This window comes from Rutidosis leptorrhynchoides, chromosome 8 (assembly GCF_046630445.1).
Source record: "Rutidosis leptorrhynchoides isolate AG116_Rl617_1_P2 chromosome 8, CSIRO_AGI_Rlap_v1, whole genome shotgun sequence".
Classification (NCBI taxonomy): Eukaryota; Viridiplantae; Streptophyta; class Magnoliopsida; order Asterales; family Asteraceae; genus Rutidosis; species Rutidosis leptorrhynchoides.
In genome coordinates, this window is record NC_092340.1 from 110,129,031 (window position 1) to 110,417,388 (window position 288,358).

General features: G+C 32.3%; 4 protein-coding genes across 4 annotated transcripts; 2 read left to right on the top strand and 2 right to left on the bottom strand.

The window, feature by feature from the left end:
* Positions 1 to 43,495: 43,495 nt before the first annotated feature.
* LOC139863733 (F-box protein CPR1-like) lies at positions 43,496 to 44,641 on the bottom strand. Its single transcript, XM_071852338.1, has one exon. It carries the CDS (start codon positions 44,639 to 44,641, stop codon positions 43,496 to 43,498), a length of 1,146 nt encoding a protein of 381 aa, XP_071708439.1.
* Positions 44,642 to 46,248: 1,607 nt separating this feature from the next.
* Positions 46,249 to 46,590, bottom strand: LOC139863734 (uncharacterized). Its single transcript, XM_071852339.1, has one exon. It carries the CDS (start codon positions 46,588 to 46,590, stop codon positions 46,249 to 46,251), a length of 342 nt encoding a protein of 113 aa, XP_071708440.1.
* A 21,041-nt stretch (positions 46,591 to 67,631) lies between these two features.
* LOC139863735 (sphingoid long-chain bases kinase 2, mitochondrial-like) lies at positions 67,632 to 186,744 on the top strand. Its single transcript, XM_071852340.1, has 7 exons — positions 67,632 to 67,717; positions 184,946 to 184,986; positions 185,099 to 185,183; positions 185,265 to 185,379; positions 185,475 to 185,597; positions 185,991 to 186,091; positions 186,723 to 186,744. The coding sequence occupies exons 1-7, from the start codon at positions 67,632 to 67,634 to the stop codon at positions 186,742 to 186,744; spliced, it is 573 nt and encodes a 190-aa protein (XP_071708441.1).
* Positions 186,745 to 186,787: 43 nt separating this feature from the next.
* LOC139863736 (sphingoid long-chain bases kinase 2, mitochondrial-like) lies at positions 186,788 to 189,307 on the top strand. The gene is made up of 8 exons (XM_071852342.1): positions 186,788 to 186,819; positions 186,944 to 186,984; positions 187,097 to 187,181; positions 187,263 to 187,377; positions 187,473 to 187,595; positions 187,989 to 188,089; positions 188,903 to 188,933; positions 189,302 to 189,307. The coding sequence occupies exons 1-8, from the start codon at positions 186,788 to 186,790 to the stop codon at positions 189,305 to 189,307; spliced, it is 534 nt and encodes a 177-aa protein (XP_071708443.1).
* The last annotated feature ends 99,051 nt before the right edge of the window (positions 189,308 to 288,358 follow it).

Here is a 288,358-nt window from a genome sequence, read left to right on the forward strand (position 1 = left end):
TAAATTAAAATCAACACGTCAAACATCATGATTACGGAAGTTTAAATAAGCATAATTCCTTTATTTTATATTTCATCGCACTTTTATTTACTGTCATTTTATTTATCGTACTTTAAATTAATGCACTATTATTTATCGCACTTTTAATTATCGTCATTTACTTTACGCTTTAAATTTATTTATATTTATTTTTAATATTTTACATTAGGTTTTAATTGTGACTTAAGACATAAAATCGACAAACCGGTCACTAAACGGTAAAAACCCTCTTTTTATAATAATAATAATAATAATATTACTTATATATGTATATATATATATATATATATATATATATATATATATATATATATATATATATATATATATATATACAAATATAGTTTTAAAAATATAGCATTAAACTTGGCTAGCTCCCTGCGGAACGAACCGGACTTACTAAAAACTACACTACTCTATGATTAGGTACACTGCCTATAAGTGTTGTAGCAAGGTTTAGGTATATCAATTCTATAAATAAATAAATAACTTGTGTAAAATTGTATCGTATTTAATAGTATTTCGCAGTAAAAATAATAACTATTTTGTATACACCACGCATAACATCAAGTATTTTTGGCGCCGCTGCCGGAGAACACTCAAACACCAAAGCGAAACGCTATAAAAAAAGATTTTTATTAAGTCTTAATTTACTTTTGTAAAAATACGTTTTAAATATTAAAAATACAAAAACATAAAAAGAAAATAATAATATATATCTATTTAAGTGTTTTAAAAAAATAAATAAATATCTTTTATAAAAAGTATAAAAGTATATTTTTTAGTTCTTAAAAATATAATTTATATAATTATTTTGTAAAATTAAAAATAAAATTATAAATTAAAAACATAAAAAAAAGTAATTAAAATAGAAATTGGGCCGAACCTGAATTTAGCCCGAAACATTTCTGGTAAACTGGTTCATGCGACCGCATGAAACCATAGGCCAATAACCATGCGACCGCATGGTTAGACTGGACAGGTCTGATCCCTAAATCATAATTACGCATAGGGTTTTATTATTTATTATTATTAATATTTAACCTAATTAGGGTTTTATTAATTAATATATATTTAAGTATAGTTTTAATATAATTTGTAACTTTAAGTTTAATTAATTGTTATAAATTATATAGACTAATATTTTTATATACTAATAATATAAAAATTTTATTTTATATAAAATTTTATTTTTATCATTTTTAGATTATATCCTTTTATAATTTGTATCTTTTTATTATTTAGTATGTAGTCTTTATAATTATCGTTCGTAACTAGTTTTAAACTTAGTATTTTGCCATAGTAGCTCTAGATTTTTGGACTTTGCCGTAAAATCCCTTAAGTGCTTTTTCTTTAGATTAAGATTTAGACGCTTTAGAATTCTACGACGTCGCTTATCGCTTTAGTATTTAATAGATTTTAGTGCCTTTTTAAGTTATTGCCGTTTTGGATATAGAATTCATTTTAAGCTTTAATACCTTTAGGAGTAAGTTTTAATTTTTAGTTTTTAGACTTTTAAGTTTCGACGTTTTTCTTTCTTATTTTTATTTTTCGACCTTTTATTTTTTGACGTTTTACGACGCACTCTTTTTCTTTCTTATTTCTCGACGCTCTAGTTCTTTAGGACATAGAATTTTCTTTATTTTCTTTAAACTTCGACGAAAAATTATTTTAAGCGGTTAAATTGATAGACATCCAAAATTTTCTGATTCGTAGTAATAGTTGGGTTTGTTACTGGTGAGTTGTGGACTTCCGATTTAAAGGGTCCTGGCTACCTGCTGCATCTATTGGCTATTCGAAACGTGGGCAAAATCAGAAAAGTCTATTAATTTGATAACTTATATAATTTTTATCTTTATAACTAATAAGATATTCAGTGAATGCACCGAGCAAAACGTTCACCACCTTTCATACGTTCACCACCTGTAACTCGTTCAAAACATCTAGCCAACATTGTCGCCGTTGATTTTTCTTTAGAATCGTCATCTAGTCGACCAAGTACTCCGATTCAAATTTCCGATAATCCATTTTTTGAACCCGACCTCACAATTGAGAATCCGAAGGATATTCAGGGACAATTCAGAGATCCTGAACCACTAATCATTCCTCCTGAACCACAAATCACTCATCCAGAGATTGTCGAGGAAGAAACCATTAAAACATAATCCTCTAGTGATTCAGATTCAACAAATTTAATCATGGAAAATCTGGAACCTCTAAGTATGGAAGACCGAATGAGGGCTAAACGCACTGGCCAAGGTCATGCAATTACTCAACCAGACATTAATGCACCAGATTATGAAATCAAAAGACAAATCCTACGCATGGTAACTAATCAATGCCAATTTAGTGGTGCGTCGAAGGAAGATCCAAGCGAACATCTTCGTACCTTTAATAGGATCTGTACTTTATTTAAAATCCGAGAAGTGGAGGATGAACAAATCTATCTCATGTTATTTCCCTGGACTTTAAAGGGAGAAGCCAAAGATTGGTTAGAATTGTTACCTGAAGGGGCGATTGATACATGGGATGTCTTAGTTGAAAAATTCCTAAACAATTCTTTCCGGCATGTAAAGCCGTGAGACTTCAAGGAGAAATAGTTACGTTCACACGGAAGCCAAATGAAACTCTATATGAGGCGTGGACAGGATTTGAAAAGTTATTGAGAGGATGTCAGCAACATGGTTTAGACACTTATCAAATAGTACAAATATTCTACCAAGGATGCGACATCACTACAAGAAAAGACATCGATATAGCAGCTGGTGGTTCCATTATGAAGAAAACCGCAACTGAAGCTTACAAAATTATTGATAACACTGCTTCCCACTCACATGAGTGGCATCAAGAAAAAGACATCGTTAGATCATCTAAAGCGGCTAGGGCCGATTCTAGCCATGACTTTGATTCCATTTCCGCAAAGATAGATGCTTTCGAGAGACGAATGGAAAAGATGACTAAGGATATTCACGCAATACGAATTAGTTGTGAACAGTGTGGAGGACCACATTTGACAAAAGATTGTCTCAGTATTGAACAAACAATGGAACAACGAGAGAATGTTTCATACATGAACCAAAGGCCTGGAAATAATTATCAGAATAATTATTAACCGCCAAGACCAAACTACAATCAGAATTATAACTGAAATGTTCCATACAACAAACAACAAGGTCCTAGCATTCAACAAATATCTAATAATACTTACAACCAACAAAGACCTATTTTTCCAAATAAACCACCACAAACCGATGATAAAAAGCCAAATTTAGACGATATGATGTCGAAGCTAGTTGAATCTCAAACGCAGTTTTTCACATCTCAGAAACAAACTAATGAACAAAATGCTCAAGCATTTAGAAATCAACAAGCTTCTATTCAAAATCTGGAACAAGAAGTAAGTAACCTAGCAAGGTTGATAGGTGAAAGAAAACCGGGAAGTCTACCTAGCGATACAAATGCTAACCCCCGGAATGAAACAGCTAAAGCTATTACCACAAGAAGTAGTATTACACTTAAACCACCTGAAATACCTGTAATTTCTGATGACTCTATTCCTACTCCACAAGCACCACAGCCTGAGCAAGATAATGAAACAGAACCGGTAGTTGAAAAGGTTAATGAAGATAACACAGTTAAGGCAAAACTTTATGTTAAAGCATACCAACCACCGCTTCCTTACCCGAGTAAAATGAGAAAAGAAAAACTTGAAGATGAGCAATTCAAATTCTTGAATATGTTTAAATAAATAAATGTAAATCTTCCTTTCATTAATGTAATTCCAGGAATGCCAAGATATGCTAAATTCTTGAAAGATCTAATCACAAATAGAAAGAAAATGGAAGAACTTTCAGCTGTTACTATGAATGCTAATTGTTCTGCAGTGTTGTTGAATAAGATACCAGAAAAATTATCAGATCCAGGAAGTTTCACAATTCCATGTTTTCTGGGTAGTCTTAGTTCAATAGAAGCATTGGCAGATCTAGGTGCTAGTATAAATTTAATGCCATATTCATTATACACTAAACTAGACCTCGGAGAATTAAAACCAACACGAATAAGCATACAACTAGCTAATTGATCAGTAAAATATCCTAGAGGGATAATGGAGAACATGCTAGTTAAAGTTGGTACTTTAGTATTTCCAGTAGATTTTGTTATTTTGGACATGGAAGAAGATTCTCGGGTTCCTCTCATATTAGGAAGACCATTCTTAAACACGGCTAAAGCAATAATAGACGTGTTCGGTAAGAAATTGACCCTAAGTATAGAGGACGAGAGTGTTACTTTTTCTGTTGATAAAGCCATGCAACAACCACAATCTGCAGATGATGCATGTTATTATATTCAAACTATAGATTCACATGAAGAATTGTTAGAAGAATTTCCAGAATTACAAGGAACAGGAGAATGTTCTTTAGGAGAAGAAACTGAACCAATTGATGAAGCTGAAATGTTAGCCACACTCATAGCTAATGATTACGAAACAATAACAGAAGAACTTCAAATGCTAAAAAAAGAAGACAGATATCGATACAAATCATCGATAGAAGAACCACCAATATTAGAGTTAAAGCCACTTCCAAACCATTTGGAATATGCTTATTTACATGGTGAATCTGAATTACCTGTAATAATATCGTCTTCTCTTACGGAAAATGAAAAATCTCGACTCATTTTTGTGCTAAAAGCTCATAAACCAGCTATTGCATGGAAGATTCATGACATTAAAGGCATAAGTCCTTCGTATTGCACACATAAAATCCTTATGGAAGAAGGTCATAAAACATATGTGCAACGCCAACGAAGACTAAATCCAAATATGCAAGATGTTGTTAAGAACGAAATTATTAAACTGCTAGATGCAGGTTTAATTTATCCAATCTCTGATAGTCCATGGGTAAGCCCAGTTCAATGTGTACCTAAGAAGGGTGGCATGACTGTCATCACAAATGAAAAAAATGAGCTTATTCCTACTAGGACTGTAACAGGATGGCGTGTTTGTATTGATTATAGAATTTTAAATGACGCCACCAGAAAAGATCACTTTCCCTTACCTTTCATTGATTAAATATTGGAAAGATTAGCCGGAAATAGTTACTATTGTTTTCTTAACGGTTTCTCCGGATACTTTCAAATTCCAATAGCACCCGAGGATCAAGAGAAAACCACCTTCACGTGCCCTTATGGTACTTTTGCTTACAAACGCATGCCATTTGGACTATGCAACGCCCCTGCAACCTTTCAAAGGTGCATGATGGCGATTTTTCACGACATGATAGAAGAATGCATGAAAGTTTTCATGGATGACTTTTAAGTCTTCGGTGATACTTTTGAAACATGTCTAGTTAATCTTGAACGAATGCTAATTAGATGCGAGCAATCAAATCTAGTTCTTAATTGGGAGAAATGCCATTTCATGGTTAAAGAAGGCATCGTTCTTGGTCATAAAATTTCAAAGGAAGGGATTGAAGTGGATAGAGCTAAAGTAGATGTAATTGCTAAACTTCCACATCCCACCAATGTTAGAGGAGTTAGGAGTTTTCTAGGACATGCCGGTTTTTACCGACTTTTCATAAAAGATTTTTCTAAAATTGCCACTCCTATGAATAAACTCCTAGAAAAAGATGCTCCATTCATCTTTTCGGATGAATGCATCAAATCTTTTAATATTCTTAAAGAAAAACTCACTAATGCGCCGATCTTGATAACTCCAAATTGGAATCTACCGTTTGAACTTATGTGCGATGCAAGTGATTTTGCAATGGCAGCCGTTTTAGGACAAAGGATTGAAAAATGATTTCAACCTATTTATTACGCTAGTAAGACGTTACAAGGAACACAAACGAATTACATAACTACTGAAAAAGAACTCCTTGTTATTGTCTTTCCTTTTGACAAATTTCGTTCATATCTCGTTCTAGCAAAAACGGTGGTCTATACTGACCATTCTGCTCTTAGATACCTATTTTCAAAACAAGATGCCAAACCACGATTAATCCGTTGGATCTTACTCTTATAAGAGTTCGATATTGAAATTCGAGACAAAAAGGGAGCAAAAAATCTCGCCGTCGATCATCTTTCTCGTCTTGAAAATCCCGAATTAGAAGTTCTAAATGAATCGGCCATACAAGATAACTTTCCTGATGAATATCTATTGAGAATCGATTATAATGAAATTCCAAGGTTTGCAGACTATGCAAACTACTTAGTATGTGGATTCCTTAAAAAAAAGGTTGTCATACCAAAAACGAAAGAAATTCTTTAGTGATATAAAACACTATTTTTGGGAAGATTCACATTTGTTTAAAACTTGTCCCGATGGAATAATCCGCCGATGTGTATTCGGAGATGAAGCTAGTCAAATCTTAAACCATTGTCACACAGGACCAACAGGAGGGCATTATGCGCCTCAACTCACATCAAGAAAAGTCTACGACGCTGGATTCTATTGGCCTACAATTTTCAAAGACGCGCACATTCTTTGTAAATCCTGTGATGCATGTCAAAGGGCCGGAAAAATAAGTCAACGTGATGAAATGCCACAAAATGTCATTCAAGTATGTGAAGTATTTGACGTTTAGGGTATTGACTTTATGGGTCCATTTCCAAAATCTCATAATAATCTCTACATTCTCGTTGCCATTGATTATGTATCTAAATGGGCGGAAGCACAAGCTCTCCCAACTAACGATGCACGAGTTGTAGTCAATTTTTTAAAACGTCTTTTTGCAAGGTTTGGAACACCGAAAGCTTTAATAAGTGATCGGGGTACTCATTTTTGTAATAATCAACTTGAGAAATTTCTCAAAAGATATGGAGTGACTCATAAAATCTCAACCGCTTATCATCCACAAACAAGTGGACAAGTTGAAAATACCAACCGAGCTTTAAAACGTATTCTAGAGAAAACCGTAGGATCAAATCCGAAGGAATGGTCCATGAAATTGGAGGATGCACTCTGGGCTTTTAGAACAGCCTACAAAACTCCAATTGGAACCACACCTTTTAAACTCGTTTACGGAAAAGCATGTCACCTTCTAGTAGAAATTGAGCACAAAGCATTTTGGGCTTTGAAGACATGTAATCTTGATTTGCATGAAGCCGAAAGTCTACGGTTAAGTCAACTAAACGAATTAGAAGAATTGAGACATGAAGCATATGAAAATTCGTTAATCTATAAGGAAAGAACAAAGAAATGGCATGATAAAAGAATCAGAAGTTCAAAAGAATTTAAGGAAGGAAACAGAGTTCATCTTTTCAATTCATGATTCAAGCTATTTCCTGAAAAAATGAAATCAAGATGGTCTGGACCATTCATAGTCAAAAGAGTTTTCCCGTACGGAACAGTAGAATTAATAAATTCAAATGGGATTGAATTTAAGGTTAATGGTCACAGAGTTAAACATTACATATATAATCCAATGGAAGTTGAAGATGAAGTTAATCACAATTTCGACACCACAGCTAACTAAGTGTGGGAAGATTCGAATCTTTTAAGGGTAATATGTATTTCTGTTAGAGTTAGATATTCTGTTCTCGTGTAGTTCTCGAAAATGGAATCCTAATGGTCTTTCCCTAGCAGACCCTAAAGAACTAGTCTTCTCCATCCATTCTGAATTTTTATTTCTTTTAGGTTTTACGAGATGAAGAATTCCTTTGATCTGAACCATGGTCTACTACTACACGATATGATTACTAAACGTAATAATAACATCTTCCTGAGTGAACTGGTATCATTCATAAGAGGAAAAATGGACGAAGTGAGGAAAGAACTCAGGAAAGATCATCATAAGACACATTTTGGTAAAGAAAAATCAAAATTCGCAACAAAAAGAAGAGCAAGACACCTTAAAAGATGTCATAAATGCGGAAAATAGTCGCACGAAGTTAAATGTTTGAACAATCAAACATATTCAAATACCGATTTTGTTACTCTATGCAGAGAAGGACAATTCATATGTTTAGAAGAAAAGTTATTGAAGAATCGAGGTTACGCTTATGTAGCTATGGAAAACCAAATCACACGACTCTCCTATGAGTAGGCTAAAGCAGGTCACTAAAAATTCTTTCTCACAGGTAAGTGTGTACAGTTTTATTTTTATTTTTATTTATTGCTTTTAACCTTTTGATAATAAACGCTGAATCGTTCACTATAAAGTGTTAAATTGATATTCAATAAAATTAGGTATGTGAAACCGAAATTATTGATATCATACAAAAATTTATTACATCACTGCGAAATTTACCGTTTATTCTTAAGGTATAAATATCTTTAATCAATCAACCCAAAATATTTCAAAAATTCGTCAGGAGTAAAACTAGGTAAAATAGCTGAAATTACTTTACCCAAAAGAGGGGCGTATATTTTTGATAATATTTGATTGATTAAAGTGTGATAAAAGACCAAACAGATTTTTAATTTTAATTTTTACCTTGTTTTTAAATTAATATTAAATTATTATTGTAAATTTTTAAAACCAATATATTTAAGTTTTTAAATATTTTAAAAATTAATATTTTTAATATAAGTTTGTAAAATTAATGTATAAAAATATTAATGATATTTATATGAATTTTTAATTTTATGCATTTTAAATTTAAGTTTGGTGTGAATTTAAAAACAAAAATGTACTTTATTTCATTAAGTTAAAAATTGATTTCTAAAATTCGTCGTAAGTTGAAGACTAGGTAATGGAACCGAAATTGCTTTACCCGAGGGCGGGACAAGAAATTTTATTATCATTATTTTTAATCTTATTGAATTAAAGTATGTCAAAAACATTTTAAAAAACCTTTAAAAAAAATAATAATCTTTTCTTTTAAAACAATCGCTTTAAAATGACAAATTTTAAAATTTTGTCGAGGGACGGACTAGGTAAATGTACCGAAACAACCGCGTCCTAAATACCAAGGAAAACAAAATTTTAAAATTAATTAATTGTTTTATAAGTAAAAGGTTTAAAAAAAAAGATCAGACCCCATGCGATCGCATGGGGTTTCCTCTTCAAAGTCATACGGTCGCATGACTCCATAAAACTGGACAGATAAAAAAACCCCACGAGCTATCTTGTCTTCACAATACACACACACATACACGAAAACTCTCACAAAACATCACCTAAAATCATCATTTTTCAACCAAATTACTCGAAATTTCTTGCAATCATCCGCTATAATCATGCCTATATTCAGATGGGGAGGCAGGAAGGTAAAAATTTCACCCCTAATTTGTTAATTTCTAGTGTAATTAGAGTTAAATTGTTAGTATATTATGCATGTGTAACCTAGATTGATACTATTTAACATGATCTAAAGCCAAAAACTTAAAATTTTTTAGAAATCTAGGGTTTGTGTTCTTGAGCAATTTGGGGCTTTTTGATATAAACAGGTTATGGCCTATTTTTGTTATGAATTAGTGCTAAATTAAGTAGTGTAACATGTTTAGGTAGCTAAATGATCCAAACTTTGATCCTAAACATGATTTTTGAGAATTAAAGTGGACTTTTTAAGTCTAAAATTCATGAACTTGATTAATTTGATATAAATACCATTTGAAACTTGTTTAATTGCTAGTAATGATTATTTTGACATGTTATTAGAGATAAAAGCTTATGAACTTTGTAAACATTTTCATATATGATTATTTGAAAATGTGTAGAATTGATAAAAATATGAAAATGAGTATAAGTTTAATATGGATTAAACATGTTATTGTAATTGTTTTAATTTGTTATTTTGCTAGCACCAACGCATATTTGGATGCACAAATTTTGTGTTTAATGTGTTTTGCAGAGAAATATAGATACGGACGGTGCATCATCGTCTAGGCAACCTGATCCGGAACTACAGCCAGAGATGCAATATCACGAACAGGAACAACAACAACAACATTATGATCAACACGTGCCATACTATGAACCAGAACCACAATTTTTTATTACCTACATAGTATTTCCCGTTCACCATATAATAGAACACCCAAAAATTCATGAAGAACAGTTGCATCCCAATTTAAGATTTGATAGAAGTTGGAGAGATTACCCGACGTACCAAAGTAACAAATTTAAGCTTTGGACCAAAAATGTAAAAGTACCAAGGGTAATAGATTGGGAGCCTTTGGAAAGGGTCCACCTAGCTAACCCAGTTAGGAAGCATCTAATCCAAAGGTATGACAGCTCTTATTTTTCCGATTGGAAACATTTATTTACCACTCGTAGGCCTGTATATAAAGAGTGGTGTGTTGAGCTAATGAGTACTATAGCTTTTAATAAAGATGTAGATAGGTTAGACAATAAGAGTTTTCTTCAATTTTTACTTGGCCATAGGATGTACAGGATGTCCATGCTGGACATGGCCAGGGCTTTACAGATTTACACTCCCGTTGAATTACTATCACCTGATTGTACAAATTTGATTTATCATGGTGAGAGGGTAGATAGAAATTTTGACGCTAACGCCATCTGGAGGCGTATGTCAAATTTTAATGTGTTTACACGGGGAGGAAGACACTCCTACTAAGATATTAATAAAGTCGAACTTCGTATAATACATAATTTTTAGCAAACTCGATTACACAAAGAGGTAACAACAAGGAAAAAATGACCCTACACGATTGATTTTACCTTAAGTGCATTCAAGACACTAGAAGCTTTGTTAATATCCCCTAATGTGTTGGTTTTTATCTGTCCAAAATGGTGGAAGGAATACAGTACGGGGGAAAAATAGGAGGAGGCATTTTTGTTACTCTCAGTACGGGTCCAATGATGGTAGTTCGGGAACAAGACGATACTTTAGGTTTGCAAGTCTATCAAGGTGCAAAGGTATTGACTAGGAGACGCAATCAGGCAATGCCATATTGGGGCAACCATCCACAGGTAGAGAGAGGTTCGGATGAGGAGATGGAGGAAGCGGATGACATTAGGGATGTCATTAGGGATAGTGCTACTGACGTTTTCCAGCGTATAGATGAGGTAGAAATGACTAACGAGGCTAGGCATCGTCGGTATGAGCAGTGGCAAGCCGCGAATGAGTATGAGACTTCCAGGCGACGCCAACACGATAGCTGGCAAGTTCATCAGCACCAAATCATGAGCCAGCACCATTTTTATTTACTTATGCTTAAACATTTAACATTGTGATACTTTTATGTAATGTTTAATATGTTTATTATTTTGTACTTATATTTCATTTTTATAAATTGAAAGTGGGATATTAAGTCCCATTTCAAATTACCATGCATGTTTATATTTGTATTAGATGTATTTTATCTCATGTACACAATAGGGTAAAACATCGCATTTTCAAATACTGACATTAAGTTCAGCAAAAGCTATTAATTTTGACGACAAAATTCAAAATATATGTGAAAGAACAACAGACGGAATGAACAAATGAAGTGCACCATTTATCATTCAAAGCATACAACAATATGTTTGGAAACTTTGGTAAAATTTTAATCATATTTTTACGCTAATTACCCTCAATAATTTAAATTGCTACTGATTTCTTGCAAATGAGGGCATTGCAAGATCTTAAGTGTGAGAAGGGGTTAAATTCTTTCGGGTTTTAAAATTTTAATTTAAACACTTGGTTACCATTAAAAATACTAGTAACGTAGTAGTTGTATTAGAATCTAGTACTCTCTGATAATAAAGAACAGCCCTAGTCTTATATACTGACTACCCAATTCTAGTAAAATTTTTAAAAATTTTCAAATAGATGAATTCAAAATCACGTTTATACATATTTAGGAACGATAAAACTAGGTGTTAACACCGAAATTATTGTTACCTCGGAAAGGACATAAATTGAGAAATAACCCAAAATGCTTGAATTCATTTAAAATGGAATAGAGGAGAATAAAAAGGCAAAGAAAGGAAAATAAAAGCCAAGTGTGGGAAAAATTTACCAAGTTATTTAGAACATATATCACATATTTTTGTACAAATAATTGAAGATACTTTTGTTTTGGACGATATTAATCAGTTTTACCCAGTTTATTGTAATATAAATGGAATTTAAAAGGAAGTAAGTCTTCCGAGAAAAAGACACGCGCTTCTTGATTTAGGTTAAGAAGTTGTCGTCCAGACCAGTTGTAGAGTCTACGAAAAACCTTGAAAAGTTTTTTCGAAAATCAGCTGGAAATCCACGGACCTCAGCATCAAACAGGGTCGCTAAGTGGTCAGACTTATCCTAACCATGAGAGGATCTGTCTCGTACAATGGGGGGCACCGTGCAAATTAGCTTATAAGACTGATGAATCAGATCCCCAGAAAGGATAATCTCCTTAAAGATCAAAAAAATCAGCTTTTAAGCCTGATATTACTCAATCCTTGAGATTGACCTTAAAGATTGAGAATTCAAACTCATGGAATTCAATGATATCTAAACTCGAGCTTGAATGAGAAAATATTTTGATCAAATTCCAAACCGATTTATTTTCTGAAAACCCTATTTTCAATGCGTTCATTACCATTGAACGTAAAATCCTGAGAATTCACCGGAATTCATTAGGTCACCTGAACCAAATCGGGTGTCAACCATAAGAACGGTGGTTGCATAGCATGGTTGAAGACAGGACCTTGTGTCAGACCAAAAAACAATAGGGTGATCTTTACTATTGCTCCTACAAAGGATAGTAATTGCATCCGACACGATATAGACCATAATCAAAAGCATGTCATTAGACATTGCCTTAACAGTTGCTTGTTCAACGCTTTCCTTTACAACCGGACGGTAGTTTACCGAAAGGTAATATACGGAGCAAGTAAACTGGACGTGTTGCTTTCCTAATACAAGGTTAGCAAGTGGGTGACACAAAACCGCAAGTTTTGAACTAAAATTTTCAAATCTGAAACCCACAAAACCCACAAAAACATTTTGCAAACACCGGTGAAGGGTTATTCCGGAAAACTTATCTAGGGTAAAAGCTAGATTGAATTTTCAAAAGATCAAAAGTTTTCATAAAGATCCAATTTCCTTAAAGGATCTAAATTTTCATAGTCATGTGGGATTGTAAACCACAACATTACTATCATTGTTCATATCGCCATATAGAAATCACTGATGTACAAAGTGTGAAGAATAATGAAGTGATTATAGTAAAGTTATATTCAAGTTCTATATTGCTTGAGGACAAGCAACGCTCAAGTGTGGGAATATTTGATAATGCTAAAAACGAACATATATTTCATAGCATTATCCTTCACGAAAAGACAAGCTTTTGGTTGCAATTGTTCTATTTACAAGTGATATTCGTTTAAATAATAAAAGGTGAAGACAAAAGACAGATTCGACGATTTGAAGACGCAAAGGACCAAAAAGCTAAAAAGTACAAAGTACAATCAAAGTGGTTCAAATTATTGATGAGAAACGTCTAAAAATTACAAGAGTACAAGCCGCAAAACGCAAAGTACAAGATATTAAATCATGCAAAAGGACGTTCGAAAATCCAGAACCGGGACATGAACCAACTTACAACGCGCGACGCATCGAACATAAAATTACAAGTCTACTATGCACAAGAATATAATATAATATAATATAATATATAATTATATAAAATTATAAATATTATATTATATATTATTATAATACGTCGACAAACTAGAAAACAAAGTGATTGAGCTGGATCCAGCTGGCCATGCGATCGCATGGCCTGGCTGCCTTATACCCATGCGATCGCATGACAGGGAAATGGTGGCCAGGTTCTATAAAGGGCGCCAGTTTCAGTCGAGTTACACACACCTAATTCAATCTTCTCCCTAACTCTCTCAATATATATATATATATATATATATATATATATATATATTCATAATTTTAATTTCAATTTAAGATTAATAATAATAAGGTTATGGTAACGAATGTTGTAAGTTTGTAAATCGAAATTCTATCCGTGTAACACTACGCGATTAATACTCATTGTAAGTTATGTTCAACCTTTTTAAATTAATGTCTCGTAGCTAAGTTATTATTATGCTTATTTAAATCGAAGTAATCGTGATGTTGGACTAAATATTAAAGACAAAGTTATTGGGCTTTGTACCATAATTGGGGTTTGGACAAAAGACCGACACTTGTGGAAATTGGACTATGGGCTATTAATGGGCTTTATATTTGTTTAACTGAATGATAATTCTTTAATTTAATATAGAGATTTACAATTTGATGTAATTATAAATAACCATATACACTCGATCGGACACGATGGGCGGGATATTTATAAGTACTAATAATCGTTCATTTAACCGGACACGGGGATGGATTAATAGTAAATGGACTTATTAAAACAGGGGTAGATTACGTACAAGGACACTTGGAGTAATTGTTAACAAAGTATTAAAACCTTGGGTTACACGTAGTCGATATCCTGGTGTAATCATTAAACAAAGTATTAAGACCTTGTTACAGTTTAAGTCCCCAATTAGTTGGAATATTTGACTTCGGGTATAAGGATAATTTGACGAGGACACTCGCACTTTATATTTATGACTGATGGACTGTTATGGACAAAAACCAGATGGACATATCGAATAATCTAGGACAAAGGACAATTAACCCATGGTAATAAATTAAAATCAACACGTCAAACATCATGATTACGGAAGTTTAAATAAGCATAATTCCTTTATTTTATATCTCATCGCACTTTTATTTACTGTCATTTTATTTATCGTACTTTAAATTATTGCACTTTTATTTATCGCACTTTTAATTATCATCATTTACTTTACGCTTTAAATTAAGTTATATTTATTTTTAATATTTTACATTAGGTTTTAATTGTGACTTAAGACATAAAATCGACAAACCGGTCACTAAACGGTAAAAACTCCCTTTTTATAATAATAATAATATTACTTATATATATATATATATATATACAAATATAGTTTTAAAAATATAGCGTTAAACTTGGCTAGCTCCATGCGGAACGAACCGGACTTACTAAAAACTACACTACTCTACGATTAGGTACACTGCCTGTAAGTGTCGTAGCAAGGTTTAGGTATATCCATTCTATAAATAAATAAATAACTTGTGTAAAATTGTAGCGTATTTAATAGTATTTCGCAGTAAAAATAATAACTATTTCGTATACACCTCGCATAACATCACAGCTCATGGTTCCTACACGAAATACTTTTTAAAACTTTCCTAGAATCTTTATAAATTCTTAATTTCACTTAACACACAACAACAACTTCGAATTTTAACAAGAACATTTTGTTTGACTTTTGAAAATAAAAGTTTGATTCTAAAATTCGCGATGAATAAGAAGAATTGAAATCTCTAAATTTGCAGACAGTTTTAGTAAAAGATTACTAACACTTCTGCATTTATAGATTTTAAAAATCAATTTGAAATCGAGCTTTTTAATAAACGAAGTAATAACGGAGATATCGAGCAGTTTATTGATTTTTTATTTTAATTCTCCGGAATGTGGCTAAAGACAGTATTATATATAGATGGAAATTAAGTAATGGAAGCAATAATCGATGGTTGTCTATATTGAGGAATGATTTGGACGTGTAACAAATTGAAACAGGAATTAAATAAAAAAATTAAAGATATTAACAGATAGCTGGTTTCCCATTTGCCTTGTACGACTGAATAATTCTGATGCAAGATCGACCAGACAGGAAAATATAAATCAATAGAGTTGATTGTGAAGGGAAAATAAATACGAAATTATATAATTATCTATGTATATGAATACCTATATAAGAATACTGTATATGTATATCAGTATATGTATTTCTGTATACGTATATATATCTATCTGTTCTTATCAGTAACCTGTATAGGTATATATATATATATATATATATATATATATATATATATATATATATATATATATATATATATATATATATATATATATATATATATATATAATCGTTTGTATATATTTTTGTAATTATATATTTTAATTAATATTTTTTTTTAAATTGTATTAATATTACACTTAATATTATAGATGATAATAAAAGTAATAATATAATATTAATAATAATAATAATAATAGAAATAATAATAATATCATAATAATAATAACTTAAGATCATAATTTTATTATTACTTATAATAATAATGTTATTAGTAATGATAATAATAATATTAGTAATAATACAACAATTCAATATATATAATAATAATTTTAATAATACTGTTTATCAATATTAATAATAATAATGAAAATTATATTTAAACTTGTAATTACATTTAATATATTAATATTAGGATTTATTAATTATTTAACACTTATGTTATATAAAATAACATAATTGAATATCTAATATTTATATTTATATATAATACAATATATATTATTAATTATATAGAATCATTAATATTTATATATATATATATATATATATATATATATATATATATATATATATATATATATATATATATATATATATATATATATATATATATATATATATATATATATATATATATATTCATTCTAATAGCAACTTAACCATTCTATATTTTTACATTTTTAATGCTAATGATTAAATTTTTATTTTATTATTTCACATTATTATATATATACTTATCTTCAATTTATATATATATATATATATATATATATATATATATATATACATATACATATACATACATACATATTTATTAACAAATAATGGTTCGTGAATCGTCAAGATTAGTCAAAGGTTAACTGAATTCATGAAAGCAGTTTGAAAATTTTGAGATTCAACATTACAGACTTTGCTTATCGTATCGAAATCATTTAAAGATTAAGTTTAAATCTGGTCGGAAATTTCCGGGTCGTCACAGTACCTACCCGTTAAAGAAATTTCGTCCCGAAATTTGATTGGGATGGTCATGGCTGACAATAAGTATGTTTTCATGATGCATACAAGTTAGAAATTAAAGTTTTTATCATCAGTAAGTAGTATGGAATAACAATTCATTTATGTGAAGAGTACGAGTGAAGCTATCGCAAAATAGTGACCATGATTAATTGTAGGTTTGACTTAACAGGTGATGTAGTCACGGTTGATTTCCAGAATTTAAGGAATTTAGAGAAAATCTTCGTAGTAAGATTTGATTCTTCGGTGATTAAGGAAATTAGAATCCTCCTTAGTTAAATGCGATGATTTGTCTCGATTGCTCTGTCTGATATTTCACTATAAATTCACTCCTTTCGTTTCCTTATTTCCACAGCTCATACCTTCCGTTCTTTCTCCCTCAACTCATACTTTAAAGCATTTGTCAATATACTTCATCCAGTTCTGATTCTTGATATACTCCTAACTTTTATATCTATCGTTCTTCTTTTTCATCTGCTGCCGGAGGAATCTATTCACTTCTACTATACTCTTGGTTTTATAGTGTTTTTAGTTCTCCCGTGTCTTTACGTTGCAATGCTTATTGATATACACGATTTGTAATTTATGTGTTGTCGTCGGGCTTTATATCTTTCCTTATTTTTCAGAGTCCCTGCTTCCGTCTTTCTATAATCATTGACATCCACAGTTAATGCTCTCTCCTATTTGGTGCGATTTATACCTCCATTTCTATTTCGGAGCTTCATGCTCTATTTTCTCTTCTATCCATTAAGCACTGCATGTAATGGTCCAGAATTCGCAGATATGAATTTCGGAATGAACATAGTTAATGTTCTAAGAAGGAAATTGTAATGGCACAATCTGACTTGTCAAATTACCAGAATTCAAGGAAAAGATAGGACTATCAAGAAAATATGTTCTTGATGTGTTTATAGATTAGATAGAATGTAAGAGTCGTGTAATATGGCACATGATGACATTAAAATCTGTGAATCATCACGTTCCATTAGAAACTCAGTATGCCTTACTGTAATATAATCACGTTGATCAAGTGTCATTATATTATACTAACTCATGCTTCAGTTCCCAACACTACTTCAATAACATTTATATTTTAAGTTTGATTTTTTTTTCAGAATTTAGAAACTAAAATAGTTTCTTTTCCGATGTATCACTGATATCGTGAAGAGATAAATGATTTCATATAAGAATAGTTATGTAAATATCTTCAGAAATATCGAGGATATTTATAATGAAAGATACGATGATATCTTAGAATTTTAGAATCATAGTGTGATGAAGAAATTCATTCACAATGATTTAAAGCAATTAAGAAGTAAGGTATTCGCTAAAGATTTCATCAGAAACAGAATCATCAGGATTCTTTGAAGGCAAATTTAGTCTTTGTGATTTGTTCATAGCCTCCTTCATGGTTTGCTCAATTCGTTTTTCAGTACCAAATTTTCTTTTGAGCTTTTCCAATGTATCCTTCTTTATCATCAAACTTTCAACTGTTAAGGTTGTTTACAGTTTTTGCTGTTTCATCAAAAATTTTCAAAATTTGAAGTATTGATTCGTAGACTGGGTGCTTTTCAGAATTTCAGAATGGAGAATCATAATTCTAAGAGATAATTGTTATATGTATGCATATAACTGTTGATGTAGAAATGCTGCGAGATTTAAAATACTGATTGCTAATTCCCGATAGTTGGTACAGTAATTCTCATCACAAGACGTGGATGAGTATATGAATAGGTGTTAGTGATCAAATATAATGGTTCTTCGGAGAGACTTAAGCCAATGAGTAATGAAGTTGTTGGTAAGTTTGCTACTAATGTGGTGGAATATAAAAGGTTTTCCGGTAACGATGATGAAAGGCAACTTATATAATCAAGGTTATAATAAGGCTAATCCGAATGAAAGTCGAAGTTGATTTGTTGGAGCTGTGACAAAATTGGTTAATTTGAAAAGGGATTGTAAAGTTATTTTCGGTAATAACAACGCCAAAGGAGCTAGCACAGATACGTGTTAAATGTTGACTCAGGTTCCGAGCGTTTTCAGGTGCATAACTATATGCATAAATCTTTCCTTACGTAGATGAAGTGCGGTTGGTTCATCGTCTAGATTGAGGTGTTTTCAAGAATCATGAAAGGTTTGAACGCAGATTGTAATCGTCAAGATACAAATGAGGTTTAAGATGAAATCAAGTGGCAAACTTGAAGAAATGTTTAGTTTCATATGTTATAATCAATATTTTAATTCATTTTAATTGTCCAATGTTAGCAGTCCACTGTTAGTAGTCCACAGTTAGTATTTCATTAATTCATATGTAGTTTAATATATAATATTCGAATTAATTAATACGTATCGTGACCCATTGTATACATGTCTCAGACTCGATCACAACTCAAAGTATATATATTATTTTAGAATCAACCTCAACCCTGTATAGCTAACTCGAGCATTACCGCATATAAAGTGTCTATGGTTATTCCAAATAATATATATAGATGCGTCGATATGATATGTCAAAACCTTGTATACGTGTCCCGATTTATCCGACGATATTTAAAGTGCGTAAAATAAATAACATAAATTAAATGACGATGAATAAAATAGCGAGAATTAAAATTGCGATAATTAAATTGTAATAAGGAATTAACAATTAGCTAGGAACAGTTAGCTAGGATTTTGTTAGCGTGGATTCTTAACAAAATTTCTCATTGTTAATTTGTTTGTTTCTAACAAATTTTATTTTGTCCAATGTTTTCTTCATTATGTCACTTGTTGGATTCTGATAGGTCAAAATTCAAATATGAAATTGAATAAAAATGATTATTCTTCGGTGAACGGATGCAAATAAAATAGTTAATGATTGTTGAATCAGAATTGAAGAAGGTACAGTATAACATGTTAATATGAGGTCTAAATATTTCATGGGTATTACCTACCCGTTAAAATATTTTCACCATTAACAGTTTGTACAAAAGAATCTTTGATGTAGAACGGTACGTAGAACGAAGATAAATGATGTAGAACGATATGTAGAATACATAATCTCTAAGACTTTAGAGATTACATAATTGCCGCCTAATAGTTCTCTAATGAAGTTATGAATCAATACTTCATCGTTGATTTTTTTTACTAGTACTCCTTGGTATCTATGGTGCATATGATGTTGATGCTCGTGGGACAGATTGTGAGGTTGAGGTTTGCAGTGCAGAGGTGGTTGTTGGTGGTGATGATGGTACTGTTGGTGTTGCTGATGCTGGTACTGTTGATGCCGGTGATGCTGCTGTTGGTGATTGTAACCTTTGCACCATATTCTCCAAAGCCACTACCCGAGAGCGAAGCTCGTTGACTTCTTCTATTACACCGGGATGATTGTCGGTTCGGACGAGCGGATGAATAAGATCTAGGATCTGCGATATTATATAATCGTGACGAGATACTCTTGAAATGAGACTGAAAATGGTGTTTCGGATAGGTTCGCCGGTAGGTGCTTCAGGTTCTTTGCCAAGAGGGGAATGTGGTGGATGAAAGGGATCACCTTTTTCTTGTCTCCAATGATTAAGTAGGCTACAAACCCATCCCCAATTCATCCATAATTGAAGATGACTAATTGGTTGATCCATTTCGTTTACACTGCTTTCGGAGCTTAGGTGAATATCCACGTCGGAATAGCTGTCAGAATCCGAGGAATTTGAACTAATTGCGAGTTTCATCTTGTACGGTTAGGTGAAGGGATTTCGATATGAAATGATTTTCGGATATCGGATGATATTCTAACTACATAGAATACTTATCTGTAGTACAGAAGATCCCGTGGATTACGGAGAAAATTAAGGAAACGTGTCAGACAAAGTTTAATGTGATGTGATATGAATTTGTCTGTGCACCATCTATGCAATAATTGCAATAAAACGTGTCGAAACAACTATCAGCTAGACATACTAATGCAAGACCTGGTTCGCTAAGACCACTGTGACAAACCGAAAATTTCCAACCAAATTTAAACTTTATCTTTATATTATTCCGACACGATAAGCAAAGTTTGTTAAGTTAAATCTCAAGAATTTTAAATTGTGTTCATACATTCATTATAACCTCGACCAAATTCCGACGATTCACGAACCGTTATATATAAATAAATATATATATATATGTATATATATATATATTATAACTTGAGAATATTAATAAAGTATTAAACGTATAATACTTTACATGAACGTATTTATTTCAATATGTTTATCGATGGAATTAGAAGATAATATCAAATGATTGATTTATCAGATACATTGTGATAAGATTACGGGTCTATGTTATGAGGTCCAATGTGATTTAAGAAATCTATTCTTTTTGACAACATTCGGAAAATGGTAAAGTGATTTATAAGTAAGAACGTGGAGTGTAAATAACTTAGATGTTGGATATCGACAAGTTAAGTAACTCGACATTTTTCATTAAGATGATTTCATACGTTTATTTAACCTTTGAACTTTATCGCATGCTTCACCAACAGACTGTAATTTAAAAACTTGAAACCTATTATGAATATATATGATTCTACTTTTCTAAAACGTTTTATGATATAACGATTTTCATTATTTTAACCTTTAAACAAAATGATTCTTAAATATATTTAGTTTTGGAAAACAAAATTATTATATTTATTTGATTTAGTTTCAAACGTTCAAAAACATTTTCAGTTTAAAAAGAACTTTATTATTAAAACGTATATAGCTTTTATAAATATCTAAAACCACTTTTGACAACTCATTACTTAACCAGTATGATAATCATAACGATATTTATATTTTATTTTATTAAATATATATAACTATTTAAATTAATATTATATATATTTATACGCGTATTATACGTACATAGTTTTATACTTTTACTATACTTAAACTTTACCTTTACTTTATTTTTACTTTACTTTAACTTTAATAATTCACTTTAATAATTCATACTTTAATAATTCACTTTAATAATTCATACTTTAATAATTCACTTTAATAATTCATACTTTAGTAATTCACTTTAATAATTCAAAAATCTATTATAAATAGAATTCAATAGGTTTCATTATTTCATAGAAACTTGAAAATATTTTTCTCTAAACTCTCTCAATCGATTTACATATATATATATATATATATATATATATATATATATATATATATATATATATATATATATATATATATATATATATATATATATATATATATATATATATATATATATATATATATATATATATATATATATATATATATTTACTCCGTATTATTTCAAGATATTATTAGTATACATAAAATATTAAGACGGAGTGCTGTCCGAGTGATTTCAAAATTGTTTTTCAAGCGGGATAGAGCTAAGGAAATTATGGGTTATAGCTATGGAGGTTATGGGTATGGTTCGGGAGTATTGCTCGTGAGTCAAACTAGTGTTTATCATCTCCGTTGCGTCTACATACTTTTCCTGCAATATTGAATCTCAATATTGATACGTGAGCACTCATAACTTAACTTTTATATATTATTAGTGTATCCCTGACTTGTGCTCGAGTATATATAGGATTATGCATGCTTATACGTTCGTTATTGTCGTCAGATAGGTTATGTCGAATCTTGAATTAAATACATATGCTATTAAGATAAGGTATATGATATGCATGTCGTTGAAAAGCTAGCAAAAATTTGAGAACTTTTCATTTAGATATCGAATGGTTTCGATGAACAGTTTAGAAGTTATATTCAATTGAATTTTTGTATTATTATTAAAAATGATTATTATTATCGTCGTTATTATCGTCGTTATAATCTAATTATTATTATTATTATTATTATTATTATTATTATTATTATTATTATTATTATTATTATTATTATTATTATTATTATTATTATTATTATTATTATTATCATTGTCATTATTAATAAAAGATATTATTGTTTTTTTTATTATTATTACTATCGTTATTATCGTTAAGGTTATTATTATTATTATTATTATTATTATTATCATTCAAATAGTTATTAGTATTATCATTAATATTATTATTATTAGTATTATTATAATTGAAACTAATATTAGTAACATCTAATTATTATAATTACTATTATTATTATTAATATGAACGCGATATAAAAGACGACTAAAAGCTATTAAACGAAGCGATTAGGAAATAATGAGTATGAGTATCATGATGAAATTAAGATTTTGTAAGATATTGATTTAAAGGAAAAATATCGTTTTCATTATTTTACTATTATTATTATTAAAAGTATTATTAATATTAAAACTATCATTTTTACTAAAATTATTATTTTTAATAAAAATATCATTGTTAATATCAAACATCATTATTATTATCATTTTAGTACTATTGTTAATAAAAATTATCATTTTATCATTTTTAGAAAATATAATTATTGTTATTTTTATTAGTAGAATAATAATAATTATTACAAAATAATACAACTTTTACTTATTATTATTATTATCAATATTATTTTATCAAATAAATATGTGATACAAAGATATTTTACTACGTATAATATAATTACATTAATAATACCTATTATATTATTTTTATGATATTAAATGAACTTTATAAATTTTATTACTTAAGATATATAAAAGTATATTTTTATTATATAAATTTTAATATAAAATTTTATTTATTAATAAAAGAACTATATTATTTACTTTAATAAAATCTATTAAAAATATTTAAATAAATAAAACGACTATATTTAAACTATATAATAATCATGTATAAATTTTGGAAGACATTTTGGTCAATATGACTTTTGTTGACTTTTGCATATTTGGTCTCGAGCATTAGGATTGTGATACACTACGACTTGACCTAAATTGTTAGACAGATATTGATCAAACATATAAATATATATAATTAATATAGGTTCGTGAATCCAAGGCCAACATTGCACTTGTTCAATGACGTCATATGTATTTTTACTACAAAATACAGTATTGTGAGCTTCATTACTCCCTTTTTATATATATTTTTGGGACTGAGAATACATGCGATGTTTTTATGAATGTTTTACGAAATAGACACAAGTACTTAAAACTACATTCTATGGTTAGATTATCTAAATCGAATATGCCCCCTTTTAGCTTGGTAACCTAAGAATTAGGGAACAGTACCCCTAATTGACGTGAATCCTAAAGATAGATCTATGGGCCTAACAAACCCCATCCGAGGTACGGATGCTTTAGTACTTCGATTTTTATACAGATGAGAGGATTCTGTTATACAGACGAGAGGATTCTGTTTTGGGGATATTCTATATGCATCTTGTTAATGTCGGTTACCAGGTGTTCACCATATGAATGATTTTACCTTAATGCAGACGAGAGGATTCTGCTTGAGGATTATGTTTATGAAAAAATGAGAATCTTGTAGTCTATTTTATTATTGGAAATGATTTTACCTTTATGCAGACGAGAGGATTCTGCTATTGGTATTATGTTTAATAAAAATCTTGTGGTTTATTAAAATAATAGAAATGAATGATTATGATAAACTAATGAGCTCACCAACCTTTTGGTTGACACTTGAAAGCGTGTTTATTCTCAGGTTTGAAAGAAATCTTCCACTGTGCATTAGCTCATTTTAAGGATATTACTTGGAGTCATTCATGGCATATTTCGAAAGACGTTGCATTCGAGTCATTCATTTCATCAAGATTATTATTAAGTCAATTATAGTTAGATGTATTATGAAATGGTATGCATGCCGTCAACTTTAGATGTGAATAAAGTTTGTCTTTTAAAAACGAATGCAATGTTTGTAAAATGTATCATATAGAGGTCAAATACCTCGCGATGTAATTAACTATTGTGAATCGTTTATAATGTATATGAATGGTTTCTTTTAGTTGGTATCAGAGCGGTGATCTTAGCGAACCAGGTCTGCATTAGTGTGTCTAATTGATAGTCATTAGGATGTATTAGTGAGTCTGGACTTCGACCGTGTCTGCATTGTCAAAAGTTTTGCTTATCATTTTTGTCGGAAATTGCCTGCTTATCATTCTTAGTCTAGACACATCTTACTGCATTGATTGCATGAATAGTGTATAGACAAAATTCATATCTTAGCGTATGTTACTGTAAACTTTGCTTGACATATCCCGTAAATTCCTCCGTATTCTACGAAATCTTTTGCGCTATATATATAGATATTCTATGTAATTAGAATACCACCCGATAGCCGAAAAATTATTTCATATCGAAAAATCCTTTATTCAATCGAACGAAATGGAATTTGTCATTAGTTCAAGTCCCTCGAATTCCGATATGGAATCCCACTCAAGCTTCGAAAGCAGTGTGACTGGAATGGATCAACTAATCAGCCATCATCTATTTTGGATGAATTGGGGATGGGTTCGTAGCCTCCTCAATCATTGGAGACAAGAAGAAGGCGATCCTTTCCATCCACCACATTGCCCTCTTGGCGAAGAACCTGAAGCACTTACCGGTGAACCTGTCCGAAACACCATTTTCTCTCTCATTTCCAGAGTATCTCGTCACGATTATATACTACATCAAATTCTAGATTTTATTTATCCGCTCGTCCGAACCGACAATCACCCCGGTGTAATAGAAGAAGTCAACGAGCTTCGCGCTCGGGTAGTGGCTTTGGAGAATATGGTGCAAAGGTTACAAACACCAGCAACAGCACCAGCAGCATAACCAGTACTACCATCATCAACGCCAACAGTACCATTACCACCCCCAACCACAACCGCGTCGTAAACCTCAACTTTACAATCTGTCCCACGAGCACCAATGTCATACGCCCTGTAGATACCAAGGAATACCAACAACAACAAACGATGAAGTGTTGATTCATAACTTTATTGGAGAAACACTCCGCGTCGATTATGTAATCTCTAAAGTCTTAGAGATTATCTATTCTAACCCTAACCATAAATCAGATGAGTGAATCGAAATGATAGAAGGAAGAGTAGAAACCCTGACAAGAATGATGCGTGATTTATAAGCTAGACTTGTTTTACCAACAGCATCAACAGTATCGTAGCATCTCCATCACAGTCAGTGCCGTCAGTGTCATCAGAATCAGCAGCACCTATAACATCACAAACTCCATCAGTCCAAGAATCACCGTGGACATCATTATGAATCAATAACGCGTATATTGTATCAACGAGTTATGAAGTAATTATATGTATATTATATATATATATATATATATATATATATATATATATATATATATATATATATATATATATATGTATATATATATATATATATATATATATATATATATATATATATATATATAAATTTTGAGATCAAAATAAATCTTTCGTACTAAGCTATTATGTATGAATTAAATAAGCGTAGATACTACTCGATTAAATTCATATTACTAATATGCTAAGATGTACATCCTTCCTTAACAACTTAACCTTCATTAACTACAATCTCCATTTTAATGCAATAAATTCCATCTCATAATAAATCAAGTGTATTATTCAAATATATGTTTGATTTTACACTTTCATCATCGATGTACTCGAAACTTTTCAAATAACATCATTCGTACTTTACAAAATTCACAAGAATTCCATGAACCGAACATCATACATCAACAAATAACGAAGTATTGATTCATAATTTCAATGTCATTAAAGAAATACTCCGTAAAAGTTATGTAATTTTTAAAGCCTTTAGGGATTTTTCAATTCTAGTTTCAACCGTAAATCAAATGAGTTTAATTTAACATTAACTCATTAAATCTATGTTACATCTGAAGAAAATATACATATATATATTTTCATAAAGACTGTAATAAAATTCTTTTGTACAAAATATTAATTGTGAAATTTTTTTTTTAACGGGTAGGTAATACCCGAGAGATATATAAATTCACAATTAATATATTACATTCTTCGAATCTGATTCAGCAAATCATCCATTATACTCCCTACTTTCACAACAATATACATTCTTTTATAGAAATCAAAACAACCATACTCATTCAAAATTTAATTACATATTCTGATTTTGAAATCTCAGAATTCAACTCGAGATATGACCAAAATCATCACTCTTAGATCCTTACATCTTTCATAAGCTATACTTTGACTTCAAAACTGTGTTAGAACATTATATGTATATTAACGATTACAATCTGTGTTCAAACCCTTTGAAATTCCTGAAGATACTTCAAATAATGAACAATCGAGATGATGATCCAACCACATATTAACCACAGTCTTGCATCTGAAATGCTCTCGAAACCAGAGTCATAATTTAACATGTATCCGTGTCAGACCCTTTGGCATTTATTAGCAAAAATAACTTTGCGATTCCTTTTCAAATTAGTCAGTTTTGTCACAGCTCCAGCAAGTCAACTTCGACTTTTCAGTTGAAACAGTCTTATTATAACCTTGATATAGACGTTGCCATTTCGTCATCATTACCAGAGAACTTTTTATGTCTCACCACATTAGCAATAAACTTACCAACAACTTCACTGATCTTTGACTTTCTGAAAAATCATTATATTTATCGAAACCCCATCATTTACTCATCCGCATCTTGTAACAAGAATTGTCATGCCAATTACTGGGAATCAGCAATCAGTATTTTGAAATCTTGCAGCATGTCTCCGCCAACGGTTATAGGTGTATATATAACGTCTATCTCCTAGACTTATATACTTCGAATGTGAAGTTTCTGAAAAACACCCTAAACTGCCAACTAGTTCTCCGAAGTTTGGAAAATGCTGATGAAGCAGCAAAAATTGTAAACGACCTTAACAGTCAAAAGTTTGATAATAAAGAATAGTGTGTTGGAAAAGCTGAGAAAAAGAGAAGGTTTGGAACTGGAAAACGGATTAAGCAAACCATGAAGGAGGCTGTGGACAAATCACAAAGACTAAACCTGCCTTCAAAGAATCCAAATGATTCAGTGTCTGCTGAAATTATTATCGAATACCTTACTCCTGACTCTAAACCCTTGTGAATAATATTCTTCATCATCCTCTGATCTTAGATATTCTAAGATATCATCATATCTTTCATTATAAATATCTTCAATGTTTCTGAAGATATCTTCATAACTATTGTTATTCGAAATCATTTATCTCTTCGCGCTATCTGTGTTACATCATAAAAACTATTTTAGTTCCTAAATTCTGAAAAATTCGAATTTAAAATATGTATATCATTGAAGTAGTGTTGGGAACTGAAGCATGAGTTAGTATAATATAATGACACTTGATCAACGTGATTATATTACAGTAAGTCATGCTGAGTTTCTAAATGGAACGTGATGATTCACAGATCATAACGTCATCATGTGCCATGTTACACGACTCTTATATTCTACTTAACCTCTAAACATATCAAGAAAATATTTTTCTTGATGACTCGGTCTTTTCCGAGGTATTCTGGTAACTTGACGAATCAAGATCGTGCCATTACAATTTCCTTCTTAGAACATTAACAATGTTTATTTCGAAATTTATATCTGCGAATTATGGACCATTACAAGTGATACTTAATCGCAAGAAGAAGAAACGAAATGACAAAGCTCCAAAATAGAAATTGAAGTATAAATCGCAGCAAATAGGAGGTAGTATTAACTGTGGATGACAATGATTATAGAAGACAGAAGCAGGGACTTTGAAGTATAAGGGAAGATATAAAACCCAACAACAACCCAGAAATTACAAACCATATATACCGATGCATATAGCAATATAAAGACACAGGTGAACTAAAAACACTATAAAACCAAGAGTATAGTAGAAGTAAATAGATTCTTCCGGCGGCAGATGAAAAAGAAGAATAACAGATATGAAAGTTAGGAGTATATCAAGAATCAGAACTGGATGGAGCATATTAGCGAATGCTATAAAGTATGAATTGAGGGAGAAAGAATAAAAGGTGTGAGTTGTAAAAATAAGGAAACGAAGGGGGTGGATATATAGTAAAATATCCGACAGAGCAATCAAAACAGATTATCGCATTTAATCAAAGTGGATCCTAACTTCCTTAATTACCGAAGAACCAAATCTTGTTACGAAGATTTTCTCTAAATTCCTTGAATTCCGGAAATCAACCGTGACTATGTCATTGGTTAAAAAGAACGTGCATTTACTCATTTCATTATTTTGTGATAACTTCACTCGTACTATTCACAAAAATCAAATTGCTTTATCTATATTACTTGATGATAATAAAACTCTAATTTTCAACTCGTATACGTCATGAAAACATACTTATTGTCAGCCATGACCATCCCATTCAATTTCAGGACGAAATTTCTTTAACGGGTAGGTGCTGTTACAACCCGGAAATTTCCAACCAAATTTAAACTTTATCTTTATATTATTCCGACACGATAAGCAAAGTTTGTTAAGTTAAATCTCAAGAATTTTAAATTGTGTTCATACATTCATTATAACCTCGACCAAATTCTGACGATTCACGAACCATTAAATATAAATAAATATGTATATATATGTATATATATATATATATATATATATATATTATAACTTGAGAATATTAATAAAGTATTAAACGTATAATACTTTACATGAACGTATTTGTTTCAATATATTTATCGATGGAATTAGAAGATAATATCAAATGATTGATTTATCAAATACATTGTGATATGATTACGGGTCTATGTTATGAGGTCCACCATGATTTAAGAAATCTACTCTTTTTGACAACATTCGGAAAATTGTAAAGTGATTTATAAGTAAGAACGTGGAGTGTAAATAACTTAGATGTTGGATATCGACAAGTTAAGTAACTCGACATTTTTCATTAAGATGATTTCATACGTTTATTTAACCTTTGAACTTTATCGCATGCTTCACCAACAGACTGTAATTTAAAAACTTGAAACCTATTATGAATATATATGATTCTACTTTTCTAAAACGTTTTATGATATAACGATTTCCATTATTTTAACCTTTAAACAAAATGATTCTTAAATATATTTAGTTTTGGAAAACAAAATTATCATATTTATTTGATTTAGTTTCAAACGTTCAAAAACGTTTTCAGTTTAAAAAGAACTTTATCATTAAAACGTATATAACTTTTATAAATATCTAGAACCACTTTTGACAACTCATTACTTAGCCAGTATGATAATCATAACGATATTTATATTTTATTTTATTAAATATATATAACTATTTAAATTAATATTATATATATTTATACGCGTATTATACGTACATAGTTTTATACTTTTACTATACTTAAACTTTACCTTTACTTTATTTTTACTTTACTTTAACTTTAATAATTCACTTTAATAATTCATACTTTAATAATTTACTTTAATAATTCATACTTTAATAATTCACTTTAATAATTCATACTTTAATAATTCACTTTAATAATTCATACTTTAATAATTCACTTTAATAATTCATACTTTAGTAATTCACTTTAATAATTCAAAAATCTATTATAAATAAAATTCAATAGGTTTCATTATTTCATAGAAACTTGAAAATATTTTTCTCTAAACTCTCTCAATCGATTTACATATATGTATTTACTCCGTATTATTTCAAGATATTATTAGTATACATAAAATATTACGACGGAGTGCTGTCCGAGTGATTTCGAAATTGTTTTTCAAGCGGGATAGAGCTATGGAAATTATGGGTTATAGCTATGGAGGTTATGGGTATGGTTCGGGAGTATTGCTCGTGAGTCAAACTAGTGTTTATCATCTCCGTTGCGTCTACATACTTTTCCTGCAATATTGAATCTCAATATTGATACGTGAGCACTCATAACTTAACTTTTATATATTATTAGTGTATCCCTAACTAGTGCTCGAGTATATATAGGATTATGCATGCTTATACGTTCGTTATTGTCGTTAGATAGGTTATGTCAAATCTTGAATTAAATACATATGCTATTAAGATAAGGTATATGATATGCATGTCGTTGGAAAGCTAGCGAAAATTTGAGAACTTTTCATTTAGATATCGAATGGTTTCGATGAACGGTTTAGAAGTTATAGTCAATTGAATTTTTGTATTATTATTAAAAATGATTATTATTATCGTCGTTATTATCGTCGTTATAATCTAATTATTATTATTATTATTATTATTATTATTATTATTATTATTATTATTATTATTATTATTATTATTATTATTATTATTATTATTATTATTATTATTATTATCATTGTCGTTATTAATAAAAGATATTATTGTTATTTTTATTATTATTACTATCGTTATTATCGTTAAGGTTATAATTAGTATTATTATTATTATTATTATTATTATTATCATTCAAATAGTTATTAGTATTATCATTAATATTATTATTATTAGTATTATTATAATTGAAACTAATATTAGTAACATCTAATTATTATAATTACTATTATTATTATTAATATGAACGCGATATAAAAGACGACTAAAAGCTATTAAACGAAGCGATTAGGAAATAATGAGTATGAGTATCATGATGAAATTAAGATTTTGTAAGATATTGATTTAAAGGAAAAATATCGTTTTCATTATTTTACTATTATTATTATTAAAAGTATTATTAATATTAAAACTATCATTTTTACTAAAATTATTATTTTTAATAAAAATATCATTGTTAATATCAAACATCATTATTATTATCATTTTAGTACTATTGTTAATAAAAATTATCATTTTATCATTTTTAGAAAATATAATTATTGTTATTTTTATTAGTAGAATAATAATAATTATTACAAAATAATACAACTTTTACTTATTATTATTATTATCAATATTATTTTATCAAATAAATATGTGATACAAAGATATTTTACTACGTATAATATAATTACATTAATAATACCTATTATATTATTTTTATGATATTAAATGAACTTTATAAATTTTATTACTTAAGATATATAAAAGTATATTTTTATTATATAAATTTTAATATAAAATTTTATTTATTAATAAAAGAACTATATTATTTACTTTAATAAAATCTATTAAAAATATTTAAATAAATAAAACGACTATATTTAAACTATATAATAATCATGTATAAATTTTGGAAGACATTTTGGTCAATATGACTTTTGTTGACTTTTGCATATTTGGTCTCGAGCATTAGGATTGTGATACACTACGACTTGACCTAAATTGTTAGACAGATATTGATCAAACATATAAATATATATAATTAATATAGGTTCGTGAATCCAAGGCCAACATTGCACTTGTTCAATGACGTCATATGTATTTTTACTACAAAATACAGTATTGTGAGTTTCATTACTCCCTTTTTATATATATTTTTGGGACTGAGAATACATGCGCTGTTTTTATGAATGTTTTACGAAATAGACACAAGTACTTAAAACTACATTCTATGGTTGGATTATCTAAATCGAATATGCCCCTTTTTAGCTTGGTAACCTAAGAATTAGGGAACAGTACCCCTAATTGACGCGAATCCTAAAGATAGATCTATGGGCCTAACAAACCCCATCCGAGGTACGAATGCTTTAGTACTTCGTTTTTTATACAGACGAGAGGATTCTGTTATACAGACGAGAGGATTCTGTTTTGGGGATATTCTATATGCATCTTGTTAATGTCGGTTACCAGGTGTTCACCATATGAATGATTTTACCATAATGCAGACGAGAGGATTCTGCTTGAGGATTATGTTTATGAAAAATGAGAATCTTGTGGTCTATTATATTATTGGAAATGATTTTACCTTTATGCAGACGAGAGGATTCTGCTATTGGAATTATGTTTAATAAAAATCTTGTGGTTTATTAAAATAATAGAAATGAATGATTATGATAAACTAATGAGCTCACCAACCTTTTGATTGACACTTGAAAGCATGTTTATTTTCAGGTTTGAAAGAAACCTTCCGCTGTGCATTAGCTCATTTTAAGGATATTACTTGGAGTCATTCATGGCATATTTCGAAAGACGTTGCATTCGAGTAATTGATTTCATCAAGATTATTATTAAGTCAACTATAGTTAGATGTATTATGAAATGGTATGCATGCTGTCAACTTTAGATGTGAATAAAGTTTGTCTTTTAAAAATGAATGCAATGTTTGTAAAATGTATCATATAGAGGTCAAATACCTCGCGATGTAATCAACTATTGTGAATCGTTCATAATGTATATGAACGGGTCATTTCAACCACCGCTCTGATACCAACTTTAACGACCCGTTCATATCGATTATAAATAATTCACAATAGTTGATTTCATTGCGAGGTACTTGACCCCTATATGATACATTTTACAAACATTGCATTCGTTTTTAAAAGACAAACTTTCTTTACATCGAAAGTTGATGGCATGCATACCATTTCATAATATATCCAACTATAATTGACTTAACAATAATCTTGATGAACTCAATGACTCGAATGCAACGTCTTTTGAAATATGTCATGAATGACTCCAAGTAACATCTCTAAATGAGCAAATGCACAGCGGAAGATTTCTTTCATACCTGAGAATAAACATGCTTAAAAGTGTCAACCAAAAGGTTGGTGAGTTCATAGGTTTATCATAAACAATTATTTCAATAGACCACAAGATTTCATTTTCGGTTTCAAAACACTCGTAAGTGTATAAAATCCATTCGTATGATGAACACCTGGTAACCTACATTAACAAAAGGCATTAAAAATATCCCAAAGGATAAACAAAACCACTCGTCTGTAGAGAATATATCAACAGAACCACTCGTCTGTAGAGGATAGATCGACAGAACCACTCGTCTGTTAGAGAATTTATCTATCATTCGCTTCAATTAGTGACAATTATAATAAACACTAATTCTTAATTTACCAAGCTAATAGAGGTGATACCCGGTATAATAATCCAACCATAGAATGTAGTTTTAAGTACTTGTGTCTATTTCGTCAAACATTTATAAAAGCAGCGCATGTATTCTCAGTCCCAAATATATATATTGCAAAAGCATTTAAAAAGGGAGCAAATAAAACTCACAATACGATATTGTGGCAAAATATGCATACGACGAAACTGAACAATGCAGGGTTGGCCTTGGATTCACGAACCTATATCATTTGTATATTTATTAATATACATAGTTGTAATCGAACAATATATATATATAAATTTATTAGTTATATACTTTTTATATTAATAATATATATATATATATATATATATATATATATATATATATATATATATGTGTGTGTGTGTGTGTGTGTGTGTGTGTGTGTTTCATATATTCATTTTGTTATATAAAATATTAATTTTCGTTATGTTATATGTGTTAAATATATTTTTAATATATATATATATATATATATATATATATATATATATATATATATATATATATATATATATATATATCATTTGTATATTAATAATAGTGGTCAAAATAATATTAATAGTGGTAAAAATGATAGTAATTATAATATTTAATATTACTAGTGAGATAATAATGTTAATAATTCTATTAATGATAATAATAATGATATTAATAATTATAATTGTAAAATATTAATTTTACTGTTAATGTTAGTTGTGCTACTAATTTTGGTAATCACATAATAATAATACTCATGATAATAATAATACTTATGTTAATATTAATAATTCTGTTATTTATAAAAAGATACTAATACTAATATTTATGAAAATAATAATAATTTGTATTATTTTCATAATGATAATAATCATAATCATAATTTTGATAATAATACTAAAATGGTAAAAATTTTGTTTTTAGTAATACTTATAATAATACTAATGATAATATTAATAACATTACTAATTAATAATAATACTGGGAATGATAATAACCTTAGTAATAACAATAATAATAATCATATTTGTAATTTTAATTATGATAAATAATAAATGGTAACTAATACTTATTTTAGTAATAATAATAATAATAACTATAATACTAGTATTAATAACAATCATTAATAATAATAACAATAATAATATAATAATCATAATAATAAATATAATGATAATAATAATGAATAATTAAATACTACCTTAATAAATAGGCTGTTAAAAAAATATCGCCCTAGCCCGGGCTCGAACTCGTAACCTCCCGCTCACCCACTTAACAACTTAATCATCACTCCGTCTGCTGTCTTTCTATTTTAATACACACTCGATTTAAATATAACCCGTATAAAATTATCATCATCTTCATCAAGTTACTCAGTCGACCAGAGATCCATCCAACCTCAAATTAAAGTTTGATTTATGTTTGAAACATAAATAGAAGCGACGTATTTGTAATTAACAGATACAATTAAAAGAAAAAAAATTAAACAGATTACAGCAGCTGTAACTGTCGCGAAAATAAATAATTGGAACTCAAATCTTGATTTCGATTTTAAAGCAGTTTCAGCTCATGGTTCCTATACGAAATACTTTTTTAAAAATTTCCTAGAATCTTTATAAATTCTTAATTTCACTTAACACACAACAACAAGTTCGAATTTTATCAAGAACATTTTGTTTGACTTTTGAAAATAAAAGTTTGACTCTAAAATTCGTGATGAATAAGAAGAATTGAAATCTCTAAATTTGCAGACAGTTTTAGTAAAATATTACTAACACTTCTGCATTTATAGATTTTAAAAATCAATTTGAAATCGAGCTTTTTAATAAATGAAGTAATAATAGAGATATCGAGCAGTTTATTGATTTTTTATTTTAATTCTCCGGAATGTGGCTAAAGACAGTATTATATATAGATGGAAATTAAGTAATGGAAGCAATAATCGATGGTTGTCTGTATTGAGGAATGATTTGGACGTGTAACAAATTGAAACAGGAATTAAATAAAAAAAATTACAGATATTAACAGATAGCTGGCTTCCCATTTGGCTTGCATGACTAAATGATTCTGATGCAAGATCGACCAGACATGAAAATATAAATCAATAAAGTTGATTGTGAAGGGAAACAGAATACGCAATTATATAATTATCTATGTAAATGAATACCTATATAAGAATACTGTATATATATCAGTATATGTATTTATGTATACGTATATATATCTATCTGTTCTTATCAGTAATCTGTATAGGTATATATATATATAATCGTTTGTATATATTTCTGTAATTATATATTTTAATTAATCTTTTTTTTATTTTTATAATTGTATTAATATTACACTTAATATTATAGATGATAATAAAAGTAATAATATAATATTAATAATAATAATAATAATAGAAATAGAAATAATAATAATAATATCATAATAATAATAACTTAAGATCATAATTTTATTATTACTTATAATAATAATGTTATTAGTAATGATAATAATAATATTAGTAATAATACAACAATTCAATGTATATAATAATAATTTTAATAATACTGTTTATCAATATTAATAATAATAATGGCAATTATATTTAAACTTGTAATTACATTTAATATATTAATATTAGGATTTATTAATTATTTAACACTTACGTTATATAAAATAACATAATTGAATATCTAATATTTATATTTATATATAATATATATATATATATATATATATATATATATATATATATATATATATATATATATATATATATATATATATATATATATATATATATATATATATATATATATATATATATATATATATATATATATGAATGAATGATTCCATAGTGGTAGGATCAAGAGGGAAGTAACCAATCGGGGGGAAGTGGGGGGAAGCAAACTTTTTTTTTTCATTTTTTGAAAAAACCTTGTTCACGAACATTATAGATGGGATGAAAATATGAACATTTAGTAGAGACACTTTGTGATAAATGTTTTTATTTTGGCGGGAAAACGCTCGAAGAAGTAATATATAACAATTCTCGTGTTTTTCGAGCGTATGTTGAGGTTTTAGCTATTGGGGTTTAGATATTAGGGTTTAGATATTAGGGTTTATAGGGTTTAGATATTAGGGTTTAGAAATTTAGGGTTTAAGGTTTAGATTTAGGGTTTAGATTTAGGATTTAGATTGAGTTTTTAACACGAACGGTTTAGAGTTTAGGGTTTGGTGTTTTGGGTTTATGGAATAAACCCAAAACACCAAACCCTAAACCCTAAACTCTAAATCGGGCTAAATTTTACTTCACAAAATATGGAAAAAAAACGTTCATATTCTTTACGAACAATATTATCTTGAATATTATTTTTGTCGATCGTTTTCCCGCCTAAATAATAACATTCATCACGAAGTGTCTCTTCTAAATGTTCATATTTTCGTGTGATCTTGATGCCGGAAAAAAAAAAATTCCAAAAAAAACGAAATTTTTTTTTTTTGCTTCCCCCCGCTTCCCCCCGATTGGTTACTTACTTATCCTAACCATGAGAGGATCCTGCCCCTATATATATATATATATATATATATATATATATATATATATATATATATATATATATATATATATATATATATATATATATATATATATATATATATATATATATATATATATATATATTCATTCTAATAGCAACTTAACCATTCTATATTTTTACATTTTTAATGCTAATGATTAAATTTGTATTTTATTATTTCACATTATTATATATATATATATATATACTTATCTTCAATCTATATATATATATATATATATATATATATATATATATATATATATATATATATATATATATATTAACAAATAATGGTTCGTGAATCGTCGAGATTAGTCAAAGGTTAACTGAATTCATGAAAGGAGTTTGAAAATTTTGAGATTCAACATTACAGACTTTTCTTATCGTATCGAAATCATTTAAAGATTAAGTTTAAATTTGGTCGGAAATTTCCGGATCGTCACAATAAGTCCCGAAACTTGTGCTTTTGAGATATAGTTAAGGGTGTCGGGAACTCGGTAGAAGTTTGGTAACCGACAAAAGTATAGGGCTATTAGAAGTTGGACGACTAGTGGGAATTGGACGACTTGTTGGAGTTAGACGACTAGTGGGAGTTGTGGAAATAGTTGTGTGACGTGATTCTCCAATTTTCGCAGGGTTAGTGCATTGATTCTGGGTAACACTAGAGACTCGAGTACTTGTTTTACTCTCCAATGGCAAAGAAAGTTGCAACAGGTCGGGTGGTACGAACCAGATTCATCTCGGGTAGCCGCAGTTTATTTTCTTACTCGTACAATGGTAACGTCCTTGAGGATCAGATGATGTGTTCGTGAAATTCATAGCTATGATGATGAGTTGGTATACCAGCGTGAAAGCGGAAAGTTAAAAGGTGTAGATTTCAAGGTTGTGACTGCGTTCTCATTAGAGCCTTGGTTAATAGTCTGCGAGGGCGTCTGTTGAATTTTCTGATTGATAGGAAGGAAAACTAGATATAGACGAAAATTCTGTACGGGTGATCGTTGACATGTCAGTGACAAGATTGGATGTGTCTAGAGCGATGAGTGAGGCATTTTTTGTCTCTTGTTGTTTTCCTGTAACTGAAGTTTCACACGCTTCAATGGATCTTATAGTGTAAGAAGATGGTGGTGTAGAAACCGAGATGACCCAAGCTAGTAACTAAGAGATTGAATTATTGCTCAACGGTGTTTTTTTGGTGTCGAAAGGCTTCTTTCCCCGCGGGAAACCGGGTGTAGCAGTGCGACGTGTCCCGGATAGTTTATCTGGCGGTATCAAAAGGGGTTATAGTCAGCTAATCTGGAGTTGAGTGGGTGTTCAAACATTGTTTACGGTTAAGGCTGTATTAATTTTCGATTGAGACTAGGTGTGTTGAAGAACTCTTTATCGAAAGTCTTTCAGTTCGACGTGGTTGGAGTGTGCGTGTCTCAGGTGCTCTTGGCGGCATACGTGGGTTCCTTGACGAAGTTGGAATGGAGGATAAGTTCAAAGTCTCAAAGTGGGGAGATTGTTGATTGTGGAGAGCTTTAAACAAAGAAGGAAACCTCGGGACCCTCGCCAAACACGAGGGTGAGGTCACCAAACGTGGTGCAGGGTGTCAATAGGCGAAGAAAGTGATTGAGCATTTGAAAATTTTAGAAGAATAGGGGATCGCGGATCGTGATGGGCATCTCGCCAAACGCGACATCTATCTTGGCTAGCACAGCAAGTCGGGAGATTATTTTCCTCATCTGTTTCTCTATATAAGGTAACTCTAGCCTCCCGTTTATATGTGCACGAAAATAATAAAGTGAATTAACTGGTTTGCGCATGTGGACTAAACCTTTCTCCATGTTTAGAGTTAGGATATAACCATTTTAAATCCTTGGATCGTGTTCATTAGTTATCTTATTTATGTTTGTTCTATCATCCGTTTGTTGTTGTGTGGGTTGAATATTACTATTAACTTAATTAGAGTGATCAACTAGTTAGGCTTGTTAGTTGGTGAAACCGCTTACGCAGGCATATAAATCCTAACATGCAGTAACCGAGGGTTCATTTAAGGCATTAAACGAGCTATTCAACAAGGACAACTTTAATAGAGTTTGTAACTGAAACCTAGTGGCAAAGTGGCATTGGATCGGTTCTTCAACAAGATGGTCACCCGAAAGCATATCTGACTAAATCACTTTCTCCTCTTCATCAGAGCCTCTCTACGTATGAGAGAGTTTTTAGCAATGATTCACACGTTAGACAAAATGAGAGGGTCCAAATTCGTACCGACCATGTGAGTTTGAAGTATTTGCTCAACCAAAGAATCCCCACACCAAGTCACTGACCCAAATGAACCGGCTTCCTACACAAATGAGATTCGAGATCGTTTACAAGAATGGATGTGAGAATACAACTGCTATGCATTATCACGGATACAGGGCCCTTGGCAACTTTATCAAGCTAGTGTCATTGTCACTACCATTTCCAGTAACATACATGATCGTATAAAAGCTAATGTAGCTGCTGATGTGGACTTACAATAGACCTCATAACTCATGAACCACATGCCTTACACTACAGCTACTTCAAAAAACTGCCTACTTTATTCTAGAATTAACTAATGAAGAAAACAACCATCAGGGACCCAATTTGGTCATCAAGGAACCACCTTTTCCTCTTAAATGAACTAAAATCATAATAATGTCTTTTTACACAAACAAATCTCATTACTGATCACAATATCAAACTAATTAAAAACCAAAATTAAACCATATAGCTACACATACAAACATCCAATCATATATAATTCCAATCTTAAATCACTAATCACTAGATAAAAACAACATTAAATAAAAGAAAGAGTTAAATCATACTAATTATTGTATCCAAAACATTGGCAACAAAGTTTAACCACTCTTTTATCTCCCCCTACCTGATATTTAGCGTCCACTCGCATTAGTGTCATTACCTTCCTTCCTGCAGATACATATAAACATCAAGAAATTCATTTACCACTTATCAGTGCACCGATCTCTGCTAATATATGCACATGTTGAATTAACATCGAGAACAACTACTAAACTAGTACATGAAGAAAAAGGCAACTAGAAGAAACATGATTAGCCATGGTCATCAAACACACATGGATTTGTTAGCAATTGTAGCCACTGCAACGAATTCTTTTTCAGACGATTACTAATCCATTCAAAGCTTTTAACTTAAATTTCTTGAAGCGCTATCGACGGCATCCAATTTTCCCACGAAAAATCTTGTCATTCCGAATTTGCCAAATCTTATAAGTGCATACCCACACTGAGGCTTGAATTTTTTTTGCAATTTGTTGGTCGCTTGGAAAAAATGATCGACTCTGCAACAATTCAATTAATTAAATTAACTGGTTTGCGCATGTGGACTAAACCTTTCTTCATGTTTGGAGTTAGAATATAATCATATTAAATCCTTGGATCGTGTTCATTAGTTATCTTATTTATGTTTGTTCTATCATCAGTTTGTTGTTGTGTGGGTTGAATATTACTATTAACTTAATTAACTTAATTAGAGTGATCAACTAGTTAGGTTTGTTAGTTGGTGAAACCGCTTGCGCAAGCGTATAAATCCGAACACGCAGCAGCTGAGGGTTCCGTTTAAGACATTAAACGAGCTATGCAAGAGGGACGACTTTAATAAAGAGTATGTAACTGAAACCTAGCGGCGTAGTGGCATTGGATCGGTTGTTCAACAAGATGGTCACCCAGTAGCATATTTGAGTAAATCACTTTCTCCTCGTCATCAAAGCCTCTCTACGTATGAGAAAGAGTTTTTAGCAATGATTCACACGTTAGACAAAATGAGAGGGTCCGAATTGGTACCGACCATATGAGTTTGAAGTATTTGCTCAACCAAAGAATCCCCACAATGAGTCACCAACCCAAATGAACCGGCTTCCTAAACAAATGAGATTAAAGATCGTTTACAAGAAGGGATGCGAGAATACAACTGCTTGCTGATACATTATCACGGATACAGCGCCCTTGGCAACTTTATCAAGCTATTGTCATTGTCACTACCATTTCCAGTAACATACATGATCGTATAAAAGCTAATGTAGCTGCTGATGTGGACTTACAATAGACTTCGTAATTCATATGCCTTAGACTACAGCTACTTCGAAAAACCGCCTACTTTATTCTAGAATTAATTAACTAATGAAGAAAACAACCATCAGGGACCCAATTTGGTCATCAAGGAACCAGCTTTTCCTCTTAAATGAACTGAAATCATAATAATGTCTTTTAACACAAACAAATCTCATTACTACTCAGAAGATCAAACTAATTAAAAACCAAAATTAAACCATATAGCTACACATACAGACATCCATTCATATATGGTTCCAATCTTAAATCACTAATCACTAGAAGAAAACAACATTTAATAAAAGAGAAAGTTAAATCATAATAATAATTGTATCCAAAACATTGGCAACAAAGTTTAACCGCTCTTTTATCTCCACCTACCTGATATTTAGCGTCCACTCGCATTAGTGTCATTACCTTCCTTCCTGCAGATACATATAAACATTCATTTAGCACTTATCAATGTACACCGACCTCTAGTAACATATGCACATGTTGAATTAACATCTCAAGTCCAAAATGGATTGTCTTTACTATTATATAAATACAGATCCTGATGCCTTCAATCAATCAAGATACTATAACACTTCGAGGCCAACATAAATAAACAAAAGAATAATTCCAACGTGGTAAATAGAATCGGTCAATGAAATTTTCCCTTCCAACAAGCAGACAATAAACATCAAGAGTTTCAGAAGGCTTTAATTAATAGCAGAGGAGAAAAAAAAAGGAACAAACGTAACCAACCTCTTTAGTGATCATTTTATTTCATTTTCTTACAGCAAGGTGATTTGGACTCTGCAAAAGTTCAAGAAAAAAGAGCAACTAGAGGTTAAACAAGGTAACTGTGCTAAAGTATACATTAAAAGAAACAAAAGTCTTCATGTAATTGAGATCTTCTTAATTAGCATGGAAACAAAAACTCATGAACAAAAGCCGTGTAAAGTATTAGAATATTTCTTTGAGGGAACTGCATCAACTCACTGAAATGTTCAGTGATGTATACCTTAAGTCAGTGGCGAACCTATATTGTAGGTGGTGGGGTCCTTTGACCCACTATTTTAATTTATAATTTTTTTTTTAAAAAATAGCATTCAAATTGTATAGGACACCAATAAATTTAAAGATAGGACCCCATATGTTTTTAAAATTAATAATGATTTTTTAGAAGTAAACAACCATTCGTTGGGAAAAAAATTTTATGAAGTGCCACTCAAATTGTATAGGACCCCTTCCAAGTTTTGATCCCAAAATTGCCACTGCCTTAAGTGCTCCTCCATGATTAAATAACATCAAAAATATGATATATGAAATATGACATGATATACAATAAAGTAAAGAAATAAAACTAAAAACCTACAAGTTAGGGATGGCAAAAAACAACCATACCCGATGGGGAACCCAAAACCCGATATTTTTGGGCCGGTTTCGGGCCAAGTAAATGGGTCATGAGCCGGGTATGGGCCGGGTATGGGGATAGTTTTTATTTTATTCGTGGGTTCGGGCCCAGGGATGGTTTTAGACACAAACCCGATTACCCGGCCTGTATATCAGAAAAAAGACCAAAGTCCATATATCCGGCCCGTACACCCGTTTACCCGACCCATAAACTCGATTACACGGCCCATATACTCGAATACCCGACCCGTATAGCCGAAAAAGACTCGAATACTCGTGAAAAAACATGTTTACCCGATAGTTCGTAATTAAATGGGGACCCGAATACCCGTGGGGAAACCCGTTTACCCGCTAGTTAGTAACTAAATGGGGACCCGACGGGTACAGGTCCGGGTTTGGGACGGGTTTTTTAATCGAGCCCGGTCTGGGATTACCTAAACCCGACCCCATGCCATCCCTAACTACAACCAATGCAGAATCAGGTCAACTTATAGTGAAATAGCACACTTCACGAACATACAAATTGAGCCATTAAAGATATTAGAGTGTGAAATCTACGTTGTATACTGCTGCTATATACACCAAATTATTACTGTACTTTTTTTGGAAAAGCACGACCAAATTAATTAAAAAACACACACCTAAGCTGCATTCTTCTTCTTTAGCTGCCTCTTTCTCGCCCGCTTGAGTAATAAAGGGAATGACCTTGTTGACATAGCAAAGTAATTATGATCCTTTTTAGCACCCAGTCTCCCCTTATTCTTTGTCTTCACCGGTCTTTCATTATTAAATTCAAAACTATTATTATTAGCATGGGGAGATACAAGACTAGGCACGAATATAGGGGCACAAACATACTCCAAAGTCTTGGACGACATGTATATACCATGACGACGGTTATCATTTTTAATAGCATCCCCCGGCATTCTCAAGCAGTGTACAACATCATACTTAGAATCATCATCTTCACACCGAAACACTTGCCAAGAATTATTTTTATTCATTACCCATGTCTTATATGAATACACCTGATGACGATACGTGATACGAGGATCATAATGTATGCACAGACATCCTCCGATAATCACAAGTTTGTGTTCTTTACCGAGTTCATGTCGATAAATAGGATGATGAGGTTGAGGGATCTCTTTGAGCTCATTTCTACATAAATCTAAAGACATAATTACGGTTTCCTTCCAGTACGACATAAACCAGTAAAGGGCCCCATTAAATAAAACACCAGTTCTAGAACCAACGATACGATACTTGACTTGTCCAATAAATTTCCAAGTATTAGATTTCAAACTCAAGACATAAAATTGTGTAAGCTCTGTATCAGGATATATCTCAAACCCAAGTACAGCCTTGTAATCGTCCAATAACGAATCGTAACCAAAACCCCAACAAAAACGTTCCCTACACCCTCTTTTACATTCAGGAAAAGCAGTTAGTCGTTTAACCTCCCTAGTCAAAGGATTGGTTACAATAAGTTGGGTTTCTGTAGGAGATAGGCATACAAGGCCATCACACGAACCAATTATATAAAAACCATTAAGGTCATAATCATGGTCCACGTGTGCTGTCGTAGGCCTAGCAATCCTTCTATCTCTAAGTTTATAATTATTATGATCATTGTTGTGAGAACGCTTCAAATGAGATTTAACAAAACGGGTACTGGAAATTAAATGATACCATAACTTACAAACACTTTTGCATTGGATTAGATCTTCAGCATCCAATTGTATCAGTATCTGTTCCAGCACATCCACGCAATTTCCGACCTCCATTTCACTTCAATTCAAACCCTAGATGGAATGGAATTTAGCAGGCTCACGAAACTATTCGTGAGATAGCGAGCTTGAATTTTTAATTTTTGTAACCCTAGATAATTTTATATGTCTACAGAGTACTTGATAAAACCCAATCTCATAGAACGAACAGAGTTTTAATTTTTAAACCCTAGATAATCCTGAACGATCTTTTATATCCAAAAAAAAATAGTTTAGAATTATACAAGGGAATTGCGGTACCGGGTGAAGATGCGGGGTTAGATTTGGTGTCGGGTTTATGTGCATGTGTGTTTTAGGCGTAGGGTTTTGCGGTTTCGTCTATTGTAATCTCATTTGTAAGTCTAATGTGCTCCCTCTGTAATAGTTGTTCAGTGTGTTTAGAACGAATAGAGCGGGGTTAATGTGTTATGGTCATTTGTGACCAATTATTGTGTTCCACTGAATTTTCGAATCTAATATATATATATATATATATATATATATATATATATATATATATATATAGGGGCAGATCAATGGGGAAGTAACCAATCGGGAGGAAGCGGGGGGAAGCAAAATTTTTTTTTTTTCCGTTTTTTTTTGGAATTTTTTTTTCTGGCATCAAGATCACACAAAAATATGAACATTTAGAAGAGACACTTCGTGATGAATGTTATTATTTAGGCGGGAAAACGATCGACAAAAATAACATTCAAGATAATATTGTTCGTGAAGAATATGAACGTTTTATTTTCCATGTTTTGTGAAGTAAAATTTAGCCCGATTTAGAGTTTAGGTTTTAGGGTTTAGGGTTTGGTGTTTTGGGTTTATTCCATAAACCCAAAACACCAAACCCTAAACCCTAAACCCTAAACTCTAAACCGTTCGTGTTAAAAACTCAATCTTAATCCAAAATCTAAACCCTAAACCCTAAATTTCTAAACCCTAATATCTAAACCCTATAAACCCTAATATCTAAACCCTAATATCTAAACTCCAATAGCTAAAACCTCAAAATACGCTCGAAAAACACGATAATTGTTATATATGACTTCTTCGAGCGTTTTCCCGCCAAAATAAAAACATTTATCACAAAGTGTCTCTACTAAATGTTCATATTTTCATCTCATCTATAATGTTCGTGAACAAAGTTTTTTCAAAAAACGAAAAAAGAAAAAAAAGTTTTTGCTTCTCCCCGATTGGTTACTTCCCTCTTGATCCTACCCCTATATATATATATATATATATATATATATATATATATATATATATATATATATATATATATATATACACACACACACATACATATTAATATTTTGCCAAAAAAAAAACATATTATGCAAGGGAAATTTTTTGGTAAAATGTCCTCATTTTTGAAACTATTTAACAAAATATGACCTCACAATTCGAAATTGCAACAAATGTTCTCTGACCACACACCACACATGATGAGTGATGCGTATATACGAGATAATGTTCGAGACAAACATTTTTTCTCGCAAACTCACACCACGCACCAAGCACCACCGACGGTGCGTAGTGCATGGTGTTTGATGTTTGTTGCCAACATGTCAGATCTATCGTATCTTTTGACTAGTAAAAATCCGATTTAATCACCGTTTCTATTGCCAAATGAAGTATACCGCCACCGCAAAATTGATCTTGATCACCACCATACGCGTCACTTTGCGATGTGCATACGGAATCAACAAATCAACGATATCTTTCCATTTATTTCTGATCCCACGTACGCTCATGCCCAACTCCTTTGAAATAGCACATTCAAAGAAGAGATGATTGTGTGAGTCTTGATGAATTTTGCATGATGAACATACCAACAACCCGTGCGACCCATCCTTTACATCCCATGGAAACATCTTGTTTTGAGTTTTAAGCTTTTTAGTCATAAGAAGCCATACAATGAACGCATGTCGAGGGATGCAAATCAAACCACCTGATACCATACTACTTTATCTCCTCATGGACGATCGTGGACGAAGTGAATCTCACACAACTTTGGTTGAAAAATCAACCAAACTACCATCAAAAGCTTTCCACGTGAATATCTTGATTCAAAGCGTCTGGGTAATGGGATATTTAGCAACTTAAGATATTTAGTCACTCATTCTTGAGGCCATTTCTAACCCAGTGTTCTATTCAAATCTGTTTTAATCAAATCTGCAATTATAGAGCAATCATGGAGACCAACTCTATTTCTTTGGAAGTAACTACATTTGCTAAAGTGCCAAAATCAGACCCTAAGTCATGACACGCCCATTGCCAATCACATGCACAAACTGGTTTCGCAGATAACTTATGATGTTTAATATTTTGCGCCGCACCCATCTAGCCATGGTAACCATGTCCACAGCCCAAAAATTACAATTGCGTAATAGATACGTGTTAATCCATTTAACCCATCAAGATCGTTTAGGAGTTATAATGCACCAAACATGGTATGCCATTAACACAACATTTCATTTCTTTAGGCTTTTAATCCCAAGACCTTACTTTGTTTCATTACTCCGTACATCGTTTCAATTGACGTGTTTTACGAGAGAAATTTAGTGATGATTTTAAGCCATACGCTGGTGGGCCGAAACAATCGTTTGAAGATATTGATGTTAGTAACTTTGATTTCACGAAGTTGTTCGGGTTTTTATAAGAAAAAGTGATTTCGAAAACTCATAAGTTTTATATTTCGAAGAAGACACTGTTAGAGTGTGTCCCGCAATAAATTTTCTTATGAAAAAAGAAGAATGAGTTAATATAATACAAATGCACAAGGAGAATTCAGTTGTATTTTCTATTTATTAATGTATACTCCCTCCGTCTCATTCCAATAGTCCACAGACAAAAAACACACAGTTTTAGGAAATCCCACTAACTTCATTTCTCCACCAATGAAATATCTTCTCTCTCCAGATCCACCAATGAAATATCTTCTTTTCTTTCTATTTATGGAAGTGGACTATTAATTTGGGACAGCCCAAAATGAAATACTGGACTATTGAAATGAGACGGAGGTAGTATAATATTAAAAGGATTGAACGTGATCACAGTAGTGATTATTTTTCAGAACTGGACCAAGATTAGTTTTATTAACTATTAGTTAAACTTTATGTAGCTTTATTAATTTATGCAACGTCTTAGTGTAATGTTTTATTTAAAATGTAAGGTTATTTTTATTAAAGAAAGTATTTTTACTTTGATTAATTATGTTATTATTTATTTTACAAAAATTGAATAAATAAATAAAATTATTTTATAGAAATTATAATTTATAATATAATTAATTAAAAAGAATTAAATTAAATAATATTCAATTTCGGTCCAGTCAGCGTCTAGTCATCAACAAGACACTGACATTGAAAACTATCACAACTCCTGTGCACCAAGTATATCTGTTTTTGTTTTTTTCGTTTATAACTAGTAACAAAAGTCCTAAAACTATTACAATACTTTACTAAAATAAAAAACACACACACATATACATATAAAAGCTCGTTTAAGCTCACAAACTAAAATGAACTTGACTTTTATACTTTATTTATTTATTTATTTTTCACATAAGTTTCAATTAAATTTTAACATATCACGCAAAACCTTTTCACTAAAATTTCACTTTTAACACTCACCATAATACAACTTTAAAACAACCATCACATGGACCCAATTTGGTCATCAAGGAACCAACTTTTCCTCTTAGGTGAACTAAATTCATAATGTCTTTTAACACAAACAAATCAAGGCATAATAATGTTAAGCCAACCCAAAACACGACCTTCACTCAAATCTCATTAGTAATCACAAAATCAAACTAAATAGGAGTAATAAGTATTGTATCCAAAACATTGACACCAAAGTTTAACCATTCTTTTATCTCCCCCTGCTGATATGTATCGTTTCACCAGTCGCATTAGTGTCATTACTTTCCTACAAATACATATAAACATTAAGACTTCAATCAATCAACAAACTATAACGCTTTGATGGCCAACATAAATAAACAAAAGGATAATTCCAACGTGTGATGCCCCGTACAAAACCATCGTGTACGAATCATCAACAACATGATCATTACAAGGTCAAATACTATATGCGGTTTCAAAAGAAGTTTGCATTCATGAATAAAGGTGATGTCTTAACCAACATCAAATGTCTTACAACAAAAGTATGCTTCAATGAACAGAAGCAATTAGTAATATTGTGTGACTCAATGGTCGTTACAAATCATTATTTCAAAAGGTAACATAGTTTGGATGCAAATAAAACGTTTGATGCGGTGACAACTCTAACAAGCGCAACGGGTGTCTACAATGCATGACTAGTACAACAGCAGAAGCAAGCAACCTTAAGCACCTGAGAAAAACATGCTTAAAAACGTCAACACAAAGGTTGGTGAGCTATAGTTTAAGTATAACAGTATGTAAGGTAGGCCACGAGATTTTCGTGCTTCAACAGCGTTTCAAAACAGTATGTAAAGTATATGTTTAACCGTGGGCACTTGATAACTAACTTAACGTTTATAACCCCCTGAAAGTACACTTGGCGAGTGCGTATGTTTACGAAGTATTAAACACCCGTTAAATGCTAGCACTACTAGCCCGATTGGGATGTCAAACCCTATGGATCCATATCTAAGATTCGCGTTCACCGGTTCAAAGACCGATGACTAAACGTTACCGAGCTAAGGGGAAAGTTTATGCCGTTGTATAACCCACACATATATAAAGTTTAAGTTCTCGTGCTTAGTATGTAAAACGTAAAATGCGCATGTATTCTCAGTTCCCAAAATAGTTAAAGTAAAAAGGGATGCTATAACTCACAGTGTAAAGTAGTAGTAAAGTTGACTCGGGAAAAGTAAGCAAGTACGTTTGTCCAAAAGGGTCCTCAACCTAAGTCAAAAGTTACTAAGTCAGTAAATCGTCCCAATAGGTTTAAATGTATGTAAATTAGGTCTTAAGAGTCATCATCATTCATCATCAAACAAAAAGTATAAAGTAAGTTTCATTCTAGAAAAGAGTTTAAAACAAATGCTGACTTCGATCAGTCACCACAGCCTCTATACCTACTGAAATGAGGTGAGACCAGTGGCCATGGTTCCGTATATAAGTCCTTTAGTTGCTGTAAAAATTCCAGAAGAAAACTTATCTTCGTTTGACTATGGCGACGGTTTAAGTGCGAGTAGGTCAGAATTTTTCAGCACAACGTTAAAAGGACATAGTGACGTTCGGAGGGCCATAGATCCTAAACCGTAACTAGGATTAAGACGAGTCTTAAACGAAAAATTATCTACTCGAACAGAGCTAACTGAAAATCAACTTTACAGTAGCCCAGGTATTCTGATCAGACCCGAAAAACAGTAGGTTTAGTGTTTCGGTGGGTTCTTGGTGCTCGATGCTCATCACGGTTCTCATCCTTGATGCATATAGCTTCAAGTGTACAACTCGTTGATATGTTTGCATCATCTTTACCAAGTTTTGACCATCATAACACAAGTGTAAGTCTAAGATATGTAGCACAACTCAATTAAGTGTTGCAAGTGGTTTGATAAACCAAAGTTACATCAAGATCTTGGATCCGACACATACATGAATTATAAAAGTAATATTGAACTACAAACTTGAAAGTAAACTAACTAATCAAGATCTTAAGTTGTAGAACATAGTTCTTAGTTAGATCTTGAAGATCCTAGACCCAAAAGTTTAGATCTAAAGTTACTAAGTTAAATCCTAAGTTATAACACTTAAATCTTTACTTAAATGATACTATAAGTTATAAAACTTAGATTTTCATCTAGTAAAGTGAATGTAAGCTTACAAGCTCTTATTTATAACAAAATTAGAAGACCATAAGCTATAGAAACTTAGATCTTTCATAATTATGTGAAGTTGTAACTAGAAAGTTAAACTTCCATGTTCTTGAACTTATAAAGTTAGCTTTTAGTTTCAAGAAATATGAGATCAAGATTAACTTGTAATACTTGACCATTATACCAAAATCACGAAATCAAACATGTTCAAAATGAAGGAATAAACTAAATAAACAAGTAACAAATTCATAGTTGTTCATACTTTAAAAATTCAAGCCAAGGTTTTGATCTTTAAGAAAGTAAACTTTAAGTTTACAACATGAACTACAAGTATGATTTTAACTCATTAACTTTCAATCTTTTAAAGCATTAAGTGTAGAACATAAACTAGAAAGTTAGGTTCTTGTATGTTCTTGTATGAACAAGATAAAATGAAGAACAAATTAGAAAGTTTGGTTCTTAATCAACAACAAACAACTAGTAAGTAAACATTAAGAAAGAACAAGTGATGAAACTAGTAAGAATGATGATGAGTGCTTCGGTTTTCATGAGAGAAAAAGAAAGGAAAATAAACTTGATACTTACAAGTTAGAGAGCAAATGAGATGAGAGAAAGAAAGTGTAAGTTTGTGTGTGAGAATAATGAAGTAATACTAGAGAATAAGTATCACAAAAATTGAAACAAAAACCTCCCTCTACTCAAGGTTGGCTGACGGTTTTCACAAGGGGAAGGGGAAGGAAAAAGTCCACTAGTTACTTCATGTATTTGGCTCAAAAAAATGGTAATAAGGTTGCATGGTGTTGGAACAAGGTGTAAGTATGTAGTAACTAGATTCCATATGCACTAATCAATCTAGTTAAGCCTTAAAGTAATACTTGCATAATGAGGTGGGCTAATTAGTCCATTAAGATAAGTAGGGTGGGCTTCTAAGTCCATTAACATTAATAAAAGCTCAAGTTCAAGTAATTAACAAATTAATCCAATTAAAGCTCAAGTAATTTACTAGTAACTTTAGTTAATCAAAAATGATTAATAAAAATTAATCATGAATGTAAATAATATTCTAAATATTATTCGTGAAAAGTTCGTGTGTCACAAAGACGTGTCGGGCAAATAAAAGTCAATCGCGGTAACAAGTAAATGTATATAAACAATACATTCATTAAAACACAAGTATTAATAATAAATATTAACAATACATTCATTAAAACACAAGTATTAATAATAAATATTAATAAGTAAATGTTGGAAAATCCAGGGTCATTACATTACCCACCTGTTAAAGAAAATTTCGTCCCAAAATTTTAAACTGAGGTAGATGGAGGAGTCGGGAAAAGGTGAGGATACTTCTGCATCATTTGATCCTCTCGCTCCCAGGTAAACTCTGGTCCTCGTTTGGCATTCCACCGTACTCGGACGATCGGAATTTTGTTGTGTTTCAAAGTTTTGACCTCACGGTCCATAATTTCGACAGGCTCTTCCACGAAGTGAAGTTTGTCGTCAATTGTAAGTTCCTCCAAAGGTATAACATGTTCCGGTTCAGCAAGACACTTCTTCAAATTTGATACATGAAAGGTAGGATGAACGGAGCTCAATTGAGTTGGACGATCCAAACGGTAAGCAACGGGTCCAACACGTTCCAAGATTTCAAAAGGACCAATGTATCGTGGGTTTAACTTTCCACGTTTTTCAAAACGGATCACACCTTTCCAAGGTGCGACCTTCAACATTACACGGTCACCCACATTGAATTCAAAGTCTTTACGTTTAAGGTCGGCATAACTCTTTTGACGATCACGAGCCGTCTTAAGTCTCACTTGAATCTGAGCAATCTTCTCCGTTGTTTCGTGGACTACCTCGGGTCCGGTGATTTGCTTTTCGCCTACGTCGGCCCAACAAATAGGAGATCGGAACTTGCGGCCATACAACGCTTCAAAAGGTGCGGCATTAATGCTCGAGTGATAACTGTTGTTGTAAGAAAATTCGGCGAGTGGCAAATGCCTTTCCCAAGCCTTTCCGAAATCAATGACACATGCACGCAACATGTCCTCCAAAGTCTGAATCGTTCGTTCACTTTGCCCGTCGGTCTGTGGATGATAAGCAGTACTCATGTCAAGACGGGTTCCCATGGCTTCTTGCAAAGAAAGCCAAAATCTGGAAGTAAAACGGGGATCGCGATCTGAGATGATCGATATAGGCACACCATGACGAGATACAACCTCTTTTATGTATAGTTGAGCGAGTCTCTCCATCGTATCCGTTTCCTTCATCGCTAGAAAGTGTGCAGATTTAGTAAGACGGTCAACGATAACCCAAATGGTATCGTATCCGCCCACTGTCTTTGGTAGTTTGGTGATGAAATCCATTGTTATCATTTCCCACTTCCATTGCGGGATTTTCAGTTGTTGAAGTAATCCAGAAGGCCTCTGATGCTCGGCCTTAACTTTCGAGCAAGTCAAACACTTACCAACATAAGTTGCAACGTCTTTCTTAAGATTCGGCCACCAATACTGTTCCTTAAGATCGTGGTACATTTTGCCCACTCCGGGGTGAATCGAATATCTCGACTTGTGGGCTTCATCAAGTAATAGACTCCGTAGATCTCCATAACGAGGTACCCAAATTTTTCCGGCATAACATCGGAGTCCAGACTCCCTAACCTCGAATTTAGAGACGAGAACGTTCAAGTATTCGTAACGTAAGTTCTTCTCCTTGAGAGCCTCTTCTTGGGCTGCTCGGATCTGACTGTGAAGATTTGAATGAATGGTGATGTTCAGAGCCCGAACACGAAGAGGTGTCGTCCTCTCCTTTCGGCTCAAAGCGTCAGCTACAACATCGGCCTTGCCAGGATGATAACGAAGTTCACAATTGTAGTCATTCAGCATCTCAATCCATCGTCGTTGTCTCATGTTCAGGTGTTTCTGGTCGAATATGTGCTGGAGACTTTTGTGGTCGGTGAAGATAGTGCTCTTAGTTCCATAAAGATAGTGTCTCCACAATTTGAGCGCAAAGACAACGGCTCCAAGCTCGAGATCGTGAGTAGTGTACATCCGTTCGTAAATCTTCAGTTGACGAGAGGCATAAGTGATAACCTTTGTGCGTTGCATCAGTACATAACCAAAACCACTCTTCGAAGCATCGCAATAAACGACGAAATCGTCACTGCCTTCAGGAAGTGATAAGATAGGTGCGGTGGTTAACTTCTTCTTCAAGGTTTGAAATGCAGATTCCTGTTCGGGTTCCCAAATGAACTTCTTCCCTTTGTGAGTCAGTGCAGTCAAAGGACGCGCAATCAGAGAGAAACCTTCAATAAATCTTCGGTAGTAACCGGCGAGGCCTAAAAATTGGCGGATATGAGTTGGAGTAGTGGGGGTTTCCCACTTGCTGATAGCTTCGATCTTTGCGGGATCAACCTTGATACCTTGATCACTCACAACGTGACCCAGAAATTGGACTTCCTTCAACCAAAATCCACACTTGGAGAATTTGGCGTAAAGTTGCTCTTGTCTCAAGAGTTCCAACACTAGACGAAGATGTTGCTCATATTCTTCTTCGCTTTTGGAGTAGATGAGGATATCATCTATGAAGACGATAACGAACTTATCCAGGTATGGCTTGCAGACACGATTCATGAGATCCATGAACACGGCAGGTGCGTTGGTTAAACCGAATGGCATCACGAGAAACTCATAATGACCATAACGAGTTCTGAATGCAGTCTTCATCACCTCGCTCTCTTTCACCCTCAACTGGTGATAACCGGATCGCAAATCGATCTTAGAGTAAATGCATGATCCTTGTAGTTGATCAAAAAGATCGTCAATTCGGGGAAGAGGATACCGATTCTTGATCGTCAATTTGTTGAGTTCACGGTAGTCGATACACATAGGGGTGGGCATAATAACCGAATCCGAATCCGCAATCCGAATTATCCGAAAATCCGATTCGAAAATAACGGATATCCGGATTTTCGGATATCCGAATTTTCGGATTCGGATATTGGATATCGGATCAATTTTCCAAAATTTTCGGATATTCGGATAATCCGATATCCAAAATAAATTACACTTATTATTAATATATTTATTGTATTTATAGTTTAGTAGTCCAATGTTATCGCTTATGGACCTTATAGCTTTCAAGGTAAACTAAACTTTTAACTTTTAAGAGTAAAAAGAACAAAGATAACATATAGAACAATCAATCGTTACAAAGAGTAAAGTTAGTATCCTTTGAACTTTTATTAATACTCTTTTTTTCTTGTTGAAACTAACTTGCATTCATATTTGGATACACTTTTTGTTTGGTTCATCCTTAAAAGATGGATTTGTATCATTTTTATTGTAACGATTATGACATACTAATTATAACTTGATTCGCGTTCTAAAAAACATAAAGTTATTATTTGATATAGAATAAATCACTATATAAGAAATAAATCACAGTACATCAAAAGTTATAAGAAATATAGCAGTTTATGTTAAGCACATAATTTGTATGAATATCTCTATATAAATAGTTAAGATATAACTGTTATTTTTTTGTGTTACGATGATGTGTTAATCATGTTTTGAACTTTGTTATTTTTTTACGATGATGTATTAATCGTGTTTTGAACTTTTGTAATACGAACTATAGAATGTTGAACTTAGGCATATGTGAATTGTTAAGTAATATGTGTATTACCATTTGTATGTTTTCCATTTATTAGATATAGTTCGAATATTCGGATAATCCGGTATCCGAAATTTCGGATATCCGATTTCCGGGTATCCGAAATTTCGGATTCGGATTTCGGATGGCCGTATTCACTATCCGAATTTTCGGATATTCGAAATTTCGGATATCCGGTTTTGCCCACCCCTAGATACACATGCGGAATGATCCGTCCTTCTTCTTCACAAACAAAACAGGTGTGCCCCAAGGCGAGAAACTTGGTTGGATAAATCCACGGTCTAGCAGTTCTTGTAATTGGCTCTGCAACTCTTGCATCTCGAAAGGTGCGAGTCGATATGGTGCGCGAGCTACAGGTGCAGCTCCTGGCACTAAATCGATCTGAAACTCTACTGCTCTCGGTGGCGGTAATCCAGGCAATTCCTCTGGAAAGACATCGGAAAATTCGTTCAAAATTCGTACGTCACCCACGCTCTTCACTTCGGTTTCTACTGTTTTCACATGTGCTAGTACAGCAAGACGTCCATTCTTCATGATCTTTTGCGCTTTCACGCAACTAATGAGGTTCAGCTTCGAGGTACATCTCTCTCCGTAAATGATCAGTGGCTCACCATCTCCTTGTGGTATACGAAGAGCTTTATCTCCACAGATGTCGGCCCTTATCTTGGTCAATCAGTCCATACCGACAATAACATCAAAGCTTCCCAACTTAATGGGTATCAAGTCAATCTCGAAGTCCACACCAGCTATATTGATAATAGCTCCTCGGCTAATTTGGTCAACTTTCTCAAGTTTCCCATTGGCTACCTCTACAAGCATACTCTCCTTTAAAGGAACTAACGACCAATTTATCTTATCGCAAAAGTGTCTACATACATAACTTCTATCGGCACCAGTATCAAATAGGACAGAAGCTAATAAATTGTTGATAGTGAATATACCTGTGACCAAGTCGGGGTTCTCATGTGCATCCCTTGCATTTACATTGAAAGCTCTGCCACGCGGTGGTTCGTCGTCCTTTCGCTTGTTGGGACACTCATTTCTGAAGTGGCCCGTTTGTCCGCATTCGTAACACTTTCTCGGTCCAGTGGGGTTCAGCTTCCCAGTCATGGTGGTGATCTTGCAGTCTCTACCAATATGCCCGGTCTTTTTGCACTTTTCACAAACAACGTTACAATACCCGGTATGGTGCTTGTAGCCCCTCTTGCATTGTGGTAGAGTACCCTTGTAGTTGGGGTTCGAGTTGGTATTCTGATTGGGATTTCACCGTTGTTGTTTCCTTTGAAACCCTGATGTCGCTTCGCCGGGTTTTGATCATAGGCTCTACCCTTGTTGTTATCCCACTTTCGCTTATCACTACTACCCGCTTCGGACTTAGCCTTTTCCGGTTCATCGATGATGATTTGGTTCATTAAATTGTGCGCCATGCTCATTGCTTCCGGGACATTGGGTGGCTTAGACGAGGTGACATTTCCCTTAATGGACTTAGGAAGTCCCCACAAGTACCTTTCCATACGCTTAAACTCCGGGGTAACCATGGTAGGACACATCAGGGCTAATTCTAGATACCTACGGTTGTAACCATCGAGGCCGTTTCCCACAACCTTCAACTGTATAAATTCAATCTCCATCTTCTGGATCTCTGTCCTAGGGCAATATTCCTCAATCAGGGCCCCTTTGAATTCCTCCCACGGGGTAGCAAACGCCTCATCAATACCCTTTGCTTTGTGACGACCAGGAGATTTTCGACCAAATTTAAACTTGGTCTTAATATGATTTCGACACGATAAGCAAAGTCTGTAATGTTGAGTCACAAATATTTTGAACTGTTTCATATATTCATTTGACTTTCGACCATTCCCGACGATTCACGAACTACTATTTGTAAATAGATAACATATATATTTAAATAGGTATTTATAATTTGAAATATAATTTAGATTATTATATAATATGATTATTAGGATTTATATTGTAAAATAAAATAAAATAAAATGCTATTAATGGAAACTATAGAATATATAGATATATATAAATATGTATATAAATATGTATATAAATACTACTTGTAAATATATAAAATAATATTAAATCTATTTGTTAAAAAATATATAATATATATTTATGTGATAAAACTTGTTATTTAAAACTGATTATACTTAGAGAGAGAGTAAATAAAAAATAATTGATTTCGAGGTTAATTAGTAAAAGTCAGTGACACTCGGTTGACGTTTCGTTAGTTTTAATATAGATATAATACATGTTCATGAATGATTAAGATAAAAGTTGGATTGTAAATTGATTACGAAGATGTTAGATTTGTTAAAAATATTTTTACCCTTTTAAGTTTAAATATTAGTACTCCGTACATATAAATTGGAACACAAAATAAATAATTATAAAACTTTTTTGATCAGGTTTCATACAGCTAATGAGTGAAATAATTAAATATATTTAATCTAAAAATTTGGGATTTTTAGGAGCACTTTTGTACGATAACTGTTTAGCAATGGACACGAAATTATATCCGAAGTCATCAATAATTCCGATGGCTTTCCTGTTCTTTCACATGTGTTTGATTTTAAATATTATATTGTTATTATTATTAATTATTAATTATTATAAATTATTATTTGTATCATATTACATATACATATACATATATATATATATATATATATATATATATATATATATATATATATATATATATATATATATATATATATACAATACTTGGATATATTGAGCACACCCATCTGTATTCACCATTGGCTACCATCATCGAGGTCACCTGCAACCACCGGCCACCCACAACCGCCATACACCACCACTATTCATCATCACCTTCGTAACCCGTCACCACCTTCTTTAATCGTAAACCACCACCGGGAGTCAACCGTCTCCATCTCCCACCATAACCTGTCACCAGCCAACCTGCACCACGAACCACCATGTTACCACCAGGAACCATCATCGCCGAACAACACTTAGAACCACCCCAAAAAAAAAACCCGCCAATCTCTCTCTCTTCTCTCTCTCATCTTTTATTACAAAATTGTTGCTGAAATTTTTCTTCCTTCTTCTTCGTATGATATCTCTACCATCTCCATAAACAACCATCACCGGTCACAACCACCGTGACATTTGTTTTCTTTTCTTCCTCGCGATAATTACAAATAATCACCAAACTACCGTTATTTTGGATCGTGTCTTTGTTATGGTCTACAATCACACACGCCATCCTACAAACACCCATGAATATGCCATCACCGACTGCAAGTTTTCTGTTACGACCCAGTTTCAAGAACCATCGACCTGCTACTGTTGCTACGCTTACTTTTACTGTTTGTTTCTGTTTCAGTTCTATCTAAAAGAGATGATAAACAACGATGATGATGGTGAAGAGGAACAGTTGAAAACGAGATGGTGATGACGTGATTATGATGAATGAATGATGATCATGAACGAGATGATGATGGTGACATACGATGAAGAATAAGATGATGATAATCATGCGTTAGAATTTCGATGATGATGTTGAAATGATAGGATGATGATATATGATAATGGTTTGAGTTGATGATGATGCGGGTGTGATGATGATTCGAGTATGATTATGATGATGATGATGTACGATTAGATGATAGGATGATAAAGAGTTGATGATAACGAGCATGATGATATATTTTTTTTAAACGAAGATGATTATAAATCCTGTTGGTGATCTAGCGATGAAGATTAACATGTATATAATGTTAAATGATGAGGAGGGATATTGATGATGAAAACGTCAAGTAGAGATGATGAGGACTGTGTATTATTTTCCTATGTCCACTTGAATGTTGCTGATCAAATTCAACTTGGTTTTAGATCGTGGACTATTGATGCAATATTGGGCAGAAGCCCACCTTTAATTTAATTGGGCCACTAATTCTCTCTTGGGCAGAATAGCAATGATGGGATGAAAACAGACTAACATGATTGAAAGGGAATTAAATTGTGAATTATAACAGAAAAACGGAGTAGGAGTAGATGGTTAAGAGTGTTTGTGAGGGAACGGGAGGTCGCGGGTTCGAGCCCGGTATTGGACAAATCTTTTTGGAAAAGCTTATTAAGGGGTATATACACTTTTATTATTATTATTATTATTATTATTATTATTATTATTATTATTATTATTATTATTATTATTATTATTATTATTATTATTATTATTATTATTATTATTATTATTATTATTATCATTATCATTATTATTATTATTATTATTATTATTATTATTATTATTATTATTATTATTAATGACATAAGTATTATTGTTAATATTAACATTTTTATTACTAATGTGATTATTAGTATTGTTAAATTTAAACTTATTAACATTATTATCATTAGTAGTAATATGTATTTATAATAGGTTTACAAACATGAACACTTACATAATAAAAATACTCTAAAAGAATGTGATTCTAATTATGAACTAAATATCAAGATATGAAGATGTGAATAATGATAAAAATGAAAGTAAAATATAATCATAAATATATGTCACTATGAATAAGATTATGATAATAAGAATAAGGTTATGATTATGATTATGAGGTAAATATAATACATATATGAAAAGGTTGATAAATATATCATTATTTCATTATTATTATTAAAAAAAAAGTATTATAATTATTACTATTAATATTATTATTATTACTGTTATCATTTGTACTAACGTTATCCTTATTATTAAAATCATCATTTTTATTAGTATTATTATTAAAAGTATCATTATTATTATCATTGTTATTATTATTATTATTAATACTATTATTGTTATTATCATTTTTTATTCAAACTATTATTATTACTATCATCGTTATTATTATTATTATTATTAGTATTAAAATTATCATTTCTATTTATATACTTATTTTAATATTATTATAAATTTTATTTTGCAAACAACAGAAATTTATTTATTACATAAGTATACTAATAATACATAAACATGTTCGATTACGATTATATGTTTTAATATATATATAATTGATATAGGTTCGTGAATCCGAGGCCAACCCTGCATTGTTCAATATTGTCATATGTATTTTTACTACAAAACACATTAGGTGAGTTTCATTATTCCCTTTTTAATTGCTTTTGCATTATATATTTTTGGGCTGAGAATACATGCGATGTTTTATAAATGTTTTACGAAATAGACACAAGTAATCGAAACTACATTATATGGTTGAATTATCGAAATCGAATATGCCCCTTTTTAGTCTGGTAATCTAAGAATTAGGGAACAGACACCCTAATTGACGCGAATCCTAAAGATAGATCTATCGGGCCCAACAAGCCCCATCCAAAGTACCGGATGCTTTAGTACTTCGAAATTTATATCATGTCCGAAGAGGATCCCGGAATGATGGGGATATTCTTATATGCATATTGTGAATGTCGGTTACCAGGTGTTCAATCCATATGAATGATATTTTTGTCTCTATGCATGGGACATATGTTTATGAGAAATGAAAATATGAAATCTTGTGGTCTATTAAAATTATGAAATGATTATTTATGTTAAACTAATGAACTCACCAACCTTTTGGTTGATACTTTAAAGCATGTTTATTCTCAAGTATGAAAGAAATCTTTCGCTGTTCATTTGCTCATTTTAAAGATATTACTTGGAGTCATTCATGGCATATTTCAAAAGACGTTGCATTCGAGTCGTTGAGTTCATCAAGATTATTATTTAGTCAATTATAGTTAGATATATTATGAAATGGTATGCATGCCGTCAATTTTCGATGTAATGAAAGATTGTCTTTTCAAAAACGAATGCAATGTTTGTAAAATGCATCATATAGAGGTCAAGTACCTCGCGATGTAATCAATTGTTGTGAATCGTTTATAATCAATATGGACTTCGTCCGGATGGATTAGGACGGGTCGTTTCAGTTGGTATCAGAGCGGTGGTCTTAGCGAACCGGGTCTGCATTAGTGTGTCTAACTGATAAGTCGTTAGGATGCATTAGTGAGTCTGGACTTTGACCGTGTCTGCATGTCAAAAGTTTTGCTTATCATTTTTGTCGGAAATCATCTGCTTATCATCCTTAGGAAATTACTTGCTCATTATTTTTTAGTCTAGACACATCTTACTGCAATGATTGCATGAATAATGTATAGAAAAAAAATTCATATCTTAGCATATCTATTACTGTAGACTTTATCTGACACATTTCCTTAATTTCCTCCGTAATCTACGGGATCTCCTGTACTATATTAGATATTCTATATAATTAGAATATTATCCGATAACCGAAAATCATTTCATATCGAAAATATTCTAAAGAGATGGATCCTACACCTAGCTTGGATTCCATTAGTTCCGGAAGCAATCTCGAGATGCGTATTGAAGTAGACTCCGAAGTCAATGAACCCGAAGTGTCTCCACCGTTTAGCTATTTTTCTTTCTGGAGAAGATGGGGGTGGGTTCGAGACTTACTCACTCGATGGAGAAATGAAGAAGGCGAGCCCTACCGCGAACCAAACTTACCTCCTAACATCAGAAAAAATGATGTACTCACCGGTGAACCTATGCGCAACATTGTATTCACCCTTCTTGCTAAAGTTTTCCACCTCGAAGGTCGCATTACTACAATCTCAGAAAATATTCAACCTCTACTTCCGAATACCAATCGAAGGGGAATATTAGAAGAAGTTAGGGAACTTCGAATTGATAATCAAGATCTATCGAATCAGATGAGTGGATGGATAGAAATGATAGAGGGTAGGATAGAAACCCTGACAAGAATGGTGCGTGATTTACAAGCTATGCTTACTACACCAACCTCAGCACCAACAACACTTGTAGCACCGACAGCAACAGTACCACCATCAGCAGCACCAGCAGCATAACCAGTACCAACAACAACAACATCATCACACGTCTCAACCTCACAATCTATAACTCAAGCATAATCATCGTTCTACGAATCGTTCTACATAAACTATCTTCGTCCTTCATGGCGATTATGTAATCTCTAATGTTTTAGAGATTATGTACTCTAGTTTTAGCCGTAAATCTGATGAGTTTAATATCACATTGACTCATTAAACCCATGATTACGTCTGAAGAAAATATACATGTATATATGTTTTCATAAAGATTGAAATTAAAAATTCTTTTGTACAAACTGTTAATGGTGAAAATATTTTAACAGGTAGGTAATACCCGTGGAATATTTAGATTTCACATTAATAAGTTACATTGTACGTCCTTCGAATCTGATTCAACAGTCATTTACTATCCTACTTACATCCACAGATATACATATCCGTCAACACAGAGTAACCATTTTCAATCAATTTCATATTTGGATTTTGATTTATCTGAATCCAACAAGTGGCATAATGAAGAAAACATTTGACAAAATAAAATTTGTTAGAAACAAACAAATTAACTATGAGAAATTTTGTTAAGAATCCACGCTAACTGTTCCTAGAAAATTGTTCCTAGCTAACTGATTACATTTTATTTATCGCAATTTAATTATCGCAATTTACATTCTCGCAACTTTATTTATCGTCATTTAATTTCTGTTATTTACTTTACGCACTTTATTTATCGTTATTTAATTTCTGTTATTTATTTTACGCACTTTAAATATCGGTACACGTATACAAGGTTTTGACATATCATATCGACGCATTTATATATATTATTTGGAATAACCATAGACACTCTATATGCAGTAATGATCGGGTTCTCTATACAGGGTTGAGGTTGATTCTACAATAATATATATAATTTGAGTTGTGATCGAGTCTGAGACATGTACATGGGTTACGATACGTATTAATTAATTCGAATATTATACATTAAACTATATATGAATTATTGAATTGCTAACTGTGGACTATCAACTGAGGACTGCCAACATTGGACAATTAAAATGAATTAAAATATTGATTATAACATATGAAACTAAACAATTCTTCAAGTTTGCCACTTGATTTCATCTTAAACCTCATTTGTACCTTGATGATTACAATCTACGTTCAAACCTTTCATGATTCTTGAAAACACCTCAATCGAGAGGATGAACCAACCGCACTTCATCTACGGAAGGAAAGATTTATACATATAGTTATGCACCTGAAAACACTCGGAACCTGAGTAAACGTGTATCACGTATCTGTGCTAGCTCCTTTGTCGTTGTTATTATTGAAAATAACTTTGAAATTCCTTTTCAAATTAGCCAATTTTGTCACAGCTCCAACAAGTCAACTTCAACTTTTCACTCGGATTAGCTTATTATAACCCTGATATATAAGTTGTCCTTCTTCATCGATACCGGGAAACCGTTTATATCTCACCACATTAGCAGTAAATTTACCAACAACTCCGTTGATCTTTGACTTTCTGAAAAATCACTATATCTACTCATTGAAACCCTATCATATACTCATCCGCATCTTGTAACAAGAATTGCCATATCAATTACCGGGAATCAGCAAATCTGTATTGTGAGTCTCGCAACGTTTCCACATCAACAGTTATATTTATCCATATAATATTTATCTCTTAGAACTATGATCTTCCATTCTGAAATTCTGAAAAGCACCCAGTCTGCGAATTAATACTCTGAATTTTAAAAAGTTGAATGAAGCAACCAAAAACTGTAAACGACCTCAACAACCAAAAGTTGATGATAAATAATGGAGTATTGGAAACACTCAATAGAAAATTTAGTACCGAAAAGCGGATTATGCGAAACTATGAAAGAAGCCGTGGACAAATCACAAAGAATAAGTTTGACTTCAAAGAATCTAAATGATTCAATGTCTGCTGAAGTCTTTAGCGAATATCTTGCTCCTTACTCTAAACCCTTGCGGACAATAGTTCTATCATCTTCTGATCTTAGATATTCCGAGATATTATCGTATCTTTCATTATAAATATCCTCGATATTTCTGAATATATTTTCATAACTAATCTTATCTGAAATCATTAATCTCTTCGTGCTATCAGTATTACATCATATAGAAACTGTTAGTTTCTATATTCTGTAAACTTTCGAGCTTAAAATATGAATGTTATTGAAGTAATGTTGGGAACTGATGCATGAGTTAGTATAATATAATGACACTTGATCAACGTGATTATATTACAGTAAGTCATGCTGAGTTTCTAATGGGACGTGATGATTCACAGATCCTAACGTCATCACGTGCCATGTCACATAACTCTTTCATTCTACTTAACTTCTCAACATATCAAGAAAATATATTCTTGATAGTTCTATTCTCAGTGATTCTGGAAATTTAACAAATCAAATCGTGCCAATACGTTCTTTCTTGTTTAGAACATGATGTTCATTTGAAACTCCATACTTATGAATTCTGTACCGTTACTCGCTTTACTAGAGGTCGAGAAGATAATAAAAAGGCAAAGAGCTCCAAAATATAAGAGAAAATATAAAGCCCAATAACAACACGAAGATTACAAACCGTGGATATTAATATGGATAGCAATATAAAGACACGGTATAATTAAGAATAGTATCATCTCAAGGTAATAGTAGAAGTAAACAGATTTTTCTGGTGGAAGATTGAAAAGAAGGATGACAGAAATGATAATTAGGAAAACATTAAGGATTAGAACTGGATGAAGCATTTTCACAATCTTTTAGAAGTAAGAATTAAGAAAGAAAGTATAGGAGTGATGAAATTAATGGAACGGAAAAATTGAATTTATAATGGAAATATCCGACAGAGCAATCGAGACAGATCACCGTATTTATTAAAAGAGATCTTAATTTCCTTATTTACCGAAGAGTCAAATCATTTAGATTTCGAAGATTTTCTTTTAAATCCCTTGAATTCCGGAATTCAACCGAGACAACGTCAAAAGTTAAGACGCACCTTATTTTCTAAATTCAAACCTGACTACATTAAAAGCTAATCCTTTACTTCTTTATTTCACTCTTTTGTGATGGCTTCATTTGTACTTTTCGAATAATCGAATTGTTTTATCCATATTACTCAATGAAGATAAAACTCCAATTATCAGCTCGTATGTGTCATGAAAACATTTTTATTGTTAGCCATGACCACCTCACTCAAATTTCGGGACGAAATTTCTTTAACGGGTAGGTACTGTGACGACCCGGAGATTTCCGACCAAATTTAAACTTGATCTTAATATGATTTCGACACGATAAGCAAAGTCTGTAATGTTGAGTCACAAATATTTTGAACTGTTTCATATATTCATTTGACTTTCGACCATTCCCGACGATTCACGAACTACTATTTGTAAATAGATAACATATATATTTAAATAGGTATTTATAATTTGAAATATAATTTAGATTATTATATAATATGATTATTAGGATTTATATTGTAAAATAAAATAAAATAAAATGCTATTAATGGAAACTATAGAATATATAGATATATATAAATATGTATATAAATATGTATATAAATACTACTTGTAAATATATAAAATAATATTAAATCTATTTGTTAAAAAATATATAATATATATTTATGTGATAAAACTTGTTATTTAAAACTGATTATACTTAGAGAGAGAGTAAATGAAAAATGATTGATTTCGAGGTTAATTAGTAAAAGTCAGTGACACTCGGTTGACGTTTCGTTAGTTTTAATATAGATATAATACATGTTCATGAATGATTAAGATAAAAGTTAGATTGTAAATTGATTACGAAGATGTTAGATTTGTTAAAAATATTTTTACCCTTTTAAGTTTAAATATTAGTACTCCGTACATATAAATTGGAACAGAAAATAAATAATTATAGAACCTTTTTGATCAGGTTTCATACAGCTAATGAGTGAAATAATTAAATATATTTAATCTAAAAATTTGGGATTTTTAGGAGCACTTTTGTACGATAACTGTTTAGCAATGGACACGAAATTATATCCGAAGTCATCAATAATTCCGATGGCTTTCCTGTTCTTTCACATGTGTTTGATTTTAAATATTATATTGTTATTATTATTAATTATTAATTATTATAAATTATTATTTGTATCATATTACATATATATATATATATATATATATATATATATATATATATATATATATATATATATATATATATATATATATATATATATATATATATATATATATATATATATATATATATAGATAGATAGATACAATACTTGGATATATTGAGCACACCCATCTGTATTCACCATTGGCTACCATCATCGAGGTCACCTGCAACCACCGGCCACCCACAACCGCCATACACCACCACTATTCATCATCACCTTCGTAACCCGTCACCACCTTCTTTAATCGTAAACCACCACCGGGAGTCAACCGTCTCCATCTCCCACCATAACCTGTCACCAGCCAACCTGCACCACGAACCACCATGTTACCACCAGGAACCATCATCGCCGGCCAACACTTAGAACCACCCAAAAAAAAAAAACCCGCCAATCTCTCTCTTCTCTCTCTCTCATCTTTTATTACAAAATTGTTGCTGAAATTTTTCTTCCTTCTTCTTCGTATGATATCTCTACCATCTCCATAAACAACCATCACCGGTCACAACCACCGTGACATTTGTTTTCTTTTCTTCCTCGCGACAATTACAAATAATCACCAAACTACCGTTATTTTGGATCGTGTCTTTGTTATGGTCTACAATCACACACGCCATCCTACAAACACCCATGAATATGCCATCACCGACTGCAAGTTTTCTGTTACGACCCAGTTTCAAGAACCATCGACCTGCTACTGTTGCTACGCTTACTTTTACTGTTTGTTTCTGTTTCGGTTCTATCTAAAAGAGATGATAAACAACGATGATGATGGTGAAGAGGAACAGTTGAAAACGAGATGGTGATGACGTGATTATGATGAATGAATGATGATCATGAACGAGATGATGATGGTGACATACGATGAAGAATAAGATGATGATAATCATGCGTTAGAATTTCGATGATGATGTTGAAATGATAGGATGATGATATATGATAATGGTTTGAGTTGATGATGATGCGGGTGTGATGATGATTCGAGTATGATTATGATGATGATGATGTACGATTAGATGATAAGATGATAAAGAGTTGATGATAACGAGCATGATGATATTTTTTTTTAAACGAAGATGATTATAAATCCTGTTGGTGATCTAGCGATGAAGATTAACATGTATATAATGTTAAATGACGAGGAGGGATATTGATGATGAAAACGTCAAGTAGAGATGATGAGGACTGTGTATTATTTTGCTATGTCCACTTGAATGTTACTGATCAAATTCAACTTGGTTTTAGATCGTGGACTTTTGATGCAATATTGGGCCGAAGCCCACCTTTAATTTAATTGGGCCACTAATTCTCTCTTGGGCCGAATAGCAATGATGGGATGAAAACAGACTAACATGATTGAAAGGGAATTAAATTGTGAATTATAACAGAAAAACGGAGTAGGAGTAGATGGTTAAGAGTGTTTGTGAGGGAGCGGGAGGTCGCGGGTTCGAGCCCGGTATTGGACAAATCTTTTTGGAAAAGCTTATTAAGGGGTATATACACTTTTATTATTATTATTATCATTATTATTATTATTATTATTATTATTATTAATGACATAAGTATTATTGTTAATATTAACATTTTTATTACTAATGTGATTATTAGTATTGTTAAATTTAAACTTATTAACATTATTATCATTAGTAGTAAATTGTATTTATAATAGGATTACAAACATGAACACTTACATAATAAAAATACTCTAAAAGAATGTGATTCTAATTATGAACTAAATATCAAGATATGAAGATGTGAATAATGATAAAAATGAAAGTAAAATATGATCATAAATATATGTCACTATGAATAAGATTATGATAATAAGAATAAGGTTATGATTATGATTATGAGGTAAATATAATACATATATGAAAAGGTTGATAAATATATCATTATTTCATTATTATTATTATAAAAAAAAGTATTATAATTATTACTATTAATATTATTATTATTATTGTTATCATTTGTACTAAAGTTATCCTTATTATTAAAATCATCATTTTTATTAGTATTATTATTAAAAGTATCATTATTATTATCATTGTTATTATTATTATTAATACTATTATTGTTATTATCATTTTTTATTCAAACTATTATTATTACTATCATCATTATTATTATTATTATTATTATTATTATTATTATTATTATTATTATTAGTATTAAAATTATCATTTCTATTGATATACTTATTTTAATATTATTATAAATTTTATTTTGCAAACAACAGAAATTTATTTATTACATAAGTATACTAATAATACATAAACATGTTCGATTACGATTATATGTTTTAATATATATATAATTGATATAGGTTCGTGAATCCGAGGTCAACCCTGCATTGTTCAATATTGTCATATGTATTTTTACTACAAAATACATTAGGTGAGTTTCATTATTCCCTTTTTAATTGCTTTTGCATTATATATTTTTGGGCTGAGAATACATGCGATGTTTTATAAATGTTTTACGAAATAGACACAAGTAATCGAAACTACATTATATGGTTGAATTATCGAAATCGAATATGCCCCTTTTTAGTCTGGTAATCTAAGAATTAGGGAACAGACACCCTAATTGACGCGAATCCTAAAGATAGATCTATCGGGCCCAACAAGCCCCATCCAAAGTACCGGATGCTTTAGTACTTCGAAATTTATATCATGTCCGAAGGAGGATCCCGGAATGATGGGGATATTCTTATATGCATATTGTGAATGTCGGTTACCAGGTGTTCAATCTATATGAATGATATTTTTGTCTCGATGCATGGGATGTATGTTTATGAGAAATGGAAATATGAAATCTTGTGGTCTATTAAAATTATGAAATGATTATTTATGTTAAACTAATGAACTCACCAACCTTTTGGTTGACACTTTAAAGCATGTTTATTCTCAGGTATGAAAGAAATCTTCCGCTGTTCATTTGCTCATTTTAAAGATATTACTTGGAGTCATTCATGGCATATTTCAAAAGACGTTGCATTCGAGTCGTTGAGTTCATCAAGATTATTATTAAGTCAATTATAGTTAGATATATTATGAAATGGTATGCATGCCGTCAATTTTCGATGTAATGAAAGACTGTCTTTTCAAAAACGAATGCAATGTTTGTAAAATGCATCATATAGATGTCAAGTACCTCGCGATGTAATCAATTGTTGTGAATCGTTTATAATCGATATGGACTTCGTCCGGATGGATTAGGACGGTTCGCTTCATGCTTGAGCCAAAGTGTTGCACCAAGTTAGTGCGCCGTCTGACAGCGTACATAAAGCAAACTTGGTTTTGTTCGCCTCTGAGCAGTTACTAACTCGAAACACAGATTCTAATTTCTCGAACCACCTAGTGAGACCAACTGGCCCCTCCGTTCCACTAAAGTTGTGGGGTTTGCAGCTTTGAAACTCCTTGTATGTGCACCAATTACGAATGGGCTGGATAACCGGTGGCGGTGGAGCTTGGGGGTTCATTTTCGCTAAAGCTGCGGCGACTCATTCATTGATCATCTCCTCGATTTGGGCTGCGGTAGGTGTTGATCGTCCATTGGCCATGGTGTTCTAAACAAAAATTTTGACTCAAGTCAAAATCCAGTATTCAATAAATAATAATACAGTATATGGTAACCAACATGGAATCAACACGTCACATGTTTATTAAGTAATGCAACCAGGTACAAATACCACAGAATCATCATACAGTAATGTAAATAGAACACTGTGCAAGAATTAAATAACGCAAAGTTCCATTCATTAATAATAATAAGTTGCATACATTCGCATAGGTTCGTACAACACATAAGTGAAACATAAAACTACAAATGAGATTACATAATGAAATATACTACAAAGCTCCTATGGTGAAGGTGGGTGTAGGATGTCCAATACATGAGACATCTGGTCCTCGAGCTCAGTGACCCGAGCACGGAGGATCTCTCAAGTTCTATCTTCAAGTTCTAAGTGTTCTTCATATATTCTACAAGTTCTAGTTACATAAAATCAAGAATACTTTCAAGTTTGCTAGCTCACTTCCAATCTTGTAAGGTGATCATCCAACCTCAAGAAATCTTTGTTTCTTACAGTAGGTTATCATTCTAATACAAGTAATAATCATATTCAAACTTTGGTTCAATTTCTATAACTATAACAATCTTATTTCAAGTGATGATCTTACTTGAACTTGTTTTCGTGTCATGATTCTGCTTCAAGAACTTCGAGCCATCCAAGGATCCGTTGAAGCTAGATCCATTTTTCTCTTTTCCAGTAGGTTTATCCAAGGAACTTAAGGTAGTAATGATGTTCATAACATCATTCGATTCATACATATAAAGCTATCTTATTCGAAGGTTTAAACTTGTAATCACTATAACATAGTTTAGTTAATTCTAAACTTGTTCGCAAACAAAAGTTAATCCTTATAACTTGACTTTTAAAATCAACTAAACACATGTTCTATATCTATATGATATGCTAACTTAATGATTTAAAACCTGAAAACACGAAAAACACCGTAAAACCGGATTTACGCCGTCGTAGTAATACCGCGGGCTGTTTTGGGTTAGTTAATTAAAAACTATGATAAACTTTGATTTAAAAGTTGTTATTCTAAGAAAATGATTTTTATTATGAACATGAAACTATATCCAAAAATTATGGTTAAACTCAAAGTGGAAGTATGTTTTCTAAAATGGTCATCTAGACGTCGTTCTTTCGACTGAAATGACTACCTTTACAAAAACGACTTGTAACTTATTTTTCCGACTATAAAGCTATACTTTTTCTGTTTAGATTCATAAAAGAGAGTTCAATATGAAACCATAGCAATTTGATTCACTCAAAACGGATTTAAAATGAAGAAGTTATGGGTAAAACAAGATTGGATAATTTTTCTCATTTTAGCTACGTGAAAATTGGTAACAAATCTATTCCAACCATAACTTAATCAACTTGTATTGTATATTATGTAATCTTGAGATACCATAGACACGTATACAATGTTTCGACCTATCATGTCGACACATCTATATATATTTCGGAACAACCATAGACACTCTATATGTGAATGTTGGAGTTAGTTATACAGGGTTGAGGTTGATTCCAAAATATATATAGTTTGAGTTGTGATCAATACTGAGATACGTATACACTGGGTCGTGGATTGATTCAAGATAATATTTATCGATTTATTTTTGTACTTCTAACTGTGGACAACTAGTTGTAGGTTACTAACGAGGACAGCTGACTTAATAAACTTAAAACATCAAAATATATTAAAAGTGTTGTAAATATATTTTGAACATACTTTGATATATATGTATATATTGTTATAGGTTCGTGAATCAACCAGTGGCCAAGTCTTACTTCTCGACGAAGTAAAAATCTGTGAAAGTGAGTTATAGTCCCACTTTTAAAATCTAATATTTTTGGGATGAGAATACATGCAGGTTTTATAAATGATTTACAAAATAGACACAAGTACGTGAAACTACATTCTATGGTTGAATTATCGAAATCGAATATGCCCCTTTTTATTAAGTCTGGTAATCTAAGAATTAGGGAATAGACACCCTAATTGACACGAATCCTAAAGATAGATCTATTGGGCCTAACAAACCCCATCCAAAGTACTGGATGCTTTAGTACTTCGAAATTTATATCATATCCGAAGGGTGTCCCGGAATGATGGGGATATTCTTATATATGCATCTTGTTAATGTCGGTTACCAGGTGTTCACCATATGAATGATTTTTATCTCTATGTATGGGATGTGTATTGAAATATGAAATCTTGTGGTCTATTGTTACGATTTGATATATATAGGTTAAACCTATAACTCACCAACATTTTTGTTGACGTTTAAAGCATGTTTATTCTCAGGTGAATACTAAGAGCTTCCGCTGTTGCATACTAAAATAAGGACAAGATTTGGAGTCCATGTTTGTATGATATTGTGTAAAAACTGCATTCAAGAAACTGATTTCGATGCAACATATTTGTATTGTAAACCATTATGTAATGGTCGTGTGTAAACAGGATATTTTAGATTATCATTATTTGATAATCTACGTAAAGCTTTTTAAACCTTTATTTATGAAATAAAGGTTATGGTTTGTTTTAAAAAATGAATGCAGTCTTTGAAAAACGTCTCATATAGAGGTCAAAACCTCGCAACGAAATCAATTAATATGGAACGTTTTTAATCAATAAGAACGGGACATTTCAGTTGGTATCCGAGCGTTGGTCTTAGAGAACCAGAATTTTGCATTAGTGTGTCTTATCGAGTTTGTTAGGATGCATTAGTGAGTCTGGACTTCGACCGTGTTTACTTGAAAAATGATTGCTTAACAAATTTTGTTGGAAACTATATATTTTTAACATCTGAATATTATGTGATATATTAATATCTTAACGCGTTTGATATTATGTGATAGATGTCTACCTCTAGAACAAGTCCCATTGACTCACCTAATAATAATGAAGAGTCAAATGTAAATTGGAATGATTCGTGGACTGATTCACAAGTTCCCGAAGAGGAACCGAAAGAAGAGTCAGAACCGGAAGAAGAATCGGAACCGGAAGAAGAATCGGAACTGGATGAAGAAATAGAACCGGTGGGGGAAATAATAAAACGGTTAAGTAAAAGAAAATCCTCAACCAACCGACCAAGGTTAATTATGGTCAATGGTGTTTCCGCCAAGGAAGCAAAATATTGGGAGGATTACCAATTCTCCGATGAATCGGATTCCGACGAGAATTCCGATGATGTTATAGAAATTACCCCAACTGAATTTTAATAGGCAAAAGAAAATAATAAGGGAAAGGGCATAAAAATAGAGAAATCTAATTCCAACCCCGATGAACTTTATATGTATCGTCAACCCCCGAAGTCCTTAAGTTGTAACAATGACCCGGGAACCTCTAAACCACCAGGTTTTTCTAAACCAATGTGGAAAACGACGGCTCGTATTAGGGGAACATCATATATCCCTAGAAACTTGGCAAAACGAACCAAAAACGAAGAAGAAGAAACAAGCGAGTCAGAATAAGATAGTTGTATTCGTGGGGTGTAATATATGTAATATAGTGTGCTTATGCTTTATGATATATGTAAAAATTGCTTGTATTAATAAGTATTTTTTTTATGAATCTAACTCTTGTCTATTTTACAGTATAAAAACACAAAATGGATAGACAACCCAATATTTTAAGAGACCTACCCGGAGACATGATTGATGAAATCTTGTCTAGAGTCGGTCAGAATTCTTCGGCACAACTATTTAAGGATAGATCAGTTTGTAAGACATTCGAAGAACGTTCCAAGAATGCCTTGGTTTATAAAAGGCTTTCGTTCGAAAGATGGGGGATATCACATTGGGAAATCCATAAGTTACGATGTGTTTACTTTGATGCATATATTGCGGGGAACCCAAATGCTATTTTACGCAATGGGTTAAGAAATTATTTTGACTCAATATATCCGAATATTGGACTTCGTGATTTAGAAAAAGCGGCTAACATGCAACATAAAGAAGCATGTTATGCTTACGGATTAGTAATGTTCGCTTCTCACCAAAGTGAGAAAAAGAACATCGGGCTACAACTATTAAACAAAACGTTCCCACAAGTGACGGAGTCGGTAATTGGGGTAAGAAATGAGGTTTTTAGGTTATTACGAGACTGTTGGTCATTACGTAACCCTTGTCCCTTTGACGACGTTACAACACGCTATCTTATCAACGGCCATAACGGTTATGTTCCACAAGACCAAGGATGGGAAGTAATCCTAGTAAAACCAGAATGCATGACTTGTTTCTGGACGTATGAATTACGTGTCTTTATTGCCTTTGCTGAACGACTTGTGTACTAGCTAGAATTATCTTCACAACCATCTTGTATCAAATTTATTGTGTGCTATATTTCATGCTATATGTAAAATAAGCGGTATTGTAAGTTTGTAAAATATTGTGTAAAAGTTTGAACGCGAAATATTATTATAATCAGTTTTTCATATAGAATTGTAGTAGTTGAATTGTATATTAGCTACTAAGTATGAACTTAACGGGTAGGTACTAACCGAATTTAAACTTATAAAACGCTAATATGAAGAAAAAGCTTTTATAAATGAGTTCATATTATGCTACGAAATACTATTAACTACTCTTAATATTCTGTATGATTAACTTGTTCCATTTGACTATTTTGAAGGAAATGGCACCGACTACTCGACACACCGTGAATATGAATGAAGAGGAATTCTGTACTTTTCTAGCTTCAAACATAACCGCAGTACAGGCTGCGCTACATACCAACAATAACCTTGGATCTAGCAGTACAGGAAATCGTGTAGGATGCACCTACAAAGAATTCACTGCCTGTAAACCTTTGGAATTTGATGGAACCGAAGGACCGATCGGATTGAAACGGTGGACCGAGAAGGTCGAATCGGTGTTTGCCATAAGTAAGTGTACTGAAGAGGACAAAGTGAAGTACGCTACGCATACCTTCACAGGTTCTGCGTTAACATGGTGGAATACCTATCTAGAGCAAGTGGGACAAGACGATGTGTACGCACTACCGTGGTCAGCATTCAAGCACTTGATGAACGAGAAGTACCGTCCCAGAACCGAGTTCAATAAGCTCAAGACAGAACTTAGAGGGTTACGAACCCAAGGATTTGATATTACCACGTACGAAAGACGATTCACAGAATTGTGCCTATTGTGTCCGGGAGCATTCGAAGATGAGGAAGAGAAGATCGACGCGTTTGTGAAAGGATTACCGGAAAGAATCCAAGAAGATATAAGTTCACATGAGCCCGCCTCCATACAACAGGCATGTAGAATGGCTCACAAACTAGTGAACCAGATTGAGGAAAGAATTAAAGAACAGACAGCTGAAGAGGCCAATGTGAAGCAAGTCAAAAGAAAGTGGGAGGAAAATGGTGATAAGAATCACCAATACAATAACAACAGCAATTACAATAATAATCGCAACAATTATCCCAACAATCGCAACATCAATTGCAACTATAACAAACGGCCCAACAACAACAACAACAACAACAACAACAACAGCAACTACAACAATCATCCCAACAACAATAACAACTGCAACAACAATCAGAAGCAGCTATGCCAAAGGTGTGAAAAGTATCACTCGGGGTTCTGCACCAAATTTTGCAACAAGTGTAAAATAAATGGTCATAGCGCGGTGAAGTGTGAGGTCTACGGACCAGGGGTTAACAGAATGAAAGGAACAAATGGTGTCGGAACGAGTAATGGCGGAGCAAGTAGTGTCGGAGCAAGTTATGCCAATGTAGTTTGTTATAAATGTGGAAAATCGGGCCACATTATTAGAAATTGCCCAAACCAGGAGAACATGAATGGACAAGGCCGCGAAAGAGTTTTCAATATTAATGCGGCAGAGGCACAGGAAGACCCGGAGCTTGTTACGGGTACGTTTCTTATTGACAATAAATCTGCTTACGTTTTATTTGATTCGGGTGCGGATAGAAGCTATATGAGTAGAGATTTTTGTGCTAAATTAAGTTGTCCATTGACGCCTTTGGATAGTAAATTTTTACTCGAATTAGCAAATGGTAAATTAATTTCAGCAGATAATATATGTCGGAATCGAGAAATTAAACTGGTTAGCGAAACATTTAAGATTGATTTGATACCAGTAGAGTTAGGGAGTTTTGATGTGATAATCGGTATGGACTGGTTGAAAGAAGTGAAAGCAGAGATCGTTTGTTACAAAAATGCAATTCGCATTATACGAGAAAAAGGAAAACCCTTAATGGTGTACGGAGAAAAGGGCAACATGAAGCTACATCTTATTAGTAATTTGAAGGCACAAAAACTAATAAGAAAAGGTTGCTATGCTGTTCTAGCACACGTCGAGAAAGTACAAACTGGAGAAAAGAGCATCAATGATGTTCCCATTGCAAAAGAATTTCCCGATGTATTTCTGAAAGAATTACCGGGATTACCCCCACAACGATCCGTTGAATTTCAAATAGATCTTGTACCAGGAGCTGCACCAATAGCTCATGCTCCTTACAGACTCGCACCCAGCGAGATGAAAGAACTGCAAAGCCAATTACAAGAACTTTTAGAGCGTGGTTTCATTCGACCAAGCACATCACCGTGGGGAGCTCCTGTTTTGTTTGTCAAGAAGAAAGATGGTACATTCAGGTTGTGTATCGACTACCGAGAGTTGAACAAACTTACCATCAAGAACTGCTACCCACTACCGAGAATCGATGACTTATTTGATCAACTACAAGGCTCGTCTGTTTATTCAAAGATTGACTTACGTTCCGGGTATCATCAAATGCGGGTGAAAGAAGATGATATTCCAAAGACTGCTTTCAGAACACGTTACGGTCATTACGAGTTTATGGTCATGCCGTTTGGTTTAACTAATGCACCAGCTGTGTTCATGGACCTTATGAACCGAGTGTGTGGACCATACCTTGACAAGTTTGTCATTGTTTTCATTGATGACATACTTATTTAATCAAAGAATGACCAAGAACATGGTGAACATTTAAGAAAGGTGTTAGAAGTATTGAGGAAGAAAGAATTGTACGCTAAGTTTTCAAAGTGTGCATTTTGGTTGGAAGAAGTTCAATTCCTCGGTCACATAGTGAACAAAGAAGGTATTAAGGTGGATCCGGCAAAGATAGAAACTATTGAAAAGTGGGAAACCCCGAAAACTCCGAAACACATACGCCAATTTTTAGGACTAGCTGGTTACTACAGAAGGTTCATCCAAGACTTTTCCAGAATAGCAAAACCCTTGACTGCATTAACGCATAAAGGGAAGAAATTTGAATGGAATGATGAACAAGAGAAAGCGTTTCAGTTATTGAAGAAAAAGCTAACTACGGCACCTATATTGTCATTGCCTGAAGGGAATGATGATTTTGTGATTTATTGTGACGCATCAAAGCAAGGTCTCGGTTGTGTATTAATGCAACGAACGAAGGTGATTGCTTATGCGTCTAGACAATTAAAGATTCACGAACAAAATTATACGACGCATGATTTGGAATTAGGCGCGGTTGTTTTTGCATTAAAGACTTGGAGGCACTACTTATATGGGGTCAAAAGTATTATATATACCGACCACAAAAGTCTTCAACACTTATTTAATCAGAAACAACTGAATATGAGGCAGCGTAGGTGGATTGAATTATTGAATGATTACGACTTTGAGATTCGTTACCACCCGGGGAAGGCAAATGTGGTAGCCGATGCCTTGAGCAGGAAGGACAGAGAACCCATTCGAGTAAAATCTATGAATATAATGATTCATAATAACCTTACTACTCAAATAAAGGAGGCGCAACAAGGAGTTTTAAAAGAGGAAAATTTAAAGGATGAAATACCCAAAGGATCGGAGAAGCATCTTAATATTCGGGAAGACGGAACCCGGTATAGGGCTGAAAGGATTTGGGTACTAACATTTGGAGATATGAGAGAAATGGTACTTAGAGAAGCTCATAAAACTAGATACTCAATACATCCTGGAACGGGGAAGATGTACAAGGATCTCAAGAAACATTTTTGGTGGCCGGGTATGAAAGCCGATGTTGCTAAATACGTAGGAGAATGTTTGACGTGTTCTAAGGTCAAAGCTGAGCATCAGAAACCATCAGGTCTACTTCAACAACCCGAAATCCCGGAATGGAAATGGGAAAACATTACCATGGATTTCATCACTAAATTGCCAAGGACTGCAAGTGGTTTTGATACTATTTGGGTAATAGTTGATCGTATCACCAAATCAGCACACTTCCTGCCAATAAGAGAAGATGACAAGATAGAGAAGTTAGCACAACTGTATTTGAAGGAAGTCGTCTCCAGACATGGAATACCAATCTCTATTATCTCTGATAGGGATGGCAGATTTATTTCAAGATTCTGGCAGACATTACAGCAAGCATTAGGAACTCGTCTAGACATGATTACTGCCTATCATCCACAAACTGATGGGCAGAGCGAAAGAACGATACAAACGCTTGAAGTCATGCTACGAGCATGTGTTATTGATTTCGGAAACAGTTGGGATCAACATCTACCGTTAGCAGAATTTTCCTACAACAACAGCTACCATTCAAGCATTGAGATGGCACCGTTTGAAGCACTTTATGGTAGAAAGTGCAGGTCTCCGATTTGTTGGAGTGAAGTGGGGGATAGATAGATTACGAGTCCGGAGATTATACAAGAAACTACCGAGAAGATCATCCAAATTCAACAACGGTTGAAAACCGCCCAAAGTCGACAAAAGAGCTACGCTGACATTAAAAGAAAAGATATAGAATTTGAAATTGGAGAGATGGTCATGCTTAAAGTTGCACCTTGAAAAGGCGTTGTTCGATTTGGTAAACGAGGGAAATTAAATCCAAGGTATATTGGACCATTCAAGATTATTGATCGTGTCGGACCAGTAGCTTACCGACTTGAGTTACCTCAACAACTCGCGGCTGTACATAACACTTTCCACGTCTCGAATTTGAAGAAATGTTTTGCTAAAGAAGATCTCACTATTCCGTTAGATGAAATCCAAATCAACGAAAAACTTCAATTCATCGAAGAACCCGTCGAAATAATGGATCGTGAGGTTAAAAGACTTAAGCAAAATAAGATACCAACTGTTAAGGTTCGATGGAATGCTCGTAGAGGACCCGAGTTCACCTGGGAGCATGAAGTTCAGATGAAGAAGAAATACCCGCATCTATTTCCAGAAGATTAGTCAACACCTTCAACAGCTTAAAATTTCGGGACGAAATTTATTTAACGGGTAGGTACTGTAGTGACCCGAACTTTTCCATGTTTATATATAGTAATTGAGATTGATATTTACATGATTAAATGTTTCCAACATGTTAAGCAATCAAACTTGTTAAGACTTGATTAATTAAAATATGTTTCATATAGACAATTGACCACCGAAGTTGACCGGTGATTCACGAACGTTAAAACTTGTAAAAACTATATGATGACATATATATGGATATATATATATATATATAGTTAACATGATACTATGATAAGTAAACATATCATTAAGTATATTAACAATGAACTACATATGTAAAAACAAGACTACTAACTTAATGATTTCTAAACGAGACATATATGTAACGATTATCGTTGTAAAGACATTTAATGTATATATATCATATTAAGAGATATTCATACATGATAATATCATGATAATATAATAATTTAAAATCTCATTTGATATTATAAACATTGGGTTAACAACATTTAACAAGATCATTAACCTAAAGGTTTCAAAACAACACTTACATGTAACGACTAACGATGACTTAACGACTCAGTTAAAATGTATATACATGTAGTGTTTTAATATGTATTTATACACTTTTGAAAGACTTCAATACACTTATCAAAATACTTCTACTTAACAAAAATGCTTACAATTACATCCTCGTTCAGTTTCATCAACTATTCTACTCGTATGCACCCGTATTCGCACTCGTACAATACACAGCTTTTAGATGTATGTACTATTGGTATATACACTCCAATGATCAGCTCTTAGCAGCCCATGTGAGTTACCTAACACATGTGGGAACTATCATTTGGCAACTAGCATGAAATATCTCATAAAATTACAAAAATATGAGTAATCATTCATGACTTATTTACATGAAAACAAAATTACATATCCTTTATATCTAATCCATACACCAACGACCAAAAACACCTACAAACACTTTCATTCTTCAATTTTCTTCATCTAATTGATCTCTCTCTAGTTCTATCTTCAAGTTCTAAGTATTCTTCATATATTCTACAAGTTCTAGTTACATAAAATCAAAAATACTTTCAAGTTTGCTAGCTCACTTCCAATCTTGTAAGGTGATCTTCCAACCTCAATAAATCTTTGTTTCTTACAGTAGGTTATCATTCTAATACAAGTAATAATCATATTCAAACTTTGGTTCAATTTCTATAACTATAACAATCTTATTTCAAGTGATGATCTTACTTGAACTTGTTTTCGTGTCATGATTCTGCTTCAAGAACTTCGAGCCATCCAAGGATCCGTTGAAGCTAGATCCATTTTTCTCTTTTCCAGTAGGTTTATCCAAGGAACTTAAGGTAGTAATGATGTTCATAACATCATTCGATTCATACATATAAAGCTATCTTATTCGAAGGTTTAAACTTGTAATCACTAGAACATAGTTTAGTTAATTCTAAACTTGTTCGCAAACAAAAGTTAATCCTTCTAACTTGACTTTTAAAATTAACTAAACACATGTTCTATATCTATATGATATGCTAACTTAATGATTTAAAACCTGGAAACACGAAAAACACCGTAAAACCGGATTTACGCCGTCGTAGTAATACCGCGGGCTGTTTTGGGTTAGTTAATTAAAAACTATGATAAACTTTGATTTAAAAGTTGTTATTCTGAGAAAATGATTTTTATTATAAACATGAAACTATATCCAAAAATTATGGTTAAACTCAAAGTGGAAGTATGTTTTCTAAAATGGTCATCTAGACGTCGTTCTTTCGACTGAAATGACTACCTTTACAAAAACGACTTGTAACTTATTTTTCCGACTATAAAGCTATACTTTTTCTGTTTAGATTCATAAAAGAGAGTTCAATATGAAACCATAGCAATTTGATTCACTCAAAACGGATTTAAAATGAAGAAGTTATGGGTAAAACAAGATTGGATAATTTTTCTCATTTTAGCTACGTGAAAATTGGTAACAAATTTATTCCAACCATAACTTAATCAACTTGTATTGTATATTATGTAATCTTGAGATACCATAGACACGTATACAATGTTTCGACCTATCATGTCGACACATCTATATATATTTCGGAGCAACCATAGACACTCTATATGTGAATGTTGGAGTTAGCTATACAGGGTTGAGGTTGATTTCAAAATATATATAGTTTGAGTTGTGATCAATACTGAGATACGTATACACTGGGTCGTGGATTGATTCAAGATAATATTTATCGATTTATTTTTGTACATCTAACTGTGGACAACTAGTTGTAGGTTACTAACGAGGACAGCTGACTTAATAAACTTAAAACATCAAAATATATTAAAAGTGTTGTAAATATATTTTGAACATACTTTGATATATATGTATATATTGTTATAGGTTCGTGAATCAACCAGTGGCCAAGTCTTACTTCCCGACGAAGTAAAAATCTGTGAAAGTGAGTTATAGTCCCACTTTTAAAATCTAATATTTTTGGGATGAGAATACATGCAGGTTTTATAAATGATTTACAAAATAGACACAAGTACGTGAAACTACATTCTATGGTTGAATTATCGAAATCGAATATGCCCCTTTTTATTAAGTCTGGTAATCTAAGAATTAGGGAACAGACACCCTAATTGACGCGAATCCTAAAGATAGATCTATTGGGCCTAACAAACCCCATCCAAAGTACTGGATGCTTTAGTACTTCAAAATTTATATCATATCCGAAGGGTGTCCCGGAATGATGGGGATATTCTTATATATGCATCTTGTTAATGTCGGTTACCAGGTGTTCACCATATGAATGATTTTTATCTCTATGTATGGGATGTGTATTGAAATATGAAATCTTGTGGTCTATTGTTACGATTTGATATATATAGGTTAAACCTATAACTCACCAACATTTTTGTTGACGTTTAAAGCATGTTTATTCTCAGGTGAATACTAAGAGCTTCCGCTGTTGCATACTAAAATAAGGACAAGATTTGGAGTCCATGTTTGTATGATATTGTGTAAAAACTGCATTCAAGAAACTGATTTCGATTTAACATATTTGTTTTGTAAACCATTATGTAATGGTCGTGTGTAAACAGGATATTTTAGATTATCATTATTTGATAATCTACGTAAAGCTTTTTAAACCTTTATTTATGAAATAAAGGTTATGGTTTGTTTTAAAAAATGAATGCAGTCTTTGAAAAACGTCTCATATAGAGGTCAAAACCTCGCAACGAAATCAATTAATATGGAACGTTTTTAATCAATAAGAACGGGACATTTCATTTGGCGCCTTGATTGAGAATCGTTCGGGTAAAAAACTTAATCGTTTGACGGTTAATGATGTGGTGGTCAAACTGATCATTAAGTGTCGGAAAGGTAAAGGTAAATCGAGTGTCGATTAGTTATATAGACATTGTTTTGTTAGATGTGGTGTTTTTCTTTTGTTAGCTTCGTGTTTGGCTTGTTTGTTTTTCTTAGGTTTTGTGTTTGTGGTAGTTTTGTTTAGTTGCTTTGTGATTGTCTTTTTTTTTTTTTTTTTTGGTTGCGGGTTTCTCTTTGTGGCCCGGTTAGATCAAGGCTCGGGTTTAGCTTCCGAGCCTTGTGGTTATCTTTCGCTCCGATTGTATCTTTGTTCGTTTTTTCATCTTTGATGAAAAAACTTTGTTTTAATGTTATCGTTTTTTGTCAAAAAAAAAAAAAAATTAAAAAAAAAATTTTGGCGCCTTGATTTTTTATTTCTTAATGACAGACGGTGTTGAATAGTTATGCATTTAGTGTTAAAGCATTCACAGATGTAATTCTTTCATAATTATTAAGCATCTAATTTTTATTTAATATTCTATTTAAATTATATCAAGAGCACTTATTAAACCAATATATTATAGGTTTTATTCATGTTAATGTCTAGTAAGGTAAGTTTACATCATTCACATTATTCTTTTAAAATAATTATCAAAAATATTATTGGTCTAATAAGGTAAATTTACATCATTCACATATCTGAGTTACTTTGTTTAAAACCGTATTTTTTTCATAGCTAATATAAATCTCCCAAACCAAGCCCGCGGGGATTATTGTAACACATACAATGATTTTTAACGCGACAAACTTCCCTATTTTTGAAGTTTCTCGCGAATCCTGATGGAGCTTCCATATAAACTTCCTCCTTCAGCTCGCCATGTAAAAAGGCATTCTTCACGTCAAATTGGTGAAGGGGTCATTCTTCGTTTGTAGCAACAGAAAAAAGAACTCAATTGGTGTCAATTTTTGCACCGGTGAGAAAGTATCGGAATAATCTATCCCGTAAATTTGGGTATATCCCTTGGCAACTAGTTGAACTTTATATCTCTCAATAGTGCTATTCGGTTTGTGTTTTATTGTAAACACCCATCGGCATCCTACCGGCTTCTTTCCTTTAGAGATAAAACATTTTTCCCATGTGTCATCTGTCTTCAAGGCTTCCATTTCGGCTTCCATTGCCTTTTGCCAATCTATTGACTGTAAGGCTTGTTCTACGTAGGTTGGAATTAAACTTTTGTGCTTCTTATGATAGGTTCCCTTGAGCAATATTTGCCATCGGGTATTTTGATTGTAGGGCTTCTTTTTCTGGATCGTATCTTTTCGGTGGGAATCTTCTATTTCTTCTTTGAGGTAGAACATATCTGTCACGAGCATGCACAGGTGCAGGCTGAGTTGACTGAGTGTGTTTAGCTAAACTTGTATCATTCTCTGCACTTTCATGTACTAAAACATCTTGTTCATTTTCATCGTTAGCTATTTCATTTTTCAAATTACTTCCTTCAAAAATCGGATTTAGAGATCCATCTATACCCATAAGAGGTATAGTATGTGTGGAAGTGCATGGAATATCAATGTTAGCGGATATATACACCTAGTTCATCCAACTCATTGTGTCATTACATTCCTTTTCCCCCTCAGTGTGGTGGGTGTTATAAAAGTATTCGGTTTCAAGGAAGTTGCAGTTCATAGTTGTAAATATAAAAAGTTTCTTAGGACTGTAACATCGGTACCCCTTTTGGTTAACCCCATAGCCAACAAATACACATTTCTCAGCACACGGATCTAAGAACGTTCAGTTTTTGGTATATTAACAAAGACTGAGCACCTAAAGATTCGTGGGTTAAGAGTAAGTGTCGAGGGAAGTTGTCACACCCCCAAATAGGGCCTGGGGTATTTGTGACTAATTATATCAAATCACAGTTGTATAAACGAGAACGACTCTATATGAGACGTTTTATTGAGTTTTGCAGCGGAAGATAAATAGATTACATTGTATTTAGAGCATTAAATGTTTTTAAGTGAATTGGTAAATAATGCATGAAGACTCCAAGCATGGCAAGAAATCATCATCAAAGCAGCAGATATACAGCGGAAGCAATATTTAAGTACCTGAGAATAAACATGCTTAAAAAGTCAACACGAGGTTGAGTGAGTTCATAGGTTTGTCATAAATAATGATTTCAGTAATAGATCACAAGATTTAATAAAAGACGATATATCATGTATATCAAAAGTATGCCATGAGCGTATAATATCAAAACTAAATGATTTTACCCCGTAACAATACATATGTAATTATCGAGATCATTATTATACCACCAATTGACCTGAGGTCAACAGTGCGGGACGTTACTCCCAATAGCGCTATCTATAATAATTTCGTTTGCCACTTAATCATCTAGCAATTAATGATATTACAAAGCAGAGATTTGTATGTTTCAAATGAACACAATAAAAATACTCATGTTGGTCGCATAATAAGTTTGTACTTGTGTCTATCAGTTATAAAAATAGTGCATGTATTCTCAGCCCAAAAATATATAAAAAGGGAGCTATGAAAACTCACGATACGATACGATAGTTTGTAGTAAATATGCTTAGGATGGCACTGAACAAGTGCAGAGTTAACCTCGGATTCACGAACCTATATCAAGTATATATTAACACATATACTTGTAATCGAATAAGTTTATATATATTATTTCACTTGTTATATATTTCTATATATATATATATATATATATATATATATATATATATATATATATATATATATATATATATATATATATATATATATATATATATATATATATTATGTATAAGTATTTGTTTGATAAAATGATTTTAATAATGATAATGAATAAAGAGTTGTATTATTTTGTAATAACAATAATAATACTAGTAGTAAAAATGATAATAATCATAATAAGGTTTTAAAAATAATAATAATAATAATAATAATAATAATAATAATAATAATAATAATAATAATAATAATAATAATAACAATAATAATAATAATATTATTATAGTTTTGATGATAGCAAAAATGTTAATTTTTGTAAATATGATAATAACGATAATAATTTTAATAATAACAATACTAATAATAATAATTATACTGATGTTATGCGAGGTGTATATAAAATAGTTATTAATTTTAGCAGGAAATACTATTAAATATGATACAATTTTACACAAGATATTTATTTATTTATAGAATGGATATACTTAAACCTTGCTACAACACTTATAGGCAGTGTACCTAATCGTACAGTAGTGTAGTTTTTAGTAAGTCCGGTTCGTTCCACATGGAAATCTTTAAACAAAGCTCAACGCTATATTAGTTTACTTTTATTAAAAATACAAATATATATATAAGTAATATTATTATTATAAAGGGGGGTTTTTACCGTTTAATGACCGGTTTGTCGATTTTAAGACTTTAGTCGCAGTTAAAACCTAATGTAAAATATAAAATAAATACAAGACTTAAATTAAAGCGTAAAGTAAATAACGATAATGAAATTGCGAATAATAAAAGTGCGATAAAATAAACTTACGATAATTAAAAAGTACGATAATTAAAAGTGCGATTAAATAACAATAAATAAAAGTGCGATAATTAGAAGTGCAATTAAATATAAAATAAAGGAAATTAAATATGAAATAAAAGAATTATGCTTATTTAAACTTCCGTAATCATGATGTTTGACGTGTTGATTTTAGTTTTATGCCCATGGGTTATTGTCCTTTGTCCTGGATTATTTAATATGTCCGTCTGGTTTTTGTCCATAACAGTCCATCAGTCATAAATATAAAGTGCGAGTGTCCTCATCAAATTATTCTTATACCCGAAGTTAAATATTCCAACTAATTGGGGATTCGAATTGTAACAAGGTTTTAATACTTTGTTTAATGAATACACCAGGTTATCGACTGCGTGTAAACCAAGGTTTTACTACTTTGTTAACAATTACACCAATTACCCTTGAATGTAATTTCACCCCTGTTTTAATTATTCTAGTGGCTATTAATCCATTCCCGTGTCCCGTTAAATGAACGATTATTCGTACATATAAATACCCCGCCCATCGTGTCCGATCGAGTGTATATGGTAATTTATAGGGACGCCCAATTGTAAATCTTTATATTAACATTAACAAACTATCATTTAGTTAAACAAATATAAAGCCCATTAATAGCCCATAGTCTAATTTCCACAAGTGTCGTTCTTTTGTCCAAACCCCAATTATGGTACAAAGCCCAATTACCCAATTTTAGTAATTAGCCCAACATCATGATTACTTCGTTTTAAATAAGCATAATAATAACTTAGCTATGAGAGATTAATGTAAAAAGGTTGAACATAACTTACAATGATTAAAAATAGCGTAGCGTTACACGGACAGAATTTCGACTTACACCCTTACAATATTCGCTAACATACCCTTATTATTAGAATTATAATTAAAATTAAAATATAAATTATAAATATAAATATAAATTTTACGTATGAATGAGGAAGAAAAAAGATGATGATTTTGATCAGAATTCGGTTGGCTTTATAGGCAGTTTTCAATTTTGGGGCTCCGCGACTCGCGGTGAATTTTGCCTTCAAACTCCGCAAGTCGCGGAGTTTGAAATTCCAGCTCATATCTTGGAGTCTTTCTCTGCCGACGGTTTTTATTTATAAATATAATATATATATAATTAATATAATTAATTATATATTATATTATATTTATATACCTAGTTAACTTGTAATTTTTAGTCCGTTGCGTCGAGCGTTAAGAGTTGACTCTGGTCCTGGTTTCGGATTTTCGAACGTCCTTGCGTACAATTTTATATTTTGTACTTTGCGTTTTGAATCTTGTACTCTTGTAATTTCGAGACGTTTCTTATCAATAATTGGAACCTTTTTGATTGTCTTTTGTACTTTTGAGCTTTTTGGTCGTTTGCGTCTTAAATTCGTCGAATTTGTCTTTTGTCTTCACCTTTTATTATTTAAACGAATATCACTTGTAAATAGAACAATTGCAACTAAAAGCTTGTCTTTCTTGAGGAATAATGCTATGAAATATATGTTCATTTTTAGCATTATCAAATATTCCCACACTTGAGCGTTGCTTGTCCTCAAGCAATATTGTCTTGAAATACAAGAATCACTTCTTTATTCTTCACACTTTGTACATCAGTGATTTCTATACGGTGGTATAAACAATGGTAGTAACGATATGGTTTACAGTCCCACATGACTATAAAAATTTAGATCCATTAAGGAAATTGGATCTTTATGAAAACATTTGATCTTTTGAAATCTAGTTTTTACCCTAGATAAGTTTTCCGGAATAACCCTTTACCGGTGTTTGCAAAATATTTTTGTGGGTTTGGTGGGTTTCAGATTTGAAAATTTTAGCTCAAACTTGCGGTTTTGTGTCACCCACTTGCTAACCTTGTATTTGGAAAGCAACACGTCCAGTTTACTTGTCCCGTATATTACCTTTCGGTAAACTACCGTCCGGTTGTAAAGGAAAGCGTTGAACAAGCAACTGTTAAGGCAATGTCCCGTGACATGGTTTTGATTATGGTCTATAACGTGTCGGACGCAATTACTATCCTTGGTAGGAGCAATAGTAAAGCTCACCCTTATAATTTTTCGGTATGGCACAAGGTCCTGTCTTTGACCACTATGCAACCACCGTTCTTACTGTTGACACCCGATTTAGTTCAGGTGACCTAATGAATTCCAGGTGAATTCCTAGGATTTTACGTTCAATGGTAATGAACGCATTAAAAATAGGGTTTTCAGAAAACAAATCGGTTTATAATTTTGATCAAAATATTTTCTCGTTCAAGCTCGAGTTTAGATATCATTGAATTCCATGAGTTTGAATTCTCAATCTTTAAGGTCAATCTCTAGGATTGAGTGATATCAGTCTTAAAAGCTGATTTTTAATCTTTAAGGAGATTATCCTTTCCGGGGATCTGATTCATTAGTCTTATCAAGCTAATTTGCACGGTGCCCCCCCATTGTACGAGATAAATCCTTTTCATGGTTAGGATAAATCTGACCACTTGGCGACCCTGTTTAATGCTGAGGTCCGTGGATTTCCTGCTGATTTTATTGATGACTTTTCTAGATTTTTCGTCAACCTACAGCTGGTCTGGACGACAACTTCATGACCTAAATCAAGAAGCGCGTGTCTTTTTCGGAAGACTTTACTTCCTTTTAATGATGGAATTGATTCATCGTGTAGATCCATCTCTTCTTTTCTTTCATCGGGTAAAACAGTTTAGTTTAGTCCAAAGCAAAAGTATTTTCAGTTATTTGTTACAGATATATGTGACATATGTTTAAGATAACTTGGTAAATTTTCCCACACTTGGCTTTTATTTTCCTTTTTATCGTCCTCTATTCCATTTTAAATGAATTTTAACATTTTAGTTTGTTTCTCAATTTATGTCCTTTCCGAGGTAACAATAATTTCGGTGTTAAAACCTAGTTTTATCGTTCATAAATATGTATAACATGATTTTGAGTTCATTTAATTGAATTTTTTTTTTTTTTAAAATTTTACTAGAATTGGGTAGTTAGTATATAAGACTAGGGCTGTTCTTTATTATCAGAGAGCACTAGATTCTAATACAACTACTGCTTTACTAGTTTTTTTAATGGTAACCAAGTGTTTAAGATAAAAATTTTAAAATCCGAAAGAATTTAACCCCTTCCCACACTTAAGATCTTGCAATGCCCTCATTTGCAAGAAATCAGTAACAATTTAAATTATTGAGGGTGATTAGTGTGAAAATGATTAAATTTTACCAAAGTTTCCAAATATATTGGCGTTTGTTTGCTGAATGATAAATGGTGCACATCATTTGTTCATTCCGTCTTGTTGTTATTTCACATATATTTTGCATCTTGTCGTCAAAATTAGTTGCTTTTGCTGAACTTAATGCCAGTCTTTGAAAATGCGTTGTTTTACCCTGTTGTGTACATAAGATAAACTGCAAACATATATACATATTTTTGAAGTTTGGTATATTACCCCACATTCAAAAATTATTAAAATCTAAGAATAAAAGTTAGATAATTATAAAAATGATTACAATATTAACAAAAGTATTAAACGTATCAATAATTACAAATTACAAAAAAAATAATAATAAGTAAACTAAGGATGATATTGGTACCAATAGGGGTTCCAGGCATAACCATAAGTGCTATAGAATGCTTCGTCAGGGTCATACGTAGGATACGGTGGCTGCATCTCTATAGACCAAGGAGGGAAGATGGGTTTCGGTGTAGGAATATAGTTTCTACCTATATGTTGGCAATGAGCTATGATCTGGTTCTGATGAACTTGCCAATCTTCAAATGCTCTCTGTCTAGCATTTTCGTATTCCTGAGAAGCTATAAACCTATGCATTTCTTGCATATCATTCCCCCCTCCTACATTACCTTGCTGCTGGTTTCTCTCCACCTGTGGATGTCTACCATGGTATCGTACTGCGGCGTTATTTCGCCTCTTCAAAACTTTCGCACCATGGTATACATTTAAACCTATAGTATCGTGGGGTTCCGGCTCTTCTAGTAATAATCCCCCCCGACTTATATCCACACCGAGATATTCACCAATCAAAGTAATAAAAATACCACCTCCTATTATGCTATGTGGTCGCATCCCCCGAACCATAGCTGATAAATAATAACCCACACAATATGGTATACTTACAGCGCTTTGTGGGTCTCGAATACACATATGGTAAAACAAATCCTGTTCATTTACTTTTTCTTTGTTCTTACCCCTTTGTGTAATCGAATTAGCTAAAAACCTATGTATCACTCTTAATTCGGCTCTATCTATATCCAAATAAGAGTAATTTCCCCCTTTGAAACGGTGATGGCTTGTCATTTGACTCCACACACCGTGTGTATCAAAATTTTCATCTATCTTTCTACCGTTTAGTATCAATGCTCTACAATCGGCAGACGCTAACTCCTCAGGCGTATATATATGTAAAGCCTGAGCCATGTCCAGTAAAGACATGTGGCGCATCGAACCGCCTAACAAAAATCTAATAAAAGAACGATCGGTTAAACTAGCTACCCGATCATTCAACTCTATACTACATAACAATTCTTCACACCATACTTTATATACAGGTCTACGTATGGTGAATAAATGTACCCAGTCATTAAAAGAAGAATTACCATACCTCTGTACAAGTAATTCCCTAATTGGCCCGGCCAATTCTACAACTTCTAAGGGTCCCCATTCTATGACCCTCGGTACCTCAACAACCTTAGAATGAAGAGTATGCAAACCCCGTTGATATTTTGGATAATCTATCCAAAGTCTGTCAAATCTCAGGTTCGGGTGCAACTCTTCCAAGTGCATATCAGAAAAGGTCATGACTGGATGAGGTATATCCTGCTTGTAGTAGTTATCCACCTCCTGTTGTTCCAAATTCTCAGCAGGAGCATTGCGGGCTTGGGATGAAGATTCACCCCTTTCATTCTGCAAAACACATCAAACACAATTTTTGTGCATCCAAATATGCATTAGTGTCAGCAAAATCATTAATCAAAATAATTACAATGACATTATCAATTTATATCAAACTTAAGCTCATTTTCACATTTTTATCAAATCTACACTTTTTCATATAAGCATATACGAAAATGTTCGCCAAGTTCATAAGCATTCAACTCAAATAACATGTCAAAATAATCATTACTAGCAATCAAACAAGTATCAAATGGCATTATCTTTCAAAAATCAAGTTCATGAATTTTAGACTTGAAAAAGTCCACTTTAATTCTCAAAATCATGTTTAGGCTCAAAGTTTGGATCATTTAACTACCTAGACATGTTACACTACTCAATTTAGCAACAATTCATGACAAAAATCGGCCATAACCTGTTTATATCAAAAAGCCCCAAATTGCTCAAGAACACAAACCCTAGATTATTCAAAATTTGAAGTTTAAGGCTTCTAATCATGTTAAACAGCATCAATCTAGGTTATACAAGCATAATACATAAACAATTTAAGTCTAATTACACTAAAAAGCATCAAAATCAAATTGGGGAAAAATTTGCTCAAGAACACCAAATTTCGGATTAAATGGTGTTTAGGTGTAGAAATTTACCGTTTTTCTTGAGTAATTCTTAGATAGCATCCTTCTCAACATGATTTTAGCAAAAGATTTGGTGATTTGAAATGCATAAAATTCAAAATTATTATTAAAAATTCACACCAAACTTAAAATTTGAAATGCATAAAATTAAAAATTAATATTTTAAAAATTAAAAATTTACACCAAACTTAATTTAAAAATTTATAAATTCATACTAAACTTATATTAATTTTTCAAATATTTACAATTTTAAATATATTGTTTTTACAAAGTTTACAATATTAATTTAAGATTTAAATATTAAGATTAAAAACATGGTAAAAATAAAATTAAAAATCTTTTTGTCTTTTTATCCCACTTTAATCAATCAAATATTATCAAAAATATGCGCCCCTCTTTTTGGTAAAGTAATTTCGGTTCCAAGACCTAATTTAACTCATGACGAATTTTTGAAATATTTTGGGTTGATTGTTTAAAGATATTTATACCTTAAGAATAAACGTTAAATTTCGCAGTGATGTAATAAATTTTTGAATGATATCAATAATTTCGGTCGCCAAACCTAATTTTATTCAATACCAATTTAATACTTTTTAGCGAACAAATTAGCGTTTATTATCAAAAGGTTAAAAATAAAAATAAAAACTGTACAGACATACCTGTGAAATAGATTTCTTAGTTATATGATCTATCCCATTCATAAGATAGTCGGTTTAATTGGTTTTCCATGGCTACATAGGCGTAACCTCGAGCATTCAGTGTCTTTTCTTCTAAACATATGAACGGTCCGTCTCTGCATAAAGTAACAAATTCGGTATTTGAATAGGTTTGATTATTTGAACATTTACCTCCATGTGACCATTTTACGCATTTGTGACATCGTTCTAGGTGTCGTGCTCTTCTTTTCGCTGCGGATTTTGATTTTCCTTTACCAAATTGTAACTTATTATCTTCGCATCTGGATTCTTTTCTAACTCCGTCCATTCTTTCTCTGATTACTGATACTATTTCACTCGGGAGTATATCATTATTTCTTTTAGTGATCAAAGCGTGTAGCATTAGACCATGGTTTAGTTCACAGGCAGTCTTCATTTTGTAAAAACCTAAAAAAAATAAAAATTCAGAATGGGGGGAGAAGACTAGTTCTTTAGGGTCTGCTAGGGAAAGACCATTCGGGTTCCATTTTCGAGAACTACACGAAAACAGACAATCTAACTCTAACAGAAATACATATTATCCTTTAAAGACTTGATTCTCCCCACACTTAGTTAGCTGTGGTGTCGAAATTGTGATTAACTTCGTTGTCGACTTCCATCGGACCATGTATGTAATGTTTAACTCTGTGACCATTAACTTTAAATTCCATCCCATTTGAATTTATTAATTCTATCGTTCCGTATGGGAAAACTCTTTTGACTATGAATGGTCCAGACCATCTTGATTTCAATTTTCCAGGAAATAGCTTGAATCGTGAATTGAAAAGAAGAACTCTGTCTCCTTCTTTAAATTCTTTTGAACTTCTGATTCTTTTATCATGCCATTTCTTCGTTCTTTCTTTATAGATTAACGAATTTTCGTATGCTTCATGTCTTAATTCTTCTAATTCATTTAGTTGACTTAATCGTAGACGTCCGGCTTCATGTAAATCAAGATTACATGTTTTCAAAGCCCAAAATGCTTTGTGTTCAATTTCTACTGGAAGACGACATGCTTTTCCATAAACAAGTCTAAAAGGTGTGGTTCCAATTGGAGTTTTGTAGGCTGTTCTAAAAGCCCAGAGTGCATCCTCCAATTTAATGGACCATTCCTTCGGATTTGATCCTACGGTTTTCTCTAGAATACGTTTTAAAGCTCGGTTGGTATTTTCAACTTGTCCACTTGTTTGTGGATGATATGCGGTGGAGATTTTATGAGTTACTCCATATCTTTTAAGAACTTTCTCAAGTTGATTATTACAGAAATGAGTACCCCGATCACTTATTAAAGCTTTCGGTGTTCCAAACCTTGCAAAAAGACGTTTTAAAAAGTTGACTACAACTCGTGCATCGTTAGTTGGGAGAGCTTGTACTTCCGCCCATTTAGATACATAATCAATGGCTACGAGTATATATAGATTATTATGAGATTTTGGAAATGGACCCATAAAGTCAATACCCCAAATGTCAAATACTTTACATACTTGGATGACATTTTGTGGCATTTCATCACGTTGACTTATTTTTCCGGCCCTTTGACATGCATCACAAGATTTGCAAAGAAGGTGTGCGTCTTTGTAAATTGTAGGCCAATAGAATCCAGCTTCATAAACTTTTCTTGCTGTTAGTTGAGGCCCATAATGCCCTCCTGTTGGTCCTGTGTGACAATGGTTTAAAATTTTACTAGCTTCATCTCCAAATACACATCGGCGTATTATTCCATCGGGACAACTTTTAAACAGATGTGGATCTTCCCAGAAATAGTGTTTTATATCACTGAAGAATTTCTTTCGTCTTTGGTACGATAATCCTTTTTCAAGGAATCCACAAACTAAGTAGTTTGCATAGTCTGCAAACCATGGGATTTCTTTATAATCTATCTTCAATAGATATTCATCAGGAAAGTTGTCTTGTATGGCCGATTCATTCAGAACTTCTAATTCGGGATTTTCAAGACGAGAAAGATGATCAGCGGCGAGATTTTCTGCTCCTCTTTTATCTCGGATTTCAATATCAAACTCTTGTAAGAGTAAGATCCAACGGATTAATCTTGGTTTAGCATCTTGTTTTGAAAATAGGTATCTAAGAGCAGAATGGTCGGTATAGACCACCGTTTTTGCTAGAACGAGATATGATCGAAATTTGTCAAAAGCAAAGACAATAGCAAGGAGTTCTTTTTCAGTAGTTGTATAGTTCATTTGTGCTCCTTGTAATGTCTTACTAGCATAATATATAGGTTGAAATCGTTTTTCAATCCTTTGTCCTAAAACGGCTCCCATTGCAAAATCACTTGCATCGCACATTAGTTCAAATGGTAGATTCCAATTTGGTGTTATCATGATCGGTGCATTAGTGAGTTTTTCTTTAAGAATATTAAAAGATTTGATACATTCATCTGAAAAGATGAATGGCGCATCCTTTTCTAGGAGTTTATTCATAGGAGTGGCAATTTTAGAAAAATCTTTTATGAAACGTCGGTAAAAACCGGCATGCCCTAAAAAACTCCTAACTCCTCTAACATTGGTGGGATGTGGAAGTTTAGCAATTACATCTACTTTAGCTCTATCCACTTCAATTCCTTCTTTTGAAATTTTATGTCCAAGAACGATGCCTTCTTTAACCATGAAATGGCATTTCTCCCAATTAAGTACTAGATTTGATTTTTCGCATCTAATTAGCATTCGTTCCAGATTAACTAGACATGATTTAAATGTATCACCGAAGACTGAAAAGTCATCCATGAAAACTTCCATGCATTCTTCTATCATGTCATGAAAAATCGCCATCATACACCTTTGAAAGGTTGCAGGGGCGTTACAAAGTCCAAATGGCATGCGTTTGTAAGCAAAAGTACCATAAGGGCACGTGAATGTGGTTTTCTCTTGATCTTCGGGTGCTATTGGAATTTGAAAATATCCGGAAAATCCATCTAGAAAACAATAGTAACTATTTCCGGCTAATCTTTCCAACATTTGATCTATGAAAGGTAAGGGAAAGTGATCTTTTCTGGTGGCGTCATTTAATTTTCTATAATCAATACATACACGCCATCCTGTTACAGTCCTAGTAGGAATAAGCTCATTTTTCTCATTTGTAATGACAGTCATGCCACCCTTCTTAGGCACACATTGAACTGGGCTTACCCATGGACTATCAGAGATTGGATAAATTAAACCTGCATCTAGCAGTTTAATAATCTCTTTCTTAACTACATCTTGCATATTAGGATTTAGTCTTCGTTGGCGTTGCACATACGTTTTATGACCTTCTTCCATAAGGATTTTATGTGTGCAATACGAAGGACTTATTCCTTTAATATCATGAATCTTCCATGCAATGGCTGGTTTATGAGCTTTCAACACAGAAATGAGTTGTGATTTCTCATTTTCAGTAAGAGAAGACGATATTATTACAGGTAATTCAGATTCACCATGTAAATAAGCGTATTCCAAATGGTTTGGAAGTGGCTTTAACTCTAATTTCGGAGGTTCTTCTATCGATGATTTATATCGATATCTGTCTTCTTCTTTTAGCATTTGAATTTCTTCTGTTGTTGGTTCATATCCATTAGCTATAAGTGTAGCTAACATTTCAGCTTCATCAATTGGTTCATTACCTTCTCCTAAAGAACATTCTCCTGTTCCTTGTAATTCTGGAAATTCTTCTAATAATTCTGCATGTGCATCTATAGTTTGAATATAATAACATGTATCATCTGCAGATTGTGGTTGTTGCATTGCTCTATCAACTGAAAAGGTAACACTCTCATCCTCTATACTTAGGGTCAGTTTCTTACCGAACACGTCTATCATTGCTTTAGCCGTGTTTAAGAATGGTCTTCCTAATATGAGAGGAACTTGAGAATCTTCTTCCATGTCCAAAACAACAAAATCTACTGGAAATACTAAAGTACCAACTTTAACTAGCATGTTCTCCATTATCCCTCTAGGATATTTTATTGATCTATCGGCTAGTTGTATGCTTATTCTGGTTGGTTTCAATTCTCCAAGGTCTAGTTTAGTGTATAGTGAATACGGCATTAGATTTATACTAGCACCTAAGTCTGCCAATGCTTCTATTGAACTAAGACTACCCAGAAAACATGGAATTGTGAAACTTCCTGGATCAGATAATTTTTCTGGTATCTTATTCAACAGCACTGCTGAACAATTAGCATTCATAGTAACAGCCGAGAGTTCTTCCATTTTCTTTCTATTTGAGATTAGATCTTTCAAGAATTTAGCATATCTTGGCATTCCTGAAATCACATCAATGAAAGGAAGATTTACATTTATCTGTTTAAACATATCCAAGAATTTGGATTGCTCGGCTTCAAGTTTTTCTTTCTTCATTTTACTCGGGTAAGGAAGTGGTGGTTGGTATGGTTTAACATAAGGTTTATCCTTAACTGTGTTATCTTCATTATCCTTTTCAACTACCGGTTCTTTTTCCTTATCTTGATCAGGTTGTGGTTCTTGTGGAGTAGGAATAGTTTCATCAGAAGTTACAGGTATTTCAGGTGGTTTAAGTGTTGTACCACTTCTTGTGGTAATAGCTTTAGCTGTTTCATTCCGGGGGTTAGCATTTGTATCACTAGGTAGACTTCCCGGTTTTCTTTCACCTATTAATCTTGCTAGGTTACTTACTTCTTGTTCCAGATTTTGAATAGAAGCTTGTTGATTTCTAAATGCTTGAGCATTTTGTTCATTGGTTTGTTTTTGAGATGTGAAAAACTGCGTTTGAGTTTCAACTAGCTTCGTCATCATATCTTCTAAATTCGGCTTTTTATCATCGGTTTGTTGTGGTGGTTTGTTTTGAAAATTAGGTCTTTGCTGATTGTAAGTATTATTGGATACTTGTTGATTGCTAGGACCTTGTTGGTTGTTGTATGGAATATTTCGGTTATAATTCTGGTTTTGATTGTAAATCGGTCTTGGCGGTTTATAATTATTCTGATAATTATTTCCAGGCCTTTGGTTTATGTATGAAATATTCTCTCTTTGTTCCATTGTTAATTCAATACTGAGACAATCTTTTGTCAAATGTGGTCCTCCACACTGCTCACAACTAATTCGTATTGAGTGAATATCTTTAGTCATCTTTTCCATTAGTCTCTCCACAGCATCTATCTTTACGGAAATGGAATCTAAGTCATGGCTAGAATCGGCTCTAGCTGCTTTAGATGATCTAATGATGTCTTTTTCTTGGTGCCACTCATGTGAGTGGGAAGCAGTGTTATCAATAATTTTGTAAGCATCAGTTTCGGTTTTCTTCATAATAGAACCACCAGCTGCTATATCTATGTCTTTCCTTGTAGTGATGTCGCATCCTTGGTAGAATATTTGTACTATTTGACAGGTGTCTAAACCATGTTGCGGACATCCTCTTAACAACTTTCCATATCTTGTCCACGCCTCATATAGAGTTTCATTTGGTTTCTGTGTGAACGTAACAATTTCTGCTTGAAGTCTTACGGCTTTAGATGCAGGAAAGAATTGTTTAAGAAATTTGTCAACTAAAACATCCCATGTATCAATCGCCCCTTCAGGTAACGATTCCAACCAATCTTTGGCTTCTCCCTTTAAAGTCCAGGGAAATAACATGAGATATATCTGTTCATCCTCCACTTCTCGGATTTTAAATAGTGTGCAGATCCTATTAAAGGTACGTAGATGTTCATTTGGATCTTCCTTCGGCGCACCACTAAATTGGCATTGATTAGTCACCATGTGTAGAATTTGTCCTTTGATTTCATAATCTGGCGCATTAATGTCTGGATGAGTAATTGCGTGACCTTGGCTAGTGCGTTTATGAAATGTCCCGTTCTTATTGATTAAAAACGTTCCATATTAATTGATTTCGTTGCGAGGTTTTGACCTCTATATGAGACGTTTTTCAAAGACTGCATTCATTTTTAAAACAAACCATAACCTTTATTTCATAAATAAAGGTTTAAAAAGCTTTACGTAGATTATCAAATAATGATAATCTAAAATATCATGTTTACACACGACCATTACATAATGGTTTACAATACAAATATGTTACATCGAAATCAGTTTCTTGAATGCAGTTTTTACACAATATCATACAAACATGGACTCCAAATCTTGTCCTTATTTTAGTATGCAACAGCGGAAGCTCTTAATATTCACCTGAGAATAAACATGCTTTAAACGTCAACAAAAATGTTGGTGAGTTATAGGTTTAACCTATATATATCAAATCGTAACAATAGACCACAAGATTTCATATTTTAATACACATCCCATACATAGAGATAAAAATCATTCATATGGTGAACACCTGGTAACCGACAATAACAAGATGCATATATAAGAATATCCCCATCATTCCGGGACACCCTTCGGATATGATATAAATTTCGAAGTACTAAAGCATCCGGTACTTTGGATGGGGTTTGTTAGGCCCAATAGATCTATCTTTAGGATTCGCGTCAATTAGGGTGTCTGTTCCCTAATTCTTAGATTACCAGACTTAATAAAAAGGGGCATATTCGATTTCGATAATTCAACCATAGAATGTAGTTTCACGTACTTGTGTCTATTTTGTAAATCATTTATAAAACCTGCATGTATTCTCATCCCAAAAATATTAGATTTTAAAAGTGGGACTATAACTCACTTTCACAGATTTTTACTTCGTCGGAAAGTAAGACTTGGCCACTGGTTGATTCACGAACCTATAACAATATATACATGTATATCAAAGTATGTTCAAAATATATTTACAACACTTTTAATATATTTTGATGTTTTAAGTTTATTAAGTCAGCTGTCCTCGTTAATAACCTACAACTAGTTGTCCACAGTTAGATGTACAGAAATAAATCGATAAATATTATCTTGAATCAATCCACGACCCAGTGTATACGTATCTCAGTATTGATCACAACTCAAACTATATATATTTTGGAATCAACCTCAACCCTGTATAGCTAACTCCAACATTCACATATAGAGTGTCTATGGTTGTTCCGAAATATATATAGATGTGTCGACATGATAGGTCGAAACATTGTATACGTGTCTATGGTATCTCAAGATTACATAATATACAATACAAGTTGATTAAGTTATGGTTGGAATAGATTTGTTACCAATTTTCACGTAGCTAAAATGAGAAAAATTATCCAATCTTGTTTTACCCATAACTTCTTCATTTTAAATCCGTTTTGAGTGAATCAAATTGCTATGGTTTCATATTGAACTCTATTTTATGAATCTAAACAGAAAAAGTATAGGTTTATAGTCGGAAAAATAAGTTACAAGTCGTTTTTGTAAAGGTAGTCATTTCAGTCGAAAGAACGACGTCTAGATGACCATTTTAGAAAACATACTTTCACTTTGAGTTTAACCATAATTTTTGGATATAGTTTCATGTTCATAATAAAAATCATTTTCTCAGAATAACAACTTTTAAATCAAAGTTTATCATAGTTTTTAATTAACTAACCCAAAACAGCCCGCGGTGTTACTACGACGGCGTAAATCCGGTTTTACGGTGTTTTTCGTGTTTCCAGGTTTTAAATCATTAAGTTAGCATATTATATAGATATAGAACATGTGTTTATTTGATTTTAAAAGTCAAGTTAGAAGGATTAACTTTTGTTTGCGAACAAGTTTAGAATTAACTAAACTATGTTCTAGTGATTACAAGTTTAAACCTTCGAATAAGATAGCTTTATATGTATGAATCGAATGATGTTATGAACATCATTACTACCTTAATTTCCTTGGATAAACCTACTGGAAAAGAGAAAAATGGATCTAGCTTCAATGGATCCTTGGATGGCTCGAAGTTCTTGAAGCAGAATCATGACACGAAAACAAGTTCAAGTAAGATCATCACTTGAAATAAGATTGTTATAGTTATAGAAATTGAACCAAAGTTTGAATATGATTATTACCTTGTATTAGAATGATAACCTACTGTAAGAAACAAAGATTTCTTGAGGTTGGATGATCACCTTACAAGATTGGAAGTGAGCTAGCAAACTTGAAAGTATTCTTGATTTTATGAAACTAGAACTTTTGGAATTTATGAAGAACACTTAGAACTTGAAGATAGAACTTGAGAGAGATCAATTAGATGAAGAAAATTGAAGAATGAAAGTGTTTGTAGGTGTTTTTGGTCGTTGGTGTATGGATTAGATATAAAGGATATGTAATTTTGTTTTCATGTAAATAAGTCATGAATGATTACTCATATTTTTGTAATTTTATGAGATATTTCATGCTAGTTGCCAAATGATGGTTCCCAAATGTGTTAGGTGACTCACATGGGCTGCTAAGAGCTGATCATTAGAGTGTATATACCAATAGTACATACATCTAAAAGCTGTGTATTGTACGAGTACGAATACGGGTGCATACGAGTAGAATTGTTGATGAAACTGAACGAGGATGTAATTGTAAGCATTTTTGTTAAGTAGAAGTATTTTGATAAGTGTATTGAAGTCTTTCAAAAGTGTATAAATACATATTAAAACACTACATGTATATACATTTTAACTTAGTCGTTAAGTCATCGTTAGTCGTTACATGTAAGTGTTGTTTTGAAACCTTTAGGTTAACGATCTTGTTAAATGTTGTTAACCCAATGTTTATAATATCAAATGAGATTTTAAATTATTATATTATCATGATATTATCATGTATGAATATCTCTTAATATGATATATATACATTAAATGTATTTACAACGATAATCGTTACATATATGTCTCGTTTAAAAATCATTAAGTTAGTAGTCTTGTTTTTACATATGTAGTTCATTGTTAATATACTTTATGATATGTTTTCTTATCATAGTATCATGTTAACTATATATATATATCCATATATATGTCATCATATAGTTTTTACAAGTTTTAACGTTCGTGAATCACCGATCAACTTGGGTGGTCAATTGTCTATATGAAACATATTTCAATTAATCAAGTCTTAACAAGTTTGATTGCTTAACATGTTGGAAACATTTAATCATGTAAATATCAATCTCAATTAATATATATAAACATGGAAAAGTTCGGGTCACTACAGTACCTACCCGTTAAATAAATTTCGTCCCGAAATTTTAAGCTGTTGAAGGTGTTGACGAATCTTCTGGAAATAGATGCGGGTATTTCTTCTTCATCTGATCTTCACGCTCCCAGGTGAACTCGGGTCCTCTACGAGCATTCCATCGAACCTTAACAATTGGTATCTTGTTTTGCTTAAGTCTTTTAACCTCACGATCCATTATTTCGACGGGTTCTTCGATGAATTGAAGTTTTTCGTTGATTTGGATTTCATCTAACGGAATAGTGAGATCTTCTTTAGCAAAACATTTCTTTAAATTCGAGACGTGGAAAGTGTTATGTACAGCCACGAGTTGTTGAGGTAACTCTAGTCGGTAAGCTACTGGTCCGACACGATCAATAATCTTGAATGGTCCAATATACCTTGGATTTAATTTCCCTCGTTTACCAAATCGAACAACGCCTTTCCAAGGTGCAACTTTAAGCATGACCATCTCTCCAATTTCAAATTCTATATCTTTTCTTTTAATGTCAGCGTAGCTCTTTTGTCGACTTTGGGCGGTTTTCAACCGTTGTTGAATTTGGATGATCTTCTCGGTAGTTTCTTGTATAATCTCCGGACCCGTAATCTGTCTATCCCCCACTTCACTCCAACAAATCGGAGACCTGCACTTTCTACCATAAAGTGCTTCAAACGGTGCCATCTCAATGCTTGAATGGTAGCTGTTGTTGTAGGAAAATTCTGCTAACGGTAGATGTCGATCCCAACTGTTTCCGAAATCAATAACACATGCTCGTAGCATGTCTTTAAGTGTTTGTATCGTCCTTTCGCTCTGCCCATCAGTTTGTGGATGATAGGCAGTACTCATATCTAGACGAGTTCCTAATGCTTGCTGTAATGTCTGCCAAAATCTTGAAATAAATCTGCCATCCCTATCAGAGATAATAGAGATTGGTATTCCATGTCTGGAGACGACTTCCTTCAAATACAGTCGTGCTAACTTCTCCATCTTGTCATCTTCTCTTATTGGTAGGAAGTGTGCTGATTTGGTGAGACGATCAACTATTACCCAAATAGTATCAAAACCACTTGCAGTCCTTGGCAATTTAGTGATGAAATCCATGGTAATGTTTTCCCATTTCCATTCCGGGATTTCGGGTTGTTGAAGTAGACCTGATGGTTTCTGATGCTCAGCTTTGACCTTAGAACACGTCAAACATTCTCCTACGTATTTAGCAACATCGGCTTTCATACCCGGCCACCAAAAATGTTTCTTGAGATCCTTGTACATCTTCCCCGTTCCAGGATGTATTGAGTATCTGGTTTTATGAGCTTCTCTAAGTACCATTTCTCTCATATCTCCAAATTTTGGTACCCAAATCCTTTCAGCCCTATACCGGGTTCCGTCTTCCCGAATATTAAGATGCTTCTCCGATCCTTTGGGTATTTCATCCTTTAAATTTCCCTCTTTTAAAACTCCTTGTTGCGCCTCCTTTATTTGAGTAGTAATGTTATTATGAATCATTATATTCATAGATTTTACTCGAATGGGTTCTCTGTCCTTCCTGCTCAAGGCATCGGCTACCACATTTGCCTTCCCCGGGTGGTAACGAATCTCAAATTCGTAATCATTCAATAATTCAATCCACCTACGCTGCCTCATATTCAGTTGTTTCTGATTAAATATGTGTTGAAGACTTTTATGGTCGGTATATATAATACTTTTGACCCCATATAAGTAGTGCCTCCAAGTCTTTAATGCAAAAACAACCGCGCCTAATTCCAAATCATGCGTCGTATAATTTTGTTCGTGAATCTTCAATTGTCTAGACGCATAAGCAATCACCTTCGTTCGTTGCATTAATACACAACCGAGACCTTGCTTTGATGCATCACAATAAATCACAAAATCATCATTCCCTTCAGGCAATGACAATATAGGTGCCGTAGTTAGCTTTTTCTTCAATAACTGAAACGCTTTCTCTTGTTCATCATTCCATTCAAATTTCTTCCCTTTATGCGTTAATGCAGTCAAGGGTTTTGCTATTCTGGAAAAGTCTTGGATGAACCTTCTGTAGTAACCAGCTAGTCCTAAAAACTGGCGTATGTGTTTCGGAGTTTTCGGGGTTTCCCACTTTTCAACAGTTTCTATCTTTGTCGGATCCACCTTAATACCTTTTTTGTTCACTATGTGACCGAGGAATTGAACTTCTTCCAACCAAAATGCACACTTTGAAAATTTAGCGTACAATTCTTCCTTCCTCAATACTTCTAACACCTTTCTCAAATGTTCACCGTGTTCTTGGTCATTCTTTGAGTAAATAAGTATGTCATCAATGAAAACAATGACAAACTTGTCAAGGTATGGTCCACACACTCGGTTCATAAGGTCCATGAACACAGCTGGTGCATTAGTTAAACCAAATGGCATGACCATAAACTCGTAATGACCGTAACGTGTTCTGAAAGCAGTCTTTGGAATATCATCTTCTTTCACCCGCATTTGATGATACCCGGAACGTAAGTCAATCTTTGAATAAACAGATGAGCCTTGTAGTTGATCAAATAAGTCGTCGATTCTCGGTAGTGGGTAGCGGTTCTTGATGGTAAGTTTGTTCAACTCTCGGTAGTCGATACACAACCTGAATGTACCATCTTTCTTCTTGACAAACAAAACCGGAGCTCCCCACGGTGATGTGCTTGGTCGAATGAAACCATGCTCTAAAAGTTCTTGTAATTGGCTCTGCAGTTCTTTCATCTCGCTGGGTGCGAGTCTGTAAGGAGCACGAGCTATTGGTGCAGCTCCTGGTACAAGATCTATTTGAAATTCAACGGATCGATGTGGGGGTAATCCTGGTAATTCTTTCAGAAATACATCAGGAAATTCTTTTGCGACGGGAACATCATTGATGCTCTTTTCTTCAGTTTGTACTTTCTCAACGTGTGCTAGAACAGCATAGCGACCTTTTCTTATTAGTTTTTGTGCCTTCAAATTACTAATAAGATGTAGCCTCGTGTTGCCCTTTTCTCCGTACACCATTAAGGGTTTTCCTTTTTCTCGTATAATGCGAATTGCATTTTTGTAACAAACGATCTCCGCTTTCACTTCTTTCAACCAGTCCATACCGATTATCACATCAAAACTCCCTAACTCTACTGGTATCAAATCAATCTTAAATGTTTCGCTAACCAGTTTAATTTCTCGATTCCGACATATATTATCTGCTGAAATTAATTTACCATTTGCTAATTCGAGTAAAAATTTACTATCCAAAGGCGTCAATGGACAACTTAATTTAGCACAAAAATCTCTACTCATATAGCTTCTATCCGCACCCGAATCAAATAAAACGTAAGCAGATTTATTGTCAATAAGAAACGTACCCGTAACAAGCTCCGGGTCTTCCTGTGCCTCTGCCGCATTAATATTGAAAACTCTTCCGCGGCCTTGTCCATTCGTGTTCTCCTGGTTCGGACAATTTCTAATAATGTGGCCTGGTTTTCCACATTTATAACAAACTACATTGGCATAACTTGCTCCGACACTACTTGCTCCGCCATTACTCGTTCCGACACCATTTGTTCCTTTCGTTCTGTTAACCCCTGGTCCGTAGACCTCACACTTCGCCGCGCTATGACCATTTCTTTTACACTTGTTGCAAAATTTGGTGCAGAACCCCGAGTGATTCTTTTCACACCTTTGGCATAGCTGCTTCTGATTGTTGTTGTTGTTGCGGTTATTATTGTTGTTGGGATGATTGTTGTAGTTGCTGTTGTTGTTGTTGTTGTTGTTGTTGGGCCGTTTGTTGTAGTTGCAATTGATGTTGCGATTTTTGGGATAATTGTTGCGATTATTGTTGTAATTGCTGTTGTTGTTGTATTGGTGATTCTTATCACCGTTTTCCTCCCACTTTCTTTTGACTTGCTTCACATTGGCCTCTTCAGCAGTCTGTTCTTTAATTCTTTCTTCAATCTGGTTCACTAGTTTGTGAGCCATTCTACATGCCTGTTGTATGGAGGCGGGCTCGTGTGAACTTATATCTTCTTGGATTCTTTCCGGTAATCCTTTCACAAACGCGTCGATCTTCTCTTCCTCATCTTCGAATGCTCCCGGACACAATAGGCACAATTCTGTGAATCGTCTTTCGTACGTGGTAATATCAAATCCTTGGGTTCGTAACCCTCTAAGTTCTGTCTTGAGCTTATTGACCTCGGTTCTGGGACGGTACTTCTCGTTCATCAAGTGCTTGAATGCTGACCACGGTAGTGCGTACGCATCATCTTGTCCCACTTGCTCTAGATAGGTATTCCACCATGTTAACGCAGAACCTGTGAAGGTATGCGTAGCGTACTTCACTTTGTCCTCTTCAGTACACTTACTTATGGCAAACACTGATTCAACCTTCTCGGTCCACCGTTTCAATCCGATCGGTCCTTCGGTTCCATCAAATTCCAAAGGTTTGCAGGCAGTGAATTCTTTGTAGGTGCATCCTACACGATTTCCTGTACTGCTAGATCCAAGGTTATTGTTGGTATGTAGTGCAGCCTGTACTGCGGCTATGTTTGAAGCTAGAAAAGTACGGAATTCCTCTTCATTCATATTCACGGTGTGTCGAGTAGTCGGTGCCATTTCCTTCAAAATAGTTAAATGGAACAAGTTAATCATACAGAATATTAAGAGTAGTTAATAGTATTTCGTAGCATAATATGAACTCATTTATAAAAGCTTTTTCTTCATATTAGCGTTTTATAAGTTTAAATTCGGGTAGTACCTACCCGTTAAGTTCATACTTAGTAGCTAATATACAATTCAACTACTACAATTCTATATGAAAAACTGATTATAATAATATTTCGCGTTCAAACTTTTACACAATATTTTACAAACTTACAATACCGCTTATTTTACATATAGCATGAAATATAGCACACAATAAATTTGATACAATATGGTTGTGAAGATAATTCTAGCTAGTACACAAGTCGTTCAGCAAAGGCAATAAAGACACGTAATTCATACGTCCAGAAACAAGTCATGCATTCTGGTTTTACTAGGATTACTTCCCATCCTTGGTCTTGTGGAACATAACCGTTATGGCCGTTGATAAGACAGCGTGTTGTAACGTCGTCAAAGGGACGAGGGTTACGTAATGTCCAACAGTCCCGTAACAATCTAAAAACCTCATTTCTTATCCCAATTACCGACTCCGTCACTCGTGGAAACGTTTTGTTTAATAGTTGTAGCCCGATGTTCTTGTTCTCACTTTGGTGAGAAGCGAACATTACTAATCCGTAAGCATAACATGCTTCTTTATGTTGCATGTTAGCCGCTTTTTCTAAATCACGAAGTCCAATATTCGGATATATTGAGTCAAAATAATTTCTTAACCCGTTGCGTAAAATAGCATTTGGGTTCCCCGCAATATATGCGTCAAAGTAAACACATCGTAACTTATGGGTTTCCCAATGTGATATCCCCCATCTTTCAAACGAAATTCTCTTATAAACCAAGACATTCTTGGAACGTTCTTCGAATGTCTTACAAACTGATCTCGCCTTAAATAGTTGTGCCGAGGAATTCTGGCCGACTCTAGACAAGATTTCATCAATCATGTCTCCGGGTAGGTCTCTTAAAATATTGGGTTGTCTATCCATTTTGTGTTTTTAAACTGTAAAATAGACAAGAGTTAGATTCATAAAAAAAATACTTATTAATACAAGCAATTTTTACATATATTATAAAACATAAGCACACTATATTACATATATTACACCACACGAATACAACTATCTTATTCCGACTCGCTCGTTTCTTCTTCTTCGGTTTTGGTTCGTTTTTCTATGTTTCTAGGGATATATGATGTTCCCCTAATACGAGCCGTCGTTATCCACATTGGTTTAGAAAAACCTGGTGGTTTAGAGGTTCCCGGGTCATTGTTACAACTTAAGGACTTCGGGGGTTGACGATACATATAAAGTTCATCGGGGTTGGAATTAGATTTCTCTATTTTTATGCCCTTTCCCTTATTATTTTCTTTTGCCTTTTTAAATTCAGTTGGGGTAATTTCTATAACATCATCGGAATTCTCGTCGGAATCCGATTCATCGGAGAATTGGTAATCCTCCCAATATTTTGCTTCCTTGGCGGAAACACCATTGACCATAATTAACCTTGGTCGGTTGGTTGAGGATTTTCTTTTACTTAACCGTTTTATAATTTCCCCCACCGGTTCTATTTCTTCATCCGGTTCCGATTCTTCTTCCGGTTCCGATTCTTCTTCCGGTTCCGACTCTTCTTCCGGTTCCTCTTCGGGAACTTGTGAATCAGTCCACGAATCATTCCAATTTACATTTGACTCTTCATTATTATTAGGTGAGTCAATGGGACTTGTTCTAGAGGTAGACATCTATCACATAATATCAAACGCGTTAAGAGATTAATATATCACATAATATTCACATGTTAAAAATATATAGTTTCCAACAAAATTTGTTAAGCAATCATTTTTCAAGTAAACACGGTCGAAGTCCAGACTCACTAATGCATCCTAACAAACTCGATAAGACACACTAATGCAAAATTCTGGTTCTCTAAGACCAACGCTCGGATACCAACTGAAATGTCCCGTTCTTATTGATTAAAAACGTTCCATATTAATTGATTTCGTTGCGAGGTTTTGACCTCTATATGAGACGTTTTTCAAAGACTGCATTCATTTTTAAAACAAACCATAACCTTTATTTCATAAATAAAGGTTTAAAAAGCTTTACGTAGATTATCAAATAATGATAATCTAAAATATCCTGTTTACACACGACCATTACATAATGGTTTACAATACAAATATGTTACATCGAAATCAGTTTCTTGAATGCAGTTTTTACACAATATCATACAAACATGGACTCCAAATCTTGTCCTTATTTTAGTATGCAACAGCGGAAGCTCTTAATATTCACCTGAGAATAAACATGCTTTAAACGTCAACAAAAATGTTGGTGAGTTATAGGTTTAACCTATATATATCAAATCGTAACAATAGACCACAAGATTTCATATTTTAATACACATCCCATACATAGAGATAAAAATCATTCATATGGTGAACACCTGGTAACCGACAATAACAAGATGCATATATAAGAATATCCCCATCATTCCGGGACACCCTTCGGATATGATATAAATTTCGAAGTACTAAAGCATCCGGTACTTTGGATGGGGTTTGTTAGGCCCAATAGATCTATCTTTAGGATTCGCGTCAATTAGGGTGTCTGTTCCCTAATTCTTAGATTACCAGACTTAATAAAAAGGGGCATATTCGATTTTGATAATTCAACCATAGAATGTAGTTTCACGTACTTGTGTCTATTTTGTAAATCATTTATAAAACCTGCATGTATTCTCATCCCAAAAATATTAGATTTTAAAAGTGGGACTATAACTCACTTTCACAGATTTTTACTTCGTCGGGAAGTAAGACTTGGCCACTGGTTGATTCACGAACCTATAACAATATATACATGTATATCAAAGTATGTTCAAAATATATTTACAACACTTTTAATATATTTTGATGTTTTAAGTTTATTAAGTCAGCTGTCCTCGTTAATAACCTACAACTAGTTGTCCACAGTTAGATGTACAGAAATAAATCGATAAATATTATCTTGAATCAATCCACGACCCAGTGTATACGTATCTCAGTATTGATCACAACTCAAACTATATATATTTTGGAATCAACCTCAACCCTGTATAGCTAACTCCAACATTCACATATAGAGTGTCTATGGTTGTTCCGAAATATATATAGATGTGTCGACATGATAGGTCAAAACATTGTATACGTGTCTATGGTATCTCAAGATTACATAATATATAATACAAGTTGATTAAGTTATGGTTGGAATAGATTTGTTACCAATTTTCACGTAGCTAAAATGAGAAAAATTATCCAATCTTGTTTTACCCATAACTTCTTCATTTTAAATCCGTTTTGAGTGAATCAAATTGCTATGGTTTCATATTGAACTCTATTTTATGAATCTAAACAGAAAAAGTATAGGTTTATAGTCGGAAAAATAAGTTACAAGTCGTTTTTGTAAAGGTAGTCATTTCAGTCGAAAGAACGACGTCTAGATGACCATTTTAGAAAACATACTTTCACTTTGAGTTTAACCATAATTTTTGGATATAGTTTCATGTTCATAATAAAAATCATTTTCTCAGAATAACAACTTTTAAATCAAAGTTTATCATAGTTTTTAATTAACTAACCCAAAACAGCCCGCGGTGTTACTACGACGGCGTAAATCCGGTTTTACGGTGTTTTTCGTGTTTCCAGGTTTTAAATCATTAAGTTAGCATATCATATAGATATAGAACATGTGTTTAGTTGATTTTAAAAGTCAAGTTAGAAGGATTAACTTTTGTTTGCGAACAAGTTTAGAATTAACTAAACTATGTTCTAGTGATTACAAGTTTAAACCTTCGAATAAGATAGCTTTATATGTATGAATCGAATGATGTTATGAACATCATTACTACCTTAATTTCCTTGGATAAACCTACTGGAAAAGAGAAAAATGGATCTAGCTTCAATGGATCCTTGGATGGCTCGAAGTTCTTGAAGCAGAATCATGACACGAAAACAAGTTCAAGTAAGATCATCACTTGAAATAAGATTGTTATAGTTATAGAAATTGAACCAAAGTTTGAATATGATTATTACCTTGTATTAGAATGATAACCTAGTGTAAGAAACAAAGATTTCTTGAGGTTGGATGATCACCTTACAAGATTGGAAGTGAGCTAGCAAACTTGAAAGTATTCTTGATTTTATGAAACTAGAACTTTTGGAATTTATGAAGAACACTTAGAACTTGAAGATAGAACTTGAGAGAGATCAATTAGATGAAGAAAATTGAAGAATGAAAGTGTTTGTAGGTGTTTTTGGTCGTTGGTGTATGGATTAGATATAAAGGATATGTAATTTTGTTTTCATGTAAATAAGTCATGAATGATTACTCATATTTTTGTAATTTTATGAGATATTTCATGCTAGTTGCCAAATGATGGTTCCCACATGTGTTAGGTGACTCACATGGGCTGCTAAGAGCTGATAATTGGAGTGTATATACCAATAGTACATACATCTAAAAGCTGTGTATTGTACGAGTACGAATACGGGTGCATACGAGTAGAATTGTTGATGAAACTGAACGAGGATGTAATTGTAAGCATTTTTGTTAAGTAGAAGTATTTTGATAAGTGTATTGAAGTCTTTCAAAAGTGTATAAATACATATTAAAACACTACATGTATATACATTTTAACTGAGTCGTTAAGTCATCGTTAGTCGTTACATGTAAGTGTTGTTTTGAAACCTTTAGGTTAACGATCTTGTTAAATGTTGTTAACCCAATGTTTATAATATCAAATGAGATTTTAAATTATTATATTATCATGATATTATCATGTATGAATATCTCTTAATATGATATATATACATTAAATGTCTTTACAACGATAATCGTTACATATATGTCTCGTTTAAAAATCATTAAGTTAGTAGTCTTGTTTTTACATATATAGTTCATTGTTAATATACTTTATGATATGTTTTCTTATCATAGTATCATGTTAACTATATATATATATATCCATATATATGTCATCATATAGTTTTTACAAGTTTTAACGTTCGTGAATCCCCGATCAACTTGGGTGGTCAATTGTCTATATGAAACATATTTCAATTAATCAAGTCTTAACAAGTTTGATTGCTTAACATGTTGGAAACATTTAATCATGTAAATATCAATCTCAATTAATATATATAAACATGGAAAAGTTCGGGTCACTACAGTTTAGCTCTCATTCGGTCTTCCATACTTAAAGGTTCCAGATTCTCCATAATTGAATTTGTTGAATCGGTATCACTAGATGATTCTGATTTAATAGTTCGTTCCTCAACAATCTCTGTTTGAATGATTGGTGGCTCCGGAGGAAAGTTTAATGGTTCAGGATCTACGAACCGTTCCTGAATATTTTCCGGATTCTCAATTGTGAGGTCGGGTTCAAAAAATGGATTATCGGAAATTTGAACTGAAGTACTTGGTTGACTAGATGACGATTCTAAAGAAAAATCAACGGCGGTTATATTTGCTAAATGTCTTGATCTAGTTACAGGTGGTGAACGTACAAAAGGTGATGAACGTCTTGCTCGGTGCATTCACTGAATATCCTATTAGTTTTAAAAAGGAAAGAAAAATTATAATAAGTTATCCAATTAATAGACTTTTCTGATTTTGTCCACGTTTCGAATAGCCAAAAGATGCAGCAGAGGGGCAGGATTCGTTTGGTCTCAATATAATTGAGGACTGTTTGGCTCCAATAACCCGGTCCACGTACAAATCCAACTATTACTACGAACCAGAAAATTTTGATGTCTATTAATTTAACCACTTAAAATAAATTTTCGTAATTTTAAGAAATTTAGATAAGAAGTAGAAAAAATTCTAAGTCCTAAAAACTAGAATGGCGAGAAATAAGAGAGAAAAAGAGTTCGTCGCAAAAGGTCGAAAAAGAAAAAATGGTTGAAAAATAAAAGGTGACGGAAAAATAAAAGAAACTTATAAAAACTTAAAAATACTTAACTAACCTAACCTTATTACTACAACTAACTTAAAATTATAATCGCAAATTGAAATTACTAATTGGAATGACAATTGGTACATAGTAAAAGTCGTCTAAAAATATTAAAGCTTACAGGAAAAACTAAATCCCAAATGGAAATAACTTAAAGGGAAACTAAAACTTAAAAAGGCGTCGCAAAATTCTAAAGCACCTAAATCTTAGTCTAAAGAAAAAGTACTTAAGGAATTCTACGGCAAAGCCTAAAAATCTAGGAGTAAAAATAACTATGGCAAAAACTAAATTTAAAATTAAATATGAGCTAAAAATACAAATATTACGCTACAATGATTAAAAAGGGACAAAATATAAAAATATATAAAAAATTGTAAAAAGTACAATTTTTATAAAAATATTATTTTTATATTAATTTTTTAATAAAACTACTAATTTTACAATTTAATAAAACTAATTAATACTAAATACATAAATTAAATAAAAAGTAAAAGTAAAAATAAAACTAATAATAATAATAATAATAATAATTAGGGTTAAATAATAATTATAATTAATAATAAACCGTAATTAATGCTGAATTAGGGCTTCCTGTTCGCGTGTCAGAGCAGCTCCGCGAGTCGCGGTAACTAATGCTTCAAACCCCGCGAGTCGCGGGGTTCAAAAATTCAGATGACAGCTTTAAATTCGACGCGTTTTTTCTTTATTTTTTTTATTTTATTTTCTGTTTTCTGTTTTTAAATAAATAAAAGATATTAAAATAAAACTTATATTTTTATAAACTAAAATAAAAATAAAGAAACTTATAAAACTTAAATATTTAACAAAATCTTAAAAATACTTATATTTTTGTTTTTCTCTTTTTATATTTTCGAATAATTAAAACGTATTTTTACAAAAACGAATTTTTATAAAAGTAAACAAAATTTTTTTTTTTTTTTTTTTATATTAGCGTTGCTCTTCCGGCGTTTAAGAGAGTCCCCGGCAGCGGCGCCAAAAATACTTGATGTTATGCGAGGTGTATATAAAATAGTTATTAATTTTAGCAGGAAATACTATTAAATACGATACAATTTTACACAAGATATTTATTTATTTATAGAATGGATATACTTAAACCTTGCTACAACACTTATAGGCAGTGTACATAATCGTACAGTAGTGTAGTTTTTAGTAAGTCCGGCTCGTTCCACAGGGAAATCTTTAAACAAAGCTCAACGCTATATTAGTTTACTTTTATTAAAAATACAAATATATATATAAGTAATATTATTATTATAAAGGGGGGTTTTTACCGTTTAATGACCGGTTTGTCGATTTTAAGACTTTAGTCGCAGTTAAAACCTAATGTAAAATATAAAATAAATACAAGACTTAAATTAAAGCGTAAAGTAAATAACGATAATGAAATTGCGAATAATAAAAGTGCGATAAAATAAACTTACGATAATTAAAAAGTACGATAATTAAAAGTGCGATTAAATAACAATAAATAAAAGTGCGATAATTAGAAGTGCAATTAAATATAAAATAAAGGAAATTAAATATGAAATAAAAGAATTATGCTTATTTAAACTTCCGTAATCATGATGTTTGACGTGTTGATTTTAGTTTTATGCCCATGGGTTAATTGTCCTTTGTCCTGGATTATTTAATATGTCCGTCTGGTTTTTGTCCATAACAGTCCATCAGTCATAAATATAAAGTGCGAGTGTCCTCATCAAATTATTCTTATACCCGAAGTTAAATATTCCAACTAATTGGGGATTCGAATTGTAACAAGGTTTTAATACTTTGTTTAATGAATACACCAGGTTATCGACTGCGTGTAAACCAAGGTTTTACTACTTTGTTAACAATTACACCAATTACCCTTGAATGTAATTTCACCCCTGTTTTAATTATTCTAGTGGCTATTAATCCATTCCCGTGTCCGGTTAAATGAACGATTATTCGTACATATAAATACCCCGCCCATCGTGTCCGATCGAGTGTATATGGTAATTTATAGGGACGCCCAATTGTAAATCTTTATATTAACATTAACAAACTATCATTTAGTTAAACAAATATAAAGCCCATTAATAGCCCATAGTCTAATTTCCACAAGTGTCGTTCTTTTGTCCAAATCCCAATTATGGTACAAAGCCCAATTACCCAATTTTAGTAATTAGCCCAACATCATGATTACTTCGTTTTAAATAAGCATAATAATAACTTAGCTATGAGACATTAATGTAAAAAGGTTGAACATAACTTACAATGATTAAAAATAGCGTAGCGTTACACGGACAGAATTTCGACTTACACCCTTACAATATTCGCTAACATACCCTTATTATTAGAATTATAATTAAAATTAAAATATAAATTATAAATATAAATATAAATTTTACGTATGAATGAGGAAGAAAAAAGATGATGATTTTGATCAGAATTCGGTTGGCTTTATAGGCAGTTTTCAATTTTGGGGCTCCGCGACTCGCGGTGAATTTTGCCTTCAAACTCCGCAAGTCGCGGAGTTTGAAATTCCAGCTCATATCTTGGAGTCTTTCTCTGCCGACGGTTTTTATTTATAAATATAATATATATATAATTAATATAATTAATTATATATTATATTATATTTATATACCTAGTTAACTTGTAATTTTTATTCCGTTGCGTCGAGCGTTAAGAGTTGACTCTGGTCCCGGTTCCGGATTTTCGAACGTCCTTGCGTACAATTTTATATTTTGTACTTTGCGTTTTGAATCTTGTACTCTTGTAATTTCGAGACGTTTCTTATCAATAATTGGAACCTTTTTGATTGTCTTTTGTACTTTTGAGCTTTTTGGTCGTTTGCGTCTTCAATTCGTCGAATCTGTCTTTTGTCTTCACCTTTTATTATTTAAACGAATATCACTTGTAAATAGAACAATTGCAACTAAAAGCTTGTCTTTCTTGAGGAATAATGCTATGAAATATATGTTCGTTTTTTGCATTATCATATACTTATGTTAAAAATGATAATAATAGTATTATTAATTATAAAATGATACTAATACTAATATTAATAAATTGTGTTATTTTCATAATAATAATAATCATAATCTTAATCTTAATCTTAATAATGATAATATCATTTAAAATGATAAAATTAGTAATAATACAATAATAATAATAATATTAGTTAATACTAATAATTTTTAAATGATAATACTTGTAATAATAATGATAGTAACAATAATAATACTAATACTTAATAATAACAATAATAATAATAATACTAATAATCTTAATGATATTAATAATAATACTTATAATGATATTAGTATTAATAATTTAATAATTATAATAATAACAATAATAATACTAATAATAAAATGCTACCTTTAAAGGCTTCAAAAAAATAAACTGCCTCAGTCCCGAGACCTCTCGCTCAATCACAAACACCCCTAACCATCCGTCTAATTCTGTTTTTTCTGATTTAATTACCATATTAATTTAATTTAACCCTTCCTTCTGTTTCATCTTCTTCTTCACCAAATAAATCGAACGTGAATCTAACAAACCATACAACCAATTCCATTTCGGTTTTTGACTTATAAATTGAAACAGAGGTGACTTATGTGATTAACAAAAAGCAAAAAAAATAAAAAAAAATTAAAAGAAGGTTGTTGCTGTTTGCGACGAAGAAAAAAAAATGATGAACTCCATATATGATTTTGAATTCTAGACCATTTTGGATCATAATTTCTACATGAAAAGGGTTATAAATCACACATTGAAACTTCTGGGATCATTAATTGGGTTTGAATCTCAACAGATAACTCTAATTCGTTTGAAGAAAAATGTTTGACTTTTTATATCAAAAACTTTGACCTCAAAATTAGAATTCGATAACAAGAATTGAAAGTTGATACTTTACAGAAAGTTTATATAGATTAATCCTAACACTTCTGCATTTTTAGCTTTTGAAAATTGGTACGAAATTTGAGATTTTGATTATCACATATTGCGAACAGGGTACAAGGCTGTTTTCTATTATTTTTTTCTGTTTGATTTTTCATTTAGCAGCAACTAATAGCAGTATATAAATTTTAATGATGATGTTAATCGAATGTGTAAAGCAGGAATTGTGATTGTTTGTTTAATGATAGTGGTCGACTAAATACAAACTATAAATCATAATTAAAAGCATGTCACGGGACATTGCCTCAACAGTTGATTGTTCAACACTTTCCTTTACAATTGGACGGTAGTTTACCGAAAGGTAATATACGGAGCAAGTAAACTGGATGTGTTGCTTTCCTGATATAAGGTTAGCAAGTGGGTGACACAAAACCGCAAGTTTTGAGCTAAAATTTTCAAATCTGAAACCCACAAAACCCACAAAAACAATGTTGCAAACACCGGTGAAGGGTTATTCCGGAAAACTTATCTAGGGTAAAAGCTAGATTGAATTTTCAAAAAGATCAAATGTTTTCATAAAGATCAAATTTCCTAAAGGATCTAAATTTTCATAGTCATGTGGGACTGTAAACCACAACGTTACTACCATTGTTCATACCACCGTATAGAAATCACTGATGTACAAAGTGTGAAGAATAAAGAAGTGATTCTAGTATTTGTATTTCAAGACTATATTGCTTGAGGACAAGCAACGCTCAAGTCTGGGAATATTTGATAATGCTAAAAACGGACATATATTTCATAGCATTATCCCTCAAGAAATACAAGCTTTTGGTTGCAATTATTCTATTTACAAGTGATATTCGTTTAAATAATAAAAGGTGAAGATAAAAGACAGATTCGATGAATTGAAGACGCAAACGACAAAAAAGCTAAAAAGTACAAAGTACAATCAAAGTGGTTAAAATTATTGATGAGAAACGTCTCAAAATTACAAGAGTACAAGACGCAAAACGCAAAGTACAAGATATTAAATTGTACGAAAGGACGTTCGAAAATTCGGAACCGGAACCAAAGTCAACTCTCAACGCTCGACGCAACGGACTAAAAATTACAAGTCAACTATGCACACGAATATAATATAATATTTAAATAATTCTATAAATTATTTATATATTATATTATTATTAAATACCGTCGGCAAGAAAGCAAACAAACTCATGTGAGCTGGAAAAGCAGGCCATGGGATCGCATGGCCTGGCAGTTATAAAACCATGCGATCGCATGGTGAACAGTATCAGCTCAGGTCCTATAAAGTTCGCGTGTTTTGGCCGAATTTTTACACCATCTATCTCTCTATCTATCAACGTATATATATATATATATATATATATATATATATATATATATATATATATATATATATATATATATATATATATATTATAATTATAATTTTAATTTTAATTTTAATTTTAATTTTAATTTTAATTTTAATTTTAATTTTAATTTTAATTTTAATTTTAATTTTAATTTTAATTTTAATTTTAATTTTAATTTTAATAATAAGGGTATGTTAGTGAATGTTGTAAGGGTGTAAGTCGAAATTCTGTCCGTGTAATGCTACGCTATTTTTAATCATTGTAAGTTATGTTCAACCTTTTTAAATTAATGTCTCTTAGCTAAGTTATTATTATGCTTATTTAAGCCGAAGTAATCGTGATGTTGGGTTAAAATATTAAAGATGGGGTAATTGGGCTTTGTACCATAATTGGGTTTGGACAAAAGAACGACACTTGTGAAAATTAGACTATGGGCTATTGATGGGCTTTATATTTGTTTAATTAAATGATAGTTTGTTAATTTAATATAAAGATTTACAATTGGACGTACCTATAAATAACCATATACACTCGATCGGACACGATGGGCGGGATATTTATAAGTACTAATAATCGTTCATTTAACCAGACACGGGAATGGATTAATAGTTAATGGACTTATTAAAACAGGGGTGAATTATATACAAGGACACTTGGTGTAATTATAGTTTAAGTCCCCAATTAGTTGGAATATTTGACTTCGGATATAAGGATAATTTGACGAGCGCACTCGCACTTTATATTTATGACTGATGGACTGTTATGGACAAAAACCAGACGGACATATTAAATAATCCAGGACAAAGGACAATTAACCCATGGTAATAAACTAAAATCAACACGTCAAATATCATGATTACGGAAGTTTAAATAAGCATAATTCCTTTATTTCATATTTAATTGCACTTTTAATTATCGAACTTTTATTTATTGTCATTTTATTTAATTGCACTTTTAATTATCGTACATTTTATTTATCGTCATTTTATTTATCGCACTTTTATTTATCGCAATTTCATTATCGTTATTTACTTTACCCTTTAATTTAAGTTATATTTATTTTTAATATTTTACATTAGGTTTTAACTGCGACTAAAGTTTTAAAATCGACAAACCGGTCATTAAACGGTAAAATCCCCCTTTTATAATAATAATAATACTTATATATGTATTTATATACAAAATATAGTTTTTAAAAAATATAGCGTTAAGCTTGGCTAAGATCCTTGTGGAACGAACCGGACTTACTAAAAACTACACTACTGTACGATTAGGTACACTACCTATAAGTGTTGTAGCAAGGTTTAGGTATATCCACTCTATAAATAAACAAATAACTTGTGTAAAATTGTATCGTATTTAATAGTATTTCCTTGTAAAAATTAATACTATTTCATATACCCCTTGCATAACATCAAGTATTTTTGGCGCCACTGCCGGGGAAACTAAAACGCCAAAAGAGAAATGCTATATAAAAAAAAAGATTTTTAATTTACTTTTGTAAAAATACGCTTTTGTAAAAATACGTTTTAATTATTAAAAATACAAAAACCATAAAAAGAATAACAATATATTTTTATTTTTATGAGTTTGATAAAATATATAAATTATAAATATTTCTATTTCTATTTTTAGTTTGTAAAAATATAAGTTTTTATTTAATTTATACAAATATTTTATATAAATATTAAAAAAAAAGTAAAAACATTCGGGCCTAGTACTATAGCAGCCCAATATCTGAGCTGAATCCAAGACTCATGCGATCACATGATATTTTAACCTACACTCCATGCGATCGCATGGAGTGATTTGACAGGCCTGGTACATCAGTTTCATCGAATTAGGGTTTAAAATTAATAATAATTATTAATATTAACCTAATTAGGGTTTAATTAATTTATAGTTTATTTTAGTTTTAGTATTTAATTTGTTTTATTTAGTTTAAATTAGTTTTATTAGATTATAAACCTATTACTTTTATAAAATATATAATATAAGATTAATATTTTTATAAAAATTAGTAATTTTATCAATTTTTGTCTCTTTTTATAAATTGTATATTTTTATTATTTAGTACGTAATTTGTATTTTTTCGCTCGTAATTAGTTTTAAGTTATAGTTTTTGCCGTAGTTTTTTATTTATTTATAGAGTTTTAAGCTTTGCCGTAAAATCCCTTAAGTGCTTTTTTCTTTAGACTAAGATTTAGGTGCTTTAGAATTTTGCGACGCCGTTTTAAGATTTTAGTACTTTTTAAGTTATTGTCGTTTTGGATATAGAATTCCTTTTAAGCTTTAATACCTTTAGACGCAACTTTTAATTCTTAGTTTTTTGACTTTTAAGTTTCGACGCGCTACATTCTTTTTATTATTTTTTCGCCCATTTATTTTTTCGACGTTTTTCCGACGCGCTATTTTTCTTTCTTATTTTTCGCCGCTCTAGTTTTTAGGATATAGAATTTTCTATTTCTTCTCTAAAATTTCTTTCAATTTCAACGAAAAATTATTTTAAGTGGTTAAATTGATAGACATCCAAAATTTTCTGCTTCGTAGTAATAGTTGGATTTGTTAGTGGCTGAGTTGTGAGCTTCCGATTTAAAGGGTTCTGGCTCCCTGCTACATCTTTTGACTATTCGAAACGTGGGCAAAAGCAGAAAAGTCTATTTATTTAATAACTTATATAATTTTGATCTTTTATAACTAATAGGATATTCAGTGAATGCACCGAGCAAAACGTTCAACACCTTTTATACGTTCACCACCTGTAACTCGATCAAGACATCTAGCCAATATTGTCGCCGTTGATTTTTCTTTAGAATCATCATCCAGTCGACCAAGTACTCCAATTCAAATTTCCGATAATCCATTTTTTGAACCCGACCTCACAATTAAGAATCCGGAGGATATTCAGGGACAATTCAGAGATCCTGAACCATTAATCTTTCCTCTGGAACCACCAATCATTCAAACGGAGATTGTCGAGGAACAACCCATTAAATCAGAATCCTCTAGTGATTCAGATTCAACAAATTCAATCATGGAAAATCTGGAACCTCTAAGTATGGAAGACCGAATGCGAGCTAAACGCACTGGCCAAGGTCACGCAATTACTCAACCTGACATTAATGCGCCAGATTATGAAATCAAAGGACAAATCTTACACATGGTAACTAATCAATGCAAATTTAGTGGTGCGCCGAAGGAAGATCCAAATGAACATCTTCGTACATTTAATATGAACTGTACTTTATTTAAAATTCGAGAAGTAGAGGATGAAAATATATATGTCATGTTATTTCTCTGGACTTTAAAGGGAGAAGCCAAAGATTGGTTAGAATCGTTACCTGAAGGGGCGATTGATACATGGGACGTTTTAGTTGAAAAATTTCTTAAACAATTTTTTCCGGCATCTAAAGCCGTAAGACTTCAAGGAGAAATTGTTACGTTCACACAAAAGTCAAATGAAAATCTATATGAAGCGTGGACAAGATTTGGAAAGTTATTGAGAGGATGTCCGCAACATGGTTTAGACACTTGTCAAATAGTACAAATATTCTACCAAGGATGCGACATCACTACAAGAAAAGACATCGATATAGTAGCTGGTGGTTCCATTATGAAGAAAACCGCTACTGACGCTTACAAAATTATTGATAACACTGCTTCCCACTCACATGAGTGGCACCTAGAAAAAGATATCGTTAGATCATCTAAAGCGGCTAGAGCCGATTCTAGCCATGACTTTGATTCCATTTCCGCAAAGATGGATGCTGTTGAGAGACGAATAGAAAAGATGACTAAGGATATTCACTCAATACGAATTAGTTGTGAGCAGTGTGGAGGACCACATTTGACAAAAGATTGTCTCAGTATTGAACAAATAATGGAACAAAGAGAGAATGTTTCATACATGAACCAAAGGCCTGGAAATAATTATCAGAATAATTATCAACCACCAAGACCAATCTACAATCAAAATCAGAATTATAACCGAAATGTTCCATACAACAACCAACAAGGTCCTAGCAATCAACAAGTATCCAATAATACTTACAATCAGCAAAGACCTATTTTTTAAAATAAACCACCACAAACCGATGATAAAAAGCCAAATTTAGAAGACATGATGTCGAAGCTAGTTGAATCTCAAACGCAATTTTTCACATCTCAGAAACAAACGAATGAACAAAATGCCCAAGCATTTAGAAATCAACAAGCTTCTATTCAAAATTTGGAGCAAGAAGTAAGCAACCTAGCAAGATTGATAGGTGAAAGAAAACCGGGAAGTCTACCTAGTGATACAAATGCTAACCCCAGGAATGAAACAGCTAAAGCCATTACCACAAGAAGTGGTATTACACTTAAACCACCTGAAATACCTGTAATTTCTGATGACTCTATTCCTACTACACAAGAACCACAGTCTGAGGAAGATAAGGAAACAGAACTTGTAGTTGAAAAGGTTAATGAAGATAACACAATTAAGGCTAAACCTTATGTTAAAGCATACCAACCACCACTTCCTTACCCGAGTAAAATGAGAAAAGAAAGACTTGAAGCCGAGCAATCCAAATTCTTGGATATGTTTAAACAAATAAATGTCAATCTTTCTTTCATTGATGTGATTTCAGGAATGCCTAGATATGCTAAATTTCTGAAAGATCTAATCACAAATAGAAAGAAAATGGAAGAACTCTCGGCTGTTACTATGAATGCTAATTGTTCTGCAGTACTGTTGAATAAGATACCAGAAAAATTATCAGATCCAGGAAGTTTCACGATTCCATGTTTTCTGGGTAGTCTTAGTTTAATAGAAGCATTGGCAGACTTAGGTGCTAGTATAAATTTAATGCCGTATTCACTATACGCTAAACTAGACCTTGGAGAATTGAAACCAACACGAATAAGCATACAACTAGCCGATCAATCAGTAAAATATCCTAGAGGGGAAAATGGAGAACATGCTAGTTAAAGTTGGTACTTTAGTATTTCCAGTAGATTTTGTTATTCTGGACATGGAAGAAGATTCTCGAGTTCCTCTCATATTAGGAAGACCATTCTTAAACACGGCTAAAGCAATAATAGACGTGTTTGGTAAGAAACTGACCCTAAGTATAGAGGATGAGAGTGTTACCTTTTCAGTTGATAGAGCAATGCAACAACCGCAATCTGCAGATGATACATGTTATTATATTCAAACTATAGATTCACATGCAGAATTGTTAGAAGAATTTTCAGAATTACAAGGAACAGGAGAATGTTCTTTAGGAGAAGGAACTGAACCAATTGATGAAACTGAAATGTTAGCTACACTTTTGGCTAATGGATATGAACCAACAACAGAAGAAATTCAAATGCTAAAAGAAGAAGACAAATATCGATATAAATCATCGATAGAAGAACCACTGACATTAGAGTTAAAGCCACTTCCAAACCATCTGGAATATGCTTATTTACATGGTGAATCTGAATTACCTGTAATAATATCGTCTTCTCTTACTGAAAATGAAAAATCTCAACTCATTTTTGTGCTAAAAGCTCATAAACCAGCTATTGCATGGAAGATTCATGACATTAAAGGAATAAGTCCTTCGTATTGCACATATAAAATCCTTATGGAAGAAGGTCATAAAACGTATGTGCAACGCCAATGAAGACTAAATCCTAATATGCAAGATGTTGTTAAGAAAGAAATTATTAAACTGCTAGATGCAGGTTTAATTTATCCAATCCCTGATAGTCCATGGGTAAGCCCAGTTCAATGCGTACCTAAGAAGGGTGGCATGACTGTCATCACAAATGAGAAAAATGAGCTTATTTCTACTAGGACTGTAACAGGATGGCGTGTTTGTATTGATTATAGAAAATTAAATGACGCCACCAGAAAAGATCACTTTCCCTTGCCTTTCATTGATCAAATGTTGGAAAGATTAGCCGGAAATAGTTACTATTGTTTTCTTGATGGTTTTTCCGGATATTTTCAAATTCCAATAGCACCCGAGGACCAAGAGAAAACCATGTTCACATGCCCTTATGGTACTTTTGCTTGCAAACGCATGCCATTTAGACTTTGCAACACCCCTGCAACCTTTCAAAGGTGCATGGTGGCAATTTTTCACGACATGATAGAAGAATGCATGGATGACTTTTCAGTCTTCGGTGATACTTTGAAACATGTCTAGTTAATCTTGAACGAATGCTTATTAGATGCGAACAATCAAATCTAGTACTTAATTGGGAGAAATGCCATTTCATGGTTAAAGAAGGCATTGTTCTTGGTCATAAAATTTCAAAAGAAGGAATTGAAGTGGATAGAGCTAAAGTAGATGTAATTGCTAAACTTCCACATCCCACCAATGTTAAAGGAGTTAGGAGTTTTCTAAGGCATGCCGGTTTTTACTGACGTTTCATAAAAGATTTTTCTAAAATTGCCACTCCTATGAATAAACTCCTAGAAAAGGATGCTCCATTCATCTTTTCCGATGAATGTATCAAATCTTTTAATATTCTTAAAGAAAAACTCACTAATGCGCCGATCATGATAACGCCAAATTGGAATCTACCATTTGAACTAATGTGCGATGCAAGTGATTTTGCAATGGGAGCCGTTTTAGGACAAAGGATTGAAAAACGATTTCAGCCTATTTATTATGCTAGTAAGACATTACAAGGAGCACAAACGAATTACACAACTATTGAAAAAGAACTCCTTGCTATTGTCTTTGTTTGTGACAAATTTCATTCATATCTCGTTCTAGCTAAAACGGTGGTCTATACCGACCATTCTGCTCTTAGATACTTATTTTCAAAACAAGATGCCAAACCAAGATTAATCCGTTGGATCTTACTCTTACAAGAATTCGATATTGAAATCCGAGACAAAAAGGGAGCAGAAAATCTCGCCGCCGATCATCTTTCTCGTCTTGAAAATCCCGAATTAGAAGTTCTAAATGAATCGGCTATACAAGACAACTTTCCTAATGAATATCTTTTGAAGATAGATTATAATGAAATTCCATGGTTTGCAGACTATGCAAACTACTTAGTATGTGGATTCCTTGAAAAAGGGTTGTCGTACCAAAAACGAAAGAAATTCTTTAGTAATATAAAACACTATTTCTGGGAAGATCCACATTTGTTTAAAAGTTGTCCCGATGGAATAATACGCCGATGTGTATTCGGAGATGAAGCCAGTCAAATCTTAAACCATTGTCACACAGGACCAACAGGAGGGCATTATGGGCCTCAACTTACAGCAAGAAAAGTTTACGATGCTGGATTCTATTGGCCTACAATTTTCAAAGACGCACACCTTCTTTGCAAATCCTGTGATGCTTGTCAAAGGGCCGGAAAAATAATTCAACGTGATGAAATGCCACAAAATGTCATTCAAGTATGTGAAGTATTTGACATTTGGGGTATTGACTTTATGGGTCCATTTCCAAAATCTCATGATAATCTCTACATTCTCGTTGCCATTGATTATGTATCTAAATGGGCGGAAGCACAAGCTCTCCCGACTAACGATGTACGAGTTGTAGTCAACTTCTTAAAACGTCTTTTTGCTAGGTTTGGAACACCGAAAGCTTTAATAAGTGATCGGGGTACTCATTTTTGTAATAATCAACTTGAGAAAGTTCTCAAAAGATATGGAGTAACTCATAAAATCTCAACCGCTTATCATCTACAAACAAGTGGACAAGTTGAAAATACCAACCGAGCATTAAAACGTATTCTAGAGAAAACCGTAGGATCAAATCCGAAGGAATGGTCCATGAAATTGGAGGATGCACTCTGGGCTTTTAGAACAGCCTACAAAACTCCAATTGGAACCACACCTTTTAGACTCGTTTACAGAAAAGCATGTCACCTTCCAGTAAAAATTGAGCATAAAGCATTTTGGGCTTTGAAGACATGTAATCTTGATTTACATGAAGCTGGACGTCTATGGTTAAGTTAACTAAACGAATTAGAAGAATTAAGACATGAAGCATATGAAAATTCGTTAATCTATAAAGAAAGAACGAAGAAATGGCATGATAAAAGAATCAGAAGTTCAAAAGAATTTAAGGAAGGAGACAGAGTTCTTCTTTTCAATTCACGATTCAAGCTATTTCCTGAAAAATTGAAATCAAGATGGTCTGGACCATTCATAGTCAAAAGAGTTTTCCCGTACGGAACTATAGAATTAATAAATTCAAATGGAATTGAATTTAAAGTTAATGGTCACAGAGTTAAACATTACATAGATAATCTAATGGAAGTTGAAGATGAAGTTAATCACAATTTTGACACCACAGCTAACTAAGTGTGGAAAGATTCAAATCTTTTTAGGGTAATATGTATTTCTGTTAGAGTTAGATATTCTGTTTTCGTGTAGTTTCCGAGAATGGAATCCGTATGGTCTTTCCCTAGCAGACCCTAAAGAACTAGTCTTCTCCCCCCATTCTGAATTTTTATTTTTTTTAGGTTTTACGAGATGAAGAATTCCTTTGATCTAAACCATGGTCTAATGCTACATGCTATGATTACTAAATGTAATAATGACACACTTCCAAGTGAACTGGTATCATTCATAAGAGCCAAAATGGACGGAGTAAGAAAAGAACTCAGAAAAGATCATCATAAGATACATTTTGGTAAAGGAAAATCAAAATCCGCAACAAAAAGAAGAGCACGACACCTTGAAAGATGTTACAAATGCAGAAAATGGTCACATGAAGGTAAATGTTTGAATAATCAAACATATTCAAATACCGAATTTGTTACTATATGCAGAGAAGGACCGTTTATATGTTTAGAAGAAAAGATATTAAAGATTCGAGGTTATGCTTACGTAGCTATGGAGAACCAAATCACACGACTCTCCTATGAGTCGGCTAAAGCAGGGGTCTGAGAATTCTTTCTCACAGGTAAGCATGTACAGTTTTTATTTTTATTGCTTTTAACCTTTTGATAATAAACGCTGAATCGTTCGCTATAAAGTATTAAATCGGTATTCAATAAAATTAGGTATGCGTAACCGAAATTATTGATATCATACAAAAATTTATTACATCACTGCGAAATTTACCCTTTATTCTTAAGGTATAAATATCTTTAATCAATCAACCTAAAATATTTCAGAAATTCGTCAGGTGTAAAACTAGGTAATATAGCCGAAATTACTTTGCCGAAAGAGGGGCGTATATTTCTGATAATATTTGATTGATTAAAGTGGGATAAAAGACCAAAAAGATATTTAATTTTTATTCTTACTTTGTTTTTAAAATTAATATTAAATTATTATTGTAAACTTTTTAAAATAAATATAATTAAGTTTGTAAATATTTAAAAAAATTAATAATTTTAATATAAGTTTGTATGTATAAAAACAAAAATATAATATAAAGTTGGTGTGAATTTTTAATTTTAATAATATGAATTTTTAATTTTATGCATTTTAAATTTAAGTTTGGTGTGAATTTAAAAACAAAATTTACTTTATTTCGTTAAGTTAAAAATTTGATATTTAAAATTCGACGTGAGTTGAAAACTAGGTCGTTGAACCGAAATTGCTCTACCCAAGGGAGGGACGAGAACTTTTATTATCATTATTTTTAATCTTATTGAATTAAAGTATGTCAAAAACATTAAAAACCCAAAAATCTTTGCTTTTTAAACGGCGCTTAAAAATGACAAATTTTGAAATTTTGTCGAGGGACGGATTAGGACAACGATCCGAAACGCCCTCATCCTAAAAAGAAACAAAATTTTTAAAATTTAATTAATTATTTGTTTTAATAAGTATAAGGTTTTATAAAAAAAAAAAAACAGTAACTGCACCCCATGCGATCGCATGGGGTTTGAACTGCAAAACCATGCGATCACATGGAGGCAAAAATCTGGTCAGATACAACAGCATCTCGCTGTTCTGTCTTCACCACAAACACACACACATATACGAACCTACTCCCAAATTACCTCTAAAATTCGCAATTTTTCACCATAATTCGTCATATTTCTCGCTCTAATCATGAAATTGTTCAGAAGCTTTTCAAAGAAGGTATAAATTACACCCCTAAACTCATAAATTTTCTAGTTTTTGTGATATTTATCAATATTTTACCTAATTTGATTTTGTTAATTTCTAGTGTAATTAGAGTTAAATTGTTAGTATATTATGCATATATAACCTAGATTGATGCTATTTAACATGATTTGAAGCCAAAAACTTCAAAAATTTTAGGAATCTAGGGTTTGTGTTCTTGAGCAATTTGGGACTTTTTGATATAAACAGGTTATGGTCGATTTTTGTCATGAATTATTGCTAAATTAAGTAGTGTAACATGTTTAGGTAGCTAAATGATCCAAACTAAGATCCTAAACATGATTTTTGAGAATTAAAGTGGACTTTTTAGGTATAAAATTCATGAACTTGATTAATTTGATGTAAATGCCATTTGAAACTTGTTTAATTGCTAAGTAATGGTTATTTTAACATGTTATTTGAGTTGAATACTTATGAACTTTGTAAACATTTTCATATATGCTTATTTGAAAAAGTGTAGATTTGTAAAAATTGTGAAAATGTGTATAAGTTTAATTTTGATTGAACATGTTATTGTAATTGTTTCAAGTTGTTATTTTGCTAACGCTAATGCATATTTGGATGCACAAATTTTGTATTTAATGTGTTTTGTAGAGATTTACTAATACTGATGGTGCATCATCATCATCTAGATAACCTGATCAACACGTACCTTATTATGATCCGCATCAAGAATATGTTGATGCCTACGTAGTATTTCCGATTCATTCGATAATAGCTCACCCAACGATTCATGAAGAACAGTTGCATCCAAATCTGAGATTTGATCGAAGTTGGAGAGATTACCCATCATATCAAAGTAACAAATTCAAACTGGTACCGAAAAATGTAGAAGTACCAAGGGTAATCGATTGGGATCCTTTGGAAAGGGTCCAACTAGTTAACTCAGTTAGACAGCATTTGATCCAAAGGTATGGCAGCTCTTCTTTTCCCGATTGGGAACGTTTATTCACCATTCGTAGACCTGTATATAAGGAATGGTGTGTTGAGCTTATGAGCACTATAGCGTTAAATGCGGATGTAGATAGGTTAGATGATAGAAGTTTTCTTAGATTTATACTTGGCCGTAGGATGTACAGGATGTCCATGTTGGACATGGCCAGGGCTTTACAGATATATACACCCACTGAATTACTATTACCCGATTGTACAAATTTGATTTATCATGGTGAAAGGGTAGATAGGAATTTTGATGCCAACGCCGTCTGGAGGCGTATGCCAGATTTTAATGTTTTTGGGCGGGCAGGAACACATACCTACTTACATATTAACAAAGCCGAACTTCATATAATTCATAGATTTCTGGCTAACTCGATTACACAGAGAGGTTTCAACAAGGAGAAAATGACCTTACATGATTTATTTTACCTAAAGTGTATTCGAGACCCAAGAGGCTTTGTTAATATCCCTTACTGTGTTGGTTTTTATTTGTCTAAGATGGTGGAAGGAATACAGGAAGGGGGAATAATAGGAGGAGGTATTTTTGTTACTCTCATTGGAGAGTATTTGGGTGTAGATAGGGATCAAGGGGGTCCACTCTTGGTTTGTAGGGAACAGGTTGAGCTTTTAGGATTGAGGGTCTATCAGGGTGCTAAGGTATTAAAGAGCAGACGCAATCAGGCAATACCATATGTTGGTAATCATCCTCAGGTAGAGAGAGGTTCAGATGAGGAAATGGAGGAAGCGGATGACATTAGGGATGTCATTAGGGAGGCTATGACTGACGTCTACCAGCATATAGATGAGGTAGAAATGACGAACGAGGAGAGACATAGACGGTACAAGCAGTGGCAAGCCCGGAATGAGTACGAGCATTCCAGGCAATGACAGCATGATAGATGGCACTATCATCAGCATTAGATCATGAGCCGGCTGTCACCTCAGGATCACTACATACTGACCCGACCTGCTTACTATCCTCCACACCAGCCCGAGATGAGACCACCATTTACTCTCTACGACCCTAACCAGGCCTATCAGTACACCTATCACCAACCATGGAACCCGACCGATGACATGAACTGGAACCCCTATCCAGATTGATATAGTTCCATTGGTGATTTTTATGATTTTTATCTTTTTATTATTTCTATTTATTTATGTTTAAACACATTATATTTTGATACTTTTATTGTAATGTTTAATATTTTTATTATTTTGTACTAATATTTCATATTTGATTTGAAAGTGGGATTTTAAGTCCCATTTCAAATTACCATGCATGTTTATATTTGTATGTATGTATATTGTCAATTGTATACAACAGGGTAAAACAGCGCATTTTTAAAGACTGGCATTAAGTTCAGCAAAAGCTACTAATTTTGACGACAAAATGAAAAACAAATATGATGTAACAACAAGACGGAATGAACAAATGATGTGCACCATTTATCATTCAGCAAACAAACGCCAATATGTTTGAAAACTTTGGTAAAATTTAATCATTTTTCTACGCTAATCACCCTCAATAATTTAAATTGTTACTGATTTCTTGCAAATGAGGGTATTGCAAGATCTTAAGTGTGGGAAGGGTTAAATTCTTTCGGATTTTTAAAATTTTTGACTTATACACTTGGTTACCATTAAAAATACTAGTAACGCAGTAGTTGTATTAGAATCTAGTGCTCTCTGATATTAAAGAACATCCCTAGTCTTATATACTGACTACCCAATTCTAGTAAAATTCTAAATTTTTTTCAATTAAATGAATTCAAAATCATGTTTATACATATTTATGAACGATAAAACTAGGTGTTAACACCGAAATTATTGTTACCTCGGAAAGGACATAAATTGAGAAACAACCCAAAATATTAGAATTCATTTAAAATGGAATAGAGGACAATAAAAAGGCAAAGAAAGGAAAATAAAAGCTAAGTGTGGGAAATATTTACCAAGTTATTTAAAACATATATCACATATTTTTGTACAAATATCTGAAGATACTTTTGTTTTGGACAATTTTATCAGTTTTACCCAATTTCTTATAATATATTTGAAAGAAAAGATGGATCTACACGATGAATCAATTCCATCATTAAAAGGAAGTAAAGTCTTCCGAAAAAGACACGCGCTTCATGATTTAGGTCAGGAAGTTGTCGTCCAGACCAGTTGTAGAGTCTACGAAAAACCTTGAAAAGTTTTCTCAAAAATCAGCTGGAAATCCACGAACCTCAGCATCAAACAGGGTCGCTAAGTGGTCAGACTTATCCTAACCATGAGAGGATCTGTCTAGTAAAATGGGGAGGGCGCCGTGCAAAATAGCTTAATAAGACTAATGAATCAGATCCCAGAAAGGATAATCTCCTTAAAAGATCAAAAATCAGCTTTTAAGACTGATATTACTCAATCCTTGAGATTGACTTTTAAAGATTGAGAATTACAAACTCATGGAATTCGATGATATCTAAACTCGAGCTTGAACGATAAAATATTTTGATCAAAATTAAAACCGATTTTTTTCTGAAAACCCATTTTTAATGCGTTCATTACCATTGAACGTAAAATCCTAGGAATTCACCTGAAATTCATTAGGTCACCTGAACTAAATCGGGTGTCAACCGTAAGAACGGTGGTTGCATAGCATGGTCAAAGACAGGACCTTGTGCCAGACCGAAAAATTATAGGGTGAGCATTACTATTGCTCCAACAAAGGATAGTAATTGCATCCGACATGTTATAGACCATAATTAAAAGCATGTCACGTGACATTGCCTCAACAGTTGCTTGTTCAACGCTTTCCTTTACAACCGGACGGTAGTTTACCGAAAGGTAATATACGGAGCAAGTAAACTGGACGTGTTGCTTTTTCGATACAAGGTTAGCAAGTGGATGACACAAAATCGCAAGTTTTGAGCTAAAATTTTCAAATCTGAAACCCACACAACCCACAAAAACAATGTTGCAAACACCGGTGAAGGGTTATTCCGGAAAACTTATCTAGGGTAAAAGCTAGATTGAATTTTCAAAAAGATCAAATGTGTTCATATAGATCCAATTTCCTAAAGGATCTAAATTTTCATAGTCATGTGGGACTGTAAACCACAACGTTACTACCATTGTTCATACCACCGTATAGAAATCACTGATGTACAAAGTGTGAAGAATAAAGAAGTGATTCTAGTATTTGTATTTCAAGACTATATTGCTTGAGGACAAGCAACGCTCAAGTCTGGGAATATTTGATAATGCTAAAAACGAACATATATTTCATAGCATTATCCCTCAAGAAAGACAAGCTTTTGGCTGCAATTGTTCTATTTACAAGTGATATTCGTTTAAATAATAAAAGGTGAAGACAAAAGACAGATTCGATGAATTGAAGACGCAAACGACCAAAAAGCTAAAAAGTACAAAGTACAATCAAAGTGGTTCAAATTATTGATGAGAAACTTCTCAAAATTACAAGAGTACAAGACGCAAAATGCAAAGTACAAGATATTAAATTGTACGAAAGGACGTTCGAAAATCCGGAACCTGGACCAAAGTCAACTCTCAACGCTCGACGCAACGGACTAAAAATTACAAGTCAACTATGCACACGAATATAATATAATATTTAAATAATTTTATAAATTATTTATATATTATATTATTATTAAATACCGTCGGCAAGAAAGCAAACAAACTCATTTAAGCTGGAAAAGCAGGCCATGCGATCGCATGGCCTGGTAGTTATAAAACCTTGCGATCGTATGGTGAACAGTATCAGCTCAGGTCCTATAAAGTTCGCGTGTTTTGGCCGAATTTTTACACCATCTATCTCTCTATCTATCAACGTATATATATATATATATTATAATTTTAATTTTAATAATAAGGGTATGTTAGCGAATGTTGTAAGGGTGTAAGTCGAAATTCTGTCCGTGTAACGCTACGCTATTTTTAATCATTGTAAGTTATGTTCAACCTTTTTAAATTAATGTCTCGTAGCTAAGTTATTATTATGCTTATTTTAGCCGAAGTAATCGTGATGTTGGGCTAAAATATTAAAGATGGGGTAATTGGGCTTTGTACCGTAATTGGGGTTTGGACAAAAGAATGACACTTGTGGAAATTAGACTATGGGCTATTGATGGGCTTTATATTTATTTAATTAAATGATAGTTTGTTAATTTAATATAAAGATTTACAATTGGACGTACCTATAAATAACCATATACACTCGATCAGACACGATGGGCGGGATATTTATAATTACTAATAATCGTTCATTTAACCGGACACGAGAATGGATTAATAGTTAATGGACTTATTAAAACAGGGGTGAAATATATACAAGGACACTTGGTGTAATTATAGTTTAAGTCCCCAATTAGTTGGAATATTTGACTTCAGATATAAGGATAATTTGACGAGGACACCCGCACTTTATATTTATGACTGATGGACTGTTATGGACAAAAACCAGACGGACATATTAAATAATCCAGGATAAAGGACAATTAACCCATGGTAATAAACTAAAATCAACACGTCAAACATCATGATTACGGAAGTTTAAATAAGCATAATTCCTTTATTTCATATTTAATTGCACTTTTAATTATCGCACTTTTATTTATTGTCATTTTATTTAATTGCACTTTTAATTATCGTACATTTTATTTATCGCACTTTTATTTATCGCAATTTCATTATCGTTATTTACTTTACGCTTTAATTTAAGTTATATTTATTTTTAATATTTTACATTAGGTTTTAACTACGACTAAAGTTTTAAAATCGACAAACCGGTCATTAAACGGTAAAATCCCCCTTTTATAATAATAATACTACTTATATATGTATTTATATACAAAATATAGTTTTAAAAAAATATAGCGTTAAGCTTGGCTAAGATCCCTGTGGAACGAACCAGACTTACTAAAAACTAAACTACTGTACGATTAGGTACACTGCCTATAAGTGTTGTAGCAAGGTTTAGGTATATCCACTCTATAAATAAATAAATAACTTGTGTAAAATTGTATCGTATTTAATAGTATTTCCTTGTAAAAATTAATACTATTTCATATACCCCTCGCATAACATCAGAACGTAATATCACAATTTGATTTGTTAAATTACCAGAATCAATGAGGATAGAACTATCAAGAATATATTTTCTTGATATGTTCAGAGGTTAAGTAGAATGTAAGAGTCGTGTACATGGCACATGATGATTGTAAGGTATGTAAGTCATCATGTTCCATTAAAAATTTAGCATAACTTACTGTAATATAATCACGTTGGCCTGACGTCATTATATTATACTAACTCACGCTTCAATTCCTAACACTATTTCAAAACATTCATAATTTAAACTTGAATGTTACAGAAATATAGAAACTAAAACAGTTTCCTTTATTATGTAACACAGATAGTGCGAAGTGATAAATAATCTCGGACAAGATTAGTTTGAAGATATCTTCAGAAATATCGAGGATATTTATAACAAAAGATACGATGATATCTTAGAATTTCTAAGATCGAATGATAATGAGGGAAATTCTTCTGTAAGGATTTAGAATGCGTAAAGAGATCTTTAGTGATTTTCATCAGAAATTGAATCATCTGGATTCTTTGATTATAGGTTTAGTCCTTGTGATTTATCCACAGCCTCTTTCATGGTTTGCTCAATCCGTTTTTCAATTCCAAATTTTCTATTGAGCGTTTCTAATACTCCATTCTTTATTATCAAGCTTTTGGCCCTTAAGACCATCTATAGCTTTTACTGCTTCATTAGTATTCTTAAGGTTAACGAATCTAAATTATTGGTTATAGTTCTGAGGTGTTTTTAAGAATTTTGAATTTAGCATTGAACGTAGGATGTAACTGTCAACAGATCTAGCGGTTGACGAAGAAATGTTATAAATTTCAAAAGTAATGAATGGTAATTTCGGTGGTTTGATGTGATAATTCATCACAAAATACGAATGAATATAATTCATGAATGTAGTGATCTTTAGGAAGATAACACCTGCTAAAGCTTTACTTGAATTCTGATATGTCAAAAATCAGAATATGTAATTAAATTTGTATGAAAATGGTTGTTCTTTAGTGAACGGATACATATATCTTGTGAATGTAAGTAGTATAGTTAATGACTGTTGAATCAGAACTAAAGAATGTACGGTGTAACATATTAATGTGAAAGCTAAATATTTCTTGGGTATTACCTACCCGTTAAAATATTTTCACAATTAACAGTTTGTACAAAAGAATTTTTAATTACAATCTTTATGAAAATATACGTACATATATATTTTCCTTCAAATGTAATCATGGATTAATGAGTTAATATAATATTAAATTCATTTGATTTACAGTTGGAACGAGAATAAATAATCTCCAAAACGTTAGAGATTTCATAATTGTCATGAAATATTTCGCTAATAAAGTTATGAATCAATACCTTCGCCGTTCATTGTTATTGATATACCTCGGTATATGATGTTGGTGCTCGTGGAATTCTTGTGAAATTCGCAAGGCACTAATGATGTTTTCTAGAAAGTTTCGAGTACATCGAAAATAGAAGTGTAAAATCAAACATGTATTTGAATAATACACTTGGTTTATTATGAAATGGAGTTTATTGTGTTGAAGCAGTGATTAACGATTGCTAAGTCATTAACGAAAGATGTGAATCATAGCATATTAGTGATATGAATTAACCAAGTAGTACATACTAGTTAAGATTTATACGAAATAGCTTTGTACGAAAAGATTTATTATTGTTCCAAAGCATATATATATATAAAGTATACATATATAATTCTTCAGGAAGAACAAGTCAATACATCTTAACTCATTATTACTAAAATTCCTTGGTATCTATGGGGTGTATGATGTTGATGTTTGAGGTACCGAGTGTGATGTTGAGGCGTGGGATGCGGATGTTGTTGTTGGTGATGCTGATGGCGCTTACAGTGCTTGTGGTGTTGGTAATGTTGGTGGTACTGATGGTGGTGTTGCTGTTGCTGTTGGTATTGCTTGTGGTACTTGGGTAGTAGATGTGAGCCTAGCTTCCAAATTGTGTACCGTTTCCTCCAGGGTTTCTACTTTACGCTCGAGTCTATGGATTAGTTCTACCCATTCCTCCGTAAGGTTTGTCAATTCTTGATATTTAGTTCGAAGTCTTCTAACTTCTTCTAATAATCCTATTTGATTAGGATTTGGGAGTAAAGGGCGAATACTCTCTTTAACCACATTGAGTCGACCTTCGAGGCGGAAAATCCTTGCGAAAAGGGTGAAAACGGTATTGCGAATAGGTTCGCCGGTAAGCGGATCCAGTACTCTGATGTTAGGTGGTAAATTTGGCTCGTGTTATGGAGTACCTGCTTCATTTCTCCATAGGGTGAGTATTTCGCGAACCCATCCCCATTTTTTGAAGAATTCACGGTAATTGATCAGTTGATGTGCTCCCGTCATGCTGTCTTCGGAGTTAGAGGAACTTGAGGAATCAGGTGAGAAACCCATATTATGTGTTTGGAATAGGGTTTGATATGAAATGGGTATTGAATACTGAATGATATATTTGTCTCCTTGAATACGTATATATATAGCAAAAGATTTTCGTATTTTACGGAGGAAGTTTAGGAAAAGCGTTTGACAAAGTTTATTGGGATAGATATGATAAGATATGATAAGATATGATGTGTCTATTGATAGTGCTCCAAATGAACATATATTTAGGCACAACATCCTTCCAATATGTAAAGCTTTTAGTTGCAATTGTTCTATTTTCAAGTAATATTCGTTTAAATAAATAAGTGCGAAGACAGAAGAAGAAATCAACGATTTGAAGACGCAAATGACCAGAATGCTCAAATGAACAAGATACAATTCAAGTGGTTCCAATTATTGATGAAAAACGTCTAAAATTTACAAAAGTACAAGCCGCGGAACGCAAAGTACAAGATATCTAAGCGTACGAAAGGACGTTCGAAAATCCAGAACCGAGACATAAACCGAGCATCAACGCGCGACACAACGGACCTAAAATTATGAGTCAACTATGCACATGAATATAATATAATATATATATAATTATATAAAATTTTATATATTATATTATATATTAAAATAAAATGTCGACAAACTAGAGAACAAAAGACATGTGAGCTGGGACAGGTGGCCATGCGATCGCATGGCCTGGAAGCTATATTTCCATGCGATCGCATGGGGATAAAAGTTTGGCCAAGTCTATAAATTCAGCAATTTTTGGACGAGTTATATACACCATATCAATCCGATATCTCACTCTCTCTCAATTATATTTATATTTATATATTATAATTATAATTTTAATATTAAGTTAATAATAATAAGGTTATTATAGCGAATGTTTTAAGGTTTTGTAAGTCGAAACTCTGTCCGTGTAACGCTACGCGATAAATAATCACTGTAAGCTATGTTCTTCCTTTTTAAATTAATTTCTCATAACTAAGTTATTATTATGCTTATTTGAGCCGAAATAATCGTGATGTTGGACTAAATATTAAGACGATGTTATTGGATTTTGTACCATAATTAGGGTTTGGATAAAAGACTGACACTTGTAGACATTGGACTATGGACCATTAATAGATGGGGGTATTGTCTAATCGAATGACAACTTATTGGAATATGTCGAACCTATCTTCAAATTAGTTAATCTAATAATTATTAAATGATTATGCATGTCCTATTTAGTAACGTTTATACGACATCTTTTACAATCAACTAATTAATTATTCGGGTTGGGTAATTGATTATTCAAACTGATCAAGTGGGTAAATTAATATTCATATCTCATTAAAACAGGGGTGGATTACATACAAGGGTAATTGGTGTAATTATTAACAAAGTATTAAAACCTTGGATTACACGCAGTCGATAACCTGGTGTAATTATTAACAAAGTATTAAAACCTTGTTACAGTTTGAATCCCTAATTAGTTGGAATATTTGACTTCGGGAATAAGGTTAATTTGACGAGCATTTTATAATTATGACCGATGGACTATTATGGGCAAAACCCAGATAGGTATCAAATAAACTAGGACAAAAGACAATTAACCCAGAGTAATAAATTAAAATCAAAACGTCAAACATCATGGTTACGGAAGTTTAAATAAGCATAATTGTGTTATTTTATATCTCATTGTACTTTTATTTACTGTCATTTTATTTATTGTCATTTTAATATTATTATTAATTTTACGCATTTTAATTATTGTCATTTATCTTTACGCTTAAAAATATAAAATCGACAAACCGGTCATCAAACGGTAAAACCCCCTTTTTATATAATATTATTACTACCTATAATTATATATATTTTATATAAATATAGTTATTAAAAATATAGTATGTAATCACTAGCTCTCTGTGGAACGAACCAGACTTACTAAAAACTACACTACTCTACGATTAGGCACACTGCCTATAGTGCTGTAGCAAGATTTAGGTATATTCCATCCGTAAATTAATTAAAACTTGTATCATATTTCGTAGTATTTCGTAGTAAAAATAATACTATTTCGTACACCTCCGCTGACACATCAAGTTTTTGGCGCCGCTGCCGGGGACTCGGCGAAACGCTATATTTTTAATATATATTTGTAAAAATATAATTATATATAAGTTTGAGATATATATATATATATATATATATATATATATATATATATATATATATATATATATATATATATATATATATATATATATATATATATATTTTCTTAAGAACTTTATTTATAAGATTAAAAAGTACTTTATTTTTAAGATTTTAAAATATAAGTTTATTATATTTTATATAAATATTTTCTATATATAAAAAAAAACGAACTGGGCTGAACACTGTATCAGCCCAACTTCTAACCTGGATCCACAGTACATGCGATCGCATGGCCGCATAACAGAAAACTCATGCGATCGCATGAGTCGATTTGACAGGCCTGAACATCGTCTGCCAGAATTAGGGTTTTTGTAATTATAAGTATTATTAATTAATTAATTTTAATTAGGGTTTATATTTAATAATATTTAGTTTTAGTTAAATTTGTATTTTAAGTTCTAGTTATTATTATTTACATATTTATATTAATACTTTTATATAAATAAATGTAAAAATAATATTTTTATAAAAAATTGTATTTTCATAACTTTAGTTTTATTTTTATATTTTATATTTTTAATCATCTAATTCGTAACTTTTAATATTTGTCGTTCGTAATATATAGTTTTAAGTTATAGTTTTTGCCGTAGTTATTTTTATTTTTCTAGTTTTTAGGTTTTGCTGTAAAATCCGTTAAGTGATTTTTCTTTAGAATTAAGATTTAGGCACTTTAGAATTTTGCGACGCCGTTTTACGTTTATAGTTTAGTGCCTTTTAAAGTAATTGCCGTTTTTCGAATAGAATTGCATTTAAGTTTTAATACCTTTAGGCGCAACTTTTTAGATTTAATTCTTAGACTTTTAAGTTTGACGTTTTTCTTTCTTATTTTTATTTTTTGACGTTTTTCGACGCGCTCTTTCTCTTTTTCATTTCTACGCTCTAGTTTATAGGACATAGATTTTTATTTCAAAATTTCGACGAAAAATTATTGTAAGCGATTGAATTGATAGACATCCAAATTTTCTGGTTCGTAGTAATAGTTGGATTTGTTAGTGGCGAGTTGTGGGCTTCCGATTTAAAGGGTCCTGGCTACCTGCTACATCCATTGGCTATTCGAAATGTGGGCAAAATCAGAAAAGTCTATTAATTTGATAACTTATATAATTTTTATATTTATAACTAATAGGATATTCAGTGAATGCACCGAGCAAAACGTTCACCACCTTTCATACGTTCACCACCTGTAACCAGATCAAGACATCTAACCAATATTGTCGCCTTTGATTTTTCTTTAGAATCACCATCTAGTCGAACAAGTACTCCAACTCAAATTTTCGATAATCCATTTTTGAACCTGACTTCACAATTGAGAGCCCGGAGGATATTCAAGGACAATTCCAAGATCCTGAACTACTAATCATTCCTCCTGAAACACAAATCGTTAAATCAGAATCTTCTAGTGATTCGGATTCAACAAATCAAAATATGGAAATAACGGAACCTCAAAGTATGGAAGACCGAATGAGAGCCACACGCACGGGCCAAGTTCACACCATTAATCAGCTAAATGTTAATGCGCCAGATTTTAAAATCAAAGGACAAATCCTATACATGGTCACCAATCAGTGCCAATTTAGTGGTATAACAAAAGAAGATCTAAACGAACATCTTCGAACTTTTAATAGGAATTGTAATCTATTTAAAATCCGAGAAGTTTAGGATGAAACTATTTATCTTATGTTGTTCCCCTAGACTTTAAAGGGAGAAGCCAAAGATTGGTTAGAATCGTTACCCGAAGGAGCGATTGATACCTGGGATGTTTTAGTTGATAAATTTCCTAAAAGATTCTTTCCGCCATCTAAAGCCGTGACACTTCAGGGAGAAATTGCCATGTTCATGCAAAAGCCAAATGAAACATTATATGAAGCGTGGACAAGATTTGGAAGGATGTTGAGAGGATGTCCTCAACACGGTTTAGATACTTTTCAAATAGTACAAATATTTTATAAATGCGTCGACGTCGCCACACGAAAAGACATCGACACAGCAGCTAGTGGTTCCATTATGAAGAAAACCGCAACCGAAGCTCACAAAATCATTGATAATACAGCCTCCCACTCTCATGAGTGGCATCAGGAAAAAGATATCTCTCATTCATCTAAAGCAGCTAGAGCCGATTCTAGCCATGACTTTGATTCTGTTTCCGCAAAAATAGATGCTTTCGAGAGACGAATGGAAAAGATGACTAAAGATATGAAATGTCCTGTTCATATTGATTATAAACATTCCATATTAATTGATTTCATCGCGAGGTTTTTGACCTCTATATGAGACGTTTTTCAAAGACTGCATTCATTTTTAAAACAACCATAACCTTTATTTTATGTATAAAGGTTTAAAAAGCATTACGTAGATTATCAAATAATGATAATTTAAAATATACCGTTTACACACGACCATTACATAATGGTTTACAATAAGAATATATTACATCAAAAATAAGTTTCTTGAATGTAGTTTTTACATAATATCATACAAGCATGGACTCTAAATCTTGTACTTATTTTAGTATGCAACAGCGGAAGCTCTTAATAATCATCTGAAAATAAACATGCTTAAAACGTCAACAAAAATGTTGGTGAGTTATAAGTTTAACCTATATATTATCAAATCATAATAATAGACCACAAGATTTCATATTTCAATATACATTCCATACATAGAGATAAAAATCATTCATATGGTGAACACCTGGTAACCGACATTAACAACATGCATATAAGAATATCCCCTATCATTCCAGGAAATCCTTCGGACATGATAAAAACGAATTCGAAGTACTAAAGCATCTGGTACTTTGGATGGGGTTCGTTAGGCCCAATAGATCTATCTTTAGGATTCGCTTCAATTAGTAGATAAGTTTACTAATTCTTAGGCTACCAAGCAAAAGGGGCATATTCGGCTTCGATCATTCACCCATATAATGTAGTTTCATTTAATTGTGTCTATTTCGTAAAACATTTATAAAACTGCATGTATTCTCATCCCAAAATATTAGATTTTAAAAGTGGGACTATAACTCACTTTCACAGATTTTTACTTCGTCGGGAGTAAGACTTGGCCACTGGTCGATTCACGAACCTATAACAAATATATACATATATATATCAAAGTATGTTCAAAATATATTTACAACATTTTTAATACATTTTGATGTTTTAAGTTTATTAAGTCAGCTGTCCCCGTTAGTAACCTACAACTAGTTATCCATAGTTAGATGTACAGAAATAAATTGATATATATTATCTTGAATCAATCCACGACCCAGTGTATACACGTCTCAGGCTAGATCACAACTCAAAGTATATATATTTTTGGAATCAACCTCAACCCTGTATAGCTAACTCAAACATTACTGCATATAGAGTGTCTATGGTTGTTCCAAATAATATATATACATGGGTCGATATGATATGTCAAAACATTTGCATACGTGTCTATGTGAAAGGACCCGTTCATATACATTATAAACGATTCATAATAGTTGATTACATCGCGGGGTATTTGACCACTATAAGATACATTTTACAAACATTGTGAAAGGACCCGTCCTAATCCACCTGGACGAAGTCATCAACATTTGGTCCCATTGCGATGATCGGCTCCAAGTAATGTCCTTATATTGAGCAAATGCACAGTGGAAGACTTAATTCGTACTTGAGAATAAACATGCTTTAAAGTGTCAACCAAAAGGTTGGTGAGTTCATAGGTTTATCATAACAATCGTTTCAATATGTTAATAGACCACAAGATTTCATAATCATAAACATAATACACTCGCAAGTGTATGTAAAGCATTCTAAGTGGTTGAGCACTTGGTAACCATACTTAACATTTAATCAACGTCGCATATTCCCTTTATTATGAAATCTCACTACACCGTACCAAGTGTAGTCACCAAAACGAAGTACTGTGCAACCGTTAAATACTGGTCGTCCAGTCCGGTTGGGGTTGTCAGGCCCGATAGATCTATCAACAGGATTCGCGTTTACAATACCCATGTAAATAGTAGTTACCAAGCTACAGGGAAATATGCCAGTGGTACAACTCAACGTAGAATATATTTTTAAGTACTTGTGTCTATTTTGTAAACATTTATAAAAGCAACGCATGTATTCTCAGCCCAAAAATATATATTGCAAAAGCAATTAAAAAGGGAGCAAATGAAACTCACTTTTGCCTTGAAGGTATTTAATTCGACTTGGTCTCCGATAGATATCACGAACCTAACCATATATATAATATATCAACATATTTTCTTTTTAAGTAATCGTTACATATATATACTTTTAATACTTTTAATATTTTCTTAGCCCGTAGTTAGCAGTCCGATGTTAGTGGTCCACAATTAGTTGCTTAAATAAAATAAATAAAGACCCCATCATATTCGTATTGATCAGAATTAATCTCGACCCATGGTACCATGTTGTTAAATGACGTGTTGCGTACATAAAGTACCGTGTTGTCAAATGACGTGTTGCGTACAATCATGAGGTCTTATGATTAATCTTCTCGTGTTGTTTATGGGTGGTCCTGAAATATATAAAATCAACTCATAAGTAATTATATATAAAATTTCATATTAATTAGAAAAGATATGATTAATTTACTTTTTCTCCAAATATTTTCGTAGCTAAACTAGCTTCGGATACCCAATCTTGTTTTAGTCGTAGTTTCTTCATTACAACTCCGTTTTTGTTGGTTCAACTTGCCACTTCCTTGGATCGAGTCAAATTTTAAGAATATGAACTGAAAATACCTTAGTTTGTATTCGAAATCATAGGTTATAGGTCAAACTTTGGTGAAACTTATGAAAGTGATCATTTTCCATCATAAAAACAACATTTAATGATCATTTTTCTAAAAACACTTACACTTTGAGTTAAACCATGAAATTTTTATGTGTTAACATATTAATAAGATATATCATTTTTCCAGAACATGAACTTCCAATTCAAAGTTAAAAATGGTTTTTAATTATCCAACCCAAAACAGCCCCCGGTTGCACTCCGACGACGTAGATTCAGTTTTTAAGACGTTCTTTGTAAAACCAAGTTATATCTTGTTAGGTTAGCATATCATTATGATATATTACAGGTCTTGAAGTGTTTTAAAAGTCAAGTTAGAAGGATCTATTTAGTTTGCGAACAAGTTTGAAATCATTCAAACTATGTTCTTGTTGTTAATATTTTATACCACAAAATAAGATAGCTATATGAATATGAATTGAATAAGATTATGAACAAGGTTACTACCTCAAGTTACATGGACAAAGTTACTGCAAAAGATAAGAAATAATCTTGGAATCAAAGAGTGGTGGAGTTAGATCAAAAGGTTGGAAGTAAACTTCTTCAAATGGGTGGTTATTTTGATATGTTCTTGAAAGAGTTTTCTTATGGTGTTTAAGGCTTGTAATTGAAGCTAAATGATGGGGAAAATGCTTGGAGATGATCAAATATGAAGTTAGGAGTATTTTGAGAGAAAAATGAGGGTGTAGGTATGAGAAAATGGAGTGAAGAAATGGTGTTCATTTATAAAAATGTTTTTAGTTTATAAAGAAAGAAAAGGATTCCTAATTTTGTTTTCTTTTAAGAATTCATACTACTTGGCAAATCTTAGTTACCTCATATCTAGGGCAGTAACAATGTTGATTAGGATGTTGATTTGATGTATATATACCAATAGTAAATACATATAGAAGCTGGGTATGATACGGGTACATATACCCTAGATATACGTATAGACATCTTGAGGAAACGGAACGAGAATTCAAATATAGCTATCTTTTGTGAATATACTTATATTGTTTTATGTATTTAAGTCCTTAAAAAGTGATTAAATACATTATATATACGATACATGTATAAGCATTATATATTATAAGTATATATATCAAAAAATGTTACGTATAGTTATCGTTTTGAAAACTTAAGTTAGTAGTTTCAAAATATACTTATAACTCATTGTCATTAGTACACAATGAGATGTTAAACCATCCTTAGATCATGTTAAATATATATAAATACATATATATACACAAACATATAATTATCGTATGTTATATAGTTCGTGATATCATCGGTCATATTGGACGGTCAAACGTTGTGTAAAACTCTTTTCAAAAACACAAGTCTCAACAATTTGGATTGCTTATCATGTTGGTATGGTTTAATTTATGTAAATATTAATCTCATAAGTATAATTTGGTCAAAAAATTCTGGGTCATTACAGTACCTACCCGTTAAAGAAATTTCGTACCCGAAATTTGATAGAGGTTGTTATGGATAACAATAAGAAGGTTTTCATGACAAATATAAGGTGATAATGGAGTTTTATCATCATTGAGTAATGTAGATAAAATGATTCGATTATATGAAGAAAATAAATGAGACTATCGTAAAAGAGTGAGATGAGTAAAATATATTCGTCTTAACCGATGACGTAGTTATGATTGATTTCCGGGATTTAAGGGATTTAAAGAGAATCTTACGTAACAAGATTTGGTTCTTTGGTGATTAAGGAAATCAGGATCTTCTTTGATTATATGCAATAATCTGTTTCGATTGCTCTGTCAGATATTTCACTATAACTTCACCCCTTCGTTTCCTTATTTTCCACGACTCACACCTTCTATTCTTTCTCCCTTGATTCTTACTTTAAATCATTCATCAATATGCTCCATCCAGTCCTGATTCTTGATATACTCCTAACTTTTATATCTGTCATTCTTCTTTTTCATCTACCACCAGAAGAATCTATTTACTTCTACTATACTTTTGTGTTTATAGTGTTTCTAATTCTTCCGTGTCTCTATATTGCTATCTACATCGATATACACGGTTTGTAATTTCGAGGTTATTATCGGAGTTTATATTCTTCATTATTTTTCGGAGCTTCATGCTTTCGTTTTCTCTTCCCGACTTCGAGTCAAGCGAGTAATGATCCGGAATTCGTAGATATGAAATTCAGAATGAACATAGCTAATGCTCTAAGAAGAAAATGGTAATAGAACGATTTTGATTTGTTAAATTACCAGAATACCCTGAAGAAGACCGAGTCTTCCAGAAAAATATTCTCTTGATATGTTTAGAGATTAGATAGAATGTAAGAGTCGTGTAAATGGCACATGATGACGGTACTGTGAATCATCATGCTTCATTAGAAACTCAGCATGACTTACTGTAATATAATGACGTTGATCAAGTGTCATTATATTATACTAATCCATGCTTCAGTTCCCAACACTACTTCAAAACATTCATATTTTAAACTCGAAGGTTTTCAGAATTTAGAAACTAACACAGTTTCTTTTATGTTGCAGATATTACGGGGAGATAAATGATCTCAGATAAGAATAGTGAAAATATCGCCAGAAATATGGAGGATATTTATAATAGAACATACGAGAATATCTTAGAATTTCTAATATCAATGGATGATGAAGAAGATTTGTCTGTGAAAGTTTAGAATGAGAAATAAGATGTTTGCTAACGATTTCAGCAGGCACAGAATCATTTGGATTCTTTGAAGGCAAACTTATTCTTTGTGATTTGTCCACGGCTTTCTTCATAGTTTCGCATAATTCGCTTTTCGGTACTAAATTTTCTATCGAGCGTTCCTAACACTCCTTTCTTTATCATCAAACTTTTGGCCATTAAGATCATCTACAACATGCTGCTTCGTCAGCATTTTCAAAGTTAACTGATCTGGGTCATCGGTTATCAAACCGAGGTAGTTTCAGGAGAATTGTGTTTTTAGAATGATTAATCGCTGATGGTAATATTGTGGAATATAAAAGGTTCCCCAGTAACAATAAAGAGTACGCATATATATCGCGGTTATAATAAAGTTTTTCGGATGAAAAGTCGGAGTTGACTTGCTGGAGCTGTGACAAAATTAGCTACTTTGGAAAGGGATTGCAAAACGATCTTCGGTAATAACAATGTCAAAGGAACTAGAACAGATACGTGTCAAACGTTTACTCAGTTTTCGAGGGTTTTTCAGGTGCATAACTATATGCATCAATCTTTTCTTTCGTAGATGAAGTGAGGTTGGTTTATCCTCTCGATTGAGGTGTTTTTAAGAATCATGATAGATTTGAACGCTGATTGTAATCGTCGAGATACAATGTGGTTTAAGATGAAATCAAGTGGCAATCTTGAAGAAATGTTTAGTTTCATATGTTATAATCAATATTTTAATTCATTTTAATTGTCCAATGTCATTAGTCTACAGTAACAGTCCAATAATTCATATATAGTTTAATATATAATATACGAATTAATTAATACGTGTCGTAACCCGTATACGTCTCAGACTCGATCACAACTCAAACTATATATATTATTGTGGAATCAACCTCAACCCTGTATAGAGAACTCGATCATTACTGCATATAGAGTGTCTATAGTGATTCCAAATAATATATATAGATGCGTCGATATGATATGTCAAAACATTGTATACGTGTCCCGATATTTAAAGTGCGTAAAATAATTACAGAAATTAAATGACGATAAATAAAAGTGCGATAATTAAATTGCGATAAATAAACTGCGATAAATAAAATGTAATCAGTTAGCTAGGAACAGTTAGCTGGAACAGTTAGCGTGGATTCTTAACAAAATTTTTCATAGTTAATTTGTTTGTTTCTAACAGATTTTATTTTGTCATATGTTTTTTTCATATGCCACTTGTTGGATTCTGGGAAGTCAAAATCCAAATATGAAATTGAATGAAAATGGTTATTCTGCGGTGAACGGATGTGACAACCCGGAAATTTCCAATCAAATTTAAACTTTATCTTTATATTATTTCGACACGATAAGCAAAGTTTGTTAAGTTAAATCTCAAGAATTTTAAATTGTGTTCATACATTCATTATAACCTCGACCAAATTCAGACAATTCACGAACCGTTATATATAAATAAATATGTATATATATGTATATATATATATATTATAACTTGAGAATATTAATAAAGTATTAAACGTATAATACTTTACATGATCGTATTTGTTTCAATATGTTTATCGATGGAATTAGAAGAAAATATCAAATTGTTGATTTATCAGATACATTATGATATGATTACGGGTCTATGTTATGAGGTCCACTGTGATTTAAGAAATCTATTCTTTTTGACAACATTCGGAAAATGGTAAAGTGATTTATAAGTAAGAACGTGAAGTGTAAATAACTTAGATGTTGGATATCGACAAGTTAAGTAACTCGACATTTTTTATTAAGATGATTTCATACGTTTATTTAACCTTTGAACTTTATCCCGTGGTTCACCAACAAACTGTAATTTAAAAACTTGAAACCTATTATGAATATATATGATTCTATTTTTTTAAAACATTTTATGATATAACGATGTCCATTATTTTAACCTTTAAACAAAATGATTCTTAAAAATATATTTGGTTTTGGAAAACAAAATTATTATATTTATTTGATTTAGTTTCAAACGTACAAAAACGTTTTCAGTTTAAAAAGAACTTTATTATTAAAACGTATATAACTTTTATAAATATCTAGAACCACTTTTGACAACTCATTACTTAACCAGTATGATAAAGATAACGATATTTATATTTTATTTTATTAAATATATATAACGATTTAAATTAATATTATATATATTTATACGCGTATTATACGTACATAGTTTTATACTTTTACTATACTTAAACTTTACCTTTACTTTATTTTTACTTTACTTTAACTTTAATAATTCACTTTAATAATTCATACTTTAATAATTCACTTTAATAATTCATACTTTAATAATTCACTTTAATAATTCAAAAATCTATTATAAATAGAATTCAATAGGTTTCATTATTTCATAGAAACTTGAAAATATTTTTCTCTAAACTCTCTCAATCGATTTACATATATATATTTACTCCGTATTATTTCAAGATATTATTAGTATACATAAAATATTACGTCAGAGTGATGTCCGAGTTATTTCGAAATTGTTTTTCGAGTGGGATTGGATTAAGGAAATTATGGGTTATAGCTATGGAGGTGATTGGTATGGTTCATGGGTATGCTCGTGAGGTCAATATAGTGTTTATCATCTCCGTTGCGTCTACGTACCTTTCCTGCAATATTGAATCTCAATATTGATACGTGAGTACTCATAATTTAACTTTTACATACTAATAGTGTATCCCTGACTAGTGCTCGAGTATATAGGATTATGCATGTTTGTACTTTTGATATTGCCTTTAGTTAGGTTATGTTGAATCCTGAATTAGTTTTATATGCGACTGAGATAAGGTATAATATATGCATGTCTTTGGAAAACTAGCGAAAAATTAAGAACTTTTCATTTAGATATCGAATGATTTCGATGAACGGATTTGAAGTTATAGTCCATCGAATTTTTGTATTATTATTAAAAATGATTATTGTTATCGTCGTTATTATCGTCGTTCTAGTTTTTTATTATTATTATTATTATCTTTATTAATAAAAGGATTTATCATTAAAAATTGTTATTTTTTTTATTATTATTATCGTTATTATCGTTAAAGTTATAATTAGTATTATTATTATTATCCAATTATTATTATTATTATTATTATTATTATTATTATTATTATTATTATTATTATTATTATTATTATTATTATTATTATTATTATTATTATCATTATTAATATATATATCATTATTTAAAAATGGTTATTGTTATTGTTATTATTATTATTACTATATTATCATTAAGATAATTATTAGTATTATCGTTAATAATGTTATAGTAACTATCATTATTAATATTAGTGTAATTAAAACAAATATTTGTAACACCTAATTATTTTGATTACTATTATTATCATTATTACGAACACGATATAAAAGACGATTAAAAGCTATTAAACGAAACGATTAGGAAATAATGGGTAAGAGTATCATGATGAAATTAAAATATTATAAGATATTGATTTAGATAAAATTATCGTTCTTATTATTTTTATCATTACTATTATTATTAAAATTATCGTTAGTATTAAAACTACCATTTTAACAAAAATTATCATTTTAATAGAAATGTCATTGTTACTATAAAATATCATTATTATTATTATTTTAAATAGAATTATTATTTTAAAGATAATATTAAAAATTATCATAAATATTAAAGTTATCAGAATTAGAATTATCGTTTTATCATAATGTCATCTTAGTAATTATAAATATTGATATTTTTATAATAATAATTATTATTACAAAATAATACAACTTTTACTTACTATCATTATAGATATTATTTTATCAAATAAATATTTGATACAAACATATTTTACTACGTGTAATAACTTACTTTAATAATACGTATCATATTATCTTTATAATATTAAATGAACCCTATAAATTTTATTACTTAATATATATAAAAGTATATTTTATTATATAAATATAATATAAAATTTTATTTATTAATAAATAAATTATATTATGTACTCTAATAAATCTTTTAAAAATATTTAAAAATATAAAACGACGATATTTAAACTATATATTAATCATGTATAAATTTTTGAAAATTATTTTGAGTCAAATTTACTTTTGTTGACTTTTGCATATTAGTCTCGAGCATTAGGATTGTGGTACACTATGACTTGACCTAATTTGTTAGACAAATATTGACCAACACATAAATATATATAATTAATTTAGGTTCGTGAATCCGAGGCCAACCTTGCACTTGTTCAATGACGTTATATGTATTTTTACTACGAAATACAGTATGGTGAGTTTCATTTGCCTTTTTACCCTTTATATTTTTGGGCTGAGAATACATGCGCAATTTTTATAAATGTTTTTCGAAATAGACACAAGTAATCGAAACTACATTATATGGTTGAATTATCGAAATCGAATATACCCCTTTTTATTAAGTCTGGTAATCTAAGAATTAGGAAACAGACACCCTAATTGACGCGAATCCTAAAGATAGATCTATTGGGCCTAACAAACCCCATCCAAAGTACCGGATGCTTTAGTACTTCGAAATTATATCATGTCCGAAGGAGGATCCCGGAATGATAGGGGATATTCTTATATGTATCTAGTTAATGTCGGTTACCAGGTGTTCACCATATGAATGATTATTTTTTGTCTCTATGCATGGGACGTATATTTATGAGAACTGGAAATGAAATTCTTGTGGTCTATTAAAATGATGGAAATAAATGATTATGATAAACTAATGAACTCACCAACCTTTTGGTTGACACTTTAAAGCATGTTTATTCTCAGGTGTTAAAGAAATCTTCCGCTGTGCATTTGCTCATTTTAAAGATATTACTTGGAGTCTTTCATAGCATATTTCGAAGAACGTTGCATTCGAGTCATTGAGTTCATCAAAGATTATTATTAAATCAATTTATAGTTGGATAGTGGATATTATGAAATGGTATGCATGCCTGTCAATTTTTGATGTAAAGAAAGATTGTCTTTTAAAAACAAATGCAATGTTTGTAAAATATATCATATATAGGTCAAATACCTCGCAATGTAATCAACTATTGTGAATCGTTTATAATGTATATGAACGGGTCCTTTCAGTTGGTATCATAGCGGTGGTCTTAGCGAACCAGGTCTGCATTAGTGTGTCTAACTGATAAGTCGTTAGGATGCATTAGTGAGTCTGGACTTCGACCGTGTCTGCATGTCAAAAGTTTTGCTTATCATTTCTAGTCGGAAATCATCTGCTTATCATCCATAGGAAATTACCTGCTTATCATTATTAGTCTAGACACGTCTTGCTACATTAATTGCATGAGTAGTGTATAGACAAACTTCATATCTTAGCGTATCTGCTAAATCATATCTTATCGTATCTGTTACTTTAAACTTTACCTGACATACCCCGCAAATTCCTCCGTATTCTATGAAATCTTTTGATCTCTATATATAGATATCCTATGTAAATAGAATACCACCCGATAGCCAAAAAATCATTTTTATATCGAAAATCCTTTATCCAATCGTACGAAATGGAATTTGTCATCAGTTCAAGTCACTCGGATTCCGAAATGGAATCTCACTCAAGCTCCGAAAGCTGTGTGACCGGAAGGGATCAACCAATCAGTCATTACCTATTCTGGATGAATTGGGGATGGGTTCGTAGCCTCCTCAATCATTGAAAACAAGAAGAAGTCGATCCTTTCCATCCACCACATTGCCCTCTTGGCGAAGAACCTGAAGCACTTACCGGCGAACCTGTTCGAGACACCATTTTCTCTCTCATTTCCAGGGTATCTCTTCACGATTATATACTACATCAAATTCTAGATTTTATTTATCCGCTCGTTCCGACCGACAATCATCCTGGAATAATAGAAGAAGTCAACGAACTTCGCGCTCGGGTAGTGGCTTCGGAGAATATGGTGCAGAGATTACAAACACCAGCAGCAGCACCAGCAGCATAACCAGTACCACCATCATCAACGCCAACAGTACCATTACCACCTCCAACCACAACCGCGTTGTAAACCTCAACTTCACAATCTGTCCCACGAGCATCAACGTCATACGCACCATAGATACCAAGGAGTACCAACAACAATAACTGACGAAGTATTAATTCATAACTTCATTGGAGAAACATTCCGCGGCGATTATATAATCTCTAAAGTCTTAGAGATTATCTAATCTAGCCCTAATCATAAATCAGTTAAGCGAACCAAAATGATAGAAAGAAGAGTAGAAACCCTAACAAAAATGGTGTGTGATTAACAAGTTAAACTTGTTTTACCAACAGCATCAACAGTACCGTCAACGTCACCAGCATCATCAGTACAGTCAACATCAGAATCAACAACACCTATAACATCACAAACTCCGTCAGTTCAAGAATCACTGTGGACATCATTACGAATCAATAACGTGTATATTGTATCAACAAGTTATGAAGAATTAACTCATTCCCTCTGAAGAAATTATATATATATATTATATATATATATATATTTTTTGAAATAAAAAACAAATCTTTCCGTGCTAAGCTATTGTGTGTGAATCTTAACTACTCAGTTAATTCATATTACAAATATGCAATAATGTACGTCCCTCACCGCGACTTAACCATCATTAACTACAATCTCTGTCTCAATTTAACAAATTCCAATTCCTAATAAATCAAGTATATATTTGATTTTACACTTCATCATTGATGTAACCGAAACTTTTCAGATAACATCATTCGTACTTTGCGAAGTTCACAAGAATTTAACGAAAACCAACATCACTTCTCAACAAATAACGAAGTATTGATTCATAATTTCAATATTATTGAAGAAATACTTATGTAACCTCTAAACCTTCAAGGAATTATTCAATTCTAGTTCCAACCATAAATCGAATGAGTTTAATTTAGTATTAACTCATTAAAATCTATGTTACATCTGAGGAGAATATATACATATATATTTTCATAAAGACTGTAATAAAATTCTTATGTACAAAATATTAATTGTGAAAATTTTTTAACGGGTAGGTAATACCCAAGAGATATATATAAATTCACAATTAATATGTTACATTCTTCGAATCAGATTAAGCAAATTATCAATTATACTTCCTACTTTCACAATAATATACATTCTTTCATAGAAATCAAAACAACCATACTCATTCAAACCCAATTACGTATTCTGATTTTAAAATCTCAGAATTCAATTCGAGATATAACCGGTACCATTACTTTTAGATTCCTACATCTTTCAAAGCTATACTTTGACTTCAAAAGTGTGTTAGAACATCAAATGTATACAAACGATTACAATCTATGTTCAAACCCTTCGAAAATCTCTGAAGACATTTCAAATAATGAGCAATCGAGATGATGATCCAACCACATATTACCCATAGTTATGTACTTAAAAAGCTCTCGAAACCAAAGTCATAATTCAACACATATCTGTGTCAGATCTTTTGGCATTTATTAACAAAAATAACCTTGCAATTCCTTTGCAAAGTAGCAAATTATATCACAGCTCCAGCAAGACAACTTCGATTTTTTCATTCGGAGTAGCCTTATCATAATTTTGATATATGTGATTACCCTTTTGTTACCGGAGAACCTTTCATATTCCACCACATTAGCAATAAACTTACCAACAACTTCACTGATCTTGGGCATTCCGAAGAATCTTTATATTTATCGAAACCTCATCATTTACTCATCTGCCTCTTGTAACGAGAATTGTCATACGAATCATTGGGAGTTAGCAATCAGTATTTTGAAATCTCACAGAATGTTGACGCCAACAGTTATACATAACGTCTATTTCCAAGGCTTACATACTTCGAATGTGAAGTTTCTGAAAAACACTCTGAACCGCGAACTAGTTCTCGAAATGCTGATGAAGCAACAAAAACTGTAAACGACCTTAGCAGTAAAAAGTTTGATGATAAAGATTAGTGTATTAATAAAGCTCAGAAATAGAGAAGTTTTGGAACTGGAAAACGGATTGAGCAAAGTATGAAGGAGGCTGTGGACAAATCACAAAAACTGAACCTGCCTTCAAAGAATCTAAATGATTCAGTGTCTGCTGAAGTCATTAACGAATACCTTGCTCCTGACACTAAACCCTTACAGACAATATTCTTCATCATCCTCTGATATTAGAAATTCTAAGATATCATCGTATCTTTCATTATAAATATCCTCCATATTTCTGAAGATATTTCCATAACTATTCTTATCTGGAATCATTTATCTCTTTGCGCTATCTGTATTACATCAAAAAGGAAACTGTTTAGTTCCTATACTCTGTAAACCTTTGAGTTTAAAATATGAATGTTTTTGAAGTAGTGTTGGAAACTGAAGCATGAGTTAGTATAATATAATGACACTTGATCAACGTGATTATATTACAGTAATTCATGCTGAGTTTCTAAATGGAACGTGATGATTCACAGATCATAACATCATCATGTGCCATGTTATACGACTCTTGTATTCTATTTAACCTCTAAAATATCAAGAAAATATTTCTTGATGATTCGGCCTTTTCCAAGGTATTCTAGTAATTTGACAAGTCAAGATCGTGCCATCACAATTTCCTTCCTAGAACATTAACAATGTTCATTCCAAAAATCATATTTGTGAATTCTGGACCATTACAAGCGGTGCTTAATCGCAAGAAGAAGAAACGAAAGGACAAAACTTCGAAATAGAAATTGGGGTATAAATTGCAGCAAATAAAAGAGAGCATTAACTGTGGATGACAATGATTATAGAAGATAGAAACAGAGACTTTGAAATATAAGGGAAGATATAAAGCCCAACGACAAACCAAAAATTATAAACCATATATATCGATGCATATAGCAATATAAAGACACGGGAGAACTAGAAACACTATAAACCCAAGAGTATTGTAGAAGTAAATAGATTCTTCCGGCGGTAGATGAAAAAGAAGAATGACCGATATGAAAGTTATAAGTATATCGAGAATCAGAACTGGATGGAGCATATTGATGAATACTTTAAAATATGAGTTGAGGGGGAAAGAATAGAAGGTGATGAAACATGACTAGAAACTTAGAAATCAACAGATTTAACTCACACAATGACGGAATAAGTGAATCAAACCCTCTAGTGAATAGGTTAAGCTTTTTGTGATTAATTTAGTCATACCACAACTAAATCAAGTGTGATTAGATCAACACCTAGAGCTATTATTCACCACTTGGGTGATTTGGGTTGAGAGAGAATCGAAGGAGCTCACCAGATCTGAGTGTGTGTAACAAATGAGAGGCTTAACCTAAAAATGAAGAACATAAGACTTTATATACCCCTGCTGTTGACTCACCCGTACGATTCATCCATCACACATACGAGTTGGCTTCATCAGCCGTACGGGTGATCACTCACTCGTGTCTTCTCATTTAGATTGTAATTGTGACTTAGCTCAGCATCAACCGTGCGTATGAGCCTGTCAGCCGTACGAGTGAGGCTTCACTCGGACGTCTGACTAAGTCTAACATAGTCAAACATCCACATCGCATTCCTGCAGTTGCTGTAACCACATACAAACACAAATAGGATAATAACGAACGATCATGGTGGCCTGTAAACTGTTGTACCTGCAATGGACGTGGGTAGATGTCTAGGAACTTGCATAAAATGCATCAACAGAAGGTGTGAGTTGTAAGAAAAGGAAGGAGGTGAATTTATAAGAAAATCTCCGACAGAACAATTAAAATGGACGATCGCATTTAAAACGGATCCTAATTCCTTTTGTTACCGGGGAATCAAATCTTATTACAAAGATTTTCTTCAAATCCCTTGAAATCTGGAAATCAATCATATCTACGTCAAATGATAAGATGAATCTACACTTACTCATTTCACTCTTCTATGTTAGCTTCATTCGTACTCTTCATATAAATGGATTGTTTATCCAAATTATTCGCTGATGATAAAACTCTAATTTTCAGCCTGTATGCATCATGAAAACATACTTATTATCATTCACGACCTTTCCACTCAAATTTCGGGACGAAATTTCTTTAACGGGTAGGTACTGTGACAACCCGGAAATTTCCAATCAAATTTAAACTTTATCTTTATATTATTTCGACACGATAAGCAAAGTTTGTTAAGTTAAATCTCAAGAATTTTAAATTGTGTTCATACATTCATTATAACCTCGACCAAATTCAGACGATTCACGAACCGTTATATATAAATAAATATGTATATATATGTATATATATATATATTATAACTTGAGAATATTAATAAAGTATTAAACGTATAATACTTTACAAGATCGTATTTGTTTCAATATGTTTATAGATGGAATTAGAAGATAATATCAAATTGTTGATTTATCAGATACATTATGATATGATTACGGGTCTATGTTATGAGGTCCACTGTGATTTAAGAAATCTATTCTTTTTGACAACATTCGGAAAATGGTAAAGTGATTTATAAGTAAGAACGTGAAGTGTAAATAACTTAGATGTTGGATATCGACAAGTTAAGTAACTCGACATTATTTATTAAGATGATTTCATACGTTTATTTAACCTTTGAACTTTATCCCGTGCTTCACCAACAAACTGTAATTTAAAAACTTGAAACCTATTATGAATATATATGATTCTATTTTTTTAAAACATTTTATGATATAACGATGTCCATTATTTTAACCTTTAAACAAAATGATTCTTAAAAATATATTTGGTTTTGGAAAACAAAATTATTATATTTATTTGATTTAGTTTCAAACGTACAAAAACGTTTTCAGTTTAAAAAGAACTTTATTATTAAAACGTATATAACTTTTATAAATATCTAGAACCACTTTTGACAACTCATTACTTAACTAGTATGATAAAGATAACGATATTTATATTTTATTTTATTAAATATATATAACGATTTAAATTAATATTATATATATTTATACGCGTATTATACGTACATAGTTTTATACTTTTACTATACTTAAACTTTACCTTTACTTTATTTTTACTTTACTTTAACTTTAATAATTCACTTTAATAATTCATACTTTAATAATTCACTTTAATAATTCATACTTTAATAATTCACTTTAATAATTCATACTTTAATAATTCACTTTAATAATTCAAAAATCTATTATAAATAGAATTCAATAGGTTTCATTATTTCATAGAAACTTGAAAATATTTTTCTCTAAACTCTCTCAATCGATTTACATATATATATTTACTCCGTATTATTTCAAGATATTATTAGTATACATAAAATATTACGTCAGAGTGATGTCCGAGTTATTTCGAAATTGTTTTTCGAGTGGGATTGGATTAAGGAAATTATGGGTTATAGCTATGGAGGTGATTGGTATGGTTCATGGGTATGCTCGTGAGGTCAATATAGTGTTTATCATCTCCGTTTCGTCTACGTACCTTTCCTGCAATATTGAATCTCAATATTGATACGTGAGTACTCATAATTTAACTTTTACATACTAATAGTGTATCCCTGACTAGTGCTCGAGTATATAGGATTATGCATGTTTGTACTTTTGATATTGCCTTTAGTTAGGTTATGTTGAATCCTGAATTAGTTTTATATGCGACTGAGATAAGGTATAATATATGCATGTCTTTGGAAAGCTAGCGAAAAATTAAGAACTTTTCATTTAGATATCGAATGATTTCGATGAACGGATTTGAAGTTATAGTCCATCGAATTTTTGTATTATTATTAAAAATGATTATTATTATCGTCGTTATTATCGTCGTTCTAGTTTTTTCTTATTATTATTATTATTATCTTTATTAATAAAAGGATTTATCATTAAAAATTGTTATTTTTTTATTATTATTATCGTTAAAGTTATAATTAGTATTATTATTATTATCCAATTATTATTATTATTATTATTATTATTATTATTATTATTATTATTATTATTATTATTATTATTGGTATTATTATTATTATTATCATTATTAATATATATATCATTATTTAAAAATGGTTATTGTTATTGTTATTATTATTATTACTATATTATCATTAAGATAATTATTAGTATTATCGTTAATAATGTTATAATAACTATCATTATTAATATTAGTGTAATTAAAACAAATATTTGTAACACCTAATTATTTTGATTACTATTATTATCATTATTACGAACACGATATAAAAGACGATTAAAAGCTATTAAACGAAACGATTAGGAAATAATGGTTAAGAGTATCATGATGAAATTAAAATATTATAAGATATTGATTTAGATAAAATTATCGTTCTTATTATTTTTATCATTACTATTATTATTAAAATTATCGTTAGTATTAAAACTACCATTTTAACAAAAATTATCATTTTAATAGAAATGTCATTGTTACTATAAAATATCATTATTATTATTATTTTAAATAGAATTATTATTTTAAAGATAATATTAAAAATTATCGTAAATATTAAAGTTATCAGAATTAGAATTATCGTTTTATCATAATGTCATCTTAGTAATTATAAATATTGATATTTTTATAATAATAATTATTATTACAAAATAATACAACTTTTACTTACTATCATTATAGATATTATTTTATCAAATAAATATTTGATACAAACATATTTTACTACGTGTAATAACTTACTTTAATAATACGTATCATATTATCTTTATAATATTAAATGAACCCTATAAATTTTATTACTTAATATATATAAAAGTATATTTTATTATATAAATATAATATAAAATTTTATTTATTAATAAATAAATTATATTATTTACTCTAATAAATCTTTTAAAAATATTTAAAAATATAAAACGACGATATTTAAACTATATATTAATCATGTATAAATTTTTGAAAATTATTTTGAGTCAAATTTACTTTTGTTGACTTTTGCATATTAGTCTCGAGCATTAGGATTGTGGTACACTATGACTTGACCTAATTTGTTAGACAAATATTGACCAACACATAAATATATATAATTAATTTAGGTTCGTGAATCCGAGGCCAACCTTGCACTTGTTCAATGACGTTATATGTATTTTTACTACGAAATACAGTATGGTGAGTTTCATTTGCCCTTTTACCCTTTATATTTTTGGGCTGAGAATACATGCGCAATTTTTATAAATGTTTTTCGAAATAGACACAAGTAATCGAAACTACATTATATGGTTGAATTATCGAAATCGAATATACCCCTTTTTATTAAGTCTGGTAATCTAAGAATTAGGAAACAGACACCCTAATTGACGCGAATCCTAAAGATAGATCTATTGGGCCTAACAAACCCCATCCAAAGTACCGGATGCTTTAGTACTTCGAAATTATATCATGTTCGAAGGAGGATCCCGGAATGATAGGGGATATTCTTATATGTATCTAGTTAATGTCGGTTACCAGGTGTTCACCATATGAATGATTATTTTTTGTCTCTATGCATGGGACGTATATTTATGAGAACTGGAAATGAAATTCTTGTGGTCTATTAAAATGATGGAAATAAATGATTATGATAAACTAATGAACTCACCAACCTTTTGGTTGACACTTTAAAGCATGTTTATTCTTAGGTGTTAAAGAAATCTTCCGCTGTGCATTTGCTCATTTTAAAGATATTACTTGGAGTCTTTCATAGCATATTTCGAAGAACGTTGCATTCGAGTCATTGAGTTCATCAAAGATTATTATTAAATCAATTTATAGTTGGATAGTGGATATTATGAAATGGTATGCATGCCTGTCAATTTTTGATGTAAAGAAAGATTGTCTTTTAAAAACGAATGCAATGTTTGTAAAATATATCATATATAGGTCAAATACCTCGCAATGTAATCAACTATTGTGAATCGTTTATAATGTATATGAACGGGTCCTTTCAACGGATACGTATATCGGTGGTTGTAAGTAGGATAGTAAATGACTGTTGAATCAGCTTCGACGAATGTACAATTTAACTTATTAAGATGAAATCTAATTATTCCTCGGGTATTACCTACCCGTTAAAAAAAATTCACCATTAATATTTTGTACAAAAGAACTTTTAATTACAATCTTTATGAAAACATATATACATATATATTTTTTTCAGATGAAATCATGAATTTAATGAGTTAATATGATATTAATCTCATTTGCTTTTCGGTTTGAGCTAGAATAAGAAATCTCTAAAACTTTTTGAAACCGCATATTCTTCGCAGAATATCAATGAAGTTATGGATCAATACTTCATCGTTCATTATTGTTGGTACTCCTTGGTATCTATGGTGCGTATGATGTTGATGTTTGTGGGACAGATTATGATGTCGAGAGGTGTGATGCGGATGTTGTTTGTTAGTGGTGATGATGGTATTGTTGATGTTATTGATGGTGGTGCTGATTATGCTGCTGGTGCTGCTGCTGGTGTTTGCAACCTTCGCACCATGTTCTCTAAAGCCGTCACGCGAGCGCGAAGTTCGTTAACTTCTGCTAGTACACCGGGATGATTGGCGGTTGGAGCGAGCGAATGAACAAGATTTGTAATATGGGATAGTATATAATCATGACGAGATACTCTAGAAATGAGAGAGAAAATGGTGTTTCGAATAGGTTCGCCGGTAAGTGCTTCAGGTTCATCGCCAAGAGGGCAATTTGTTGGATGAAATGGATCACCTTCTTCTTGTCTCCAGTGATTTAGTATATTACGAACCCATCCCCAATTCATCCATAATAGATGATGGGAAATTGGTTGATCCATTCCGGTGACGCTGCTTTCGGAGCACGAATGGAAATCCATATCGGCATAACTGTCGAAATCTGAAGAATTCGAACTAGATGCGGAATCCATCTTGTATAATGGGGAAAATGAATTTTTGGTATGGAATAGATTATAGGAGTTAGATTTGGTACTCTTCAATACATAATTTACATATGTATATATAATACCAAAATCCCGTAAATTACGGAGAATCTTTGAAAAGATATCAGTCAAAGTTCGCAATAACAGGTATGCTAAGATAAGAATTCGTCTATACACTATCAATGCAGTAAATGCAGTAAAACGTGTCTAGACTTATGAATGATAAGCAGGTAATTTCCTAAGGATGATAAGCAAATGATTTCCGACTAGAAATGATAAGCAAAACTTTTGACATGTAGACACGGTCGAAGTCCAGACTCATTAATGCATCCTAATAACTACTAATTAGACGCACTAATGCAAGACCTGGTTCGCTACGACCACCGCTCTGATACCAACTGAAAGGACCCGTCCTAATCCACCTGGACGAAATCATCAACATTTGGTCCCATTGCGATGATCGGCTCCAAGTAATGTCCTTATATTGAGCAAATGCACAGCGGAAGACTTAATTCGTACCTGAGAATAAACATGCTTTAAAGTGTCAACCAAAAGGTTGGTGAGTTCATAGGATTATCATAACAATCGTTTCAATATGTTAATAGACCACAAGATTTCATAATCATAAACATAATACACTCGCAAGTGTATGTAAAGTATTCTAAGTGGTTGAGCACTTGGTAACCATACTTAACATTTAATCAACGTCGCATATTCCCTTTATTATGAAATCTCACTACACCGTACCAAGTGTAGTCACCAAAACGAAGTACTGTGCAACCGTTAAATACTGGTCGTCCAGTCCGGTTGGGGTTGTCAGGCCCGATAGATCTATCAACAGGATTCGCGTTTACAATACCCATGTAAATAGTAGTTACCAAGCTACAGGGAAATATGCCAGTGGTACAACTCAACGTAGAATATATTTTTAAGTACTTGTGTCTATTTTGTAAACATTTATAAAAGCAGCGCATGTATTCTCAGCCCAAAAATATATATTGCAAAAGCAATTAAAAAGGGAGCAAATGAAACTCACTTTTGCCTTGAAGGTATTTAATTCGACTTGGTCTCCGATAGATATCACGAACCTAACCATATATATAATATATCAACATATTTTCTTTTTAAGTAATCATTACATATATATATACTTTTAATACTTTTAATATTTTCTTAGCCCGTAGTTAGCAGTCCGATGTTAGTGGTCCACAATTAGTTGCTTAAATAAAATAAATAAAGACCCCATCATATTCGTATTGATCAGAATTAATCTCGACCCATGGTACCATGTTGTCAAATGACGTGTTGCGTACATAAAGTACCATGTTGTCAAATGACGTGTTGCGTACAATCATGAGGTCTTATGATTAATCTTCTCGTGTTGTTTATGGCTGGTCCTGAAATATATAAAATCAACTCATAAGTAATTATATATAAAATTTCATATTAATTAGAAAAGATATGATTAATTTACTTTTTCTCCAAATATTTTCGTAGCTAAACTAGCTTCGGATACCCAATCTTGTTTTAGTCGTAGTTTCTTCATTACAACTCCGTTTTTGTTGGTTCAACTTGCCACTTCCTTGGATCGAGTCAAATTTTAAGAATATGAACTGAAAATACCTTAGTTTGTATTCGAAATCATAGGTTATAGGTCAAACTTTGGTGAAACTTATGAAAGTGATCATTTTCCATCATAAAAACAACATTTAATGATCATTTTTCTAAAAATACTTACACTTTGAGTTAAACCATGAAATTTTTATGTGTTAACATATTAATAAGAAATATCATTTTTCCAGAACATGAACTTCCTATTCAAAGTTAAAAATGGATTTTAATTATCCAACCCAAAACAGCCCCCGGTTGCACTCCGACGACGTAGATTCAGTTTTTAAGACGTTCTTTGTAAAACCAAGTTATATCTTGTTAGGTTAGCATATCATTATGATATATTACAGGTCTTTAAGTGTTTTAAAAGTCAAGTTAGAAGGATCTATTTAGTTTGCGAACAAGTTTGAAATCATTCAAACTATGTTCTTGTTGTTAAAATTTTATACCACAAAATAAGATAGCTATATGAATATGAATTGAATAAGATTATGAACAAGGTTACTACCTCAAGTTACATGGACAAAGTTACTGCAAAAGATAAGAAATAGTCTTGGAATCAAAGAGTGGTGGAGTTAGATCAAAAGGTTGGAAGTAAACTTCTTCAAATGGGTGGTTATTTTGATATGTTCTTGAAAGAGTTTTCTTATGGTGTTTAAGGCTTGTAATTGAAGCTAAATGATGGGGAAAATGCTTGGAGATGATCAAATATGAAGTTAGGAGTATTTTGAGGGAAAAATGAAGGTGTAGGTATGAGAAAATGGAGTGAAGAAATGGTGTTCATTTATAAAAACGTTTTTAGTTTATAAAGAAAGAAAAGGATTCCTAATTTTGTTTTCTTACTAAGAATTCATACTACTTGACAAATCTTAGTTACCTCATATCTAGGGCAGTAATAATGTTGATTAGGATGTTGATTTGATGTATATATACCAATAGTAAATACATATAGAAGCTGGGTATGATACGGGTACATATACCCTAGATATACGTATAGACATCTTGAGGAAACGGAACGAGAATTCAAATATAGCTATCTTTTGTGAATATACTTATATTGTTTTATGTATTTAAGTCCTTAAAAAGTGATTAAATACATTATATATACGATACATGTATAAGCATTATATATTATAAGTATATATATCAAAGAATGTTACGTATAGTTATCGTTTTGAAAACTTAAGTTAGTAGTTTCAAAATATACTTATAACTCATTGTCATTAGTACATAATGAGATGTTAAACCATCCTTAGATCATGTAAAATATATATAAATACATTTATATACACAAACATATAATTATCGTATGTTATATAGTTCGTGATATCATCGGTCATATTGGACGGTCAAACGTTGTGTAAAACTCTTTTCAAAAACACAAGTCTCAACAATTTGGATTGCTTATCATGTTGGTATGGTTTAATTTATGTAAATATTAATCTCATAAGTATAATTTGGTCAAAAAATTATGGGTCATTACACATTGCATTCGTTTTTAAAAGACAAACTTTTTTTACAACGAAAGTTGACGGCATGCACACCATTTCATAATACATCCAACTATAATTGGCTTAATAATAATCTTGATGAACTCAATGACTCGAATGCAACGTCTTTCAAAATATGCCATGAATGACTCCAAGTAATATCCTTAAAATGAGCTAATGCACAGCGGAAGATTTCTTTAATACCTGAGAATAAACATGCTTTAAAGTGTCAACCAAAAGGTTGGTGAGTTCACAGGTTTATCATAACAATCATTTCAATATATTAATAGACCACAAGATTTCCGTTTATAAATATATGTACACTCGCAAGTGTATAAAAGTATTCTATAAGTTGTAGGCACCCGGTAACAAGCCTTAACATTCATGTTTTACCCTCTGAAGTACACCAGATCAGGTGTGTTTAAAATAACCTCGAAGTACTAAAGCATCCCATAGTCAGGATGGGGTTTGTCAGGCCCAATAGATCTATCTTTAGGATTCGCGCCTACCGTACATAGACAAGTAGTTTAATGTTACCAAGCTAAGGGTATATTTCTGGTTTAAACCCACGTAGAATTAGTTTTAGTACTTGTGCCTATTTCGTAAAACATTTATAAAAACAGCGCATGTATTCTCAGTCCCAAAAATATATATAAAAGGGAGCAAATGAAACTCACAATACTGTATTTCGTAGCAATTATGTATATGACGGCACTGAACAAGTGTAGGGTTTGTCTCGGATTCATGAACGTATCAATATTGAGATTCAATATTGCAGGAAAGTACGTAGACGCAACGGAGATGATAAACACTAGATTGACCTCACGAGCATACCTATGAACCATACCCATCACCTCCATAGCTATAACCCATAATTTCCTTAGCTTCGACTCATTGAAAAAAACTATTTTGAAATCACTCGGACAGCACTCCGTCGTAATATTTTATGTATACTAATAATATCTTGAAATAATACAAAGAAAATATATATATGTAATTCGATTGAGAGAGTTTAGAGAAATATATTTTCAAGTTTCTATGAAATAATAAAACTTATTGAATTCTATTTATAATAGATTTTTGAATTATAAAAGTGAATTATTAAAGTATGAATTATTAAAGTGAATTATTAAAGTATGAATTATTAAAGTATGAATTACTAAAATGAATTATTAAAGTATGAATTATTAAAGTGAATTATTAAAGTATGAATTATTAAAGTGAATTATTAAAGTATGAATTATTAAAGTGAATTATTAATGTATGAATTATTAAAGTTAAAGTAAAGTAAAAGTAAAGTAAAGGTAAAGTTAAAGTATAGTAAAAGTATAAAAAACTATGTATGTATAATACGCGTATAAATATATATAATATTAATTTAAATCGTTATATATATTTAATGAAATAAAATATAAATATCGTTATATTTATTATACTGGTTAAGTAATGAGTTGTCAAAAGTGATTTTAGCTATTTATAAAAGTTATATACGTTTTAATAATAAAGTTCTTTTTAAACTGAAAACATCTTTGTACGTTTGAAAATAGATTAATAGAATATTATGGAAACCAATTCTCCACTAACTTTTGTCTAACTTTCGTAAATGACACTTTTTGTTTTTATTTATAAATAGCTTTACAAATTATTCTGAATATCGTTAAGAGGAATAGATTTTCTCAAATCATAGTGGACCTCTCAACAGAGACTTGTAATCATAATTCAATGTTTCTGATAATTCAATCATCTAATATATTTTTTTCGTCAAAAATCATATTGAAACAAATACGTTCATGTAAAGTATTATACGTTTAATACTTTATTAATATTCTTAAGTTATAATATATATATACATATACATATTTATTTATATATAACGGTTCGTGAATCGTCGGAATTTGGTCGAGGTTATAATGAATGTATGAACACAGTTTAAAATTCTTGAGATTTAACTTAACAAACTTTGCTTATCGTGTCTGAATAATATAAAGATTAAAGTTTAAATTTGGTCGGAAATTTCCGGGTCGTCACAGTACCTACCCGTTAAAGAAATTTCGTCCCCGAAATTTGATAGAGGTCATCATGACTAACAATGAGAATATTATTATAACGATTATAGATTTTTATCATGTTCAAGAAGAATGGATAAAATAATTCGATTACTCGAAGCGTATGAGTGAAGTTATCATAAATGAATGAAATAAGATAATAGTGATTCGTTGTATCTTTTGACGTCATCACGATTGATCTTCGAAAATAAAATCTTTGTAATCTATATTGGATTTGATTATTTGGAGATTAAGGAAATTATGATCCTCTTCGAATTAATGCGATAATCCATTTTGATTTCTCTGTCGGATATTTCACTATAAATTCACCTCATTTGTTTTCTTACAACTCACACCTTCTCAACTCATATTTTAAAGTATTTGTCAATATGCTTCATCCAGTGCTGATTCTTGATATACTCCTCACTTTCATATCTGTCGCTCTTCTTTTTCATCTGCCTCCAGAAGAATCTATTTACTTCTACTATACTCTTGGTTTTATAGTGTTTTTAGTTCTCCCGTGTCTTTATATTGCTATATGCATTGATATATACGGTTTGTGATTTCTGGGTTGTTGTTGGGTTTTATATCTTCCCTTATATTTCAAAGTCCTTGCTTCTTCTATAATCATTGTCATCCACAGTTAATGCTCTCTTCTATTTTTTATGATTTATACTCCCATTTCTAGTTCAGAGCTTTGTCCTTCCGTTTCTTCTTCTTGCGATTAAGCACCGCTTGTAATGGTCCAGAATTCGCAGATATAAATTTCGGAATGAACATTGTTAATGTTCTAGGAAGGAAATTGTAATGACACGATCTTGACTTGTCAAATTACCAGAATACCTCGGAAAAGGCCGAATCATCAAGAAATATTTTCTTGATATTTAGAGATCAAAGAGAATACAAGAGTCGTGTAACATAGCACATGATGAGGTTATGATCTGTGAATCATCATGTTTCATTTAGAAACTCAGCATGAATTACTGTAATATAATCACGTTGATCAAGTATCATTATATTATACTAACTCATGCTTCAGCTCCCAACACTTCTTCAAGAATTTTCCTATTTTAAACTCGAATGTTTCAGAATTTAGAAACTAAAATAGTTTCTTTTATGATATAATACAGATAGCGCGAAGAGGTAAATGATTTCAGATAAGAATAATTATAAAAATATCTTTAGAAGTATGGATGATATTTATAATGAAAGATACGATGATATCTTAGAATGTCTAATATCAGAGGATGATGAAGGATATTGTCCGCAAGGGTTTAGAGTCAGGAGCAAGGTATTTGTTAATGACTTCAGCAAGTACTGAATCATTTGGATTCTTTGAAGGCAGGTTCAGCCTTTGTGATTTGTCCACAGCCTCATTCATACTTTGCTCAATCCGTTTTCCAATTCCAAAGCTTCTCTTTTTCTGAGCTTTTCCAATATACTATCCTTTATCATCCAACTTTTTACTGTTAAGGTCGTTTACAGTTTTTGCTGCTTCATCAGCATTTTTCAAAATTTCGAGAACTGGTTCGCAGTTTAGGGTGTTTTTCAGAAATTTCTCATTCAAAGAATGTAAGTCTTGGAGGTAGACGTTGTGTGTATATGTAATTGTTGATGTAGACATGCTGCGAGGTTTCAAAATACTGATTGCTGATTCTCAATAATTGGTATGGCAATTTTTGTTATAAGGTACGAATGAGTATATGATAGGGTTTCGATAATTATAATGATTTTTTTTTTTGGAAAGTCAAAGATCAATGAATTTGTTGGTAAGTTTATTGCTAATGTGGTGAATATAAACGATTCCCCGGTAACGTTGGCGAAAGGGCAACGTATCTGTCGAGGTTATAATAAGACTGTTTTGATTGAGAAGTCGAAGATGACTTGCTGGAGCTGTGACAAAACTGTCTATTTTGAAACGGAATTGAAAAGTTATTTTAGCTAGTAAATGCCAAAGGGTCTAACACGGATACGTGTCGAACTATGACTTGGGTTTTGAGAGTTTTTCAGGTGTATAACTGTGGGTAACATGTAGTTGGATCATCATCTCAATTGTTCCTTAGTTGAAGTGTCTTCAGGAATTTCGAAGGGTTTGAGCACATATTGTAATCGTTAATACATATGATGTTCTAACACAGTTTTGAAGTCAAAGTATAGCTTTGAAAGATATAGGAATCTAAGAGTGATGATACTGGTTATATTTCGAATTGAATTATGCGATTTCAAAATCAGAATATGTAATTGAATTTGAATGAGTATGATTGTTTTGATTTATATGAAAGAATGGATATTGCTGTGAAAGTAAGGAGTATAGTTGATGATTGCTGAATCAGTTTCGAAAAATGTAATATATTAATTGTGAATTTATATATCTCTCGGGTATTACCTACTCGTTAAAAAAATTTTCACAATTAATATTTTGTACAAAAGAAGTTTATTACAGTCTTTATGAAAATATATGTGTATATTTTCTTTAGATGTAATATAGATTTAATGAGTTAATATTAAATTAAACTCATTTGTTTTATGGTTGGAACTAGAATTGAGTAATCCCTAAAACTTTTTAAATTGCATAAGTATTTCTTCAATAATATTGAAATTATGAATCATTACTTTGTTATTTGTTGGTTTTCGTGAAATTCTTGTGAACTTCGCAAGGTACGAATGATGTTATTTGAAAAGTTTCGAGTACATCGATGATGAAAGTGTAAAATCAAACATATATTATAATAATACACTTGATTTATTATGAATTGGAATTTTATTGAATTGAGACAGAGATTGAAATTAACGATGGTTAAGTTGCGGACGAAGGACGTACATCATTGCATATTTGTAATATGAATTAACTGAGTAGTTAAGATTCACACATAATAGCTTAGTACGGGAAGATTTATTATGGTTTAAAAATATACATATAAAATATACATATAAATCTTTCGATTGGAAATGAGTTAATACTTCATAACTCGTTGATACAATATATTTGTTGTTGATTCGTAATGATGTCCACAATGATTCTTGAACTGACAGAGTTTGTGATGTTACAGGTGCTGTTGATTCTGACGATACTGACGGCACTGACTGTGTTGATGATGCTACGGTCCTGTTGATGCTGTTAGTAAAACAATTCTAGCTTGTAAATCGTACACCATTTTCGATCAAAGTTTCTACTCTACCATCTCCGTTCACTCATCCGATTTACGGTCAGAATTAAATAATCTCTAAGATTTTGGAGATTACATAACTGCCGCATAGATATCTCTTCAATGAAGTTTATGAATTAATACTTCATCGTTTGTGGTTGTTGATATTCCTGGATATTTACAGGGCGTATGACATTGATGTTTGAGATACAGATTGTGATGTTGCGGTGTGGGATGTGGATGTTGTTGTTGGTGGTGGTGATGGTGGTGATGGTACTGTTGGTGTTGCTGATGGTGGTACTGTTTATGCTGCTGGTGCTGCTACTGGTGTTTATAACCTTTGCACCATATTCTCCAAAGCCACTACCCGAGCGCGAAGCTCGTTGACTTCTTCTATTACACCGGGGTGATTGTCGGTTCGGACGAGCGGATAAATAAAATCTAGAATTTGGTGTAGTATGTAATCGTGACGAGATACTCTAGAAATAAGAGAGAAAATGGTGTTTCGGATAGGTTCGCCGGTAAGTGCTTCAGGTTCTTCGCCAAGAGGGCAATGTGGTGGATGGAAGGGATCACCTTCTTCTTGTCTCCAATGATTAAGGAGGCTACGAACCCATCCCCAATTCATCCAGAATAGATGATGACTAATTGGTTGATCCATTCCGGTCACACTGCTTTCGGAACTTGAGTGGGATTCCATTTCGAAATCCGAGGGACTTGAACTAATGACGAATTCCATTTCGTACGATTGAATAAAGAATTTTTCGATATGAAATGATTTTCTGGCTATCGGGTGGTATTCTAATTATATAGAGCAAAAGGTTTCGTAGATTACGGAGGAATTTACGGAATATGTCAGGCAAAGTTAGAGTAACAGATACGCTAAGATATGAATTAGCAGATACGCTAAGATATGAATTTTGTCTATACACTATTCATGCAATCAATGCAATAAGATGTGTCTAGACTAAGAATGATAAGCAGGTAATTTCCGACAAGAATGATGAGTAAAACTTTTGAAATGCAGACACGGTCGAAGTCCAGACTCACTAATGCATCCTAACGACTATCAGTTAGACACACTAATGCAGACCTGGTTCGCTAAGACCACCGCTCTGATACCAACTGAAAGGACCCTTTCATATACATTATAAACGATTCATAATAGTTGATTACATAGCGGGGTATTTGACCTCTATATGATACATGTTACAAACATTGCATTCATTTTTAAAAGACAAACTTTTTTACAATGAAAGTTGACGGCATGCACACCATTTCATAATACATCCAACTATAATTGGCTTAATAATAATCTTGATGAACTCAATGACTCGAATGCAACGTCTTTCAAAATATGCCATGAATGACTCCAAGTAATATCCTTAAAATGAGCTAATGCACAGCGGAAGATTTCTTTAATACCTGAGAATAAACATGCTTTAAAGTGTCAACCAAAAGGTTGGTGAGTTCACAGGTTTATCATAACAATCATTTCAATATATTAATAGACCACAAGATTTCCGTTTATAAATATATGTACACTCGCAAGTGTATAAAAGTATTCTATAAGTTGTAGGCACCCGGTAACAAGCCTTAACGTTCATGTTTTACCCTCTGAAGTACACCAGATCAGGTGTGTTTAAAATAACCTCGAAGTACTAAAGCATCCCATAGTCAGGATGGGGTTTATCAGGCCCAATAGATCTATCTTTAGGATTCGCGCCTACCGTACATAGACAAGTAGTTTAATGTTACCAAGCTAAGGGTATATTTCTGGTTTAAACCCACGTAGAATTAGTTTTAGTACTTGTGCCTATTTCGTAAAACATTTATAAAAACAGCGCATGTATTCTCAGTCCTAAAAATATATATAAAAGGGAGCAAATGAAACTCACAATACTGTATTTCGTAGCAATTATGTATATGACGGCACTGAACAAGTGCAGAGTTTGTCTCGGATTCACGAACGTATCAATATTGAGATTCAATATTGCAGGAAAGTACGTAGACGCAACGGAGATGATAAACACTAGATTGACCTCACGAGCATACCTATGAACCATACCCATCACCTCCATAGCTATAACCCATAATTTCCTTAGCTTCGACTCATTCAAAAAAACTATTTTGAAATCACTCGGACAGCACTCCGTCGTAATATTTTATGTATACTAATAATATCTTGAAATAATACAAAGAAAATATATATATGTAATTCGATTGAGAGAGTTTAGAGAAATATATTTTCAAGTTTCTATGATATAATAAAACCTATTAAATTCTATTTATAATAGATTTTTAAATTATAAAAGTGAATTATTAAAGTATGAATTATTAAAGTGAATTATTAAAGTATGAATTATTAAAGTGAATTATTAAAGTATGAATTAATAAAGTGAATTATTAAAGTATGAATTATTAAAGTGAATTATTAAAGTATGAATTATTAAAGTGAATTATTAAAGTATGAATTATTAAAGTTAAAGTAAAGTAAAAGTAAAGTAAAGGTAAAGTTAAAGTATAGTAAAAGTATAAAAAACTATGTATGTATAATACGCATATAAATATATATAATATTAATTTAAATCGTTATATATATTTAATGAAATAAAATATAAATATCGTTATAATTATTATACTGGTTAAGTAATGAGTTGTCAAAAGTGATTCTAGATATTTATAAAAGTTATATACGTTTTAATAATAAAGATCTTTTTAAACTGAAAACGTCTTTGTACGTTTGAAAATAGATTAATAGAATATTATGGAAACCAATTCTCTACTAACTTTTGTCTAACTTTCGTAAATGACACTTTTTGTTTTTATTTATAAATAGCTTTACAAATTATTCTGAATATCGTTAAGAGGAATAGATTTTCTCAAATCATAGTGGACCTCTCAACAGAGACTATTAATCATAATTCAATGTTTCTGATAATTCAATCATTTAATATATATTTTTTTCGTCAAAAATCATATTGAAACAAATACGTTCGTGTAAAGTATTATACGTTTAATACTTTATTAATATTCTCAAGTTATAATATATATATATACATATACATATCTATTTATATATAACGGTTCGTGAATTGTCGGAATTTGGTCGAGGTTATAATGAATGTATGAACACAGTTTAAAATTCTTGAGATTTAACTTAACAAACTTTGCTTATCGTGTCTGAATAATATAAAGATTAAAGTTTAAATTTGGTCAGAAATTTCTGGGTCGTCACACTATGGTATCCCAAGATTACATAATATATTAGAATACATGTATAATACAATATAAGTTAGCTAGGATATGATTTGTATAGAATTGTTACAATATTTTCCGTAGCTACAACAATCATAAAATATCCAATCTTGTTTTACCCATAACTTCTTCGTTTTAAATCCGTTTTGAGTGAATCAAATTGCTATGGTTTCATATTGAACTCTATTTTATGAATCTAAACAGAAAAAGTATAGGTTTATAGTCGGAAATATAAGTTACAAGTCATTTTTGTAAGAGGTAGTCATTTCAGTTGAAAGAACGACGTCTTGATGACCATTTTGAAAAACATACTTCCACTTTGAGTTTAACCATGATTTTTGGATATAGTTTCATGTTCATAATAAAAATCACTTTTCCAGAAGAACAACTTTTAAATCAAAGTTTATCATAGTTTTTAATTATCAAACCCAAAACAGGCCGCGGTGTTACTACGACGGCGTATGTCCGGTTTAATGGTGTTTTTTCGTGTTTCCAGGTTTTAAATCATTAAGTTAGCATATCATATAGATATATAACATGTGTTTAGTTGATTTTAAAAGTTAAGTTAGAAAGATTAACTTTTGTTTGCGAACAAGTTTAGAATTAACTAAACTATGTTCTAGTGATTTGAAGTTTAAACCTTCAAATAAGGTAGTTTTATATATATGAAACGAATGATGTTATGAACATCATTACTACCTCAGGTTTTGTGGATAAACCTACTGGAAATGAGAAAAATAGATCTAGCTTCAAAAGATCCTTGGATGGCTTGAAAGTTCTTGAAGCAGAATCATGACACGAAAACAAGTTCAAGTAAGATTTTCACTCGAAATAAGATTGTTATTGAATCAAAGTTTGAATATGAGTATTACCTTGTATTAGAAAGATATCTTACTGTAAATAAAAAAGATTTCTTAAGGTTGGATGATCACTTTACAAGATTGGAAGTAAGCTAGCAAACTTGGAAGTATTCTTGATTTTATGAAACTAGAACTTATAGAATTTATGAAGAACACTTAGAACTTGAAGATAGAACTTGAGAGAGATCAATTAGATGAAGAAAATTGAAGAATGAAAGTGTTTATAGGTGTTTTTGGTCGTTGGTATATGGATTAGATATAAAGGATGTGTAATTTTGTTTACATGTAAATAAGTCATGAATGATTACTAATATTTTTGTAATTTTATGAGATATTTCATGCTAGTTGCCAAATGATGGTTCCCACATGTGTTAGGTGACTCACATGGGCTACTAAGAGCTGATCATTGGAGTGTATATACCAATAGTACATACATCTAAAAGCTGTGTATTGTACGAGTACGAATACGGGTGCATACAAGTAGAATTGTTGATGAAACTGAACGAGGATGTAATTGTAAGAATTTTTGTTAAGTAGAAGTATTTTGATAAGTGTATTGAAGTCTTTCAAAAGTGTATGAATACATATTAAAACACTACATGTATATACATTTTAACTAAGTCGTTAAGTCATCGTTAGTCGTTACATGTAAATGTTGTTTTGAAACCTTTAGGTTAACGATCTTGTTAAATGTTGTTAACCCATTGTTTATTATATCTAAAGAGATGTTAAATTATTACATTATCATGATATTATGATATATTAATATATCTTAGTATGATATATATACAGTTAAATTTTGCTACAACGATAATCGTTACATATATGTCTCGTTTCGAAATCATTAAGTTAGTAGTCTTGTTTTTACATATGTAGTTCATTGTTAATACACTTAATGACATGTTTACTTATCATTTATTATGATTAAACATAGTGTATTAATATCTTAATATGATTCATATGTATTTAGTAAGACGTTGTTATAACGATAATCGTTATATATACCGTTTCGAGTTTCTTAATTCAATAAACTCAATTTTATGTATATAACTCATTGTTAAAATACCTAATGAGATACTTACTTATCATAATATCATATTAACTATATATATATAATCATATATACATTATCATATAGTTTTTACAAGTTTTAACGTTCGTGAATCACCGGTCAACTTGGGTAGTCAATTGTCTATATGAAACCAATTTCAATTAATCAAGTCTTAACAAGTTTGATTGCTTAACATGTTGGAAACACTTAATCATGTAAATAACAATTTCATTTAATATATATAAACATGGAAAAGTTCGGGTCACTACAGTACCTACCCGTTAAATAAATTTCGTCCCGAAATTTTAAGCAGTTGGAGGTGTTGACGTATCTTCTGGAAATAAGTGCGGGTATTTCTTCTTCATCTGATCTTCTCATTCCCAGGTGAACTCGGGTCCTCTATGAGCATTCCATCAAACTTTAACAATTGGTATCTTGTTTTCCCTAAGTCTTTTAACCTCACGATCCATTATTTCGACGGGTTCTTCGACGAATTGAAGTTTTTCATTGATTTGGATTTCGTCTAACGGAATAGTGAGATCTTATTTAGAAAAACATTTCTTCAAATTTGAGACGTGGAAAGTGTTATGTACAGCCGCGAGTTGTTGTGGTAATTCAAGTCGGTAAGCTACTGGTCCGACACGATCAATAATCTTGAATGGTCCTATATACCTTGGATTTAATTTCCCTCATTTACCAAATCGAACAACGCCTTTCCAAGGTGCAACCTTAAGCATGACCATCTCTCTAATTTCAAATTCTATATCTTTTCTTTTAATGTCGGCGTAGCTCTTTTGTCGACTTTGGGCGGTTTTCAATCGTTGTTGAATTTGGATGATCTTCTCAGTAGTTTCTTGTATTATCTCCGAACCCGTAATCTGTCTATCCCCCACTTCACTCCAAAAAATTGGAGACCTGCACTTCCTACAATAAAGTGCTTCAAACGGCACCATCTCAATGCTTGAATGGTAGATGTTGTTGTAGGAAAATTCTGCTAACGGTAGATGTCGATCCCAACTATTTCCGAAATCAATAACACATGCTCGTAGCATGTCTTCAAGCGTTTGTATTATCCTTTTGCTCTGCCCATCAGTTTATAGATGATAGGCATTACTCATGTCTAGATGAGTTCCTAATGCTTGCTGTAATCTCTGCCAGAATCTTGAAATAAATCTGCCATCCCTATCAGAGATAATAGAGATTGGTATTCCATGTCTGCAGACGACTTCCTTCAAATACAGTCGTGCTAACTTCTCCATCTTATCATCTTCTCTTATTGGCAGGAAGTATGCTGATTTGGTGAGACGATCAACTATTACCCAAATAGTATCAAAAACACTTGCAGTCCTTGGCAATTTAGTGATGAAATCCATGGTAATGTTTTCCCATTTCCATTCCGGGATTTCGGGTTGTTGAAGTAGACCTGATGGTTTCTGATGCTCAGCTTTGACATTAGAACACGTCAAACATTCTCCTACATATTAAGCAACATCGGCTTTCATACCCGGCCACCAAAAATGTTTCTTGAGATCCTTGTACATCTTCCCCATTCCAGGATGTATTGAGTATCTTGTTTTATGAGCTTCTCTAAGTACCATTTCTCTCATATCTCCAAATTTTGGTACCCAAATCCTTTCAGCCCTATACCGGGTTCCTTCTTCCCGAATATTAAGATGCTTCTCCGATCCTTTGGGTATTTCATCCTTTAAATTTCCCTCTTTTAAAACTCCTTGTTGCGCCTCCTTTATTTGAGTAGTAAGGTTAGTGTGAATCATTATATTCATAGCTTTTACTCGAATGGGTTCTCTGTCCTTTCTTCTCAAGGTGTCGGCTACCACATTTGCCTTCCCCAAGTGATAACGAATCTCAAAGTCGTAATCGTTCAACAATTCAATCCATCTGCGCTGCCTCATGTTCAGTTGTTTCTGATTAAATATGTGTTGAAGACTTTTGTGGTCGGTATATATAATACTTTTGACCCCATATAAGTAGTGCCTCCAAGTCTTTAATGCAAAAACAACCGCGCCTAATTCCAAATCATGCGTCGTATAATTCTGCTCATGAATCTTTAATTATCTAGACACATAAGTAATTACTTTCGTTCGTTGTATTAATACACAACCGAGACCTTGCTTTGAGGCATCACAATATATCACAAAATCATCATTCCCTTCAGGTAATGACAATATAGGTACCGTAGTTAACTTTTTCTTTAACAATTGAAACGCTTTTTCTTGTTCATCTTTCCATTCAAATTTCCTCCCTTTATGCGTTAATGCAGTCAAGGGTTTTGCTATTTTGGAAAAATCTTGGATGAATCTCCTGTAATAACCAGCTAGCCCTAAAAATTGGCGTATGTGTTTCGGAGTTTTCGGGGTTTCCCACTTTTCAACGGTTTCAATCTTTGCTGGATCCACCTGAATACCTTCTTTGTTCACTATATGACCGAGGAATTGAACTTCTTCAACCAAAATGCACACTTTGAAAACTTAGCGTACATTTTTTCTTTTCTCAGCAACTCTAGCACTTTTCTCAAATGTTCATCGTGCTCTTGATCATTCTTCGAGTAAATAAGTATGTCATCGATGAAAACAATGACAAACTTGTCAAGATATGGCCCACACACTTAGTTCATGAGGTCCTTGAACACAGCTGGTGCGTTAGTCAATCCAAACGGCATAACCATAAACTCGTAATGACCGTAACACGTCCTAAAAGCAATCTTCGGAATGTCATCCTCTTTCACCCGCATTTGGTGATATCCAGAACGTAAATCGATCTTCGAATAAACCGATGAGCCTTGTAGTTGATCAAATAAGTCGTCGATTCTCAGTATTGGGTAATGGTTCTTGATGGTAAGTTTGTTCAACTCTTGGTAGTCGATACACAACCTGAATGCACCATCTTTCTTCTTGACAAACAGAACAGGGGCTCCCCATGGTGATGTACTTGGTCGAATGAAACCACGCTCTAAAATTTCCTGTAACTGACTTTGTAATTCTTTCATTTCGCTGGGTGCGAGTCTGTATGGAGCACGAGCTATTGGTGCAGCTCCTGGTACAAGGTCTATTTGAAATTCAACGGATCGATGTGGGGGTAATCCCGGTAATTCTTTCGGAAATACATCGGAAAATTCTTTTGCGACGGGAACATCACTGATGTTCTTTTCTTTAGGTTTAACTTCCTCGATGTGTGCTAGAATGACGTAACAACTTTTCTTATTAGTTTTTGTGCCTTCAAACTACTAATAAGATTTAACTTCGCATTGTTCTTTTCTCCGTACACCATTAAAGGTTTTCCTTTTTCACGCATAATGCGAATCGCATTTTTGTAACAAACGACCTCTGCTCTTACCTTCTTCAACCAGTCCATGCCAATTATTACATCAAAACTTCCTAACTCGACTGGTATTAAATCAATCTTAAACGTTTCATCACCCACTTTAATTTATCTATCTCGACATATATTATCTGCTGAAATTAATTTACCATTTGCTAATTCGAGTAAAAATTTATTATCCAAAGGCGTCAATGGGCAACTTAATTTAGCACAAAATTCTCTACTCATATAGCTTCTATCCGCACCCGAATCAAATAAAACATAAGCAGATTTATCGTCAATAAGAAACGTACCCGTAACAAGCTCCGGGTCTTCCTGTGCTTCTGCCGCATTAATATTGAAAACTCTTCCACGGCCCTGCCCATTAGTATTCCCCTGATTCGGGCAATTTAGAATAATGTGGCCTGGTTTTCCACATTTATAACAAACAGCGTTGGTATTACTTGTTCCGACACTATTCGTTCCAGCATTACTTGTTCTGACACTATTTGTTCCTTTAGTTCTGTTAAACTTTGGTCCGTAGACCTCACACTTTGTCGCGCTATGACCATTTCTTTTACACCTGTTGCAAAATGTCGTGCAAAACCCCTGATGATTTTATTCACACCTATGACATGGTTGTTTTTGGTTTTTGTTGCTGTTGTTGTTATTGAGGTTGTTGTTGGGATTGTTATTGTTGTTGAAACGGTTGTTGTAGTTGTTGTTATTGTTGGGATGTTTGTTGTAGTTATTGTTAGGATTGCAGTTATTGTTGCGATTGTTGTTGCGGTTATTGGGATAGTTGTTGCGATTGTGGTTGTAATTGTTATTGTTGTTGTACTGGTGACTCTTGTCACCATTTTCCTCCTACTTCCTCTTGAGTTGTTTCGTGTTGGCTTCTTCGGCCGCCTGCTCTTTAATTCTTCCCTCAATATGATTTATGAGTTTATGAGCCATTCGACTTGCCTTTTGTATGGAAGCGGGCTCGTGTGAACTTACATCTTCTTGAATACTTAGTGGTAACCCTTTTACAAACGCGTCGATCTTCTCTTCTTCATCTTCGAACGCTCCCGGACACAATAGGCACAACTCCGTGAATCGTCGTTCATACGTGGTAATGTCGAACCCTTGTGTTCGTAACTCTCTAAGCTCTACCTTGAGCTTATTGACTTCGTTTCTAGGACGGTACTGCTCGTTCATCAATTGCTTGAATGACGACCACAGTAGTGCGTAAGCAGCATTTTGTCCTACCTGTTCATGATAGGTGTTCCACCACATTAATGCAGTACCTATGAAGGTATGCGTAGCGTACTTAACTTTGTCCTCTTCAGTACACTTACTTATGGCAAACACCGATTCGACTTTCTCGGACCACCGTTTCAATCCAATTGGTCCTTTGGTTCCATCAAATTCCAAAGGTTTGCAGGCAGTGAATTCTTTGTAGGAGCATCCTACACGATTTCTTGCGCCATTAGCTGCATTGCTAGATTCAGAGTTATTGTTGGTATGTAGCGCAGCTTGTACTGCGGCTATGTTTGCAGCAAGAAAGGTACAAAATTCCTCTTCGCTCATATTCATGGTGTGTCGAGTAGTCGGTGCCATTTCCTTCAAAATAGCCAACTGAATTGAGTTAATCATACAGAATATTAAGAGTAGTCAATAGTATTTCGTAGCATAATATGAACTCATTTATAAAAGCTTTTTCTTCATATTAGCGTTTTATAAGTTTAAATTCGGGTACTACCTACCCGTTAAGTTCATACTTAGTAGCTAATATACAATTCAACTACTACAATTTCATATGAAAAACTGATTATAATAAAATATCACATATAAATATTCTTCAAACTTACAACATCGCTATATTACATATAACATGAAATATAGTACACTTTAATACATGACAGTTTTGAAGATAAATCTAGTTAATACGCAAGTTGTTCAGCAAAGGAAATAAAGACACGTAATTTAAAAGTCCAGAAACAAGTCATGCATTCTGGTTTTACTAAGACGACTTCCCATCCTTGGTCTTGTGGAAAATAACAGTTATGACCATTGGCTAGGCAGCATGTTGTAATGTCGTCAAAAGGATGAGGGTTTCGTAATATCCAACAGCCCCGTAATAATCTAAAAACCTTGTTTCTCACCCCAACTACTGAATCCGTCACTTGTAGGAAGGTTTTATCTAAAAGCTGCAATCCGATGTTCTTTTTCTCACTTTGGTAAGAAGCAAACATCACTAACCCGTAAGCATAACATGCTTCTTTATGTTGCATGTTAGAAGCTCTTTCTAATTCACGAAATCCTATGTTGGGATATGTTGAGTCAAAATAGGTTCTTAACCCGTAGCGTAAAATTGCATTTGGGTTCCCCGCATTTAACGCTTTAAATAAAACACAGCGTAACTTTCTCCCCAATGTGATATACCCCACCTATCAAAGGAAAGCCTTTTATAAACTAAGGCATTTCTGGAAAGTCTTTCAAATGTTTGACAAGTTAATTTTGCCATAATTAATTGTGCTGATGAATTCTGACAGACTCTAGACAAGATTTCCTCAATCATATCCTCTGGTAGATCTTCTAAAATATTCGGTTGTCTACCCTTAACGTCCATTTTGTTTTTATACTGTAAAATAGACAAGGATTAGATTCGTAAAAGATAATTAACAAACAATACAAGCAATTTTTACATAGAACATAAAAGTACAAGCACAATACAATACATATAATACACAACATGATTACAACCCTCTAATCTGAATCACTGGTTTCTTCTTCTTCGGACTTGGTTCATTTTCCTAGTTTTCTAGGAATATATGGTGTTCCTCTAATACGAGCCGTCATTTTCCATGATGGTTTAGAAAAACCTGGTGGTTTAGAGGTTCCCAGGTCATTGTTACATTTTAGAAAATACGGATGTTGTCGATACATATAAAGTTCATCGGGGTTGGAATCGGGTTTCTCTATTTTATACCTTTTTCCTTATTATTTTCTTTCGCTTTATTACATTGGGTCGAGGTAATTTCTATAACATCATCGGAATCCTCATCGGGATCCGATTCATCGAAAAATTAGTAATCTTCCCAATATTTTGCTTCCTCAACGGAAACACCATTGACCATTATTAACTTTGGTCCGTTGGTTGAGAATTTTCTTTTTTTTAATCGATTTACTATAGGTATCAATATTTCTTCCTCCGGAACCTCTTCTTCTTTCGGTTCCTCCTCTTCCGGTTCCTCTTCTTCAGGTTCCTCTTCGAAAATTTGTGAATCTTCCCAAAATATATTCGACTCTTCATTATTATTAGGTGAATCAATGGGATTTGTACTAGTGGTAGACATATATCACACAATATCAAACACAATAAGAGGTTAATATATCACATAATATTTACATGTTAATAATATATAGTTTCCAACAAAAGTGTTAAGCAATCGTTTTTAAAGAAAACACGGTCGAAGTTCAGACTCACTAATGTATCCTAACAAACTCGATATGACACACTAATGCAAATTTCTGGTTCTCTAAGACCAACGCTCTGATACCAACTGAAATGTCCCATTCATATTGATTATAAACGTTCCATATTAATTGATTTCGTCGCGAGGTTTTTGACCTCTATATGAGACGTTTTTCAAAGACTGCATTCATTTTTAAAACAACCATAACCTTTATTTTATCTATAAAGGTTTAAAAAGTATTACTTAGATTATCAAATAATGATAATCTAAAATATACCGTTTACACACGACCATTACATAATGGTTTACAATAAGAATATATTACATCAAAAATAAGTTTCTTGAATGCAGTTTTTACATAATATCATACAAGCATGGACTCCAAATCTTGTTCTTATTTTAGTATGCAACAGCGGAAGCTCTTAATAATCACATGAGAATAAACATGCTTAAAACGTCAACAAAAATGTTGGTGAGTTATAGGTTTAACTTATATATTATTGATAATGCTAAAAACGAACATATATTTCATAGCATTATCCTTCAAGAAAGACAAGCTTTTAATTGCAATTGTTCTATTTACAAGTGATATTCGTTTAAATAATAAAAGGTTAAGACAAAAGACAGATTCGACGATTTGAAGGTGCAAACGTCCAAAATGCTCAAACGTACAAGTTATAATCCAAGTGGTTCAATTTATTGATGAATAACGTCTAAAAATGACAAGAGTACAAGCCGCGAAACATAAAATACAAGATATCCAAGCATACGAAAAGGCGTTCGAAAATCCGGAACTGAGACATGAACCAACTATCAACGTACGACTCAACGGAGCTAAAATTACAAGTCAACTATGCTCAAGAATATAATATAATATTTAAATAATTTATAATAATAATAATAATAATAATAATAATATAATAATAATAATATCGATCACGAGAAATGAAAGTTGATAAATTAATAATTTTAATAAGCAAGTTGATTGAAGCCACCAGACAATTTGATTCAAATTCAACTTCAAAACAGTTCAAACATATGGCCTATAAATAGAGATGCATTTCACGGAGTGAACGGACACCTTCAACTCTCTTTTCATTTCCTTCTTCTGTAAACATAAATATATATTTATATTATAATTTTAATTTAAGTTAATTTTAATAATAAAGTTATGGTTTAGTTAGGTTATTGTAAGAAATGTTTGACGGGTTTTAAAGTTGAAATTCTGTCCGTGTAACGCTACGCTATTATTAATCATTGTAAGTTATGTTCAACCTTTTTAAATTAATGTCTCGTAGCTAAGTTATTATTATGCTTATTTAAGCCGAAATAATCGTGATGTTGGGCTAAAATATTAAAGACGGGGTAATTGGGCTTTGTACCATAATTGGGGTTTGGACAAAAGAACGACACTTGTGGAAATTAGACTATGGGCTTGATGTGCGTAGAGGTGTATACAAAATAGTATTAATTTTTACTACAAAATACTATTAAATACTATACATTTTTATACAAGTTATTTATTTATTTATAGAGTGGATATACTTAAACCTTGCTACAACACTTATATGCAGTGTACCTAATCGTACAGTAGTGTAGTTTTTAGTAAGTCTGGTTCGTCCACAGGGAACTTTAGTCAAGTTTAACGCTATATTTTTAAAACTATATTTGTAAAAATAGAAAAATACATATAAATATAAGTAGTATTATTATTATGAAAGGGGGTTTTTACCGTTTAATGACCGGTTTGTCGATTTTAAAACTTTAGTCGCAGTTAAAACCTAATGTAAAATATTAAATATATAAAAGACTTAATTTAAAGCGTAAAGTAAATAACGATAATGAAATTGCGATAAATAAAAGTGTGTAAAGTAAATGACAATAAATAAAGTTGCGATAATTAAAAAGTACGATAATTAAAATAACAATAAATTAAAGTGCGATAATTAAAAGTGCAATTAACTATGAAATAAAGGAAATTAAATATGAAATAAAGGAATTATGCTTATTTAAACTTCCGTAATCATGATGTTCGACGTGTTGTTTTTAGTTTAGTACCATGGGTTAATTGTCCTTTGTCCTGGATTATTTGATATGTCCATACGGTTTTGTCCATAATAGTCCATCAGTCATAAATATAAAGTGCGAGAGTCTTCGTCAAATTATCCTTATACCCGAAGTCAAATATTCCAACTAATTGGGGATTCGAATTGTAACAAGGTCTTAATACTTTGTTTAATGAATACACCAGGTTATCGACTGCGTGTAATCCAAGGTTTTATTACTTTGTTAACAATTACACCAATTACCCTTGAATGTAATCCACCCCTGTTTTAACTAGTCCATTAACTATTAATCCAGTCCCGTATCCGGTAAAATGAACAATTATTGATATTTATAGATATCCCGCCCACCGTGCTTAGTCAAGCGTATGTGGTTATTTATAAATACGTCAAATTATAAGTCTATATATTAAATCAACGAGGTATCATTTAGTTAATATAAAGCCCATTAATAGCCCATAGTCTAATTTCCACAAGTGTCGTTCTTTTGTCCAAACCCCAATTATGGTACAAAGCCCAATTACCCAATCTTTAATATTTTAGCCCAACATCAAGATTACTTCGGCATTAAATAAGCATAATAATAACTTAGCTACGAGACATTAATTTAAAAAGGTTGAACATAACTTACAATGATTAAAAATAGTGTAGCGTTGCAGGGACAGAATTTCGACTTACACCCTTACAACATTCGCTAACATACCCTTATTACTATAATTTAAAATTAAAATTGAAATTAAAATTAAAATATAATATATATATATATATATATATATATATATATATATATATATATATATATATATATATATATATATATATATATATATATATATATATATATATATAAGACTCGCCGAAAACTGATACCCGGGGCTCAAGTTATGACCCGATGAACTTGTAATTAAAACTTATGGTTATAACATCTAACTTATGATATAAAATAATGATTTTCATTATCATTAAATTACTTATGATATAAAAGTGATTAATTAAATTTAGGACTTATGATATACATATTTATTATATCTTTATTGATTACATTTTTATTAATGAAACTTTTAATTAAACTTATGATTAAAAATACTTTTATTATTAATGGAAAATACTTATGGTAAGTATTAAACTTATGTTATGAGATTATTATAATAAGACTTATAATAAAGATTAATTAATTATTTAATTATTATATGGCTTAGTTATTATTTAATTATAATTCAATAATTAAATACTTATGACTTAATAATTTTAATTAAAACTTATGGTATAATTAATAATTCATTATTAATTAATAATACTTATGATATGATAAAAAAATTATTATTAATTAATAATACTTATGTTATGATTAATATTTAATTAATTAATTAAATACTTATGTTATATGAATTATATCATTTCAACTTATGTTAATGGATTAATTAAAACGTTAAAATTATCATTTTATCAAAAATTATCATTTCTTAACATTAACACTATCATTTTTATTAATATTTAGCATTTTTATTATTATTATTATTATTATTATTATTATTATTATTATTATTATTATTATCATTATTATTACTTTTATTATTATTATTATTATTATTATTATTATTATTATTATTATTATTATTATTATTATTATTATTATTGTTATTATTATTATTAATAATATTATTATTATGATTACTACTTTTATATTAACAATATTATTATAACAAATAAATATTTTCTATATAAGAGTATATATATTACAACTACTATACATATAATTATATATAATAAGATTATTTATATAAGTATTTACATATAACAAATTATTGATTTTAAATATAATATTAAACTATATAAACATTAACTATTTTAAATGTATACAAATTAAATATATAAGATATATAATTTAAGATATAATATATGAATTTATTTGATTACAATTATATGTGTTAATATATATATATATATATATATATATATATATATATATATATATATATATATATATATATATATATATATATAACATGATCTAAGGATGGTGTAACATCTCATTGTGTACTAATGACAATGGGTTATAAGTATATTTTCAAACTACTAACTTAAGTTTTCAAAACGATAACTATACGTAACATTCTTTGATATATATACTTATAATCTATAATGCTTATACATGTATCGTATATATAATGTATTTAATCACTTTTTAAGGACTTAAATACATAAAACAATATAAGTATATTCACAAAATATAGCTATATTTGAATTCTCGTTCCGTTTCCTCAAGATTTCTATACGTATATCTAGGGTATATGTACCCGTATCATACCCAGCTTCTATATGTATTTACTATTGGTATATACACATCAAATCAACATCCTAATCAACAAAATATAGATCATTTTTTTTTTTACTTTGTTAGGACAAATGATCCTGTTGACGCCATTGAACGCTTAGTTAAAGGTTGTGAATATTTTGTTCCTGGTAGTGTAGTACCTATAGTGTTTGGAGAGTATGATTTCCTATCACTGAGTATTTAATCATTTCGGATTTTTGAGATGAAAGCGTTCTGTAGGGTCTAGGTCACGGATTGATATTGGGGTAATCACTAAAGAAGGTGGAGATTTGCACTACTTCATAAATGTTGCAGATATTCATCTGTAAGCATACCACCTTTAGAAATTATGAGAACAATATTCAATTTGGGGTAGTACAAATGATTATCTTAAATGAACTTTCAGGAGTGCAAAAGCAGGTTATCATGCATCTAGATACAAAAGATTTGGGAAGTTGTGCTATGTTATTGGTGCTCTGCAAGCCTTTTTTGGGCATCACAACCAGGATCTAAAGATCAGAGTCAGTACTTCGCTTCACTTTAATTAATTGTACTTCATTTTCCTTTTTACCCTGCTGGCCTTTGTTCAGTTATGATATGATATGATTTATTTTAGGTTAACGACGGGGAGTGGGAAGTATATCCCAAAGTAACAGCTCTCTGCATTGGGAATGGACAATTCTTTGGTGGTGGAATGAGGATAACTCCTAATGCCCACCCTTCAAGTGGAAACTTCGAGGTGCAATTTAGACTTCGTTTCATATACTTTAGACGTGTCAATATGGGCAGGCCTAAAGGGTTGGGTTGACCCACATACACTTTTTTGTTCATATGTTTAAAGTATTAATATTGAAATGTAAGTTGTGATTACCAGAACAATATTCATTTTGAATAAAAAGATGTTGGAAGTTATATTATATGCATTATTATGGTAGACTTTGGGCAAGTTACGACCTGTTTGACTTGTTCAACCCATTCCCCATTCAGGCTTGTTTAAATTTTCCCTTACCCAAATCGAGTCATTCATAAGTAAATGGATTGATATTGCTACCCATATACTTGTGGAAACTTTGCCTGTAATACCTGGATAACTTTAACTCTGCAGTTAATGTTGGTTTTTGTCTCGTATCAGGTGGTGACCCTTCAGGATTTTAAATGGTACGACTTCAATCTAAAACTACATAGGCTGTACAGCGGAACTCATTTGTTGGTGGATAATGTCTTGTCAAGAAGGTATTCACTCTTTAGAAGTCAGCTTTATCCTCAATTATCATTATCATTATTGTTATTGAAAAGCCCTAGCTTTTGTGAGTGGTATGTTTCCCATACTGTCGTGGTCTAACAAAAGTCTTGATCACACTTCATCAAAATCAAAAATCTAGAACTCCTTAATTTAGGTATCGTCATCTAATAACAACATATGTATAGCCAGTTATCCTTTAATTAGAACTGATAACATTTTGTGTCCACAAATTATGATTGATCATTATTTTAATTAATTTATGAATAATTTCTTATCAATTTGAAATCTATTAGACAAGATAGTTGAAGTGTAGGATTACAGTGTAGGGTTATATTATGTAAATGTATATTCTGTATATACACCTCTCTTGTATCTGTATTAGACACACAAATAACACACATAAGTTATAGTTCAACTATCTTGTCTAATAAAAGCTATAATCAAAATAATAATTTTTCTTTTCTCAACACATTAGGAGGTTCTATATTGTTTTTAGCTTTTTAAAAATAGAATCTTTTACCCATCTGACCTGCAAGAGATGAATTATTACTCAAATCAACCTTTCAATAAGTAAACAGATTAAAATTGTAATGTCTAGCTATACGCTGAACCTTTTATTAGGTATGAAAATTTTGATGGATAATTAGATGACTAAGAAAATAATGCAAGTTTCACGAAATGATTAAATGAATTCAGATTTACATGGTACATATAGAGGGTGAGCTTGTATAACTTAATATAGCCAAATGTTCAAATGAGAACCATAAATTTGATTTTAAGTTGTACATTAACAACATCAATCACCAGCTTAATATAGATCATTTTTTTTTTTACTTTGTTAGGACAAATGATCCTGTTGACGCCATTGAACGCTTAGTTAAAGGTTGTGAATATTTTGTTCCTGGTAGTGTAGTACCTGTAGTGTTTGGAGAGTATGATTTCCTATCACTGAGTATTTTATCATTTCGGATTTTTGAGATGAAAGCGTTATGCAGGGTCTAGGTCACGGATTGATATTGGGGTAATCACTAAAGAAGGTGGAGATTTGCACTACTTCATAAATGTTGCAGATATTCATCTGTAAGCATACCACCTTTAGAAATTATGAGAACAATATTCAATTTGGGGTAGTACAAATGATTATCTTAAATGAACTTTCAGGAGTGCAAAAGCAGGTTATCATGCATCTAGATACAAAAGATTTGGGAAGTTGTGCTATGTTATTGGTGCTCTGCAAGCCTTTTTTGGGCATCACAACCAGGATCTAAAGATCAGAGTCAGTACTTCGCTTCACTTTAATTAATTGTACTTCATTTTCCTTTTTACCCTGCTGGCCTTTGTTCAGTTATGATATGATATGATTTATTTTAGGTTAACGACGGGGAGTGGGAAGTATATTCCAAAGTAACAGCTCTCTGCATTGGGAATGGACAATTCTTTGGTGGTGGAATGAGGATAACTCCTAATGCCCACCCTTCAAGTGGAAACTTCGAGGTGCAATTTAGACTTCGTTTCATATACTTTAGACATGTCCATATGGGCGGGCCTAAAGGGTTGGGTTGACCCACATACACTTTTTTGTTCATATGTTTAAAGTATTAATATTGAAATGTAAGTTGTGATTACCAGAACAATATTCATTTTGAATAAAATGATGTTGGAAGTTATATTATATGCATTATTATGGTAGACTTTGGGCAAGTTACGACCTGTTTGACTTGTTCAACCTATTCCCCATTCAGGCTTGTTTAAATTTTCCCATACCCAAATCGAGTCATTCATAAGTAAATGGATTGATATTGCTACCCATATACTTGTGGAAACTTTGCCTGTAATACCTGGATAACTTTAACTCTGCAGTTAATGTTGGTTTTTGTCTCGTATCAGGTGGTGACCCTTCAGGATTTTAAATGGTACGACTTCATTCTGAAACTACATAGGCTGTACAGCGGAACTCATTTGTCGGTGGATAATGTCTTGTCAAGAAGGTATTCACTCTTTAGAAGTCAGCTTTATCCTCAATTATCATTATCATTATTGTTATTGAAAAGCCCTAGCTTTTGTGAGTGGTATATTTCCCATACTGTCGTGGTCTAACAAAAGTCTTGATCACACTTCATCAAAATCAAAAATCTAGAACTCCTTAATTTAGGTATCGTCATCTAATAACAACATATGTATAGCCAGTTATCCTTTAATTAGAACTGATAACATTTTGTGTCAACAAATTATGATTGATCATTATTTTAATTAATTTATGAATAATTTCTTATCAATATGAAAGCTATTAGACAAGATAGTTGAAGTGTAGGATTACAGTGTAGGATTATATTATGTAAATGTATATTCTGTATATACACCTCTCTTGTATCTGTATTAGACACACAAATAACACACATAAGTTATAGTTCAACTATCTTGTCTAATAAAAACTATAATCAAAATAATAATTTTTCTTTTCTCAACACATTAGGAGGTTCTATATTGTTTTTAGCTTTTTAAAAATAGAATCTTTTACCCATTTGACCTGCAAGAGATGAATTATTACTCAAATCAACCTTTCAATAAGTAAACAGATTAAAATTGTAACGTCTAGCTATACGTTGAACCTTTTATTAGGTATGAAAATTTTGATGGATAATTAGATGACTAAGAAAATAATGCAAGTTTCACGAAATGATTAAATGAATTCAGATTTACATGGTACATATAGAGGGTGAGCTTGTATAACTTAATATAGCCAAATGTTCAAATGAGAACCATAAATTTGATTTTAAATTTTTGACTTTACATTGTTGTAGTTGCTTCTTTTCATTAATATGGTTCCACAATGTAGTGCATTATATATATATATATATATATATATATATATATATATATATATATATATATATATATATATATATATATATATAAATAATAAGATATAAATAATTAAGGATAATTTAAAAGGAAGCTATATATATAAATATATATAATCATGTTAATGTTGTATTATGTATGAAAAGTATAAATAGTAAATATTCAATAAAAGTTATTATATAAGATACTCTATGATTATCAAATATTACATAAGTATAATACATATATATATAATATAAGTATAAATATAGTTGTTATGATAATATTATCATTACTTTCAGTAATAATATCAATATCAATACTGGTATTATTAATATTATTTTAATTATAATTTATAGATGTAAAGTTGATATAGGTTAAGTGTTATATTATTATTATCATTAATATTATTATTATCATTAATAATATTAATATTATTATAATAGTATTATGAGTTACATTATTGTTACCATTTTTTTTATAGTAATATCATTATTATTATTTAATATTATTATAATTATTATTAAAATAATTATTATCAGTGTTGTTATTAATATTTATGAGAAAATAATACATTTTATTGTTATTAACATTAATAATATTATTATTATCATTTTTATAATTATTATTATCATTGCTATTATTTACTATTAGTATTGATATAATTATTATTAATAGTATTATTATTAATATATTTATTAATTATTAATATTAATTAAATATAAAATATGAAAAACAGAATTTGTACTAACATACCCTTATTATTAGAATTTAAAATTAAAATTAAAATTAAAATTAAAATATAATATATATATATATATATATATATATATATATATATATATATATATATATATATATATATATATATATACACGTGAGAGAGAGAGAGAGAAGAAGATATATAAAACTGGCCAAAACACGCGAAATTTATAGATGTGGCCTGATACTTGGGGCCATGCGATCGCATGGTTTTTACTCTTCCAGGCCATGCGATCGCATGGCCAGCTGGGGGAGTTCACATGTCTTTGTTTTCTTTCTTGCCGACGGTATTTAATATAATATATAATATATAAATAATTTATAGAATTATTTAAATATTATATTATATTTGTTTGCATAGTTGACTTGTAATTTTCAGTCCGTTGCGTCGAGCGTTGAGAGTTGACTCTGGTCCCGGTTCCGAATTTTCGAACGTCCTTGCGTACAATTTAATATCTTGTATTTTGCGTTTTGCGTCTTGTACTCTTGTAATTTCGAGACGTTTCTCATCAATAATTTGAACCACTTTGACTGCACTTTGTACTTTTGAGCTTTTTGGTCGTTTGCATCTTCAATTCATCGAATCTGTCTTTTGTCTTCACCTTTTATTATTTAAACGAATATCACTTGTAAATAGAACAATTGCAACTAAAAGCTTGTCTTTCTTGAGGGATAATGCTATGAAATATATGTTCGTTTTTAGCATTATCAAATATTCCCACACTTGAGCGTTGCTTGTCCTCAAGCAATGTAGTCTTGAAATAAAAATACTAGAATCACTTCTTTACTCTTCACACTTTCTACATCAGTGATTTCTATACGGGGGTATGAACAATGGTAGTAACGATGTGGTTTACAGTCCCACATGACTATGAAAATTTAGATCCTTAAGGAAATTAGATCTTTATGAAAACATTTGATCTTTTGAAAATTCATTCTAGCTTTTACCCTAGATAAGTTTTCCGGAATAACCCTTCACCGGTGTTTGCAAAATGTTTTTGTGGGTTTGGTGGGTTTCAGATTTGAAAATTTTAGCTCAAAACTTATGGTTTTGTGTCACCCACTTGCTAAACTTGTATTAGGAAAGCAACACGTCCAGTATACTTGCTCCGTATATTACCTTTAGGTAAACTACCATCCGGTTGTAAAGAAAAGCGTTGAACAAGCAACTGTTAAGGCAATGTCCCATGACATCCTTTTAATTATAGTCTATAACGTGTCGGATGCAGTTACTATCCTTTGTAGGAGCAATAGTAAAGCTCACCCTTTGGTTTTTTCGGTCTGGCACAAAGTCCTGTCTTTGACCATGCTATGCAACCACCGTTCTTACGGCTGACACCCGATTTGGTTCAGGTGACCTAATGAATTCCAGGTGAATTCCTAGGATTTTACGTTCAATGGTAATGAACGCATTGAAAATAGGTTTTCAGAAAATAAATCGGTTTTAATTTTGATCAAAATATTTTCTCGTTCAAGCTTGAGTTTAGATATCATCGAATTCCATGGGTTTGTAATTCTCAATCTTTAAAAGTCAATCTCAAGGATTGAGTAATATCAGTCTTAAAAGCTGATTTTTTGATCTTTAAGGAGATTATCCTTTCTGGGGGTCTGATTCATTAGTCTTATCAAGCTAATTTGCACGGCGCCCTCCCCATTTTACGAGACAGATCCTCTTATGGTTAGGATAAGTCTGACCACTTGGCGTCCCTGTTTGATGCTGAGGTCCGTGGATTTCCAGCTGATTTTCGAGAAAACTTTTCAAGGTTTTTCGTAGACTCTACAACTGGTCTGGACGACAACTTCCTGACCTAAATCATGAAGCGCGTGTCTTTTTCGGAAGACTTTACTTCCTTTTAATGATGGAATTGATTCATCAAATAGATCCATCTTTCTTTCAAATATATTACAATAAATTGGGTAAAACGGTTAATTTTGTCCAAAACAAAAGTATCTTCAATTATTTGTACAAAAATATGTGATATATGTTTTAAATAACTTGGTAAATTTTTCCCACACTTGGCTTTTATTTTCCTTTCTTTGCCTTTTTATTATCCTCTATTCCATTTTAAATGAATTCTAACATTTTGGATTGTTTCTCAATTTATGTCCTTTCCGAGGTAACAATAATTTCGGTGTTAACACCTAGTTTTTTCATTAATAAATATGTATAAACATGATTTTGAATTCATTTAATTGAAAATTTTGAAAATTTTACTAGAATTGGGTAGTTAGTATGTAAGACTAGGGCTGTTCTTTATTATCCGAGAACACTAGATTCTAAAACAACTACTGCGTTACTAGTATTTTTAAATGGTAACAAAGTGTATAAGTCAAAAAATTAAAAATCTGAAAGAATTTAACCCCTTCCCACACTTAAGATCTTGCAATGCCCTCATTTGCAAGAAATCAGTAACAAATTAAATTATTGAGGGTGATTAGCGTAGAAAAATGATTAAATTTTACCAAAGTTTCCAAACATATTGGCGTTTGTTTGCTGAATGATAAATGGTGCACATCATTTGTTCATTCCGTCTTGTTGTTACATCACATTTGTTTTTCGTTTTGTCGTCAAAATTAGTAGCTTTTGCTGAACTTAATGCCAGTCTTTGAAAATGCGCTGTTTTACCCTGTTGTGTACAATCAATATACATACAAATAATAACATGCATGGTAATCTGAGATGGAATTTAAAATCCCACTTTCAAATCAAATATGAAATATTAGTACAACATAATAAAAATATTAAACAATACATTAATGTATCACAATATTATATGTTTAAACATAAATAAATAGAAATAATAAAAAAATAAAAATCATAGAAATTACCAACAAGAACTATATCAATCTGGATAGGGGTTCCAGTTCAAGTAGTCGTCCGGGTTCCATGGTTGGTGATAGGTGTACTGGTAAGCCTGGTTAGGGTCGTAGAGAGTATATGGTGGTCTCATCTCGGGCTGGTGTGGAGGATTGTAAGCGGGTCGGGTCGGTACATAGTGATCCTGAGGTGACAGCCGGCTCATGATCTGACGCTGATGATAGTCCAATCTATCATGCTGTCGTTGCCTGGAATGCTCGTAATCATTCCGGGCTTGCCACTGCTCCATCCGACTAAATCTCTCCCCGTTTGTCATATCTACCTCATCTACACGCTGGTAGACGTCAGTCATAGCCTCCCTAATGACATCCCTAATGTCATCCACTTCCTCCATTTCCTCATCTGATCCTCTCTCTACCTGTGGATGATGACCTTCATAGGGTACTGCCTGGTTTCGTCTACTCTTTAATACCTTAGCACCCTGATAGACCTTCAATCCTAAAGGCTCAACCTGTTCCCTACATACCAAAAGTGGACCCCCTTGGTCCCTATCTACACCCAAATACTCTCCAATGAGAGTAACAAAAATACCTCCTCCTATTATTCCCCCTTCCTGTATTCCTTCCACCATCTTAGACAAATAAAAACCAACACAGTAAGGGATATTAATAAAGCCTCTTGGGTCTCGAATACACTTTAGGTAGAATAAATCATGTAAGGTCATTTTCTCTTTGTTGTGACCTCTCCGTGTAATCGAGTTAGCTAGAAATATATGAATTATACGAAGCTCGGCTCTGTTAATATGTAAGTAGGAGTGTTTTCCTCCCAGCGTAAAAACATTATAATCTGACATACGCCTCCAGACGGCGTTCGCGTCAAAATTCCTATCTACCTTTTCACCACGATAAATCAAATTCATACAATCGGGTAGTAGTAATTCACCAGGAGTTTAAATCTGCAATGCCCTGGCCATGTCCAGCATGGACATCCTGTACATCCTACGGCCAAGTATAAATCTAAGAAAACTTCTACCATCTAATCTATCTATATCTGCATTTAACGCTATAGTACTCATAAGCTCAACGCACCATTCCTTATATACAGGCCTACGAATGGTGAATAAACGTTCCCAATCGGGAAAAGAATAAATGCCATACCTTTGGATCAGATGCTCCCTAACTGAGTTAACTAGTTGGACCCTTTCTAAAGGCTCCCAATCGATTACCCTTGACACTTCTACATTTTTCGGTATCAGTTTGAATTTGTTACTTTGATATGTCGGGTAATCTCTCCAGCTTCTATCGAATCTCAGATTAGGATGCAACGTGTGTTCAGGAATCATTGGGTATTCTACTGGCGGATGCATCGGAAATACTATGAAGGCATCAACAAATTGTAGCGGATCATAATAAGGTACGTGTTGATCAGGTTGATGTTGTTGTTCTTGTTGTGGTTCTTGTTCGGGTTCTGGCTCGTATTGCAATTCCGGTTCAGGTTCTGGAGCAGGTTGTCTAGATGATGATGATGCACCATCAGTATTAGTAAATCTCTACAAAACACATTAAACACAAAATTTGTGCATCCAAATATTCATTAGTGTTAGCAAAATAACAAATTTACACAATTAAAATAACATGTTTAATCAAAATTAAACTTATACACATTTTCACAATTTTAACAATTCTACACTTTTTCAAATAAGCATATATGAAGATATTTACAAAGTTCATAAGCATTCAACTCAAATAGCATGTTAAAACAACCATTACTAGCAATTAAACAGGTTTCAAATGGCATTTACATCAATTTAATCAAGTTCATGAATTTTATACCTAAAAAGTCCACTTTAATTCTCAAAAATCATGTTTAGAATCAAAGTTTGGATCATTTAGCTATCTAAACATGTTACACTACTTAATTTAGCAATAATTCATGACAAAAATCGGCCATAACCTGTTTATATCAAAAAGCCCCAAATTGCTCAAGAACACAAACCCTAGATTCCTAAAATTTTTGAAATTTTTGGCTTCAAATCATGTTAAATAGCATCAATCTAGGTTATACATGCATAATATACTAACAATTTAACTCTAATTACACTAGAAATTAACAAAATCAAATTAGAAAAAATATAGCTCAAGAACACTAAAAATTAAATTTAAAGAGGTTTAGGGGTGACATTGTTACCCTTCTTGATAAACTTCTTATCAAATTCATGTTTAGAGCGGATTATAGCGAGAAATTTGGTTGATTTTGGTGAAAAATTGGTGATTTTAGGGTGATATGTGTGTATGTGTTCGTGTGTTTGTGTATGTGTGGAGTGGAGACAGAAAGCAGCTCGCTGCATTTAGAAATCCATGCGATCGCATGGCTTACAAGGGTAAATCCCATGCGATCGCATGGGTCCCTGTATTATTTTTTTTTTATAAAAACCTTATACTAATAAAACATATAATTAATTAAAAATTAAAATTTTGTTTCTTTTTAGGATGAGGGCGTTTCGGATCATCATCCTAGTTCGTCCCTTGGCAAAATTTTAAAATTTGTCATTTTTAAGCGCGGTTTTAAAAGTAAAGATTTTTGGGTTTTTTTTAATATTTTTAGCTTTACTTTAATTCAATAAGATTAAAAATAATGATAATAAAAGTTCTCGTCCCTCCCTTGGGTAGAGCAATTTCAGTTCAACGACCTAGTTTTCAACTCACGACGAATTTTAAAAATCATATTTTTAACATAGCGAAATAAAGTAAATTTTTTTTTTGAAATTCACACTAAACTTAAATTTAAAATGCATAAAATTAAAAATTCATATTATTAAAATTTTAAAAATTCACACCAAATTTATATTATATTTTTGTTTTTATACATATGAACTTATATTAAAAATATTAATTTTTTAAATATTTACAAACTTAAATATATTGATTAAAAATTTTACAATAATAATTTAATATTAATTTTAAAAACAAAGTAAAAATAAAATTAAAAATCTTGTTGGTCTTTTATCCCACTTTAATAAATCAAATATTATCAAAAATATACGCCCCTCTTTTCGGTAAAGAAATTTCGGTTCAACGACCTAGTTTTACTCCTGACGAATTTCTGAAATATTTTGAGTTGATTGATTAAAAATATTTATACCTTAAGAATAAACGGTAAATTTCGCAGTGATATAATAAATTTTTGTATGATATCAATAATTTCGGTTACGCATACCTAATTTTATTGAATACCAATTTATTACTTTATAGCGAATGATTCAGAGTTTATTATCAAAAGGTTAAAAGCAATAAAAATAAAAACTGTACATACTTACCTGTGAGAAAGAATTCTCAGAGACCTGCTTTAGCCGACTCATAGGAGAGTCGTGTGATTTGGTTCTCCATAGCTACATAAGCATAACCTCGAATCTTTAATATCTTTTCTTCTAAACATATGAACGGTCCTTCTCTACATAGAGTAACAAATTCGGTGTTTGAATATGTTTGATTATTTGAACATTTACCTTCGTGTGACCATTTTCAGCATTTGTAACATCTTTCAAGGTGTCGTGCTCTTCTTTTCGTTGCGGATTTTGATTTTCCTTTACCAAAATGTATCTTATGATGATCTTTTCTGAGTTCTTTTCTTACTCCGTCCATTTTGTCTCTTATGAATGATACCAGTACACTCGGAAGTGTGTCATTATTACGTTTAGTAATCATAGCATGTAGCATTAGACCATGGTCCAGATCAAAGGAATTCTTCATCTTGTAAAACCTAAAAAAAATAAAAATTCAGAATGGGGGGAGAAGATTAGTTCTTTAGGGTCTGCTAGGGAAAGACCATTCGGATTCCATTCTCAGAAACTACACGAAAACAGAATATCTAACTCTAACAGAAATACATATTACCCTAAAAAGATTCGAACCTTCCCACACTTAGTTAGCTGTGGTGTCGAAATTGTGATTAACATTATTTTCAATTAGATCATCAACAACTTGTATATCTCTGACTTTTGCTTCAATCCATTTGTTGATTTCCTCCGTAACTTTCACAAATTCAACTAACATTGCCTTTTCTTTTGGTGATAAATTGGATACTAATCGGTTACATAACTTAAAGTTTCCCTTAATCTTAGCATCGTGAATCCGTTTATAAAGTTTCTTCGTTGAACTGTTAAAAACGGGTTAATCTAATTTCGTATCATCAACGGGGTTCTTTGTGATCGGATCATCATTAAGTGTTTCTTCATCTTCCCCACACTTATGTGTTTTTATTGGTTTAACAGTTTTGGTTGGTGGAGATCTAAACTTTCGGTTCACAAAGGTGATCGATTTATCACCATCCCTAAGTGTCATTCTACCTTCTCTTACATCAATGAACGCCTCGGTGGTTGCTAAAAATGGGCGACCTAAAATTAGAGGAATATTAAGGTTTTCCTCCATATTAATAACTATGAAGTTTGCAACAAAAGTCAAACTTCCCACGTTAACAAGTAAATTATTTGCTATTCCAACCGAGTGTTTAATGGTTAGGTCAAATGATTGAACACCTATTTTGGTTGGTTTTAATTTACCCATACCTAATCTTTTGTATAAGGAAAGAGGCATAATATTTGCACTTACTCCTAAATCTGCGAGTCCATTATATACAGCACCATCATTAAGCAAGCAAGAAATGATAAATTCGCCCGGGTCTCCTACTTTAGTAAGTTGAGTTGGTTTGTAAACCTTTTTCGGGTGTTCTTTTCTTGGTTCTTTCACATCTATTTGAACTTCTTGTTCACATTTTTCTTCGTTTCTTGGAATGGGGGGTTTGTATAAGAATTCTTCTTCATCACTCCAATTTGAATCCTCCCCATTTTTCAATTTTGATTTTTCATATGTTATTGATAACATATTTATGTTTTCATTTTGAAGGTTTTCTTGAGTGGTGAAATTATGATTGACTTCATTGTCAACTTCCATCAGACCATGTATGTAATGTTTAACTCTGTGACCATTAACTTTAAATTCAATCCCATTTGAATTTATTAACTCTATTGTTCCGTATGGGAAAACTCTTTTGACTATGAATGGTCCAGACCATCTTGATTTCAATTTTCCAGGAAATAGCTTGAATCGTGAATTGAAAAGAAGAACTCTGTCTCCTTCTTTAAATTCTTTTGAACTTCTGATTCTTTTATCATGCCATTTCTTCGTTCTTTCTTTATAGATTAACGAATTTTCATATGCTTCATGTCTTACTTCTTCTAATTTGTTTAGTTGACTTAATCGTAGACGTCCGGCTTCATGTAAATCAAGATTACATGTATTCAAAGCCCAAAATGCTTTGTGTTCAATTTATTACTGGAAGATGACATGCTTTTCCATAAACGAGTCTAAAAGGTGTGGTTCCAATTGGAGTTTTGTAGGCTGTTCTAAAAGCCCAAAGTGCATCCTCCAATTTCATGGACCACTCCTACGGATTTTATCCTACGGTTTTCTCTAGAATACGTTTTAATGCTCGATTGGTATTTTCAACTTGTTCACTTGTTTGTGGATGATAAGCGGTTGAGATTTTATGAGTTACTCCATATCTTTTGAGAACTTTCTCAAGTTGATTATTACAAAAATGAGTACCCCGATCACTTATTAAAGCTTTCGGTGTTCCAAACCTAGCAAAAAGACGTTTTAAAAAGTTGATTACAATGCGTGCATCGTTAGTCGGGAGAGCTTGTGCTTCTGCCCATTTTGATACATAATCAATGGCAACGAGAATGTAGAGATTATTATGAGATTTTGGAAATGGACCCATAAACTCAATATCCCAAATGTCAAATACTTCACATACTTGAATGACATTTTGTGGCATTTCATCATGTTGACTTATTTTTCCGGCCCTTTGACAAGCATCACAGGATTTGCAAAGAAGGTGTGCGTCTTTGAAAATTGTAGGCCAATAGAATCCAGCATCGTAAACTTTTCTTGCTGTGAGTTGAGGCCCATAATGCCCTCCTGTTGGTCCTGTGTGACAATGGTTTAAAATTTGACTAGCTTCATCTCCGAATACACATCGGCGTATTATTCCATCAGGACAACTTTTAAACAAATGTGGATCTTCCCAGAAATAGTGTTTTATATCACTAAAGAATTTCTTTCGTCTTTGATACGACAACCCTTTTTCAAGGAATCCATATACTAAATAGTTTGCATAGTCTGCAAACCATGGAATTTCACTATAATCTATCTTCAATAGATATTCATCAGGAAAGTTGTCTTGTATGGCTGATTCATTCAGAACTTCTAATTCAGGATTTTCAAGACGAGAAAGATGATCAGCGGCGAGATTTTCTGCTCCCTTTTTGTCTCGAATTTCAATATCGAACTCTTGTAAGAGTAAGATCCAACGGATTAATCATTGTTTAGCATCTTGTTTCGAAAATATGTATCTAAGAGCAGAATGGTCGGTATAGACCACCGTTTTAGCTAGAACAAGTTATGAACGAAATTTGTCAAAAGCAAAGACAATAGCAAGGAGTTCTTTTTCAGTAGTTGTGTAATTCATTTGTGCCCCTTGTAACGTCTTACTAGCATAATAAATAGGTTGAAATCATTTTTCAATCCTTTGTCCTAAAACGGCTCCCTTTGCAAAATCACTTGCATCGCACATAAGTTCAAACGGTAGATTCCAATTTGGAGTTATCATGATCGGCGCATTAGTGAGTTTTTCTTTAAGAATATTAAAAGATTTGATGCATTCATCTGAAAAGATGAATGGAGCATCCTTTTCTCGGAGTTTATTCATAGGAGTGGCAATTTGAGAAAAATCTTTTATGAAATGTCGGTAAAAACCAGCATGCCCTAGAAAACTCCTAACTCCTCTAACATTGGTGGGATGTGGAAGTTTAGCAATTACATCTACTTTAGCTCTATCCACTTCAATTCCTTCCTTTGAAATTTTATGACCGAGAACGATGCCTTCTTTAACCATGAAATGGCATTTCTCCCAATTAAGAACTAGATTTGATTGTTCGCATCTAATAAGCATTCGTTCAAGATTAACTAGACATGTTTCAAAAGTATCACCGAAGACTGAAAAGTCATCCATGAAAACTTCCATGCATTCTTCTATCATGTCGTGAAAAATCGCCATCATGCACCTTTGAAAGGTTGCAGGGGCGTTGCAAAGTCCAAATGGCATGCGTTTGTAAGCAAAAGTACCATAAGGGCACGTGAATGTGGTTTTTTCTTGATTCTCGGGTGCTATTGGAATTTGAAATTATCCGGAAAAACCATCAAGAAAATAATAGTAACTATTTCCGGCTAATCTTTCCAACATTTGATCAATGAAAGGTAAGGGAAAGTGATCTTTTCTGGTGGCGTCATTTAATTTTCTATAATCAATACAAACACGCCATCTTGTTACAGTCCTAGTAGGAATAAGCTCATTTTTCTCATTTGTGATGACAGTCATGCCACCCTTCTTAGGTACGCATTGAACTGGGCTTACCCATGGACTATCAGAGATTGGATAAATTAAACCTGCATCTAGCAGTTTAATAATTTCTTTCTTAACAACATCTTGCATATTAGGATTTTGTCTTTCTTTGGCGTAGCACATACGTTTTATGACCTTCTTCCATAAGGACTTATTCCTTTAATATCATGAATTTTCCATGCAATAGCTGGTTTATGAGCTTTTAGCACAGAAATGAGTTGAGATTTTTCATTTTCAGTAAGAGAAGACGATATTATTACAGGTAATTCAGATTCACCATGTAAATAAGCGTATTCCAAATGGTTTGGAAGTGGCTTTAACTCTAATGTTGGTGGTTCTTCTATCGATAATTTATATCGATATCTGTCTTCCTCTTTTAGCATTTGAATTTCTTCTGTTGTTGGTTCATATCCATTAGCCAAGAGTGCGGCTAACATTTCAGCTTCATCAATTGGTTCAGTTCCTTCTCCTAAAGAACATTCTCCTGTTCCTTGTAATTTTGGAAATTCCTCTAACAATTCTGCATGTGAATCTATAGTTTGAATATAATAACATGTATCATCTGCAGATTACGGTTGTTGCATGGCTCTATCAACAGAAAAGGTAACACTCTCGTCCTCTATACTTAGGGTCAATTTCTTACCAAACACGTCTATTATTGCTTTAGCTGTGTTTAAGAATGGTCTTCCTAATATGAGAGGAACTCGAGAATCTTCTTCCATGTCCAGAATAACAAAATCTACTGGAAATACTAAAGTATCAACTTTAACTAGCATATTCTCCATTATTGTAAAGACCCGCTCGTATCCACCTGGACGAAGTCTTCAACATTTGGTCCCATTGCGATGATCGACTCCAAATAATGTCCTTAAAATGAGCAAATGCACAGCGGAAGACTTAATTCGTACCTGAGAATAAACATGCTTAAAAGTGTCAACCAAAAGGTTGGTGAGTTCATAGGTTTATCATAACAATCTTTTTAATATCTTAATAGACCACAAGATTTCATATTTATAAACATAATACACTCGCAAGTGTATGTAAAGCATTCTAAGTGGTTGAGCACTTGGTAACCATACTTAACATTTAATCAACGTCGCATATTCCCTTTATTATGAAATCTCACTACACCGTACCAAGTGTAGCCTACAAAACGAAGTACTGTGCAACCGTTGAATACTGGTCGTCCAGTCCGGTTGGGGTTGTCAGGCCCGATAGATCTATCAACAGGATTCGCGTTTACAATACCACATGTAAATAGTAGTTACCAAGCTACATGGAAGTATGCCAGTGGTACAACTCAACGTAGAATATATTTTTAAGTACTTGTGTCTATTTCGTAAACATTTATAAAAGCAGCACATGTATTCTCAGCCCAAAAGTATATATTGTAAAAGCAATTAAAAAGGGAGCAAATGAAACTCACCTAATGTATTTTGTAGTAAAAATACATATGACGTCATTTAACGAGTGTAGGATTGACCTCGGATTTATGAACCTATATCATTTGTATATATATATTAACACACATTATTGTAATTGAACAAAGTTATATATATATATATATATATATATATATATATATATATATATATATATATATATATATATATACAAATTTATTAGTTATATTATTTTTATATTATTAACCTATATGTTTAATATATTCAATTTATATATTCAAATAATAAAAATATAAGTTTTGTTATGCTATATATAGTAACTATATTTTTGTATATATACATATAAATATATTTTTGTATATATATATATATCGTTTGTTTATAAAAATTATAGTAATACTAAAATAATATTAGTAATTGTAAAAATAATAATAATGATAATAGAGTTAAAAATGATACTTTTAATATAGATGATAAAAATTGATACTTTAATAAAAATGATACTTCTTAACAAAAATGTTAATTTTCATAATAATAATAAATAATAATTATATAAATAATAATTTTACTAATAATGATAATAATAAGAACAATAATAATGATAATATAAATTTAAATATAACACTACCTTTAACAAGTCATTAAAACAAAAACAGCCCAACTCCGGGCTCGAACCCGTGACTTCTCACAAACCTGACACAACCCTCACTATTGCTCTGCACATTACTATCCCACTTGTTTTTATTATTTTCATCTTAAACCATCATTAACTATCACCAAATAATCATCATTTAATCATTTACTAACCATCATCTAATCATTTACTAATTATCATCTATTCATCATTTATCATTATCATGACATCATAACATCATACTTGTATCATCACCATTTCTATCGTGATCATCATTATCATGAAGTGTTTATCATCATCATAACAAATCACCATAATAACATCATCGACTCATCATCATAATCATAATCGGATTATTTTCATAACTATCGTTCCTAATCACCATCATATATCATTTATCCTCACGATCATCTCATCATGACTTCGAATTCATAAACATCATTATATATATATACATATAATTTTTTAACGAATCCTTATTGCCCAAATATCTTTGCTGTTTCAATTCAGTTACGGCCCACTCAAAATTTGGGCTAGCATAACAAGTAAAAGTCTAAAGGCAATCCAGTAAGAAAAAGAACAAAACTTCATATATTTATATTGCGTATGAGATGGACCTCACTTCCTGACTTTATCTCCTAATATTATTGATCTATATTAATTTATTTGAAGGTACGTATAGCGTTGCAAAAGGTGCAAAATGAGTAATGTTGTTTTTGACTTTTGTTTGTGATTCGACAGAATTTAAAGGAAAACCGAAGAAAATAAGGGTGAGAGAGGAGCAAGGGAAAAATAAAGGTGATAGTGACTTAAAGGTGGTGGAGGTCCGGTGATGGTTTGTGGCATTTTAAGACAGAAACAGTGAGTTGCAGCAGTAGCTTTTGACAGCTTGGAGGTGATCGATCAAGGTGGTTGTTCGTGTTTTTGAGGTGATCTAGGGTGGTAGCCGATAGTGGACGACCGGTTGGGTGGTGAGGGATGTCACGGTGGTGTAGTGGTGATTCACGATCAATATTAGAAGGGAGAGGGAGGAATAAGGGTGGCGGTGGTGGTGATAAAGTGGTGGTCTTATGGTGATGTGGTGGTTCTTGGATGATTGTAGGGTGCCGGGTGTAGTGACCCGAACTTTTCCATGTTTATATATATTAATTGAGATTGATATTTACATGATTAAATGTTTCCAACATGTTAAGCAATCAAACTTGTTAAGACTTGATTAATTGAAATAGGTTTCATATAGACAATTGACCACCCAAGTTGACCGGTGATTCACGAACGTTAAAACTTGTAAAAACTATATGATGACATATATATGGTTATATATATAGTTAACATTATATTATGATAATTAAACATATCATTAAGTATATTAACAATGAACTACATATGTAAAAACAAGACTACTAACTTAATGATTTTGAAACGAGACATATATGTAACGATTATCGTTGTAACGACATTTAATGTATATATATCATATTAAGAGATATTCGTACATCATAATATCATGATAATATAATAATTTAAAATTTCTTTTGATATTATAAACATTGGGTTAACAACATTTAACAAGATCGTTAACCTAAAGGTTTCAAAACAACATTTACATGTAACGACTAACGATGACTTAACGACTCAGTTAAAATGTATATACATGTAGTGTTTTAATATGTATTTATACACTTTTGAAAGACTTCAATACACTTATCAAAATACTTCTACTTAACAAAAATGCTTACAATTACATCCTCATTCAGTTTCATCAACAATTCTACTCGTATGCACCCGTATTCGTACTCGTACAATACACAGCTTTTAGATGTATGTACTATTGGTATATACACTCCAATGATCAGCTCTTAGCAGCCCATGTGAGTCACCTAACACATGTGGGAACCATCATTTGGCAACTAGCATGAAATATCTCATAAAATTACAAAAATAAGAGTAATCATTCATGACTTATTTACATGAAAAAAAAATTACATATCCTTTATATCTAATCCATACACCAACGACCAAAAACACCTACAAACACTTTCATTCTTCAATTTTCTTCATCTAATTGATCTCTCTCAAGTTCTATCTTCAAGTTCTAAGTGTTCTTCATAAATTCCAAAAGTTCTAGTTTCATAAAATCAAGAATACTTTCAAGTTTGCTAGCTCACTTCCAATCTTGTAAGGTGATCATCCAACCTCAAGAAATCTTTGTTTCTTACAGTAGGTTATCATTCTAATACAAGGTAATAATCATATTTAAACTTTGGTTCAATTTCTATAACTATAACAATCTTATTTCAAGTGATGATCTTACTTGAACTTGTTTACGTGTCATGATTCTGCTTCAAGAACTTCGAGCCATCCAAGGATCCATTGAAGCTAGATCCATTTTTCTCTTTTCTAGTAGGTTTATCCAAGGAAATTAAGGTAGTAATGATGTTCATAACATCATTCGATTCATACATATAAAGCTATCTTATTCGAAGGTTTAAACTTGTAATCACTAGAACATAGTTTAGTTAATTCTAAACTTGTTCGCAAACAAAAGTTAATCCTTCTAACTTGACTTTTAAAATCAACTAAACGCATGTTCTATATCTATATGATATGCTAACTTAATGATTTAAAACCTGGAAACACGAAAAACACCGTAAAACAGGATTTACGCCGTCGTAGTAACACCGCGGGCTGTTTTGGGTTAGTTAATTAAAAACTATGATAAACTTTGATTTAAAAGTTGTTATTCTGAGAAAATGATTTTTATTATGAACATGAAACTATATCCAAAAATTATGGTTAAACTCAAAGTGGAAGTATGTTTTCTAAAATGGTCATCTAGACGTCGTTCTTTCGACTGAAATGACTACCTTTACAAAAATGACTTGTAACTTATTTTTCCGACAATAAACCTATACTTTTTATGTTAATATTCATAAAATAGAGTTCAATATGAAACCATAGCAATTTGATTCACTCAAAACGGATTTAAAATGAAGAAGTTATGGGTAAAACAAGATTGGATAATTTTTCTCATTTTAGCTACTTGAAAATTGGTAACAAATCTATTCCAACCATAACTTAATCAACTTGTATTGTATATTATGTAATCTTGAGATACCATAGACACGTATACAATGTTTCGACCTATCATGTCGACACATCTATATATATTTCGGAACAACCATAGACACTCTATATGTGAATGTTGGAGTTAGCTATACAGGGTTGAGGTTGATTCCAAAATATATATAGTTTGAGTTGTGATCAATACTGAGATATGTATACACTGGGTCGTGGATTGATTCAAGATAATATTTATCGATTTAGTTCTGTACATCTAACTGTGGACAACTAGTTGTAGGTTACTAACGAGGACAGCTGACTTAATAAACTTAAAACATCAAAATATATTAAAAGTGTTGTAAATATATTTTGAACATACTTTGATATATATGTATATATTGTTATAGGTACGTGAATCAACCAGTGGCCAAGTCTTACTTCCCGACGAAGTAAAAATCTGTGAAAGTGAGTTATAGTCCCACTTTTAAAATCTAATATTTTTGGGATGAGAATACATGCAGGTTTTATAAATGATTTACAAAATAGACACAAGTACGTGAAACTACATTCTATGGTTGAATTATCGAAATCGAATATGCCCCTTTTTATTAAGTCTGGTAATCTAAGAATTAGGGAACAGACACCCTAATTGACGCGAATCCTAAAGATAGATCTATTGGGCCTAACAAACCCCATCCAAAGTACCGGATGCTTTAGTACTTCGAAATTTATATCATATCCGAAGGGTGTCCCGGAATGATGGGGATATTCTTATATATGCATCTTGTTATTGTCGGTTACCAGGTGTTCACCATATGAATGATTTTTATCTCTATGTATGGGATGTGTATTGAAATATGAAATCTTGTGGTCTATTGTTACGATTTGATATATATAGGTTAAACCTATAACTCACCAACATTTTTGTTGACGTTTAAAGCATGTTTATTCTCAGGTGAATACTAAGAGCTTCCGCTGTTGCGTACTAAAATAAGGACAAGATTTGGAGTCCATGTTTGTATGATATTGTGTAAAAACTGCATTCAAGAAACTGATTTCGATGTAACATATTTGTATTGTAAACCATTATGTAATGGTCGTGTGTAAACATGATATTTTAGATTATCATTATTTGATAATCTACGTAAAGCTTTTTAAACCTTTATTTATGAAATAAAGGTTATGGTTTGTTTTAAAAATGAATGCAGTCTTTGAAAAATGTCTCATATAGAGGTCAAAACCTCGCAACGAAATCAATTAATATGGAACATTTTTAATCAATAAGAACGGGACATTTCACCGGGTGAAGGTGGTGTGTGGTTGTAGAGAGTGGTAGAAAAAGTCGGTTGATTTGTGATTTATGAAGAAGGTGGTGGCGAGATGGTTTGCTCAAGAGTGGGATTGTTCTTGGTTACAAATAAGAGAGAATGAATGAGATAAAGATGTTGAATGAGATGGCGGGACGTGGTGGTTAAGGGTGGTGATTAATGGTTTGTCGGAGGTGATTGAGTGGTGGTTGATCCTAATAGAAAAAGAAAAACACAAGACTAGTAGTGGGTGTGTGATATTGTAATCCCCTATGTAATCTATATATCTATTAAATAAATATCCTATGCTAGAATGAAGAAAGCAGACAAATAGAAATCATTCACGGTTAATTAGAAAGATAAAAGTTGATTGTGATATGTACGAATTCTGAGTGCATATAAGTTAACATATATTATGTATATGGTATATTTGGTAGGATAAAACCGAGTAGGCAGCAAATCATTTAATAACCATAAGGTAATATAATAGTAATAATATACATCTAGTTTGAAGAACGTGCATATTTTCTTAGCCACCTTCAATTATTGTTTTAACTTTCTTTCACGGACTGGATATCGTACTCCATTGTAAATTAGTGGCGGAATAAAGTATTCGGAAAAATCCCAAGTTTTTAGATTAACTATATTTATTTATATTTATTTTTATATGTATACACATTGATTTACAAATAATGGTTCGTGAATCGTCGAGAGCAGTCGAAGGTCAAATGAATATAAACATAGTTTCAAAATTTTTGAGACTCAACATTACAGACTTTGCCTATCGTATCGAAATCATATGAAGATTAAGTTTAAATTTGGTCGGAAATTTTCGGGTCGTTACAGTACCCACCCGTTAAGGAAATTTCGTCCCCGAAATTTGAGTGAGGTCGTCATGGCTAATAACAAAATTGTTTTTATGACGAATATGAGTTGATAAATAGAGTTTTATCATTATTGATTAATATAGATAAAACAATTCGATCATGTGAAGTGCACGAGTGAAGCTATCAAAAAAGAGTGTAATGAGAAATAAAGATTCGTCTTGACTTTTGACGTAGTCATGGTAGATTTCAGGAATTCAAGGATTTTATTGAAATCTTCTAATCAGAAAGAAATGTAATAGCACGATTTATTAGCAGATTGTTGAAATTACAGAAGAACAAAATTATCAAGGGAATATTTACGTGATATACTTAGAGCTTAAGTAGAATGATAGAGTCGTGTAACATGGTTCATGATGAAATGTCCCGTTCTTATTGATTAAAAACGTTCCATATTAATTGATTTCGTTGCGAGGTTTTGACCTCTATATGAGACGTTTTTCAAAGACTGCATTCATTTTTAAAACAAACCATAACCTTTATTTCATAAATAAAGGTTTAAAAAGCTTTACGTAGATTATCAAATAATGATAATCTAAAATATCCTGTTTACACACGACCATTACATAATGGTTTACAATACAAATATGTTACATAGAAATCAGTTTCTTGAATGCAGTTTTTACACAATATCATACAAACATGGACTCCAAATCTTGTCCTTATTTTAGTATGCAACAACGGAAGCTCTTAGTATTCACCTGAGAATAAACATGCTTTAAACGCCAACAAAAATGTTGGTGAGTTATAGGTTTAACCTATATATATCAAATCGTAACAATAGACCACAAGATTTCATATTTCAATACACATCCCATACATAGAGATAAAAATCATTCATATGGTGAACACCTGGTAACCGACATTAACAAGATGCATATATATAAATATCCCCATCATTCCGGGACACCCTTCGGATATGATATAAATTTCGAAGTACTAAAGCATCCGGTACTTTGGATGGGGTTTGTTAGGCCCAATAGATCTATCTTTAGAATTCGCGTCAATTAGGGTGTCTGTTCCCTAATTCTTAGATTACCAGACTTAATAAAAAGGGGCATATTCGATTTCGATAATTCAACCATAGAATGTAGTTTCACGTACTTGTGTCTATTTTGTAAATCATTTATAAAACCTGCATGTATTCTCATCTCAAAAATATTAGATTTTAAAAGTGGGACTGTAACTCACTTTCACAGATTTTTACTTCGTCGGGAAGTAAGACTTGGCCACTGGTTGATTCACGAACCTATAACAATATATACATATATATCAAAGTATGTTCAAAATATATTTACAACACTTTTAATATATTTTGATGTTTTAAGCTTATTAAGTCAGCTGTCCTCGTTAGTAACCTACAACTAGTTGTCCACAGTTAGATGTACAGAAATAAATCGATAATTATTATCTTGAATCAATCCACGACCCAGTGTATACGTATCTCAGTATTGATCACAACTCAAACTATATATATTTTGGAATCAACCTCAACCCTGTATAGCTAACTCCAACATTCACATATAGAGTGTCTATGGTTGATCCGAAATATATATAGATGTGTCGACATGATAGGTCGAAACATTGTATACGTGTCTATGGTATCTCAAGATTACATAATATACAATACAAGTTGATTAAGTTATGGTTGGAATAGATTTGTTACCAATTTTCACGTAGCTAAAATGAGAAAAATTATCTAATCTTGTTTTACCCATAACTTCTTCATTTTAAATCCGTTTTGAGTGAATCAAATTGCTATGGTTTCATATTGAACTCTATTTTATGAATCTAAACAGAAAAAGTATAGGTTTATAGTCGGAAAAATAAGTTACAAGTCATTTTTGTAAAGGTAGTCATTTCAGTCGAAAGAACAACGTCTAGATGACCATTTTAGAAAACATACTTCAACTTTGAGTTTAACCATAATTTTTGGATATAGTTTCATGTTCATAATAAAAATCATTTTCCCAGAATAACAACTTTTAAATCAAAGTTTATCATAGTTTTTAATTAACTAACCCAAAACAGCCCGCGGTGTTACTACGACGGCGTAAATCCGGTTTTACGGTGTTTTTCGTGTTTCCAGGTTTTAAATCATTAAGTTAGAATATCATATAGATATAGAACATGTGTTTAGTTGATTTTAAAAGTCAAGTTAGAAGGATTAACTTTTATTTGCGAACAAGTTTAGAATTAACTAAACTATGTTCTAGTGATTACAAGTTTAAACCTTCGAATAAGATAGCTTTATATGTATGAATCGAATGATGTTATGAACATCATTACTACCTCAAGTTCCTTGGATAAACCTACTGGAAATGAGAAAAATAGATCTAGCTTCAAAGGATCCTTGGATGGCTTGAAAGTCCTTGAAGCAGAATCATGACACGAAAACAATTTCAAGTAAGATTTCCACTCGAAATAAGATTGTTATAGTTATAGAAATTGAATTAAAGTTTGAATATGATTATTACCTTGTATTAGAAAGATAACCTACTGTAAGTAACAAAGGTTTCTTGATCTTGGATGATTACTTGGAATGGATTTAGAAAACCTAGAAGTAAACTTGCAATCTTGGAAGTATTCTTGATTTTATGAAACTAGAACTTTTGGAATTTATGAAGAACACTTAGAACTTGAAGATAGAACTTGAGAGAGATCAATTAGATGAAGAAAATTGAAGAATGAAAGTGTTTGTAGGTGTTTTTGGTCGTTGGTGTATGGATTAGATATAAAGGATATGTAATTTTGTTTTCATGTAAATAAGTCATGAATGATTACTCATATTTTTGTAATTTTATGAGATATTTCATGCTAGTTGCCAAATGTTGGTTTCCACATGTGTTAGGTGAATCACATGGGCTGCTAAGAGCTGATCATTGGAGTGTATATACCAATAGTACATACATCTAAAAGCTGTGTATTCTACGAGTACGAATACGGGTGCATACGAGTAGAATTGTTGATGAAACTGAACGAGGATGTAATTGTAAGCATTTTTGTTAATTAGAAATATCTTGATAAGTGTCTTGAAGTCTTTCAAAAGTGTATGAATACATATTAAAACACTACATGTATATACATTTTAACTGAGTCGTTAAGTCATCGTTAGTCGTTACATGTAAATGTTGTTTTGAAACCTTTAGGTTAACGATCTTGTTGAATGTTGTTAACCCATTGTTTATTATAACAAATGAGATGTTAAATTGTTATATTATCATGATATTATGATATATAATATATCTTATTATGATATATATACAGTTAAATGTCGTTACAACGATAATCGTTACATATATGTCTCGTTTCGATATCATTAAGTTAGTAGTCTTATTTTTACATATGTATTTCATTGTTAATACACTTAATAATATATTTAATTATCATTTAACATAATTAACCAAGTGTATCAATATCTTAATATGATTCATATGTACCTAGTAAGACATTTTTATAACGATAATCGTTATATATATCGTTTTCGAGTTTCTTAAATTAATAGTCTCATTTTTATGTATATAACTCATTGTTAAAATACCTAATGAGATACATACTTATAATAAAATCATGTTAACTATATATATAACCATATATATGTCATCGTATAGTTTTTACAAGTTATAACATTCGTGAATCACCGGTCAACTTGGGTGGTCAATTGTCTATATGAAACCTATTTCAATTAATCAAGTCTTAACAAGTTTGATTGCTTAACATGTTGGAAACACTTAATCATGTAAATAACAATTTCATTTAATATATATATAAACATGGAAAAGTTCGGGTCACTACAGTACCTACCCGTTAAATAAATTTCGTCCCGAAATTTTAAACAGTTGGAGGTGTTGACGTATCTTCTGGAAATAAATGCGGGTATTTCTTCTTCATCTGATCTTCACGCTCCCAGGTGAACTCGGGTCCTCTACGAGAATTCCATCGAACCTTAACAATCGGTATCTTGTTTTGTTTAAGTCTCTTAACCTCACGATCCATTATTTCGACGGGTTCTTCAATGAATTGAAGTTTTTCATTGATTTGGATTTCGTCCAACGGAATAGTGAGATCTTCTTTAGCAAAACATTTCTTCAAATTTGAGACGTGGAAAGTGTTATGTACAGCCGCGAGTTGTTGAGGTAGCTCCAGTTGGTAAGCTACTGGTCCGACACGATCTATAATCTTGAATGGTCCAATGTACCTTGGATTTAGTTTCCCCCATTTACCAAATCGAATAACGCCTTTCCAAGGTGAAACCTTAAGCATGACCATTTCTCCAATTTCAAACTCTATATCTTTTCTTTTACTGTCCGCGTAGCTCTTTTGTCGACTCTGGGCGGTTTTCAATCTTTGTTGAATTTGGATGATTTTCTCGGTAGTTTCTTGTATTATCTCCGGACCCGTAATCTGTCTATCCCCCACTTCACTCCAACAAATCGGAGACCTGCACTTTCTACCATAAAGTGCTTCAAACAGCGCCATCTCAAAGCTTGAATGGTAGCTGTTGTTGTAGGAAAATTCTGCTAACGGTAGATGTCGATCCCAACTGTTTCCGAAATCAATAACACATGCTCGTAGTATGTCTTCAAGCGTTTGTATCGTCCTTTCACTCTGCCCATCAGTTTGTAGATGATAGGCAGTACTCATGTCTAGACAAGTTCCTAATGCTTGCTGTAATGTCTGCCAGAATCTTGAAATAAATCTGCCATCCCTATCAGAGATAATAGAGATTGGTATTCCATGTCTGGAGACGACTTCCTTCAAATACAGTCGTGCTAACTTCTCCATCTTGTCATCTTCTCTTATTGGCAGGAAGTGTGCTGATTTGGTGAGACGATCAACTATTATCCAAATAATATCAAAACCACTTGCAATCCTTGGCAATTTAGTGATGAAATCCATGGTAATGTTTTTCCATTTCCATTCCGGGATTCGGGTTGTTGAAGTAGACCTGATGGTTTCTGATGCTCAGCTTTGACCTTAGAACACGTCAAACATTCTCCTACGTATTTAGCAACATCGACATTCATACTCGGCCACCAAAAATGTTTCTTGAGATCCTTGTACATCTTCCCCGTTCCAGGATGTATTGAGTATCTGGTTTTATGAGCTTCTCTATGAAATGTCCCGTTCTTATTGATTAAAAACGTTCCATATTAATTGATTTCGTTGCGAGGTTTTGACCTCTATATGAGACGTTTTTCAAAGACTGCATTCATTTTTAAACAAACCATAACCTTTATTTCATCAATAAAGGTTTAAAAAGCTTTACGTAGATTATCAAATAATGATAATCTAAAATATCCTGTTTACACACGACCATTACATAATGGTTTACAATACAAATATGTTACAACAAAATAAGTTTCTTGAATGCAGTTTTTACACAATATCATACAAGCATGGACTCCAAATCTTGTCCTTATTTAAGTATGCGACAGCGGAAGCTCTTAATAATCACCTGAGAATAAACATGCTTAAAACGTCAACAAAAATGTTGGTGAGTTATAGGTTTAACCTATATATATCAAATCGTAACAATAGACCACAAGATTTCATATTTCAATACACATCCCATACATAGAGATAAAAATCATTCATATGGTGAACACCTGGTAACCGACAATAACAAGATGCATATATAAGAATATCCCCATCATTCCGGGACACCCTTCGGATATGATATAAATTTCGAAGTACTAAAGCATCCGGTACTTTGGATGGGGTTTGTTAGGCCCAATAGATCTATCTTTAGGATTCGCGTCAATTAGGGTGTCTGTTCCCTAATTCTTAGATTACCAGACTTAATAAAAAGGGGCATATTCGATTTCGATAATTCAACCATAGAATGTAGTTTCACGTACTTGTGTCTATTTTGTAAATCATTTATAAAACCTGCATGTATTCTCATCCCAAAAATATTAGATTTTAAAAGTGGGACTATAACTCACTTTCACAGATTTTTACTTCGTCGGGAAGTAAGACTTGGCCACTGGTTGATTCACGAACCTATAACAATATATACATATATATCAAAGTATGTTCAAAATATATTTACAACACTTTTAATATATTTTGATGTTTTAAGTTTATTAAGTCAGCCGTCCTCGTTAGTAACCTACAACTAGTTGTCCTCAGTTAGATGTACAGAAATAAATCGATAAATATTATCTTGAATCAATCCACGACCCAGTGTATACGTATCTCAGTATTGATCACAACTCAAACTATATATATTTTGGAATCAACCTCAACCCTGTATAGCTAACTCCAACATTCACATATAGAGTGTCTATGGTTGTTCCGAAATATATATAGATGTGTCGACATGATAGGTCGAAACATTGTATACGTGTCTATGGTATCTCAAGATTACATAATATATAATACAAGTTGATTAAGTTATGGTTGGAATAGATTTGTTACCAATTTTCACGTAGCTAAAATGAGAAAAATTATCCAATCTTGTTTTACCCATAACTTCTTCATTTTAAATCCGTTTTGAGTGAATCAAATTGCTATGGTTTCATATTGAACTCTATTTTATGAATCTAAACAAAAAAAGTATAGGTTTCTAGTCGGAAAAATAAGTTACAAGTCGTTTTTGTAAAGGTAGTCATTTCAGTCGAAAGAACGACGTCTAGATGACCATTTTAGAAAACATACTTCCACTTTGAGTTTAACCATAATTTTTGGATATAGTTTCATGTTCATAATAAAAATCATTTTCTCAGAATAACAACTTTTAAATCAAAGTTTATCATAGTTTTTAATTAACTAACCCAAAACAGCCCGCGGTGTTACTACGACGGCGTAAATCCGGTTTTACGGTGTTTTTCGTGTTTCCAGGTTTTAAATCATTAAGTTAGCATATCATATAGATATAGAACATGTGTTTAGTTGATTTTAAAAGTCAAGTTAGAAGGATTAACTTTTGTTTGCGAACAAGTTTAGAATTAACTAAACTATGTTCTAGTGATTACAAGTTTAAGCCTTCGAATAAGATAACTTTATATGTATGAATCGAATGATGTTATGAACATCATTACTACCTTAAGTTCCTTGGATGAACCTACTGGAAAAGAGAAAAATGGATCTAGCTTCAATGGATCCTTGGATGGCTCAAAGTTCTTGAAGCAAAATCATGACACGAAAACAAGTTCAAGTAAGATCATCACTTGAAATAAGATTGTTATAGTTATAGAAATTGAACCAAAGTTTGAATATGATTATTACCTTGTATTAGAATGATAACCTACTGTAAGAAACAAAGATTTCTTGAGGTTGGATGATCACCTTACAAGATTGGAAGTGAGCTAGCAAACTTGAAAGTATTCTTGATTTTATGAAACTAGAACTTTTGGAATTTATGAAGAACACTTAGAACTTGAAGATAGAACTTGAGAGAGTTCAATTAGATGAAGAAAATTGAAGAATGAAAGTGTTTGTAGGTGTTTTTGGTCGTTGGTGTATGGATTAGATATAAAGGATATGTAATTTTGTTTTCATGTAAATAAGTCATGAATGATTACTCATATTTTTGTAATCTTATGAGATATTTCATGCTAGTTGCCAAATGATGGTTCCCACATGTGTTAGGTGACTCACATGGGCTGCTAAGAGCTGATCATTGGAGTGTATATACCAATAGTACATACATCTAAAAGCTGTGTATTGTACGAGTACGAATACGGGTGCATACGAGTAGAATTGTTGATGAAACTGAACGAGAATGTAATTGTAAGCATTTTTGTTAAGTAGAAGTATTTTGATAAGTGTATTGAAGTCTTTCAAAAGTGTATAAATACATATTAAAACACTACATGTATATACATTTTAACTGAGTCGTTAAGTCATCGTTAGTCGTTACATGTAAGTGTTGTTTTGAAACCTTTAGGTTAACGATCTTGTTAAATGTTGTTAACCCAATGTTTATAATATCAAAAGAGATTTTAAATTATTATATTATCATGATATTATGATGTACGAATATCTCTTAATATGATATATATACATTAAATGTCGTTACAACGATAAACGTTACATATATGTCTCGTTTCAAAATCATTAAGTTAGTAGTCTTGTTTTTACATATGTAGTTCATTGTTAATATAATTAATGATATGTTTACTTATCATAATATCATGTTAACTATATATATAACCATATATATGTCATCATATAGTTTTTTTACAAGTTTTAACGTTCGTGAATCACCGGTCAACTTGGGTGGTCAATTGTCTATATGAAACCTATTTCAATTAATCAAGTCTTAACAAGTTTGATTGCTTAACATGTTGGAAACATTTAATCATGTAAACATCAATCTCAATTAATATATATAAACATGGAAAAGTTCGGGTCACTACAGTACCTACCCGTTAAATAAATTTCGTCCCGAAATTTTAAGCTGTTGAAGGTGTTGACGAATCTTCTGGAAATAGATGCGGGTATTTCTTCTTCATCTGATCTTCACGCTCCCAGGTGAACTCGGGTCCTCTACGAGCATTCCATCGAACCTTAACAATTGGTATCTTGTTTTGCTTAAGTCTTTTAACCTCACGATCCATTATTTCGACGGGTTCTTCGATGAATTGGAGTTTTTCGTTGATTTGGATTTCATCTAACGGAATAGTGAGATCTTCTTTAGCAAAACATTTCTTCAAATTCGAGACGTGGAAAGTGTTATGTACAGCCGCGAGTTGTTGAGGTAACTCAAGTCGGTAAGCTACTGGTCCGACACGATCAATAATCTTGAATGGTCCAATATACCTTGGATTTAATTTCCCTCGTTTACCAAATCGAACAACGCCTTTCCAAGGTGAAACTTTAAGCATGACCATCTCTCCAATTTCAAATTCTATATCTTTTCTTTTAATGTCAGCGTAGCACTTTTGTCGACTTTGGGCGGTTTTCAACCGTTGTTGAATTTGGATGATCTTCTCGGTAGTTTCTTGTATAATCTCCGGACCCGTAATCTGTCTATCCCCCACCTCACTCCAACAAATCGGAGACCTGCACTTTCTACCATAAAGTGCTTCAAACGGCGCCATCTCAATGCTTGAATGGTAGCTGTTGTTGTAGGAAAATTCTGCTAACGGTAGATGTCGATCCCAACTGTTTCTGAAATCAATAACACATGCTCGTAGCATGTCTTCAAGCGTTTGTATCGTCCTTTCGCTCTGCCCATCAGTTTGTGGATGATAGGCAGTACTCATGTCTAGACGAGTTCCTAATGCTTGCTGTAATGTCTGCCAGAATCTTGAAATAAATCTGCCATCCCTATCAGAGATAATAGAGATTGGTATTCCATGTCTGGAGACGACTTCCTTCAAATACAGTCGTGCTAACTTCTCCATCTTGTCATCTTCTCTTATTGGTAGGAAGTGTGCTGATTTGGTGAGACGATCAACTATTACCCAAATAGTATCAAAACCACTTGCAGTCCTTGGCAATTTAGTGATGAAATCCATGGTAATGTTTTCCCATTTCCATTCCGGGATTTCGGGTTGTTGAAGTAGACCTGATGGTTTCTGATGCTCAGCTTTGACCTTAGAACACGTCAAACATTCTCCTACGTATTTAGCAACATCGGCTTTCATACCCGGCCACCAAAAATGTTTCTTGAGATCCTTGTACATCTTCCCCGTTCCAGGATGTATTGAGTATCTGGTTTTATGAGCTTCTCTAAGTACCATTTCTCTCATATCTCCAAATTTTGGTACCCAAATCCTTTCAGCCCTATACCGGGTTCCGTCTTCCCGAATATTAAGATGCTTCTCCGATCCTTTGGGTATTTCATCCTTTAAATTTCCCTCTTTTAAAACTCCTTGTTGCGCCTCCTTTATTTGAGTAGTAATGTTATTATGAATCATTATATTCATAGATTTTACTCGAATGGGTTCTCTATCCTTCCTGCTCAAGGCATCGGCTACCACATTTGCCTTCCCCGGGTGGTAACGAATCTCAAAATCGTAATCATTCAATAATTCAATCCACCTACGCTGCCTCATATTCAGTTGTTTCTGATTAAATATGTGTTGAAGACTTTTGTGGTCGGTATATATAATACTTTTGACCCCATATAAGTAGTGCCTCCAAGTCTTTAATGCAAAAACAACCGCGCCTAATTCCAAATCATGCGTCGTATAATTTTGTTCGTGAATCTTCAATTGTCTAGACGCATAAGCAATCACCTTCGTTCGTTGCATTAATACACAACCGAGACCTTGCTTTGATGCGTCACAATAAATCACAAAATCATCATTCCCTTCAGGCAATGACAATATAGGTGCCGTAGTTAGCTTTTTCTTCAATAACTGAAACGCTTTCTCTTGTTCATCATTCCATTCAAATTTCTTCCCTTTATGCGTTAATGCAGTCAAGGGTTTTGCTATTCTGGAAAAGTCTTGGATGAACCTTCTGTAGTAACCAGCTAGTCCTAAAAACTGGCGTATGTGTTTCGGAGTTTTCGGGGTTTCCCACTTTTCAACAGTTTCTATCTTTGCCGGATCCACCTTAATACCTTCTTTGTTCACTATGTGACCGAGGAATTCAACTTCTTCCAACCAAAATGCACACTTTGAAAACTTAGCGTACAATTCTTCCTTCCTCAATATTTCTAACACCTTTCTCAAATGTTCACCGTGTTCTTGGTCATTATTTGAGTAAATAAGTATGTCATCAATGAAAACAATGACAAACTTGTCAAGGTATGGTCCACACACTCGGTTCATAAGGTCCATGAACACAGCTGGTGCATTAGTTAAACCAAACGGCATGACCATAAACTCGTAATGACCGTAACGTGTTCTGAAAGCAGTCTTTGGAATATCATCTTCTTTCACCCGCATTTGATGATACCCGGAACGTAAGTCAATCTTTGAATAAACAGACGAGCCTTGTAGTTGATCAAATAAGTCGTCGATTCTCGGTAGTGGGTAGCGGTTCTTGATGGTAAGTTTGTTCAACTCTCGGTAGTCGATACACAACCTGAATGTACCATCTTTCTTCTTGACAAACAAAACAGGAGCTCCCCACGGTGATGTGCTTGGTTGAATGAAACCACGCTCTAAAAGTTCTTGTAATTGGCTTTGCAGTTCTTTCATCTCGCTGGGTGCGAGTCTGTAAGGAGCACGAGCTATTGGTGCAGCTCCTGGTACAAGATCTATTTGAAATTCAACGGATCGATGTGGGGGTAATCCCGGTAATTCTTTCGGAAATACATCGGGAAATTCTTTTGCAATGGGAACATCATTGATGCTCTTTTCTTCAGTTTGTACTTTCTCGACGTGTGCTAGAATAGCATAGCAACCTTTTCTTATTAGTTTTTGTGCCTTCAAATTACTAATAAGATGTAGCTTCGTGTTGCCCTTTTCTCCGTACACCATTAAGGGTTTTCCTTTTTCTCGTATAATGCGAATTGCATTTTTGTAACAAACGATCTCCGCTTTCACTTCTTTCAACCAGTCCATACCGATTATCACATCAAAACTCCCTAACTCTACTGGTATCAAATCAATCTTAAATGTTTCGCTAACCAGTTTAATTTCTCGATTCCGACATATATTATCTGCTGAAATTAATTTACCATTTGCTAATTCGAGTAAAAATTTACTATCCAAAGGCGTCAATGGACAACTTAATTTAGCACAAAAATCTCTACTCATATAGCTTCTATCCGCACCCGAATCAAATAAAACGTAAGCAGATTTATTGTCAATAAGAAACGTACCCGTAACAAGCTCCGGGTCTTCCTGTGCCTCTACCGCATTAATATTGAAAACTCTTCCACGGCCTTGTCCATTCGTGTTCTCCTGGTTCGGGCAATTTCTAATAATGTGGCCTGGTTTTCCACATTTATAACAAACTACATTGGCATAACTTGCTCCGACACTACTTGCTCCGCCATTACTTGTTCCGACACCATTTGTTCCTTTCGTTCTATTAACCCCTGGTCCATAGACCTCACACTTCGCCGCGCTATGACCATTTCTTTTACACTTGTTGCAAAATTTGGTGCAGAACCCCGAGTGATTCTTTTCACACCTTTGGCATAGTTGCTTCTGATTGTTGTTGTTGTTGCGGTTATTATTGTTGTTGGGATGATTGTTGTAGTTGCTGTTGTTGTTGTTGTTGTTGTTGTTGTTGTTGTTGGGCCGTTTGTTGTAGTTGCGATTGATGTTGCGATTGTTGGGATAATTGTTGCGATTATTGTTGTAATTGCTGTTGTTGTTGTATTGGTGATTCTTATCACCGTTTTCCTCCCACTTTCTTTTGACTTGCTTCACATTGGCCTCTTCAGCAGTCTGTTCTTTAATTCTTTCTTCAATCTGGTTCACTAGTTTGTGAGCCATTCTACATGCCTGTTGTATGGAGGCGGGCTCGTGTGAACTTATATCTTCTTGGATTCTTTCCGGTAATCCTTTCACAAACGCGTCGATCTTCTCTTCCTCATCTTCGAATGCTCCCGGACACAATAGGCACAATTCTGTGAATCGTCTTTCGTACGTGGTAATATCAAATCCTTGGGTTCGTAACCCTCTAAGTTCTGTCTTGAGCTTATTGACCTCGGTTCTGGGACGGTACTTCTCGTTCATCAAGTGCTTGAATGCTGACCACGGTAGTGCGTACGCATCATCTTGTCCCACTTGCTCTAGATAGGTATTCCACCATGTTAACGCAGAACCTGTGAAGGTATGCGTAGCGTACTTCACTTTGTCCTCTTCAGTACACTTACTTATGGCAAACACCGATTCAACCTTCTCGGTCCACCGTTTCAATCCGATCGGTCCTTCGGTTCCATCAAATTCCAAAGGTTTGCAGGCAGTGAATTCTTTGTAGGTGCATCCTACACGATTTCCTGTACTGCTAGATCCAAGGTTATTGTTGGTATGTAGCGCAGCCTGTACTGCGGCTATGTTTGAAGCTAGAAAAGTACGGAATTCCTCTTCATTCATATTCACGGTGTGTCGAGTAGTCGGTGCCATTTCCTTCAAAATAGTTAAATGGAACAAGTTAATCATACAGAATATTAAGAGTAGTTAATAGTATTTCGTAGCATAATATGAACTCATTTATAAAAGCTTTTTCTTCATATTAGCGTTTTATAAGTTTAAATTCGGGTAGTACCTACCCGTTAAGTTCATACTTAGTAGCTAATATACAATTCAACTACTACAATTCTATATGAAAAACTGATTGTAATAATATTTCGCGTTCAAACTTTTATACAATTTTTTACAAACTTACAATACCGCTTATTTTACATAAAGCATGAAATATAGCACACAATAACTTTGATACAAGATAGTTGTGAAGACAATTCTAGCTAGTACACAAGTCGTTCGGCAAAGGCAATAAAGACACGTAATTCATACGTCCAGAAACAAGTCATGCATTCTGGTTTTACTAGAACTACTTCCCATCCTTGGTCTTGTGCAACATAACCGTTATGGCCGTTGATAAGACAGTGTGTTGTAACGTCATCAAAGGGACGAGGGTTACGTAATGTCCAACAGTCCCGTAATAATCTAAAAACCTCATTTCTTACCCCAATTACCGACTCCGTCACTTGTGGAAACGTTTTGTTTAATAGTTGTAGCCCGATGTTCTTGTTCTCACTTTGGTGAGAAGCGAACATTACTAATCCGTAAGCATAACATGCTTCTTTATGTTGCATGTTAGCCGCTTTTTCTAAATCACGAAGTCCAATATTCGGATATATTGAGTCAAAATAATTTCTTAACCCGTTGCGTAAAATAGCATTTGGGTTCCCCGCAATATATGCGTCAAAGTAAACACATCGTAACTTATGGGTTTCCCAATGTGATATCCCCCATCTTTCAAACGAAAGTCTCTTATAAACCAAGACATTCTTGGAACGTTCTTCGAATGTCTTACAAACTGATCTCGCCTTAAATAGTTGTGCCGAAGAATTCTGGCCGACTCTAGACAAGATTTCATCAATCATGTCTCCGGGTAGGTCTCTTAAAATATTGGGTTGTCTATCCATTTTGTGTTTTTAAACTGTAAAATAGACAAGAGTTAGATTCATAAAAAAAATACTTATTAATACAAGCAATTTTTACATATATCATAAAGCATAAGAACACTATATTCCATATATTACACCACACGAATACAACTATCTTATTCCAACTCGCTCGTTTCTTCTTCTTCGGTTTTGGTTCGTTTTGCCAAGTTTCTAGGGATATATGATGTTCCCCTAATACGAGCCGTCGTTGTCCACATTGGTTTAGAAAAACCTGGTGGTTTAGAGGTTCCCGGGTCATTGTTACAACTTAAGGACTTCGGGGGTTGACGATACATATAAAGTTCATCGGGGTTGGAATTATATTTCTCTATTTTTATGCCCTTTCCCTTATTATTTTCTTTTGCCTTTTTAAATTCAGTTGGGGTAATTTCTATAACATCATCGGAATTCTCGTCGAAATCCGATTCATCGGAGAATTGGTAATCCTCCCAATATTTTGCTTCCTTGGCGGAAACACCATTGACCATAATTAACTTTGGTCGGTTGGTTGAGGATTTTCTTTTACTTAACCGTTTTATTATTTCCCCCACCGGTTCTATTTCTTCATCCGATTCCGATTCTTCTTCCGGTTCCGATTCTTCCTCCGGTTCCGACTCTTCTTCCGGTTCCTCTTCGGGAACTTGTGAATCAGTCCACAAATCATTCCAATTTACATTTGACTCTTCATTATTATTAGGTGAGTCAATGGGACTTGTTCTAGAGGTAGACATCTATCACATAATATCAAACACGTTAAGAGATTAATATATCACATAATATTCATATGTTAAAAATATATAGTTTCCAACAAAAATGTTAAGCAATCATTTTTTAAGAAAACACGGTCGAAGTCCAGACTCACTAATGCATCCTAACAAACTCGATAAGACACACTAATGCAAATTTTCTGGTTCTCTAAGACCAACGCTCGGATACCAACTGAAATGTCCCGTTCTTATTGATTAAAAACGTTCCATATTAATTGATTTCGTTGCGAGGTTTTGACCTCTATATGAGACGTTTTTCAAAGACTGCATTCATTTTTAAACAAACCATAACCTTTATTTCATCAATAAAGGTTTAAAAAGCTTTACGTAGATTATCAAATAATGATAATCTAAAATATCCTGTTTACACATGACCATTACATAATGGTTTACAATACAAATATGTTACAACAAAATAAGTTTCTTGAATGCAGTTTTTACACAATATCATACAAGCATGGACTCCAAATCTTGTCCTTATTTAAGTATGCGACAGCGGAAGCTCTTAATAATCACCTGAGAATAAACATGCTTAAAACGTCAACAAAAATGTTGGTGAGTTATAGGTTTAACCTATATATATCAAATCGTAACAATAGACCACAAGATTTCATATTTCAATACACATCCCATACATAGAGATAAAAATCATTCATATGGTGAACACCTGGTAACCGACAATAACAAGATGCATATATAAGAATATCCCCATCATTCCGGGACACCCTTCGGATATGATATAAATTTCGAAGTACTAAAGCATCCGGTACTTTGGATGGGGTTTGTTAGGCCCAATAGATCTATCTTTAGGATTCGCGTCAATTAGGGTGTCTGTTCCCTAATTCTTAGATTACCAGACTTAATAAAAAGGGGCATATTCGATTTCGATAATTCAACCATAGAATGTAGTTTCACGTACTTGTGTCTATTTTGTAAATCATTTATAAAACCTGCATGTATTCTCATCCCAAAAATATTAGATTTTAAAAGTGGGACTATAACTCACTTTCACAGATTTTTACTTCGTCGGGAAGTAAGACTTGGCCACTGGTTGATTCACGAACCTATAACAATATATACATATATATCAAAGTATGTTCAAAATATATTTACAACACTTTTAATATATTTTGATGTTTTAAGTTTATTAAGTCAGCTGTCCTCGTTAGTAACCTACAACTAGTTGTCCACAGTTAGATGTATAGAAATAAATCGATAAATATTATCTTGAATCAATCCATGACCCAGTGTATACGTATCTCAGTATTGATCACAACTCAAACTATATATATTTTGGAATCAACCTCAACCCTGTATAGCTAACTCCAACATTCACATATAGAGTGTCTATGGTTGTTCCGAAATATATATAGATGTGTCGACATGATAGGTCGAAACATTGTATACGTGTCTATGGTATCTCAAGATTACATAATATATAATACAAGTTGATTAAGTTATGGTTGGAATAGATTTGTTACCAATTTTCACGTAGCTAAAATGAGAAAAATTATCCAACCTTGTTTTACCCATAACTTCTTCATTTTAAATCCGTTTTGAGTGAATCAAATTGCTATGGTTTCATATTGAACTCTATTTTATGAATCTAAACAAAAAAAGTATAGGTTTCTAGTCGGAAAAGTAAGTTACAAGTCGTTTTTGTAAAGGTAGTCATTTCAGTCGAAAGAACGACGTCTAGATGACCATTTTAGAAAACATACTTCCACTTTGAGTTTAACCATAATTTTTGGATATAGTTTCATGTTCATAATAAAAATCATTTTCTCAGAATAACAACTTTTAAATCAAAGTTTATCATAGTTTTTAATTAACTAACCCAAAACAGCCCGCGGTGTTACTACGACGGCGTAAATCCGGTTTTACGGTGTTTTTCGTGTTTCCAGGTTTTAAATCATTAAGTTAGCATATCATATAGATATAGAACATGTGTTTAGTTGATTTTAAAAGTCAAGTTAGAAGGATTAACTTTTGTTTGCGAACAAGTTTAGAATTAACTAAACTATGTTCTAGTGATTACAAGTTTAAACCTTCGAATAAGATAACTTTATATGTATGAATCGAATGATGTTATGAACATCATTACTACCTTAAGTTCCTTGGATGAACCTACTGGAAAAGAGAAAAATGGATCTAGCTTCAATGGATCCTTGGATGGCTCAAAGTTCTTGAAGCAAAATCATGACACGAAAACAAGTTCAAGTAAGATCATCACTTGAAATAAGATTGTTATAGTTATAGAAATTGAACCAAAGTTTGAATATGATTATTACCTTGTATTAGAATGATAACCTACTGTAAGAAACAAAGATTTCTTGAGGTTGGATGATCACCTTACAAGATTGGAAGTGAGCTAGCAAACTTGAAAGTATTCTTGATTTTATGAAACTAGAACTTTTGGAATTTATGAAGAACACTTAGAACTTGAAGATAGAACTTGAGAGAGTTCAATTAGATGAAGAAAATTGAAGAATGAAAGTGTTTGTAGGTGTTTTTGGTCGTTGGTGTATGGATTAGATATAAAGGATATGTAATTTTGTTTTCATGTAAATAAGTCATGAATGATTACTCATATTTTTGTAATCTTATGAGATATTTCATGCTAGTTGCCAAATGATGGTTCCCACATGTGTTAGGTGACTCACATGGGCTGCTAAGAGCTGATCATTGGAGTGTATATACCAATAGTACATACATCTAAAAGCTGTGTATTGTACGAGTACGAATACGGGTGCATACGAGTAGAATTGTTGATGAAACTGAACGAGAATGTAATTGTAAGCATTTTTGTTAAGTAGAAGTATTTTGATAAGTGTATTGAAGTCTTTCAAAAGTGTATAAATACATATTAAAACACTACATGTATATACATTTTAACTGAGTCGTTAAGTCATCGTTAGTCGTTACATGTAAGTGTTGTTTTGAAACCTTTAGGTTAACGATCTTGTTAAATGTTGTTAACCCAATGTTTATAATATCAAAAGAGATTTTAAATTATTATATTATCATGATATTATGATGTACGAATATCTCTTAATATGATATATATACATTAAATGTCGTTACAACGATAAACGTTACATATATGTCTCGTTTCAAAATCATTAAGTTAGTAGTCTTGTTTTTACATATGTAGTTCATTGTTAATATAATTAATGATATGTTTACTTATCATAATATCATGTTAACTATATATATAACCATATATATGTCATCATATAGTTTTTTTACAAGTTTTAACGTTCGTGAATCACCGGTCAACTTGGGTGGTCAATTGTCTATATGAAACCTATTTCAATTAATCAAGTCTTAACAAGTTTGATTGCTTAACATGTTGGAAACATTTAATCATGTAAACATAAATCTCAATTAATATATATAAACATGGAAAAGTTCGGGTCACTACACTCTAAGTACCATTTCTCTCATATCTCCAAATTTTGGTACCCAAATTCTTTCAGCCCTATACCGGGTTCCGTCTTCCTGAATATTAAGATGCTTCTCCGATCCTTTGGGTATTTCATCCTTTAAATTTTCCTCTTTTAAAACTCCTTGTTGCGCCTCCTTTATTTGAGTAGTAAGGTTAGTGTGAATCATTATATTCATAGATTTTACTCGAATGGGTTCTCTGTCCTTCCTGCTCAAGGCGTCGGCTACCACATTTGCCTTCCCCGGGTGGTAACGAATCTCAAAGTCGTAATCATTCAACAATTCAATCCACCTACACTGCCTCATATTCAGTTGTTTCTGATTAAATATGTGTTGAAGATTTTTGTGGTCAGTATATATAATACTTTTGACCCCATATAAGTAGTGCCTCCAAGTCTTTAATGCAAAAACAATTGCGCCTAATTCCAAATCATGCGTTGTATAATTTTGTTCGTGAATCTTCAATTGTCTAGACGCATAAGCAATCACCTTCGTTCGTTGCATTAATACACAACCGAGACCTTGCTTTGATGCGTCATAATAAATCACAAAATCATCATTCCCTTCAGGCAATGACAATATAGGTGCCGTAGTTAGCTTTTTCTTCAATAATTGAAACGCCTTCTCTTGTTCATCCTTCCATTGAAATTTCTTCCCTTTATGCGTTGATGCAGTCAAGGGTTTTGCTATTTTGGAGAAATCTTGGATGAATCTTCTGTAGTAACCAGCCAATCCTAAAAATTGACGTATATGCTTCGGAGTTTTTGGGGTTTCCCACTTTTCAACGGTTTCGATCTTTGCCGGGTCCACCTGGATACCTTCTTTGTTCACTATGTGACCGAGGAATTGAACTTCTTCCAACCAAAATGTACACTTTGAAAACTTAGCGTACAGTTTTTCTTTCCTCAATACTTCTAGCACTTTTCTCAAATGTTCTTCTTGCTCTTGATCATTCTTTGAGTAAATAAGTATGTCATCGATGAAAACAATGACAAACTTGTCAAGATATGGCCCACACACTCGGTTCATAAGGTCCATGAACACAGCTGGTGCGTTAGTCAATCCAAACGGCATAACCATAAACTCGTAATGACCATAACGCGTCCTAAAAGCAGTTTTTGGAATATCATCCTCCTTTACTCGCATTTGATGATATCCAGAACGTAAATCGATCTTCGAATAAACCGACGAGCCTTGTAGTTGATCAAATAAGTCGTCAATTCTCGGCAGTGGATAACGGTTTTTTGATGGTAAGTTTGTTCAATTCTCTGTAGTCAATACACAACCTAAATGTACCATCCTTCTTCTTGACAAACAAAACAGGAGCTCCCCATGGTGATATGCTTGGTCGAATGAAACCACGTTCTAATAGTTCTTGCAGTTGGCTTTGCAGTTCTTTCATCTCGCTGGGTGCGAGTCTATAAGGAGCACGAGCTATTGGTGCAGCTCCTGGTACAAGATCTATTTGAAATTCAATAGATCGATGTGGAGGTAGTCCCGGTAATTCTTTCAGAAATACATCGGAAAATTCTTTTGCGACGGGAACATCATTGATGCTCTTTTCTTCAGTTTGCACTTTCTTGACGTGTGCTAGAACAGCATAGCAACCTTTTCTTATTAGTTTTTGTGCCTTCAAATTACTAATAAGATGTAGCTTCATGTTGCCCTTTTCTCCGTACACCATTAAGGGTTCTCCTTCTTCTCGTACAATGCGAATTGCATTTTTATAACATACGATCTCTGCTTTCACCTTCTTCAGCCAGTCCATGCCAACTATTACATCAAAACTCCCTAACTCTACTGGTATCAAATCAATCTTAAATATTTCGCTACCCAGTTTAATTTCTTGATTCCGGCATATATTATCTGCTGAAATTAATTTACCGTTTGCTAATTCGAGTAAAAATTTACTATCCAACGGCGTCAATGGACAACTTAATTTAGTACAAAAATCTCTACTCATATAGCTTCTATCCGCACCTGAATCAAATAAAACGTAAGCAGATTTATTGTCAATAAGAAACGTACCCGTAACAAGCTCCGGGTCTTCCTGTGCCTTTGCTGCATTAATATTGAAAACTCTTCTGCGGCCTTGTCCATTCGTGTTCTCCTGGTTCGGGCAATTTCTAATAATGTGGCCCGGTTTTCCACATTTATAACAAACTACATTGGCATAACTTGCTCCGACACTACTTGCTCCGTCATTACTCGTTCCGACACCATTTGTTCCTTTCGTTCTGTTAACCCCTGGTCCATAGACCTCACACTTCGCCGCGCTATGACCATTTCTTTTACACTTGTTGCAAAATTTGGTGCAGAACCCCGAGTGATACTTTTCACACCTTTGGCATAGCTGCTTCTGATTGTTGTTGTTGTTGTTGTTGTTGCGGTTGTTATTGTTGTTGGGATGATTGTTGTAGTTGTTGTTGTTGTTGTTGTTGTTGTTGTTGTTGTTGTTGTTGTTGTTGTTGTTGTTGTTGTTGTTGTTGTTGTTGTTGTTGTTGTTGTTGTTGTTGTTGTTGTTGTTGTTGTTGTTGTTGTTGTTGTTGTTGTTGTTGTTGTTGTTGTTGTTGTTGTTGTTGTTGTTGTTGTTGTTGTTGTTGTTGTTGTTGTTGTTGTTGTTGTTGTTGTTGTTGTTGTTGTTGTTGTTGTTGATGTTGTTGGGCCGTTTGTTGTAGTTGCGATTGATGTTGCGATTGTTGGAATAATTGTTGCGATTATTATTGTAATTGCTGTTGTTGTATTGGTGATTCTTATCACCGTTTTCCTCCCACTTTCTTTGGACTTGCTTCACATTGGCCTCTTCAGCTGTCTGTTCTTTAATTCTTTCCTCAATCTGGTTCACTAGTTTGTGAGCCATTCTACATGCCTATTGTATGGAGGCGGGCTCGTGTGAACTTATATCTTCTTGGATTCTTTCCGGTAATCCTTTCACAAACGCGTCGATCTTCTCTTCCTCATCTTCGAACGCTCCCGGACACAATAGGCACAATTCTGTGAATCGTCTTTCGTACGTGGTAATATCAAATCCTTGGGTTCGTAACCCTCTAAGTTCTGTCTTGAGCTTATTGACCTCGGTTCTGGGACGGTACTTCTCGTTCATCAAGTGCTTGAATGCTGACCACGGTAGTGCGTACGCATCATCTTGTCCCACTTGCTCTAGATAGGTATTCCACCATGTTAATGCAGAATCTGTGAAGGTATGCGTAGCGTACTTCACTTTGTCCTCTTCAGTACACTTACTTATGGCAAACACCGATTCGACCTTCTCGGTCCACCGTTTCAATCCGATCGGTCCTTCGGTTCCATCAAATTCCAAAGGTTTGCAGGCAGTGAATTCTTTGTAGGTGCATCCTACACGATTTCCTGTACTGCTACATCCAAGGTTATTGTTGGTATGTAGCGCAGCCTGTACTGTGGCTATGTTTGAAGCAAGAAAGGCACGAAATTCCTCTTCACTCATATTCAAGGTGTGTGGAGTAGTCAGTGCCATTTCCTTCAAAATAGTAAAATGAAACGAGTTAATCATATAGAATATCAAGAGTAGTCAATAGTATTTCGTAGCGTAATATGAACTTATTTATAAAAGCTCTTTCTTCATATTTGTAGTGACCCGAACTTTTCCATGTTTATATATATTAATTGAGATTGATATTTACATGATTAAATGTTTCCAACATGTTAAGCAATCAAACTTGTTAAGACTTGATTAATTGAAATATGTTTCATATAGACAATTGACCACCCAAGTTGACCGGCGATTCACGAACGTTAAAACTTGTAAAAACGACATGACGATATATATATGGATATACATATGGTTAACATGAGATTATGATAAGTAAGTATCTCCATAAGTATATTAACAATGAGTTATATACATATAAACAAGACTACTAACTTAAGGATTTCGAAACGAGACATATATGTAACGATTATCGTTGTAACGACATTTAAATGTATATATATCATATTAAGATATATTAATATATCATAATATCATGATAATATAATAATTTAACATCTCATTAGATATAATAAACAATGGGTTAACAACATTAATTGAGATCGTTAACTTAAAGGTTTCAAAACAACACTTACATGTAACAACTAACGATGACTTAACGACTCAGTTAAAATGTATATACATGTAGTGTATTTAGATGTATTAAAATACTTTTGGAAGACTTCAAGACATATATCAAAACACTCATACTTAACGAAAATGGTTACAGTTACTTTTCCATTCTTTTCTTTCATCAAGAATTCTAGTCGTATTCTTACCCGTATTACACACAGCTTCAAAACGTACTTACTATGAGTATATACCAATAGGAACTAGCATGGGATTCCACTCTTGATTATGTCATGTATGACTAATCAATTTTAACTTCTACCATGAGCTAGTCAACTAACTAGAACTCCTTTTAACCCCACTCACCACTCACCAATTACCACTCATCATTCACTCCATTTTACTTCCAATTCTCTTTCTAATTCTCTCTCAACACACACACACACTATTATGAACGTATTTTTCCAGTAGTTAATCATCATCTTCATCAAAAGTCACTTCAAGAATCAAGCTATAATCATCATAGGAAGAACACTTCAAGAACACTTCAAAAATCCCTTCAAGTTTACTAATTTACTTCCAAGCTTTCTAATCCATTTCAAGTAATCATCTAAGATCAAGAAACCTTTGTTATATACAGTAGGTTATCTTTCTTATTCAAGGTAATATTCATATTCAAACTTTGATTCAATTTCTATAACTATAAACTATCTTAATTCGAGTAAAAATCTTACTTGAACTTGTTTTTGTGTCATGATCCTACTTCAAGAACTTTCAAGCCATCCAAGATCCTTTGAAGCTAGATCATTTCTTGTCACTTCCAGTAGGTTTACCTACCAAACTTGAGGTAGTAATGATGTTCATAACATCATTCGATTCATATATATAAAACTATCTTATTCGAAGGTTTAAACTCGTAATCACTAGAACATAGTTTAGTTAATTCTAAACTTGTTCGCAAACAAAAGTTAATCCTTCTAACTTGACTTTTAAAATTGACTACACACATGTTCTATATCTATATGATATGCTAACTTAATGATTTAAAACCTGGAAACACGAAAAACACCGTAAAACCGGATTTACGCCGTCGTAGTAACACTGCGGGCTGTTTTGGGTTAGTTAACTAAAAACTATGATAAACTTTGATTTAAAAGTTGTTATTCTGAGAAAATGATTTTTATTATGAACATGAAACTATATCCAAAAATTATGGTTAAACTCAAAGTGGAAGTATGTTTTCTAAAATGGTCATCTAGACGTCGTTCTTTCGACTTAAATGACTACCTTTACAAAAACGACTTGTAACTTATTTTTACTACTATAAACCTATACTTTTCTGTTTAGATTCATAAAATAGAGTTCAATATGAAACCATAGCAATTTGATTCACTCAAAACGGATTTAAAATGAAGAAGTTATGGGTAAAACAAGATTGGATAATTTTTCTCATTTTAGCTACGTGAAAATTGGTAACAAATCTATTCCAACCATAACTTAATCAACTTGTATTGTATATTATGTAATCTTGAGATACCATAGACACGTATACAATGTTTCGACCTATCATGTCGACACATCTATATATATTTCAGAACAACCATAGACACTATATATGTGAATGTTGGAGTTAGCTATACAGGGTTGAGGTTGATTCCAAAATATATATAGTTTGAGTTGTGATCAATACTGAGATACGTATACACTGGGTCGTGGATTGATTCAAGATAATATTTATCGATTTATTTCTGTACATCTAACTGTGGACAACTAGTTGTAGGTTACTAACGAGGACAGCTGACTTAATAAACTTAAAACATCAAAATATATTAAAAGTGTTGTAAATATATTTTAAACATACATTGATATATATGTATATATTGTTATAGGTTCGTGAATCAACCAGTGGCCAAGTCTTACTTCCCGACGAAGTAAAAATCTGTGAAAGTGAGTTATAGTCCCACTTTTAAAATCTAATATTTTTGGGATGAGAATACATGCAGGTTTTATAAATGATTTACAAAATAGACACAAGTACGTGAAACTACATTCTATGGTTGAATTACTGAAATCGAATATGCCCCTTTTTATTAAGTCTGGTAATCTAAGAATTAGGGAACAGACACCCTAATTGACGCGAATCCTAAAGATAGATCTATTGGGCCTAACAAACCCCATCCAAAGTACCGGATGCTTTAGTACTTCGAAATTTATATCATATCCGAAGGGTGTCCCGGAATGATGGGGATATTCTTATATATATATGCATCTTGTTAATGTCGATTACCAGGTGTTCACCATATGAATGATTTTTATCTCTATGTATGGGATGTGTATTGAAATATGAAATCTTGTGGTCTATTGTTACGATTTGATATATATAGGTTAAACCTATAACTCACCAACATTTTTGTTGACATTTAAAGCATGTTTATTCTCAGGTGAATACTAAGAGCTTCCGCTGTTGCATACTAAAATAAGGACAAGATTTGGAGTCCATGTTTGTATGATATTGTGTAAAAACTGCATTCAAGAAACTGATTTCGATGTAACATATTTGTATTGTAAACCATTATGTAATGTTCGTGTGTAAACAGGATATTTTAGATTATCATTATTTGATAATCTACGTAAAGCCTTTTAAACCTTTATTTATGAAATAAAGGTTATGGTTTGTTTTAAAAATGAATGCAGTCTTTGAAAAACGTCTCATATAGAGGTCAAAACCTCGCAACGAAATCAATTAATATGGAACGTTTTTAATCAATAAGAACGGGACATTTCAGTTGGTATCCGAGCGTTGGTCTTAGAGAACCAGAAAATTTGCATTAGTGTGTCTTATCGAGTTTGTTAAGATGCATTAGTGAGTCTGGACTTCGACCGTGTTTTCGTTAAAAATGATTGCTTAACATTTTTGTTGGAAACTATATATTTTTAATATATGAATATTATGTGATATATTAATCTCTTAACGTGTTTGATATTATGTGATAGATGTCTACCTCTAGAACAAGTCCCATTGACTCACCTAATAATAATGAAGAGTCAAATGTAAATTGGAATGATTCGTGGACTGATTCACAAGTTCCCGAAGAGGAACCGGAAGAAGAGTCGGAACCGGAAGAAGAATCGGAACCGGAAGAAGAATCGGAACCGGAAGAAGAAATAGAACCGGTGGGGGAAATAATAAAACGGTTATGTAAAAGAGAATCCTCAACCAACCGACCAAGGTTAATTATGGTCAATGGTGTTTCCGCCAAGGAAGCAAAATATTGGGAGGATTACCAATTCTCCGATGAATCGGATTCCGACGAGAATTCTGATGATGTTATAGAAATTACCCCAACTGAATTTAAAAAGGCAAAAGAAAATAATAAGGGAAAGGGCATAAAAATAGAGAAATCTAATTCCAACCCCGATGAACTTTATATGTATCGTCAACCCCCGAAGTCCTTAAGTTGTAACAATGACCCGGGAACCTCTAAACCACCAGGTTTTTCTAAACCAATGTGGACAACGACGGCTCGTATTAGGGGAACATCATATATCCCTAGAAACTTGGCAAAACGAACCAAAACCGAACAAGAAGAAACGAGCGAGTCGGAATAAGATAGTTGTATTTGTGTGGTGTAATATATGTAATATAGTGTGCTTATGCTTTATGATATATGTAAAAATTGCTTGTATTAATAAGTATTTTTTTTAATGAATCTAACTCTTGTCTATTTTACAGTATAAAAACATAAAATGGATAGACAACCCAATATTTTAAGAGACCTACCCGGAGACATGATTGATGAAATCTTGTCTAGAGTCGGTCAGAATTCCTCGGCACAACTATTTAAGGCGAGATCAGTTTGTAAGACATTTGAAGAACGTTCCAAGAATGCCTTGGTTTATAAAAGGCTTTTGTTCGTAAGATGGGGGATATCACATTGGGAAATCCATAAGTTACGATGTGTTTACTTTGACGCATATATTGCGGGGAACCCAAATGCTATTTTACGCAACGGGTTAAGAAATTATTTTGACTCAGTATATCCGAATATAGGACTTCGTGATTTAGAAAAAGCGGCTAACATGCAACATAAAGAAGCATGTTATGCTTACGGGTTAGTAAAGTTCGCTTCTCACCAAAGTGAGAACAAGAACATCGGGCTACAACTATTAAACAAAACGTTCCCACAAGTGACGGAGTCGGTAATTGGGGTAAGAAATGAGGTTTTTAGGTTATTACGAGACTGTTGGTCATTACATAACCCTCGTACCTTTTACGACGTTACAACACGCTGTCTTATCAACGGCCATAACGATTATGTTCCACAAGACCAAGGATGGGAAGTAGTCCTAGTAAAACCAGAATGCATGACTTGTTTCTGGACGTATGAATTACGTGTCTTTATTGCCCTTGCTGAACGACTTGTGTACTAGCTAGAATTATCTTCACAACTATCTTGTATCAAAGTTATTGTGTGCTATATTTCATGCTTTATGTAAAATAAGCGGTAGTGTAAGTTTGTAAAATATTGTATAAAAGTTTGAACGCGAAATATTATTATAATCAGTTTTTCATATAGAATTGTAGTAGTTGAATTTTATATTAGCTACTAAGTATGAACTTAACGGGTAGGTACTACCCGAATTTAAACTTATAAAATGCTAATATGAAGAAAAAGCTTTTATAAATGAGTTCATATTATGCTACGAAATACTATTAACTACTCTTAATATTCTGTATGATTAACTTGTTCCATTTGACTATTTTGAAGGAAATGGCACCGACTACTCGACACACCGTGAATATGAATGAAGAGGAATTCCGTACTTTTCTAGCTTCAAACATAGCCGCAGTACAGGCTGCGCTACATACCAACAATAACCTTAGATCTGGCAGTACAGGAAATCGTGTAGGATGCACCTACAAAGAATTCACTGCCTGCAAACCTTTGGAATTTGATGGAACCGAAGGACCGATCGGATTGAAACGGTGGACCGAGAAGGTCGAATCGGTGTTTGCCATAAGTAAGTGTACTGAAGAGGACAAAGTGAAGTACGCTACGCATACCTTCACAGGTTCTGCGTTAACATGGTGGAATACCTATCTAGAGCAAGTGGGACAAGATGATGCGTACGCACTACCGTGGTCAGCATTCAAGCACTTGATGAACGAGAAGTACCGTCCCAGAACCGAGGTCAATAAGCTCAAGACAGAACTTAGAGGGTTACGAACCCAAGGATTTGATATTACCACGTATGAAAGACGATTCACAGAATTGTGCCTATTGTGTCCGAGAGCATTCGAAGATGAGGAAGAGAAGATCGACGCGTTTGTGAAAGGATTACCGGAAAGAATCCAAGAAGATATAAGTTCACACGAGCCCGCCTCCATACAACAGGCATGTAGAATGGCTCACAAACTAGTGAACCAGATTGAAGAAAGAATTAAAGAACAGACTGCTGAAGAGGCCAATGTGAAGCAAGTCAAAAGAAAGTGGGAGGAAAACGGTGATAAGAATCACCAATACAACAACAACAATTACAACAATAATCGCAACAATTATCCCAACAATCGCAACATCAATCGCAACTACAACAAACGGCCCAACAACAACAACAACAACAACAACAACAACAACAACAGCAACTACAACAATCATCCCAACAACAATAATAACCGCAACAACAACAACAACAACAATCAGAAGCAGCTATGCCAAAGGTGTGAAAAGTATCACTCGGGGTTCTGCACCAAATATTGCAACAAGTGTAAAAGAAATGGTCATAGCGCGGCGAAGTGTGAGGTCTATGGACCAGGGGTTAATAGAACGAAAGGAACAAATGGTGTCGGAACGAGTAATGGCAGAGCAAGTAGTGTCGGAGCAAGTTATGCCAATGTAGTTTGTTATAAATGTGGAAAACCGGGCCACATTATTAGAAATTGCCCAAACCAGGAGAACACGAATGGACAAGGCCGCGGAAGAGTTTTCAATATTAATGCGGCAGAGGCACAGGAAGACCTGGAGCTTGTTACGGGTACATTTCTTATTGACAATAAATCTGCTTACGTTTTATTTGATTCGGGTGCGGATAGAAGCTATATGAGTAGAGATTTTTGTGCTAAATTAAGTTGTCCATTGACGCCTTTGGATAGTAAATTTTTACTCGAATTAGCAAATGGTAAATTAATTTCAGCAGATAATATATGTCGGAATCTAGAAATTAAACTGGTTAGCGAAACATTTAAGATCGATTTGATACCAGTAGAGTTAGGGATTTTTGATGTGATAATCGGTATGGACTGGTTGAAAGAAGTGAAAGCAGAGATCGTTTGTTACAAAAATGCAATTCGCATTATACGAGAAAAAGGAAAACCCTTAATGGTGTACGGAGAAAAGGGCAACACGAAGCTACATATTATTAGTAATTTGAAGGCACAAAAACTAATAAGAAAAGGTTGCTATGCTGTTCTAGCACACGTCGAGAAAGTACAAACTGAAGAAAAGAGCATCAATGATGTTCCCATTGCAAAAGAATTTCCCGATGTATTTTCGAAAGAATTACCGGGATTACCCCCACAGCGATCCGTTGAATTTCAAATAGATCTTGTACCAGGAGCTGCACCAATAGCTCGTGCTCCTTACAGACTCGCACCCAGCGAGATGAAAGAACTGCAAAGCTAATTACAAGAACTTTTAGAGCGTGGTTTCATTCGACCAAGTACATCACCGTGGGGAGCTCCTGTTTTGTTTGTCAAGAAGAAAGATGGTACATTCAGGTTGTGTATCGACTACCGAGAGTTGAACAAACTTACCATCAAGAACCGCTACCCACTACCGAGAATCAACGACTTATTTGATCAACTACAAGGCTCGCTGTTTATTCAAAAATTGACTTACGTTCCGGGTATCATCAAATGCGGGTGAAAGAAGATGATATTCCAAAGACTGCTTTCAGAACACGTTACGGTCATTACGAGTTTATGGTCATGCCGTTTGGTTTAACTAATGCACCAGCTGTGTTCATGGACCTTATGAACCGAGTATGTGGACCATACCTTGACAAGTTTGTCATTGTTTTCATTGATGACATACTTATTTACTCAAAGAATGACCAAGAACACGGTGAACATTTGAGAAAGGTGTTAGAAGTATTGAGGAAGGAACAATTGTACGCTAAGTTTTCAAAGTGTGCATTTTGGTTGGAAGAAGTTCAATTCCTCGGTCACATAGTGAACAAAGAAGGTATTAAGGTGGATCCGGCAAAGATAGAAACTGTTGAAAAGTGGGAAACCCCGAAAACTCCGAAACACATACGCCAGTTTTTAGGACTAGCTGGTTACTACAGAAGGTTCATCCAAGACTTTTCCAGAATAGCAAAACCCTTGACTGCATTAACGAATAAAGGGAATAAATTTGAATGGAATGATGAACAAGAGAAAGCGTTTCAGTTATTGAAGAAAAAGCTAACTACAGCACCTATATTGTCATTGCCTGAAGGGAATGATGATTTTGTGATTTATTGTGACGCATCAAAGCAAGGTCTCGGTTGTGTATTAATGCAACGAACGAAGGTGATTGCTTATGCGTCTAGACAATTGAAGATTCACGAACAAAATTATACGACGCATGATTTGGAATTAGGCGCGGTTGTTTTTGCATTAAAGACTTGGAGGCACTACTTATATGGGGTCAAAAGTATTATATATACCGATCACAAAAGTCTTCAACACATATTTAATCAGAAACAACTGAATATGAGGCAGCGTAGGTGGATTGAATTATTGAATGATTACGACTTTAAGATTCGTTACCACCCGGGGAAGGCAAATGTGGTAGCCGATGCCTTGAGCAGGAAGGACAGAGAACCCATTCGAGTAAAATCTATGAATATAATGATTCATAATAACCTTACTACTCAAATAAAGGAGGCGCAACAAGGAGTTTTAAAAGAGGGAAATTTAAAGGATGAAATACCCAAAGGATCGGAGAAACATCTTAATATTTGGGAAAACGGAACCCGGTATAGGGCTGAAAGGATTTGGGTACCAAAATTTGGAGATATGAGAGAAATGGTACTTAGAGAAGCTCATAAAACCAAATACTCAATACATCCTGGAACGGGAAAGATGTACAAGGATCTCAGGAAATATTTTTGGTGGCCGGGTATGAAAGCCGATGTTGCTAAATACGTAGGAGAATGTTTGACGTGTTCTAAGGTCAAAGCTGAGCATCAGAAACCATCAGGTCTACTTCAACAACCCAAAATCCCGGAATGGAAATGGAAAAATATTACCATGGATTTCATCACTAAATTGCCAAGGACTGCAAGTGGTTTTGATACTATTTGGGTAATAGTTGATCGTCTCACCAAATCAGCACATTTCCTGCCAATAAGAGAAGATGACAAGATGGAGAAGTTAGCACGACTGTATTTGAAGGAAGTCGTCTCCAGACATGGAATACCAATCTCTATTATCTCTGATAGGGATGGCAGATTTATTTCAAGATTCTGGCAGACATTACAGCAAGCATTAGGAACTCGTCTAGACATGAGTACTGCCTATCATCCACAAACTGATGGGCAGAGCGAAAGGACGATACAAACGCTTGAAGACATGCTACGAGCATGTGTTATTGATTTTGGAAACAGTTGGGATCGACATCTACCATTAGCAGAATTTTCCTACAACAACAGCTACCATTCAAGCATTGAGATGGCGCCGTTTGAAGCACTTTATGGTAGAAAGTGCAGGTCTCCGATTTATTGGAGTGAAGTGGGGGATAGATAGATTACGAGTCCGGAGATTATACAAGAAACTACCGAGAAGATCATCCAAATTCAACAAAGGTTGAAAACCGCCCAAAGTCGACAAAAGAGCTACGCTGACATTAAAAGAAAAGATATAGAATTTGAAATTGGAGAGATGGTCATGCTTAAAGTTGCACCTTGGAAAGGCGTTGTTCGATTTGGTAAACGAGGGAAATTAAATCCAAGGTATATTGGACCATTCAAGATTATTGATCGTGTCGGACCAGTAGCTTACCGACTTGAGTTACCTCAACAACTCGCGGCTGTACATAACACTTTCCACGTCTCGAATTTGAAGAAATGTTTTGCTAAAGAAGATCTCACTATTCCGTTAGATGAAATCCAAATCAACGAAAAACTTCAATTCATCGAAGAACCCGTCGAAATAATGGATCGTGAGGTTAAGAGACTTAAGCAAAACAAGATACCAATTGTTAAGGTTCAATGGAATGCTCGTAGAGGACCCGAGTTCACCTGGAAGCGTGAAGATCAGATGAAGAAGAAATACCCGCATCTATTTCCAGAAGATTCGTCAACACCTTCAACAGCTTAAAATTTCGGGACGAAATTTATTTAACGGGTAGGTACTGTAGTGACCCAAACTTTTCCATGTTTATATATATTAATTGAGATTGATATTTACATGATTAAATGTTTCCAACATGTTAAGCAATCAAACTTGTTAATACTTGATTTATTGAAATATGTTTCATATAGACAATTGACCACCCAAGTTGACCGGCGATTCACGAAAGTTAAAACTTGTAAAAACAACATGACGATATATATATGGATATACATATGGTTAACATGAGATTATGATAAGTAAGTATCTCCATAAGTATATTAACAATGAGTTATATACATATAAACAAGACTACTAACTTAAGGATTTCGAAACGAGACATATATGTAACGATTATCGTTGTAACGACATTTAAATGTATATATATCATATTAAGATATATTAATATATCATAATATCATGATAATATAATAATTTAACATCTCATTAGATATAATAAACAATGGGTTAACAACATTAATTGAGATCGTTAACTTAAAGGTTTCAAAACAACACTTACGTGTAACGACTAACGATGACTTAACGACTCAGTTAAAATGTATATACATGTAGTGTATTTAGATGTATTAAAATACTTTTGGAAGACTTCAAGACATATATCAAAACACTCATACTTAACGAAAATGGTTACAGTTACTTTTCCATTCTTTTCTTTCATCAAGAATTCTAGTCGTATTCTTACCCGTATTACACACAGCTTCAAAACGTACTTACTATGAGTATATACCAATAGGAACTAGCATGGGATTCCACTCTTGATTATGTCATGTATGACTAATCAATTTTAACTTCTACCATGAGCTAGTCAACTAACTAGAACTCCTTTTAACCCCACTCACCACTCACCAATTACCACTCATCATTCACTCTATTTCACTTCCAATTCTCTTTCTAATTCTCTCTCAACACACACACACCCTATTATGAATGTATTTTTCCAGCAGTTAATCATCATCTTCATCAAAAATCACTTCAAGAATCAAGCTATAATCATCATAGGAAGAACACTTCAAGAACACTTCAAGTTTACTAATTTACTTCCAAGCTTTCTAATCCATTTCAAGTAATCATCTAAGATCAAGAAACCTTTGTTATATACAGTAGGTTATCTTTCTTATTCAAGGTAATATTCATATTCAAACTTTGATTCAATTTCTATAACTATAAACTATCTTAATTCGAGTAAAAATCTTACTTGAACTTGTTTTTGTGTCATGATCCTACTTCAAGAACTTTCAAGCCATCCAAGATCCTTTGAAGCTAGATCATTTCTTGTCACTTCCAGTAGGTTTACCTACCAAACTTGAGGTAGTAATGATATTCATAACATCATTCGATTCATATATATAAAACTATCTTATTCGAAGGTTTAAACTCGTAATCACTAGAACATAGTTTAGTTAATTCTAAACTTGTTCACAAACAAAAGTTAATCCTTCTAACTTGAATTTTAAAATTAACTACACACATGTTCTATATCTATATGATATGCTAACTTAATGATTTAAAACCTGGAAACACGAAAAACACCGTAAAACCGGATTTACGCCGTCGTAGTAACACCGCGGGCTGTTTTGGGTTAGTTAACTAAAAACTATGATAAACTTTGATTTAAAAGTTGTTATTCTGAGAAAATGATTTTTATTATGAACATGAAACTATATCCAAAAATTATGGTTAAACTCAAAGTGGAAGTATGTTTTCTAAAATGGTCATCTAGACGTCGTTCTTTCGACTTAAATGACTACCTTTACAAAAACGACTTGTAACTTATTTTTCCGACTATAAACCTATACTTTTCTGTTTAGATTCATAAAATAGAGTTCAATATGAAACCATAGCAATTTGATTCAGTCAAAACGGATTTAAAATGAAGAAGTTATGGGTAAAACAAGATTGGATAATTTTTATCATTTTAGCTACGTGAAAATTGGTAACAAATCTATTCCAACCATAAATTAATCAACTTGTATTGTATATTATGTAATCTTGAGATACCATAGACATGTATACAATGTTTCGACCTATCATGTCGACACATCTATATATATTTCGAAACAACCATAGACACTCTATATGTGAATGTTGGAGTTAGCTATACAGGGTTGAGGTTGATTCCAAAATATATATAGTTTGAGTTGTGATCAATACTGAGATACGTATACACTGGGTCGTGGATTGATTCAAGATAATATTTATCGATTTATTTCTGTACATCTAACTGTGGACAACTAGTTGTAGGTTACTAACGAGGACAACTGACTTAATAAATTTAAAACATCAAAATATATTAAAAGTGTTGTAAATATATTTTAAACATACTTTGATATATATGTATATATTGTTATAGGTTCGTGAATCAACCAGTGGCCAAGTCTTACTTCCCGACGAAGTAAAAATCTGTGAAAGTGAGTTATAGTCCCACTTTTAAAATCAAATATTTTTGGGATGAGAATACATGCAAGTTTTATAAATGATTTATAAAATAGACACAAGTACGTGAAACTACATTCTATGGTTGAATTATCGAAATCGAATATGCCCCTTTTTATTAAGTCTGGTAATCTAAGAATTAGGGAACAGACACCCTAATTGACGCGAATCCTAAAGATAGATCTATTGGGCCTAACAAACCCCATCCAAAGTACCGGATACTTTAGTACTTCGAAATTTATATCATATCCGAAGGGTGTCCCGGAATGATGGGGATATTCTTATATATATATATGCATCTTGTTAATGTCGGTTACCAGGTGTTCACCATATGAATGATTTTTATCTCTATGTATGGGATGTGTATTGAAATATGAAATCTTGTGGTCTATTGTTACGATTTGATATATATAGGTTAAACCTATAACTCACCAACATTTTTGTTGACGTTTAAAGCATGTTTATTCTCAGGTGAATACTAAGAGCTTCCGCTGTTGCATACTAAAATAAGGACAAGATTTGGAGTCCATGTTTGTATGATATTGTGTAAAAACTGCATTCAAGAAACTGATTTCGATGTAACATATTTGTATTGTAAACCATTATGTAATGGTCGTGTGTAAACAGGATATTTTAGATTATCATTATTTGATAATCTACGTAAAGCTTTTTAAACCTTTATTTATGAAATAAAGGTTATGGTTTGTTTTAAAAATGAATGCAGTCTTTGAAAAACGTCTCATATAGAGGTCAAAACCTCGCAACGAAATCAATTAATATGGAACGTTTTTAATCAATAAGAACGGGACATTTCAATATTAGCGTTTTATACTCTTTAATTCGGGGTAGTACCTACCCGTTAAGTTCATACTTAGTAGCTAACATACCATTTCAACTACTACAATTCTATATGAAAAACTAATCACAACAAAAAAAAAATATATCATATTCAAACCTTTATACAATAACTTGCAAACTTACAATACCGCTATTTTACATATAGCATGAAATATAGCACATAAAACTTTGATACAAAGTAGTTGCGAAGATAATTCTAGTTAATAAATAAGGCGTTCAGCAAAGGCAACAAAGACACGTAATTCATACGTCCAGAAACAAGTCATGCATTCTGGTTTTACTAATACCACTTCCCATCCTTGGTCTTGCGGAACGTAACCGTTGTGACCGATAGTATGACAACGTGTTGTAACGTCGTCAAAAGGGCGAAGGTTACGTAATGACCAACAGTCTCGTAATGAAAAGACCCGTTCATATACATTATAAACGATTCACAATAGTTGATTACATCGCGAGGTATTTGACCTCTATATGATACGTGTTACAAACATTGCATTCGTTTTTAAAAGACAAACTTTCTTTACATCAAAAATTGACGGCATGCATACCATTTCATATTACATCCAACTATAATTGACTTAATATTAATCTTGATGAACTCAACGACTCGAATGCAACGTCTTTCAAAGTATGTCATGAATGACTCCAAGTAATATCCTTAAAATGAGCTAATGCACAGCGGAAGATTTCTTTAATACCTGAGAATAAACATGCTTTAAAGTGTTAACCAAAAGGTTGGTGAGTTCATTAGTTTATCATAATCAATCATTTCCGTAATAGTAATAGACCACAAGATTTCAGTTTCTATAAATATCCGTACACTCGCGAGTGTATAAAAGTATTCTATAAGTTGTAGGCACCCGGTAACAAGCCTTAACGTTCATGTTTTACCCTCTGAAGTACACCAGATCAGGTGTGTTTAAAATAACCTCGAAGTACTAAAGCATCCCATAGTCAGGATGGGGTTTGTCAGGCCCAATAGATCTATCTTTAGGATTCGCGCCTACCGTACATAGACAAGTAGTTTAATGTTACCAAGCTAAGGGTATATTTCTGGTTTAAACCCACATAGAATTAGTTTTAGTACTTGTGCCTATTTCGTAAAACATTTATAAAATAGCGCATGTATTCTCAGCCCAAAAATATATATAAAAAGGGAGCAAATGAAACTCACCATACTGTATTTCGTAGTAAAAATACATATAACGTCATTTAACAAGTGCAAGGTTGGCCTCGGATTCACGAACCTATATTAATTATATATATTTATATGTTGGTCAATATTTGTCTAACAATTTTTGGTCAAGTCATAGTGTACCACAATCCTAATGCTCGAGACTAATATGCAAAAGTCAACAAAAGTCAACTTAACCCAAAATGACTTCTAAAATTTATACGTATTTATTATATAACTTAACTATAGTCATTTTATATATTTAAATATATTTATTAGATTTTATAATAATAAAAGTCATTTATTAATAAAAATTTATATTAACGTTTATATATGATAAAATATACTTTTATATATCTTAAGTAGTAAAATTTATAAAGTTCACTTAATATCGTAAAACTATAGTGGTAAGTATTATTAATGTAATTATATTACGCGTGGTGAAAAATATCTTTGTATCCCCTATTTATTTGATAAAATAATATTGATCATAATAATAATAAGTAAAAGTTGTATTATTTTGTAATAATAATTATTATTATTCTATAAAAAAATAACAATATTTATATTTACTAAAAATGTTATTATGATAAAATGATAATACTAACATAATAGTAATAATGATATTTTATAATAACAATGATATTTCTATTAAAATAATAACGACGATAGTAATAATAATCATTTTAACAATAATACTAAAATTCAGTTGACTATAACTTCTAATCTGTTCATCGAAACCATTCGATATCTAAATGAAAAGTTCTTAATTTTTCGCTAGCTTTTCAATGACATGCATATCATATACCCTATCTCAGTAGCATATGTACCTAATTCAGGATTCAACAAACCTATCTAAATATCGAATGTACAAGCATGCATAATCCTATATACTCGAGCACTAGTCAGGGATACACTATTGAAATATAAAAGTTAAGTTATGAGTGCTCACGTATCAATATTGAGATTCAATATTGCAGGAAAGTACGTAGACGAAACGAAAATGATAAACGTTAGGTTGACCTCACGAGCAATACCCTCGATCAATACCCATAACCTCCATAGCTATAACCCATAATTTCCTTAGCTCTATCCCGTTTGAAAGCTTATTTTAAAATCGTCTGAATATAACTCCGTCGTAGTATTTTATGTATACTAAAAATATCTTGAAATAATACAAAGAAAATATATATGTGTAATTTGATTGAGAGAGTTTAGAGAAATATATTTTCAAGTTTCTATGAAATAATAAAACCTATTGAATTCTATTTATAATAGATTTTTGAATTATTAAAGTGAATTATTAAAGTATGAATTATTAAAGTGAATTATTAAAGTATGAATTATTAAAGTGAATTATTAAAGTATGAATTATTAAAGTAAATTATTAAAATATGAATTATTAAAGTGAATTATTAAAGTGAATTATTAAAGTATGAATTATTAAAGTAAATTATTAAAGTATGAATTATTAAAGTATGAATTATTAAAGTTAAAGTAAAGTAAAAGTAAAGTAAAGGTAAAGTTAAAGTATAGTAAAAGTATAAAACTATGTACGTATAATACGCGTATAAATATTTATAATATTAATTTAAATCGTTATATATATTTGATAAAATAAAATATAAATATCGTTATTTTATCATACTAGTTAAGTAATGAGTGGTCAAAAAGAATAGATTTCTTAAATCACAGTGGACCTCATAACATAGGCCCGTAATCATATCATAATGTATCTGATAATTCAATCATTTGATATTATCTCTTAATTCTGTCAATAAATATATCGAAACAAATACGTTCATGTAAAGTATTATATATCTAATACTTTGTTAATGTTTTCAGTTAATATTATGTATTATATATACATATCTATATACACATAATTGTTCGTGAATCGTCGAACACGGTCAAAGGATAATTGATTACATGAATGTAGTTCCAAACTTTTTGAGATTCAACATTACAAATTCTACTTATCGTGTCGGAAACATATAAAGGTTAAGTTTAAATTTGGTCGGAAATTTTCGGGTCGTCACAGTACATACCCGTTAAAGAAATTTCGTCCCGAAATTTGATCGAGGTCGTCATGGCTAACTATAAAAATGTTTTCATGACGAATATGAGTTGATAAATAGAGTTTTATCATCATTGAGTAATATAGATAAAACAATTTGATTACGCGAAGAGTATAAGTGAAGCTATCGCAAGAGAGTGAAATGAGTAAACATATATTTATTTTAACCGATGACGTAGTTATGATTGATTTCCAGAATTCATTGGATTTAAAGAAAATCTTTGCAATAAGATTTGGTTCTTCGGCGATTAAGAAAATCATGACCTTCTTTGATTAAATGCGATAATCTGTCTCGATTTCTCTGTCTGATATTTTACTATAAATCCACCCCCTTCGTTTCTTTATTTCCACAGCTCACACCTTCTAGTCTTTCTCCCCAATTCATACTTTAAAGCATTCGTTAATATGCTTCATCCAGTATTGATTCTTGATATACTCTTAACTTTCATATCTGTCATTCTTCTTTTTCATCTACCACCGGAGGAAGTTATTTTCTTCTACCATTACCTTGGAGTTATTGTTTTTTCATTCTCCCGTGTCTTTATATTGCTATACGCATTGATATACACGGTTTGTAATTTCGAGGTTGTTATCGGGCTTTATATTCTTCATTATATTTCGGAGCTTCATGCTTTCATTTCCTCTTCCCAGCCTTAAGTCAAGCGGATAATGGTCCAGAATTTGTAGATATGAATTTTGGATGAACATAGTTAATGTTCCAAGAAGAAAATCGTAATGGCATGATCTTAATTTGGCAACTTACCAGAATATCTGAAAATATAGAGCTATCAAGATGATATGTTCTTAATATGTTTGGAAATTGGGTAGAATGTAAGAGTCGTGTAAATAGTACATGATGACGGTATGTTCTATGAATCATCACGTTCCATTAGAAACTCAGCATGACTTACTATAATATAATCACGTTGATCAAGTGTCATTATATTATACTAACTCATGTTTCAGTTCCCAACACTGCTTTAAAAACATTCCTATTTTAAATTCGAATTTTTTTTCTTCAGAATTTAGAAACTAACACAGTTTCTTTTTATGTTGTAACGCAGATATTGCGAAGAGATAAAAAATTTCGGATAAGAATAGTTGTGAAAATATCTTCAGGAATATCGAAGATATTTATAATAAAAGATACGATAATATCTTAGAATTCTTAACATAGATGGATGATGAAGAAGATTTGTCTGTGAAGGTTTAGAATAAGAAGTAAGGTGTTTGCTAACGATTTCAGTAGACACTGAAACATTTGGATCCTTTGAAGGCAGGTTTAGTCTTTGTGATTTGTCCACAGCCTCCTTCATGGTCTGCTCAATCCATTTTCCAGTTTCAAACCTTCTCTTTTTCTCAGCTTTACCACCATACTATTCTTTATCATCAAACTTTTTACTGTTAAAGTCGTTTACAGTTTTTGCTGCTTCATCAGCATTTTTCCAATTTCGGAGAACTAGTTCATAGTTTGAGATGTTTTTCAGAAAATTCACATTCGAAGTATGTAAGTCTAGGAAATAGACGTTATATGTATAACTTTTGACGTAAAATTGTCGCAAAATTCAAAATACTGATTGCTAATTCCCAGTAGTTGGTGTGACAGTTATTGTTACAGGATGTAGGTGAGTACATGATGGGGTTTTAATGAATAAGTATAGTGGCTTTTCGGAGAGGCTTAAGTCGAAGGTTAATGAAGTTGTTGATAAGTTTACTGCTAATGTGGTGAGATATGAAAGGTTCCCCGGTAACAATGATGAAGGGGTAATTGTTATAATAAGGTTTATTCGTATAAACAAATGAAGGTGATTTGCTGGAGCTGTGACAAAACTGTCTATTTTGGAAAGAGATTGAAAAATTATATTTGGTAATAAATATCAAAGGATCTGACACGGATACGTGTTAAACTATATCTTTGGTTTCGAGAGCTTTTCAGATGCATGACAGTGGGTAATATGTGGTTGGATCATCATCTCGCATGTCTTTAGGAATTTCGAAGTATTTGAACACATATTGTAATTGTTAATATACATATGATGTTCTAAGATTTTGAATGATATAAATATTTTTGTGAGTTCCATGAATAGAAATGAGGTTCTAGGACAGTTTTGAAGTCAAAGTATAGTTTTGAAAGATGTAGGAATCTAAGAGTGATGATTTCGGTTATATCTTGAATCGAATTCTGAGATTTCAAAATCAGAATATGTAATTAGATTTTGAATGAGTATGGTTGTTTTGATTTCTATAAAAGAATGTATATTGTTGTGAAAGTAGGGAGTATAATGGATGATTTGCTGAATCAGATTCGAAGAATGTAACATATTAATTGTGAATTTATATATCTCTCAGGTATTACCTACCCGTTAAAAAAAAAATCTCACAATTAATATTTTGTACAAAAGAATTTTATTACAGTCTTTATGGAAATATATATGTGTATATTTCTTCAGATGTAATATTGATTTAATGAGTTAATATTAAATTAAACTCATTTGATTTATGGTTAAGGCTAGGATAGATAATTTCTAAACTTTAGAAATTACATAATCGCCGTAGAATGTTTCCCCAATGAAGTTATGAATCAATACTTCATCGTTGTGGTATTCCTTGGTATCTACATGGCGTATGACGTCGATGCTCGTGGGACAGATTGTGAAGTTGAGGTTTGTGATGCGGTTGTTGGCGGTGGTGGTAATGGTACTGTTGATGTTGTTGATGGTGGTACTGGTTATGCTGCTGGTGCTACTGCTGGTGTTTGTAAACTTTGCACCATATTCTCCAAAGCCACTACCCGAGCGCGAAGCTCGTTGACTTCTTCTATTACACCGGGGTGATTGTCGGTTCGGACGAGCGGATAAATAAGATCTAGAATTTGGTGTAGTATATAATCATGACGAGATACTCTGGAAATGAGAGAGAAAATGGTGTTTCGGACAGGTTCGCCAGTAAGTGCTTCAGGTTCATTGCCAAGAGGGCAATGTGGTGGATTAAAGGGATCACCTTCTTCTTGTCTCCAATGGTTAAGTAGATTACGAACTCATCCCCAATTCATCTAGAATAGATGATGGCTAATTGGTTGATCCATTCCGGTCACACTGCTTTCGGAGCTCATGTGGAAATCCATAACGGTATAGCTGTCGAAATTCGAGGAACTCAAACTGGTTGAGGGATCCATCTTGTATGATCAGGGAAAGAATTTTTTTTGTATGAAATAGATTGTAGAATTTAGATTTGGTATTCTTCAATACATAATTTACATATGTATATATAATACCAAAATCCCATAAATTACGGAGGAATCTTTAAAAGATGTCAGTCAAAGTTCACAGTAACAGATATGCTAAGATAAGAATTCGTCTATACACTATTATGCAATAAATGTAGGAAAACGCGTCTAGACTTAAGAATGATAAGCAGGTAATTTCCTAAGGATGGTAAGTAGATGATTTCAGACTAAAAATGATAAGCAAAACTTTTGACATGCAGACACGGTCGAAGTCCAGACTCACTGATGCATCTTAACAACTATCAGTTAGACACACTAATGCAAGACCTGGTTCGCTAAGACCACCGCTCTGATACCAACTGAAAAGACCCGTTCATATACATTATAAATGATTCACAATAGTTGATTACATCGCGAGGTATTTGACCTCTATATGATACGTGTTACAAATATTGCATTCGTTTTTAAAAGACAAACTTTCTTTACATAAAAAATTGACGGCATGCATACCATTTCATATTACATCCAACTATAATTGACTTAATATTAATCTTGATGAACTCAACGACTCGAATGCAACGTCTTTCAAAGTATGTCATGAATGACTCCAAGTAATATCCTTAAAATGAGCTAATGCACAGCGGAAGATTTCTTTAATACCTGAGAATAAACATGCTTTAAAGTGTCAACCAAAAGGTTGGTGAGTTCATTAGTTTATCATAATCAATCATTTCCGTAATAGTAATAGACCACAAGATTTCAGTTTCTATAAATATCCGTACACTCGCGAGTGTATAAAAGTATTCTATAAGTTGTAGGCACCCGGTAACAAGCCTTAACGTTCATGTTTTACCCTCTGAAGTACACCAGATCAGGTGTGTTTAAAATAACCTCGAAGTACTAAAGCATCCCATAGTCAGGATGGGGTTTGTCAGGCCCAATAGATTTATCTTTAGGATTCGCGCCTACCGTACATAGACAAGTAGTTTAATGTTACCAAGCTAAGGGTATATTTCTGGTTTAAACCCACATAGAATTAGTTTTAGTACTTGTGCCTATTTCGTAAAACATTTATAAAATAGCGCATGTATTCTCAGCCCAAAAATATATATAAAAAGGGAGCAAATGAAACTCACCATACTGTATTTCGTAGTAAAAATACATATAACGTCATTTAACAAGTGCAAAGTTGGCCTCGGATTCACGAACCTATATTAATTATATATATTTATATGTTGGTCAATATTTGTCTAACAATTTTTGGTCAAGTCATAGTGTACCACAATCCTAATGCTCGAGACTAATATGCAAAAGTCAACTTAACCCAAAATGACTTCTAAAATTTATACGTATTTATTATATAACTTAACTATAGTCATTTTATATATTTAAATATATTTATTAGATTTTATAATAATAAAAGTCATTTATTAATAAAAATTTATATTAACGTTTATATATGATAAAATATACTTTTATATATCTTAAGTAGTAAAATTTATAAAGTTCACTTAATATCGTAAAACTATAGTGGTAAGTATTATTAATGTAATTATATTACGCGTGGTGAAAAATATCTTTGTATCTCCTATTTATTTGATAAAATAATATTGATCATAATAATAATAAGTAAAAGTTGTATTATTTTGTAATAATAATTATTATTATTCTATAAAAAAATAACAATATTTATATTTACTAAAAATGTTATTATGATAAAATGATAATACTAACATAATAGTAATAATGATATTTTATAATAACAATGATATTTCTATTAAAATAATAACGACGATAGTAATAATAATCATTTTAACAATAATACTAAAATTCAGTTGACTATAACTTCTAATCTGTTCATCGAAACCATTCGATATCTAAATGAAAAGTTCTTAATTTTTCGCTAGCTTTTCAATGACATGCATATCATATACCCTATCTCAGTAGCATATGTATCTAATTCAGGATTCAACAAACATATCTAAGGACAATATCGAATGTACAAGCATGCATAATCCTATATACTCGAGCACTAGTCAGGGATACACTATTGAAATATAAAAGTTAAGTTATGAGTGCTCACGTATCAATATTGAGATTCAATATTGCAGGAAAGTACGTAGACGAAACGAAAATGATAAACGTTAGGTTGACCTCACGAGCAATACCCTCGATCAATACCCATAACCTCCATAGCTATAACCCATAATTTCCTTAGCTCTATCCCGTTTGAAAGCTTATTTTAAAATCGTCTGAATATAACTCCGTCGTAGTATTTTATGTATACTAAAAATATCTTGAAATAATACAAAGAAAATATATATGTGTAATTTGATTGAGAGAGTTTAGAGAAATATATTTTCAAGTTTCTATGAAATAATAAAACCTATTGAATTCTATTTATAATAGATTTTTGAATTATTAAAGTGAATTATTAAAGTATGAATTATTAAAGTGAATTATTAAAGTATGAATTATTAAAGTGAATTATTAAAGTATGAATTATTAAAGTAAATTATTAAAGTATGAATTATTAAAGTGAATTATTAAAGTGAATTATTAAAGTATGAATTATTAAAGTAAATTATTAAAGTATGAATTATTAAAGTGAATTATTAAAGTATGAATTATTAAAGTTAAAGTAAAGTAAAAGTAAGGTAAGGGTAAAGTTAAAGTATAGTAAAAGTATAAAACTATGTACGTATAATACGCGTATAAATATTTATAATATTAATTTAAATCGTTATATATATTTGATAAAATAAAATATAAATATCGTTATTTTATCGTACTAGTTAAGTAATGAGTGGTCAAAAAGAATAGATTTCTTAAATCACAGTGGACCTCATAACATAGGCCCGTAATCATATCATAATGTATCTGATAATTCAATCATTTGATATTATCTCTTAATTCTGTCAATAAATATATCGAAACAAATACGTTCATGTAAAGTATTATATATCTAATACTTTGTTAATGTTTTCAGTTAATATTATATATTATATATACATATCTATATACACATAATTGTTCATGAATCGTCGAACACGGTCAAAGGATAGTTGATTACATGAATGTAGTTCTAAACTTTTTGAGATTCAACATTACAAATTCTGCTTATCGTATCGGAAACATATAAAGGTTAAGTTTAAATTTGGTCGGAAATTTTCGGGTCGTCACACGTAATAACCTAAAAACCTCATTTCTTACCCCAATTACCGACTCCGTCACTTGTGGAAACGTTTTGTTTAATAGTTGTAGCCCGATGTTCTTTTTCTCACTTTGTTGAGAAGCGAACATTACTAACCCATAAGCATAACATGCTTCTTTATGTTGCATGTTAGCCGCTTTTTCTAAATCATGAAGTCCTATATTCGGATACATTGAGTCAAAATAATTTCTAAACCCGTTGTGTAAAATAGCATTTGGGTTCCCCGCAATATATGCGTCAAAGTAAACACATCGTAACTTATGGGTTTCCCAATGTGATATCCCCCATCTTTCAAATGAAAGCCTTTTATAAACCAAGGCATTCTTAGAATGTTCTTCGAATGTCTTACAAACTGATTTTGCCAGAAATAGTTGTGCCGAGGAATTCTGACCGACTCTAGACTAGATTTCATCAATCATGTCTCCGGGTAAGTCTTCTAAAATATTGGGTTGTCTATCCATTTTGTGTTTTTATACTGTAAAATAGACAAGAGTTAGATTCATAAAAGATACTTATTAATACAAGCAATTTTTACATATATCGTAAAGCATAAGCACACTATATTACATATATTACACCGCACAAATACAACTATCTTATTCCGACTCGCTCGTTTCTTCTTCTTCGGTTTTGGTTCGTTTTGCCAAGTTTCTAGGGATATATGATGTTCCCCTAATACGAGCTGTCGTTTTCCACAACGGTTTAGAAAAACCTGGTGGTTTAGAGGTTCCCGGGTCATTGTTACAACTTAAGGGCTTCGGGGGTTGACGATACATATAAAGTTCATCGGGGTTGGAATTAGATTTCTCTATTTTTATGCCCTTTCCTTTATTATTTTCTTTTGCCTTTTTAAATTCAGTTGGGGTAATTTCTATAACATCAATGGAATTCTCGTCGGAATCCGATTCATTGGAGAATTGGTAATCCTCCCAATATTTTGCTTCCTTGGCGGAAACACCATTGACCATAATTAACCTTGGTCGGTTGGTTGAGGATTTTCTTTTACTTAACCGTTTTATTATTTCCCCCACCGGTTCTATTTCCTACTCCGGTTCCTCCTCTTCCGGTTCTGATTCTTCTCCCGGTTCTGATTCTTCTTCCGGTTCTTCTTCGGGAACTTGTGAATCAGTCCAATATATATTCGACTCTTCGTTATTATTAGGTGAGTCAATGGGATTTGTGCTAGAGGTAGACATCTATCACACAATATCAAACATGTTAAGAGATTAATATATCACATAATATATACATGTTAATAATATATAGTTTCCAACAAAAATTTGTTAAGCAATTTTTTTTTTTTTTTAAGTAAACACGGTCGAAGTCCAGACTCTCTAATGCATCCTAACAAACTCGATAAGATACACTAATTCTGGTTCTCTAAGACCAACGCTCGGATACCAACTGAAATGTCCCGTTCTTATTGATTAAAAACGTTCCATATTAATTGATTTCGTTGCGAGGTTTTGACCTCTATATGAGACGTTTTTCAAAGACTGCATTCATTTTTAAAACAAACCATAACCTTTATTTCATAAATAAAGGTTTAAAAAGCTTTACGTAGATTATCAAATAATGATAATCTAAAATATCCTGTTTACACACGACCATTACATAATGGTTTACAATACAAATATGTTACATCGAAATCAGTTTCTTGAATGCAGTTTTTACACAATATCATACAAACATGGACTCCAAATCTTGTCCTTATTTTAGTATGCAACAACGGAAGCTCTTAGTATTCACCTGAGAATAAACATGCTTTAAACGTCAACAAAAATGTTGGTGAGTTATAGGTTTAACCTATATATATCAAATCATAACAATAGACCACAAGATTTTATATTTCAATACGCATCCCTTACATAGAGATACAAATCATTCATATGGTGAACACCTAGTAACTGACATTAACAAGATGCATATATATAAATATCCCCATCATTCCGGGACACCCTTCGGATATGATATAAATTTCGAAGTACTAAAGCATCCGGTACTTTGGATGGGGTTTGTTAGGCCCAATAAATCTATCTTTAGGATTCGCGTCAATTAGGGTGTCTGTTCCCTAATTCTTAGATTACCAGACTTAATAAAAAGGGGCATATTCGATTTCGATAATTCAACCATAGAATGTAGTTTCACGTACTTGTGTCTATTTTGTAAATCATTTATAAAACCTGCATGCATTCTCATCCCAAAAATATTAGATTTTAAAAGTGGGACTATAACTTACTTTCACAGATTTTTACTTCGTCGGGAAGTAAGACTTGGCCACTGGTTGATTCACGAACCTATAACAATATATACATATATATCAAAGTATGTTCAAAATATATTTACAACACTTTTAATATATTTTGATGTTTTAAGTTTATTAAGTCAGCTGTCCTCGTTAGTAACCTACAACTAGTTGTCCACAGTTAGATGTACAGAAATAAATCGATAATTATTATCTTGAATCAATCCACTACCCAGTGAATACGTATCTCAGTATTGATCACAACTCAAACTATATATATTTTGGAATCAACCTCAACCCTGTATAGCTAACTCCAACATTCACATATAGAGTGTCTATGGTTGTTCCGAAATATATATAGATGTGTCGACATGATAGGTCGAAACATTGTATACGTGTCTATGGTATCTCAAGATTACATAATATACAATACAAGTTTATTAAGTTATGGTTGGAATAGATTTGTTACCAATTTTCACGTAGCTAAAATGAGAAAAATTATCCAATCTTGTTTTACCCATAACTTCTTCATTTTAAATCCGTTTTGAGTGAATCAAATTGCTATGGTTTCATATTGAACTCTATTTTATGAATCTAAAAAGAAAAAGTATAGGTTTATAGTCGGAAAAATAAGTTACAAGTCATTTTTGTAAAGGTAGTCATTTCAGTCGAAAGAACGACGTCTAGATGATCATTTTAGAAAACATACTTCCACTTTGAGTTTAACCATAATTTTTGGATATAGTTTCATGTTCATAATAAAAATCATTTTTCCAGAATAACAACTTTTGAATCAAAGTTTATCATAGTTTTTAATTAACTAACCCAAAACAGCCTGCGGTGTTACTACGACGGCGTAAATCCGGTTTTACAGTGTTTTTCGTGTTTCCAGGTTTTAAATCATTAAGTTAGCATATCATATAGATATAGAACATGTGTTTAGTTGATTTTAAAAGTCAAGTTAGAAGGATTAACTTTTATTTGTGAACACGTTTAGAATTAACTAAACTATGTTCTAGTGATTACAAGTTTAAACCTTCGAATAAGATAGCTTTATATGTATGAATTGAATGATGTTATGAACATCATTACTACCTAAAGTTCCTTGGATAAACCTACTGGAAATGAGAAAAATAGATCTAGCTTCAAAGGATCCTTGGATGGCTTGAATGTTCTTGAAGCAGAATCATGACACGAAAACAATTTCAAGTAAGATTTCCACTCGAAATAAGATTGTTATAGTTATAGAAATTGAATTAAAGTTTTAATATGATTATTACCTTGTATTAGAAATATAACCTACTGTAAGTAACAAAGGTTTCTTGATCTTGGATGATTACTTGGAATGGATTTAGAAAACTTGGAAGTAAACTTGCAATCTTGGAAGTATTCTTGATTTTATGAAACTAGAACTTTTGGAATTTATGAAGAACACTTAGAACTTGAAGATAGAACTTGAGAGAGATCAATTAGATGAAGAAAATTGAAGAATGAAAGTGTTTGTAGGTGTTTTTGGTCGTTGGTGTATGGATTAGATATAAAGGATATGTAATTTTGTTTTCATGTAAATAAGTCATGAATGATTACTCATATTTTTGTAATTTTATGAGATATTTCTTGCTAGTTGCCAAATGATGGTTCCCACATGTGTTAGGTGACTCACATGGGCTGCTAAGATCTGATCATTGGAGTGTATATACGAATAGTACATACATCTAAAAGCTGTGTATTGTACGAGTATGAATACGGGTGCATACGAGTAGAATTGTTGATGAAACTGAACGAGGATGTAATTGTAAGCATTTTTGTTAATTAGAAGTATTTTGATAAGTGTCTTGAAGTCTTTCAAAAGTGTATGAATACATATTAAAACACTACATGTATATACATTTTAACTGAGTCGTTAAGTCATCGTTAGTCGTTACATGTAAATGTTGTTTTGAAACCTTTAGGTTAACAATCTTGTTGAATGTTGTTAACCCATTATTTATTATAACAAATGAGATGTTAAATTTTTATATTATCATGATATTATGATATATAATATATCTTAGTATGATATATATACAGTTAAATGTTGTTACAACGATAATCGTTACATATATGTCTCGTTTCGAAATCATTAAGTTAGTAGTCTTATTTTTACATATGTATTTCATTGTTAATACACTTAATAATATATTTACTTATCATTTAACATAATTAACCAAAGTGTATCAATATCTTAATATGATTCATATGTACCTAGTAAGACGTTTGTTATAACGATAATCGTTATATATATCATTTTCGAGTTTCTTAAATTAATAGTCTCATTTTTATGTATATAACTCATTGTTAAAATACCTAATGAGATACATACTTATAATAAAATCATGTTAGCTATATATATAACCATATATATGTCATCGTATAGTTTTTACAAGTTTTAACGTTCGTGAATCACCGGTCAACTTGGGTGGTCAATTGTCTATATGAAACCTATTTCAATTAATCAAGTCTTAACAAGTTTGATTGCTTAACATGTTGGAAACACTTAATCATGTAAATAACAATTTCATTTAATATATATATATAAACATGGAAAAGTTCAGGTCACTACACATGATGAAGGTATGATCTGTGAATCATCATCACGTTCCATTAGAAATTTAGCATGACTTACTGTAATATAACCACGTTGGCCCGGCGTCATTATATTATACTAACTCATGCTTCAACTTCCAACATTTCTCTAGGAAATCATTCATAACTTAACTTGAATTTTAAAGAATATAGAAACTAAAACAGTTTCTTTTAGGATGTAACATAGATAGCACGAAGAGATAGATAATTTCGGACCAGAATATTTATGAATATATCTTCAGAAATATCGAAGATATTTATGACGATATTTTTGGAATTTCTAAATTCGAAGGTTGATGGAAAAGATTTTCCGCAAGATTTTAACATGAGTAAGGAGCAAGATATTCTTTGAAAGTTTCATCGGATCCAGAAGATATACGTTATATATAGATATATAACTGTTGACGTAAGAACGTTGCAAAATTCGAGAATTAATGATTAATGCTTCCCGGTATTTAGTATGGCAACTATCGCTACAAGATGTCGATGAGCACATGATAAGACTTCAATAGATAAATATAGTGATTTGTCGAAGAAATTTAAGTCAAGGAGAAACGAGGTTGCTGCTACATCTGCTGGCAATATGATTGAATATAAAAGGTTCTCCGGTAATGATGATGAAGGGCAACTTATATATCAAAGTTATAATATGATTTGTTCGAATGAAAAGTCGAAGTTGATTTGCTAGAGCTGTGACAAAATTGGCTACTTTGGAAAAGAACTGCAAAGTTATTTTGGGTAATAATAACACTAAAGGAATTAGCACAGCAATGTGTTACACGTTTACTCAGTTTCCGGGAGTTTTTCAGCTGCATAACTATATGCATCAATCTTTTCTTTCATAGATGAAGTGCGGCTGGTTCATCCTCTCGATCGAGGTGTTTTCAAGAATCATGAAAGATTTGAACATGGATTGGAATCGTCAAGATTCAAATGAGATTTAAGATGAAATCAAGTGGCAAACTTGAAGAATTGTTTAGTTTCATATGCTATAATCAATATTTTAATTCATTTTAATTGTCCAAAGTTAGCAGTCCAATAGTCCAATTGTCCAATAGTCCAATAAATTCTTATATAATTTAATATATAATATTTGAATTAATTAATACGTATCGTGACCCGTGTACCGGTCTCAGTATTGATCACAACTCAAACCATATATATATTTTGGAATCAACCTCAACCCTGTATAGCCAACTCCAACATTCACATATAGAGTGTCTATGGTTGTTCCGAAATATATATATATAGATGGGTCGATATGATAGGTCAAAACCTTGTTTACGTGTCCCGATATTTAAAGTGCATAAAAAAATAACAGAAATTAAATAACGATAAATAAAATTGTGAGAATGTAAATTGCGGTAAATAACATGTATTACAGAATTAACAGTTAGCTGGGAACAGTTAGCTAGGAACAGTTAGCGTGGTTTCTTAACAAAATTCTTTATAATTAATTTGTTTGTTTCTAACAAATTTTATTATGTCCAATGTTTTCTTTGTTATGCCACTTGTAGGATTCTGATAGATTAAAATCAAAATATGAAATTGAATGAAAATGGTTATTCTGTGGTGAATCAGATTCGTATATCTGTGGATATAAGTAGGATGGTAATTGATCGTTGAATCAGATTCGAAGAATGTACAGTGTAACTTATTAATGTGAAATCTAAATATTCCTCGGGTATTACCTACCCGTTAAAATATTTTCATCATTAACAGTTGGTACAAAAGAATTTTAATTACAATCTTTATGAAAATATACTTGCATATATATTTTATTTAGGTGTAATCATGGATTTAATGAGTCAATAAGATATTAAACTCATTTGATTTATAGTTAATACTAGATTACATAATCTCTAAAACTTTAAAAATTACATAATCGCCATGTCGAGCGAAGATAATCGATGTAGAATGATATGTAGAACGAAGATAAAGTAGATAGAACGATACGTAGAACGATGATTAGGCTCGAGGTACAGAATGAGATGTTGAGGCATGTGATGTTGAAACTTGGGTTTTTAGTGGTACTGGTGTCGATGTTGGTGCTGAAGCTAGTGATGTTACTGGTGTTGGTGATACTGCTGGTGCTTGTAGATTGTGTACCGTGCTCTCTAAAGTTAATACTCGAGCTTGAAGTTCTCTAACTTCTTCTACTAACCCTGGTTGGTTATCAGTGTGAGGTAAAGGTCGGATATCTTCCCTAGTTCCGTTAATGATAGTCTCAAGACGAAAAATTCTTGCAAAAAGGGTATAAATGGTGTTGCGAACGGGTTCGTCGGTTAGCGGGTCAAGTACTCCAAAATTAGGTGGTAGATTCGGTTCATGATATGGAGTACCTTCTTCCCTTCTCCATAGGGTGAGTATGTCGCGAACTCATCCCCATTTTCTCCAGCAATCACGGTAGTTGATTGGTTGGTGTGCTCCTGTCACGCTGTCTTCGGAGTCAGAGGAACTTGGTCGATTCCTAGAGGCAATCTTACGCGATCTCAGAAAAGATTTTTGGTATGAAGAGTTTAGTGATAGCAATTGATAGTTGGATGGTATTCTCAATGCATCATATGCATAGATATATATAGTACTAGTTTCCCCTAAATTACGGAGAAATTTACGGAAGATATCAGGCAAAGTCTATCGTAATAGATACGCTAAGATATGATTTAGCAGATACTCTAAGATATGAGTTTTGTCTATACACTAATCATGCAGTCAATGCAGTAAGATGTGTCTAGACTAAGAATAATGAGCAGGTAATTTCCTAAAGATGATAAGCAGATGTTTTTCGACAAAAGTGATAAGCCAAAACTTTTGACATGCACACACGGTCGAAGTCCAGATCCACTAATGCATCTAAACAACTATCAGTTAGACACATTAATGCAAGACCTGTTTCACTAAGACCACCGCTCTGATACCAACTTTAACAACAGTGGGGACGCATCCCACTCAGTGCCTTCCCAGCTAACCGCCTGGTGACCACTGAGCGTACCTCAGACACTGATTTTACGGCCCGCCTCTCGGCAGTACAGCCAACCCTAATAGGGACCGCGAGGAGTAAGAGCCAATGCTTCATCACAGGTAACACTGTGAGAACCCCCTCTACGATTAACCCGCTAATAAACGGCATTAAACCAGCTCTGATACCACCTGTAAAGACCCGCCCGTATCCACCTGGACGAAGTCTTCAACATTTGGTCCCATTGCGATGATCGACTTCAAATAATGTCCTTAAAATGAGCAAATGCACAGATGAAGACTTAATTCGTACCTGAGAATAAACATGCTTAAAAGTGTCAACCAAAAGGTTGGTGAGTTCATAGGTTTATCATAACATTCTTTTTAATATCTTAATAGACCACAAGATTTTATATTTATAAACATAATACACTCGCAAGTGTATGTAAAGCATTCTAAGTGGTTGAGCACTTGGTAACCATACTTAACATTTAATCAACGTCGCATATTCCCTTTATTATGAAATCTCACTACACCGTACCAAGTGTAGCCTACAAAACGAAGTACTGTGCAACCGTTGAATACTGGTCGTCCAGTCCGATTGGGGTTGTCAGGCCCGATAGATCTATCAACAGGATTCGCGTTTACAATACCACATGTAAATATTAGTTACCAAGCTACAGGGAAGTATGCTAGTGGTACAACTCAACGTAGAATATATTTTTATGTACTTGTGTCTATTTCGTAAACATTTATAAAAGCAGCACATGTATTCTCAGCCCAAAAATATATATTACAAAAGCAATTAAAAAGGGAGCAAATGAAACTCACCTAATGTATTTTGTAGTAAAAATACATATGACGTCATTTAACGAGTGTAGGATTGACCTCGGATTTATGAACCTATATCATTTGTATATATATATTAACACACATTATTGTAATCGAACAAAGTTATATATATATATATATATATATATATATATATATATATATATATATATATATATATATATATATATATATATATTTATTAGTTATATTATTTTTATATTATTAACCTATATGTTTAATATATTCAAATTATATAATAAAAATAAATAAAAATATAAGTTTTGTTATGCTATATATAGTAACTATATTTTTGTATATATACATATAAATATATTTTTGTATATATATATATATATATCGTTTGTTTGTAAAAATTATAGTAATACTAAAATAATATTAGTAATTGTAAAAATAATAATAATGATAATAGAGTTAAAAATGATACTTTTAATATAGATGATAAAAATTGATACTTTAATAAAAATGATACTTCTTAACAAAAATGTTAATTTTCATAATAATAATAAATAATAATTATATAAATAATAATTTTACTAATAATGATAATAATAAGAACAATAATAATGATAATATAAATTTAAATATAACACTACCTTTAACAAGTCATTAAAACAAAAACAGCCCAACTCCGGGCTCGAACCCGTGACTTCTCACAAACCCGACACAACCCCCACTATTGCTCTGCACCTTACTATCCCACTTATTTTTATCATTTTCATCTTAAACCATCATTAACTATCACCAAATAATCATCATTTAATCATTTACTAACCATCATCTAATCATTTACTAATTATCATCTATTCATCATTTATCATTATCATGACATCATAACATCATACTTGTATCATCACCATTTCTATCGTGATCATCATTATCATGAAGTGTTTATCATCATCATAACAAATCACCATAATAACATCATCGACTCATCATCGTAATCATAATCGAATTATTTTCATAACTATCGTTCCTAATCACCATCATATATCATTTATCCTCACGATCATCTCATCATGACTTCGAATTCATAAACATCATTATATTTTTTTTTAACGAATCCTTATTGCCCAAATATCTTTGCTGTTTCAATTCAGTTGCGGCCCACTCAAAATTTGGGCTAGCATAACAAGTAAAAGTCTAAAGGCAATCCAGCAAGAAAAAGAACAAAACTTCATATATTTATATTGCGTATGAGCTGGACCTCACTTCCTGACTTTATCTCCTAATATTATTGATCTATATTAATTTATTTGATGGTACGTATAGCATTGCAAAAGGTGCAAAATGAGTAATGTTGTTTTTGACTTTTGTTTGTGATTCGACAGAATTTGAAGGAAAACCGAAGAAAATAGGAGTGAGAGAGGAGCGAGGGAAAAATAAAGGTGATAGTGAGTTAAAGGTGGTGGAGGTCCGGTGATGGTTTGTAGCATTTTAAGACAGAAACAGTGAGTTGCAGCAGTAGCTTTTGACAGCTTGGAGGTGATCGATCAAGGTGGTTGTTCGTGTTTTTGAGGTGATCTAGGGTGGTAGCCGATAGTGGAAGACCGGTTGGGTGGTGAGGGATGTCACGGTGGTGTAGTGGTGATTCACGATCAATATTAGAAGGGAGAAGGAGGAATAAGGGTGGCGGTGGTGGTGATAAAGTGGTGGTCTTATGGTGATGTGGTGGTTCTTGGATGATTGTAGGGTGCCGGGTGAAGGTGGTGTGTGGTTGTAGAGAGTGGTGGAAAAAGACGGTTGATTTGTGATTTATGAAGAAGGTGGTGGCGAGATGGTTTGCTCAAGAGTGGGATTGTTCTTGGTTACAAATAAGAGAGAATGAATGAGAGAAAGATGTTGAATGAGATGGCGGGACGTGGTGGTTAAGGGTGGTGATTAATGGTTTGTCAGAGGTGATTGAGTGGTGGTTGATCCTAATAGAAAAAGAAAAACACAAGACTAGTAGTGGGTGTGTGATATTGTAATCCCCTATGTAATCTATATATCTATTAAATAAATATCCTATGCTAGAATGAAGAAAGCAGACAAATAGAAATCATTCACGGTTAATTAGAAAGATAAAAGTTGATTGTGATATGTACGAATTCTGAGTGCATATAAGTTAACATATATTATGTATATGGTATATTTGGTAGGATAAAACCGAGTAGGCAGCAAATCATTTAATAACCATAAGGTAATATAATAGTAATAATATACATCTAGTTTGAAGAACGTGCATATTTTCTTAGCCACCTTCAATTATTGTTTTAACTTTCTTTCACGGACTGGATTTCGTACTCCATTGTAAATTAGTGGTGGAATAAAGTATTCGGAAAAATCCCAAGTTTTTAGATTAACTATATTTATTTATATTTATTTTTATATGTATACACATTGATTTACAAATAATGGTTCGTGAATCGTCGAGAGCAGTCGAAGGTCAAATGAATATAAACATAGTTTCAAAATTTTCGAGACTCAACATTACAGACTTTGCCTATCGTATCGAAATCATATGAAGATTAAGTTTAAATTTGGTCGGAAATTTCTGGGTCGTTACAGTTATCCCTCTAGGATATTTTACTGATCGATCGGCTAGTTGTATACTTATTCGTGTTGGTTTCAATTCTCCAGGGTCTAGTTTAGCGTATAGTGAATACGGAATTAGATTTATACTAGCACCTAAGTCTGCCAATGCTTCTATTGAACTAAGACTACCCAGAAAACATGGAATTGTGAAACTTCCTGGATCAGATAGTTTTTCTGGTATCTTATTCAACAGCACTGCAGAACAATTAGCATTCATAGTAACAGCCGAGAGTTCTTCCATTTTCTTTCTATTTGTGATTAGATCTTTCAGAAATTTAGCATATCTAGGCATTCCTGAAATCACATCAATGAAAGGAAGATTTACATTTATTTGTTTAAAGATATCCAAGAATTTGGATTGCTCGGCTTCAAGTCACTCTTTTCTCATTTTACTTGGGTAAGGAAGTGGTGGTTGGTATGGTTTAACATAAGGTTTAGCTTTAACTGTGTTATCTTCATTAACCTTTTCAACTACCGGTTCTGTTTCCTTATCTTGCTCAGGTTGTGGTTCTTGTGGAGTAGGAATAGCTTCATCAGAAATTACAGGTATTTCAGGTGGTTTAAGTGTAATACCACTTCTTGTGGTAATGGCTTTAGCTATTTTATTCCGGGGGTTAGCATTTGTATCTCTAGGTAGACTTCCCGGTTTTCTTTCACCTATTAACCTTGCTAGGTTACTTACTTCTTGTTCCAAATTTTGAATAGAAGCTTGTTGATTTCTAAATGCTTGAGCATTTTGTTCATTGGATTGTTTCTGAGATGTGAAAAATTGAGTTTGAGATTCAACTAGCTTCGACATCATGTCTTCTAAATTTGGCTTTTTATCATCGGTTTGTGGTGGTTTGTTTTGAAAAATAGGTCTTTGCTAATTGTACGTATTATTGGATACTTGTTGATTGCTAGGACCTTGTTGGTTATTGTATGGAACATTTCGGTTATAATTCTGGTTTTGATTGTAGATTGGTCTTGGCGGTTGATAATTATTCTGATAATTATTTCCAGGCATTTGGTTTAGATATGAAACATTCTCTCTTTGTTCCATTGTTTGTTCAATACTGAGACAATCTTTTGTTAAATGTTGTCCTCCACACTGCTCACAACTAATTTGTATTGAGTGAATATCTTTAGTCATCTTTTCCATTCATCTTTCGACAACATCTATCTTTGCGGAAATGGAATCTAAGTCATGGCTAGAATCGGCTCTAGCTTCTTTAGATGATCTAACGATATCTTTTTCTTGGTGCCACTCATGTGAGTGGGAAGCAGTGTTATCAATAATTTTGTAAGCGTCAGTTGCGGTTTTCTTCATAATGGAACCACCAGCTGCTATATCGATGTCTTTTCTTGTAGTGATGTCGCATCCTTGGTAGAATATTTGTACTATTTGACAAGTGTCTAAACCATGTTGCGGACATCCTCTTAATAACTTACCAAATCTTGTCCACGCCTCATACAGAGTTTCATTTGGCTTTTGTATGAACGTAACAATTTCTCCTTGAAGTCTTACGGCTTTAGATGCCGGAAAGAATTGTTTAAGAAATTTTTCAACTAAGACATCCCATGTATCAATCGCCCCTTCAGGTAATGATTCTAACCAATCTTTAGCTTCTCCCTTTAAAGTCCAGGGAAATAATATGAGATAGATCTGTTCATCCTCCACTTCTCTTATTTTAAATAGAGTACAGATCCTATTAAAGGTTTGAAGATGTTCATTTGGATCTTCCTTCGGTGCACCACTAAATTGGCATTGATTAGTTACCATGTGTAGGATTTATCCTTTAATTTCATAATCTGGCGCATTAATGTCTAGTTGAGTAATTGCGTGACATTGGCCAGTGCATTTAGCTCTCATTCGGTCTTCCATACTTAGAGGTTCCAGATTTTCCATGATTGAATTTGTTGAATCTGAATCATTAGAGGATTCTGATTTAATGGTTGGTTCCTCGACAATATCTGTTTGAATGATTGGTGGTTCCGGAGGAAAGATTAGTGGTTCAGGATCTCTGAATTGTCCATGAATATCCTCCGGATTCTCAATTGTGAGGTCGGGTTCAAAAAATGGATTATCGGAAATTTGAATTGGAGTACTTGGTCGACAGGATGACGATTCTAAAGAAAAATCAACGGCGACAATATTGGCTAGATGTCTTGATCAAGTTACAGGTGGTGAACGTACAAAAGGTGGTGAACATTTTGCTCGGTGCATTCAATGAATATCCTATTAGTTATAAAAAAATAAAAATTATATAAGTTATCAAATTAATAGACTTTTCTGATTTTGCCTACGTTTCGAATAGCCAATAGATGCAGCAAGTAGCCAGGACCCTTTAAATCGGAAGCCCACAACTCGCCACTAACAAATCCAACTATTACTACGAACCAGAAAATTTAGGATGTCTATCAATTTAACCACTTAAAATAATTTTTCATTGAAATTTAAAGAAATTTTAGAGAAGAAATAGAAAATTCTATGTCCTAAAAACTAGAGCGTCGAAAAATAAAAGGTCAAAAATTAATAGGCGTCGAAAAATAAAAATAAGAAAGTAGCGCGTCGAAACTTAAAAGTCTAAAAATTAAAAGTTGCGTCTAAAAGTATTAAAGCTTAAAAGGAATTCTATATCCAAAATGGCAATATCTTAAAAAGTACTAAAATCTTATAAAACAGCGTCGCAAAATTCTAAAGCAACTAAATCTTAGTCTAAAGAAAAAGTACTTAAGGGATTTTACGGCAAAGCCTAAAAATCTAGAAATAAAAATAACTATGGCAAAAACTATATCTTAAAACTAGTTACGAGCGAAAAATACAAATATTACGCTAAAACAAATAAAAAGATACAAAATATAAAAATAAAACTTAAAGTTATAAAAAGTACAATTTTTATAAAAAATATTATTTTTATATTATTTATTTATAAAAGTATTAATTTTTATATATTAATAAAACTAATTAAACTAAATAATACAAATTAAATAAATAAAACTAAAACTAATATTACAAATTAATTAATTAATAAACCCTAATTAGGGTTTTAATAATAATAATTAAAATATACTCCGTAATTAATGCTGTTACCAGTCAACTTTGGCGTGTCAGATGGGTTCATGCGGTCGCATGGATTTTTGCCTTCGGGCTCATGCGATCGCATGGCCTAGGTTTCCAGGCCAGGAATTGGGCTGCTACAGTGTAATGGCCCGTAAACTTTTATATATATATTTTTCTGTTTTCTGTTTTATATTTATCCAAAATATATATATAAATTAAATAAAAACTTAATTTTTAAATAGAAATAAAAACTTTATAATTTTATATATTTTAAATAATACCCTTAAAAATATATATATGTTGTTTTTCTTTTTATATTTTTGTATTTTTTTAAAAAAAATAAAACGTATTTTTACAAAAGCGTATTTTTACAAAAGTAAACTAAGATTTTTTTTTAACAATAGCGTTGAGCTTTCGGCATTTTAGTGTCCCCGACAGCGGCGCCAAAAATACTTGATGTGCGTAGAGGTGTATACAAAATAGTATTAATTTTTACTACAAAATACTATTAAATACGATACATTTTTACACAAGTTATTTATTTATTTATAGAGTGGATATACTTAAACCTTGCTACAACACTTATAGGCAGTGTACCTAATCGTACAGTAATGTAGTTTTTAGTAAGTCCGGTTCGTCCACAGGGAACTCTAGCCAAGTTTAACGCTATATTTTTAAAACTATATTTGTAAAAATACAAAAATATATATAAATATAAGTAGTATTATTATTATAAAAGGGGGTTTTTATCGTTTAATGACTGGTTTGTCGATTTTAAAACTTTAGTCGCAGTTAAAATCTAATGTAAAATATTAAATATATAAAAGACTTAATTTAAAGCGTAAAGTAAATAACGATAATGAAATTGCGATAAATAAAAGTGCGTAAAGTAAATGACAATAAATAAAGCTGCGATAATTAAAAAGTATGATAATTAAAATAACAATAAATTAAAGTGCGATAATTAAAAGTGCAATTAAATATGAAATAAAGGAAATTAAATATGAAATAAAGGAATTATGCTTATTTAAACTTCCGTAATCATGATGTTCCACGTGTTGTTTTTAGTTTAGTACCATGGGTTAATTGTCCTTTGTCCTGAATTATTTGATATGTCCATACGGTTTTGTCCATAGTAGTCCATCAGTCATAAATATAAAGTGCGAGAGTCTTCGTCAAATTATCCTTATACCCGAAGTCAAATATTCCAACTAATTGGGGATTCGAATTGTAACAAGGTCTTAATACTTTGTTTAATGAATACACCAGGTTATCGACTGCGTGTAATCCAAGGTTTTATTACTTTGTTAACAATTACACCAATTACCCTTAAATGTAATCCACCCCTGTTTTAACTAGTCCATTAACTATTAATCCAGTCCCGTGTCCGGTAAAATGAACAATTATTGGTATTTATAGATATCCCGCCCACCGTGCCCAGTCAAGCGTATGTGGTTATTTATAAATACTACAAATTATAAGTCTATATATTAAATCAACGAGGTATCATTTAGTTAATATAAAGCCTATTAATAGCCCATAGTCTAATTTCCACAAGTGTCGTTCTTTTGTCCAAACCTCAATTATGGTACAAAGTCCAATTACCCAATCTTTAATTTTTAAGCCCAACATCACGATTACTTCAGCATTAAATAAGCATAATAATAACTTAGCTACGAGACATTAATTTAAAAAGGTTGAACATAACTTACAATGATTAAAAATAGCGTAGCGTTACACGGACAGAATTTTGACTTACACCCTTACAACATTCGCTAACATACCCTTATTATTAGAATTTAAAATTAAAATTAAAATTAAAATTAAAATATAATATATATATATATATATATATATATATATATATATATATATATATATATGTATACGTGAGAGATATAGAGAAAAAGATATATAAAACTGGCCAAAACACGCGAAATTTATAGATGTGGCCTGATACTTGGGGCCATGCGATCACATGGTTTTTACTCTTCCAGGCCATGCGATCGCATGGCCAGCTGGGGGTGTTCACATGTCTTTGTTTTCTTTCTTGCCGACGGTATTTAATATAATATATAATATATAAATAATTTATAGAATTATTTAAATATTATATTATATTTGTGTGTATAGTTGACTTGTAATTTTTAGTCCATTGCGTCGAGCGTTGAGAGTTGACTCTGGTCCCGGTTCCAGATTTTCGAACGTCCTTGCGTACAATTTAATATCTTGTATTTTACGTTTTGTGTCTTGTACTCTTGTAATTTCGAGACGTTTCTCATCAATAATTTGAACCACTTTGACTGTACTTTGTACTTTTGAGCTTTTTGGTCGTTTGCGTCTTCAATTTGTCGAATCTGTCTTTTGTCTTCACCTTTTATTATTTAAACGAATATCACTTGTAAATAGAACAATTGCAACTAAAAGCTTGTCTTTCTTGAGGGATAATGCTATGAAATATATGTTCGTTTTTAGCATTATCAGGGCTATTAATGGGCTTTATATTTGTTTAATTGAATGATAGTTCGTTAATTTAATATAAAGATTTACAATTGGATGTAATTATAAATAACCATATACACTCGATCGGACACGATGGGCGGGATATTTATAACTACTAATAATCGTTCATTTAACAGGACACGGGAATGGATTAATAGTCAATAGACTCATTAAAACAGGGGTGAATTATGTACAAGGACACTTGGCGTAATTGTTAACAAAGTATTAAAACCTTATTATAGTTTAAGTCCCCAATTAGTTGGAATATTTGACTTCGGATATAAGGATAATTTGACGAGGACACTCGTACTCTATATTTATGACTGATGGACTGTTATGGACAAAAACCAGATGGACATATCCAATAATCCAGGATAAAGGACAATTAACCCATGGTAATAAATTAAAATCAACACGTCAAACATCATGATTACGGAAGTTTAAATAAGCATAATTCCTTTATTTCATATTTTTATCACACTTTTAATTACTGTCATTTTATTTATCGCACTTTTTATTATCGTACTTTTTAATTATCGTAACTTTTATTTACTGTCAATTTATTTATCGCACTTTAATTTATTACACTTTAATTATTGTCATTTACTTTACGCTTTAAATTAAGTTATATTTATTTTATTTTACATTAGGTTTTAACTGTGACTTAAGTTTTAAAATCGACAAACCGGTCATTAAACGGTAAAAAAAACCCTTTTTATAATAATAACACTACTTATATATATATATATATATATATATATATATATATATATATATATATATATATATATATATATATATATATATATATATATATTTATATACAAATTTAGTTTTAAAAATATAGCGTTAAACTTGGCTCGATCCCTGTGGAACGAACCGGACTTGCTAAAAACTACACTACTGTATGATTAGGTACACTGCCTATAAGTGTTATAGCAAGGTTTAGGTATATCCACTCTATAAATAAATAAATAACTTGTGTAAAATTGTATCGTATTTAATAGTATTTTGTAGTAAAATATAAGCTATTTAGTATTTTGGGTTATTGACTTTATGGGCCCATTTCCAAAATCTCATAATAATCTCTACATTCTCGTTCCCATTGATTATGTATCTAAATGGGCAGAAGCACAAGTTCTCCTAACTAATGATGCACGAGTTGTAGTCAACTTCTTAAAACATCTTTTTGCTAGGTTCGGAACACCGAAAGCTTTAATAAGTGATCGGGGTACTCATTTTTGTAATAATCAACTTGAGAAAGTTCTCAAAAGATATGGAGTAACTCATAAAATCTCAACCGCTTATCATCCACAAACAAGTGGACAAGTTGAAAATACCAACCGAACATTAAAACGTATTTTAGAGAAAACTGTAGGATCAAATCCGAAGGAATGGTCCATAAAATTGGAGGATGCACTCTGGGCTTTTAGAACAGCCTACAAAACTCCAATTGGAACCACACCTTTTAGACTCGTTTATGGAAAAGCATGTCACCTTCCAGAAGAAATTGAGCACAAAGCATTTTAGGCTTTGAAGACATGTAATCTTGATTTGCATGAAGCTGGATGTCTACGGTTAAGTCAATTAAACGAATTAGAAGAATTAAGACATGAAGCATACGAAAATTTGTTAATCTATAAGGAAAGAACGAAGAAATGGCATGATAAAAGAATCAGAAGTTCAAAAGAATTTAAAGAAGGAGACAGAGTTCTTCTTTTCAATTCACGATTCAAGCTATTTCCTGGAAAATTGAAATTAAGATGGTCTGGACCATTCATAGTCAAAAGAGTTTTTCCGTACGGAAAAATAGAGTTAATAAATTCAAATGGAATTGAATTTAAGGTTAATGGTTACAGAGTTAAACATTACATAGATAATCCAATGGAAGTTGAAGATGAAGTTAATCACAATTTCGACACCACAGCTAACTAAGTGTGGGAAGGTTCGAATCTTTTTAGGGTAATATATATTTTTGTTAGAGTTAGATATTCTGTTTTCGTGTAGTTTCCGAGAATGGAATCCGAATGGTCTTTCCCTAGCAGACCCTAAAGAACTAGTCTTCTCCCTCTATTTTGAATTTTTATTTTTTTAGGTCTTACGAGATGAAGAATTCCTTTGATCTGAACCATGGTCTAATGCTACACGCTATGATTACTAAACGTAATAATGACACACTTCCGAGTGAACTGGTATCATTCATAAGAGACAAAATGGACGGAGTAAGAAAAGAACTCAGGAAAGATCATCATAAGATACATTTTGGTAAAGGAAAATCAAAATCCGCAACAAAAAGAAGAGCACGACACCTTGAAAGATGTTATAAATACGGAAAATGGTCACACAAAGGTAAATGTTCAAATAATCAAACATATTCAAATACCGAATTTGTTACTCTATGCAGAGAAGGACCGTTTAAATGTTTAGAAGAAAAGATATTGAAGAATCGAGGTTATGCTTACGTAGCTATGGAGAACCAAATCACACGACTCTCCTATGAGTCAGCTAAAGCAGGTCTCTGAGAATTCTTTCTCACAGGTAAGTATGTACAGTTTTTATTTTTATTTTTTACTGCTTTTAACCTTTTGATAATAAACGCTGAATCGTTTGTTATAAAGTATTAAATTGGTATTCAATAAAATTAGGTATGCATAACCGAAATTATTGATATCGTACAAAAATTTGTTACATCACTGCGAAATTTACCATTTATTCTTAAGGTATAAATATCTTTAATCAATCAACCTAAAATATTTCAAAAATTCGTCAGGAGTAAAATTAGGTTATGGAACCGAAATTACTTTACCGAAAAGAGGGGCGTATATTTTTGATAATATTTGATTGATTAAAGTGGGATAAAAGACCAAAAAGATTTTTAATTTTAATTTTTATCTTGTTTTTATATTAATATTAAATTAATATTGTAAATTTTTAAAATCAATATATTTAAGTTTTTAAATATTTTAAAAATTATTATTTTCAATATAAGTTTGTAAAATTATTGTATAAAAATATTAATAATATGAATTTTTAATTTTATGCATTTTAAATTTAAGTTTGGTGTGAATTTAAAAACAAAAATGTACTTTATTTCATTAAGTTAAAAATTTGATACCTAAAATTCGTCGTGAGTTGAAGATTAGGTCGTTGAACTGAAATTTCTTTACCCGAGGGCGGGGCGACAAATTTTGTTATCATTATTTTTATTGATCTAAAGTATGCAAAAAAAAATATATTAGATTTTATAAATTTTTGAACGTGGGGTTATATACCAAACTTCAAAAATATGTTTATATATGTTTGTATTTTATGTTATGTATAAAATAGGGTAAAACAATGCAATTTCAAAGACTGTCATTAAGTTCAGAAAAAGGTACTAATTTTGACGACAAGACGCAAAATATCAAATGTGAAATAACAACAATATGTTTGCAAACTCGGTATTTTTAATCTTTTTTCTACACTAATCACCCTCATGAATTTAAATTTTTTCTGATTTTTGCAAATGAGGGCATTGCAAGATCTTAAGTGTGGGAAGGGATTAAATTTTTTCGGTTTAAACATTTAATTTATACACTTAATTGCCAAATTTTGAGAAAATTTGAAAAATTTTCAACTAAATGAATTCAAAATCATGTTTATACATATTTATGAACGATAAAACTAGGTGTTAAAACCGAAATTATTGTTACCTCAGAAAGGACATAAATTGAGAAACACCCCAAAACGCTCGAATTCATTTAAAATGGAATAAAGGAGAATAAAAAGGTAAAGAAAGAAATAAATAAAAGCTAAGTGTGGGAAGAATGTACCAAGTTCTTTAAAACATATATCATATATTTTGTACAAAATAATTGATGATACTTTTGTTTTGGACAATTTTATCAGTTTTACCCAATTTCTTATAATATATTTGAAAGAAAGATGGATCTACATGATGAATCAATTCCATCATTAAAAGGAAGTAAAGTCTTTTGAAAAAGAAACGCGCTTCTTGATTTAGGTCAGGAAGTTGTCGTCCAGACCAGTTGTAGAGTCTACGAAAAACCTTGAAAAGTTTTCTCGAAAATCAGCTGGAAATCCACGGACCTTAGCATCAAACAGGTTCGCCAAGTGGTCAGACTTATCCTAACCATTAGTGTCACACCCCCAAATAGGGCCTGGGGTATTTATGACTAATTATATCAAATCACAGTTGTATAAACGAGAACGACTCTATATGAGACGTTTTATTGAGTTTTGCAGCGGAAGATAAATAGATTACATTGTATTTAGAACATTAAATGTCTTTAATTGATATGATATGTAATGAAGACTCCAAGTATAGCAAGCAATCATCATCAAAGCAGCAGATATAGAGCGGAAGCAATACTTAAGTACCTGAGAATAAACATGCTTAAAAAGTCAACACGAGGTTGAGTGAGTTCATAGGTTTGTCATAAATAATGATTTCAGTAATAGTGTTAGACCACAAGATTTAATAAAGTAGATCTCATAGATCCAAAAGTTGATCTCCCGCAGGATCAAAAAGTTATGCCAGTGCGTGATATTTAGACTAAACGTTGTTTGCCCCGTGACAAGTTGTTCTGTCCTTGTCGTTTAATTTCATTATCAAGTAATACAAAGACTTAGTCAAATGTATCGGGGACGTTACTCCTGATAGGCCTATCCCCAATAATTAAGAATGCCGCAGCAATTAAAAATATCACTGTAGGGACTTAGTCGGACATAGCTGGGTATAGCATAGTTTTAACAGTTGGTACTGATATTTAGACTAGACTTTTAAGTTTGCCCCGTAACAAGTTATCATTTATACTTGTCGGTTGGGGACTTGCTGGTCATAGCCCAACATATCACAGTTTAATAGTTGGTAATGATATTTTGACTAGACTTTCAAGTTTGCCCCGTAACAAGTTATCGTTTATACTTGTCGGTTGGGGACTTGCTGGTCATAGCCCAACATATCACAGTTTAATAGTTGATACGTGTAAAACAGTTATAAAAGTTGCGCATGTATTCTCAGCCCAAAAATATATAAAAAGGGAGCAGATAAACTCACGAAAAATCAGTTTTAGTATTTTTATTCATTTGATAAAAACAGTTATAAAAGTAGCGCATGTATTCTCAGCCCAAAAATGTAAAGAGTAAAAGGGATCATATGAAACTCACATTAAATAGCAGTTGAAGTATTCCACACAAGAAGGAAAGTAAAGCAAGTAAGTGATCTGGATATCAACTAGTAGTAATTCTTCAAAGAGAGAATGAGAGAAATTTTGGTGTGAGTTTGAATGAGAAATGAGGGGTATTTATACTTAAAAAAATTAGGTAAAAAGAATAAAATAATTAAAAAAAAGAAATATTTTAATTTTTAATGGGATTTTAAAATTCAAAAGTATTAAATGTTAGGTAATGAGATAATGCACAAAATAAAATAATAAAAGTAGTTTTCCATTATAATTTTTATTTAAAAAGTAATTTATTTATTTATTTATTTTATTAAAAAAATCATTTATTTTAAGGAATTTTTTTTTATATTTTTTTTAAAATAAACAAATTGATTTACTACTTTTCCAAGAATATTTGTCAATATTTTTTTTATTCATAATAACAATACTGATAATAAAGATATTAATTATTGATATCTTGTTTAAAAAGGATATTAATAATAATAATATTAATATATCAAATTAATGCGTAATTATTTACAAATAATTGTTCGTGAATCTTCGGAATTAGTCGAGGTTAAATGAAATCATATAAAGATTTTTGTTTAAATTTTGTCGGAAATTTACGGGTTGTCACAGTATCCCCCTGTTAATAGAAATTTCATCCCGAAATTTTGTTGTTGCCATCATTCGACATTGTTTGTAAACAGGTGAGGATATTTTCGTTTTATTTGGTCTTCACGTTCCCAGGTATGCTCGGGGCCTTTCGTGAATTCCAACTAATAGGATATTGTTTGTTTCTAGCGTTTAAATCTTACGATCCATAAATTCTACGAAGTGCATTTTATTATTAATGCAGAGGTTATCTAAAGGATTTAACAAGAGTGTCATTGATTAGGTTTTCCTCAGAAAAAGATGATGTCGCTATACAAGCATTTCAGTACATATGAAATGTGTTTTGAATAATATTGAGCTTATTTAAAACCTTGAGCGTTTATGCCACAATATTAGGGTAGACAAAATAGAAAGGAGTTCATGAAAATCAAGGTCACGATATTTGATAGAGATAGTGATTGTTTACAACAGGAACATCTTAATGATGAATATGAGTTGGGAAATAGAGTTTTACCAATATTGGGTAATATGGATGAAACGATTTGATTATAGGAAGAGTATAAACGAAGCTATCGTAAAAGATTGAAATGAGGAAATTAAATGTTCGCCTTAACTTTTGATATAGTTAAAGTTGATTTCCGGAATTTAAGGGATTTAAAGAAATCTTCATAATCTTTAGAAGATTTGATTATCCGGTAATTAAGGAAATTAGGATTTTCTTTAATTAAATGCGGTGAATTGCCTCGATTGCTGTGTCTGGAATTTCGCTATAAATTAGCTTCTTCCGTTTCATTATCTTCTCCACTTCTATACTTTCTTTCCTCAATTCATACTTCCAAAATATTTGTTAATATGCTGAATCCAGTTCTTGTTCTTGACCTTATATTGGTTATCGCCACAATCTTCCTTCTTTTCCAACTCCCACCAGAGGAGTCTGTTTACTTCTATTATGCTCTAGGATTTATTGTGTTTTTAATTCTCCTGTGTCCTTATATTGCTATACGCATTGATATACACGGTTTGTAATTTCGTTATCATTATCGGGCTTTATATTTTCCCTTATATGTCGAAGCTCTTTGCCTTTTTATTCTCCTCTCGACTCTAAGTAAAGCGAGTAATGGTCCAGAATTTGTAGGTATGAAGTTTCGAATGATCATAATATATAAAGTAGAAAGGAAAAGTAATAGTATGATTTGATTTGTCAAATTACCAGAATATCCGGAAAAGACCGAATCATCAAGAAAAATATTTTCTTGATATGTTTAGAGTTTAAATAGAATGTAAGAGTCGTGTAACATGGTAAATGATGATTATAAAGTCTATGAATCATCATCCTCATCTTCCATTAAAAATTTAGCATGAGTAACTGTAATATAATCACGTTGGCCTGACGTCATTATATTATACTAACTCATGCTTCAATTCCCAACACTTCTTCAAAACATTTATAATTTAAACTTGAATATAGATACTAAAACAGTTTCCTTTATGATGTGATAAAGGTATCACAAAGAGATAATTAATTGCTGACAAGAATCGTTATAAAGATATCTTCAGAAATATAGAGGATATTTATAACGAAAGATACGGTGATATCTAAGAATTTCTAAGATCCAATGACGAGGAAAATTCTTCTGTTTCCTCTGCATTTAATGCTACCATATCTGAATCATTGGTTATCAATCTGAGATGGTTTCAAGAAATTTTATTTTTAGATGATTAAACGCTGATTGTAATCGTCAACGGATCTAATGGTTAACGAATAGGCGTTATTGATTTTAAAAGTGATGAATGATAATTTCGGTGGTTTGATGTGATAATTCATTGCAGAATACGAATGAATATAATTCATGAATGTAGTAATCTTTAGGAAGATAACACCTGCTAAAGCTTTACTTGAATTCCGATATGTTAATTTCAGAATGTGTAATTGATTTTGTATGAAGATGATTGTGTATCATTTATGAAGGTAGTGCGTATAATTAATGATTTATGAATCGAAATTGAAGAATGTATAGTGTATTAATGTGAGATGTAAATATTTCTGGGGTATTACCTACCCGTTAAAATATTTTCACAATTAACAGTTTGTACCACAAAATTTACAATCTTTATGAAGATATATGTTCATATATGTATTCTTCAGATATAATCATGGATTTAATGAGTTAATATATATTAAACTCATCTGATTTGCGGTTTGGAACGAGAGTAAATAATCTCCAAAACCTTAGAGATTTCATAATTATCGCGAAATATTTCGCTAATGAAGTTATGAATCAATACATTCATCGCTACCCTTGATTTATTATGAAATGGAGTTTATTGTGTTGAAGCAGTGATTAACAATTGTTAAGTCATTAACGAAGGGTGTACATCATAGCATATTAGTGATATGAATTAACAAAGTAGTACATACTAGTTGAGATTCTCACGTAATTGCTTAGTACGACAAGATTTATTATTGTTCCAAATCATATATATATAAGGTATACATATATAATTCTTCACGAAGAATGAGTCAATAGATCTTAACTCATTATTACTAATAATCCTTGGTATCTATGGGCGTATGATGTTGATGTTTGAGGTACTGAGTGTGATGTTGAGGCGTGGGATGCAGATGTTGTTGTTGATGAAGTTGATGATGTTGGTGGTGATGTTGATGGGACTGTTGGTACTGGTGGTGATGCTGGTTATGCTGCTGGTGCTGCTGATACTTGTAGAATTCGCACCATATTCTCCAGAGCCACCACTCGACCGCGAAGCTCATTGACTTCTTCTACTATTCCGAGATGATTGGCGGTTGGAACAAAGGGGTGAATAAGATCTAGAATCTTCGATATTATATATTCGTGATGGGATACCCTGGAAAGAAGAGAGAAAATGGTGTTTCGGACTGGTTCTCCGGTAAGCGCTTCAGGTTCTTCGCCAAGAGGTGAATTCGGTTGGTGGAAGGGATCACCTTCTTCTTGCCTCCATTGATTGAGTCAGCTACGAACCCATCCCCAATTCATCCAGAATAGATGATGGCTGATTGGTTCGTTTGTTCCGGTTACGCTGCCGTTGGAGCTCGAGGAGTTCGAGAAATTCATATTATGTGTTTGGAATAGGGTTTGATATGAAATGGGTATTGAATACTGAATGATATATTCGTCTCCTTAAATACTTATTTATAGCAAAAAGATTTCCGTAATTTACGGAGGAAATTTAGGAAAAGTGGTAGACAAGGTCTATTGGGATAGATATGATAAGATATGATTTGTCTATACTCCAATAATGGCAGTATGACGTGTCGAGATTATAAAATGATAAGTATGTAATCTAATAATCTTTCGATTAAAGACTTTCAATTTGTATACTGTGATAACCCAATGACATTTTTCGGTTCGCAAACCGATGCATAAAGGTATAAGGCATATAGGTACGTGATATAACAGGGATTTATATACGTTTGAGTATGAATAGTAACAATTATAGGAGTTTCAAAAATCATGAATAATATTTCATGTAATACATATGTAATACACAAAACCATGATAGATGACATAGGAATGTCAAGAATTTCAGAAATCATGGTGTCGCATTTAAATGCGATGGCGTAATTGGATAATACTTAGGAAAGTGAGCAGAGTTCTTAGGTTGGCTCGGCATTCTAAGATAAGTAAAGTTTCTAAAGTATAGTGTAGCATTTAACAGTTAAAGGCAACAAGTAAAGGCACTACGGTCAAGGAAAGTAGTAGTCCTACATTGCTAAGGTACCTAATTGTATAAGGCACACATAAAATGCAATCCTGGTTCTCTACAACAACCTACTCTGATACCAATCTGTCACACCCCCAAATAGGGCCTGGGGTATTTGTGACTAATTATATTAAATCACAGTTGTATAAACGAGAACGACTCTATATGAGACGTTTTATTGAGTTTTGCAGCGGAAGATAAATAGATTACATTGTATTTAGAACATTAAATGTCTTTAATTGATATGATATGTAATGAAGACTCCAAGTATAGCAAGCAATCATCATCAAAGCAGCAGATATAGAGCGGAAGCAATACTTAAGTACCTGAGAATAAACATGCTTAAAAAGTTAACACGAGGTTGAGTGAGTTCATAGGTTTGTCATAAATAATGATTTCAGTAATAGTGTTAGACCACAAGATTTAATAAAGTAGATCTCGTAGATCCAAAAGTTAATCTCCCGCAGGATCAAAAAGTTATGCCAGTGCGTGATATTTAGACTAAACGTTGTTTGCCCCGTGACAAGTTGTTCTGTCCTTGTCGTTTAATTTTATTATCAAGTAATACAAAGACTTAGTCAAATGTATCGGGGACGTTACTCCCGATAGGCCTATCCCCAATAATTAAGAATGCCGCATCAATTAAAAATATCACTGTAGGGACTTAGTCGGACATAGCCGGGTATAGCATAGTTTTAACAGTTGGTACTGATATTTAGACTAGACTTTCAAGTTTGCCCCGTAACAAGTTATCATTTATACTTGTCGGTTGGGGACTTGCTGGTCATAGCCTAACATATCACAGTTTAATAGTTGGTACTGATATTTAGACTAGACTTTCAAGTTTGCCCCGTAACAAGTTATCGTTTATACTTGTCGGTTGGGGACTTGCTGGTCATAGCCCAACATATCACAGTTTAATAGTTGATACGTGTAAAACAGTTATAAAAGTTGCGCATGTATTCTCAGCCCAAAAATATATAAAAAGGGAGCAGATAAACTCACGAAAAATCAGTTTTAGTATTTTTATTCATTTCATAAAAACAGTTATAAAAGTAGCGCATGTATTCTCAGCCCAAAAATGTAAAGAGTAAAAGGGATCATATGAAACTCACATTAAATAGCAGTTGAAGTATTCCACACAAGAAGGAAAGTAAAGCAAGTAAGTGATCTGGATATCAACTAGTAGTAATTCTTCAAAGAGAGAATGAGAGAAATTTTGGTGTGAGTTTGAATGAGAAATGAGGGGTATTTATACTTAAAAAAATTAGGTAAAAAGAATAAAATAATTAAAAAAAAGAAATATTTTAATTTTTAATGGGATTTTAAAATTCAAAAGTATTAAATGTTAGGTCATGAGATAATGCACAAAATAAAATAATAAAAGTAGTTTTCCATTATAATTTTTAATTAAAAAGTAATTTATTTATTTATTTATTTTATTAAAAAATCATTTATTTTAAGGATTTTTTTTATATTTTTTTTAAAATAAACAAATTGATTTACTACTTTTCCAAGAATATTTGTCAATATTTTTTTTATTCATAATAACAATACTGATAATAAAGATATTAATTATTGATATCTTGTTTAAAAAGGATATTAATAATAATAATATTAATATATCAAATTAATGCGTAATTATTTACAAATAATTGTTCGTGAATCTTCGAAATTAGTCGAGGTTAAATGAAATCATATAAAGATTTTTGTTTAAATTTTGTCAGAAATTTACGGGTTGTCACAATTAGAGGATTTGTCTCGTAAAATGGGGAGGGCGCGTGCAAATTAGCTTGATAAGACTAATGAATCAAACCCCCAGAAAGGATAATCTCCTTAAAGATCAAAAATCAGCTTTTAAGACTGATATTACTCAATCCTTGAGATTGACCATAAAGATTGAGAATTCGAACTCATGGAATTCGATGATATCTAAACTCGATCTTGAACGAGAAAATATTTTAATCAAATTACAAACCGATTTGTTTTCTGAAAACCCTATTTTCAATGCGTTCATTACCATTGAACGTAAAATCCTAAAAATTCACCGAAATTCATTAGGTCACCTGAACTAAATCGGGTGTCAACTGTAAGAACGGTTGTTGCATAGCATGGTCGAAGACAGGATCTTGTGCCAGACCGAAAAACTATAGGGTGATCTTTACTATTGCTCCTACAAAGGATAGTAATTGCATCCGACACGATATAGACCATAATCAAAAGCATGTCACGAGACATTGCCTCAACAGTTGCTTGTTCAACGCTTTCCTTTACAACCGGACGGTAGTTTACCGAAAGGTAATATACGGAGCAAGTAAACTGGACGTGTTGCTTTCCCAATACAAGGTTAGCAAGTGGGTGACACAAAATCATAAGTTTTGAGCTAAAATTTTCAAATCTGAAACCAACAAAACCCACAAAAACAATTTGCAAACACCGGTGAAGGATTATTTCGGAAAACTTGTCTAGGTTAAAATCTAGCATGTATTTTCAAAAGATCAAATATTTTCATAAAGATCCAATTTCCTAAAGGATCTAAATTTTTATAGTCATGTGGGACTGTAAACCACAACGTTACTATCATTGTTCATACCGCCGTATAGAAATCACTGATGTACAAAGTGTGAGGAATAAAGAAGTGATTCAAGTATGTTTTTATTCAAGTTCTATATTGCTTGAGGACAAGCAACGCTCAAGTGTGGGAATATTTGATAATGCTAGAAACGAACATATATTTCATAGCATTATCCTTCAAGAAAGACAAGCTTTTAGTTGCAATTGTTCTATTTACAAGTGATATTCGTTTAAATAATAAAAGGTTAAGACAAAAGACAGATTCGACGATTTGAAGACGCAAACGTCCAAAACGCTCAAACGTACAAGTTACAATCTGAGTGGTTCAATTTATTGATGAATAACGTCTAAAAATGACAAGAGTACAAGCCGCAAAACATAAAGTACAAGATATCCAAGCATACGAAAAGGCGTTCGAAAATCCGGAACTGAGACATGAACCAACTATCAATGTACGACTCAACGGAGCTAAAATTACAAGTCAACTATGATCAAGAATATAATATAATATTTAAATAATTCATAATAATAATAATAATATCGATCACGAGAAATGAAAGTTGATAAATTAATAATTTTAATAAGCAAGTTGATTGAAGTGAAATGTCCCATTCTTATTGATTAAAAACGTTCCATATTAATTGATTTCGTTGCGAGGTTTTGACCTCTATATGAGACGTTTTTCAAATACTGCATTCATTTTTAAAACAAACCATAACCTTTATTTCATAGATAAAGGTTTTAAAAAGCTTTACGTAGATTATCAAATAATGATAATCTAAAATATCCTGTTTACACACGACCATTACATAATGGTTTACAATACAAATATGTTACAACAAAATAAGTTTCTTGAATGCAGTTTTTACACAATATCATACAAGCATGGACTCCAAATCTCGTCCTTATATAAGTATGCGACAGCGGAAGCTCTTAATAATCACCTGAGAATAAACATGCTTAAAACGTCAACAAAAATGTTGGTGAGTTATAGGTTTAACCTATATATATCAAATCATAATAATAATAGACCACAAGATTTCATATTTCAATACACATCCCATACATAGAGATAAAAATCATTCATATGGTGAACACCTGGTAACCGACATTAACAAGATGCATATATAAGAATATCCCCATCATTCCGGGACACCCTTCGGATATGATATAAATTTCGAAGTACTAAACCATCTGGTACTTTGGATGGGGTTTGTTAGGCCCAATAGATCTATCTTTAGGATTCGCGTCAATTAGGGTGTCTGTTCCCTAATTCTTAGATTACCAGACTTAATAAAAAGGGGCATATTCTATTTCGATAATTCAACCATAGAATGTAGTTTCATGTACTTGTGTCTATTTTGTAAATCATTTATAAAACCTGCATGTATTCTCATCCCAAAAATATTAGATTTTAAAAGTGGGACTATAACTCACTTTCATAGATTTTTACTTCGTCGGGAAGTAAGACTTGGCCACTGGTTCATTCACGAACCTATAACAATATATACATATATATCAAAGTATGTTCAAAATATATTTACAACACTTTTAATATATTTTGATGTTTTAAGTTTATTAAGTCAGTTGTCCTCGTTAGTAACCTACAACTAGTTGTCCACAGTTAGATGTACAGAAATAAATCGATAAATATTATCTTGAATCAATCCACGACCCAGTGTATACGTATCTCAGTATTGATCACAACTCAAACTATATATATTTTGGAATCAACCTCAACCCTGTATAGCTAACTCCAACATTCACATATAGAGTGTCTATGGTTGTTCCGAAATATATATAGATGTGTCGACATGATAGGTCGAAACATTGTATACGTGTCTATGGTATCTCAAGATTACATAATATACAATACAAGTTGATTAAGTTATGGTTGGAATAGATTTGTTACCAATTTTCACGTAGCTAAAATGAGAAAAATTATCCAATCTTGTTTTACCCATAACTTCTTCATTTTAAATCCGTTTTGAGTGAATCAAATTGCTATGGTTTCATATTGAACTCTATTTTATGAATCTAAACAGAAAAAGTATAGGTTTATAGTCAGAAAAATAAGTTACAAGTCGTTTTTGTAAAGGTAGTCATTCAGTCGAAAGAACGACGTCTAGATGACCATTTTAGAAAACATACTTCCACTTTGAGTTTAACCATAATTTTTGGATATAGTTTCATGTTCATAATAAAAATCATTTTCTCAGAATAACAACTTTTAAATCAAAGTTTATCATAGTTTTTAATTAACTAACCCAAAACAGCCCGCGGTGTTACTACGACGGCGTAAATCCGGTTTTAAGGTGTTTTTCGTGTTTCCAGGTTTTAAAACATTAAGTTAGCATATCATATATATATATAGAACATGTGTTTAGTTGATTTTAAAAGTCAATTTAGAAGGATTAACTTTTGTTTGCGAACAAGTTTAGAATTAACTAAACTATGTTCTAGTGATTACAAGTTTAAACCTTCGAATAAGATAGCTTTATATGTATGAATCGAATGATGTTATGAACATCATTACTACCTTAAGTTCCTTAGATAAACCTACTGGAAAAGAGAAAAATGGATCTAGCTTCAACGGATCCTTGGATGGTTCGAAGTTCTTGAAGCAGAATCATGACACGAAAACAAGTTCAAGTAAGATCATCACTTGAATAAGATTGTTATAGTTATAGAAATTGAACCAAAGTTTGAATATGATTATTACCTTGTATTAGAATGATAACCTACTGTAAGAAACAAAGATTTCTTGAGGTTGGATGATCACCTTACAAGATTTGAAGTGAGCTAGCAAGCTTGAAAGTATTCTTGATTTTATGTAACTAGAACTTGTAGAATATATGAAGAATACTTAGAACTTGAAGATAGAACTTGAGAGAGATCAATTAGATGAAGAAAATTGAAGAATGAAAGTGTTTGTAGGTGTTTTTGGTCGTTGGTGTATGGATTAGATATAAAGGATATGTAATTTTGTTTTCATGCAAATAAGTCATGAATGATTACTCATATTTTTGTAATTTTATGTGATATTTCTTGCTAGTTGCCAAATGATGGCTCCCACATGTGTTAGGTGACTCACATGGGCTGCTAAGAGCTGATAATTGGAGTGTATATACCAATAGTACATACATCTAAAAGCTGTGTATTGTACAAGTATGAATACGGGTGCATACGAGTAGAATTGTTGATGAAACTGAACGAGGATGTAATTGTAAGCATTTTTGTTAAGTAGAAGTATTATGATAAGTGTATTGAAGTCTTTAAAAAGTGTATAAATACATATTAAAACACTACATGTATATACATTTTAACTGAGTCGTTAAGTCATCGTTAGTCGTTACATGTAAGTGTTGTTTTGAAACCTTTAGGTTAACGATCTTGTTAAATGTTGTTAACCCAATGTTTATAATATCAAATGAGTTTTTAAATTATTATATTATAATGATATTATCATGTATGAATATCTCTTAATATGATATATATACATTAAATGTCTTTACAACGATAATCGTTACATATATGTCTCGTTTAAAAATCATTAAGTTAGTAGTCTTGTTTTTACATATGTAGTTCATTGTTAATATACTTAATGATATGTTTACTTATCATAGTATCATGTTAACTATATATATATCCATATATATGTCATCATATAGTTTTTACAAGTTTTAACGTTCGTGAATCACCGGTTAACTTGGGTGGTCAATTGTCTATATGAAACATATTTTAATTAATCAAGTCTTAACAAGTTTGATTGCTTAACATGTTGGAAACATTTAATCATGTAAATATCAATCTCAATTAATATATATAAACATGGAAAAGTTCGGGTCACTACAGTACCTACCCGTTAAATAAATTTCGTCCCGAAATTTTAAGCTGTTGAAGGTGTGACGAATCTTCTGGAAATAGATGCGGGTATTTCTTCTTCATCTGATCTTCACACTCCCAGGTGAACTCGAGTCCTCTACGAGCATTCCATCGAACCTTAACAATTGGTATCATGTTTTGCTTAAGTCTTTTAACCTCACGATCCATTATTTCGACGGGTTCTTCGATGAATTGAAGTTTTTCGTTGATTTGGATTTCATCTAACGGAATAGTGAGATCTTCTTTAGCAAAACATTTCTTCAAATTCGAGACGTGGAAAGTGTTATGTACAGCCGCGAGTTGTTGAGGTAACTCAAGTCGGTAAGCTACTGGTCCGACACGATCAATAATCTTGAATGGTCCAATATACCTTGGATTTAATTTCCCTCGTTTACCAAATCGAACAACGCCTTTCCAAGGTGCAACTTTAAGCATGACCATCTCTCCAATTTCAAATTCTATATCTTTTCTTTTAATGTCAGCGTAGCTCTTTTGTCGACTTTGGGCGGTTTTCAACCGTTGTTGAATTTGGATGATCTTCTCGGTAGTTTCTTGTATAATCTCCGGACCCGTAATCTGTCTATCCCCCACTTCACTCCAACAAATCAGAGACCTGCACTTTCTACCTTAAAGTGCTTCAAACGGCGCCATCTCAATGCTTGAATGGTAGCTGTTGTTGTAGGAAAATTCTGCTAATGGTAGATGTCGATCCCAACTATTTCCGAAATCAATAACACATGCTCGTAACATGTCTTCAAGCGTTTGTATCGTCCTTTCGCTCTGCCCATCAGTTTGTGGATGATAGGCAGTACTCATGTCTAGACGAGTTCCTAATGGTTGCTGTAATGTCTGCCAGAATCTTGAAATAAATCTGCCATCCCTATCAGAGATAATAGAGATTGGTATTCCATGTCTGGAGACGACTTCCTTCAAATACAGTCGTGCTAACTTCTTCATCTTGTCATCTTCTCTTATTGGCAGGAAGTGTGCTGATTTGGTGAGACGATCAACTATTACCCAAATAGTATCAAAACCACTTGCAGTCCTTGGCAATTTAGTGATGAAATCCATGGTAATATTTTCCCATTTCCATTCCGGGATTTCGGGTTGTTGAAGTAGACCTGATGGTTTCTGATGCTCAGCTTTGACCTTAGAACACGTCAAACATTCTCCTACTTATTTAGCAACATCGGATTTCATACCCGGCCACCAAAAATGTTTCTTGAGATCCTTGTACATCTTCCCCGTTCCAGGATGTATTGAGTATCTGGTTTTATGAGCTTCTCTAAGTACCATTTCTCTCATATCTCCAAATTTTGGTACCCAAATCCTTTCAGCCCTATACCGGGTTCCGTCTTCCCAAATATTAAGATGCTTCTCCGATCCTTTGGGTATTTCATCCTTTAAATTTCCCTTTTTTAAAACTCCTTGTTGCGCCTCCTTTATTTGAGTAGTAAGGTTATTATGAATCATTATATTCATAGATTTTACTCGAATGGGTTCTCTGTCCTTCCTGCTCAAGGCATCGGCTACCACATTTGCCTTCCCCGGGTGGTAACGAATCTCAAAGTCGTAATCATTCAATAATTCAATCCACCTACGCTGCCTCATATTCAGTTGTTTCTGATTAAATATGTGTTGAAGACTTTTTTGGTCGGTATATATAATACTTTTGACCCCATATAAGTAGTGCCTCCAAGTCTTTAATGCAAAAACAACCGCGCCTAATTCCAAATCATGCGTCGTATAATTTTGTTCGTGAATCTTCAATTTTCTAGACACATAAGCAATCACTTTCGTTCGTTGCATTAATACACAACCGAGACCTTGCTTTGATGCGTCACAATAAATCACAAAATCATCATTCCCTTCAGGCAATGACAATATAGGTGCCGTAGTTAGCTTTTTCTTTAATAACTGAAACGCTTTCTCTTGTTCATCATTCCATTCAAATTTCTTCCCTTTATGTGTTAATGCAGTCAAGGGTTTTGCTATTCTGGAAAAGTCTTGGATGAACCTTCTGTAGTAACCAGCTAGTCCTAAAAACTGGCGTATGTGTTTCGGAGTTTTTGGGGTTTTCCACTTTTCAACAGTTTCTATCTTTGCCGGATCCACCTTAATACCTTCTTTGTTCACTATGTGACCGAGGAATTGAACTTCTTCCAACCAAAATGCACACTTTGAAAACTTAGCGTACAATTCTTCCTTCCTCAATACTTCTAACACCTTTCTCAAATGTTCACCGTGTTCTTGGTCATTCTTTGAGTAAATAAGTATATCATTAATGAAAACAATGACAAACTTGTCAAGGTATGGTCCACACACTCGGTTCATAAGGTCCATGAACACAGCTGGTGCATTAGTTAAACCAAACGGCATGACCATAAACTCGTAATGACCGTAACGTGTTCTGAAAGCAGTCTTTGAAATATCATCTTCTTTCACCCACATTTGATGATACCCGGAACGTAAGTCAATCTTTGAATAAACAGACGAGCCTTGTAGTTGATCAAATAAGTCGTCGATTCTCGGTAGTGGGTAGCGGTTCTTGATGGTAAGTTTGTTCAACTCTCGGTAGTCGATACACAACCTGAATGTACCATCTTTCTTCTTGACAAACAAAACAGGAGCTCCCCACGGTGATGTGCTTGGTCGAATGAAACCACGCTCTAAAAGTTCTTGTAATTGGCTTTGCAGTTCTTTCATCTCGCTGGGTGCGAGTCTGTAAGGAGCACGAGCTATTGGTGCAGCTCCTGGTACAAGATCTATTTGAAATTCAACGGATCGATGTGGGGGTAATCCCGGTAATTCTTTCGGAAATACATCGGGAAATTCTATTGCAATGGGAACATCATTGATGCTCTTTTCTTCAGTTTGTACTTTCTCGACGTGTGCTAGAATAGCATAGCAACCTTTTCTTATTAGTTTTTGTGCCTTCAAATTACTAATAAGATGTAGCTTCGTGTTGCCCTTTTCTCCGTACACCATTAAGGGTTTTCCTTTTTCTAGTATAATGCGAATTGCATTTTTGTAACAAACGATCTCTGCTTTCACTTCTTTCAACCAGTCCATACCGATTATCACATCAAAACTCCCTAACTCTACTGGTATCAAATCAATCTTAAATGTTTCGCTAACCAGTTTAATTTCTCGATTCCGACATATATTATCTGCTGAAATTAATTTACCATTTGCTAATTCGAGTAAAAATTTACTATCCAAAGGCGTCAATGGACAACTTAATTTAGCACAAAAATCTCTACTCATATAGCTTCTATCCGCACCCGAATCACATAAAAAGTAAGCAGATTTATTGTCAATAAGAAACGTACCCGTAACAAGCTCCGGGTCTTCCTGTGCCTCTGCCGCATTAATATTGAAAACTCTTCCGCGGCCTTATCCATTCGTGTTTTCCTGGTTCGGGCAATTTCTAATAATGTGGCCCGGTTTTCCACATTTATAACAAACTATATTGGCATAACTTGCTCCGACACTACTTGCTCCGCCATTACTCGTTCCGACACCATTTGTTCCTTTCGTTCTATTAACCCCTGGTCCGTAGACCTCACACTTCGCCGCGCTATGACCATTTCTTTTACACT

Excerpts from the sequence above, each read along its gene's own strand:
- LOC139863733 (XM_071852338.1), bottom strand. The coding sequence starts at position 44,641 with ATGGAGGTCGGAAATTGCGTGGATGTGCTGGAACAGATACTGATACAA.
- LOC139863734 (XM_071852339.1), bottom strand. The coding sequence starts at position 46,590 with ATGGTATCAGGTGGTTTGATTTGCATCCCTCGACATGCGTTCATTGTA.
- LOC139863735 (XM_071852340.1), top strand. The coding sequence starts at position 67,632 with ATGGTTAAGAGTGTTTGTGAGGGAGCGGGAGGTCGCGGGTTCGAGCCC. Across the intron at positions 185,380-185,474 it reads ACCAGGATCTAAAGATCAGA|GTTAACGACGGGGAGTGGGA; the intron begins GTCAGTACTTCG and ends GATTTATTTTAG. Across the intron at positions 185,598-185,990 it reads CTTCAAGTGGAAACTTCGAG|GTGGTGACCCTTCAGGATTT; the intron begins GTGCAATTTAGA and ends GTCTCGTATCAG.
- LOC139863736 (XM_071852342.1), top strand. The coding sequence starts at position 186,788 with ATGAATTCAGATTTACATGGTACATATAGAGG. Across the intron at positions 186,820-186,943 it reads TTACATGGTACATATAGAGG|GACAAATGATCCTGTTGACG; the intron begins GTGAGCTTGTAT and ends TTACTTTGTTAG. Across the intron at positions 186,985-187,096 it reads CATTGAACGCTTAGTTAAAG|GGTCTAGGTCACGGATTGAT; the intron begins GTTGTGAATATT and ends AGCGTTATGCAG.